This window comes from Perognathus longimembris, chromosome 23 (genome assembly GCF_023159225.1).
Source record: "Perognathus longimembris pacificus isolate PPM17 chromosome 23, ASM2315922v1, whole genome shotgun sequence".
In the NCBI taxonomy this organism is placed as follows: Eukaryota; Metazoa; Chordata; class Mammalia; order Rodentia; family Heteromyidae; genus Perognathus; species Perognathus longimembris.
The window spans coordinates 16,017,266-16,239,533 of NC_063183.1; the positions used below are offsets into that span (position 1 = coordinate 16,017,266).

Genomic DNA, 222,268 nt, shown 5'->3' on the forward strand with positions numbered 1-222,268 from the left:
CTGCCTGCCCAGTCACCCCCTTCTTATCTCAAGTTGACCCATTCTTCATTCCAAAGCCACTGGACTTTTATAAGGAATGATGTGTGTGTGTGTGTGTGTGTGTGTGTGTGTGTGTGTGTGTCCTGGGGGGCTTGAACTCAGGGCCTGGGCACTGTCCCTGAGCTTTTTTTGCTCATGGCTAGCACTCTACCACTTAAACCATAGCTCCACTTCTGGCTTTTTGGTATTTAATTGGAGATAAGAGTCTCACAGATTCTCCTTCCTGGGCTGGTTTTGAACTTGAATCTTTTCCTCTGAGCCTCCTGAGTAGCTAGGACTACAGTCATGAGCTGCTGGTGCCCTGTTCTAAGCAGCACTTTCTACCTGGCAATCCTTGTGCATGCCCTTCAGCAGCAGGACTCTTTCTGGTGTCCTCTCACTTACTCTTTCTGGCCTCCCATCACTGGTGGCTCTGTCAGCACCAACTCTCCTTCTTATGTAAGGAGTGCACCTCAGTACTTAGAATTCACCTCCTCCCAGAAGCCCCTTCCAGCTCTCCCTTCCCTTCCTTCTTCCTGTTCTTTGGAGCCCCCTCTCTTCTTGCTCTTCTTCACTCAGTACCTCCCACAAGGTTACTTGCTTCTTTTCCTGTATCTTAGACCCCAGCAGGTAGGCTGATATTGCTGAGCACTGAGGGGCTTCAATCACACCTGGATCTTACCATTTCTCATTTTGTGGACATGGAAGCAGGCCTAGGAAGGTTAAGAGCCTTTCCTGAGCCATCGGCAAACCAGTAATGAAATGAGGCAGGCTTCGGCCTGCCTCTATCCAGCGCTCAACCAGAGTCTCTTGTGACCAGTGAAGGGACTGGGGAGGACCCAAGCCCACTTCCCCCTGGTCTCCTCGACACTGAGTGGGGGCTGTAGGTGGAGCTGAATTGGGGGTTGGAAGGAATGGGATGGCAAGGGTGCATCCCAGCCTTCTCTCTTACTGCTGCTTCCTCCTGACTCGCGATCACGGGTCACAAGTACTGGCCTGTCACTGTCACTGTGGCTGGGAACTTGGGGATTTCCAGACACTGAGAAGAGATTTTAGAAATTCAAGTCAGAGAACCCACAGGGAAAGGAATGAGGACCTAAAAGGGGGTCCTGAGAGGTCCCTGAGGCTTTACAATAAGTCCCAGGGAAAGATGGGGAGAGGAGATGTAAAAATCCCAGATAGCTTCAAATGACTGGGAAGGAGGACTTATTCAAAGAAGAGGGAGATGGGCTGGGAATATGGCCTAGTGGTCAAGTGCTCGCCACCTCATATACATGAAGCCCTGGGTTTGATTCCTCAGCACCACATATATAGAAAAGCCACAAGTGGCACTGTGGCTCAAGTGGTAGAGTGCTAGCCTTGAGCAAAAAGAAGCCAGGGACAGTGCTCAGGCCCTGAGTTCAAGCCCCAGGACTGGCAAAAAGACAAAACCAAACAAAGAAGAAGGAGGCGTCTGGCATGATGCACCCACCTGTAATCCTAACACTTGGGAGGTGGAGGCAGGATTGTGAGTTCTAGATCAACCTGGGCTACACAATGAGACCCTGTCTAAAATTTAAAAATAAATAAATAAATAAGAGGAGAAAGGGGCTGGGTTTGTGGCCTGTGGTAGAGTGCTTGCCCAGCATGCATGAAGCCCTAGGTTCCATTCCCCAGCACCACATATACAGAAAAAGCCAAAAGTGGCACTGTGGCTCAAGTGATAGAGTGCTAGCCTTGAGCAAAAAGAAGCCAGGGACGGTTCTCAGGCCCTGAGTTCAAGCACCAGGACTGGCAAAAACAAACAAACCAGCAAAAAAGAGGAGGAAGAGAGAAACCAGTAGACTGTCCTGGTAGTCTGAAAGAGAACATTAGGAACTGTAGAAAGGAATGTCCCTGCAACTGCCTTCCACACATCTCCTTCTATACACTATTCTGAAGGCATACTGGGTGGGCACATGGCACAATGCTAACATGGTGCCCTGCTCTCTCACTTTGGTTAGATAGAGCCACTTGTGGCCTGGGCATAGCTAGAAGTGTAGTTGCACTATTTGGGAAACCATGATATAATTAGAGGCAGTTTGTTCTTTTGTTTTTGTTTTACCAGGGTGCTCTATTTCACTCATGGACCCTTGAACAACAGCTCTACTTCTGGCTTTCTGCTGGTCAATTAGAGAATGTGACTCACAGACTTTTCTGCCTAGATTGGCTTCAAAGATCCTGTGATCTCAGCCTCCTGAGTAGCTAAGATTATAAGGTATGAATCAGTGGTACTTAGCTAAGGTCCACAGTTTAATCTCCCACAACAACAACAGAAAAAGAAAAAGGGGGCTGGGAATATGACCTAGTGGTAAGAGTACTTGCCTCATATACAGGAAGCCCTAGGTTCAATTCCTCAGCACCACATATATAGAAAAGGCCAGAAGTAGCACTGTGGCTCAAGTTGGCAGAGTGCTAGCCTTGAGCAGAAAGAAGCCAGGGACAGTGTTCAGGCCCTGAGTTCAAGCCCCAGGACTGGCAAAAAAAAAAAAAAAAAAAAAAAGAAAAGAAAAAGAAAAAAGTTAACGTTCATGAAAATACCCTGTAAATATAATGTGGTACATGAGGTGAGCACTGGTGGCTCACACCTGTAATCTTAGCTACTCGGTAGGCTGAGATCTGAGGATTGAGATTCAAAGCCAACTTGGGCAGTTAAGTTCATGAACCTTTTATCTCCAATTAACTGCCAGAAAACAGGAAGTGGCACTGTGGCTCAAGTGGTTGAGTGCTAGCCTTGAGCAGAAGAGCTCAGGGACAGCCTCCAGGCCCAGAGTTCAAGCCCCATGACCACCAAATAATAATAATGTGGTACATGAAGGACCCAATGACACCAGCCTCCCGTGGTGACTGGCTACTCCATGGCCACAGAAATGGCAGGGGGAGGGGCTGGGGATATAGCCTAGTGGCAAGAGTGCCTGCCTCGGATACACGAGGCCCTAGGTTCGATTCCCCAGCACCACATATACAGAAAACGGCCAGAAGCGGCGCTGTGGCTCAAGTGGCAGAGTGCTAGCCTTGAGCGGGAAGAAGCCAGGGACAGTGCTCAGGCCCTGAGTCCAAGGCCCAGGACTGGCCAAAAAAAAAAAAAAGAAATGGCAGGGGGACAAATCGTTTATCTTTCCAGTGCATATCAGCACTTAGAGGGGCAAGGGACCAGCAGGGAGGGAGAAACTCCTCTTTCTGTTGACCTTGGTCTTCAGGGTTTGATGCAAAGAGGCCGTGTGTGTGTGTGTGTGTGTGTGTGTGTGTGTGTGTGTGTGTGTGTGTGTGTGTGTGTGTGTGTGTACTAGCAATGGGACTGGACCTCAGGTACTTCAGCTCCATGTAGCCTATTCTTGCTTTTGTTTTCCTCCTGGCTTAATTGGAGATTCAAAGACAGATGTGATTTGCCTGAGCTGACAGATTTGACTTCAAACTCTGATCCTCAGAGCTTAGCCTCTAGAGTACCTGGTGCTCAAGGATAGCCTTCTACTACTTGAGCCATAGCGCCACTTCTGGCTTTTTCTGTATATGTGGCAGTGAGGAATTGAACCTTGGCTTCATACATGCTAGGCAAGCACTAAGCCACATTCCCAGCCCCTAGAGTAGCTAAGTCTATAGACCTAAGCTACAGTCTCCCAGCCTGATTGGTTCTCTTTGTTTCTGGGCTGGACAGGTGGTCTGAGTGGCAGAGGTCAGGGGGGTAATGTGTAGTTCCCTGAATCCAGCTGATTTGCAGTAAATCAGGGCCTGAGGCTGAGCTTTTCCCTGGATGCAGGTTCTCAGTGTCATAAACCTGCAGGGAAGACAGCCAGAGGAGTCCCACGACTGCTGTGGATGTGTGTTTGTGTGTGTTTTGCCAGCCCTGGGTCTTGAACTCAGGGCCTGAGCACTGTCCCTGGCTTCCTTTTGCTCAAGGCTAGCACTCTACCTCTTGAGCCACAGCGCCATTTCTGGCCATTTTCTACACATGTGGTGCTGAGGAATTAAACCCAGGGCTTCATGTATATGAGGCAAGCACTCTATAACTAAGCCATATTCCCAGCCCTGCTTTGGAGTTTTATCCTGGAACCCACAGTAACTCCCTCAAACTAGCACTCAGGATTGACAACTACAGGCTATTTGAACTCAGGGCCTCATGCTCTACCACTTCTGTCTTACCTCTAGCTCTACTTTTTGCAGGTTATTTTGGAGAAGTCTAGCATACTTTTCTATCCAGTCTAGCTTCAAAGTGGGATTCTCTAGATCTCTGCCTCTTGAGTAGCTAAGATTACGGATGTGACTCAGCAGTGTCTGCCTTAACTGAACTCTTTTTTTTTCTTCGGTTGTGGGGCTTGAAGTCTGGGCCTAGGCACTGTCCCTGAGCAATTCAGGTCAAGGCTAGAGCTCTACCACTTGAGCCCCAGCGCCACTCAGGGTTTTCAGGTGGTTAAGTGGAGATAAGAGTCTTATGGTCTTTCTTGCCTGGGCTGGCTTTGATCCTCAGATCTCAGCCTCCAGAGTAGGTAGGAGTACAGGCATGAGTCACTGGCACCCAGCTTCACTGAACTTTTTTTTTTTTTGAGACCTACTTTGTGCCAAGCACTATGGATGGCTCTGATAATGCAAGGACCAGAGTGTCCCTAACCTCACAGAGCCAGGAGCCAACCCAGAGGAGCAATGATGCCTGAAATGGTACCTTCAGGTCTAAGCTGGATACACGTTGTTAAGTTCAGGGGTGGTTCAGAAGAAAGAGGGGCTGGGGCTGGTTCAGGGGATCCCAGGGAGAGGTGATCACTAAATGAGGTCTTAAGAGTTGGAGAAGCCTGGTATGGTGAGACATGTCTGTTATCCAAGCTATTTGGGAGGCATAGACAGGAGGATCAAGGTCTGAGGCTGGCCTAGGCAAAAAAGTAAGACCCTATCCCCAAAATAAAGCAAAAGCAAAAAGGGCTGGGGGCATGGCTCAAGTGGTAGAATACTTGCCTAGCAAGTGTGAGGCTCTGAGTTTAAACTCCAGTATTATAAAAAAAAAAAAAACTTTTTTAAACTGGGTGCTGGTTGGTCACACCTATAAGGATCCAGTTTGCTTGGACAAATCACAGAGTGTTCTAGCTAAGCAATGCCAGGCAGCTGTACGGAGACTGAAGGTGGACAGATCTGTTCCACTATACGAGACTGGATAGAGAGGCAGATAATATGCAGATGCACACTCTCCAGAGGGTGGCCTGTGGCAGGAGGGGGGCGGGTCTGGAGGACCTGGGGAACCAGGAGGAGATTTCACACTGTGCACATTCCCACACCATGGGAGTTTCCTATTGGGAGCATAGCCTGACTTTTTAAAACTCCTAAGATAGCAAGAGTGGCACCTGCTCACCAGGGACCTGGTTTCCTCTGGGGAGCTGGGAACACTGGGAACTAGAGAGAGGTAGTGGCTGGGCAATGCACTGGGTGCCATTGATTCCTGCATGCTGAAATCATTCAGTGGGGTTAGGGGTGCAGCAGAGTGGGTAGAGAGCTTGGCCTTGGGTTCCATCCCCAGGACCACATCCCCAAATTAGGTTATGCACATTTCACTTGAATTTTAAAAATAGATGAAGCTGATGCCTGGCAGGCTGGGGGGCTTGGGACCCTTGCCTCAGACGAGGCCCAGTGTGAAGGTGGGGGTGGGGGAGGCAGGAGGGAAGGCTATAGCAGATACTGATCACCCACAGAACCAGCCATAGCTCTGCTGCCTCCTGAACCAGGGCATTTTTGGTCCCCATGTGGGAACAAGGCATGCCCAATTCTGGCTTGTAACAGTGTGTCAATGTCAACCACAAGATAGCCTTGAGAGGAGCAGTGAGAGGAAGTGAGAACACTTGTGCAGTGAATACCAGGTACCAAGGACCTACAAAGCTGCACAACAGAGAATTCAGCCTCAGTGGGGAACCCTGGGAACAGTCTCCAGGGAATATGTGTGGTCAACAGCATGTGCAAAGGCCCAGAAACAGAGACTGGAAAAAAGAAAAGCTTGAGTTCAAATGAATGAGCTAAGGCAGCCCTAGGGAATGATTTCTCTGGGTGCTAGCAGATCCCAACTTCTGAGACTGGGCCAGGCCTCAGCCAGACTGCAGTAGAGAAGCACTTGCATTACAAGGCAGTAGGGGTTGGGCTAACATGGAGGGTGAAAGGATGAAAGGATGAATAAGGGTAAAATAGATTCTTTGCATCTATGAAAATGGAACAATAAAACCTACTGAAATTGTTTCAGGGGCTTAGAATGTGGCCTAGTGGTAGAGTGCTTGCCTCGCATACATGAAGCCCTAGGTTCAAATCCTCAGCACCACATATACAGGAAAAGGCAGAAGTGGCGCTGTGGCTCAAGTGGCAGAGTGCTAACCTTGAGCAAAAGGAAGCCAGGGACAGTGCTCAGGCCCTGAGTTCAAGGCCCAGGACTGGCAAAAAAAAAAAAAAAAAGGTTTGGAGTAGTTGTTTTGGAAGATGATGTGATGTTAGGGATTTGCCATTCCCTTCAGCTACATCAATTTCACAATGACACGGCTCCATCAGTTATCATTCATTTTATTTAGGACTCAAAACCAACTTAAACATCACTACATCACATATTTTCACATTCACAAAATTGGCTTTGGCTGCAGATCCACACATGAGCTCTGTAAGCATATTTTCATGACACACACTGATGCCCCACAGGGTCAATCTAGTGACCACTAATTTTTGTTGAGACAAGGTCCCACAATGTAGGCCCAGGCTGACCTGACACACATTCACTCTCCATTCTCTGCCTCCACCTCCGGAGTGGGACTACAAGTAAGACACATGCCACCATGCCCGGTGCGAGATCTCCTTTTCAAAACTGATAACCACAAGACCTAAGGACAATGCTTTGCATCCCCATCCTTCACAGGGTTCCTGGATGAGTTCAGCCCTGCTGACTTCTTTCACCCAGGAATGGGGCAGTGAACACAGCGGTTCTCACCCGCCACCAGCCTGAGCAGCTAGGTAACACACCTGTAGATCCAGCAGTCAGCAGTGCAAAGTTTTGTTTGCTTGCCTGGTTTCTGTCAGGCCACAGATGGATGTATCTAGACTGATGTGTCCAAGCAGTGTTGACAAACTCCATGCAGCTGGGCAGGAATCATTGCTAACTTCCGGAGCACAATTAGACACTTATAGAATGGAGATCTTTAAAAACTCATGGGCTGGAGTCACAGCTCAAGTGGTTCAGCACTTACTTGGCAAGCACCAGGCCCTGAGTCCATACCCCAGTACAACAAAAAATAAATAAAACAATCCCCCCCGCCTTTATACCAGAGTTTTGTTTAAAATCCACATACTTTCCTGCCCAATGTAAATGTGAAGAGTCTGGGAGGCTGGCCTGACACTCCTGTTTCATGGGCCTTCACCCAAACCACACTTTTCTGCAGGCTTAGTGGGAAGAACTATGGAGAGTTCACTTGGAGACTTCTGCCTAACTGGCAGCAAGTATTAATCTTGTGAGTCTAGTGGCACTCTGGAGTTAGTAGAAATGTGACAAAGTAATTATCTGTAAAATCAAATGCATTCGTATAGTGGGAAATCGCCAATCTGGATAGAATTCCGTGGTACCTGTACCTGTGCCCATTTCTGTTTTGATACTAACACTGGAAAGTAGGTTAGGGGTCTGTGGAAGCTGTCATCTCAGCAACAATTCTGCAAAATGGAAATCACTTCAAAAAAAAAAATGTGGGCTGGAAGCTCAGCTCAAACTGGTAGATGCTTGCCTAGCAAGTACAAGGCCCTGAGACCAAACCCCGGTACCAGAAAAACAAAAAAGTAGAAAAAGTAAATGGTTAAATATAAAATTCTTGGACTGGTGGTATGGTTCAAGTGGTAGAGCACCAGCCATGAGTGAAAAAGCCAAGTGAACACAAGGCCCTGAGTTCAAGCCCCAGCATTATTTAAAAATAAAAACAAATATTCATTTTAGTTGAATAATACAGGTAATTAATGAAATACAAGTGACTTACAGCCATATCATAAATTATTTTTTAAAATTATTATTTAAAAGCTGATTAAGGCCCTAAAGGCATGTAATCTGCATTAACAAGTACATTTAATTTAGTGAACCGGCTCAAATTAGGTTCAATATTTGGTTTCAAAATAAATGTTTAAAAATTTAAAAAATGATAATTCATTATGAAATTCCATCAAAAACTGGCCCATTTTTAACATCAAAAGCTAATAACCAAGAAATAGGAAACATTACTAAAATAAATTGTGCTATTTGGGGATATTTAGTATCCAGTCCTAAGAACAACATTAAGACTAAAAATAAAGATTATCATACTTTTTTTGCTTTTGTAGAAAAGTCAGGAATAAAAACATTAAGCCAGGCTCTGGTGGCTCACACCTGTAATCCTAACTACTCAGGAGCTGAGATCTGAGGATTGCAGTTCAAAGCCAGCTTGGGCAGGAAAAGTCTGTGAGATTCTTATTTCCAATTAACCACCAGAATACAGGAAGTGTGCTGTGGCCCAAAGTGGTAGAGTGCTAGACTTGATCAAAAAGAGATCAGGGACAGTGCCCAGGCCCCGAGTTCAAGCCCCATGGTGCCAAAACAAAAAATACTAAGTTGAAAGAACTGAGTATTTTTAGCCAGGTGCAGTAGCTCACATCTGTAATCCTAGTTACCCAAGAAGAGGCTGAGACACAAGGATTCCAATTTGAGGGCAGGCAGGGCAAAAGTAAAGGAGATCTTCAACTTAATTAAATGTGTGGGTTTGCTGGCCTCCACCTGTCATCCAGCTACATGGCAAGTGTAAATAGGAGGGCTGTAATGCAGGCTAGTCTGGGAAAATAGCAAGACTCTATTCATAATAACTATAGCAAAAAGTGGTAGAGCGCCTGCCTAGCAAGCACAGTACTGTGTTTAGTACTGACTTCAAACCACACTACCGCCCAAAAATGTAATAATAAAATAACTATTTTGTATATACCTTTACAGCCAAGAACTCCTCTATGATGTGCAAATAGCAAGTGGTGCTCTGGGGCTGGAGCCCTAAGAAGGCCAGCACAGGGCTCTGTGGGCAGCCCCACTCACGTGTTAGTCTGCCAGGCAGAGTTCCACAAGCAATGCTCAGTTTAACCTCATCTTTTCTTGAAAGGCTTCATTTTCAAAGGGCCTTCAAACCCACAGGGACAACGCACATGTTACTCTCATGATGGCTTGCCCAGGGAAGCCCTAGGGCCTTGGGCTGAAGATAGCAGACTCAGCCTGGGAGTTAATAATGCAACAAGACAGTGTTTAGCCAAGCGTCAACGCCTGTGATCACAGCACTCCCAGGAAGCAGAAACAGGAAGAAATGGGGTTCGAGGACAGCCTAGGTCATGTAGTGAGACCTTGTCTCATAAACACCCCCCACCCCCAAAACAAAAACCAAAGACTGTGTTTAATGAACACCAAAGTCTGGTATATAAGCCGGATGGCATGTACGTGGGAAGGGGCAGTGAGGGCTGCAGTGCTTTGTGGGGTGGCACCCCCTCCCAGCATTTTCCCTTCAAGTACAGCAGGGCAGGAGGACTGGCTCCTTTCACAGGTCACGCACTTGGGCTTAGGTGGGTTCACAGGCCTGCCCAAAGCCACACGGGATTCCTGCCCTGCGTCCAGCAGGTGCCACGATAACCCTGCTGAGAGGGTGTGAAGAGAGGGCATGAGTATGAGGTGAACATTCACAGAGACAGCACTGGCAACTCTGAGGCATGCCAGCGGCAGCCATGTGCAACAGGACACAGGCCTGTGCCTGTGACCCAGGCCTCCGCGGCCCCCATGTGGCCAGTTGGGTCACTGCCTCTCCCTTCTTCCCTCTGTGGATCCCAGACCCCCAGGAGGAGGTGAGGAGTCCCAGGTGGTGCTCCCTGTAGTGCTCACAGGTAGCCGTTCCCTCAGTATCCACGGTACACTGGGCCAATGCAGGCCTTGGTGGCCCAAAGGCCATAAGGACTTGGGGGTGAGGGGAGCGGGGAGGGCAGCACACAGAAGACTGTGACACATGGCAAGCCACAGTGCTAGGAAAGAGATACAGAGGGAGGTCAAACGTCCAAGCAGAGTAGTCCCAGAGTTGCTGTGTGGGCAAGACGTGGGCGCAGGGCCCAATGAAGAGCAGGGAGGGGGTTGGGCTGAGGAAGCATGCCATGCTGATGGGTGTGGGCGTGGCCCAGTTTCTGCAGTGAAGGGATGGGGAGGAAAGCAGCCACAGACCACAGAGAGGGCTAAGAAGACCCCATGAGTCTAAGCATCTCTAGGAGGTCCTTGGCAATGAAGCTGGCTGCTCAGGTGGCTAAGGAAGGTTGCTCCCAACACACCTCATCAGGTGTGGACTCTCAGCGAGGCTTGGCAAGAGCTTCTGGCTCTGCAGAAATACAAGGAAAAATGGTGTTCCCTCGGGTGTCCATCCCACTGGTCCCTGGCGCTGTCTGGTAGAACAGGGGGGCTGAGTGCTTTTCTCTCTCCTATCCCAAAACAGCCCAGGCAGTCTGGGAGCCTCCACTGCAGGGTAACTTCCAGAAAGGAAGCGCTGGGGGAGGAGGGACTAGGTCAGATAGGGAGGAAATGCCCCCTAGAGGGGTGAGCCAGGGGATCCTGCAGAAAGCAGGTTGTGGGAGGGCCACAATACCAGGAGATACCAGTGGGGGGCAACACCGGCCCACATTTGGCAGAAGATCCTTCTGCTTTTCCCATGTTTTCCACCAGGTGGCGAATTAGGCTCAGGGACTACAACATATTTCTCACCTCCCAGGCTCAAGCTGGGGTACAGGATACCTCCACAGAGAGCCAGGGACCTGGGTAGAAGCACCCTATGCTCTCCACGCAGGTTCTGGGCAGGGCTAGAGTGTGGCTATGCACCTCTTGAGCTTTCACACAGAATCTGGTCACTCAAGGGACAGACAAAGCAGTCAGGCCTGACCAGGCAAGGTTGTGATGCCCACACTGTAAGCCAAAGCTGCCCACCCCGTGTGTGTGTGGGGTCTTACTCTCCTGGCCCATGCCCCATCTCCCCACAGCCGCAGCTCAGTCACCATCATCAGAGGCCATCACTGGGTATCAGGGTCTTGGAAGCCCCAGGCTTCTATGGCAGCGATGAGGAAGTTCTCAGAGCACAGGGGCTGGTTGTTAAATGTGTCACAGTGTCCTGTGCGGCCCCGGTTCAAGTCTCCATCGATGTAGAGCGCCTGGCCACCTCCTCCCCCTGTGGGATGCTAAGGTCAGTGGCTATTTTGTGTCCCAGCACCACTCCCCCCCACCCCGATGCCATGAGCCCAGCCTTTGATGTGAATCCAGCTCTCCTTGCCCTAAAACCACTACTGACCTCCAACCCTGCCCCCCACACACCCCCACACCTCCCTGGCTTGTCCAGGCCATTTCTCCCAACTTTATTGCTTAGTCTCCCTATCAGCACAGGGCCTCTTCTGTTGCTATCATCAAGGCTCAGGTAAGACCTCTGCCACCAGGGTTGGTGGTGGCTGGACATGGGGATTTCAACCACCCACCACCCCCCAGGCCTTTTTCCCAGGACCGGCCAGGCCCAGGCACCCACCGATGATGAGGCAGTCATTGCCCCCAGCCATGAACATGGACTCAGTCTTGGAGGGCAGGTTGAAGTGCCGAGCAGCCAGGAATGGGGAGAGCCGGTCAGCAGGGTCTGAAGACATGGAGTGGCTGAATGGGGAGGGAGTGGCAGTAGTCTCTGAGGACAGGAAGGATGCTGTCTGCTTGGTCAGCTCGGGGTGCTTGATGACCACCCACTCATAACGCTGCACCTCTGGCTGCAGCTGAGGGTGAACGGGGAAGCATGAGTTCCTGGCATGTGACAACCCGCTGGGCACCTTCTGCCCCTCCCAACAAGCCCTAGCCCATCTCCATTCCACAAATCTGCTGTGGGCCAGGCCTGGGCCAGGGGCTGGGGAGATGGCATCACGTAGGTAGCTGGGCCATGCTGGTTTGCGGGACTCTGAAGGTGTTAAGCATTAAGGACTAGAAGAAAATGAGGTCACCCTCTGCAGGGACTGCTACAATAGAAATAAGCCAAGGCCACATAAGCTGGGGTGCCAGAGTGCAGGTACTAGAGCTCCCGAGCAGAGGCCCCTGGGCATACACTGGGAGTCCTGTGCTCAGCCCCACTTACCCTAAACACAAAGCATTCTCCAGTCCCAAAGAAGCCGAGTTTGCCTCCAAACTTATTTCTCTCACTCCAGTCTGTTGACAGGTAAGCGCCACACACCTGGGAAGGAAGGCTGGGGTAAGGCTGTGCAACCTGCCCATAGCAATGTTCCTCTGTGCACGCCTGCTAGGGACAATTACAGGTCACAGCTGAAGGGTGCTGTGTGCTATAGCTCCCCACCAAGAGCAAGGCAGGTGGGGAAGAGGGCTGAGTTCAGAGATGCACCCAATGTTCGTCTCACCCAGAGGCCCTCAATTTCAAGACTAAGCTCCCTGTATGGACCATGTCCACACTGAGATTGTGGTGTCAGCCCAGCCAGCTGCAAACTCACATGGAGACCAGGTCCCCTGGCCCCTCTGGGCCTTCCTCACCTCCTTCTGTGTGGTCTTGATGAGCAGGAGGGTGGGCTCATGCCGTTCACACTGGAAGTAGAACCTGGAGGCAGAGACCACACATGCCACTCTGCATCCCCTCTCCACCACTTGCTGCCAGCCTCCACAGACTCTCCGCCCCAAGGCTGAGAAAGCCAAGAGCCCGGGAACTGTGTTGTTCCTCTAACCATCTTGTGTGCATCTTCACACCTTGATGCCACCCTGGCACCTGCCCTGGTGTGGTGAGGGAGAAGCCTCACAGCACATGTTCCCCTGTGGGCACAGCCCAGAACCAGGTGCTCCGGGCAAGCAAGAACCAGAGGAACAGGTCCTTGCTTAAGGAAAGCACACGTCCATGCAGCCTGGCACACCAGGCTTGGCTAGTGTCCCTGTGGACTGGGTGACATGGCTCCAGCTATGCTAAAATGCTTGTATGGTGGCTGCAGATGGGAGCTAGGGTAGGGACTGGGCCATTCCGCCTGCACCACCCTTGCCAGGTCACAAGCAGAGTTTGTGACTAACTTACCTGAAACTTGAAGTGCTGAATACTGACGGAACCTGGCCATGCTGCCCTGGGGGTGGGAGGGCAGGGAGTGGGCCTGGGGGAAACCCCTATCAGAACAACACACGGGTGGCTACTGGAGAGTCACCAGGCCAGGGCTGACACAGCTTCAGCCTCTCAAACAGCCCTTCCCCCACCCATCCACCCCTTGCCAAGCCAGAGACCCACACAGGGGAGGGGGTGGAGAGAGTGAGAGGAGCTAGGAGGTGATGGCATTGTCCCATTTAGTTCTCCCCTCTATCCCATGTGCGCCCGAGGGGGAACGCTACCTCTTCCCCTACTTTCTCTTGAGCTGTAGTGTATGCAGTAATGACCTTCAAAGTCTGGGCAGCCTGGAATAACAGAAGCCCAGAAAAAGGGCTTTATATTCTCAGGCCCCATAAGAGGAGGCTGAGGCTCACTCGAGCCTGAGGCTCAAAGACTCATTTCTAGTCATCCCTATGACCTCCTGGAATCTGGTCACCCCATGATCTCCTGGAGGTGGCAGGCAGGATGTGCTTGAGGGCATCATGTGATTTCCCTGAGACTCCAGAGCCTCACCTGGTCAGGCTGTACCCGTGCTGCAGCGAGGAGAAGAGAAGGAGGGGCTGGCAGAGTGCAAACCGCTCTGGGACCCAGGACCAGATGTCTCTCATCTCCTTCACGCTGACAATCTCTGAGCGGAAATTCTCTGCGTGGACAGCCAAGTGAACAAACTGCCTGTGGAGAGTAGGGAGAAGTCAGTCCCCACAGTGCCAACACTCTGACCACACACCCACCCTGAGGACCCAGAGCCTTTCTTCGCAACTAAGCTCAAGGGGACATATCACTTTCCGGCCAGGTTTACAGCCTGGTTCCAGGTGCCAAACAGGATGGAGTTCCCCCTTCTCTCCCCTCACCCCGCCCCCTGCTACAAAGAGGGGATAGGAAGATAACAAAAGCAACTTTTCTCTCATTAATCAAGACAGACTATAGCTCTGGCAAGGAGAGTGCTGCAGGGCTAGCCAAGCACCAGCAGATTGCACAACCAAGGCAGAAAAAAGGACAGAGAGACAGACAAGACAGACAGATGAACAGTGCCTGGGTCAGGCTGAGGCAGTGAGTGGAAGCCAGCCCATGAGAACCAGCCAGGCCCTGAGAAACAGCAAGCAGCCAGCTCACAGTGGGACAGCAGGAAAGCAGAGAAGCCAGGTGTGGAGGTGTGGTTTCAGACCTACCTTTTAGAAAGCGAGACACTGAAAAACAGGAGGAAGCAACGGACACGGAGAAGAAAAATAAAATAGACAAGGAAAGGTTAGTGGTGGGTACTAATCCCTGATCACACTTTCTGTGGCCCAGGAGAAAGAGAACTCCATGCCAACAGTCATGCCTACAGCACCATCCCAGCACTGGCTGTGAACCAGTACCAGTCTCCCAGCCCTGTTCCCCAGGGGCTGCATTCAGGGCAGGGAGGCCACACCAAGCAAGGGGCTGTGACAACCACCAGCCAAGAAGCCTGGAGTTGGAGGGTGGAACAGGGACTGCTGCTACATGACTCCTGGAGCCTGCCCGGCCCCGCCGGATCTTCTGACCTTCCCTCTCAGCCATGGGCCTTGGTCCCCAAAGACAAGCCCCAGTGTGTCTCATTCTGGCCATAACCAGGAAAGCTCTTCCTGCTTTCTAATGTCTTTCTATCCTCATGGGGCCAGGTGGACAGATGGCCAGAAGCAGACCAAGAGATCAGCAGGATGAGCTCATGTTCAGACCTCGAAGATGCATTGCACCAAAGCTGTTCACTCCTGTGTAGACCCCTTGCAGGCTACCAGAGGCTACACACATGCACACACATACATGTGTGTACACATACATACATACACGCATGTGCACGTGTGCACACACACATGCATGCACACACAGCCCCAGGCCTGCCTACCTCTTCTGCTTGACGGTGATGCCCTTCTGCTTCAGCGCTTTCTCATTGGCCATCTGCAGGAGCTGGATCTCCTTGCGTGAGAAGAGGCGGATGGCAAAAGCTTTCTCCAGAAGCTTCTCAGGGGACACTGTCTTGGCAATGTCCTTGACGAACATGCGGATGTCCTGTCTCACGTTGTCTGACTCAAGGGGCTGGCCCACTCTCACCTTGTGGAAGAATTTGAGGATGGCCAGAGCAACTCGGTACAATACCTTGTAGCCTTCAACTAGGAAGACATCAAAGACCCGGGCAAAATAGTTGAGGGGCAGCTCCCCGAACAGCCAGCGCTGCCAGTCTGAGTAGACCTGCAGGACATCCTCGGACACAGCCACCATGAGTTTGTGGGCTGCCTGGCAGTATTTGTTTACCAGGTCCCCAAACGTCATGCAAGACGACTCAAAGGCCAGGAAGCTCTGGTCAATGAGCTTCTTGCCAGGGTCATTGCAGGCCAGGATGCGGCAGGCCTTCTCAAAGCACTCGGCCTCGTCGATGCTGTAGTGCAGCAACAGAGCCACCACAGCCGGCAGAGCAGGGCAGAAGGAGATGTCGGGGAACTGATTGGCGATGCACAAGAGGATCTTGCGCACAGCCCCCTCACCCCGGGCGTTCAGGCAGTAGGTGGGCACCTGTGTGTTGTCCACAAACTCAGGCAAGGGCAGGCTGCTGCTGCTGTGCTTGCCCACAATCTTGCCCACAATGTCGCTGTACACGCTGGCGTCCGGCGTGACTGTGCGACAGGGGATGTCCCGGATCAGGCGCTGGTACACTTTTCCCCGAAGGGCATGGCTCTGAGCCCAGTAGCCCTGGCGCGCCAACTGCTTCAGCTCCTGCAGCTCTGTGCAGCTCAGTTCCTTGGGCCCCAGGTCCTGGATAGCAGCATCCATCTTATCCCTGTCCACAAAGCAGTTGTACCCTGGGGAGTCCATGGTGCCTGGTGTGCCTGGGAGAAAGGCCCGGGGCTGCCAGGAATGAGAATGGAGTGGTTAAATCACCCAGTCCCCTTTCTAGAGCTTTCCTGCTAACCTGCCTACCTTCCCAGACCCTGTAAGACTGAAGCATATGCATCCAAAAAAAGTCACATTTTTAAGATATTGCTTCCTATTTCTAAGAAGTACTTTTTCTTTTCTTTTTTTTTTTTTTTTTGCCAGTCCTGGGACTTGGACTCAGGGCCTGAGCACTTTTTTGCTCAAGGGTAGCACTCTGCCACTTGAGTCACAGCGCCACTTCTGGCCATTTTCTATATATGTGGTGCTGGGGAACTGAACCCAGGGCCTCATGTATACGGGGCAAGCACTCTTGCCACTAGGCCATATCCCCAGCCTGAAGTACTTTTTCTTTTCTTTTTTTCTTTTTTCTTTTTTTATTTTTTGGCCAGTCCTGGGCCTAGGACTCAGGGCCTGAGCACTGTCCCTGGCTTCCTTTTTGCTCAAGGGTAGCACTCTGCCACTTGAGCCACAGCGCCACTTCTGGCCATTTTCTGTATATGTGGTGCTGGGGAATCGAACCCAGGGCCTCATGTATACGAGGCAAGCTCTCTCGCCACTAGGCCATATCCCCAGCCCAAAGTACTTTTTCTTAAAAAATTTTTTAAAAAATTTTTTTGCCAGTCCTGGGGCTGGAACTCTGGGCCTGAGCTTTTTACTCAAGGCTAGCACTCTACCACTTGAGCCGCAGCACCACTTCTGGACTTTTCTGTGATTAACTGGAGATTAGAATCTCATGGACTTTTCTGCTTGGGCTGGCTTTGAACTGCGATCCTCAGATCTCAGCCTCCTGATAGCTAGAATTACAGGTATGAGTCACCAGCCAGCATAGTACTCTCTATAAAGTACTAGGGAGGCTTCCATTTAAGATAAGTGGTGGGGCTGGGAATATGGCCTAGTGGCAAGAGTGCTTGCCTCCTATACATGAAGCCCTGGGTTCGATTCCTCATCACCACATATATAAGGGGAAAAAAAAGCCAGAAGTGGCACTGTGATTCAAGTGGCAGAGTGCTAGCCTTGACCCAAAAAAAAGAAGCCAGGGACAGTGCTCAGGTCCTGAGTAAAAAAGTAAGTGGTATGGCTGGAGCCAGGACTCAAGTGGTAGATCACTTTCTTTGTGAGCACAAGTCCTTGAATTCAAACCCCAAGGCTGCAAAAGCAGAATGAAAAAAAAAGTGGCTGTTCTAAGAAGTCCTTATGAACTTCTTAACAGTAAACTTTCCCCATGGTTCTGAGTAAGAAGCTTGGACTGAGTTCCTGGAAGGCTTCAAAAGCTTAACCCTGCTACAAACAGCTCTCCACGTGGGGAGATCTTCCAAGGCTCCAAACATCACCCGTGGTCTGACAGCTATTCAAAAAGGAAGGAGCAGGAGGAGACTGCAGGTGATGCCTCCTTCCAGCCCGTGAGGCCAGGAGTGCCCAAGCAGCTGTGGTAAGGCCATGAGCCTGCTTCACTCCAGTGTCAGATGGAGTTGTGAAGTCAGCTCCTAACTTTCTGAACCTGCCCGCTTGAAAGCTAGGTTCTAGGTAGATAATTCCAGACACAATCATTTAGGGGAAGCTAAGAAATAACAATGTGCCAGCTTCAGAACCAGACATTTCTGGGTCCACCGAACCAGTTTTGGGGTTTGGTGCTGGCTCGCCATGTGGGAAGCTGTTCAGATTCTGGCCATGTGCTACTTGAGAGTCTGGACAGCGAGCTCTAACACCTACCCTGGCCCAAGGCCACTGTTTTGCATACGCAGCACAATATTCTCCCATGCACAGCACACTAACCTTTCTGCCCAGCACAGTCTAGAGAAGTCACACAAGACAGCTTCAGTGCGTTTGGTAAATGATCACACTGTTCTGGTTTCTCTTGCATCTAGAACATTCACCTGAAAATAGAATAAAAGAAAAAGTAAAGAATTACAAAATAATTGTAGTGTAGCACTGTCCCGAGAAAGCATCTTGGTGTGGAGTTTTGTGTGTGGTACTAAGTACCTTCATGTTGCTGTGCAACTATGGCCACCCACTCTCACTTTCCAAAGTGGAGCTTTCCTTCTTTTTTTTTTTTGGCCAGTCCTGGGCCTTGGACTCAGGGCCTGAGAGCACTGTCCCTGGCTTCCTTTTGCTCAAGGCTAGCACTCTGCCACTTGAGCCACAGCGCCACTTCTGGCCGTTTTCTGTATATGTGGTGCTGGGGAACCGAACCCAGGGCCTCATGTATACGAGGCAAGCTCTCTTGCCACTAGGTCATATCCCCAGCCTGGAGCTTTCCTTCTTAAATGGTAATTCCTGCCTTCTTTCCTCCCTTCTTTTCTCTCCTGTCTTCCTTTCTTCCTCCTCCTTTCTTGCTTTCCTCCAGCCCTTTCCTTTTCTGCTTTCCTCCCTCCCTCTGCTTCCCTCCCTCCCTCTGCTTCCCTCCTTCCTCTCTCTTTTTTTTTAAGACAGGGTTTCTCTTTATAGCCTAAGCTGGCCTTGAACATGTGATCCTTCTGCCTCAGCCTCCTTCTGCTAGGATTACAGGTGTGTGATACTAAGCTCAGCTCACTATTATTCTAATTTTTGTCCTCATGGATTTGTTCAAGGTACCTTGTATGAGTGCATTATAATATTTGTCTTTTAAAAATAATTTTATTGTCAGGGTGATATACAGAGGGGTCACAGATGCACACATAAGGTAATGAGTACATTTCTTGTCAAACATTGTTATCCTTACCTCGTTTTTCTCCAACTTTCCCTCCTCCCACCTTTTTTTCCTGTGCTGGTCTTGGGGCATGAACTCAGGGCCTGGCTACTGTCCCTGAGAGGTTTTTTTTTGGCTCAAGATTAGCGCTTTACCACTTGAGCCACAGCCCTATTTCTGGCCTTTTGGTAGTTTATTGGAGATAAGAATCTCATAGACTTCCCTGCCTGGCTGGCTTTGAACCATGATCCTTGGATCTCAATCTCCTGAGTATCTAGGATTACTGGTATGAACCACTGGCACCCGGCTTGTTTGTCTTTTTGACTGATTTCTCTTATCAAAATGACTTCAAAGTTAATCCATGCTATAACCAATAGCAGAATTTCCTTTTCCTTATTTATTTATTTATTTTTGCCAGTCATGGGCCTTGGACTCAGGGCCTGAGCACTGTCCCTGGCTTCTTTTTGCTCAAGGCTAGCACTCTGCCACTTGAGCCACAGTGCCACTTCTGGCCGTTTTCTATATATGTGGTGCTGGGGAATCGAACCCAGGGCTTCATGTACACAAGACAAGCACTCTTGCCACTAGGCCATATTCCAGCCCCTCCTTTTCCTTTTTTTTCTGGGGGGAAGGAGTAGAGGGATGACATAGAGCCTCTCTGTGTAGTCCAAGCTGGCCTCAAACCCTCCATCACCCTGCCTCAGACTCCTTCCTGGGTGCTGGGATGACAGGCACACACTGCCATAATTGGTCACAGAATTCCCATCCTTTAAAGGCCCAGTAAGGGGCTGGGAATGTGGCATAGTGATAGAGTGCTTGTGTAGCATACATGAAGCTCTGGGTTTGATTCCTCAGCACCACATATATAGAAAAAGCTGGAAGTGGTGTTGTGGCTTAAGTAGTACAGTGCTAGCCTTGAGCAAAAAGAAGCCAGGGACAGTGCTCAGGCCCTGAGTTCAAGCCCCAGGATTGGCAAAATAAAATAAAGGCCCAGTAATACTCCATCTATGGAGCAATCATATTTTGGTTACCATTTGTGAGTGGACACGGGTTACACCCACCTCTTAGTTATTGTGTATAACGTTTCCATGAGCAAGGTGTGCAACACTTTCAGTGTTTCAAGCTTATACTCGCTGATAGCTTTACAGAGGCTTTCCTATAGAAAACATTCATTAAAACCAAGTTTTCTGGGCTGGGAATATGGCCTAGTGGCAAGAGTGCTTGCCTCGTATACATGAGGCCCTGGGTTCAATTCCCCAGCACCACATATACAGAAAATGGCCAGAAGTGGCACTGTGGCTCAAGTGGTAGAGTGCTAGCCTTGAGCAAAAAGAAGCCAGGGACAGTGCTCAGGCCCTGAGTCCAAGGCCCAGGACTGGCGCAAAAAACAAACAAACAAGTTTTCTGGGTCTGGGGTTGTTTGTTCCTCAGTGGTAGTGTAGTGAACATGTTCTAGTCTATGGATTTAATTCCTAGTACTGAAAACAAAAGAAAAATGGAGGTTTTCTAATAAGCATTACAATCATATTAATTTGATTTTAGTATATCCCATTGGAAAAGCCTTGCCCACAGCAGGACCAGGCCTGCTGCCTGGAGGGTCCCTTCTTCCTCAGCAGACAGCATCTAGCTGGTATCTATGGAAGTCACTTTGTCATGGGAGGGACAGCAGTGAGGGTGTCCACTTCTCCCTGGCTCTGAAGAGGTCAGCAGGACAGCCTGCCTCTCACAGCCACCATGGACAGCACAGCTCAGTGTACCACATCTGAACTCTCCATTCTGGGTTCACAGACCTCTCAAGCCAGCCCAGGACCATCCTGTGTGGGCAGAAAGAACTCATTCCTGCTCTGTGCAACAAACACAGTCATCACCACAATGGGAGCTGTGCAGAGCAGCACCAGCCTTCACTCAACGAACCCTGGATTCAGGTTGAATATTAAACTTGAATCTCCAAAAGAGATGCCTATATTCTGCAGAGTTCCTTCCAGGAGAAGCAGACACAGAATGGTATTTGGTGTGGGAAAAAATATCTGGGAACATGCTGGATGTAAAGGGACCCCATGTGTCATGATCCTTTTCCTTCTCCATGCCTCAACAAGAAGAGAAGGATGTTTTGGGGGCCCAGTGGATAAGACATCTAAAATGGGTCCAGGACAGTTATTTCCCATAAATTTTATTTATTTATTTATTTTTTGGCCAGTCCTGGGCCTTGGACTCAGGGCCTGAGCACTGTCCCTGGCTTCTTTTTGCTCAAGGCTAGCACTCTGCCACTTGAGCTACAGCGCCACTTCTGGCCATTTTCTGTATATGTGGTGCTGGGGAATCGAACCCAGGGCCTCATGTATATGAGGCAGGCACTCTTGCCACTAGGCCATATCCCCAGCCCCATAAAATATTTTTGTACATAAGTGATATAGGAAAAATCCTACTCTATAGCTGCTGACTCACAAGGTTCAGATGGTGAGGATTCCACAAGCCGTGTCTGCCAGGGGACAGCTACTTCACTGAGGGTCTCCAGAAATGACATGGAGCCTGGAGTGATGAGAAGAAAGCAGCTGGGGAAGAGCTGAGCAAGGAGAGCCAGAGACAGCATGCAGGGCAGGTGTGAAGGCTCTGAGGCAGGGACAAGTTCCATGGGTTCCATGGAGAGAATGGTGCAGCAGAGTGTGCATGAGAGGGACGGCGAGCACCACCAGCCCTGGTGGTGGTGCACAGGAAAGAATCTGCAGATTTTGCTACATGCAGTGGGAAGCAGAGAAGTATGTGATCCAACTGGTATTTCTGTTGTGAAGATAAAAACAATATATAGGATGCACTTCATCAGTGTGTCTACTCAGATGTCCCAGTGTTGCTCAGTTTTGACTACCCCTCAGGTCCCCAGCCTGGAACTTGATAGACAGGAGCACCTCAGAGTGATACCCTGTGGGCCAATGACCAGGGAGTCCTGTGGAGAGAAGCAGTGTGGGGGCCAGCCAGGCAGTTCTCCCACAGGCCGTGAGGACTGAGTTCTGATGAGGATTCCCCAAGCACTGCTCTTAACAGCCTTGCTTTCCTACCCTGCCACTTCCTCTCCCTCACTCTGTGAGCTCCTCCAGTGAGCTCTGCGTCTATTGGTGTATCCATTCAAGAGCTCAGTGTGCCTGCAGAAGAAGAGAAGCAAATATTTATTTAAAAGGAGAATAGAGGACTGGGAACGTGGCCTAGTGGTAGAGTACTTGCCTAGCATGCATGAAGCACTGGGTTCAATTCCTCATCACCACATATAAAGAAAAAGCTGGAAGTGGCACTGTGGCTCAAGTGTTAGAGTGCTAGCTAGCCTTGTGCAAAAAGAAGCCAGAGACAAGGCTGGGAATGTGGCTTAGTGGTAGAGTGCTTGCCTAGCACGCATGAAACCCTGGGTTCTATTCCTTACCACCACATAAACAGAAAAAACTGGAAGTGACACTGTGGCTCAAGTGGTAGAGTGCTAGACTAGAGCAAAAAGAAGCCAGGGACAGTGCTCAGGCCCTGAGTTCAAGACCAGGCCTGGCAAAATAAATAAAATGAAATGAGAATAAGTAGTAGTGGCTCAAGTCTGTAATCCTAGCTACTCAGGAGGCTCAGATCTGGAGGATCTCAGCTTGAAGCCAGCCCAGGCAGAAAACTCCATGAGATTATCTCTAAAATAATCAACAAAGAATCTGGGCTAAAGGCTCAAGAAGTAGAATGCTAGCTGAGAAAGCAAGCCAAGTAAATGCAAGGCCCTGAGTTCAAACCAGCAAAAGAAAAAGTAGGTAAAAACAAGTTTGTTTCTTTTTAAGGAAAAACAAATAAACAACAACAAAAATATAGGCCGGGCACTACTGGCTCATGCCTGCAATCCTAGCTATTCAGGAGGCTAAGACGTGAGGATCATGGTTCCATGAGACTCTGACTTCTAATTAACCACCAGAAAATTAGAAGTGGTGCTCAAAGTGATATAATGCTAGTGTTGAGCAAAAGAGCTTAGGGACAATGCATAGGCCCTGAGTTCAAGTCCCATGATTGATCAAACCAAACAAAACAATGGAATTATATATTTATTTATTTGTGATACTAGGGATTGAATTTAGGGCCTCAAGCTTGCTAAGCAAGCACTCTACCATTTGAGCCAAACCCTAGGCGCAGAAATGAGGACTCTTGCTGTGTGGGGCAACTTCTCTAGGTGCTGTCCCCAGTCTGTCACAGGAGCACTTGTCCTTTGGCCACGGGCATAGTATTGGGTTCTAAGAGTGAACTAGAAGGTTTAGAGAGTCTTTAAAGGGCTCCTCCGTTGGAGGTTGGGGAGGAAGAAGCCAGCCTTCTCTGGAGTGGAGCATTACTAAGACATTTCAGTCAACCTCCCCCACCCGGCCTGGGCAGCTGAAATAAATTCAGAATCTGTCCTCCACAATGGCCCCTCTGCTGTTTGCCCAAGAAAAGGAAGGTAGTCAGTGCTGGCTGGGTCTGGAGGCAGCCAAGCTCCACTGACACTGGCTGGCTTTGTTCCAACAGGTGTGTGGTGCTCATGGAGATTTCTGGCCAGGAGGGTGGGTGGGTGGAAAGAAAATAGATGCGAGAAAGGCCAGCCTCGGTGTGGAGAGTAGGCGGAAGATGCCTGGGACCATGCAGATGGAGCCTCTGCACAAGAGACCCACGTCACCCACATCCTCAGTAGCTACAGAACAAATTCCACTAAGCCTGGCTGCCCAGTAATTTAGCTTCATGGTCCATCTCCTTCAACTGGGAGGAGAGCCTGATGGTGGAGGATTTATTCCCCTTTACAAATAAGGACAGCAAGCGCCAAGCATCCATGGCTCATGCCTGTAATCCCTATTTCTCAAGAGGCTAAAACCTGAAGAATGAAGTTCTAAGTCAGCTTAGGCAAGAAAGTCTGTGAAACTCATTCCCTTTCTGAACACCAGAAAGCTGTAAATGGAGCTGTGGCTTAAATGGTAGAGTGCTGGCCTTGAGCAAAAATGCTCAGGGACAGTGCCCAGGCCCTGAGGTCAAGTCCCAGCGTTGGTACACACACACACACACACACTCTCTGATAGTGGGATACAAAGTGGTATTTGAGGGTGCTCAGCACAGGAAGGAAGACCCTGGCCTAACAGACTTTGTAGGGCCCATGAACCTTCCCCAAGGTCACTGCTCCCCTCTGATAAGGGGGCTAGGCTACCCTGGTTAGCCTTGCCCCAATTCCCTCCTCAGCAAGCTCAGGACTCATTTCTCAATAAACACTGCTTCAGGGCCAGGCAGTCATGAGACCTCTGCTTTCTCATCTCTTCAGCAGAGAGAACATAATTTTCCCCAGCAGTTGGATTTGAAAACAAACTCAGTCCCATGTGACACACAGCCTCACATTTAGACTTGGTGATTACATTTGACACCCACCACACTGGGTGTTGAGCCTGCCTTCCTGGCTGACTCTCCTGGTCACAGGGAGCAGAGGTGCCAACAACCATGGCTCCCTTTTCCCCAAACCATTATTCATTCTACAAACTTCTAGTGTGGCCTCTTTCCTGTTTGCCTCAGGCTGGGCCCTGGAGATAAGACAGAGTAACAGTGGTTGTGGAGGAGACTCACACCACAAATGCACATGGGGGGTGGGGGGTGGGGCGAGGTGCCAGGAACACTGAGGAAGGGACTGACTCAGCACCGGAACTGCAGAGGGTGGTGGTACCCCAGGTCTATGAGACATATAGGGTTGGCCTGGGATGGGGTTGCGACAGAGTGCGGAAGGACAGACCTACAGGGCAGGGCAACAACAGTGCGTTAGGGCCTTGAGAGCAGTGATAAGGGGATGGGGTGGCATGAGAGGCAGCAGGTAGTGTGCCCATGTAAGGGGAAGAATGAAAGGTTAAGTACATGACACTTCAGACAAGCATTTAGAAAAATCTCCCTACGCTGAGATCTGAGGATCACCATTTCAAAGCCAGCTTGGGCAGAAAAGTCCATGAGACACTTATCTCCAATGAACCATCAGAAAACCAGAAGTAGAGCTGTGGCTCAAAGTGGTAGAGCACTAGACTTGAGCAAAAGAGCTCAGAGACAGTGCCCAGGCCCTGAGTTCAAGCCTCATGACTGACAAAAAAGAAAAGAAAAAATCCTCCTAGTGGCAGGTATGGTGGCTCACGACTGTTATTCTATTTTTTTTTTTTTTTAACGACTGTTATTCTAGACTGTTACTCTAGCTACTTGAGAGACAAAGATTAGAGTAAGAACACGAGGAGAGGAGAGGACAGGACAGAACAAAAGGGGAAGGAAGGGAAGGGGAGAGGAGAAAGGGAAGAGGGGGAAGGGGAAAAGGGGAGAAGGGGAGAAGGAAGGGGAGAGGAGATCTTCCCAGGTGGCCTAGGATGAGGACCAGAGAAGGGAGGAAAAGTCGAGCTAAGAAGTGAGTGGCTTGCCAGCCAGGGAGGGTACTCATGCAAGTGCTAGGTCAGTTCAGAGTGTGGGCAAGGCCCAGCTGGCCTATCAACAGTGGCTTGTTCCCATGATGCCCTAGGGGCAGGGAGGGGCCCTGTACATACAGACAGCAGGGAAAGGTCAAGGCCGTGCCACCAGACTGAAGTCTACTAGAGTTTCCCAAAGGGATCTCATGCTTTCTAAGATTCATGTTTGAAGTACCCTAGACTCCAATTCATATCCACCCCCACTGGTACCACAGGAGCAGGCTGACCAGGACCTGGGCCCTGCCTGGCTGAGCTTTAGTCCCTATGCCACACGCAGGCAGTAGTATCTGCTGCTGCTCAGCTCAGCTCTTGTTTGGCAGCCTGAGCAATCCCTACGTATGTTCCCAGAGTACAGGAGCAGACAGTGGGCAGAAATGGAGAATGGAAGAAGTAAATGCTCTAGCCTGAGCATGTAGGAAACCTTGACTCACAGGAACAACTGACAACAAAAAGAGGGGGCAGGGAGAGGCAAGTGAGAGAGAAGCATGCGTTCCTCTCAGGAAGGTTCCTATGGGGACTCAAAGCCTGCCTGTGTCTGCTCTTCAGCCTTGCTGAGCACCATTGGTGCCCACTGGTCTCCATAGGCAGAATAAGCAGACAGTTAAGGAGACAGAGGTGAACCCAGAGGCCCTCAACATCTACTGGGCACAAACCATGCCTACTGGGTCAGACAGAGAGCCTGGAAGCCCCATTCCAGCCCCAGGGTGTGCTGTCTAGGGATGAAGAGGACACAGTCATTACCACAGATGACTTTGATCCCTGATAAGAAGATACTTAGAGTGCCAGGGATGCCCCAGGGAGTGGGTCGAGTACAGAATGGCGGGGGAGGGCATATTTGGTGGCTGAGAGTACAGGTGCCAATGGCAAGAGAGTCTAGAAGGGTGTTCAGGCAGGAGAACAGGGGCAGGTGCACAGAGAAGAGGTACTGGTATGTGTGGCGATAATCTAAAGGCATATTTTCCCAGAGGCAGGGAGGGAGCGGGTAAGAGGAGCACACTGGACAGCCAGAGAGGCCATGGCTGGGGATGGGGCATGGAAGTAGCCATGGAACAGGTCACAGGTGGCAGGGACAAGGGCAGAGGGGGTGACTAGCACTCAATAGCAGATGATGATCACACCCTCTTAGAACCTTCCTCTCAAGGGTCCATCCTTCCTATCTACCAGTCACAGAGAGGGCAGGGGCACATTTTATCCATCCCCAAGACCCACTGGACATTCCAGAGACACAATCAACTTCAGGACCTTGTCAGGAATCCTGGGCAGGTGGCGATGGTGGTAATAAGAGCAGATGCCTATCCTCTCCCTGCCAGGACCTGGTCCTGGCATAGCTTAGGACACTGAGCATTGAGAGAAAGGAGCCAAAGGTCTCATGTGTCCACTCCATACTCCCCCCCTCTCCCGTGCTAGTAGTAGGTGTTGAATTCAGGGCTTCTAGTTCTATTGGCTTTTTTACTTATAGCTGGAACTCTACCACTTAAGCCATGCCTCCAGTTACGGCTTTTTATTGGTTACTTAGAAATGAGTCATGTGGACTTTTCTATCTATGCGGGCTTCACACCTTGATTCTCAAATCTCAGCCTCCTGAGTTGCTAGGATTATAGTAGCAAGCTGCATCCATTCTTTCCAGAACCTTCTCAATACCTACGAAGTCCCTGGAGCCAAGCTAGGTATAGCAGATACAGAAATAAGATACCTGGCAGAACTGGTGGAAAAACAGATTTGTAGGCACATGAAGGTAGAAAGGGTGGAGAATGTAGGAGCAGGCCAAAGCTAGAAGAGCCGGTGGAGGTTCGGGAAGCCATGCTCAGAGGGGATTACACAGCATTGGAGTCTGCATGGCGATGGGAGTGGGGTGGGCATTCCGGGTAAAGGGCCAGCACAGTTGGCAGCAGGGAAGACCTGCTGACCAGAGCAGCTCACCTCCCCCAAGTGTGTGTTTGTGTAGTAGGGAGGACAAATCACAAAGGCCCTTGTTCCATTGAGAGGCTCTACCTTCATCCTATCAGCGACGGACACCAGGGCATAAGGCACAGAGGCAAGGAAGCAGTCAAGCTTTTTATTTGAGATCTGTTCTTTGTTGTTGTTTTTTTGTTTTGTTTTGTTTTGTTTTTGGCAGCCTGGAAAGTGGATCCAGGGGCAGCAGCCCTTAGCATTGTTCCATTCATTCAGGAGGTGTCTGGGGCAGGCTGACCACTTGGTCACTGCAGGGGGTGGGCACCATCCTGGGCTTTCCCATGCACCATCATCAGGGTCAAAGAGGTCCTGCATCCTCATCAGCATGTTTTGAGAACACTCCTCTAGATTCTGGAACCCCACTGAGCCCCCACTACTGAAGAGAACCTCCCCTGTAAGTGGCAATGCAGTGGCTAACCACAGGCCTTCCCACCTCTTGCCTTACTACTCTGCCATTTTTAACCGCTAATCCCAGGACCCCTACCATCATTTTCCTTCTCAAGAGGTGAACTCCTATACAGCAACTCCCCTCCCCCCATCTTCTCCCTGAGGGTTACTCTTCTTCCTCCTTCCCTCTCTGGGCTCTCCTGGTACTCTGCCTCCCCATCTGAGCTCTGTGGGCCCATGTCTTCCTCTTTGTGCTGCCCTCTGCCAGGAGAGCACAGGAAGCAGCTAGGCCCAAGCTCTCTGGACCCTCCAGCTTGGAAAGCCTTTCTGTCTCTAGCTCTTTACCACACCCAGTCAGAGGTTCACAAATAGCCCCACTCTCCTAATATCCTTTCTCAGTACCACCTGTCCTACCCTGAATTTGACATTCCATAGGCCATCCTCTCTCTCTCTCTCTCTCTCTCTCTCTCTCTCTCTCTCTCTCCCCCCCCCTCTCCAGTTCTGGGGCTTGAACTCAGGGCCTGTGTGCTATCTCTGAGCATCTGTGATCAAAGCTAGCACTCCAATGCTTGAGCCATACCTTCACCTCCAGCTTCTTAGTGGTCAATTGGAGGTAAGAGCCTGATGGGCTTTTGAATTCTCAGATCTCAGCCTCCTGGGTAGCTGGGATTACAAGCATGAGCCACTGGCACCCAGAAGTCTCTCCCTCTTTATTCCTTGAAGCTCAGTCTAGGCCAATATGTCAAGCCTCAGTTTCCATCCCTCCTGTCCCCTTGTGCCTGGCACAAGCAAGCCAGGCCGAAGCATACTTCTTGATGCCTATACTCAAGCCTCAGAGGGGTGAAAGGAATACCGAGTCACATGTTCCCAGGACCTGCACAGACAGGGCTGGCCCCTGGTGCTACCCAGAGGCCTTCTCTGTTCACCTTCATCACCCTTGCAGGCGTTCCTGGATTCCAGATCACTGCTGCAGGACTGGGGGTGGGGGGGAAGAGGGAGCTGGGCTGCCAGGCAGGAGCTTCCTCTCCAGTCTGGCTGTTTATCTGCATCTCCACAGCTGCCATCAGCCCAAGTCCAGGAACACCTTGTGGACTCCCTGTCCCATTAATGCTCCCTGAGACAGGCAGGCCAGGCTCTACTCTATCTCTGCCTCTCCATTTTGACAGCAGCAGGCTCCACCCAACTCCTTCCAGCAGAGCTCCACTGCGTACTTCCAATGGCTGCCAGGCAGAACAGAGACCTCAAGTTCTTATCTCTTGACACTCTGTGGGCTCTCCTTGGTGAGGTGTCTGCTCACTGCTCCAGCTCTGCACTCATTCCCATCTCTTCAATGTCATGAGGCTTGAAGAGGGCCTGGGTGCTGTTCCCTGAGCTCTTTGTCTCAAGACTGTGGTTCTACCATTTTGAACCACAGAGCCACTTCTAGTCTTCTAGTGGTTAGAGATAAGTGTCTCATGGACTTTTCCTGCCCTGACTGAACCACAATCCTTAGCCTCCTGAGTAGCTAGGATTATAGGCGTAAGCCACCAGCGCCTGGCTCTTCAATGTCATTTTGTAGGGATCTGGCTTCCTCTGGCCCAGGAGATCCCATGTGAGTGTCAGTCCCCTGCCTCCCGTGGCTTCCTAGGTGTCTCACGACCTCCATGTTCCACATGACTCCAGTGCAACTCAGCTCCAACTCCCAGCATTCCCGCTGTGCTCAAGGCTTGGCCCATGGCAGCCCTCCTGAGACTTGTCCTGTCCCCAGTCCTGCCCCTCCTACCACAGCTCAGGAGCACAAGGCCAGTGGTGTTATACCCAGGACATGCAAGGCGCAAAAGGAATGTCCCTGTGGGGAGAAGGTGAAGCAGAACACACCATCCCTTCCCGCTTTCTTTCAGTCACTCCAATCACCCCTCCTTCCCAGCTCCTTCAGTAAGCTCCAGGCTGGTGCCTTCCTATCCAAACATGTTTCCATTCTTGGAGCATTGAGTTGTTGCAGTGACCTGCTTCCATGTCTCACTCTTATACTGGACTGTGACTTCCCTCCTTAAGGGCCATATTACATCCAGTGTGTCCTGGCAAGTGGGAAGCCAGAGGAGGAAACAGGTAGCAACTCAAGAAAAATTGCAAATAACTTGAGCCCAAGATGAAATTTAATTGTGAAGGCTGAATCACAACAGACAGCACTAGCCAGCTTGTCCTAGGCAGTGACCTTCCCCAGTAGCAGCTTCACAAGACAGGAAGGCAAGGTGGATTGCTCCCTTCCAGGATGAAGCAGAGCATAGGAATTTGCCAAATGCTCATGGTGACTGGCACCCCACAGTGACTACCAAATATCTGGCTACAGGGCTGGGAATATGGCCTAGTGGTAAAGTACTTGTCTCGTATACATGAAGCCCTGGGTTTGATTCCTCAGCACCACATATATAGAAACAGCCAGAAGTGGTGCTGTGGCTCAAGTGGCAGAGTGCTAGCCTTGAGCCAAAAGAAGCCAGAGACAGTGCTCAGGCTCTGAGTTCAAGCCCCAGGACTGGCAAAAAAACAAAACCAAATAAATATCTGGCTACAGGGAACTTGATAGTGGGCACTTTACTGGTGGCACACAATAGCAGGCACATGCCAGGTACATCAGGGATGTAACCATTAATGAGGTGTTAGTCACAGCACCATGGGCCAGCTGGCCTGCCTTCTAGGACTGGAAGTTCAAGGGCAGAGCTTAGTGGTATAGTGGTGACTGAGCGCCTCCCCCCCCCCCCCCCCCCGGCCAATTCTGAGTAGGGCCTTTGAGGCTCAAGCTTGGCTAGCCACTCTGAATAACTTCCAAGTTTCCTGTGTCTCTTTCTTGGGAAGAACACCTTTTCTCAAGACTGGTCTGGCTTGCTCACAGTAGCTGGAATGAGACCTTGCTCTTTCAGTATCTTTCATTGTCTGAACTCAAAGAGTTTTCCCAACAGCAGGTCAGGAAAAACACATCCCAGGACACAGAATAAGAATCTGTGGAAAAGAGAGAATGCAGCCAAAACTCGACAGCACCAGATTTTTTTTTTTTTTTTTGTCAGTTCTGGGGCTTGAAAGCTGGGCCTGCTGGGAATATGGCCTAGTGGTAAAGTGCTCGCCTCATATACATGAAGCCCTGGGTTCGATTCCTCAGCACTACATATATAGAAAAAGCCAGAAGTGGCGCTGTAGTTCAAGTGGTAGAGTGCTAGCCTTGAGCAAAAAGAAGCCAGGGACAGTGCTCAGGCCCTGAGTTCAAGCCCCAGGACTGGCAAAAAAACAAAACAAACAAACGAAAGCTGGGCCTGAGCACTGTCCCTGGCTTCTTTTTGTTCAAAGCTAGCACTCTACCACATGAACCACAGCACCACTTCCAGCCTTTTCTGTTTCTGTGGTGCTAAGAAGTCAAATCCAGGGCTTTATGCATGCTGGGCAAGCACTCTACTGCTAAGCCACATTCCCAGCCCCAGGACTAGAATTTTGATGGATCTGAGTTCCAAGTAAGTTATGTGAGACAGATGTAACTGTGGAAAACCAGGCACATGGCAAGTCCTTAGCATGCACCTTCAGAGGAAGCCAGACAGCCTCCTGGGATGGAGTCCTGAAGGCTTAATCATTTTAATAGGTATTCAGAATGCTTCCTGCATGCCAGGGTGCCAGGGCTGGAGGACAGAGAGGCAAGGCCTCGCCCCAGCTTTTAGTGAGCCCTGGCTCAGGACAGTGTACTATGTCAATTAAAAGGGCAGGTGCTATGATTGGAAGGGACAGGACACCCCCTCCGCCCCCCACCCCCAAGGAAAAGGGGTTCAGGAAAGGATTTCTAGAGCCAATGCTTGCCCCAGATGGAACCTGAACAGTAAGGAAGAATAAGGAATCCTTAGTCCCAGGAAGTGATAGAGACAACATGGGCAAAGGACTGGGCTACAAAAGACAACCCACTTGGAGTTGGCGCTATTTATGGGCACAGGCCAGTGAGCACAACTGGGCTCAGATTTTTAAAAAATCATTCTACAGTCCAGCTCACAGGCTGAAGAAGCCTTTGGGCCTGGGAGTCTCTGTGCTTTCACCAAGGGACAGTGTCCTGAAGGCTAGGAGTGAGGCATCTTCCCCATGCCACAACTTGATCCTTCTAAGGTCTACAGGTTCCCAAGATAGGAAGGCTAGAAGGATCTTTGCTAGAAAAGGAACCATGCAAGGTAATTAGGGGTCAAAAGCAAAATGACTGAAGGAAAGGCTAGTAGGAAAGAGATGAAAGGAGCTTTTGGTGGGGCCCAGGAACAAGCTACACTTAGTCAACAGGCTTTTATTGGTAACAATAGAAGAGTGTGTAGCACCCAATTATAACTGTAACAAGCATTTGTGATGGTACACACTGGCACTTGGGAGGCTGAGTCAGGAGGATCCACAAGTTTGAGGACAGCCTAGATTATAGAGAAAGGCTCTGTCTCAAAAACAAACAAACAAAACCAAAACCGAAACAAAACTAAAAGAAGTAAGGATCAGGCAGAAACACAGTTTCAGATATAGTTAGAAATATAGTTTAAGCTGCTCAGCCATTTGAGCATGCCCCCTGTGTCTGGAGGGAAACCACCATTGCTTACACACACCTAAAAGCGAGTGCTCTAAACTGTGCACAGATAGAGGCATACTCTGCAGTGTCAGCTTTTCCTCATCCTTGCCCAAGGAGGCCCCCAGAGTGAGAAAAGATTGGAGGGTGAACACCAGATATCTACCCTTAGTCCATTCTTTTTTTTGGCCAGTCCTGGGGCTTGGACTCAGGGCCTGAGCACTGTCCCTGGCTTCTTTTTGCTCAAGGCTAGCACTCTGCCACTTGAGTCACAGCGCCACTTCTGGCCATTTTCTATATATGTGGTGCTGGGGAATTGAACCCAGGGCCTCATGTATACGGGGCAAGCACTCTTGCCACTAGGCCATATCCCCAGCCCCCCTTAGTCCATTCTTTCCAAAGTCCTGCTTGCCTTACCAGCAAGGGGTTCTGGAGGGAAAGCAAGGCATTGCTAAGAATTCTACAACTGTGGATCCTTGGGCCTGAGAAGGGTTTCACCCTTCCTTCCCCCAAATTCTCATTGTGAGAATACTCTTGCAAGACTAATCTCTAGTTTAAAAAATGCTGGATTTTGAGATAAGTGATCCCTAATCTAGAGGTTTCCCTAAAGGTAAACACAGGTGAGACAATAAAGTCTCCAGAAGGACAAAGGAACCATTGCAGTTTATATCTTTAGTGTTTGATATCCCTCTGTGACACAAACTGGGTCTTTGTAACACAAAGAAAAAGCTCCCAAACCTACCTGCATCCACCAAGGCAATAGTTAATCAATTAGCCTTCTGTTCTCTTCTTTTTTTTTTTTTTCTGTGCCTATGCTAGGGCTTGAACTTAAGGCCCCTTATGCTCACTCAGCTTTTTCCAATCATGGCTAGTGCCCTATCATTTGAGCCACACCTTGTTAATGACTTTTTACTGGTTAGAGACAAAAGTCTCAAGGATTTGTCTGTCTGAGGTGGCCTCAAACAGATTCTCAGATTTCAACCTCCTAAGTAGTTAGCATGATAGGCACAAGCCGATGGTGCCCAGCTTTTGTTTCTTAATTTATGATGTCTTAAGGACATACTATTTAAGAGTACCAAATTCTTGGGCCTGGGGCTGGGAATGTGGCTCAGTGGTAGAGCGTTTGCCTAGCATGCATGAAGCCCTGGGTACAATTTCTCAGTATCACATAAACAGAAAAAGCCGGAAGTGGCACTGTGCGTCAAGTGGTAGAGTGCTTAGCCTTGAGAAAAAAAAAAAAAAGAAGCTTGTGCCCAGCCCCTGAGTTCAAGCCCCAGGGCTGGCAAAAAAAAAAAAAAAAGACACAATTTCACCAAATTCTTGGGCCCTGGAACTCAAGGCCTTTCCCAGTGTGCTACTAGCCTAACTCCTTACCTTCCCCTCCCTTTCTTCTCCTTGGAGCTCTCTACTATCCTTTTCCAACAGCTGAAGGTAGGAACCATGGCTCTGTTACTTCATACATGTTGTTCCTGTCTGGAAGTTTCTCTCTCACACGTTCTCCCCTTCCTGATTATCCTTTAAAATGAAGCTTCAAGGCCTTCTCCCCACCACTGTCTAACTGGATGTTAATCCCTTTACACCACAGGATGCTCTGTCCACCATTCTTAAAACAACTACTAGCACACATTCCTGTGCCTGTTTCCTCACCTCTCTGTAAGCAACTTGAGGGTAGAGACCAAATCTCACTCAGTGCTGTATCCTCAGCACAGTGCCTCCTCATATGAAGTCAATAAATAAATGAAAGAAACTCATTGGACGATGAATTCAGGCTGGTTCTTAGTAAAAGGCCTGAGGTTTTGTTTCTTTGATATTATCTCCATTTGGAAAGTGAAGGCTGCAAACAGCCACTAAAATTACTGCTTCAAGTTGAAAAGGGCTTCTTCCATTCTCAGAGTTGTCATAACAGAAAAGGTATGCTCAAAAGGTAAAACATTGAACAGGGTAAACTTTAAATACTTTTTTTTTTTACAACCTGTTTCATTGTTCTATGTACTTGAAATCAGCAACCATCCAGAAGCAAACACTTCACTATGCCTTTTGAGGTTGGCTCAATATCTAATGAGAAGTAGGAGCAATACTGTGTGCCCAAGGTCACAGACCTGCTGGACAGTCCTGACAGGCGTGGTTAGGTACAGCTAGCAAGGCCCTCCTGCAGGTGAACTTGCAGACACAGGGGGTAAATTTTATTATTGTTATGAAAACCCTACCCAGATTACTAGATTACTTCTGCATCCCAGAAGGTCACCCTTAATCCAGCTGAAAGCCACTGCACCAGTCTTCAAGTTAACATCATCACCACAACAGAACCTTGATTCCTTTCAACAACCTTTAGGGAGAACCTGGTCCACCCTATACCAGGTAATGGTGGACAGGGAGACACAAAGATGGACATGACTTGGCTCCAGCCCCATTCACAAACAAGATTTTAAATACCCAATAAGAACTTCCCATAAAGGCTTCATCTGAATACCAAGGAGATTAGCTGAGGATCAACCCTCAGAATTAAAAAAGAAAATAAGTGCTGGCTGTGGCCATACTGCTTGCTATGAATGGTAAATGTAAAATCTTTGAGATTTCTGGATCATTTCTCATTTCAGTTCATTTTTTTTCTTAAATTGAGAGAGACAGACAGACAGACTATTCACTTATCTTCAATACAAATGAACAAACATTTATAAGGTCGTACTATGGACTGAATATAGAACGTGAAACATAGCCTTTGCTCTCAAGTAGACAAAATGATAACACATGCCAAATTATGGAATAACTGCAAATTGCCTGGAAATTACCAGCTGACTCCAGAGCAAACACAGTGTAATAAAGAAAAGCATCTTCCAGCACTTCTACCCACCCTGGAAAGGTAGGTAGACGCCTTTTGTCTAGGAAACTAGGCTGCTGGAGAGAGACAGTCACCTCACAGCCACTACAGCTAACCTCCACCTGCACAGTATCCAGGTGACATAGACAACCTTTGGCCTTTAAAGTCAGCTCAGCATTTCCTAATCCTAGAGGCCCCACAGCACTATTTCCACACTGTACCAGGTCACCAAGGAAAACCTGTGCCCAGGCGCCAGCACCCCTGCCCCCGAGGAGCCTGGCAAGTACAGGCCACCCCTGGTGGTGCCAGTTCTGCCCTCCAGCAGTGCCACTCAAGGCTCCTGGAGCACAGAACCATGCTGCTCACTTCCATCTCCAAGGGCATGGCCTGGTAAGCTGCTGCCCAGGTAAGAGCGGCTGCCAGCATCAAGAGGACCCCGCTGGACAGAGCTAAAGGTACCTAGGCGTCAGGCGGGCAGGTGTGCCATCCTGGGAGGGCGCTGCGGGTCTCGGAGGCAGAAGGTATCTGAGCAGCTGTTGCAATCTCCCACAGTCCAGAGACGATTTCCTACCCGGTGGAGACGGAAAGCGCCCCAGGAAAGAGTGACACAGAGATGTGACTCTCTGCGACGACACTACGCCTGGGGCCTGACCGGCGGGCGGGGCCCGGCCTGCCCGAAAGGGTCCCGGGTCCCGGGTCCCAGGCCCGCGTCACGCGCCCGCGCCCATAGCCCCTGGCTCCGGAGCCCCCTTCGCCCCAATGCCCCCGCAGTCAGGTCTCAAGCGCGGTCCGGGTCGCCTCCCCCGGCACGTCCGCACGGCCGGCCCCCGCGCGGTGACAGCGGCGCCCGCACCCTCCCCCGGCCGGCCGGCCGCCCCAGAGCCCACGCCCGGCCGCCACGCCCCCGCCGCGCACCCACCTCCGCGCGCCGCGCCGCTCGCCTCAGTCCGCCGCGCGGTATGCAGCCCGCTCCTGCGCACGCGCGCACACGGCCCCGCCCCCCGACACGCGCCGCCGGCCGCCCACCCTAGTCCCCGCGTCTAGGCCAAGTCGGGTCTGGGCATGCGCGTTGGCGCCCGGCGGCGCCCGAGGCGGGAGCATGCGCTGGCTGCGGTTCTTTGCTCGGGCGTGAGTGCTCGCCAGCGGTTCCGGGCTGCGGAGCTCGGCCTAGGGCCACGCCGCGGGTCTCCACCACCGTGATGGCTGTCCACCAGAGTGCCTCCTGGCCCGGTCTTTGTGGACTCGAACCGCGCGTCCTCGAAGCTCGGGCTGGCGCTGGCAGAGAAGGGGCGCGAGGGGCTCAGGGGGCGGGACCTGTGCCCAGGAACCCCCAGGTCTAGGCTCGGAGACCCGGTAGAGAACAACAGCTGCACTGAGACACAGCAGGCCGAAAAAGAGGCGGGGCACAGGCAGACGCACCGCTGGGGACGGGGTTCTCGGCCGGCGGAGGCGGGCTTGGACGGCGCGGGGGGCAGACCCGCTGCGTTGGGGACGACAGGCGTCCTCGTGCGGGAGAGGAGCCGCAGCGCCCTCTGCGGGTCCTGACAAAGGGCGAGGACCCGGGACATCGATCCTCCCGCGGTCCACGAGCGTCTGCGGTGGCCACAGTGGCTTCGGGGAGGCAATGCTGCCCTCAGAAGGATCACGCAGGGGGGTTGAGTCACAGTGGCCCCTTGGAGCCTCGACCCCGAGTGGTCCTGGCATCACGCGGAAGTTCATGGTCATCAAGGGCTGTCAGACAAGGCAGGGCGCCTGGGAGAGGGCAGGGCGGAGGGAAAGGGAGCACTCTGGGGCTGGGTGACGGCTCCCCAGGAGCCTCCAGGCAGCCTGTTAGGGCCACTGCTCGCTTCGGGGGCGGGGTGTGTCTGTGGCGGTTGCGCGCCTTCGTGACCCAGACGTGAGGCACGGGGGGGAGCATCCGGCAGTGGACTGGGCGGGGTCCCAGATGGCGTCGTGCTAGTCGCTAGCCAAGACGCATCTGCAGAAGAATGCACGAACAAGCGTGCACCGCGATGTGGGAGCAGCGCCCCGCCCGGTCCTCCCCGCCCTGGGCCCGCGGCTCAGGCCACCCCGCAGCGCCCCCGCCGCTCGCGCCGCTGCAGCCTCCTCAGGCGCCGCGTCCACGCGTCTCTCCAGGGCAGCACCAAGCTTCCGCGGGCGGCGCTGAGTTCAGGTCCCCGGCCCGCCGCGCCCCCGGCCGCAGCCCCTGGCCCGCCCCCCAGCAGCAGGTAGCGGCGGCCAGGTTGTAGGCGGGGACAGCCACAGGCGGCGTCTCGGGCTGGCACCCATAGCGCGCTGTTCCCGCGCCGGGCCCGCTCCTCGCCGCTCCGGAACACAGCGAGCACCGCCACGGGGAAGCGCGTCCACGCGCCGCGTGCCTCACCGCGCGCGCCCACAGCCACCTGCACCGCTGCGGGTAGGGGAGAGGGGTGTGGTCAGGGCCCGGAAGTGGGCGGTGCCCTCGGCGAGGCACCAGGCGCCCACCCCGCGTGGGGAGGACACAGAGGTCACCCAGCAGAGGAGGGCACTTCGAGGACACTGGGGATTGGAAGGGCGGGGCCTGCAGGACGACTGGATCTTGGGGCCGGTGGGAGGGGGGTCTAAGATATTCAAGGGGGGGTTGAAGTGAGAAGATAAAGGGAGACGCCTGGGTGCCTAAAGCAGCCTACCATAGTCCTTCCGGCAGAATTTCTTAAGGCTGATTCGGTAGTTGCCACTCGCAGGTCTGCAATGTGACTCACAATCTAAGGGGAAAGGATCTGTCAGATTCCCATGCCCCTTTCTCCTCCTGTGTGAACCCATAGTACCCTCCCTCAAGGTCATATAGTCTAGGATGGGCCCGGTCCGTCACCACTCACCCAGTGCCTCCACAGGGCTGCTCTCCTCCGTGGGCCCAGGGACAGGGGTCTCTGCAGAGGTGGGAGAATGGTCTTTGCTGAAGGGGGCAGGGGAGGGAGACAGAGGGATCTACAGGGTTCCAGGGGCAGATGGGCAAATAGGAACTGAAATCGATTTGCTGAGGTGACTGAGGCGGGAGTCACTCACTAACACAGGGTGCCACGGGAGAACGGCTCTGCTGGAAGCCTGGGGCACAGCGGTTGCAGGTGAGACCGGTGACTCCGTCCTTGCAAGGACACTGGCCTGTGGTCTGGTTGCAGGTTTTGCCAGCAGCACCAACGGGGTGGCAATCACAGGCTGAAATCAGAGGTGGGAGGGCCTGTTAAGAAGCCCATTTGGGGCTTTGTGAAAACAGCTTAAGGGCATACAGGTGGCATGCTCACCTCTGCAAGCACGTCGGTCACTCAGGGCCCGGCCCGGGTCACGGTAGAAGCCCTCCCGGCAGTAGTGACAGTGTCGACCAGCAGTATTGTGCCGGCAGTTGAGGCAGACTCCCCCACTGCGGCGGCCAGAGAGTCTGTACAGCTCCATGTTGAATCGGCAGCGTCGAGCATGGCCATTGCAGGAGCAAGCTGCAGGGAGGGGTGGGTTAGGGAGGGGCCCACCCCGTCTGAGGCTCCCCCAGGCCACCCTCCAAGGCCTCACCAAGGCAGGCGTGGGCTTCCCGGGCTGTAGCCCGCTGCCATGGCCTGTCGCAGTAGAAGGGCTTGCATCGGCCGCAGTCAGGCCCCTCTGTGCCATGCCGGCAGTCGCAGATCAGGTGGCCCTGGGTGTCCAGCAGGCACCGGGAGGCATGCCCATTGCACTTGCAGCGACCGCCCACCTGGAGCTCAGTGGCTGAGTAGAAGTAAGAGACGGTGGCCTCAGCGTCCCTGTTGTCCCCCAGAATAGTAGGCCTCGTGAGCAGTATGCGAATATCAGTGGCAGTCACCCAGTCTTGGAGCACCGGGCTGCTGTCCAGATCCAGGCCTGGTGGGCTGCCATCCTGTACACTGAAGGCCAGAAGGCCACCACCATCAGGCTGGACCTGGGGGGCTGGGAAGCACAGGGCTTCGGGCCCTGGACCAGACGGGCCATCAGTGGGAGCAGCCAGACGCCCGTAGTCCAGACCACAGTAGGAAGAGAAGAATCCTAGAGGTACCCAGCTGCGGCCATGGTCTTGTGACTTGAGCAGGGCCACCGAGGCCGGAGGAGCGGAACAGAAGCGCAGGCTCACAAAGACCAGCTCGAAAGCCTTCCCCAAGGGCACTGTAAGGGTCACGTTGAGGGGTGCCCGTTGCAGCAGTTCGGAACGCCAGCACAAGGGGCTTCCGGTGCCCACTGGGGAGGTCAGGAGGGTTGCCGGGTGTGCCCGCCGCGGGTCCGCGGCGTCGCAGGCCCGAGTCGCTGGCCTCCCGCACGTGCTGGACGCCAGCACCTCACGGCCCAGGGCGGCGTTCACCAGGCCCGGAACGCAGCTGCGGGGCGCGCCGCCCTCGTCCTGGCAGGGGTCGGCGCTGGCCGGGGGTCCGGGACTGAGCGCGGCTGAGAGCGTGCCCGCGGTCAGCAGCAGCCGCCAGGGCCAGCCGGGCATGGCCAGAGCCTCCGTGGGGCAGCCAGCCGGCAGCCCCACCGGGGCCCACGACTCTGCCCTGGGGGCGGGGGGAGAGTGCTCAGTCCCACGCTTTGCCCGTCAGGCCCGCAGAGCCCCCGGGCGGCCCCGATCGAGGCCCAAAGGTGGGAGCAGCCGCGGGTGCGCCTGCGTCCCAGCGCAGTGGCGGGGACGGTGGGCGCCTCCTCCCACCCGTAGGGCCCGGAGCGATGACAGGCGTCGCTCCGCTCCGCTCCGCTCCCCGGGTGCCTCCGCCCGCGGAGGCCCCACCCGCCGCCCGCCGCTCGCACTCACCCACCGAGGGCCGGGTGGAGCAGGTCTCCCGGCCTCCCGGGAAGGGCAGTGGGCGGGCGGGGCCTGGGGCGTCCGGGCCGACACCTCCGCCTGGCTGCAACAAGGGCGGGCGAGCAGTGCCAGGAGGGGGTGGGGGGCGCAGCCAGCGCGAGCCTGGGCCCAGCCAGGGGCGGGGCCGATCGGGCCGGGAAGGAGGGAGCGGAGGGGGCCTCGTCTGCAGAGCCGGAATCAGAAGCAGATTCAGACACTGGCTGGGCCAGCGGGGGAGGGGGCTGGGAGGCCCAGGAGCCGGGGGAGGGGCCGGAGAGCCAGGAATGCACTGGCGGGAGGGGTCTGGAGGGGGGCTGTTCTGCTTTGCAGCCCGTGGGGGACCACCCAGCAGGGTCCTCGGCCTGAAGCCAGGTCTTGGCTATTCCTGGGGTTGTGCCACGTGCTGGGCTGGGGTCTGAGCCACCTCCTCCCATCGCTGATGTGCCTGGATTTGACAGCTGAGGTCCTTCTAGATGCTCCCTAAATTAGGGAGCCAGGTGGAACTAGAGCATTGTGGAGTGTCCTCAAAGCAGCAGTATGTTCAAGTAGAAAGGCCTGACTTTGGATCCAAGCTGCTCCAATTTGGCTGTCTTGGATTCCTGTTTCATTCAGCATGCTTTGTGGGAGTGCTGGGAGAAAGAGATGAGCCTACATCATGAGTATCTGCTGTAAGCCCAGAGCACAGCCAGAGCTGGGCCACCTGAGCTCAGCTAAGGGATGAGGCCACTGTTACCCCAGTGGGGAACCAACTCTGGCTACAGGCACTTTTCCAGGCCTGACACCTACACATGTAGGGGTGGGGGGGAGGGGAGAGAGAGAGAGAGAGAGAGAGAGAGAGAGAGAGAGAGAGAGAGAGAGAGAGAACCAGCAAGCTGGCTTCTTTCTTCACCTCCAGCACTCACAGGGACCTGCCCTGCAGCTTTCCAATAAAGGGAAGGTGAAAGGGTCCTTGACAAGGGGTGCACTCTGCTTTGGGATAGGCCAAGTTCCTAACCACCCTCTTCCAGGTCCTTTGACTCTCAAATGCACTGGGCTGAGAGGAGCCCTAGTGAGAGCTTGGGGACAGAGATCAGCCATTCTGAGATAGTGGAGAGAAAGTTCCCTACCTAAGACAAGCCTCCCAGGAAAGCCCAGGCCTTGAGCTCCAAGACTCCAGCCAGTCTCCATGGTGTGGGAGAGAGGGCATCCTTACAGGGATCCAGCTTTGTTTCCAGTGGGGCCTCCTGTAAGCTGGGACTGCTGGAGTCTGCAGAACATATGGTGTGGGTGGAAGTTGGTGCCTGGGGCTCAGCCCTAATGGGGTCATGGTGTGTGTGTGTGTGTGTGTGTGTGTGTGTGTGTGTGTGAGAGAGAGAGAGAGAGAGAGAGAGAGAAAATATGAATCCTGGGGCCTACAGGACCATTGCATCAGCAGCTCTCCAGGGAGGAGGCTGTGGTCTACAGATTTCTTCTCTGGAATGGCCCTCTGCACTATTCTCTGGTCCCCTCACAGATGGTGTAATGGGACTTGGAGAGAGCTTTCCCACAGCCTCCAGGCAAGGCTCATTACTCCCCAGCGGCTTAGCCACCTGTCGAGCCTCTGATTAGGACCTCTCACCTCTCTGGTTCCTGCCCCCTTTTGGCACCTTCAGCAACAAAGACGCTAGACCTCCTTTCCTCCCACCCCACCCCCACAAGTCCCCAGTCTCTGCCTATACACACCCCAGCTCAGTGCCTGGGGCACAGGCAAGGAAGAAAGAAGAGAGGGGGCATGAAGATTTCAGGCTTCAGGACGATGCCTACTGATCAAATAACTCCAGGCCCAGCTCAGGACCTAACGGCCCCTCCAGAAGCTTGCAAGTCACTACTGTTCACTTGTACAAACATTTATTGTGACTATTATGCCTCTAGGGGCTCAAACCCAGCCTGGAAAGCAAACATCCCTGGGGAAGAGGGCATAGCATGCTGCTGCTGCTTCACCCTCCTAGAGAATGGTCAGGCCAGGCCCTCACCCCGCACCCTGCGGACCAGGCCGGGGCCCTGTCCGCGCAGGCTCCTGCCCGCCCCGCGCCTGGTCAGGCCTGCTCTGCGGTCGCCGCCGCCAGCTACGCGCGCGCGCGCCAACCTAAACGCTGAAAAGCAACCTTAGGCGGAGGGAGGGCGGGTACGGGGGAGGATGGGGAGGGCGGAAGGGAAAGAACGGCTCGCAGCTCCTAACGGTTTAGGGAGGGGGCGTCTGCGGCCCCCTGCCCGCCTTGGCCTCGCAGGGAGTGGCGTCCCCGCTGCCCGCTGCCCGCTCGCGCCCGGCCCTCCGCCGCCGCCGCTGCCGCCGAGCGCGCCAGCACAGGAAGGCGGCGGCCAGGAGCCCGAGGCCTGCGCCGAGTGCGGCCAGCGATGCGCCCTGGGCTAGGTCCAGGCGGGGTCCGCGCAGGGAGAAGGTGATGGCCGTGGCGGCCGCGCCGGCCAGCATGGCCAAGACGCCGAAGGGCAGGACGCAGTGGGGCCACGAGCGCCCCGCGCCGCCGGTGGCCAAGAGCAGCGCGCGCAGGGCGCCGGGGGGCTCCAAGGGCGAAGCAGGCCGGGGCTCTGGTGCGCTCATGCCGCCGACCGCCCAGGGTGCCGTGTGCACCCACCGCGGCCCAGCTCCCACCCAGGTCCACCACGTCAGAAACGATTGGCCCAGGACGCGGTGACGCCGCCGGGGGACGTCAGGGAGTTTCGCCACCGCCTCCCGGCCTCGGGTGGGGGCTGAAACCAAGAGGTCGCCCTCTCTTGCACCGGACTCCTTGGCTGGAGCCTACTCACCAGCCCGTGTCCCAGGCCTATTCTGGGACAGGGTGGTCAAACACGCAAGAACCACTGGCCTCTACCACCCAGACCAGGGGCAGAGGTGAGCATTGCTGCTTCTCCTAGGGCTTGGCCGAGGTTCCCTGGGCTCTGTCCTTGAAGGGGCCACTCAGTACAGTGAGGCCACAGCTTATTTTCCACGGGAGTCTGTGTCAATCTCTAGCAGTCCTAAGTCCTACAGGGCACTGAGCCAGCAGGACCAATGAGCCAAATGAACTAGTTGATAAGATGCCAGGTGAACTGCCCCCCTCAATACTAGAGAAGGCCTCATCCCTGGGGGCTCAGCCAGAGCAGGCAATGAAATAGCCAAGGGCCCTCCCTGGAACTGGGTGAGGGCATCTCATAATGCAATGAGGGTCATGGTCCTTTATTTTCTGTTTCAGTCTTTTTCCCTATCAGTCATCTCACCCAAGGTTTGGCATCAGGCTGTGTTTCTGGTCTGCTGGACACTTGAGTCTTTTGCTGGTGACCACTAAGATCACCCAAAGCCAGTTTACCATCTTTTAGTCCATTCTCCAAACAAATCCCTCCCTCTGGCTCTCTACAATCAGTCATTCATTTCTTTTCCTGCAACATGCAGGAGCCTGGGCCCTCAGGAGAGGTCTCTACCCTCAGCTAAGTGGGGAAGCTCAGAACCCAGCTCCAAGCAATGCTTGGGACTGCATTCCACTTCTTAGTTTCACTGAAAGAATACATCATGTGCCAGGCATGGGCTACATAGCAGAGACCCTGTCTCAGAAACAAGACATGAGGTGTCTTGGCACTGAGCTAACACACCTCAGCCCTGTACTACTATAGCTGCATCCAATATTTGCATCAGCCACATGGGGTAGTAGCCACTTGTCCAGTATGGTAGTGGGAACAAGCCTGGGAAATCAAGGCTCAGAATCCTTAATCTTGCTTAAAGTCCCACAGAGAAAAGCAAGTCATGTTGCAAACCCAGATCTGGGGTTACGGAGGCCACAACTCTGACTCTTGCTTGTTCTTGCTTTCCCAGGAGGTGATGATTCCTTCTTCCCAGGAATGAGAAAGCCTAGCAGGAGTGGCCATGGAGTGGGGACTTTCTCCAGCAAGAAGTTAGGGGGGAGACCCCATACCTGCCCAAGGAGAGTAGAGATGGAGCCAGGGGTGCCTATAGACAGTGTGTGTTCTTCAATGAGGGAACATGGTCCTTATCTTTATGCCTTCTGATAAGCCCAGTGCAGCTCTAGCCATGAGCAAGACCTCAGGTGTCCTGGGTCAAACATCCACCACACTGAGTGGCTTTGCCTGTTTCCTCAGAGAGAGGGGAGAGGGGAGGGAGAGAGAGAGGGAGTTGCTGGAGATTGAATCCTGGGCCTTGTACATGCTAAGTAAGTGCTCTACCACTTGAGCTACACACACACACACACTTCTTTTTTTCCATTTGTTTAAGATAGGGTCTCCAAGTAGCTGGGACCACAGAGGTGCACCACGAGAGCCTGTTTGATAAAATCACTTGATGTGTTTTGAAGGCAGTCCTGTGGTTTGAGCTCTCAGGGTCCCGCATTTGCTAGACAGGCACTCTACAACTCAAATTATGCCCTGATTATGCTCCTGCTGTCCATGGCTTTTTGTCCAGCCAAGTTCTTTTACTGAAATGAAATTCCACTAACTTTTTGCCTGGGCTAACCTGGAACATCAGCCTCGCACTCCGCACCTGTCAAGTTGCTGAGATTACAGGGGTGTGCACCACCTTGCCCTTTGTTTGGCGCACTGTGGATTAGAAAACCTACAAAGAAACAGAAACTACAAAAAGATCCCATGCCAAGTCCTACCGTGTGGTGACTTAAGTACTTTCTGAAACAGTTTTAATATCATACAGATGAGAGAAAACAGAGGGAGCCAAGAAAGGCTTCCCTGGGCCTCTGGACTGTTTGTAGGGACCCAGGGAGGCAAAGCCAGGCCCTAAACCTCAGATTTGATGCCTGTCCACCCCACCGTGGAGGCCCAGGCTTCTAGGGATGTCCGGGCATCTTCATGTGGCCTGATTCACCAACCAGAGAATTTCTCCTCAATCCCCATTCACTCCCAGCCAGAAGACTGGGTCTGGAGGCCTGGGTGCAAGGCTCAGTCAGCAGGATCATCTCGAAGGACAGTGAGGAAGCGTTCTCCTCCCTCACAGAGCAGGCTGTGCACTGCTCGGCACAGTGCCAGCCAGGTTGACCCTTTGGGCTCCTGGGTGTTTATGAAGGGAAGGAGTTCAGCCATCAAGACCTGGAGGGCAGAGCAGGGTCAAGGTCACAGGGGGATCCCGCTCCAGAGGGCTAGTGGGGGGCTCCCACAGCCTCCATGCTCTAGCCTTCCCTTCTTTTTTTTTTTTTTTTTTTGGCCAGTCCTGGGCCTTGGACTCCGGGCCTGAGCACTGTCTGTCCCTGGCTTCTTCCCGCTCAAGGCTAGCACTCTGCCACTTGAGCTACAGTGCCGCTTCTGGCCGTTTTCTGTATATGTGGTGCTGGGGAATCGAACCTAGGTCCTCGTGTATCCGAGGCAGGCACTCTTGCCACTAGGCTATATCCCCAGCCCTCTAGCCTTCCCTTCTAAGGTTCAAGCCATTGGGGGCCCTTCCCAACTCACACATAGGCCCAAAGGTTCATGTCTTCCCATGCTTGCCAGCAGAGTACATTCCTACCCCAGCCCAGGCTCTCCTCCTCTGAGGGGCTGGTACTGGTCCTCACAGGCCATTGGCTCCACAGCTAGAGAGATGCACAGTTCCCACCTCCTCCTGGGAAAGTACCTTTTCTAGGTGGATCTGCTGTTCCAGCATGGCCACCCGCAGCCTCAGGGCTGCCAGGGTCTGCAGCTCCTGGGTGCTGGAGTAGAAAAGGAGCTGAGGGCTCTGAGAAGGGTCCACTTCACCTCTCAAGGGCAATGGAGTCTGGGGAGGCTTCCCAAGCTGTGGTCCTGGGGATTGCTCCGTCGCGACTGTGAGGATAGGAGGGTGTGGTGTCGTGGGGAAACAGCCACAAACCAAGGCCCAGCTTCTTTCTGGGCCAGTGCTGGGCCTATTTGCCTTAGCTTTGAGGGGTAAAAAGCTAGGCTTTCAGAGCAGTCAGGGAGGGCAATGTGGTGCATGTGGGCCTGGTTTGGCAATAAGACTTTCTTGTGGAGCCTCCTTTTGCTTCCTGGGTTTCTTGAGTGTGGTTATGTGTCATTTTTTCCCCAGTTGTGGGGCTTGTATTCAGGGCCTGGGCACTATCCTTGAGCTTCTTTTGTTCAAGGCTAGCATTCTACCACTTGAGCCACAGCGCCACTTCTGGCTTTTTTTTTGTTTATGTGGTACTGAGGAATCGAACCCAGGACTTCATGCATGCTAGGCAAGCACTCTATTACTAAGCCACCCCCCGTCCCCAGCTTCATGTGTGTCTTTCTTGAGACTCACTGACCTTTACTTTTAAAATTTCAAGCAACAAAATGTAAAGGGTAAGAAAAAAGCTTTGTTGTCCATGACACACCTCCTAGTGTCTCTGATTTTCATGCTGTTTAGTGAGAGCACTTGGGAGGAGTGGTGCAGGGAGGCTGCCCTGATCAGGTGAGGACAGCCAGTCTTGCCGGACAAGTGGTGAGAAACCAGTATGCTGTGGGGTGGGTGGGAAGGGCTGGTCACCTTTCCTTAAAGCACGGTCTAGAGTGGCCTGACCCTGACTCTGACGTCAGGACAGGTGATGGTGAGGGCAGGGACCTCACCTGCATACAGATCCTTCAGCCTGTGGAGATACTGCTCGACTTTGGCCTGCAGCCCTTCCAGGGTGAGTAGACAGCGGTACTCCTGCATCCAGTCAGCAGGGGCTATGCAAATTAGGGAGAACAGGGGGCCTGTGTCCATCCTTAACCCCTCCCCTGGCCACTTCACCTCCCACTTTCTTCTAGCCCCAGCTGGGGCCCACTGACCTACTGAGAGCTCCTCCTGCATGCGCAGCTTCAGCAGTGCACAAGCCTCCCGCAGGCGCTGGGCCTCTGCCTCCACCTCCACAGCACTGGGTCCAGGGCTGGGTGAACCTGACTGCACACAAGTCAGAGAAAGTCTCCTGTGGCCAGGCTGGAGCCTCCCACTGAGGAAGGGGCTGGGGGAAGCCATGGCCATCCCAAACTGGCGCTCCCTCAAAACTGTCAGACCAAGAGCCAGAAGCCCCCCAGCTCCCATCGGCCCAGCAAGGATATAGCCACCTGCATTTTCTGAAGGAACTGGATTTTGGCAGCGCGGGCGGCATCTGTGGAATCACTGGTCTGTGTGGAGTTGAGCTGGGCCCACAGGCTGGGGTGTATATAAGGGGATCCCAGGAACCAGAGAGGTACATGGTTATTCTACACAGCTAGGCTGGGCCTTGTGGGAGGTAGGTGATGGTCAGGATGGGGGCCCCAGGTTGGGTGTCTGACTCTGCTCAATGACAGTAGTATGCTCTACAACACCTCTGTGAAGCTAGTTTATTATTGTTGCCTCCAGACAAACCAGGATTTGGAGGTGCCAAGTATCATCTTCAGGTCTCATAGATTATCTTAAGAGTGCTTGAGCTGGAGGCATCAAAGCCTGCTGCTCCTGTGCCTGCTGCAGTCCTAGCTAGGCAGACCCTGAATGTAGACAGTGACCTCCTTCCTGCCAGAAGAATACAGGGACCTGCTGGAAGGTCTTGCCTGAGTGTCCCCAAGCTGGTGATATTCTCCCAATCTCTCTCTGCCCTTATCCAGCCTTACCTAGAGTTCTGAGAAGCCGCCTTCCTGAAGGCCACAGGCAGCCGCAGCAGGGTCCTGTCAAAGAAGCCAATGTTCAGAGTAGCCTTGACTCACCCTAGGGGCTGCTAGTCCAGATCCTACTCAGAACCCATCAGGGGTGAAGCTCCTCAGCCCTCTTCCTGTCAGACTCATTCTCAGACAAGATCCTGGTAAGGGGCTGCTAGAACAGCATGAAGCCAGTCCAGCCCAGAACTACCCTGGCAGAGAAGAGAGGTCACCATAAGCAGAACTCAGCTCCAGCCCACTGAAAGGACCTGGGCTGGGAGAAGAAGGAAGTTGCCAAGGAGAGGGAAGGTCAGGCTGTAGCAGGTCATACCTAGAAATATCCAGCCAGTTTCTCCCCTCTGCCTGATACAGAACACTGGCCTCCTGACCCTCCAGGGACTGCATCTCCAGCTCAATGTCTTGCTCTCCCCATACCAGCCCCATACTGGAGAGCCTAGATTCTGATGCTGGCCAAGGTCCGAGCAGAGAGAGATGGCAGATGGCAGGGAAACCTACCCCTTCTGCTTGAGTGTGAAGGTTTCTGGAGCCAGAGGCGCAGCACAAGGAGCCAATTGTTGGTCTTGGAGTCTTGGTCCACACTTGGTGGCTTGGGCTCCTATCGCTATGTGCTTCCTACTCACTGCAGGCAGAAGTTTAAGACCAGGGTGCTCCTTGGCCTGCACAGTGGTCTGGCGGATGGCCTTGGTGGGTCTTGTCATGGGTACACAGTTGCCAGCCCTACCTGAGGCCTGAGGTAGGGAAACAGCAGTGGTGCCAGGAGCAGCAGCAATGGATCGAGATTTCCCACTGGAGTGTTTGTCTCTTTCTCCTGCCTTGGAGATGCTTTTGCGCACCCGGGCAGCCTTCTCCAGAGCCTGTGTCAGAAGCTCTAACTCCTTGAGCTCTTGGGGGCTTGGTGTGTGTACTGTGAGAAGCAACAAAGCAACAATCATACAGGGGGTTTCTTCCCTGCGTCCCAGGATGGGCCCCTTCTTCCTGCATGCCACACAGTCCAGAGGCAACACCTAGAACGGGTGCCTCAGGTTTACCTGGAGACGGGTCAGCTTCTTTACTTTCGGGTACTGGAGGTGGATCCGGGGCTGAGGTCCCAGCTGGTTCCCTGTCAAGACAGTGCAGCCATAGCCCAGCCTCCACCCTGCAGTTGGCCTTCCCACCGAGCAGGAGGGGTGGAGGTGAGAGCTAGCATTTCGGAAGCTGGCGACTGGGTCTGGTCTCCCAACCCCTGGGACTCGGCCTGTCTGATTCCGAGGGTCACCTGGTGTGTGTGTGTGTGTGTGTGTGTGTGTGTGTGTGTGTGTGTGTGTGTGTGTGTGTGTGTTGGCCGGGCGGTGTAGGATGTTTTGGGGTTCGCGTACCAGGCCCTCAGCAGCCGCCGGGAGACGCGCAGGCTCTGCTCCAACTGCCGTTGTCGCTCTGAGCAGACGTCCAGGGCACTCTGAAGCTCCGCCAACAGTCTGAGGAGACGCACCGTACCGTACCGCCCCGAACCCTCGGCCAGCGCCCAGCCCGCCTCCGATTCCGCGCCCGCCCACCCCGATCCCCGGCTGCGCGGGACTCACCGGCGCGCGATATCAGCCGGTAGCATCTCTGCAGCTCGGAATCCCAGAGCTTGCCGCCACCGAGGAGTCCCGCCCCTTCCGGAAGAAGGCCGCACCCTTCCTGTCAGCCCACCCAATCCTGAGCGAGAGCGGGACACGCCCCCTGCCCAACCCTAGACTCCGCCCACAACTCAGCTCCTCGGACTGGCAGTCTCTGGCTTGGGTCGCTGGATAAACGGTGTGGGCACCATTCTTGTGTCCTGGCACAGCACTATATGATGGTTTCATGTCTGGCCTCTCAATCTGTTCTAAAGCAGGGGCAAATGTCTTGCTGACCCCAGGGCCCTCCCACCTAACACAGGGTCAAAAGCACTTTTGGATGAGGTGAGGTTATTGGGTCTAAGCATCCCAGAGAGAGCAGGAGGAAGCCCCCGAGATCTCAAGCATGGAACATGGGAAACAATGGACCGGACAGTATGGCAAGGTGAAGGGCAGGTCTTGCAGATATATGGTCAGGTGAGTAATGGCTAACAAGTAATGGCCTTCAGCAGGGAAATGTCCCAGGAGGGGACCACAGGCAATCACTGCTATTAAGGCCCAGTAAGGCCCAGAAGTGTCCACTGCATGGGATGTAATTGTGCTGGGGGGCGGGGGAAAGGCCTAGTGACTCCGGGACTACCTGGAGAAGTGCTATGGGCAGAGAGATTGCTGGGAGTGAGGTGAGCAGGGTAAAGAACTGAAGATAACAGGAATGACAAATCCTAACTTCTTAGGGGCCAAGCAACCGGAGAGTATAAACCTTGGAGGGTTGTTTAAATAACAATAGGGATTCACCCAAAGGCGGGTAGCCCAGGATACTTGGAACGGAAAAGGGGTGGATCCAGAAGTTCCCACAACTGCACTTGGGATGGTCTGTGGACATTTCCTGCCTCCTGTGAAGGAGAGAAGAAAAGCTTGGGACCAACACCTAGGAGAAAGGCAGGAAAACCCTACAGCACAGACAAGAGGTATTGTAGTGACACCAAGGACTTGGAAAGGAGATTCCCCCCACCAGTCAGGTGGTCCCATGTGCCCCTAGACCAGGTTCCTCCTATAGGTAAAGACTAGGTGTCCATCCAGAGGTGAGATTTTGGCCAATGGAGACCATGAGCAAAGGGTGAGGCAGTGAAGGGATGGTAAGATTTCACACATCACTATCTTAATCACATTTAATCCTCACAACACCCCTGTGAGGTAGGTATTACTGCCCCATCTTACAAATGAGGAAACTGAGGTTCACACATGCCCAAGGGCACACAATTAACAGCACAGACCTACAATCCCAACACTTGGGTTCTCATCCCATCCACGCCTCAGCCAGGACGGTCAGGACTTTTACAGTAGCAGAAAGACAGCACAGGGACACCAAGATGTGCAAACACACACAGAGAAAAATGACCAGTCTGTCCTCCATTTCTGTACTTCTGATTCAAGAGCATTTGTGGGTACTCCTAGCCAAGTGATTCTTAACATTCAAGAAGAAAAAAAAAATCTAGGCACTGATAGCTCACTTAGCTAGTTATTCAGGAGGCTGAAATCTGAGGATCCAGGATGGGAGCCAGCCAGTGAACCAGTCAAAAAGGTGGCGAGTAGGGCGTGGCTCAAGGGAAAATCATTAGCCATGAGCAAAAAAGCAGACTAAGAGCAGCTCCAAGTTCAAATTCCAGTACCCGCACACACATACCCAAATAGGAAACAGAAGTATACCCACACACAGGGCAGGTGTGGCAGCCTCCTCAGCTATTGTTTGGACTACGGCCTCATCAACCCAATGTGTCCCACATACCGAGCATATTTGGTGCTCTACCACTGAGTTAAGGTATTATCATTTTTGAAATGAGGAAGGCTGTGAGGAGCACAAAAGGGCAGGTGATCTGCCTTCTTCTGTCAGAACCTATGGTAAATCCAGTGATCAAAGAGATATAAGCTCTCTGACTTCTATACTCTTCCTCTTGGGTCACCTCAGATGTTAGTGACTTTTTTTCTGGCCATCTGTTTGCAGTGTGCCAGGAATAGAACCAACTGGCTGACATCAGAGCTTTTGTGTGTTGTTTTTTCTCAGCTGAGCATAAATGATGTTGGAAATCTGTTCTCTTTTTATTCAATACCTTCTGTTGTAAATGTGACTTTTGTTTTCATCTTGAAAGGAGAAAGAAATCCAGATGAGAAAGAATGACCCAGAAATTCAGTGCAGAGATGTTCACATGGATATCAAGGGGACACAGACAAAGCATTCTGAAAGGAAAGAGATTTCTAAGATGAGACAAATGTACCAGAGGGAGACTGTGGCCCCACTTCTGGGTCACACCTGGTGGTCACAGTGCAGACCATGGAGATGTGTATGTACGGAAGTGGGCTCCCTCCCTCCAAGACCCGCAGCCTGTAAAGGGAATGCGCCAAACAGGCGGAGGGCAGCAAGGGGATAGAGGTGCGCTGAGAGCAACCTGCTGGGGCCTGAGAGCAGGTAGCTTTCTAGCAGAGGCTCCAGTTGTGCCAGCATACTGGGGCTACACACTCGAGAGTGTGGAAGGTGTTGGTTTCCTGGCACAGGGTTGAGTAAGGGCTGGAAAGACCCTATCACATACAAACTAAAGCTTCCAGAGACAGCAGGATGCACGAGGGTACAGAAACATAGGCTTCACATGTTATGGCATGTTGGCTTTGTGGCTAGACTTTCTCTAAGGAGAAGCAGCTAAATTTTTCACGGAATCTGATATTCCCATGGCTCATATGGGACCCCTTGGACAATGAAACTTGGTGTCCAGGAGTTAGCACTTGGGAGTTTTAGGTGAAGGCCACCCAGGGTGGACATAGCACCCACCCCTTCAGTGCCCACTCCTCCTCCAGGACATAAGCCCTTCCCTGTAAACATGCGCCATGGCAAACACTCTGACACACTCTCACAGCTTCAGGAAGCCCAAGTTCGCGTCCTCATTGCTGCAGACGGAGAGGTTTTGCCGCTTGACTTGTTGCTGGGGAACCCTGCTCTCTGGGGGGCTTGGGGGCCGACACTGTAAACATGATTTCTTGGCCTGATGATGGCAAGGTTGTGTGTTGGAGTCGCTGCCTGGGGATGGCAATGAGGTAGATCCAGGAGGGCCCCCGGAACTGCCATCCACAGAGTTTGTGGGACTGGCACTGATGACGGAGGAGTACCCTGAGGTTGTGCCGTCTTTGCCCAGCTCCCTCCTGTTGCAGAGAAGGGGCCTGGGCTCTAGGACGGGTCTGTGGGTGCCTGGTACTTGGCGTCCCTCATCCTCGGGGCAGGCCTCCTCGTCGCTGGAATCCTGGCAGCAGTGCTCTTCTGGCTTCAGGTAGACCACGGTGACATCGAGGATGCCGCTAGGAGCTGTCACTGTGGGGAATGGAAAGAAGGCGGCTAAACTCGAGCATCAAGGGGAATCCCCTGCCTGGCCAGAACCCAGGCAGCCCAGCTGCCAGCTCTGGGCCCATAGTTCAGGCTAAACATCCCCCATCTGGCTGAAGTCCCTCATTCGGCGCCCATGATGCTGTGACACACATCCCTCAAGCCCAGAGGGCCACCCTCCACTGAGGGCAGCAGCAGTAAACAACACACTAGCCATCTAGTTTATTGAATCCCCCAAATGGACACAAAAGCGAGCCACTGGAAAAGCAACCAAAACTTGCCAAAGCCAGACCAGTCCTGGCCAGAACATGGGAGTTCTCTTCCTGAAGCCTACATGGCACATCTCAGTGCTCTAGAAAGATCTCATCAGAAACTCCAGACAGAGTCTCCATCTTCCCCCTGACCAAGTGCGGTCCTTCAGCCAAAACAGAAGCAGCTGGAGCTAGACACAGGTTTGGCCCACATCTCCTCATGGTGCACAAGAACCTCTCCCTGAGCTATTTTGGGGCTCTCTTCCTATGATTCCCCAGTCTGGGTGCCCTCCTGTGGGGAGGGTGTGGTACTGGTTGTCCAGGCCCAGGTCTCCACGCAGGCGCCTCTGCTGCACACAGCACCAGATGCCAGGAGGCACTTGGTCAGGGGATCTTCCTCAGAATTTCCCTCTGACACACCCAGGCCTAAACTCACCGTCACCTTCCTTCTCGCCCTCACTTTCCTGGTCGCCCTCATAGCCAGAGCAGCAGTCCAGGCTCCAGTCCAGGAAGCTGCCCAGCAGGGTCTCCTCCTGGCTGGATAGCTCTGCGGTGGGGGTGGTAACGAAGCTGCCCCTGTCCTCCTGAAGGCTGTTCTCCCGCTTCCTGTGAGGTGGGAAGAGCCAGAGAGCCCCAGTCTAGGCAGCAGCATTGGAAACCAAACTTGGTCCTCTGCACCTTAAGTATGGTAGACTACTGGCCCTCACCCTGGGACTGGAAAGGTTTGCTGGGTGGAAAACGCCAGCATATGTGCTGGAGAGCAGGGGCGCAGCTAGAGGAAGGACAACTGTGCCCTTAGCCTAGGTGAATCCTGGCCTATTCTGGCCAGCTATGATCAAGGGTACCAACCCCTCAGTCCCCCTGGAAACTGGCAGGAAGAGCATCCTACCTTCCAGAGGTCTGGACCTGGCACTATGCAGGCTGTCCTAGTAAAGGGCTGCACGTCTGCCCTCCTGGGGTTAGAGCTAAAGGCCGAAGCCCTGGCCTGGTTCTGGGAGAAACAACCATACCCAAGAACCTTTCTGCTTCCTGATCATAGGAGTTGGGGTGGCTGCCCCGGTGTCACTGTGGGGGAGGGGGTCTCTCCTGGACACACAAGGCTATGGGAAGACTCTGTGGAGCAGATTTTACCAGAATACTGGGGACATAAGAGGAACACATTTCCCAGAGTACAGATGTGGACCCTATTCGTGAGGAGTTGGGGCGCCGCACACAGTAAGAGTTAAGAGTCCCTTTAGAGGCCCAGGCCTCTCACATTCAGCCCAGTGAAAGAGACAGTGCCAGGAGCTTAAGCTGGTTCCAAAAGGCTCCCCCACAGTTCAGGGTCTGCAGCTAGGGCCCACTCCCCACACAACATTCAGTGAGGGAGCTCCAAGCCCCTGGTCGTGACAGGGACCACCCAGCTGCCTGTTCTCAGCTGCACAGGGCACTGAGGAGTCATCAAGGCAGGGAAAGCAGCAAAGTGGGTGCTACACATGTGGACTTTGCAGGACTGATAGGAGCTCTTCAGAAGGGCGTTCCAGGAGACAGGGCCAGAAGATTCACATGAGAGACAGGATAAATGGGATTACATGGAGGTGATGGGAGGAAAGGAAGTGATGAGGGCATTATTCTGTTTATAAGCCAAGTGCCGAGAGGCTGCCACATCATGGAGCAGTGACTCAGGATAGCTCATGGTGGCGTGGGAAGCACAGATCCATTGCATCCAGAAGAATCTTCCTCCAGGGAAGAAGAGAGGCAGCAGCCTCTGAGGAAGGCTGCCAAGCCCAAGAACAGCCCCAGGTTTTTGCATGGGACCTGCTGCTTCACAGAAGCCTCAGAGGGTTGCTGGATCAGCGAGGGAATCTGGACCCAGCATCCATGCCATGGACAACAGTCCTGGCTGGGGAAGGGGACTGGACAGGACAAGACACTGACCGTTTGGTTCTCCTCTCTGAAGGAGAGCTGAGGAAGGTGTGGATCTCCCCATCGCCCTGGATAGTCCGGGGTTCTGAGGGCTCCTTTTTCATGCCCAATGCAGCACACAACTGGCTATAGGTCAGCACCTGAGGGGAGGCCAGAGGCGATGGGAGTGAAGAGGTGCCCCAGGCAGGGATGAGGCTCAGGCCCAGAGCCTTACCACCACCCAGTACCAGCCCCACACGCCTAGGTCAGGGAGGGGAGGCACCTCATCCTTGCTGATTTCTTCAAAGAGTCTGTCCTCGAATCGCTGCCTCACAGCCAGTAGAGTCACTTGCCTGTAGTCCTTCGGGATATCATCATGGAAGCTGGAAAGAGCCACAGGCAGACACTTGAGGGTCCCCTCCCCAATTTTATTTTTGCTTCTTCAGTAAACAACTTCAAATATTCAGGGTCTTGAGCTCGCTAGGCAGGTGCTCTATGTGGGCCACAAGGTCTTGTGTTTCTTGCCTGGTCCAGCCTCAGTGCACTCTTCTTACCTCCCTGCCTCTCAGCATAGCTGGTATTAGAGCCATGAACAACTACTCCCAGCCTGTTGAATGAGACTAGGGTTTCATTACCTAGGCTAGCCTCAAACAAAAATATACCCACTTTCCACCTCCTAAGGGGGTGTTATGAGCCACCATATCCACTCCCCACCCCAGTTTTAATCCAATTCTCTCAACTGGATGGAACAACAAGCTTTCGAAACCAGCCCAGTGCTGGATACAAATGGCTCACACACCTAGCTTCTCAGGAAACCGAGATCTGGAGAATCACAGTTGGAAGCCAGCCCAGGGAAGAAAAGTCCATGAGATTCTTATATAATCTACTCAGATGCAACCTGGAGAAATGCTCAACTAGAAACCAGGGCAACCTGCACTGACACCAGAGCAAGGTGGGCAAAGCCAAATTGTGATGTCCTAGAAGGATCTAAGTGCCCCAGGGGGAGGTTTCTGAAAGCTAGAATTTCCTGGCTCCTTAGGATGTGGACTGAAGACCAGCCTAGAGTTAGTTAGGAAGACTGGACCCTGGGGGAGGAAGCCAAGAAGTGGGAGTCCATGAGCAAAGCAACGGGGAGGCAGCCACAGCCAGGGGCAGCCTTCGCCCATGTGAGCCACCATTGCCCCCTCACCACCAGCAGCCCCCCTGGTCCACACCAGCCCACCTGTGGCATAGATGCTTGCTCGCCCTTGGTGTGCTTCCTTTAGGGGAACCCTGGCTCAGTCCAAATGCCAGCTCCCCACCCCTCCTGCTCCATCTCTGCCTGACTTCATGGGACTATTCTGGCCTGGGAGGGACTCTATGAACTTTCTATGGAGAAGCAGTGTGAGGTGAGGGGAGCACCCAGAGAGAGTGGGGGAGCACAAGTGTGGAGGCTGTAGCACTGTGGGGTGTGGAGACCAGGGACAGAGTCAGCTGAGATGGGCCGGGTACAGAGGCTCTTTATGGGAAAAGCAGCATGGCCAGGGCTTTACAATGTCATCCTTGAGGAAGACTTTCTTTTACTGTTTTATTTTTTTTGGCCAGTCCTGGGGCTTGGACTCAGGGCCTGAGCACTGTCCCTGTCTTCTTTTTGCTTAAGGCTAGCACTCTACCACTTGGGCCACAGCGCCACTTCTGGCCATTTTCTGTATATGTGGTGCTGGGGAATTGAACCAAGGGCCTCATGTATACAAGTCAAGCACTCTTGCCACTAGGCCATATCCCCAGCCCATTGAGGAAGACTTTCCATGCTCACCGTGTGAAGGCCTGTGTGTTGACTGACAGCACTGCATGAAGCAGCAAAGGCTTCCAAGATACTTGAGACTCTAGCCTTGCCTTCCCCCGGGTGTGGCAGAGTGCAGTCAGGTGTTCACTTCCTTACAGACTTACCATTTTTTGTGAAGACTCAAGACACAAGGAAAGAGGTCTTCCAAGGAGAACCCGGTAAGGTCCCACAAGCGTGGGGTCCAGGGCTGAGCTGGAGAGGAGAGCACAGGAAGGATGGTGAGAGGGGCTGGGGATATATATGGCCTAGTGGCAAGAGTGCCTGCTTCATATACATGAGGCTCTGGGTCGATTCCCCAGCACCACATATACAGAAAATGGCCAGAAGTGGCGCTGTGGCTCAAGTGGTAGAGTGCTATCCTTGAGCAAAAAGAAGCCAGGGACAGTGCTCAGGCCCTGAGTCCAAGCCCCAGGACTGGCCAAAAACAAACAAACAAAAAACAATTTAAAAAAAAGGAAGGATGGTGAGGGCTGCCTGGATCATGCTGACCCCACAACTTTTCTGGCTATGTGTGAAAGGCCTCTGCCTTTCCACCCTTCAAATGGCTTTGAAAAGATCCCATAAAGAACATACAACCCTACTGTCAAAAATCTGAGAAACACTAAGCTAGAACCACCTTTCTATTGGTGGGATGAATTCCACTGTGTTCTTCTCCAGCATGGATGGGGACACATTTTCTGCTTCTCCACCTGCTGCCACCCGAGCATTTCCCCCAACACCAGGAACTGGGAGAGGGCTCCTTACTCTGCCTGTGCAGGGATCTGGCAAGGAGCAGCGCTGAGCAGGCCAGGTGGGCTGGGGTGTACACAGAGAGGCTGGTGTGTAGCAGGCAGAGCTCGCAGAGGAAGCTGCACAGGTGCTGGGTTCTGGGCGTCATGGGGACTAGTGTGAGCAGGACATCTTTGTAATCCACCACAGTGGGGATCTAAACAGAAAAGAAAGGGTTAGTATAGGGCCTTCTCCATCAACTCCATGCTGAAACATGGCCAAGCCCTGATGATGCTTGTTGAGGTGCCCAAGCTCCGAGAGAGCTTCAGGCTCTGAGAGGAGGTACTGCAGCTGCTAGCTCTGTGGCTGTGGGTGTGGCACAGATAGCTGTCTTCTAGGTCCACCAAGGAATTCTAAGGGCAGGCAGGCTGGACACACCTCATCTACTTTCACTCCCCCTCGCCCACCTAGTAACCTCATGCACATGGGCTGCAATTTGGATTTAAGAGAAAGAAGAAAACCCTTACTTACTCGAATCTTCCCTTCCAGGGCAGACATGATCTCTCCCATCATTCTCACCAGATCTTCGTACTTATATGTATTGTCTGTGAGCCAGACGGCCTCTCGGATTGTCAGGATCTCCTTACTGATGAACCTGAAACGTGGAAGAAGGGTCTCAGCCCTGAGCCCACTTCCTGATGCAGGTTAAGGAAGTGCAGAGTTCTGGGAGGCCTCAATATAAGGAAGGTGCTATGGTTCTGGGCTTCATGACAAAAGCATGCTACACAATTTGGCTGGCAAGGAACGCTAAAGATGCTGAAAAGAGGCAGGGCATGGTGTCTTCTAAGTAGACTCTAGCTCCACAGGAAGTGGAGATCAGCTAGGCTGAACCAAAAAGTTTGCAACCATTACACCAATGAAAGCTGAATGGGATGGCACATACATAGGAGGGTTGTAGTCCAAGCTTTCCGAGGTATAAACACAGATTCTACTTGAGAATTAACTAAAGAAAAATAGAGCTAAGTATATATGGCTCAAGTGGTATAGTACCTGTCTAGCAAACACAGTGAATGGCCTGATTTCAAACCCTAGTAGCTCTGTCTTTGTCTCTCTCACACACACAGGGATTCAGGAAAAATAAAACAGAATGTAGTCTAAATGAGAGAATCAAGGCATTAGGCATTAGCTGTGCAAAATACTCCCATGATTGACACCAACCATCATTATGTTATAATATAACCTTACGGACGAGGACCTTTTTCCATTTTATAGTAGTACTAGAATTTGAATGCTGAAAACACATTGTGAGAATCGCCTTCCATATGGCTTTCCAAGACAAAACCAGAGTGATCAGGCACTGGCTAAAGGGAGGCAGGTTTGGGTAAAATATAAAGAAGTCACTGAGTGATGTCACGTGGCAGGCTCCTGGAGGGACGTTGAGAGGTAAGACCTCTAACCCCAGGAATGTGGGAATCTGATGAGAAAGACTTGAAAGCTCCATCTCAGACCTGTGGGTTTGTGAACACTGAGGACCTAGGAGGGAGGTGGCCTATTGCCACCCTCTCTAACAGTCACTTTCAGAAGCTGGGAAGCATGGGCCAGCTATGCCAGCCCAACAGCACGGGTGCTCTGCAGAGGAGCAGCCCACTCCCGAGAGTGCTCTATGACGGAGCCAGTTAAGACCTTCAAAATTAACTTCCCAAGCTGGGTATGGTGGATCATACCTGTAATCTAACTATTTAGGAGGCTGAGATTTGGAGGATTGCCAAAGCCCAAGCCAGGCCAAACAGAAAATCCACAAAGATCTCTCTATCTTCAAAAATATTCAGCAAAGCCCAGTGCTGGTACTCATGCCTGTAATCCTAACTACTCAGTAGGCTGAGATCTGAAGATGGTGGTTTGAAGCCAGCCCAGGCAGAAAAAGTCCATAGACTCTTATCTCCAATTAATCACAGAAAAAGCCAGAAGTGGTACTATAGCACAAGTGGTAAGAATGCTAACCTTGAGCTAAAGGAGGTTAGGGATGATGCCTAGGCCCAGAGTTCAAGGCCCAGGACTGGCAAAAAAAAAAAAAAAATCAGCAAAAAGCTGGACTGCAGTGTGGCTTAAATGGCAACAGCTGAGCAAACAAACCAAGCAAACACAGGGCTGAGTTCAAAACCTGGTATTGCACACATCCATACACCAACAAAAATAAAACCACTTCCCTTAAGATTCTGCCATCAGGAACTGGTGCTGTGGCTCAAGTGGTAGAATGCTAGCTGTGAGCTGAAGAGCTCAGGGACAGCACCCAGGCCCAGAGTTCAAGCCCCACGACCGACCAAAAAAAAAAAAAAAAGGATTCTGCCATCAGCACAGGGACAGGTGACTGCACTTGAGCCCAAGAAGAACCAACACATGTGCACGTGCACACCATTCCTGCCAACTGGATCAAGGGGTTTCTCACCGGGTACAGATGACCATGCAGGCAATGCCCAGCAGCTGCAGCTTGTACCGGGGCACCATCCTCCTCCGCAGGTACCGGTCCACACACTCCACTGTCAAGTGCAGGCACAGGCTTGAGAAGTCCTTCATCGTGGCCACTTCTACCAGCCAGTCTATCAGAATGTACCTGTGGAGAGAATGTCAGCCCTGAAAACAAGGACAAGCTTCTCCAAGTACCATACTCTGAATTCCTACCTGGGCTCCAGCAGAGGAGCTCACAAATGGTTAGAGACACTATGTCCCAGGAGCCTGGAGAGGTTGTTCCTGGGAGGATGAGCTGAGCTGAGCTGAGTAGACTAGCTTTTCTTTCTTTCCAGAAGGAAAAACACAAGGGACAGATCTTTGAGGTTTAAATTGACCAGGACTAAACATACTAGAAAGTTCTCCAGAGCAGCTGGACTTAATAAGCTTAATTAATAATTTGACTTCTGAAACACACTATTGAAACACACTATTGCCAGTCCTGGGGCTTGAACTCGGGGCCTGAGCACTGTCCCTGGCTTCTTTTTGCTCAGCCACAGCACCACTTCCGGCCTTTTCTGTTTATATGGTGCTGAGGAATAGAGCTCAGGGCTTCATGAATGCTAGGCAAGCACTCTACCACTAAGCCACATTCCCAGCCCTGGGACTGGCATGCATGAAGCCCTGAGTTTGCACCACATAAACAGAAAAAGCTGGAAGTGGCACTGTGGCTCAAAAGGTAGAGTGTTAGCCTTGAGCAAAAAGAAGCCAGGGACAGTGCTCAGGCCTTTAGTTCATGCCCCAGGACTGGCAGAGGAGAAAAAAACAAACAAACAACAACAAATATATATATATATATATGTGTATATATATATATGTAGAGAGAGAGAGAGACAGAGAGACAAAGAGACAGAGTTTTTGTGGGTTGTGGGGCCTGAACTCAGGGACTGAGTATTGTCACTGAGCTCTTTTGCTCAAGGCTAGTGCTCTACCACTTTGAGCCACAGCTCCACTTCCAGTTTTTGAGTAGTTTATTGGAGGCAAGAGTCTCTTGGGAATTTTTCTGCCTTGGCTGGCTTCAAACCTTGATCCTCGGATCTCAGTCTCCTCAATAGCTAGGATTACAGGCATGAGCCACCAGCATCCAGCTTATTTATTTTTAAGAGAACACACACACACACACACACACACACACACACACACACACACACACACACACACACAGCAATGCAAGGACCCTAGTGGGCTGGCCACATTGCCCAGTGACAAGATCCCTTTGGAACTCCTTCTGCTCTGACATCAAACACCCAGGCTCTTAAATGTCTCACCTCATTGTGTCATTGAGTCCCTTCTGCACGGAGAAGATTGGCCGCTTACTGACAGCCCGAGAGGACTGGAACAGCTGGTAGACTACCTCTCTGCAGGCTTTCCCTTCCAGTCCAAGCTGGTTTCCATTTGCACAGGCTTTGGCTAAAGCCAGCTGAAAAAGACAAGGTCAACGTGAACTCCAATGAAGCTCTCAACCTCTCAAGTGAAGGTAAAAAACAAAATTATAAGCATTTGCCTACTACCTAAGCCTTCTCAACTTTTCAGACCTGTCAAGTTCTTTTGAGTTATTGTTTTTGGGATAATATAGCATTGGATACAATACTTAGAAGATAATGAAACAGTTGCCTTCATGCAAGTGCTCAGCCAGTCTCCTATCTATGTTTAAAAACCTGTTTGTTTCTGTTCACCCCCAGATGTGAAAGTTAGGTGCTTTTGGGGGGGGGGGGTGGTGGAAGGGAGAAGGAGGGATAGAAGCTGCATTGCAAAGTAAAAAATGCTGCCTGGAAGCCTTGGATGATCTAGCTTTAAGATCACAGGCAAATCGGGGACGTCTCTATACTTTTCGTTTCCTCTTTCATGAACTGGTACATTAACAGTCTCTGGGTTGAGATGTATCTGGATTTGGCATGTATGACCCAGTATCCAGTATCCACCAAGACTTCAGATGGTTCCCAGAAACCATTTCCTTCTGGATTTTCCCAAGCACTTTTTTTGGGTGGGGGGGGCAGTCCTGGGGCTTGAACTCAGGGCCTGAGCACTGTCCCTGGCTTCTTTTTGCTCAAGGCTAGCACTCTACCACTTGAGCAACAGCACCACTTCCAGCTTTTCCGGTTTATGTGGTACTGAGGAATTGAACCCAGGGCTTCATGCATACTAAGCAAGCACTCTACCACTAAGCCACATTCCTAGCCCCACGCATGTTATCTTTATTTTGCCCATCTAATAGTAACAACAAAGTTTTCCATGTCATGAAATACATATAAACTGTTTTCTGTGGCACATACAATGGCTTGTCTACTTCTTGAGCCATGCCTCCAGTCCAACGTTTTTTCTTATCTCCAGTCAATTGGAAATAAGTCTCCTGGATTTTTCTGCCAGGACTGGATTTGAATGATGATCTTCAGATCTCAGCCTCCTGAGTGGCTAGGATTAGAGGTGTAAGCACTTGGCTTGTGTCTGGCATTTTTGCCTGTGGTTTGCCTTGGATTTCAATATTCCTACCTATGCTTCTCACACAGCTGCGATGACAGGGGTGTGCCACCTTACTAGGCTGTTAAGATGGGAGTCATTTTTGTTGTTAGCATTACAGAATTTTTAATAGAATACTACATATGGAAGAGGAAGAAAGTCACAAATTGAGAGATTAAAAAAAAGTTTCATTAGAGGAATACGTGAGTACATGAGAATTAAGAAAGAATTGAATATTAAGAACTTAGCACAGTAGCAAAATTCTATGAAAAATGAGGGCAAAATAAGAACAGACAATATTTTTATCAACAAAAGCACAGGAATCAGCAAATAAGATGAGAGTCTTGATAACTTTTTGCCTGGACTGGCCTCAAACAAGTGATCTCCCAGATCTTGGGTTCAAAGACAGAAGGAGAAAGGCCAGCTCCCCATGTTACCTGGGCTTCCCAGGAGCCTTTGGTAGCATAGTCCCTGAGTTTCCGGAAGCTATGGAGGCATCGTCCAGGATCTGACACCTGTCAATGGGAGAAAGTTACCTTGGTGTAGCTGTGACTTAGGAGGAACTAAGAACTGATCTATCAAGCTCTTCAGTGTCCCTGCTCCTACCACCAGAAAGTCTCTACCCCTGCTGGCTTCCTAAACAACGGTGGCTGTTTTGGAAAGTAGCCCTGGGTTCAGCTACTCCTGAGAGCTGACAGAATAGGAGTTGTGAGGGCCCATTCTTTTGCCAACAGAACACAGCCAAGGGCTTCTTTAGAAACTAAGTCTATGAGCCCTCTTCCCAGACCAGATTCCACTCACATCTGTACTTCTTTCACTTTCCCAAAGGAGGAATGAACTAGCCAGACATCCTGCGTGAGCAGACTCTTCAAACAGCTGGCGGGCCTGCTTCTTCTTCTCTTCATCCTAAATGAAGGCCAAGCACAATTATCCTCTGCATGCTACTACATCATCCTAACAACCACTCCATTCTCCTAAATAATCATATCTGTGAATTAACTGAGCCAGAGCAGAAATGACTTCTCTACAGACATTTCAATGTATAGAACAGCCAATGAGAAACCTGGCCTCAGAGCTCTGGCCATGGCCTCGGGGCTCTGTTCCTCCTAGAGCTCAGCTCTTACCACCCAAGGCCTGTGCTTCACATGAAGTGACAAAGCCAAGTGCTTGTCGAACGGCCTGGGTGGCAGTGTGGTGGTTCTCTCCATTGCTTCACTTGCCTTTGGCATCCCTGGCAGTAACTTTCTCTAGAAGCTGTCACCTTTCCTGAAGCTATTACAAAGGTGTTCACTGATCACAAAGCCTGTTAAAGCTTCAAGACTAGAAGAGTGCCGAGGCCTGTAGGACCCACCACTGGCCAAGCCAATAGACAAACAGGCTAGCACCACCGGCTCAGTTCCAGATGCATCTGTGCTGCTCTGCCTCTTACAGCGTTACATTTAATTCACACAGATACTCAGGATCCAGGTCATGTAATAGGCTTAGGGCCCACCCTGGAAGCAGTGAGGGTGAGAAGCCAGGATCCCGTGCCCTGCCCAGCTTCCAGTGGTCTCTAAGGGCAAGGCCTGGCTTTGGCATTGACTTTGGATACCCCTTTCTGCTGCTTTTTTAGTACTTCTGGAGTCTAGCCAGGGATCTGCAGCAATTCAACTCACCTCAAAAAGATCTAGCACTCTTCCCAAACAGTGAAGTATGGATGCTTTATGAGTCTTGAAAAAAGGAGAAAAAAGTATGATTTTTAACAGGAAGGACTGCCAGGAGCCACCCTCCCAGCCCTGCTGTCTAGCCCCTAACTTCACACCAAGGACCACTCCTCAATTTTGGTCTCAACTTATGCAGCTTGAGTCCTCAAGTTTCCAGCTGCCAACACTCCCTCTAAGAGCTCTATCTGCCCTGAGGAGATTGATTTCCTCCTTTCCTTCTTTCCTTCCCTTCCTCTCCACCCCTATTTGGGTAGGGAGAGTGCTGGGGATAAAATGTAGGGCTTTGAGAACATGCTAGCCAATTATTCTACCACTGAGCACCAGCCCTGCATTTCATACTTTGTACCTCCATTTCCTTTAGGTCCCTGACTTTACATAGCCCATGGGGTCTTCCTTGGTTTTCTGTGACTCTGTAGCTGGACTCAGGTGCTGTCCCTGTGCCCCTTGCCAAGACTTACTTTCTGTAACTGGCACTCTGCCCTGAGGCTCTCATGGACCACAGATTTGCAGCAGCTTCCAGACATTGACCATGGTGGGCGGATGAAGAGCCAGATGAAGGGCTCAGCACCCACATTCAGTCGCTCTGCCAGACTGAAGAAGCGAGAGGCCTTCAGGCCATTCACTTCTGCACGAGCTTCATCAGATACAGATACTGCAAGACAGACAACAGAATAAAATCCAGGAATGTCTCTGGTGAATGGAATGAGCAGATTTCTCCACAACTGTTTTACAAAGTCTAAAAACTTAAGCCCACTGAGCTGGACATCAGTGACGCATGCCTGAAATTGTAGCTACTTAGGAAGCTAAGATCCACAGGATTGCTGGTGTGGCTCAGGTGATAGAACACCAGCTGAGCAAGCTAGAGTTGGAACTCTAGTTCCAGCCAAAAATCAAAAACCATAAGCCAGTTGTAGTAGAAAACTGCTAGTGTTTTAGGAGAGAAGAGCCCTTCTAGAGCCTTTTCTTTCTCTTCTCTGCTTTGTCCAGTTTCAGTACAGGTTGAGTCATCTCTTGCGAGAGTCCTTTGGGAAGCCTGAATGAATTCTTGCTATCAGGGAAAGAGGAGCCTCAAAGGCATTCTTCCAATCTTCCTCACTCAGAAACTCCTGTCTAGTTCCTGATAATGAGTTGGGGGAAGGGCTCTTTGGGAGATAAGAACGTTCTAAAATGCCAGGAACCAATGGCTCCCATCTGTAATCCTAGCTACTCAAGAGGCTGAAATCTGAGGATCATGGTTTGAAGCCAGCATGGGCAAGGACTGTCAGACTCTTCTTTCCAATTACCCACCAGAAAAGTGGAAGTGGAGCTATAGTCAAGTGGTAGAGGATGAGCCTTGAGCAAAGAAGCTCAGGGACAGTGCCCAGACCCTGTCAAGTCCTATGACAGACAAAAAAGAAAAGAAAAGGGGCTGGGGATATGGCCTAGCGGCAAGAGAGCTTGCCTCATATACATGAGGCCCTGGGTTCGATTCCCCAGCACCACATATACAGAAAACGGCCAGAAGTGGTGCTGTGGCTCAAGTGGCAGAGTGCTAGCCTTGAGCAAAAAGGAAGCCAGGGACAGTGCTCAGGCCCTGAGTCCAAGGCCCAGGACTGGCAAAAAAAAAAAAAAAAGAATAAAGAAAAAACTGGAACTGGAACTGTAATGAAAGTAGTAGAGTGCTGGCCTTGAGCACAAAGAGACTCAGGACAGTGACCAAGCCCTGAGTTTAAGCCCTAGTACTGGTACACACACAAAAAGAATGCTTTTATGAAACAGTGGCAATGATTACAAAACTGAATACACTGAAACCACGGAATTGCATACTGTAGGGACAACTGCTCTCTGACAGGAAAGTGGGGGCAGGACCTAGACTTTGTGGAGCCCTGGAGGAGGGGGACTGCTCCTGTCAGTTGGCCAAGGGCGGGGCTTGTTTCCTAGCAAGGCACCAGAACTTTCAGGAGCAGGAGAACAGGGCTACACGCTAACCTTTAGCAGTCTGGAAGCTGGGACAGTGGAGACTGGGATTGCTCAACCTTGGGAGTGAGGATCAGATAAGCAGAAGCAGGTAGAAGAGAAGCCCACATGAGGGTTTTTCAAGTAGCCTGGAGGAAAAAGGTATCTACATGCAAGGCTAGCTCTGACGTGCCTCACCCATGGAGACCTATGGCTCTGACTACCTAAGTCACTGTCACCCTGTGAGTTAGGCAGGCTGACCTCTGTCCAAGAACTCCACAGAGAATGGCCCAGGAAAGGAGCTTTAGAGTTAATGAACCGAAGATTGGGCGCCTTAGAAAGGCTGGCTTGTCTGATCAGTTCTTGTTCAGAGGCTCTGCTCAAAGTTAGTCTTTGCTGCCCCAAATTCAACGTTTTGCTAAAGTAAGCAATGACTCTCAAAACCTAAATCAAAGTATCACTGGGTCTCCCACAGAGCGCCTCTGGATACAGGCCACTGAGAGAGGCCAGTTAGGCAGACACAGCAAGAAGAATGACTAAACTGCTAGTACTGGGAATGTCTCTTGAAAGAGCCAAAGGCTTGTGCTTCTCTACAGTGCCAATTCTGAGAGAGTGGGGAGCGAGGACTTACAGCCTTCATTGTAGAGGTAGGCTATACCCAGCTTCACAGCAGCTTCAAAATTTCCTTTTTCAGCAGCCCTAGAACATTAAGAACATAAAAACGTCACAGAAGTCATATACTGCTACCACCACACTTAAACACGGGCTACTTGTTTCTTTCATCTCATTATATGCTACAATATGTACAAACCTTAAAAATATGTTCAGTGAAAGAACCCAGTCACAAGAGAATGCAATTTCATGGTTCCATTTACATAAAAATGTCTAGAGTCAGCAAATCCACTAAGGGTAGACTATCTTCTAGGGTTACAGGGAAATAAGAGGAGCGACTGGGCACAAAATGTCTTTTTAGGGCGATAAGAATATTTCAAAGTTAGTGTATGTTTGCACAACTCTGCACACATAAAGAGGAGTAAGTGGCATATTTTAAATGTGAGTGGTATGGTGAGTGGACTGTGTCAAGATCTATGCACGTTTTATCCAGGAAGAAGAGAGCAAGCATCTCATCTTGTACTCATGGCAATAAGTCTACCTGGGGTTTCTGGCAGCTCAAGCAGATGAAGACCTAGGTAAATGTGGCAGGAAAATCCCCTTTGGAGTTGTGTTTCTCAGTTTGTTAAACAAGGAGGTTCAAGGCTGAGCCACTGGATTTCAAGGGCAGCTTTTGGAACAATGAGCAATTTTGGATGGTGGGCCTAGTTGCTTGTACCAGGGCTCATGATTATAGACCTCCATTGGGGTTACAAGCCTTGGGGTTATAGCCCTAGCAAGAAGGTGGGGCCAGCCAATGAATGAAATGCAATAGAACTGAGAGCACATGATTTTGAACAAAGGAAAAGAAGGCCTGTAAGGCAGATGAATCATGTTTGAGTCACATGGGAATAGGTCACAACCCAAAGAGGACCCACTGGAAGCATGGTAGATATGGGAGATAATAAGTACTGATATGGCTTGCTGGAAGTGGTATAACTCAACAGGTGAGGTCTACAGCCCTGGGTCATTTGCAAGGAATGAGGCAATGTCCTGGGAGACAGCAACAGGAAAATAGATCCCTGAATAAGGCCATGGGACACAGGCTGAAATACCTCAACAGCTCAAAGGCAGGAGCAAATCATGCCATCTATTCTCAGGGTGCAGATACCTTTCAAAGAGCTTCAGGTTCTTTGGAGAAGGCCATAGTTCATGGAAGTTGGCACAGGCCCAAACACTGGCATGGTTGTCTACCAGATACTTCAAGTGGGAGTGTACCTGCAGAGCAATGAAAACCATGCGTAGGTTATATAGGGATTGCCTCAAATCTCTTTCTTGGAAACTTCTTTTTTTTTTAGCCAGTCCTGGGCCTTGGACTCAGGGCCTGAGCACTGTCCCTGGCTTCCTTTTTTGCTCAAGGCTAGCACTCTGCCACTTGAGCCACAGCGCCACTTCTGGCCGTTTTCTGTATATGTGGTGCTGGGGAATCAAACCCAGGGCCTCATGTATACGAGGCAAGCTCTCTTGCCGCTAGGCCATATCCCCAGCCCTCTTGGAAACTTCTGAAAACAAGACAGAAACAGATATACAGCCTCCTATCTCTTTGTACAAAGTTTTTTTGTTTTTTTTTTTTGGCCAGTCCTGGGCCTTGGACTCAGGGCCTGAGCACTGTCCCTGACTTCTTCCCGCTCAAGGCTAGCACTCTGCCACTTGAGCCACAGCGCCGCTTCTGGCCGTTTTCTGTATATGTGGTGCTGGGGAATCGAACCTAGGGCCTCGGGTATACCGAGGCAGGCACTCTTGCCACTAGGCTATATCCCCAGCCCCTCTTTGTACAAAGTTTTGTTTTGTTTTTTCCCAGTTGTGGAGCTTGAACTCAGGGCCTGGGCACTGTCCCTGAGCCTTTTCACTCAAGGCTGGCACTGTACCACTTTGAGCCACTTCTGGTTTTCTGGTGGTTAAAGATAAGCATCTCATGAACTTTCCTGCTTGGGATAGCTTTGAACCATAATCCTCAGATCTCAGTCTCCTGAGCAACTAGGATTGCAGGCCTGAGCCACCAGTGCTTGTGTGTGTGTGTGTGTGTGTGTGTGTGTGTGTGTGTGCGTGCACACACACACACGCGCCAGTCCTGGGGCTTGAACTCAGGGGCTAGGCACTGTCCCTGAGCTTCTTTTGCTCAAGGCTAGCACTCTACCAGTTGAGCCAGTTTGACTTTTTGATGGCTAACTGGAGATAAGAGTCTTACAGACTTTCCTGCCCAGGCTAGTTTTGAACTTTGATCCTCAGATCTCAGCTTCTCTGAGTAGTTAGGATTGCAGGCATGAGCCACCAGCGCCTGTCTCCAAAGTTTTGTTCTGACATAAGAGCACCAAGTCTTCTATAGAATCTACAAGGCTAGGACTGCTATAATTTTCATCTAATGACTTACAGCTCGGACAGCAAGGATGTCCTCAACAGAAAGCCATTTCAGGATGTGAAAGAGTACATCTTCTGGGAGACTTAAGATAGTTAGGTTTCGGGGTCTCCTTCTGATTCTTCGCTTGGTAGGATAAGAGAAACACTTGGCACATCTACAGTGGATCACTTAAGGAAGGAAAAGAATAAGTCTTGATGAGAGGAAAGGTTATATATGAAGATAATTTAAATCACCGTCCCACTGCTTCACAAAATGAACTACTTCCAAAGATTATAATGGAGTTGCATGATATGAACTACGAGAACTCATCATTTGCTAAATATCTAGCAGACATTCACAGCAACCTTCAAGTATCATGCACAGTGACTACTGGAAACTTCTGACCAAGAATGGGGAAATAGGCAGCTAACGCCAAGGACTATTTGCCTTGAATTTCATGCTCAGGTAAAGCCCTTCGGGTCACTGTGGCATATTTCTATTTGCACACATGACTAAGAAGTAGAATGTTCAGTCAGTACTGCAGGGAGGAACAGGACTTGAGAAGGCCAGGCCAGGTGCTCAGCAAATCTCAGCTGTGCAAATGTCACAGCTGTGGAGGCCCTGAACCCCAGTGTCTTCTGTAAAATGGGGAGTTGACAGCTACTCAACAAGGCTGCTAAAATTCCAACACAAGACAATCAACTGAAGGTGAGACATGGACATGTGCTACCCAGTCAAGCTTATCAGGTGACTCTTCTCTTTCCCCACACTGGGTCTTTCCAACTCATACAGCTTTACTCCTTTTAGAGCAAAATGCCCTGGGTCAGGAATCAAGATCCTGCTTCTCCCCCCTGCCCCCCTCCCTACTAGTTAGCCAGTCTTTCTTTCTCGCCCCCCCCCCCACCCCACCCAGTCCTGGGGCTTGAACTCTGTGCCTGGGCGCTGGCCTTCCGTTTTGCTCAAGGCTAGCATTCTACCATTTGAGCCACAACACCATTTCCGGCTTTTCCGGTTTATGTGATATTGAGGAATTGAACCCAGGGCTTCTTGCATGCTAGGCAAGTATTCTACCACTAAGCCACATTCCCAGCCAACTTGGCTGTCTTTCTAACCATTCTTCCCAATCGGAGGGAAGGTAGCTGCTTCTTTCCGTCTGGGTGAGTCCCTCTTCGGGACTAACAGCCATGGCCCACTCCCTCTTCTTGACCTGGGTTTTCCTGTCAGAAACTCAATGCACTGCAAAGTTAAAACAACTAATTCCCAAAGACCATTACCATATTACTAAAAAAGTTTGGGCATACACTTGTTTTAGGACAAACTCCTAAAAATATTCAATAACTATTGTAAACCGCTGAAGTCCCAAGCCCAAAGCCCGGTGGGATGCGCCCACCCGGCCGATCTCTCGGCTCCGGCCCCGGTAGCTGCAGCGGTGGTGCGCAGGTGAGCGGTCCGCAGGTGAGCGGCCAGGACGCGATACCGGGCTCGGTGGCAAGGATCGCCGTACCCCTGTCCCTTGGCCCATAGGCACCGGACTCCAGAGTTCGGTGGAGTTTCGTAGTTAGCTCATTAGAAAAACGTAAAAACCGGCCCCGGGAAAACGAGGCAGGGAAACACCGGAGAGGGAGCGCGCGGACGCCCCGAGGGTATTTAAATCTCGCAACCCCGGACGCTGGCGGGCCCGGGGCTGGGGGCGCCGCGCTGGGCGCGTGTTACGGAAGCCACGCTCCTGCTTACAGGGCCTCTGTCCCGCACCACCCGTGCCCCGCTCCGCGCCCGCAAGTACTCACCGCCGCCACTCCCCATCGCCGCGTTCACACTACCGCTCCCGGAGCCCGCCAGCAAACACCCAGGCGCTGGCTCCACTCCTGCCGCTGTGCGCAGGCGCGGCCTCGCCCCCGTCCTATTTTCAAACCCGCCCGGCTCTTCTATTGGCTGAGCCGTGGGCCACGCCCCCGATCTGTCCGCCGCGCCCGGCCCATCCCTACCACCCTCAGCCAGCGACTGGCTGTACCGGGACGCGAATTCGAATGCTGGCTGTCGATTGGCTAAGCCAGCGCGGCCTCGGGCCGCCCGGGTCGGTCCCGGTACCGCTCCGTCGCTGCTGGCGCCGGCGGGCTGCCTGTGAAGCCGGTGCCGAGCGCTGCGCCGTGTCGTAGCCGACGAGCTCCCGGCCCGAGGAAGGTTGGATGGGCCCCTCCGGCCAGGTTGTCTCTGGACTAGACTCTGACCCCTGCTGCCGGCTTCCGGGGAAACAGACCTAGTCTGGAGAGGCCGGGCGCAGGGAAAGAGGCCCGACCAGTCCTTGTGAGCTCACGCAGTTCCCAGTTTCCTGGGACAGCCTGCCTGCAGGCGCCCCAAGCTCCTGCCCATCGCCTGGAAGGGTTCGGTCTTAGTGGGCAGGGTGCCCTCTTCATGAAACATTGTATCCAAGGAAGAAAGTCTTTTGGGGGAAGGCAGGGAATCTGAGCCCCGGCCCCCCTGTGCTCACGATTCGGCCACTTTGGTCCCCCCCACCCCGTATGTTCACTGAACCCCTTGGTGTACCTGGCCTGTGCTGGGCACACAGGTGGGAGCTGGGTGCTGTTCCCCTCAGTCTGGGGCAGGAGAAAAGGAAGGAAAAGGGTGTTCAAAATCCTGGGAGCAGGAGAGTCCCAGGGGTCCCCGACCAGAAGGGCAAATGTCTGTGGGAAGTGGGACTCTTTCCTGCCACAACTCAGGATGGGGCTTGGGCTACCTCCTCCATGCTCCTCGTTCCCAGGACCAAGAAAGTGAGGACGTGGTATCCTCAGAATTCTCATCATTTCCTTGTCCTCACTGTTACTCTGCCCTCCTTCCCTGCATCTTGTTACTTTGTCCCCACAACAGAGATGCTCTTTCAGTGTATGCTCTTAGTAGTATCTGGAAAAGATTAATAAATTCAAGCCTGCTACCGATCTTGGTAAACAGCACCCTTGGTTACTCAAAGCCCCAGTTGTGACTTCAGCTCTATATTTTTCTTTTTTCTGCAGAGTTAAGGATCAAACTTAGGGCCTTGCACTTGCCAGGCAAGTGTTCTTCCACTGAGCTAAATCCCTACCTCTGCCTTTTTCTTTTTTTCCCAATCCAGGGGCTTGAACTCTGGGTGTGGGCATTGTCTCTGAGCTTTTTTGTGCTCAAGGCTAATGCTCCACAGGGCCACTTCCAGCTTTTTGAGTAGTTTATTGGAGATAAAAGTCTGATGAGCTTTTCTGCCTGGACTGGCTTTGAACTGCAATTCTCAGATCCCAGCTTCCTGAGTAGCTAGGATGACAGGTATGAAGCACTACCAGCGCCTGGCTCATATCTTTTTCTTTATATCCTACTCATTTTCTTTTATTTATTTATTTATTTATCTTTAAATTTTTATTTATTTATTTTTTGGCCAGTCCTGGGCCTTGGACTCAGGGCCTGAGCACCATCCCTGGCTTCTTCCTGCTCAAGGCTAGCACTCTGCCACCTGAGCCACAGTGCCCCTTCTGGCCGTTTTCCAACCTAGGGCCTCGTGTATCTGAGGCAGGCACTCTTGCCACTAGGCTATATCCCCAGCCCCCCTTTTTGCTTTTTGAGAGAGGATCTCACTATGTAGCTCAGGCTGGCCTGGAACTGGAGGATACCTATCTCTGTACTGTTTTTTTTTTTGTTTTTTTTAGGAATAGGGTGTTCCCTTGTCTGCATCTATAATGATGTTGCAGCTTCCAGGCCCCACAGTAGTGGAGTCTTTAGGGCCAAATTGGGGCATTGGCCACTTTTAGAGGTTGTGACATGTGCCCATTTCCCATTGGGCCTCGATATGTGTGAGAACTCAGGAAAGCCTGAGTTCTTTGGAGTTCAGGGAAATTTCTGGCAGAATAAGGAAGAGTTAAAGACCAGAAGAACAGGTGGGTACAGAGGACAGAGTAAGGAACAATAGGACTAGGCTTGCTGGTACAGTGACTCCTGCACTGGGGAGGGTGAAGGAGGATCTTAAGTTACAGGCCAGCCTGGGATACATAGGGAAACATTGTCTCCAAAACAAACTAAATAAAAATAGGTTGGAAGTTTGAGGAACTCCCATCACTCAGAGGAGAGGAGCCTAGGGTAGATGGAGGCCTAGGGAGGTTTTCTCCACAAAAAGTGCCACAGAACAGTCAGTTGAAATGTCAGGAAGACATTTGGTATAGCCACGAGAGGTGTTCTGGTGCTGTTGTTTTGGGCACAGGGCTGTAGGGAAGTTCAGCTGAGAAGTGGTTCTTGCACTCTTGCAGGTCTGAGCACCTGTTATGGGGTTAATGACAATGTGGCTTGCTGGTCCCCAACACCCCTCCCCCCCCAGTTTCTAACTCAGAAGATCTAGGGTGAGGCCCAATGAGATATATTGCTTTTTATTCTAAATATTGAAAAACTATGACTTAAGGTTGGCTTCTCACAGGGTGAATTAGGATGATATGGTTGAAGTAGAAAGGGCAGAAGGGAGGTAAAGAGGTTGATTACCCCCCTCTCAAGGATTAATGTCACCAGTAAACCTCAAAAATATGTCCTGTCCTCTTACCTTTGGAAACATCATAACCATGTAAATTTACAATTCATGGACTTGGTGAGACTCCACTCGAATGCAGCTCTAGCCCTGGTCTATGGTCACCCTTTTCTGTTACCACCATGGCAGGCCATGTACACCTGGGCTGACCTACACTAGAATCTTATTATAGTGGGATAATCTTTGAGGAAGATGGGGAGGGAGGATTTAAGGGGGGCTGAGAGGGATGAGGTGAGAAAAGTGAAAGATGTGAGGAAGAAGGTGAGGAAGGCTGAGGAAGCAGTGGGAGAGGCAGTGAGAATGATGAGGTGTTGTCTGAGTCTGCCTGCTCTTGGTCTTTTCTTTGAGTGGGTCCTATAGGGTTAATGAAGCCCAGGAAGACATCCTCCAAGGAGACCTGATTGATGGAGTAGTCTTCCAACTTGTACTTCCTCTTGGCTTTCTCCATAAGGCCAAACACCTGTGGAAGGGAGAAGGTGGCTACTGTGAACAGGCTTATCTAGAGTTGCCATGATGTCCATAGGGTGGGGCAATGCCACCTCTGGGCTTGTAACAAGGTCCCCAAAGGCTGTTCCTTCTCTTAGGTACTCTATAGCACTTCCCAAGAAGTCAGTCCTGTGGAACTCGGCTGTCTACTCCTAGGGTAGGTCTCTTGCCAGAAAGGCAGAGGCTGACCCAGGTCCCTGGCTTGCTATGTAGTCCTGGGCATGTGGTATCTTCTATGGGCTGCTCCCTGCTCCATGATGCCTAAGAGTGGGAGAAGCTAACTCCCAAAGATTATGGTCTAGGAATCTGCATGAAAACTGCCATGGAGACACCAACACACATCTGACATCAAGGCACATCAGCCAACTTCTACATGAGAAACAGACCCAGGAAGTTGGCGAAATATGAGGGACACTCACCTTTGACCAAATGAGGTTGTATCCAGGTAGATGGTAACAGACCAAGCCCTGGTGCTCATCTTCTAGGATACTGTCTGCATGGAAGAGACAATGTTTCTGTGATGGTTGGGCTGGAGGAATGGGAGGACAGCCTGGTGTACAGATTCTGAACAGCAGCTGACAGGTCCAGATAGCCACCCAACAGGATTGCCAGATCCCCCTCCCCTGCCCATACCTGGGAAGGTCAGGTCCATAAATGCCTTGAATTCCTCCAGAGCCTCCTGCTGCCCTTTACTGTGGAACTTGGCCTTCAGGGAATAGCCACCTCCGAATTTGTTCTTGAGGTGCTGCGGGCTGCCCAGACATTTGAACTGACCCTGCACCATAATGGCCAGCCGCGAGCACAGGGCCTCACACTCCTCCATGCTGGGGAGAGGGACAGAAGTCTAATACAGGGCTAAGACAGGCTGACTCCCACCCTGGGGTAAAGGGCTGGTGCTGAGAGGATGTTGACCCTTAGATCAGCCCATTCCTGATTCCCATGCTCAGTGTGGCCCCTGTGCAGAGCCTGGGGAATATTCTGGCCAAGTCTGTGCCAGCTGCTAACAGGTCTTCTGCTTCCCAGCCACCTGTCCTGGCTCTTCCACTGACCCAGAGACCCAGGATCTACCTGTGGGAGGTGATGACGATGGCCTTGCCAGACTCCCGGACCCGGGCCACAGTGTCCCACAGCAGGCGTCTGGCCACAGGGTCCAGGCCAGTGGATGGCTCATCCAGGAAGATGACTGCAGGCTCTCCAATGAGGGCGATGCCAATGCTCAGCTTTCGCTTGTTACCACCACTGACAGGATGCGGGGGGGGGGGGGGTGTTAAGGTAGGGTCATGGAGAATGGTAATCTGCAGTGCTGTGTCCTGCTGGTCGAATATCTACTATTCCTTCTCTGTGTGATGATGCTCTATACCCTGCATGACCACTCAGCTAAACCATGCCCCTGGACATACAAGAGTCAATGAGTCTCTTTGAGGGATGCTGGGGAGGGAGGGACACTTCTCCATTTGATAACAAGGACAGGACCATTTTATGGAATTTTTTTTAAAAAGTTGAGACAGAGTCTTACTATGTAGCCTGCTCTTGCCTTGAACCCCATTCTCCTGCCTTAGGTTCCCAAATGCTGGGATCACAAGTATGCACCACCTCACCTACTTGATCCACTTTTATATTCACAAAGCATTTATTATGTATGTTACCATTGTAAACTCTGAAAATTTAAATTCATTTGATCTTCAAATGTACAAGGAAACATGAACATCTGTTGAAACTTAAGCTTAACATGTTTTTTGTTTTTGTTTTTTTCCAGTCCTGGGGCTTGGACTCAGGGCCTGAGCACTGTCCCTGGCTTCTTTTTGCTCAAGGCTAGCACTCTACCACTTGAGCCACAGCGCCACTTCCGGCTTTTTCTGTGTATGTGGTACTGGGGAATCAAATCTAGGGCTTCATGCATGCAAGGCAAGAACTCTACTGCTAAGCCATATTCCCAGCCCTTAACATCAGTTGAAACAGGCAAAAAAGGAAAGAATATCTTCATCTGACACCTGGGTCAGTGGTACTTCTTAAGTTTGTAATCCTAGGTTGCAACACCACCAGGTGCCTCTAGGGGTGCTATACATAATGCAAAGAAGGAGAGTACTTGGAATTACATCATGAGTGTCTTGCTTTGTTCCAGCTAACTGGAGTTGGCTTAATATCTCTGGCAACAGGAGTCTGGGGAGCTCCTCAGGAGATACACTGAGATGAAATAACTGTGGGCTTAAAATGCAAACCTACCAAAAATAGAAAGCTTGTCATGAAGTGGAGGAAAGGACAGACTGCTTTCCCTGTTGGTACAATACATATGGTGCCCTTTGCCTATTCTCAACTGTAGGTATTGCCTCTGGCCTGAATCACTCCATAGTTTCCTCAAGACCAAGATAGAGTGATGTCTTGGACCAGGGAAGGCCATGGGTGCATTCTACAGAAACTGTGTAGCGACCCATGTCTGAGTAGATGGGCCTGGCCCCACACTGCAGTACTAAGAACAAGAGCTCATCTTGTAACTGCTGGTGGAGAAGCTGAGGGAAGTCCCACATCTCACCTGTAAGTCTTTATCAGCTTGTCTGCATACATCAGCATGACAAAGTCGTCAATAATTTGCTTCACACAGATATTGATGTGACTCTCTGGGATGCCTCGGATCCGGGCATACATAATCAGTGTCTCTCGGCCTGTCATGAAGTTTGGCAGGGCATCAAACTGAGGACAGTAACCAATAAACTGCCGCACCTGAGTTAGAACACAGCCCAGAAAAGGAGGCATGTCAGAATGCAGCCTCTTCTGGCCAGGTTCCCCATGCCTCCCTTGGTCTTACTTTGGTCCAGCTCTTGCCTCTACACTGCCAATACCCAAACCTGCCATGTGTAGCTCCCCAGATAATAATAATGCTGGGCAGTCCAGGTTAGTGGCCCTTGCTTCCTTGTTTCTGTTCAGAAGTCAGACCTCAGTGTATCTGCTATGCTCATCAACTTGACCCACTTTTTTGCCAGTCCCGGGGCTTGAACTCAGGGCCTGAGCACTGTCCCTGGCTTCTTTTTGCTCAAGGTTAGCACTCTACCTCTTGAGTCACAGTGCCACTTCTGGCTTTTTCTATACATGTAGTGCTAAGGACTCGAACCCAGGGCTTCATGTATACAAGATAAGTACTCTACCACTAGGCCATATTCCCAGCCATTGACCCATTTTTTAAAAAAAATCTCTGGGTCCTTAGAAGATTTTCTTTTTGTGTCTGGTTTTCTGAAATCTCATTACAATGCTCTTAGGGACTGATTTTGTGTGTGTGTTATGGGGCTTGCACTCATAGCCTGGGCACTGTTCTTGAGCTCTTTTGCCCCTGGATAGTGCTCTACCACTTTAAGCCATTGTGCCACTTCTGGTTTTCTGGTGGTTAATTGAAGATAAGAGTCTAATGGACTTTCCTGCCAGGGATGGCTCTGAACCTCAAGCCTCAGATCTCAGCCTCCTGAGTAGCAAGGATTACAGATGTGAGCCACCAGCAGCCAGCTTACTGATTTATTTTAATGTATTCTTTTAGTAGGTAGATTAGTAGGGCTTCAAATACTTTGTCTCCCTTCAGCACATCAGTCACACACATATTAAACTGTATCATCACTGCGTCTTTTACATACAGGACATACATAGACATACAGGAAGAGGCAATAAGGATTATCTCACAGTTACAGAAGGTGAGTTCTACAGTCTAAAACACAGGTCTGAAATTGGACTGGACTTGTGACTATTTGGAAGACATCACCAAATTGATAGTAATGGGAACCAGTGTGACATAAATGACCAGGCCACATCAGGTTTGTGTAAGGACAGTAGGATGCAGGAATAACCATCAGTAACGTCACAACTTACTAGGCCAGATGAGTATCTACCAAAGGAGCTATAATCATAGCACTCGGGAAGCAAAAGCAGCAGGATTTTCAGTTTGAGACTATATAACAAGATACTGTCTCAAAACAAAAACCCAACATGACAACATAAAACAAAACTCTGTCTACCTAAGGAATCTGAGAAAGAAATATTATTGATAAAGAAGAGCAAGGAGAGACTGAAGCTACAGAATAAGCAAAACAAACCTTGAGCTTGAAGTTTTGAGGAGGTTGGCCATTACTAACTGCTGCAGAGACATTAAGAAAGATACAGACTGGAAATTAAGAGTCACCTCTACTAGGGCAACTTCAGTAGCAACAGGTCCAGAGAGAACAGACTGGGCGGCCATATGGGGGGCAAAGCGTACATGAACCATGTCTGCCATGGTCACCTCGGATAGTATCTTCAACAGCAGGTCCACGTGTGCTACTCACTGCCCAAAAAACATGGCAGGGAGATGACAAGGGGTGGAGACATTTTGGGAGGCCATTGAGATTCCAGCACCCAAAGGCACTTGAGAGACAGTGCTGGGCAAGCATCTCCACATCTGATCTGGAGCTCAGAGAAGTGTCTTAGTTACACATATGAATTTGAGGGTCACACATGAAACTGATAGGTAAACTTTTCAGAGATCAAGGCCCATTCTAGTCCCTTGCTCCTGATTCCCATGTCAACCCGTGTGTTTGTTTTCAGGTCACACTCACCTTCCCTAATTGAGAGCTGATGCTGAAACCCTTGACAAAGGCATCCCCAGAAGTGGTGGGCTTCTGTCCAGTCAGCATTTTGAAAATGGAAGTCTTCCCAGATCCATTGAGGCCAAGAAGGCCAAAGCATTCTTTTGTTTGAATGGTAAAGGATACTTTGTTCACAGCTAGCAAGGGAACCTTGACATCATAGACCTGCAATACACAAGACAGGAGATAGGAGATGTAGTGAGTCGGCTGCCAGCCATGGTCACTGCACACCCATTCTGGCAGGTCCCGGCTGCCTTTGGGGCCCCAAGTGGCCTCTCAACAGTCAGGCTCAGACTTGCCTTCTTTCAGATACTACTTCTAGCAAGTCTCACTATGATTTTCTCTCTTCCTTCTGTTTATGCATGTCAAGAAAATAGTTCCCTAAGATAAGCCTTTTTCCCCTTCTGTCTCAGAAGCAATAAATTGTGTTTGTATTTTTTTTTTAATTTCAAGACCAGGACTCAAACTTATTACCTGATACTTTGCTCACTGGCTAGTATTCTACCAACTGAGCCACACCTCCAAACCCAGCCAACAAAATTTTTTGTTTAATTTTTTAAAAATAAATTTATTGACAAGACCAACAAAATATTTGATGTTTACTAAAACCCTAGATTTTCCCCTAGGTTAAAGGGAAAAGATTCCCTTTAAACACTAGTAACTATAGAGAAACAATAGGACTAAAAACTTTGGAAAATGCTATAAAGTTCCTGCTTGTTTAAAGGGTCTCTCAAAATACTTCCTGGGATTATCAGGGAGACTCAAGAAGTTGGTGCTGTGCTTCCAGAGTACTTTACCCCCTTGCTTCCTCCACAATCATGTTCTAGAGTAGGAGAGGTCCAACCAGTCAGGCCTCATTTTCTAGCCCTCTTTCCTTCTTAAGTCACACGTAGAATATAGAAGAGACAGCATCCTTAGGGCATAGCTGGCCCACAGAAGAGACTGTGGAGGGTGGAGTTGCTTATCTCTGGGTAGATAAATGAACCCAGACATACTTTAATCCCCCTCAACTCCATTAGAAGCTCATGCGTCACTGCAGGCATCCCAAGCCTATCAGCAGGCTGACTTCATGTGCATAGGGCCTATGAGAAAAATGGTTTTGGCTTTCTAAAGCCAAGTCTAGAGCCAGGCAAGCTTGTATTTGCCCTGTAACCCTAGCAATCAGGAAGCTGAGGCAGGAGAATTCTGAGTTTGAGGTTAAGCTACATAGTAAGATGCTATCTGAATAAGTGAGTCAGTAAGTAAGAAATAAAACCATGTTTGGATTTACCTTTGACACTTCTTTAACAACTAATGGATTTGTCTTGCACAATGTTTCCAAATAATTCTTGATGGTTCTCACTTCTTCTTCTACATCTTGGTCTTCAGACTCTGGTCTGAGGTACATTGCCTACATTCCCAAGACAAGGATGGAAATACAACTGTCTATGAGGGCAGGAAGAAGAGACTGAAGGGAGCCACCAAGGCTAGATACTCCCTGGAAACCCTAAAGGTGGCCCTACTGGCTTCAGGTATTCAAGACGAAAATCACATTGACACAACTATGATGGGGTAAATATGTAAATGTCACAGGGTATTGACTCTAGAGGAAAGCTAAAACTTAGGAGCCCAGGGATAGCAAGATATAACCATGCAATTTCATGTAGTTTACCCAGAGGGCCTTAGCCTCTGGAGATATTCACACCAAGAGCTGAAGGAGGAGACCTGTGTCCTGTCTGGCTCATGGATGACTGAGGAAGAGTTGCAAGACAATTGGTTCTAGAAAACCAAGGTCTTGATTCTAGTCAGCTGATGGGGTGGTCCTTAAAGCACTCCGGGTAATCAGCATGCTGACCAGGGTTACAGGTGCTGAGCCAGATGCATCTTCCCTTCCAGGGTCCTTGAACATGGACTATCACTTCTCTGTCCTTAGATTGGACCAGGTAGTCTCCAGGCTCCCTCTGATGTGGAGAATCAAGCCAACTACAGAGCACAGGAAGGAAGCCATAGAGCTAGGCCCTTGACCTCTCTCTAGAGACTGACACTCTGATCTACTCACCAAATCTTGCTTCCTGAAAAAGTCATAAAGCTTGGCTTTCAGTATCTTGAAGACATTGGTTTCAACAAGGAAAAGCAGAATAATGTGCAAAGGTCCTGAGATGGCCAGGGCTGTCAAGTACTTTCCCATTCCAAGGGCCTCCCAGGCATAGATGTTCTTTTGGACCACATATCCTTCTGCTAACAGGGGACAAACAGATGTTACCACATTTGGATGATTTCCAATGCCTGTCTTCACCTTTGTATATAGTAGGTTAATTCCCATAATAACAACTATTAACAGAAGTTTCAGGGCTGGGAATATGACCTAGTGGCAAGAGTGCTTGCCTTGTACACATAGAGCCCTGGATTCGGTTCCCCAGCACCACATATATAGAAAACAGCCAGAAGTGGCACTGTGGCTCAAATGGCAGAATGCTAGCCTTGAGCAAAAAAGAAGCCAGGGACAGTGCTCAGGCCCTGAGTTTGAGGCCCAGGACTGGCAAAAAAAAAATAACAAAGTTTCACTATCATCAATGCTGGCACTATTTTCTAGCAAATGGTAAACACAAATCTTTTGTTTTCCTTTATAAAGAGCTCTAGAAAAATAATGCAACAGGGCTGGGAATGTGGCTTAGTGGTAGAGTGCTCATCTAGCATTCATGAAGCCCTGGGTTCAATTCCTCTGCACTACATACACAGAAAAAGCTAGAAGTGGGTGCTGTGGCTTAAGTGGTAGAGTGCTAGCCTTGAGCAAAAAAGAAGCCAGGGACAGTGCTCAGGCCCCAAGTCCAAGCCCTAGGACTGGCAAAAAAAAAAAAGAAAAAGAAGCAACAATACTCTTTTCTCAGGTCACACACCACAAATATATATATTTTTTGCTTTGGTTATTCTTGAGATAGGGTCCCACATTTTTTATTTTTCTGTTCTAGACTGGACCACAATCCATTTATATATACTTCACCCAAATCTGGGATGACTAGTGTGCTCCACTATACCTCGCTTTATTGGTTGATAATGAAGTCTCATGAACTTTTACCTGGGTTGGCTTGGAATCATGATCTCTGCCTATCTAGTAACTGGGATTTTTTTTTCTTTTGCCAGTCCTGGGGCTTCAGTGCCTCAGTACTGTCCCTGGCTTTTTTTCGCTCTACCACTTAAGCCACAGTACCAATTCTGGCTTTTTCTGAATATGTAGCGCTAAGGAATTGAACCCAGGGCTTCATAGATGCTAGGCAAGCACTCTGCTGCTAGGCCACATTGCCAGCCCCTAGTAACTGGGATTACGGGTATGATTCATTGTACCTGGCCCAACTTTTGTCCTAATTTCTTTAAAAAATTAAAGGGATGCAGAAGTAGCTCAGTGTTAAGAGTATGGCTGACATGTGTAAGGCTCTGGTTCAATTACCAGCACCAAAAAAATAATAACTTTTCCCTGACTATATGGCAGCTATTTGAAATATAAAGTATTGATAGGTTTGGTACAGAATATTTACAAGTTTGATTTTTCAATCATTAATCAAATGACTACTAACCACTTCTGTAGTAAAACATTAAGAGTAGGCTAGAGGACAGGTACTGGTGGCTCACACCTATAATCCTAGTAAGGATGCTGTGATATGAAGATCATGGGTCAAAGCCATTCAAGGCAGGAAAGCCCATGAGACTCTTATCTCCAATTAACCACCAGAAATCCAGAAGTGGCATTTCAGCTCAAAGTGATACAGTGCTAGCCTTGAATGAAAAAAGGTCAGGGACAGTGCCCAGGCCCTGAGTTCAAGCCCCATAACCAAAAAAAAAAAACAAAAAAAGTTCCATTTACAATACTCACAAACTTCATTGCACTCAATATCATCCAGGTTCTTGGCACTGCAAAATTTTTTTAGTTCAAAGTTGTGATACAAGTTGAAAAAGGCCATCCCTAAGCAGTGCCCTGGAAGTATGAGGAATATATGATCCAAGGACTCAGAGATTTCTGTGTAGCCCAGCCCTGTAATGAGAATGGAAAACATTAATTCTACTTTCAAGAAGAAAAAGGCAGCAGTCTCTTCTGGACCAGAGCCTGGTTTTTTCCCTGACTCCTGGTTTTTCTTCTCTTGTATTTCCACTGTGCTTGTGTAGTATGTGAAAGAGTACAGCATGTCTGGGAATACCAGCCAGGAAATGGCTGCAGTGGGGACTCCATGGGTAGTAGAGGTGGTGCAGGTGGGGCAGAAGGGGAAGGTATGTCTGAGGGGAGCTGGAGCCCCCTCTAGGGAGTTGTTGGAGTACATCCTCAGACAGGAAGGAAGCCATGGTCCATCTCTAAGCTTATCATTAAAATTTGGAGACCAAGAGGCTGGGAATGTGGCAAAGCAGTAGAGTAACTTGCCTAGCATGCATGAAGTCATGGGTTCGATTCCTCAGCACCACATAAACAGAAAAAGCCAGAAGTAGTGCTGTGGCTCAAGAAGTAGGGTGCTGGGCTGGGAATGGCCTAGTGGCAAAGTGCTCGCCACCTATACATGAAGCCTTGGGTTCGATTCCTTAACACCACATATATAGAAAAAGCCGGAAGTGGCACTTTGGCTCAAATAGTAGAGTGCTAGCCTTGAGCAAAAGGAAGCCAGAGACAGTGCTCAGGCCTTGAGTCCCAAGCCTCAGGACTGGCAAAAAATAAATAATAAACTAAAATTGCAGATCAAATTATCATTAGTGTTTCTTTAGGAGACAAAATAACTCCCCAAATAGAGACAGAGTGAAATTGCTAGCTCCTTCTTAAGTTAAAAATAAAAAGAACCTGACTGGGAAGTGGCAAGAGTGCTTGCCTTATATACATGAAGCCCTGGGTTCAATTCCCCAGCACCACATATATAGAAAACGGCCAGAAGTGGTGCTATGGCTCAAGTGGCAGAGTGCTAACCTTGAGCAAAAAGAAGTTAGGGACAGTGCTCAGGCCCTGAATCCAAGGTACAGGACTGGCAAATAAATAAAATAAAATAAAATAAAAAGAACCTAAAGTCAATTTGAAGAGAATGTTAGCAGAAAATGCAAATGAAAAAGTATTGTAGAGGTATCAGCACATATCAGCACATTTGTTTAATCCTGATCCAGAAAGAGATAGCAGAATAAAGAAAAAGATGCCCATTTTAGGTATGTATAGTGTGAATAATACTCAGTCTTAGTTTCTTTTATACTAAGTATACATTCACTAAGAACCCTTCCCCTTACCTCAACTAATTTATTTACTTGTTACCTTTTATATTGAGATATTAGGCATTTTGATGAGATGTAGATAGTTCAATTAATTTTCATATTTATATAAGCCCACATTACAAGAGCTCCAATCAAGATAAATATGTCCTTTTTTTTTTTTTTTTTGGTCTGTTGTGGGGCTTGAACTCTGGGCCTGAGCACTCTTCAGCTCAAGGCTAGTGCTCTGCCACTTGAGCCATAGTGCCACTTCCAGTTTTCTGGTGGTTAACTGGAGATAAGAGTCTCAAGGACTTTCCTGGCTTTGAACTGCGATCCTCAGATCTCAGCTTGCTGAGGAGCTAGGATTACAGGCACTAGGCACCAGTGCCCAGCTTGATAAATATGTATACTCCAGAACACTCCCTAATGTGTCACCTTAGTTCTTTTCCCCTCACCCCCAAAACAATTACTTTTCTGATCCTGTCCCCAGGATTACTTTTATCTACTCACAGACACTAGGCACACACCTTTGTGAGTACAACTTCTGTAGCAGTTAAAGGAAAAAAACCTCAAAGCTTTATGTAATACGTAGACATGGACTTGTCCTCACCTTGTTCACTGGTCGCTAAGACTAGCAGAGTGGGGCCAATGCTCAAAAAGATCAGCATTACGACAAGTTTAAAGCAAGCATTACCAGCATTGTCAAAGGGGAAGCTGACCATGTAGATGAAGGGGATGAGGGCCCAGGCGTAGAGCATCAGAACCAAGACTACAGCTGGAGCGTTCCCATGCTGGGTGAAAGCTTCCTCATTGTAGTAAAAAAACACCACCTTAGGAAAGGGAAGACCATTCAAAATCTATCCTCAACAAAATCTATCCTCAACAGAGTATGGTAATCTCAGCTTTAGAAGTAAGGTATTAGTAACATTCACAGGCAATTTTCTTCTTCCCCTCATGTGCCCAGGAAACAATGAGCAAGTCCTAGCCTCTGTTCTCAGTAGCTTCCCTAGAGACCAGTAGCCTAATGCATTACAAAAAGGGGTACAGAGATGCTTATGAAACACAAAGGTAGAACAAAGCAGGAAGTGATTTATCCTGTATTTAAAAAAAACAACAACAACAAAAAACCCACGAAGCTCTTTTTTTTTTTTTTTTGGCCAGTCCTGGGGCTTGGACTCAGGGCCTGAGCTCTGTCCCTGGCTTCTTTTTGCTCACGGCTAGCACTCTGCCACTTGAGCCACAGTGCCACTTCTGGCCGTTTTCTATATATGTGATGCTAGGGAATTGAACCCAGGGCCTCACGTATACGAGGCAAGCACTCTTGCCACTAGGCCATATCCCCAGCCCCCCCACAAAACTCTTGAACTACTCACCTCAACCACAATCCAATACTTCAACCCCTCACTTTTATGGTGAGCTGTTTGTGGGCAACAAGCATGTGTCCCCAAACATTGGCTCTCACTAGCTTTAAGCAGCTGTTCTGTGGGTGCCACATGAAAACTTTAGGGCAGGTCTCTCTGCTTTCAAGGGTACTGGAGCCACCAACCTTTTAATAAAAGGGTCAGTGATAGAGGTGATTTCTCATCTAGGGCCAGCTCGTCCTGGTTCTATGTAGGGGCCATCCAGGAGTCCCTGGTCTGCAGGAAATGACCTGGCACCACCCAGCGCTTACCAGTATCAGTAGAGTGGGAATGAGGAAGGAGATGAGGTCCCACAGCAGAGCAGAAAACCAGAATGCAGTTATGCAGACTCCGCTTACAAACTGGACCTGTTTGGACTTAACACGTCTCTCTCTGACTGTCAAGATGGAAAAAGAGCTAGACAGAAAAGCTATCCCAAAAAGCAAGTTGATAATAAGATAATATCCTTTAGCGCCCCTGTAAAAGACAGGACACGAGGAGAGAGACAATAGTTTAAATAAAAAATGCAATAGCAAGCTTCTTTCAGAATAAAACTTGTAATTAAAGTGAGTCCATTCAGATGGGTGAGCGGGACGCAGGAATGGGAGCAGGAATGCCATGCTTACTGGTACAGGAGGCTCTCGGAGACCTCCTCCTCTGTCTGAGGTTGAGGGTAGTTGAAGGAGGTAATGGAAGCACTGGCACCAGAAAGCAATTTGAAGAGCAGATTGTCTACTAGAGCCAGAGCCACTGCAGGGGAATGGTACGCCTGGTTGTTGAACAGCGCAGTCACTATGGTGTCATTGTCTATGACTTCAAACGAAGCTGCCACCACATATTGCTTATCGAAGTTTTCCGGCTCCTCTTTTGCCTTTCTTAACAGGAACTCCTCTATGGGGTCTGTGAGGGAAGCAGAACACTCACAGGCAGCGGGCGTTGTAGGTAGAAGGAAGTCACATGGGCCCCTACACAGTCTCCCCAACCTTCTTGTTTCTCTCACCTCTCATTATCAGCCCTACCCACCACCAAAGTTGGCCTCCTCTTGCCCTACACCACCTTGAATTCCAGGCTATCTCCAAGTCTTATGTCTTTTTTTTTTCCTGGTCCTGGGGTTTGAACCCTGGACCTACGCACTGTCCCTGGGCTCCTTTTGCTCAAGGCTAGCACTCTATCACTTGAGCCACAGTGCTACCTGTGGCTTTAAAAATGATTAATTGGAGACAAGAGACTTTCCTGTCTGGGCTGGCTTTGAACCACGAGATGAACATATGACCAGAGGAGCCATGAAAGGTGACACATTAAGAATGAAGGATTGACTAGGTGCTAGTGGCTCACTACTCTAACCCTCCTGTGACTCAGGAGGCTGAGATGTGAAGATCATGATTTGAAGCTAGCCCTAGGTAGACTCCATGAGACTCTTATCTCCAATTGACCACCAGAAAACTGGAAGTGTCACTGTGACTCAAAGTTGTGGAGTGTTAGCCTTGAATGAAAAAGCTCAGGGACAGCACCCAGGCCCTCAGTTCAAGTTCCATGACTGATAAAAAGAAAAAAAAAAAAAAGATCCAAGCTCCAGTACAGGGCCTTATGATGAAACTGTTTTGTTATATCATGTTCTGCATTTGATCTCTGTATTACAAAAGTAATTACTCTGAATTTTTTTCTTAATAGAAATTATAATCTTAAAAACTGAATACTCATACAAAACATGATGAGAAACAGATGTGCCCCATTCTACCCATACCATGTCCAGTGCCTGTTTTCAGAGGCATCCTTTCTCAAACACTTTAGCGCATGCCCTATAGATTTTTCCCTCCTCTTCCTGCACTAAAGTTAAAACAGAATTTTGATTAAATAAAGGGGCATGCGTGTGTGCACACACGTGCATCAATATTGAAGCTTAAGCTCAGGACCTGAGTGCTGTCCTTTAGCTTTTTTGCTCAAGGCTGGCACTCTATTACTTGAACCACAACTCTACATCTAGCTTTTTTGTTTTTGTTTGTTTTTTCTTAACTTCCAGCTTTTGTTGCTTAACTGAAGGTAAGAGTCTCACAGATTTCCTTCCTCATGCTGGCTTCAAATTATAATTCACAGATCTGTTGCCTGAGTAGGTAGGGCATGAGCCACCAACGTCCCACCAATGTATTTGTGTCTTATAATGCTTCCATTCCACTTAGTTCCTTTGTATTTATTGCCAATTTACTTACAAACTCTCGTGTGTGTGTGTGTGTGTGTGTGTGTGTGTGTGTATTTTTTTTCTTCTGAATACACTTGCCTTGGGGGAAATGCTTTAATTCCTAGAGAAACACACCTAGTCTCATTCCTAGGAATCCTCTCTTTCTTTTTTTTTTTTTTTTTTGGCCAGTCGTGGGCCTTGGACTCAGGGCCTGAGCACTGTCCCTGGCTTCTTCCCGCTCAAGGCTAGCACTCTGCCACTTAAGCCACAGCGCCGCTTCTGGCCGTTTTCTGTATATGTGGTGCTGGGGAATCGAACCTCGTGTATCCGAGGCAGGCACTCTTGCCACTAGGCTATATCCCCAGCCAAACAATCCTCTCTTTCTTGTCATTTTGGGTTTGAAAGATTTTTTAAAATTACAATTGCAGCTAATCAGTCTGACTTCAGAGAATAGCAGGTACACAGAAGGATACACTTTCCCTATTGAACATGAAATGAGCCTGCTTTGTGTCCATTCCATGTCTGAGCCTTACCTGAGACCTGCAGAGGAATCTGCCCCTCAGCCTTAAGCATATCTGCAAAGCGATTTGAAAGCTGAGGATCCAGGGTGAAGTTCTGAGAAACAAAGAATGGAACAATAGTCTGACCATATGATTTTAGAGTCAACTCCAAGGGAACGCTCTCCAGGCTCTTTGTTTTGAAGTTGAAGAACATGAGGGTTAATACAAGGATAACCAGAGGCACCAGGATCTGTACAGATAACATCAACATCCAGTTCCGCCAAGAATATGTGACTCTCTTCAGGAGCATGGCATAAAATTGTTGGCAGAAAAGACTGAACTACAATTAAAGGGGAAAAAAGAGAGAGGAGGCACTACATTAACATGGCCACAGAAGCTAGAGGCACTTTAGCTCCTGGCTCCTGTCCACTTGTATCTTTCACATTACATCTAACTAACTTTTTAATCATGTTCAAAATTTCAAGTTCAATGCCTTCAAGTTAAACTTCAAGTTAAAATGCCTTATGATATGATGTTTAATGGCAGAAAGAGAAAGCATAGATTAAAAAGAATCTGGAAGTAGAACCTAAGATACTACAGGAACCAAGCGTAAATGATAGATTTTTTCCCCCCACCTATGACAGTGTTAAAAACTTAAGAGAAATGTGGGGAAAATGCCACTGATAGTGGAGTTTTCATTTGGAACCACAGGTTTTGAAAAGGAATTGTCTAGATGAAAACAATTTAATTCCATGATACTCTAGTCATGTTATCTTACAGATGACTCATACAAATACATAAGACCTTTGCACAAACATGCCCCTGGTGGCAATGGCAGTCTATGTCAAGGTGTGCAGTTATGGGGTGGGACCCTCAGAGTTAGTGCTGAATGTGCTCACATGGCTTTTCTGGGGTGAGTGAGGAGTTTGGGAGGGCCTTCAGGCCCAGGCATCAATTGATACCAGGCAAGCACTCTACCACTAGACCACATTCCCAGCCCCAACTTCCTTTCTTATATGTGTTTAAAATATGCTGCTTACGCCAGTATTTAGTTTGATTGGCAGGCCAGTCTGTATTGAGAAGATCCTTGAGTGAAGTTCTTTAATTCTGTCAACAGGGACTCTGCTAATCAGAGGATATGGCTGGCGAGTGTGATGCTCCTTAGTTGTTCTATGTGAACTGCAATTTGCCAACATACAAACCCTAAATCAAAATGAAAATATAAGCAAATACAAAGTCTCAAAATTAGAACACATTTCTTTTTTTAGATTAAGCAATAAAAATAACATTTGAAAAATTCTGAGAAGTCAGGATAAGAATATGAGAGGAAAAGGAGCTCTAGCTAGTTTGTATCCTAGGTAACAAGATCCTCACAATTAACTAATCAATGGCTTTTTCAAAGAGCCAAATAAAAATTACCATGACATATTTGTTATTCTCCTTAAAAACCTATCACATGAAAATGAAAAGAAAGTAACTTATTACGCAATGTCTATTTTATAAGCAAAACTGAAAGTTAAAGAACATTGTAATGCTGAGACTATAGGCCAGGAGCTGTTAATCTTTGGCCAGTGAGTAAAGTCCTAAGGTCAATTTTTTTTGGTAGGTCATAAGGCACAGGGTCTAGGCACTATCCTTGAGCTTTTTTTGCTCACGGCTAGTGCTCTACCACTCTGAGACACAGTGCTCAGGCCCTGAGTCCAAGCCCTAGGACTGGCCCCCTCCCCCCAAAAAAGAAATATACAAAAACATATATATATATACATATATATGCATATAAGCTGTTGATGGTGGGATGCATGTCAATAAAATTAAAGGTCCTTGTACTTTCCAAAAGTAGACTAAGGATTTTAATTTAATGAGTCTTTGACAAATTGTGTGTGTGTGTGTGTGTGTGTGTGTGTGTGTGTGTGTGTATTACTAGGCTAAGAATTGAAATAATTCAATAATGAAGCATAACTTGAAACTAGTAAGTGTTGAAGAGTGAAAATAGGATGAGAAAAAAATGCAAACAAGGGAGAGAAAAATCCTTATGTATGTACAGGACTAGTAGAAAAATACAAAATGATAGGTATAAATCACCCCTGTGCCCCTTGCCATGCTTTTTCCTGATGTGGTCCTGTCCAGAATTTACATGCAGCAGTCTATCAAGGCCTACACTCGATAGAAACAAGCTTGCATTTCTGCTTCAGGAATTTTATATTAAACTGCCTTTTTGTTTTACTTTGTACCAGCACTAGGGTACAGGGCTTGAACTCAGGGCCTCATGACCTCTCTTAGCTTTCTTGCTCATGGCTGACACTCTGCCTGTTGAGCCATGCCTCCAGTCTAACATTTTGCAGGTTAACTGAAAATGTAGTCTCACAGACTTTTCTGCCTGAGTGGGCTTCAAAATGATTTCTTCCAAGTCTCAGCCTCCTGAGTAGCTAGAATTAAAGGCATGAGCCACAAGTACTTGGCTTGGGAAGTCTTTTAAAATGAAATATTAAGTCTTTCTATTGTTTATTTTCTATTTGAAAGCAAAAATATCTCAAATGATATAATACTTTAAAAATGTATTTTTGAGAATTAGGCTTGCTGAGCATTGCATTTAATATAAACTCCATTATCTAATATCCCCAATATCAGAAGTACCATCGGGGCTGGACAACCATTTGGTGAGGGTGTTTGTGAAAAGATCAATCACTGGGCCATGTTTAGATAGATGACCTTTAGCTTCCTTTCCAACCTGATAGGTCAGAGCCTACCTAATGAACACTTCCTCCATGGTGGTGACGGAGGCCGCAAAGCTGGAGATTCCCAGCTCTACCTTTTGCAGTTCCAGGTCAGCAAATAGAGATTCATACCTAGAAAGGAAAGGACAGTTTTATTTCTGAAAATCTACAGGTGAATCCTTTGCCACCTATACTTCTCTACAGAGGAAAAGGCATGGGCTGCGTGGCCAAGAAGATTTCTGTTCAAATCTTAACTTTAGTTTTAGAACTAGGGCACATGAACTTGAATGAGGATAACAGAATTTCCTCTGGAAGGTTCCTGTAAGTATAAACCTAAAACATCTAGCACATTATATAGATGCAAAATCATTATTAATCAATTTTCCCTTTAAAATAAAGACAGTGTTTTGAAATGCTTTCTAAATGCCAGGGGGTGTTCTTAGCCATTTTACATGTATTAACTATGTGGGCTATTTCCAAAGTTCTTTTTGTTTTAGTCACACATATTTATTATTTTACAGTTCTAGAGATCAAAAGTCAAAAATTTACTCATCTGTTTTTGTCAATGCTTATCTAGATATTTTCAAGCTCTGTTATGAGGCATATACACATACAGAGTGTACCTCTTTATGGCATAAGGACTGTCAACATTATGCACTGTCTTCTTGTGGCCTAAAAATTGCAAGTGTCCTCCCCACATTGGGCATGCCAGTTCTCACTCTTCATCATGAGTGGTGCTTATTTTAACTGCTCTGAGCAAGGTAATAGGGCAGAAGTGATATTTTGGTATTCATGTGCTCAGGCCTTAAGTTTTCTCCCCTTTTGAACACAGACTCTTGGCATACTCCTTGGATCTTTCCTACCTTGCTATAAGAAGTGCATGTCACCTTGAGAGGTGCCAAGGGAGTTCTGAGTGCAACTAGCAGCAGCCCGTGAGCTCCTAGGTGACAGCTAGTCAGTACTATCAACCCGTGTGAGAATGAGCCATCCTGGACATTCTAGTTCATTCTAGGCCCTGGACATTACAAAAACGAGGTCCTCAGACATTATAAAAACTGTCTGGCTGAGCTCAGTCAGCCTACACAACTATGAGAGGCAATAAAATGTTTGTCATTTTAAGCCAGTAAATTTTGAGGTAATTTGTTATTTAGTAATATACAATTGAAACAAAATTTGGTCCCAGAAGCACTGTAACTGAAAAAAAACAAAACTAGAACATGTAATATGGCTTTGGGATCAGATAGTGGAATGAAGGCAAGAGAATTCTAGACAGACTCTGGAAGAACAGTGAGAAAATTGCTTAATTTTTCATGTCATTAGAAATAGTTGTGGCCATAGATTCAGTTGCTGTAACAAAAGACTGAAAGAGTATTTAACAAACTTATGGGTAAATTCCTATAGATATAACCAGTTATAACGTTGAAAGTGTTAACTGGTTTATTATAGTTGCACATGACAAAATGAAAAGTTAATAAATGAAAACAGTCAAATGTTTAACAGAAATTAAAGAAAATATAGAGGCATCCTGACAGTCTTTCCAGCAAAAGGTTCTTGACAAAATGAAAGCTGAAGTAACGACAAAGAAATATTGCTTCAGAATAAAGAATAGTTTCACTAGGCAACTACAAGGTCTCTTGCTGAAAGCCAATTGATAAATCTCAGCGGTATCCATGAATCAGTCTCAATCATCTGGGCAAAGGATTCTAAAATTCAGAAAGGCACTGTATTACATTGTCATGGCTTTTAGTGCAAGGTATAGAAGGACCTTTTTTTTTGTGGTAGTACTGGAGTTGGGAATCAGACACTGCACTCATCATGTAGGTGCTCTTCCACTTGAGCCATGCTCCCAGCTGAGAGGGAGTTCATTTGAAGATTGTGAATGTAACTTTAGTCTAGCAAAGTTCATTTCATAATCTGGTTTTAGGAAATCTACAAGTCCAAACGACACTAACTTGGACATAAAGGGACAGAGTTCAAAATAAAAAATAGTCTCTGGCCTATCTCCTACAGACAGGAAAGATACAAATAAAGCTACTTTGCTGCAAGTAATCAACCAGTTTTTGTGGAAAAGGATATGTGTGTATATGTGTACACACACGTATGTATGTATGTATGTATGTACGTATGTATGTATGTATGTGAGTCAATAGCCAGTGAATGGAGTTAAGGACAAATCAAAACCACTCTTAAGGGACTTGGAATATAGTCTAGTGGTAGAGTATTTGCCTTGTATACATGAAGCCCTGGGTTCGATTCCTCAGCACCACATATACAGAAAAAGCCAGAAGTGGCACTGTGCCTCAAGTGGTAGAGTACTAGCCTTGAGCAAAAAGAAGCCAGGGACAGTGCTCAGGCCCTGAGTTCAAGTCCCAGGACTGGCAAAAAAAAGAAGCATGACAGTATCCTAATCAATATACATTTCCTGATTCTAAAAAAGCAGAAATTGGTGACACCTAGAATTCAGAATTGCTAAAGGCTAACAACTGTCATGTGCCTTTTTTTTTTTTTATTGGCCAGTCCTGGGCCTTGGACTCAGGGCCTGAGCACTGTCCCTGGCTTCTTTTTGCTCAAGGCTAGCACTCTGCCACTTGAACCACAGTGCCACTCCTGGCTGTTTTCTGTATATGTGGTGCTGGGGAATTGAACCCAGGGCCTCATGTATACGAGGCAAGCTCTCTTGCCACTAGGCCATATCCCCAGCCCTCTCATGTGCCTTTTATTTGTTCAATTTCTGAATAAAAATATTGTGGTTATCCTACCCATGTCATCATTTCATTCTCAATGAACAGGATGTATGTGGATCAGATAATTCTCTCTTTAGTTGCATATCTTCAAATAAAAAAGAACCACCCCAGAAAGTTGAATCCAAGTACCATACCTGAGAAGCCTTACTGGACCTTAGACATGATCCAGACAATGAGATCCTAAGTCTGCACTAATTCTCTTGCAGGATAAGATTTGGGGTCACATGTCTTTTGCATGAGGGCACATGTGAAGGACATTGATTTCTGCGGCCAGAATGAACTGTGCTAACCGCTCAATCCATACCTGTGTGTGATCTCTTTAGGAAGTATAAATATTAATTCTTCTGCAACATCAGACTCCAAAATTGCATTTGGTATGTGATGATAGATAAGACGACAGAGCTTCTCTGTGTTACAGAAAGGTGTTTTCAGTAAAGTCATATAGTATCCTGCACCTGAAATACCATGTAAAAGACCATAAAACCATTTTACTCTATACTTTTCTTCTTGGACCACATTTAGTTTTCTGTAGCTTAGAATGGAACAGTGCTTGGGGAAAGACACTGAACAATCCTATGAGATCAAGTTTAAACCATAATGAACTGACCTTGGGAGCACTGAAATTCTATTTAGGAGTCTTCCTCTGCTCTGGAATTGGAAGGTGACAGTGGCAAATTTAGCAAAGTTGGGCAACATGGAGGTTATATTAAGGACAACACTCCCATTAAATGATAACTAACTTGAAGAAGTAAAAACTTAGTAAGCAGATGCCTTGCATATTAAGACCAAAGATACCATATAAAAATTATACCACATGGGCTGGGGATATGGCCTAGTGGCAAGAGTGCTTGCCTCGTATACATGAGGCCCTGGGTTCAATTCCCCAGCACCACATATACAGAAAATGGCCAGAAGGGGCGCTGTGGCTCAAGTGGCAGAGTGTTAGCCTTGAGCAAAAAGAAGCCAGAGACAGTGCTCAGGCCCTGAGCCCAGGTCCCAGGACTGGCCAAAAAAAAAAAAAAAAAAAAAATTACACCACAGGATTAGAGATATAGTTCATTCGCATAGTGCTTGACTACCCTTTGAGGCCCTGGGTTCATCCTCAGAAACTCAAAAAGGAAAAACAAAGCAAAATAAAAACCCCATAGTTTTGAGGAAATATACTGTATAGCAGTTGAAACATTTTTTTCCCAGAAATTAGTAATACTTTTTACATCATATAGGAAATAGAGTCATTCAACAAATATTTTTGAAGCCATATGATATGATGGGCACTGTTCTGAGTAATCCTATGGGGATTTCACTAAAGAAGTAGGAGACAAACCAGGCACTGGTGGCTCACACTTATAATCTTAGTTACTCAAGAGGCTGAGATTTAAGGGTTTCAGTTCAAAGCCAGCCCAGGCAGGAAATGCCATGAGACTCTTAGCTCCAATGAACCACCAGAAAACCAGAAATGGCACTATGGCTCAAAGTGGTAGAGTGCTAGCCTTGAGTTAAAGAGCTCAGGGACAGCAGCCAGACACTGAGTTCAAGCCCCATGACTGACCCTTCCTAAAAAAGAAAGAAAGAAAAGAAAAAAGTAGGAGACAGAAAATAAATAAATAAGAAAATAAATAAGCAAAAATAAATAAGGGACAGTTAATATTGAGAATGGCTGTCACTGAGAATGTGACCTCTATGTAAGGGCAGCTAGGTAGTGAGGAGTAGAAGACAGCCATTCATGGCTAGGGGAGCAAGGTTAGCAAGAGGCGTGGGTGGAGGTGTTACTTCATTTTCTCCTTATTCCTACAAATTCCTCCTCTGTGGTGAGAAGATAGGAAGTCTAGAGAAGGTCCCTTCCCATCCATGTCAGGGCCCTTCAAAAAGGCTGGCAGTGGGCAGTGCCCCTCAGCACTGCCAACAGTGGCGCTGACCCTGTCACAGGATGGAGGAAGATCTGCCCACCTGCTGCCTACCACTCACCATATTTCTGCTTGAGGAACAGAGACGACCCACAGCACTGCAGCTCCCCTTTGGCCATGATGGCAATGCGGTCCCCCAGCAGGTCAGCCTCGTCCATGAAGTGCGTGGTCAGTAGGATGGTGCGGTCACTCTTCTGCTGCTGAAGAAGGTCCCAGATGGCCCTCCTAGAGATGGCGTCCATGCCCGAGGTGGGCTCGTCCAGAATCAACAACTGGATGGCAGAGGCAAAGCCTTGTGTCAATGGCAGAGCCACTTCCCAGGCCTAGGCTGGCTGTTCTGGAGGCTTGCTAAGCTACCTGGAGTTCTAGTGCCCAAATACGTGTCCATTGTGTGTGGGGAACCTGGCCTGGTGGCATCAGGATGTGGGGTGCTGCTGCCCAGTACCTTGGAACCTGCTATGAGGGCGATGCCAATGGAGAGTTTGCGCCTCATCCCTCCACTCAGGAACTTGCACCGTGAACTCCACTTGTCCTTCATACTGAGGGTGTCTAGCATCTGCTTGACTTCTTCAGCACACTTCTGGGGTGACAGGCCTTTCAGCTGCAATGGCAGGGGATGGGGTGGGAAGATGAGGCTACTCTTCCGGGAGTTCCAAGCAGCCAACTAACATTTTGCTTGTTTATACACAGGAAAACTATATAAGAAACTTTTTCAAAGAAAGGGATAGATATTTTCATGTTGAACTATGAAAGTAAGTGTATGCCAGTAAAATTAAATATAGCAGCATGATAAAACAGTAATACGCTGCAAAGTGGCATTTATTCTAGGAATGCCAGAGTGGTTCAACATATGAAAAATCAATGTGTTTTTAAAGAATTTGCCTGGATCTTGTACTTAGTTTCTGGGAAGGCCTTTCTATCCCTGGAATGTTGCAATGCTAGGACTGTCTGCCCAGACTGGTTTCAAGCCATGATCTTCAGATCTCAGCCTCTTGAGTAGCTAGGATTATAGGTGTGAGCCACTGGCATCCAGCCACAATTACTTTCTTAAGATCTCTGTGCAAAGGCCTGATATCTGTCATCTACAGAGAACTCAAAAAACTAAGCCCCCCCCCCCAAGCCCAATAAACCTATTAGGAAATGGGCAAAAGAGCTAAAGAGAGACTTCACAAGAGAAGATATAAAAATGGCAAAGAAACACATGAGGAAATGCTCAACATCCCTGCTAGTAAAGGAAATGCAAATAAAAACAACCCTGAGATACCACCTCACCCCAGTTAGAATGGCCTATACTCTGAACTCAGGCAACAACAAATGCTGGAGGGGCTGTGGGGAAAGAGGAACCCTTCTCCATTGTTGGTGGGAGTGCAAATTAGTACAACCACTTTGGAGAACAGTATGGAGGTTTCTCAAAAAGCTCAATATAGACCTACCCTATGACCCAGCCATACCACTCCTAGGCATCTATCCTAAACAGCAAAACCCAAGATATCAAAAAGACATTTGTACTTCCATGTTTATCGTGGCACAATTCACAATAGCCAAAATATGGAAACAACCCAGATGCCCCTCCACAGACGAATGGATCCAAAAAATATGGTACTTATACACAATGGAATACTACATAGCGATTAGGAATGGTGAAATATTGTTGTTCGCAGGGAAATGGTCAGAACTCAAACAAATAATGTTGAGCGAGACAAGCCTAGAACACAGAAAACAAAGGGGCATGATCTCCCTGATATATGACTGTTAACAAAGGGAGACGGAGAGACAGTAGAGACCAAGTCTGTGAATACTGTATATGTTCTTGATACATTGTATATTGTATATATGTCTACCTGACCTAGACAAGGGATAGAAAAACAGGACGTAAGATATCACAAGAAATGTACACACTGCCCTACTATGTAACTGTACACTTTTTGCACAACACCTTGTAAAAAAATTATGTTCAATTAATAAACAAATAAAAAAAGATCTCTGTGCAACAATTTGTCACAGCTAAAATATGGAACCAACCTAGATGTCCCTCAGTAGACGAATGGATCAGGCAAATGTGGTACATATACACAATTATGCCTCTATCAGAAAGAATAAGAAAATGGAAGAACCTGGAAAAAAATTATACTAAGTGAAGTGAGCCAACCCAAAGAAACATGGACTCTATGGTTTCCCTCATAGGGAATAATTAGCACAGGTTTAGGCTAGTCACAGCAGAGGATCACAAGAGCCCAATAGCTATGCCCTTATGAGCACATAAGATGATGCTAAGTAAAATGAACTCCATGTTATGGAAACGAGTGTTTCATCACTGTTGTAATTACTCTCAACATGCCACGTGAAACAGTAGCTTCATTTGTTGATGATCCTCTTGTATCCCCTTCATGTGGTTGTACCTGTGCAATCACTGTATCTCATCTGAGTACCCTGGATACTGTATATACTGGTATTAGAACTAGGGAAGTGGAAGGGAATATCAAAATCAAGAGACAAAGGATAAAACGATAAACGACTCCAAAAGCAATACTTGGAAAAACCATTTGGTGTAGGGGCTGGGAATATGGCCTAGTGGCAAGAGTGCTTGCCTGGTATACGTGAGGCCCTGGGTTTGATTCCTCAGCCCCACATATACAGAAAATGGCCAGAAGTGGCGCTGTGGCTCAAGTGGTAGAGTGCTAGCCTTGAGCAAAAAAAGAAGCCAGGGACAGTGCTCAGGCCCTGAGTTCACAGCCTAGGACTGGCAAAAAAAAAACAAAAAAAAACATTTGGTGTAAACCAACTGAACAACTCATGGGGGGAGAGGGGAAGGGGGAGAAGGAGGGGGGATGAGGGAAGAGGTAACAAATAGTACAAGAAATGTACCCATGGCCTAATGTATGAAACTATAAAAAAATAAATAATTTAAAAAAAGAACTCTGTGCTACCTTCATTATTAGCATCAAATTGCACTGCAGTATAGTAACAGACCAATATCACATAATAATCTCAGAAGACACAGAAAAGCATTTGTCAAAATCCAACACCCGGGCTGGGGATATAGCCTAGTGGCAAGAGTGCCTGCCTCGGATACACGAGGCCCTAGGTTCGATTCCCCAGCACCACATATACAGAAAACGGCCAGAAGTGGCGCTGTGGCTCAAGTGGCAGAGTGCTAGCCTTGAGCGGGAAGAAGCCAGGGACAGTGCTCAGGCCCAGAGTCCAAGGCCCAGGACTGGCCAAAAAAAAAAAAAAAAAAAAAAAAATATCCAACACCCTTCTGTGATTTAAAAAAAAAGTATTGTTTTTTAAGTGGAAAGGAACATCCTCAACATGTAGAGAGCACAGATAAGCTGGGCATTGGTGACTCATGCCTATAATCCTAGCTACTCAGGAGGTTGAGATCTGAGGATCGCAGTTCAAAGCCAGCCAGGACAAGAAAGTCCATGTCTTTATCTTCAGTTAACCAAACAGTCAGAAGTGGGGCTGTGTCTCAAGTGGTAGAATCTTAGCCTTGAGCAAAAAAACAAAAACAAAAACAAAAACCTCAGGTTTAATGCTCAGACCCTGAGTTCAAGCCCTAGGACCAGCAAAAAAATTTTTTTTAAAGAGAGAGAAAAAGAGCAAGTAGGAAAAGCCACAGGCAGCAGCATCATACTTAACAGTATATCTAAAAATTTTCTCCATAAGAAGAAAATAGTATGTCTGCTCTTGCCATTTTATTCAACATTACACTGGATGCTGTAGCCAAGGGAAATAGGGAATAGAAATCAACCAGGTTGAAAGAAACAAGGTTGAAATACAACTATCTCCCATTGAGATCATTTGATCTTATATATAGAAAACTTGGGGACTGGGAATGAGGTTTAGTGGTAGAGTGCTCACCTAGCATTCATAAAGCCCTAGGTTCAATTCCTCAGTACCACATAAACAGAAAAAGCTGGAAGTGGTGCTGTGGCTAAAGCAGTACAGCACTATCCTTGAGCACAGAGAAGCTCCAGGGACATAGCCCAGGACCTGAGTTCAAGCCCCATGATGGGCAAAAAAGAAGAAAGAAAACTTGACAAAGATGAACTATAACCTAAACAAACTACTTTTCCCAGACTCTGGTTTTGGTAATCTTATTTGAATCTGTAGTTACATGTGGTTTGACAGTGGGTGGCGATCTAAGTCCAGGTTTCTGCTATGAACTTAGTGGCATAAAATAGGAGCTTGTTAGGCAGACTGGTAGAGACAGAGATCTGGGCCAGTTTGGGCTAATATATCCCTTTAGAAGGGTAGTTATCTACCACTCTATTAGCAATTTCTACTAAACACTGACTCATCAACTTAGATTTGTTGAGTAAATTGTTGATGTCAGTGCCATTGAGTTTGGAACCACAATTCTTTTAGGCTTCTGTGGAAAATGCATTTGATACAAGTGTGCCACCACATCCAGCATGTTTTGTTTTGGGTTTTTTTGGTGGGGTGGTAATAGGGTTTGAAGTCTCACACTTGCCAGGAAGATGCTCTCCCATTGATCTACACATCCACCCCTTTGGTGTACGGGTTATTTTTGAGTTCCTAAATCCCTTGGAATTTTCTGTATGATAGAAATATCTTTTATTCTAATGAAGTGATTTGTGGAAGGCTCCTGGACAATGTCAACATGGAGATCGTCATCAGAAAGACTAAACCAAGACAAGAAGCTTACAACATTTAGCTCACTCCTCATCCTCTGGGGAGGAGGAAGGGGCAGGGGACTGAACCAATGATCCATCATGCCTAAATAATATAGTCTGCACAAAACCTCTAAACTATGGGTTTTGGGGAGTCTGGGTTCGAAACACGGTATTATACTAGGAGAGAGTATGGCCACTCAGTATCTTGATATATCCACTTTTTCATCTCAGTGTTCATTTGCTTTCTTTACAACAAACTACTCAGTGCAAGTATGTATGTTTCCCTGAGTTTATGAGCAAGTGCAGAAAATTACTGAACCTGAAGAGGGGGCTATAAGAACCCTCAATTGATAGTTGGTCAGAAGTACTAGTGACAACTTGGAACTTATAATTAGCATCTGAAGTAGGAGAATCTTGTGGGATTGAACGTTTGACTTGGGCAGGCAGTGCGGGTAGTGTCAGAACTGAATTGTAGGATAACCAGTTGGTGCTGGGAGAATTGGTTGGTATGAGAAACTGCCCTCTCTCCTAATCTCAATATTCTCATACCAAATGTGTTATAAGTGTTGACAGTACAGAAAATGAGCATTTCTTTAAAAGATCCTCCCAAAGTGAGTCATAGAGCTGCAGCTATCCCAAAGAAGGACACAGAGGAAACAGATCTCTGTTACCTACCAATTTACCTGAGCATAGAAAGAAAGCTGTTCTGCTACTGTAAAGTTTTCAAATAAGATATCATTCTGGGGACACCAGCCCATGTTCTTCCGAATTTGAACCATGTCTGTTGAAATTTCATATCCATTGATATAAGCCTGTCCACTTGAAGGGATAATAAGACCTAGAACCAAGTAGAAAAGATATCCTAAAAATCATCTTCAGTCAGAAGATTCAACAATATAAAGACCTAATGACTCTAATCCCTCTCTGCTTTGTTTACTCATTCTCCCATAAGCCCTTATTCTACTTCTTTACCACTGTCAGCCAATCAGTAGCATTCAGGGAATATATGTTCTATGTGTGCACTAGGATGTGTGGGGATGATTAGAGATAGGAGATAGCCTTTCTGCTTTTGAGCAATTTCAATCTGGTTAAGTAACTAAAACATATGCACCTCTAAAACATATTATCACTTTAGTAAAGTGGTGAAGGAGAAAAGCATTTGGGGAATAAAAGTCTTGAATTGAGATCCTCAAAGGCAAAGTTTGTAATCTTATCTTTGATTCCCAATAAATATTTGTTCAGTGAATGAATAAGTGAATACATTTACTGCTACATATATGTCTTTAAACTCTGAAGCTGGTGCTGGGAATGTGGTTTAGTGGTAGAGTGCTCGCTTAGCATGCAGGAAGCCCTGGTTCAATTCCTTAGTACCACATACACAGAAAAAGCCAGAAGTGGGCGCTGTGGTTCAAGTGGTAGAGTGCTAGCCTTGAGCAAAAAGAAGCCAGGGATAGTGCTCATGCCCTCAGTCCAAGCCCTAGGACTGGCAAAAAACAAAAACAAAAACAAAAACAAAACCCTGAAGCCTGCCTCCCGGTATAGTATCTTTGTCTTTATTCTCATTAGGATGAAAAGGGCGTTGTCTTTATTGCAAAAAAAGTTGGAAAAAGAGAAAAGGGAATAATAAAGAAAACAAGTTGAATGTCAGTGGCTCACGCCTATAATACTAGCTACTCAGGAGGCTGAGGTCTGAGGGTCACAGTTTGAGGCCAGTCTGGGCAGGAAAGTCTGAGTCTTATCTCCAGTTAAATCACAGAAAAAACTGTAAGTGGTGCTGTTGCTCTAGTGGTAAGAGTGCTAGCTTTGAGCAAAAGGCGTTCAGGGACAATGCCCAGGCCCAGAGTTCAAGACTTAGGACCAGCCCCCCCCCCAAAAAAAAGTTAACATATATAAATTTGAGTTTTTAATTGTCCTTTTTTCCATATAACAATATATTGACATTATTTCTCTACATTCAATAAATATATAAGTAGATTTTGGTAGATCAAAAGACAGAAAAAGAAGACAAAAAATTTCAAGATTTTTTTATGCATACTACCAAATTACCCACTGGTTGGGTTTTTAGATTTGCTACTTTGTGTATAATAAAATATCTATGATCATTTTGGGGGGAAAAGATTAAAAGGTGGTGTTATTATACACTAACTTTAACAAATCTTCATGTAAAGTTATAACAGAAGAACTAATAGAAACCCCAAATAGCCACATCATTTTACTTGGCAAAGAAATGGAGTCTAAAGCACACTTTCTGCACACTACCATGGTATGAAGTTCTTTTTTTTGGTTTGTTTGTTTGTTTTTTTTGGCCAGTCCTGGGGCTTGGACTCAGGGCCTGAGCACTGTCCCTGGCTTCTTTTTGCTCAAGGCTAGCACTCTGCCACTTGAGCCACAGCGCCGCTTCTGGCCATTTTCTGTATATGTGGTGCTGGGAAACTGAACCCAGGGCCTCATGTATATGAGGCAGGCACTCTTGCCACTAGGCCATATCCCCAGCTGGTATGGAAGTTCTTTGCTTTCTAACATTCAGGACAAGTAGCCATATTTTCCTTCCCAGCATAGCATCTCAGAGCTCCTGAATCCCATATGTGCCTCTTATTGGCGTCACTTTTATGGGGGCAAAGTTACCATTGTTTTCTATGCCAAATCAAGCTGGTAGAAATCTGTGGTGGAGCTTCTCTGATATAACATTTATAGTCTTATTTTGGCAGTACTTGTAATTATATTAATTAGTAATTTCAATAATTTATTCAATGACATTTACTGAGTATCCATACTGTGAAACACTCTCTGCGCACTGTGGATCCAGAAGTAAGCAGAATCAATTCCTTAGCAAGGGGGATAGGATTGGGAAGACACAGAAATAACACACATACATACAAATGAATGAGCAGGGCTGGGAATATGGCCTAGTGGTAGAGTGCTTGCCTCGTATACATGAAGCCCTGGGTTCGATTCCACAGCACCACATATTCAGAAAAACCCAGAAGTGGCGCTGTGGTTCAAGTTGTAGAGTGCTAGCCTTGAGCAAAGAGAAGCCAGGGACAGTGCTCAGGCCCTGAGTTCAAGCCCTAGGACTGGCAAAACAATAACAACAGCAACAACAAAAACTAAATGAGCAACAAAACAAGAGGGAAGGAAATAGGGGAGTCTACAGGGTAAAAAATGTTTATGGCCTCACTGTAATGAACTAGTATCTGACTTGCTTCTTTGACAGTTAGCCTGGGGATTGTGGTTGGACCTCCTTTCCAACAGTGAGTACCTTACAAACATGTTAGAGGAACGACTCTTCCTAACTGGCCATGCTATCAGGAATAGCAATGTCTGTTCCTGAAAGAGGACCACCGTTCTATCTTTCTAGAAATACCAGTATGTCTTTCCAGAAAACTGCGGGATTCAGACATCAACAGGACACACAGAGAGCCCCTTTGTTGAATTTCTGCTGGCTGAGAATTGTTTGTCAAAGTTCTGCAATCAGAAGGCTGGCCAAAAGTAACCAAATGTCACTATATCCTGCTCTTCAATGTTTTCTTGTTTTGTTTTTGTGGTACTGGAATTTGACCTCAGGGCCTTATGTTCACTTAGTTCGCTTGCTTGGTTGGCACTCTTACCACTTGAGCTATGCCTCAAGTCCAGCTTTTTGCTGATTAGTTTGAAGATGAGAGTCTAGAAAACTTCAAACTAACATCATTCAGATCTAAGCCTGTGACTATAGGTGTAAGTCACTGGCACCAGCTCTTTAAATGTTTTTAATAGAAGGTTGAAGACATTTACATGGGCAGTTGTGAGGAAAATCACAGCAGTCTGACTGCTTCCCCACAGTGTAGTGTTCTGACTGGCTTTTACAGCTCCTTAAAAGTTGAAAATGCATCTCACTGATGGGTTCAGAACTTTATTTTTGTGAAGCCTTTAGTACATATATCTTCTTATAGTATTATTTTAGTTGATTAGATGCAAAATAATTAGGCATAAAATTATTTTAGACATAAAATTATTCTGAAACTAGAGTCATTTTCAAGTAATTCACAAACATTATTCTAAAGTTCTTGGGGCAACCAAAAGTTATAGATGTTTATGGACATATGTTTTTGTTGAGAGATTAGCAATGCCTGGCAGTCATAAGAAAGTTTTATCTGAAAAGAAATTTCAAATCACTTTCAATATCTTCTCATAGTAAATGAAACTGAGTTCTGCAGATTGACTGAGAGAGGCAAAGGTTTCCTTTTCCTGGCATAGGGAACACTGAGTAATAAGATGCTAAATAGGTGGTAAAATAAACAAATAGTGCTAATTAAAATATCAATAAGATCTAACAGAGGAAATGAAACCCAAATCTAGCTCTGCTCAGTGCCTTCTTCAGGGCTTCCTCAGGAGGGTTGATCCCATATAGGTACCTGTGAGCATGGAGCAGGTAGTAGATTTTCCAGCTCCGTTGTGTCCCAGAAGCACAGTGATCTGCCCCCTGTACATATTCATGTTCAGATCTCTGACTGCTATGTATTTATTCCTTCCCCTGTGAAACACCTGTGGAAGGTCAAGGCATGACTGGCAGTATAACACCCACACCCGGGAAGCAGAGTACTGAGCTCACACCTTGGTGCCAGAGTCCTTCACCAACACAGTGCTCTGTGTGGGGCAAGGCTTTGCAGTCACCTATGTAAGAACAATTGCCTCGGCTTTTGCACCGGCAAGCCAATAGCACAATGTGGTTTTCAATTTGATGTGGTGGATAAAAGTCACATAACACATTATGTAGAAACTGAACTAGGTTACTTGAGAGGATGGATGGGAAAAGGGAGAAAGGGGGACAACCATGGAAGGGGTGGCACTGACCAAGAAACTTTATACTCATAACCTGACTTATGGAATTGTAACCTCTTTGTTCAACCACATAATAATAGTAAAATAATAATAATAAGGTCATGTACCAAATGAATGAATTCCAGTGAAAGTCCAGAGGTATTTGGTACTAGAGATGAGAGGACACTGCGTCCAAGAGACACATGAAACTTTCCATGCAGTCATTCAACTACATGGCCAGAAATAGGGCATTTCAAACTATGTTCCTAACTCTGAGGGTAGCATTACAGAAGTGACTGAAATTCTCAGTGACAAAGAATATCTTGTGATAAGACTATATTTACAAGAATAAAAGATAAGCTTACATTGGTTGTTTCTTAAGTTCTTGGAAGGTTTGTGAGTTGATACCTTGTATAGATGATGGATTTCAATCCCTCTTATCAGATCAGTTGGCTCTTCCTGCATGAACTGACTTCCCGGAGTTTTCTTAGAATCTTCCAGGTGCAGCAGCGGCCTTGTCACTGGAATATGGTTCCCAAGCCAGTAGGAAGGCTGCAGAGGAAATCAACCTAAGCATCAATAATTCATGTGGATTCTTCTGGAAGATAATTATTTTGGTAAATTGGCACACCTATCCCCCCCAAAGGCAGTTTACATGTTGCATCAAGTATTTAATGGTGCCTAGAGAAGTGAATCTACTTGGCTACAGACTCAATACCAGTCAACTGGATTTCAGTCTGACCCATGGTCCTTAAGAAGTAACTAGGAAAGCTGCCTCATTTCCAGGTTTCTGATATACTCCGAAAACCACTGTCCCAGCAGTCAGCAGCCCTGGAGTTGTTGGCTGGTGCCTAGAGAAATACTGGAGATAATGGTCTATCATTTCTCCACAATCTAAGCAGGGATACAAAGCAGACTCTGTAGAGGGTCCAACCAAGTGCCTGTGATTCCATGGGGATCAGTAGCCCTGGGTAGGCAACCAAAGGCATGGTAAAGGGCTAAATTGAACATTAGAAGCTCAATTTTGTAAGCTGTCATCCTAGAAGACAACTGATTCTGAGAACTCTGGGGGTTATCAAGAAAAGCTGTATCCCCATCATTGTCCTGTAGGGAATAGAGGTCTCAGAGTACTTCACATTGTCTCCTCCTTCTAGTGTGAGTGAATGGGAAAGAATGGGAGAGGACTCTAGCACTACAAGAGGGACTCTGTATGAGACTGACACCCCACTCAGGCCCATTGCATCATCTGTACAGCAAGTATCAGCAAAATTAGGACTGTTAATCATGCTCCATTAGCTCCATTAGCTGACAACCATATTCTATTAGCTGACAGGTTTGTTAATGAACCCAGGGTAAACTTCCTGGGGTTTAAGATTTTAATCAGGATATCACCGAGAGACATAGTAATATGAAACACTTAACATCCATCTATGAAACAGCAGCATTAGAACTCACCAAGGCAAAGAAGTACCAAGGCTTGGATGTTTGAAAGTTCCCTGGGAAAATGTTCTCCATGTACCAGGTTATCAGACAGTATAAGAATGAGTCCAAGAGGAGCATCAGCAGCACCTGAGTGAAGCTGAACTCTCCTGTGATACTGCCCATGTTCTTCCACTGCAAGCCTGTGCCTGTCACAGAGGAAGGACAGGGGCTACATCAAAGGCACAGAAGTCACCAGTCTTCCGGTCAAACAGCAAGGGGTTAGGCCAGGAACAAAACTAAACTATTTGCATCTGCAACATTGCAAAACCAACCTAAGGCACAGGAAGGAGGAGAGATAAAAAGAAGGTTGCTCGCATGAGATAAAGCAGGTTTATTAGTGTTGTTGAGTGGCAGTACTTTGACCAACACCAAAAAGTAAGAAACAAGACACAGCCTTAAATACACATCTCCACACTTGTACATATGCTACTGGAATACCTTCCCACTCCTCCCAACCTGCTTTGGCTAACTCTTACATTAAAGGTCAGCTTCATATAAGTAACTCCTTCTCAAGAAACGTTTACCCACATTCCTTAAATACACATCTCCACACTTGTACATATGCTACTGGAATACCTTCCCACTCCTCCCAACCTGCTTTGGCTAACTCTTACATTAAAGGTCAGCTTCATATAAGTAACTCCTTCTCAAGAAACGTTTACCCACATTCCTGTCTGGGCAACATGCCTAGCCCCCATGTGTATGAAGTCCACCAGGATAACTGATAGGAAATCCTGTGCTCCACTGTCAATCTGGTCACTCATCACTGTCCCCAGTTCTGAAGTTTCTGGGGCCAAGGGCTCTTGGTTTTAGTATCTCCAACATCTGCCACCTGAGACCTGAGGATTGCAGTTCGAAGCTGTAAGGCTTATTAAAGTAGATAGCCGTTGAAGAAGAACACCATGCGGTATTCAGGCAGAAGAGAAAATTTTATTCCCCAACTGTTGGCCTGTGGCCAAGATGATGCATGGCCGGAGAGAATGGCTGAACATCGCCAGGCCCTGCTTATCTAGGGCAGGGGAGGGAGGTATGGCCAAGTGGATTGGATATGACCTCAGAGAAGGGGGAGGTAACTGCCTCCAGGTGTGCCAGTTACCTAGGTAACACAGGTACTATGGGCACAGACTTAAACAGGCTGGGGGTGGGGGGCATCTGCATGGTGCTCTCCAGGGGGTGGACTTTACAGAAGCCAGCCTAGGCAGAAAGTTCTCAAGACTCCATCTCCAATTAACCAGCAAAATATCAAACTGGAGATATGGCTCAAGTGGTAGAACACTAGCAATGAGCAAGCAAGTCATGAAGAGTGTGAGGCCCTAAGTTCAAGTGATAGCACTGGCACAAAAATTTAAAAAAAAATGGAAGGGAAGCCCAGTGCCATCATTATGATAAAATACCTGACATAAACAATTTAGAGGAAAGATTTTTTATATTTAGTGTGTGTGTGTGTGTTTGTGTGTGTGTGTGCATGCGCGTGCACGCTGGTCCTGGGGCTTGAACTAAAGAGTCGCAGTACTGTCCCTGAGCTTTTTTGCTAAAGGCTAATGCTCTACTACTTGAGCCACAGCTCAACTTTTGGCTTTTTTTTGTGCTTAATTGGAAATAAGAGCCTCATGGGCTTTCCTGCCTGTGCTGACTTCAAACTGTGATCTTTAGATCTCAGCCTCCTTAGTAGCTTGGATTACAGGTGTGAGCCACCAGTGCCTGGCATAAAGATTTATTTTGGCTCACCAGCATAAAGGTTTATTTTTGCTCATGATTTTAGAGAGTTCATTGTGAGGGTGGTTGATCCCATGCTCTTGGGCAGAATATGGTAGAGGGATTATGCACAGCAGGAGGTCCTTCACCTCCTGGTGGACAGGAAGCAAAGACAGACAGAAAGGGGGAGGAGACAAGATATCTTCATTCATTCCCATTACCTACTTCTTCTAGGCCTTACCTGCTAGTTTCTAGAACTTTCACAGTCCCAACCAACTGGAGACCTAGGTATTAACATGAGTCATTTAATATTGAAAACACATCATCTATATAATTTATACCTACATAATAAAATATATTTTCCTAGTAATTTTTTGAGATGGACTCACTATGTTGCCCAGCCTGGAGTTGAACTCTAGCACTCAAGAGTTCTTACTGCTCCAGCCTTCTACCAGCACATACCACCATGCTTGGCTCGAATTTATTAATTCTTTAATATGTCTTAGTTTTTCTCCCCAATTGTATTGCAAAATTTATTATATGAATCACATTATGTATTTATTTTTATTTTTATTTTTTGGCCAGTCCTGGGGTTTGGACTCTGGGCCTGAGCACTCTCCCTGGCTTCTTTTTGCTCAAAGCTAGCACTCTGCCACTTGAGCCACAGCGCCACTTCTGGCCGTTTCCTGTATATGTGGTACTGGGGAATTGAACCCAGGGCTTCATGTATAAGAGGCAAGCACTCTTGCCACTAGGCCATACCCCCAGCCACATTATGTATTTCTTTAGCTTCCCAGAAAGCACCTACTATAGCTTTAAGTATATTGCAAATGAAATGTATCAGTGTGTTAAGTTCATTGGAAAGAAAGTCAACCTTTCCTGGAGCAAAGTATCCAGGTCACCTGAAGACTGTCTGAGAAGGAGAAAGACAAATCTCACCTTCTGCCTCAAACCTAGAGATGAATCGGATTCCCATTGCCATGGCAACATTTGAGAAGAGACAAAAGCTGATCTTCTGGCTATAGCTCCTCTGGTGGTAGCTAAAAGTGAGGTACAGGTAAGGGAGGTAGGTAAAGAAGAAGACAGTCCCTCCTATGGCAGTTCCAACATGGGCTGCAAGTTCAGAAGGAAGAAATGAAGAGTTTCATCAGTAATGTACAAAGTTCTGTGACATATTCTCCTTTTCTTAGTTCTTTTAAGGAAAGTATCTCTGCACTTGTCTCAGCATTTCAGAAGTGAAGCAATTCCCTAAGAAACCTTTTGTACTGGAACTATTACTACTAAAAGACAAGGAATATTTGCAGTATGAAAGGAACCTTCATGCATGCATAATTATGTCTAAAACCTACTCTCTCTAAAACTGTACTAGTGTCTCCTACAACAAAAATTCTCTTCTTAAGAGATGAGTGGTAGATTGCGTAGCACCTATTTAAGCCCAGGTTGGCACTATGGCAAGAGCTTTCCATGTATCATTTTATCCAGTCTATACAACTTCCCTGTTTTGTAGAAAAGGAAATAAAATATAGTCACATTAAATAAGTTTACTAAAAATTCAGGGAATTTGTAAATTACAGTAAAGGAGTAAAGGTTTACCAGGTTTTAAGCATAGTGGCTCCAGATTAGGACAGAAGACCTATCTGACCAAAGCTTGGCAGCTGAACTCAAGTTAAATGCAGATGTTTGACTTCTGCGAAGTTAAGAGAATAAGAGTTGAAAATCGAAGAGAATAAGAGTTGAAAATGTGACAAAGAAAAGTTTGCAAGGTTGTAAAGGGGCCCAAAAAGGGGTCCAAAGGAGTCTTCTTAAAGGGCAGTTTTTTGAAGTACAGGCTTCTCTCACATCTCCTCCCCTGGGTTGGGTTGTTTGATGGCTTGCATATGTGCCACTGGCTTTTTTCATTGGTTGAGCAGACACACAGTTTCTTACAGGAAGAGGTGTTTGAGCAGGAAGGAGCCTGAGGCACCAGAAATTCTTTTTTACTTCATTATCTTAGAAGCCACCTTTCTCTTGTGCCCCAACTTCACAATCAGGATCTAGAATGTTAGTCAGGTGGCATAGGTGGCTCATGCCTGTAATCCTAGCTACTCAGGAGGCTGTGACCTGAGGATCTCGGTTCAAAGCCAGCCTGGGCAGGAAAAGTCTATGAGACTCTTATCTCCAACGAAGCACCAGAAAACTGGAAATGACACTGTGGCTCAAGTGGTAGAGCACTAGCCTTGAGTTGAAGAGCTCGGGGACAGGTGCCCAAGCCCAGAGTTCAAGCCCCACAACTGACAAAAAACAAAAACAACAACAAAAAAAAGGTTTAGAATGTTATCTGCTTTGGATATCTTATCTTTCCATTTTTCTTTAGTTGAAACTTATTATTTACCTCCACTTGAAGTTATAGTAGCATTAAATAAAGCATTTAAATAAGCCAGTAATGGGGAATAAAACTGTTCTGCAGATATAATCATAAAACTGAAAACTTTGCTTTGGAAGAATAATACTTAATGGTATAGGTAATGGGAATTCCAGAAAAATTAGTCACAAGCATCCACTCACAGAAACTTACATTAAGACTCACCTTTTTGGAAGAATGTGCTCATCATGAATGCAAAGAAAATTGTGGCAATGGCAAAACATGTTAGAAAAACAAATATCAAACTAGGGTCACTGTTCCTGAAGACAGCCACATTTTTTATCTACAAAACAATCACAGATACAGATACACAGTTTTTACATGGAAAGAATGTGGGAAAAGCATAAAACATCAATATACACTGTAGAAAAATATTTTTAACATTCACGATTATCTTAAGCTAAAAAACATGCATAGGTTTTTAAGGCAGACACATGATCCAGTACCTATTGCTATTTACAAATTACTGTCAGTGCATGAGACTTTTTTTGTAAAAAACATGAGTTTGAAAATAATGTTTTACACAGTGTGAATGTTTTCCTTCTTTGAACACTGTTATTATCACTAACATATAATCTTTTTTTTTTTTTGCCAGTCCTGGGCCTTGGACTCAGGGCCTGAGCACTGTCCCTGGCTTCTTCTTGCTCAAGGCTAGCACTCTGCCACTTGAGCCACAGCGCCACTTCTGGCCGTTTTCTGTATATGTGGTGCTGGGGAATCAAACCCAGGGCCTCATGTATACAAGGCAAGCACTCTTGCCACTAGGCCATCTCCCCAGCCCTAATCTTGGTATTTCTTTTAATATCTCTATCTTCCTTTTTTCCTCTGCAATACTAGGGTTTAAACGTGGGGTCTCAGCATACTACGTAGACACTCTCCTACTTGAGCCACAACCCCAACCTCTTAAATCTTTCAGCAAACACAAGCAGGTATCAACATGAGGTTTTCCAAACTGTCATCAATAACTACTTTTTTCATTCTTTTGTCAGTTTTAGGGTTTGAATTCAGAGCTTCAGTGCTGTCTCTAAGCTCTTTTGCTCAAGGCTAACACTCTACCACTTTGAGCCATAGCTCCGCTTCCTGTAATCCTAACTACTCGGGAGGCTGAGATCTGAGGATAATGATTCCAAGTCAGCCCAGGCAGGAAAACTTGTGAGACTCTTGTCTTCTTTTTTGTTGTGTTTTGTTTTTTGCCAGTCCTGGGATTTGAACTCAGGGCCTGAGTGCTGTCTCTGGCTTCTTTTTGTTCAAGGCTAGCACTCTACCACTTGAGCCACAGCACCATTCTGGCTTTTTCTATATATGTGGTGCTGAGGAATCGAAACCAGGGCTTCATGTATATGAGGCGAGCGCTTTACCACTAGGCCATATTCCCAGCCCTCTTGTCTTCAATTAGCTACGAAAAAGCTGGAAGTAGAGCTGTGGCTCAAGTGGCAGATTGCTAGCTTTGAGCAAAAGGGCTCAGGGACAGTGCCCAAGCCCAAGGAATGGTACAAAAATACCAGAAAATTGAAACATGTATTTTTTTTCTTTGTGGGAGGAGAGGGTAAGAAATGGTTAATAAATGGAGAGGGGAAGGATGTACAAATAGTCATTATGTTCATATACCTGTAAAAATGGAACTGCCTAACTTGATGGGACTAGGAAGGATGGGGAGAACAAATAGAAAGAGTGACACTGATCAAGATGCATTATAATCATAATTTGACTTGAAGTGAACTCTTCTGTATAACTATTTTCAAAAACACAGGAATTATGTCTCAACAAAAACCAATAAACAATGATTGACTAGACATATTAAAAATTTATATCACCCATACCACACCAGATTTCTTTCCCACCTTTCACAGCTTAGCACAATCCAAAGAACAAGAGATATGTACCTTTGTGCAGAAGAGAATGGTCATAACAGTAACGGCAATGAGGACAGAAATAAAGAACATGATGAACCAAGCAATCCAATGTATCCAGCTCTCCAGTCCCATCATACACATATAGTCCTAAAAAAGCCAAATAACCATGCATTACAGTCTAGTGTTCAGCCTAGCTGGTCCAGCTTGGCAGTCTGATACTAAAAACCCAGCAGCCTGGAATGAAGGGCTGCACATGCTTGTATTGAGAAGTAGTTAGTGGGACCTCAGAAACCAAATGGCCAGAAAAAATTAGTATAAACCAGTGAGTGGCATTTATCTGGTTTGGTTATGGTACAGGAGGCATGGTATTAAAATAATTCTCCTTTTGAAATGTCAAGTATACTGCTAGTTTCATTTACTGATACCTCCTATAAATCAATTGGTTCTACTGTGTTGAGGATAAACTCCAAATTCCCTGTATGTCCTACTTTTAAATTCTATTGGCAGCTGAAATATTTGTTTGTTTGTTCTTGGTGCCAGTACAATCTTGAAGGGCTTTAACTCAAGGCCTGGGTGTGTCCTTTAGCTTTAGGTTTTTCTATTCAAGACTGAGCCATAATGCTATGTCCAGCTTTTTGCAGGTTAAAATAGAGACAAGAGCATCACAGACTTTCCTGCCTAGGCTGGCTTTGAACTGCAATCTTCAGATTGTCTCCTGAGTAGCTAGGATTATGGGTGTTAGCCACTGCACCCAGTTGTCAGTTGAAGCTTTTAAAAAGTGCTCTTTAACCTCTGCTCATTTGAAGAAAAGACACAGGTATAAAAAGAGGAAACATGACCAATCCAATGGCCAAAACACAAACATTTGGCACCCCTGGCTCTCTACACCAGTTTGCTGCTGAAGCAGTGAACATATAGGGAAAGTCAAACTTCACCTATATCAGGACTAAAAGGAGTACCTGGCCACCAGAGGATTATGGTTCAAGGCCCTGACATAAAAGTCTGCAAGACTCAAGCTGGGAATATGGCCTAGTGGTAAAGTACTCGTCTTGTATACATGAAGCCCTGGGTTCGATTCCTCAGCACCACATATATAGAAAAAGCCAGAAGTGGCGCTGTGGCTCAAGTGGCAGAGTGCTAGCCTTGAGCAAAAAGAATCTAGGGACAGTGCTCAGGCCCTGAGTTCAAGCCCCAGGACTGGCAAAACAAACAAAAATGTTTGCAAGACTCAATCTCAAAATAACCAGCAAAAAGCAAGACGCCAAGATGCCATGGCTTAAGAGGTAGAACAAGGGCCTGAGGTTCAAGCCTCTACACTGCCAAAAAAATCATAGTTGTGATAATCAATAATTAAGGAAAAGAAAGTTCAAGAGAGTATTTTAGCTAAGCATGGTGGTGAGTGGCTGTAATCCCAGCACTTAGATGCCAAGTTTAAGGCCAGACTGAGCAACATATCAAGTTCCAGGCCAATCTTGGAAACACAGAAAGACCCTGTCTAAAAAGGAAACAAAAAACAAAAGACAGAAGATTTTGTTTTAAAGGGCAGAAAATGAGAATAGGAGAGAGTAGGCAAGCAGAAGAGAGCCAAAAGTGAGTAACACTGATTACTTCAGGAGCAACTCAGCACAACTGAACTCCAGGTTGTCTTCCCACACCACCTTATCATGGAAAGAGACTCACTTATGGAAGATCCTTCCCTAGACCCTATACAAGCATTGTCTGAACATCTTCCTGGTGACAGATAGTGGGCTAGCCAAGCAGAACCTACTAAGCTGAACACCTCTAGTCATTGTGCAGAGATTCATGTAATAATAATGGATGGTACTTTGCAAACAGTATGAAAGCATTTTAGAGTTCCAACTCTGTTGGAACATTGCTCTGCACCTAAGCAATATCTTACCTGTTTGGGCTGTATTTTTTTTGCTATTTTTCATTAGCATATGCCCCATGCCCGTCCCAGGAGAGGTATCTATCTGAAACAGAAACAATTACCTTAAGTTTTTTCTCCTTTTCCAATGTAATGGAATTAATGATGATGAGCTCGATGGAAATGAAGCTGAGCATGAGGAGAAGAGGGAACTCATTCTGAAGCACCATGAAGAACCTGTCCTGGATATGAGGTCCATAGGGGAACCTCTGCAATAGTACACTGAGACTCTCAAACATGGTGACTGTTGCATTGTGAGCATGGTGCCTCATGATGGCTTTATCCACAGCATGCTGTATGGCCAGAAAGCCTTCTTTATGGTAGCCTACAAGAAAACAGGATGCCAAATCTAAGAAATTAAGGAAGACTGAAGACAAGAAAATGACAGGGGATTCAGATGGATCATGGCTAGCCAGTCAGTAACAGATATCAGCAGGAAAACATTCTTAGAACCCTCATGCTACATACAGAATAGAGGGAAGTGAGGGGGCCTCCAGGGATCCCTGGAGTTAAGGCAATGACATTTCCAGTCAGAAAATGAGTACTGGAGACCTGGGCAGAAAAATGAGGGATATCCCATACAAGAACCTCCCAACTTGAGGACCCAAAGTTTTGATCATCTAACGTGTACAGGATGGTTAAATTCAAATCACATAAAAGATATAGCCTCCCTAATGTATTGTAGCCTGTTTCTTAGTTGTTACCAATACACAGTCCAGGACTACAGTCTTTGAATTGTGCTACCAATCGCATGAAACTGTAAATACTTGGACTTAGTTTTCTACTTGGTAGACATCCAGGCCCAAAGCTTCATATTAACTGTGTGATCATTCTTTCACGAAACACAGATTATCAACTTAACTTTCTAAGAGCAATTAGTTTCCTAGAGGATTGTTAACTCTAATACTCTCAGAGGGAAACCAAAAAAATCAAAAGTGAATTGGAGCACTGTACTCATAAATTAACATATTGAATCAAAACCCCCTTGTAAAACTATTAAAAGACAATAAGATATAAAACATTAAAAGGAGAAAAAAATGAAATGAATTGGAGAGCATGAATACTTGCTGACAGACTGGCTCCTGGGCCTTAAGCCCAGGAAGGCTGATGCAACAGAGAGCAGGCCATGTCAGTAGGATCAAGGATGCTTGACTGGTACTACCCTTGGAAGCTATCATGATATCAGGTGAATTCCCACGCAACACTCCTAACAATCAGCAGTATTTTTTTGTGTGTGACAATGCTAGGAATCAAACCCAGGGTTTTGTGCATGGCAGGTAAGTAACTCTCTCATTAAGTTTCACCCCCATCCCAGTAGTACTTACTTTCTTAACATGAAAAGAGAAATAGCAAAAGAGTAAATTGTTTTAACCACTGAAAGAAAGCCAATTAAATGGCTTCTGTAGAGAACAATAATAACAATTTTCTTTTTGTCTGTTGTGGAGCTTGAACTCAGGCTTGGGCACTGTCTTTGAGCCTGAGCCACAGCCACTTCTGTTTTTTGAATGGTTAACTGGAGATAAGAATCTCACTGGGGGGCTGGGAATATGGCATGGTAGTACAGTGCTTGCCTCACAAACATGAAGCCCTAGGTTCAATTCTTCAACACTACTTACTACTACTACTAAGTGGTACAGTACTAGCTTTGAGCAAAAAAGCCAGGGATAGTGCTCAGGACCTGAGTTCAAGCTCCACAACTGGCAAAAAAGCAAGAAAAAAAAAAAGCAACAACAAAAGACTCACTGAGGGGCTGGGAATATGGCCAAGTGGTAAAGTGCTCACCTCCTATACATGAAGCCCTAGGTTTGGCTCCTCAGCACCACATATATAGAAAAAGCCAGAAGTGGCGCTGTGGCTCAAGTGGTAGAGTGCTAGCCTTGACTAAAAAGAAGCCAGGGACAGCGCTCAGGCCCTGAGTTCAAGCCCCAGGACTGGCAAAACAAAACAAAGAGTCACACTGGGACTTTTCTGCCAGACTAGTTTTGAACTGTGATCTTCAGATCTCAGCCTCCTGAGTAGCTAGGTTTACAGGCGTGTGCCACCAGCAGGGCAATATGTCTGTTATTGAAGCAGAAAAGTTTAAACAGAAACACAGGGAAGACATACACCTTGTTCCTGTGAAATGTTTCCATCCTTCTTTTGAACAATTCTACCTTACTCTAACAATGTAAGCCTTGTATTGAATGCCATAATTTCTAAATAAACTCTTTCAACTGCTTCTGAAATGCGCAGTTTAGCAAGTGTTGAGGCAACAATAAAAATAAAAATATCATCACATTTATGTTCAACAAGACAAAAGTAACTATGGTCATAGTAATGGCACAGGCTTTTGGGGTTCCTTACCAGGAGTTCCTCCATCAGCATATGTAAATTCCCGGGGTTCTTGGCTTGGGTAAGGAGGATAAAGAAAGGATGTACACCAGCCTTCCAAGTCAGCTTGAAAATACACATGTTTCAAAGATAAAAAATTCCTCTGAATGTAACTAAAGCGCAAGTTGTACTCAACCTATAAAAAATAAAGAGAAAATAAATTCAGTCATGAGATCTAGAAATCCAGCAATGACTCAGGACAGAGCAAAAGTGTGTTTGACAGTAACCCCATTACACTAGTAATCACTCTGAGGCCCAGAAACTCTAGTAACTTTCCCAAGGTTATTCAGCTGATAAGTTACAGAGCTGGATTATGTGGCCTGGTGTTAAGAGTCAGCTTCTGTAATCAAGCAGGTCAATACATGTCATCCTGTACTCTGGTTAGAGGCCTGCTAAGAACAAATATCTTTTAACAATCTGAAAGCTGAGATGAAAGAGAATGAATATAGTTTAAATAGATTTTTTGGCCTGCATCAGTGGCTCATGCCTGTAATCCTAGCTACTCAAGAGGCTGAGATCTGGGCTGGGAATATGGCCTAGTGGCAAGAGCACTTGTCTCGTATACATGAAGCCCTGCGTTCGATTCCCCAGCACCACATATATAGAAAATGGCCAGAAGTGGCGCTGTGGCTCAAGTGGCAGAGTGCTAGCCTTGAACAAAAAGAAGCCAGGGACAGTGCTCAAGCCCTGAGTCCAAGCCCCAGGACTGGCAAAAAAACAAAACAGAGACTCTTATCTCCAATTAACCAACAGAAAACTGGAAGTGGTGCTGTGGCTCAAGTGGTGGAGTGCTAGCCTTGAGCCAAAGAGCTCAAGGACAGTGCCCAGGCACAGAGTTCAAGCCTCACGACCAACCAAAAAACAAAACAAACTAAGAGGCTGAGATCTGAGGATTATGGTTTAAAGCCAGCCTCAGCAGGAAAGTTCATGAGACCCTTATCTCCAATTAAACACCAGAAAACTGGAAGTGGCATTGTGGCTCAAAGTGGTAGAGTACTAGCCATAAGAAGAAAAACTCAGAAAGAGCACCCAGGCTCTGAGTTCAAGACTGACAAAACAAAACAAAAAGGAACAGATTGCAACTTTTATGAAAACAGAATAATGAACCTGTTGAAATTGTTATGGGAAGGGAAAAAAGGGGACGGGAGAGTGATAAAGGGGATAAGATTGGTTGGAATGTATCATAAACATGTATGGAAATGTAACAATAAAATCCTCCCCTGTATAACTAATGCAAGCTAATAAAGTATCTATCTAAAAGGCAAAACAAAACTCTGAAAACTGGTACTTTAAACACTAGGTTGTACAGTAAGATGGCAAAGCTACCACAGAGGAAAGGAGAGCGGTAGATCAGCCACTCTCAGACCCATATTCTAGGTCAGAGTGCACAGTAAGATTGTTACAGAATGATTTTCTTACCGCAAGTGGCAAAGGTTCATTGCTGTCACTGAAATTATGGCCCAAAACAATCCCCACCAATGCGTAGAAAGCTCTGGGATCCTTAATTATATAACTTTCAAACGAGGGCACTGAAGAAAATCCTAGAACTACAGAGAGGAAAAATCCAGTCAGTGAGTAGATGGGTTTGAAGGTGAATGCTGGCAGCCCACTCCTCTTTATATATATGTATATGTATTGCCAGTTCAGGGGCTTGAATTCTGGGCCTGGGGGCCATTCCTGGGCTTTTATGCTTAAGGTTAGTGTTCTACCACTTGAGCCACACCTCCACTTCTGGCTTTTTGTAGTTTATTGGAGATAAGGGTCTTTATAGACTTTTCTGCTGTGGCTGGCTTTAAACTACAATCCTCAGATCTCAGGCTCCTAACTAGAATTACCAGCATGAGCCAACTGCCCAACTTTACCTATGATTTAATATGCCAGCTTACTTTTCCATTCACTCACTCATTCATTCTGCAAACACAAAAAGAGAAAAAGAAAATAAGGAAAAGATGTGACTCTTGTAATTCAGTACAGAACTTTTGAGACATCTGTAGTGATCCTAGGAACAGTGTCTTACTAGGCAGGGTCTTGAGACATCAAGAAAGTAATGCTGAGGAAGGAAGAAATTTAAATCCTGATCATGTAACTTGAGACCTATAGCTTCTTGTTGTAGAGTGATCTATGCTCTTGTAGGAAGTTTAAATCCTGCTTTATCCCGTTCAGGCTTAAGATCTAAGTTTTACTTTTTTTTTTCATTTAGAAGGAAGTTTCTCAAACACATACATATACACACATACACACCTCAATCTGCTAAGTGACATGCTACCTGTGAATACTTCCAGACTATCTTTCAAAAGATAAACTGAACTATTCAGTAGTGATTTTATAATGTGAGACTAACAATTCAACTCTCTGAAATTTAGTTCTAATTTGGCTGTCTGTGGTTAACATTGTTTGGATGCCAAGAAAACAAAATGGTGGTGAGGACCTTCAAAAGTTAGTTGTCCATACTGAGCAGTACAAGAGTTGGGAGAGGAGTAATCTTTCATTTCATTTTAGACCCTGTGAGTTATCAGAATATTTTTGCAGTAGCATAGGTAACAAAGTAACTTTGAGCACCACTTCCAGCTTTGTCTGTGTATACTGAGGAGGAACCCAGGGCTTCATGCATGCTAGGCAAGTACTCTACCACTAGGCCACATTCCCAGCCTCAACTTAGAATAAATTTCTTTTGCAGATTCAACAATTGGGAAAATTTGTATCTACCTAACCATATTAATTTATTCAAGAAACATTTACTGGGCCACTTACTATGTGCCAGGCACTGTATGAGGCATGGTGATAACCAGAGCAGACAGGGTCCTCTGCCTTGTAGAGGTGGAGTCCAATGGGAAAGGCAGATAATATGCAGAAAGCAAGCGAGTATGGGATTAAACATTGATGGAAAAGCTAAGAAAATGTCAAGCAGATTCAATGAAGTACAAAAAGGAAAAGGCAAGAAACTTAAAATCTATTTAGCTGCCTTCCTAGGGGTAGTTTCCACTGAAATCTAAAGGATCAGAGGGAGTGGCACACAGGAATGGCCGGTTCCAAGTGACTCACATGAGCAGATTGAGAGAACACTGGGAAGAGGAACACTGGCGGGGTGGGGGTGGGGGGGGAGAAAAGCATGGCTCAGTCTGGAAAGTTACTGATGGGGCACTTGGAGATGCCTCTGAAGAATGGATTACAATGGGACAAGAGAAGCAGAGAGGACTGTCAGAATCTGAATGCTTTCCACTTTTGCTTAGGCAGACTTGTAATAACTGGCAATCAGACCTTCTGTTTAATGTGAGATAACAGAGTCAGGATAGTGAGTTATAAACAAACATTTAACATAAAGCCTGTGGTCTTTGAACTAGTAAGAATGTGTTGATCAGCATCTCCTTATCTACCATGGCACAATGAGCTCTGTAGGGTTTGGAGACCCAGGTTTGGAATCACTTTTTAAAGAACTCTCAGTAAATGACCTCCAACTGTGCATCATAAAAGAGCCCTCCCTACTCTTACCCCATCTTATGTCTAACCTTCGAACTCAACGTCAAAGGTTTGTTCCACCATTTCAGTGAGAGCTTTCAAAGTTTCACTTTTGGAAGGAATATAAACTAGTTGAAATTTAGTTTTCACTGGATAGTTATAGAAGAATTCTGGCAGTGAAGTGACATCAAATGGGTGGTAGTCAGTACGAGGTCTTGGTTTTGGAACACTGCTGAAACGAAGATACAACACAAGTGCAGAAAAGAGTAATGGCATCAAGATTTCAAGCACTGTTATGAGAGTCTTCCGCTTCTAAAATAAAAACAAAAGCTACATGTTAGCTTAAAACAGAACACCAGTCACTATTATATGACATATGTTCTTCCAGTAAGAATCCTTTTATCACTTTATTCCTTTGGAATAAAAATTATTCCTTTGATTTCTTCCAGCTTTCCTAGACAATACATGAAAAAGGATAGAACTTGCTAGATGGTGTTGGAGGCATGGCTCAAGTGGTAAAGCACTAATCAATGAGTGAAAATGTTACATACTAAGTTTGGGTCCTGGTTTTGAATAACAACAACAACAAAGAAGAACTAGCAACATTTCCATCTTGGCCTTTTCTATAACAGTAATGACTAAAAATCAAGAGCAATAATGTCATCTTTAATAATAAACCTCAACAGAAGTACTATGGAAATATGACTGATTTTCGGAAAAAGATCCCTTTACAAATAATGTTCTCAATTTTTATTTAACTCATTTTATTATTAAACAATTTAACTTAAGCATTCAAGCACTTTTAAGGATCTATAGCTTCTCCATGGATAACCATATACCGTTAAAAATTATTGACATAAATCAATTGCTCAAAGTTGTTGCACCATGATCATTATATACATATATATAGTTTGGCCAAATATACACCATCTATATTATTCTTTCTTAATCCCTCTACCATGTCCTTCCCATCTCCCCTTTTTTTAATTACTAGAGTTTGAACTCAGTGCCTCATACTTGCCAGGCATACTTCATACTTGCTCTCTCTCTTAACCCACGCCTTCTGTCCTTTTCACTCTGATTATTTTTGAGATTGAGTCTCACTTTTTTTTGTCAGTGCTGGCTTGGACTATAATCTTCCTATTTATGTGCTCCATCAGAGCTGGGGTGACAGATGTGCAGCACCACACCACATCAGCTTTTTTTTTCTATTGAACTGGGGATCTTGCAAACTTTTTGCCCAGGCCTGGGGCTTGAACTCAGGGCCTGGGCACTACCCCCAAGTTCTTTTTTTTTTTTTTTTTTTTTTTTGCCAGTCCTGGGCCTTGGACTCAGGGCCTGAGCACTGTCCCTGGCTTCTTCCCGCTCAAGGCTAGCACTCTGCCACTTGAGCCACAGCGCCGCTTCTGGCCGTTTTCCGTATATGTGGTGCTGGGGAATCGAACCTAGGGCCTCGTGTATCCGAGGCAGGCACTCTTGCCGCTAGGCTATATCCCCAGCCCCCCCAAGCTTCTTTTTAACGCAAGCATTCTACCACTTGAGCCAAAGCACCACTTAGGCTTTTTTTGCTTATGTGATACTGAGGAATCAAACCCAGAGCTTCATGCATGCTACCCAAGCACTCTACCACTAAGCCACCTTCCCAGCCCTGGCCCTGAACCTTGATCCATCTGATCTAAGCCTTCTGTGTAGCTAAGATTGTAGGTATGAGTCATTGATACCCAGCTTCCCACTCCTTTTGAGCTGTTTGATATTTTAACCAGGTTTCATTATGCTATTTTCATATGTATTATGCTATACACACCTTTAATACAAAATTTTTCCAGAGAAGAAGCTTTAACTTCCTGGACACTGTCATTTTTCTAGCTGAAGAGGAGGCTCACCCCTAGATAGGAAGCAAAAGAGGAAATATTATATATAATACAAAAGTTCTGAGGTACTTTTTCATCTTTGAGTGACTTTCTTCTTAGAATTTGTAGAATATTATGGCAGACTATTTTTCCTCCAAACTTTCCAGTATCCCTTGTCAGTCTTTTGGGGGTGATTTTTTTCCCCTCTCACTAACCTCTAAACAATAAAGTGTTCTGGGGTTTAAGTCTATTGACTCCTGTCTTTTCCAGAAACACTCCAAAAGTGATCTCACTGAGTCTTGGGGGAGGATCCACATGCTGATGATGTCTATAGTTATAGCTCCAGTATGGAACTTGCTCTGAACTCTAATCCCTAATACCTAACTCCATAAGCTTTACCTCAAACTTGACCTGGCCAAACTGAGTATTTTTTTTTTTTGGTTCGTTTGTTTTTTGGCCAGTCCTGGGGCTTGGACTCAAGGCCGGGCACTCTCCCTGGCTTCATTTTGCTCAAGGCTAGCACTGTTCCACTTGAGCCACAGCGCCACTTTTGGCCTTTCCTATATATACGGTGCTTCATGTATATGAGGCAAGCACTCTTGCCACTAGGCCATATTCCTTGCCCCCCAAACTGAGTTAGTCTTGTTCCTCCTGAAACAGGTTGTTCTACTGTCCCTTCCACCTCAATTCTTGTCATTTCCTTCTTTTGAGTCACACATGATTATTCATGTATTATTTTTCATTCTCTTTTCTAAAGCCCCAATCCAGTTTGTCAGCAAATCCTGATGGCCCTACCATTGAAATACCTTTACTCTTAGCATCTTTGTATGAATTTCTGCAATAGCCTTTGCAGTGCTGTCCTCCTATCTCCTCCTGCCTCTTTGCAATCCAATTTCCACGCAGTGACAAGAGTGTCCAGCTTCAACTCAGATCACATCTACTCCTCTGCCCCAAACTCTCTAATGGATCCCATTTCCTTCCAAGGAAAAGTCTTGCCTTATAGTGACCTACAAGGTCTTTGAGATAATGTTTGTTAATGTTCTTATTCTACTTCACTTCCTCTCCTTTTCTTGCTCCTGTGTCATAGACCCAGATGCTCTTCCTAGACATATTTGTGCTGCAACATTTGTGTTTCCTTTACCAGAGGTGAGTACACACTGCCCTCCTGTGTTAACACGGATGAGTTGCCTATTTCTTTCTGCTCCGTTCCAGGAACCCGGTCCTTTTTTGTTTATTTGTTTGCTTTATTTTTCAGATAAAAGTCTCATTATTTCCTGGAGCTAGCCTTGGACTGTGGGCCTCCTACCTATGGCCTCCAGGACTGGGATGTGGCTCAGTGGCAAAGTGCTAGTCTAGCAAGTGCAATGAGTTCAATCCCCAGTACCAGAAAAAGAAAAGACCTAAAGAAAAAAAAAAAAGAAGCTCTTAAAAAAAAAAAAGTTGGGCTAGATGTAGCTCAATGGCAAAAGGCTTTCCTAGCAATTGCAAGGTCCTGGTTCAATCCCTAGCACCGACAAAGAAAAACATCCCTTGTCTACTTATGGCATCCCATGTAGCTGGCACTACGGATACATGCTACCAAATCCAATTTATGGAGATGGAGTCTTCCTAACTTTTTGCTTGGGCTGGCCCTGAACCATGATCATCCTGATCTCTACTTTCTCAGTAGCTGCGATTATAGGTGTAAGCCACAACATTCAGCCTTAGAAGCTTTAAACAAATGAACATGATGTTTCATTTAATTCCCCTACTAGATGTATGATCAATAAAGCCAGGAAATGTTTTTGGTCCACCTAATTGCTTAAATTCTCAGGCACATGAACAGAGGTAGTACATGGTACACATTCAGTAAACTTTGACACAATTAAGTGACTAGTTAAGGAGAAGGCAGTTTTAATAGGCATATAGTTGGAGTAAGAATAAGAAAACAATGATACTTGAAGATTAAAAAAACAACAACCACCACTGAGACTGTGACTCAGGTAATAAAACCTGTTAGCATAGCTTGAGGCCCCGAGTTCAAACTCCAGCACCACTACAACAAAATTTCCCTCTCTCTTTAATCTTTTTGTTTCTCAAGTATAATATATATTTGTATTAGAACCCACACTATAAGGACACAAATTATTTCATTTCCATAAACCATCTTTCTAGAGAAAGCACCCCTAACCTTAATTTAGAAATTAAATAGGGAGTTCTTGGAGTCAGCATTGTGCACGCGTCAGGTCGAGACCCTTTCCACGGGGCTAACCCAACCACAACCCCACCTTAAAAAGAGGTGAGGCTGTCGGCGACCAGGCGCCACCGCTTCGCTCCACAGAGCCTGGGGGCGGGAGACTGGTTCCCGCCCAGCCCAGCGCACTCCGCGTTGGACCGTGTCCAGGTGCGCCGAGCCTCACTCACCCGAGTCGCAGCACTGGCCCCTGGTGAGGCCCCGCGTCGCCGGAGCTCAGAGCACCGCCCCGGGCAACTGTAGGCCCCGCGCCGACCCCGCCCCGCCTGATAGGCCCGCGCGCCGACCCCACCCCGACTCCCGCCCCCGCCGGGAGACCCCGGAACCTCGGCCATCCCGGCCTCCTGCCTGCCAGTAACTGGAGGAGCTAGGTAGAGCGAGGGGGCCGAGGAGGTACAGAAGAAAGGGAAATGGGAAAAATGGACGTGAGAGTGCACACTCCCCAGTGCGACCACTTCGGCCGCTGTGGGAGGCCTGTCTCCACTTTCCAGTCAGGGCCACCGCGGCGTCAGTCAGCCGACTTCGGCGTCGCGCGCTCCGCCTCGCACGTGGGGCTCCGACGTCGGCGCAGAACACTGCGCAGGCGTGGACGATGGGCGCCGCGCACCGCAGGTGCTACCCACTACGCACACGCGAGATGGTGCGGGAGTGGGAGCGGGGGGAGAGGGGCCCGGCGGACGTGGGCGACATTTGTGGGACCCTGTAGCGGTGTCACATACAGATGCCTGGCGGCACTAGGGACGCATGCACAATGCCGCGTGACAACCCGTTCCTCTCTGTCACACACACACACGTACATACACACCTTTGCTGGAACTGAACATGTACAGGCACTACGCAGGCGCGAGATCCTAAACGCTGGAGCGTCTGAGACCGCCGGGGTTGATCCGGCACCTGCAGGGGCGGCTCACTGCGCACGCGCAAGCAGCGCGCCCCCTGCAGGAGCCGGAGCCGCCTGGCGTGTCAGTCAGCGGTCGCGGGTCGCGGCCGCCCTTTAGCGCTGGACAGCCTCACTGCTGTCACCGTCGGCCTCAGTCTTCCCCCTTCGAGGCAGGGGCGGAACCGGGAGACCGAGGAAGGGAAGCCCTCGGGAGGGCCGCGCCTACTGCCGCCTCTCGGGCGCTGAGGGTCGGTGAGTGCTCCCGGGACCGATTCGCTGCTGTTTCCTACCCTGGCGGGTCGTGCCTCCAGCCGGGGCCCTGCGGGCAGACTCCTCCCGGCGCGCCGGGCCGCCGGCGCCCGGCCCCGCACAGCTCCCCGCAGGAGCACATCGCCGTGCGGCGTGGCGCGGTGCGGGAGGTCTGGGTGTTGCCCCGCGTCGGCCGCCCCGCCGGAGCTGCGGGGCTCGCGGGAGAACAAGCTCTGGAAGCCAGGGCGCTGTGGGGTCCTTTGTGCGGGCCCAGCGGGTGGACAGATAGCCGCAGCGCTCCCCGTGCCGGTAATCGGGGAACGATGGGTCACCCCCGGTTGCGGTGAGCCACCACCCCCCTCCCGCACGCTCCCGGCCGCACCCAGCGGTTGTGCGGAGTGGGGTGCTGCACTGCTCTGGGTGCTCCACCCTTCTCATTTTAGCAAACCTCAGAATAGAGGGATCAGGGTAGGATTTGGGGGCACCTCCCATGTGCGAGATTGGACAGAGTGAGGGGCTTGCAGTAGCCTGAGCTCCTTCCTGTGTCCTGTGTGGTGTCCAGGACCTGGTCTGAGTAGGCGATGGTGCCAGCCCCCCAGGGCAGAGCTGCCTTCCTCATCGGCCTGGGCAGGTGCTGCACTGTATGCTGCATGCATGAGTGCCCGGCTGCCTTCCCTGTGTGTGGCCCATGGGAAGCTTGGCTCAAAGGGTATTTCTGCCTGCCTGTTTGCCTCACCGCCTAGGATTCCTTGAAGCAAGGGTGGATCTAGGTGTTTGCTCTCCCCGCAAGATGGGGAACTCTGGCAATGCCCCTTAGGATGAGTGGCTGATGCTTAGAGATTAAAGGGTCAAGTACCATTCTTTTCTTCTAAGCAACCTTATCATCTCATTCAGAAAGTTTTGATGTTAACATTTATAAACTGAAAAGATGACCATTTTAGAACACTTGCCTCATGGGAAATGTAGAGAAAGGGAGGAAATTGGTTTAAATGGATGCTTTGGGACTCTCCCCCACCTACCCTTAGACATGACACTTAGAAAAAGAAATAAATTGAATCCTTGCTTACTATATCTGACAACTATGGTCACCTCTTTCCATCTCTATCCCTTCTGATGGAACAGTCTGTTTTGGAGCATAAGAGGGAAGTTGTTCTGATCAAGATACTAGCCTTCCCCAGTACTATATGGGCCAGGCAGTTTCATGGGAACCTATACTGACTTAATCTTAACTGGAAAGACCCCACTCAGAGTCTACAGTTTCGCCTCCCACCCAGCTTTCTGCAATGGCAGGAGGCTCCTTTGCTTCTCAGTCTGTCCAGAGCAACATTCACTGCTCTAGCAGGCAAGGCCCTGGGCATGATTCCTGGGATCAGTGGACATGGTTGCTACTCTTGGTGTCTTTAAATGGAGCCAAAGGAATTATTCACAAGTAACAGAACAAAATAAGTGCTATATGGCACATCCAGAAAAGATTGCCACAAGTGTCCAGAGGTAGAAGCAGATGACTTTCAACAGAAGGAACTCTGAACCTAGGTTGCACTTCAGATTCTCCTAAGTAAAAGTTCACATACCCAGACCAGAGCCCAGGAACTTAGGGGATAGGATAAGGATCAGACATCAGTCTCTTTCTGAAAGCAGGCCCAGATGATTCTGTTGTGTAGCCAAGATGAAAAACTCCCACACCAGGGTTATCAGAGACTGCCTCATAGAGATCCTGGCACTAGAAGTGGGCTGGAAAGTGATAGGGTTTGAGCCGGTAGAGCGAGATGTGGTGAGTGATAGTCCAAGCAGACAAATTGAAGGCCATCACCATGTAGGGAGATAAAGACCTGTTTCCTGCACCAGCCTCTGTCCCCTTAGATGGCTCCAAGCCTGGAGTCAACAGGCTACTGGGAAACTTTTGCAGGAGCTGTGTAATGAGCTCCTTGGTGCCTTGCTTATGGCAGAAGATCCATGGTTACCTCTCTGGGGATACTCGTTGCCTCATTGACTGTACCTAGGAAGGCAGCAAGGTGGCCTGGATGGGGAATGGGGCCGAGGCTGCAGCAAGGGAGAGGTAAGCAGACAGCCACACAGATTTTGTGTGGAACTAGTTCTCTAGAGACCCCTTTGGTCTATTTATTTGGCCTCAAATACACTCTTCCAAGCCCTACCAGGTACTTCATATTCTAGGGAAACTAGTGCCTCCTGACCTGGACAAACCAGGTAGTGATGAGTGTGCACCCTGACTCAATCATCAACAGGCGAGAACTGTTCATTGCCAGAAAGGGGCACAGACCTTCCCACAGGTTTGGAGGTTGTGCGAGAGACTGGATTTGGGGGTGGGCTTATATAGGGATTAACAAGGAAGCAGGAAATAAAAAATAGGCTATGATCTCTTGGGGGCCCAGGGCAGTGTCATTGCCAGGCCCAGGTTGGAATAACCTGCCTGTGGACAGACATGTTGTCAAGCCTGTTCGTGCACACCTGGTGTCTTGCTTGACCTGGGGGAATAAGGCAGGAGTCAATGCTTCACACTCCACAAAACTGGATCTCCACCTTGACCTGTAAAGCAGACTACCCAGCCTCAGACCTGGAAGCTTGGAAGTTTGTGCCTGCCTAACCCAAACAAGGTCCATTGTGTAAACAAGCTGTCCTCAAACTTTTCCTATACACTGTATATAAACAATTTAAATGTACACTTCCATCTAATTTATCTGACCTTAAACTATAACTACATACTATTGTCCTGACATGAACATAGAAATACAATTAGATGTGGACATACAAATACAAAGTTTAAGGGAATAAGATATGAGGTATATATGATTAAAATTTTCTATCATACAAATTGTACAAAACCTAATATGTAAACTGCTTTTTAAAAATGAAAACCATGGGGCTGGGGATATAGCCTAGTGGCAAGAGTGCCTGCCTCGGATACACGAGGCCCTAGGTTCGATTCCCCAGCACCACATATACAGAAAACGGCCAGAAGCGGCGCTGTGGCTCAAGTGGCAGAGTGCTAGCCTTGAGCGGGAAGAAGCCAGGGACAGTGCTCAGGCCCTGAGTCCAAGGCCCAGGACTGGCCAAAAAAAAAAAGAAAACCATGTGATCAAGTTCATATCCCATTTATAAACTCTTAGTGAAACCTAAGTCCCAGCATCTGACCACCTGGTTCTAAATCCTCTTTATTTCAGGACTCAGTGGTGGCATTTACCAGTGCATTTGATATGCCTGTGAAGGCACATCGACTGCACTTCTGGGTCAGAGTAGTCACTTTCCATCCCATTCCCCAGTCATGTCAGCGCTCATGATGCGTTTGGGCTGGTATGTGTTTGGAGGCTTAGCAGGGTGGGTAGAAATTCTGGTCTCCAAGGCTTTTTGGTATAAATGTTTGTGTAGATAGTACTCTTGAAGCATCTTTAGAAACATAATAACATAATTATGAAAACATCTTGTGTTCATTAGCTTCATATTACTGTTAGCAAATACCTGAGCTGTATCAACTTTGAAACAGAAAAAGGTTATTTTGGCCCAGTTTTAGAGGTTTCCATCCACAATCCATTGGCACCTTGCTTTGGGGCCTATAGTGAGGCAGCATAGCATGGCCAGGCACTAATGTGTAGCAGAGCAGAATTGCTTTCCTCATGACTAAGACCCAAAGGAAAGAAAAAGTGAGCCAGGTGTTAATGGCTCAGGCCTGTAATCCTAGCTACTCAAAAGGCTGAGATCTGAGGATCAGGGTTCAAAGGCAGTTGGGGTAAGAAAATCTGTGAGACTCTTTATCTCAAGTTAACCGCCAGAAAACCAGAAGTGACATTGTGACTCAAAGTGATAGAGCCCTAGCCTTGAGCCTTGAGCTCAGGGATAATGCCCAGGCCCTGATTTCAAACCCCACAACCAACAAAAAAGAAAAAGGAAAGAACGAACAAACAAGGGGGGGGAGGGAGGTAAGAAGGAAGAGGAAGAGAAAGAAAAAGAGAAAGAAAAAAAGAAAAGAGAGAGAAAGAAAGAGAGAGAAGATAAAGAGAGAGGGTAGGGAGGGAGAGAGGGAGGAAGGAAGGAAAGAGTTGGGGCTCCCCACCTCCTATAAGAACATGCCTCTAATCACCTAAAATCTCTCACTGAACTCTATTAAAGTCTCTGCTACTTTCCAGTAGTGTGGAGCTGGGGACCTCACCTTCAACACATGGGCCTTTGCTGGAACACTCAGATCTAAGCCATAGCACATCGCTATACATACATGTTTCATACATGCATTGTTCTTGGCACAGATAATTTGGAAAAGACACAATTATCATACATGATCAGCTTTTCCTTGAAGGGACAGATTTTAGTACATATATTTAAAATAAAAGGGTCTGGACACCTGGGGTTTGCACCTGTAATCTTCACTACTCAGGGGGATGAGATCTGAGGGTCGAGTTTGAAGCCAGCCCAGGCAGGAAAGTCAATGATACTCTTACCTCCAATTATCCAGAAAACAAAGACAGAAGTAGAATCATGGTAGTGTGCGAGCCTTGAGCAAAAAAGCTAAGGGACAAACAACAACTTTCCACACACACAGGGAAAGAAGCAAAAGAATTTGGGATTCCTGCAGTTTGCTGCCATGGTGCTTATGAATCAGCACAATCCATAGCTCCTAAGCTAAGCAGTTATGGGAAAGACCATTTTGAGAGGAATCAGACCTTTCATCAAGTGAGTTCTCAGAAATTAGCAGCCCACAGTACATACTCACTTAACAAACACTGAAACACTCAATGACTTGGGTAATATTTAATATTTTAACGGTAAGCAAACAGGCTTTTTAGTGGGATGGAGAGAGACCTAGCTTCCTTTCCTGGCTTTGTCCCCAGGAGGAGCAAAGTGAGCCGTCCTCAGTGGCAAGTCCTCAGAGCACTCTTGTTGGGAGGAGGTGGCTGCCTCACAAGTGGTTGAGTCTCTGTGTTTGCCTTCGGGTAGCTGGCAGGCCCCCTGGGCCAGTCCTAGATCACTTCTTAGGACTTTCTGTGCCTCCCCCTTGTAGAGTGTTTTAGGGAACTTATAACTTCCTTCCGTCGTGTACATTGGCTTTTGTAATGAGAAAACTTTCCAGATTTTGTAATTTCAGGATCTCCTCCCTTAAATTCCTTAGCTCAAATGGGACAGACACAAGTGTAGCTAGTGTTCTCTGAGCCTTCAGATAAGGCAAACCCAGCAGGGTGTGAGGAGCACAGGAGCAAAGAAAATCTCTAAGGAAGTGGTAGGGCTAAAGAGAAATTATGTTACATGGTAGGAGCTATTAGAAGTGTGTTCACTGTCTCTCAGATGGGCAGGATGAGACAGCGCGGTGGTCAGAAGCACAGAGGTTAAGACAGGCTGAGATGCCAAGCCTGACCTGTTGACTTCCTTTCTTGGGCTGGTGCTTTCTGTTGCTCTTCAACTATCAAGGTTGATAATATCAGGAGCCAGAGCCACATTTAGAGGCCATTGAAGCAGAATGCTGAAGAGTATGAAAAGGTATAATACACAAGCATCTTATGTCTTTCTGTACCAGGAGAGAGCCAGGCTCCAGTCAGGATTGCTTGTTCTAAGTCCAACCGCTCTGTTGTCAGATTCACTCTCTTGAAGCAAGATGCTTGTGATTCAGTCATTTTGTGCTTTTCTTTTCTAACTTGGTAAGATATGTGTTGAAATAATTTTCCAAATTATGCTTAAGCACCCTCCATCTGTCCAAAAGGTGCCAGAGAGTCATGTCCGTAAGCTCTGGGTCCCTCCTGGCATCCCATGAGACCTCAGCGTTCCTGCTCCCCAGGGCTACCCTGCTGCACTCCAGGGGCTCGCTGGCTCCACCCTCAGAGTCCTCTGTGTAGCACCACTGCCACCACCAAGCCAGTTCACCTGCAGCCCTGAGGAAGACCCTGCTTCTGCCTGACTCAGGTCAGTTTCTGGCACTGCCTCTGCGGCCCCAGCAGGAGGATGGACTGAGAGTCTCCCTCACTGCCCTAGGCTTGCAGGTGGGAGTGGATAGGAAGGGGTGTTTTCTTTTCTGGACAAACTGCAAGAAAAGGAAGTCATGTACTTCTCTGACTAGAAAGTTTCTTTAACTGTGAACTTTACATATTTCTGTCTTTTGGAGGGAGGAAGTTTATCTCAGCCAGTCTATCTATACATTGGGATTGGTCTCTACGGGAGGTGCTCTGCCCTTTCTGGAAACCTTTTGTAAACCACAGGCCTTAGTATGTGTCACTAAGTCATGCTATTTTATTAATTATCTGCAGCTGATTTAAAAACCATTCTTCCACATTATTACTTTTATTTCTTTATTTAGCATTGGGAATAGTACCCAGGACCTCACATATGCTCTATCCCCGAGCTACATCCCCAACCTTCATTAATTTTCAAATTATTGACATAATTTATTAAATTGCTACTTAATAACATCTCAGACTACCTTAGCTTTCTTCACATGCTACCCATATTTTATCATGTGGTGTTTAATATAGAAAATAAAATTGCTAATAATCTTCAATTTAGATTCCTAAATAAAAAGAGGTTTTTTGTTGTTGGTGGTGGTGGTCATGGGACTTGAACTCAGGATTTGAGCTCTTTTCGCTCAAAGCTAGCTCTCTACTACTTGGGCCACAGTGCCACTTCTGGTTTTCTAGTGGTTAATTGGAGATAAGAGTCTCACAGACTTTCCTGCCTAGGCTGGCTTTGAACCACAATTCTTAGATCTCAACTTCCTGAGTAGCTAGGATTATAGGTGTGAGCCACCAGCACCCGGCGAGAGGCATCTTTCAAGTTAGCTAGCAAACAGCCTGACCTCCCTTGGAAGTACTCTAAAAAACAATTTTTTAACAGGATCTTGCTATGTAATCCAGGCTGAACTCACCATCCTCCTGCCTCAGCTTCCCAAGTGCTGAGGTTATAGGCATGCACCACTACACCTGGTTTGAAAGCATAAAATTTGAAAGATATTAGATATCAAGAGCTGTATCTATTTTTCTTTTTTTTTTTGTCTGAGACTCTGACTTAAACTCAGTACCTGACACTTTCACTCATTGGTTGTTGCTCTACCAACTGAGCAACACCTCCAACCCTGCCGTATCTATTTTTCAAAGGCAAGATTTTTAGTATTAAAGAAAAAAGGCCCTTCATGGAAATGATTTTCAACTAACCAGAGCCAAAGTCAATAGGTCATTTTTTAAATCAGCCCCTCACCCTGTGCTCCCCCGTCTTCAGGGTCACATTGGTAGCAGTAGCTTGTGTTCACTAATGAATGAATCACTCACTTTCTTCCCCAGCCCTACTAAGGGAAGGTGTTTGGTTAGTATAAGCCCTGATTAACCACTTGAAACTCTCCCACTCAGAAACTCAGTGACTCACTGAGGCTCTTCTCTACTTGGAGGACGCTGAGCTGGAAAGTGCTCCTTTCTGCTTGCTTGCAGCTCTCAGCACAGCACTGAGTGAAGACCAGGCACTCCTCCAGATCCTTCACCTCCTCTTCACTACTTCTGGGCACCTGCACCTCCATGCCCGCAGCTCTTGGAACGCAGTCCTGACCTTGGTCATCTCCAGCTTTACTTGGGCTTATTCACCTACCTACTTTCCCAACAGGTTAGCAGTGAGTGAACTTTGGGTTCAGTGTCTCTATATCCAATGTTAGAAATTTAGCATAATGAATTTCTCCAAATTGACAGATATCTTTATTAATTTAAGCTCTTGTTTTTGCTATCACGTGTGTTCAGTAATCTCTTGACATATTTTTCCCAAAGATGAAAATGGCTGCTCTTCTTGATCATTGGTTTTAGTTTATTTATTTACTTTTTTTTTCAGTCATGGGCCTTGAATTCGGGGCCTGGGTGCTGTCCCTGAGCTCTTTTGCTCAAGGCTAGCACTCTACCACTTTGAGCCCCAGCTCTACTTCCAGTTTTTTGTTGGTTTGTTGGAGGTAAGAGTCTCACAGATTATCCTAACTGGACTGGCTTTGAACCACAGTCCTCAGATCTCAGCCGCCTGAGTAGCTAGGATTATAGGCACACATTGGCACAGCATCCCACTAAGAGTACATTTCTTTTTTTTTTTTCTTTTTTCTTTTTTCTGGCCAGTCCTGGGGCTTGGACTCAGGGCCTGAGCACTGTCCCTGGCTTCTTTTTGCTCAAGGCTAGCACTCTGCCACTTAAGCCACAGCGCCACTTCTGGCCATTTTCTGTATATGTGGTGCTGGGGAATTGAACCCAGGGCCTCATGTATACGGGGCAAGCAAGGAGTACATTTCTTTTTGGACAATGTCACCCCTTATCTCTCAGTTATCTTTTTTTTTTTTGCCAGTCCTTGGACTTGAACTGAGCACTGTCCCTGAGATTCTTTTTGTACAAGGCTAGCACTCTATCACTTGAGCCACAACACCATTTCCAGCCTTTTTTGTTTATGCAGTGTTGAGAAATTGAATCTAGGACTTCATGCATGCTAGGCAAGCACTCTACCACTAAGTCACATTCCCAGCCCCTCAGTTACCTTGTAACAGTTCTGTGTTTCTTGAAAATAAAGCCAGGGCTGGGAATATGGCTTAGTGGTAAAAGTGCTCACCTCATATACATGAAGCCCTGGGTTCGATTCCTCAGCACCACATATATAGAAAAAGCTGGAAGTGGCACTGTGGCTCAAGTGGTAGAGTGCTAGCCTTGAGGAAAAAGAAGCCAGGGACAGTGCTCAGGCCCTGAGTTTAAGCCCCAGGACTGGCAAAAAAAAAAAGGAAAAGAAAGCCAATCAGAAAGGAGGACTCCGTAAGCCCAACTGTTTTGCTAATAAATGGCAAATATACATTAACTACAGAGATCATCTGAATAATACTGATCAAATGATAAACATCACTACAGCAGTCACAGTGCTCTTTTTTTTTTTTTTTTTTTTTTTTTTTTTTTTTTTTTTTTGCCAGTCCTGGGGCTTGGACTCAGGGCCTAAGCACTGTTCCTGGCTTCTTTCTGCTCAAGGCTAGCACTCTGCCACTTGAGCCACAGCACTGCTTCTGGCCTTTTCTATATAAGTGATGCTGTAGAATCGAACCCAGGGCTTCATGTATACAAGTCAAGCGCTCTTGCCACTAGGCCATATTCCCAGCCCCACAGTGCTCATTTTTTTAAAATTAGCATGTTGCTGGTTCCTGGGCCTTGTGGCTATGCTTATAATCCTATCTACTCAGAAGGCAGACATGGGAGAATTAGTTTGAGACCAGCTTGGCAAAAAAGATCAAGCTGGGGTTGGAGGCTTGGCTCAGTTGATAGAGCACCAGCAGGTACCAAGTTTGAGTCCTGGTCTGGGACCTAAAAAAAAAACAAAAAACAAAAAAACAAGCTGAGCATAGTAGTACCTACCTGTAATTCTAGCTATACTAGAGGAATAGAAGGGCAATTGTGGTCTGAGGTTAGCCTGAGCAAAAAAAAAGTACACGATCCTATCTGAAAAATGCCTACATTAGCACAGAAAAAGGAGTGGTGACAAGGCTCAAGATGCTACCGAGGGCAAGCCATTAAATTCCTAGTATTCCCAAAGAGCACATGATCTTGGATATTTTACAGAACAATGTATTTGGGGAATCAGGAATCATAGAGCCTTGTGTCATTTTCTGTGGAGGTGTTTGGAGTTAAGATGGTAGAAGGGAAGGATTGTTGAGGAAGACAGTTCATAGCTCCTCCCCAAATACCAATTGTCCAGGTTTCTATCACTTATCCTCTGGTCCACAGCCTGTGCTAGTGCCCCCCTGGAGGGAAGATGGCGGTGCTGCGGCAGTTGGCACTCCTGCTCTGGAAGAACTATACTCTGAAGGTGGGTCTACAAGGAGGGGTGCTCGTGGTGTCTGGATGCCTTCAAAGAAAGAGCACTCCACCAATGGTGGTCATTTGTCTTCTAGAAGCGGAAGGTTCTGGTGACAATCCTGGAGCTCTTCCTGCCCCTACTGTTTTCTGGGATCCTGATTTGGCTTCGCTTGAAGATTCAGTCAGAAAATGTGCCCAATGCTACTGTCTACCCCAGCCAATACATCCAGGAGCTGCCCCTGTTCTTCACTTTGGCCCCACCAGAGGACAGCTGGGAACTTGCCTATGTCCCTTCCCACAGTGAGGCTGCCAGAACAGTCACTGAGACAGTGAAGAAGGCACTGGAGGTCAACATAAGAGGTGAGATCCAGCAAGCCCTGTTCTGGGGCTCTGACAATTCTGTCCCTTGTGGTTCTATAACCTTGAGGATATGTGGTTGGGTCTCCACAATTCGGGAAAGACCTAATTATAACTTAAAGCCCGTAGGGTTGGGAATGTGGCTTAGCGGTAGTGTGCTTGCCTATCATGCATGAAGCCCTGGGCTCGATTCCTCAGCACCACATAAACAGAAAAAACTGGAAGTGGCACTGTGGCTCAAGAGGCAGAGTGCTAGCCTTGAGCAAAAAGAAGCCAGGGACAGTGCCCAGGCCCTGAGTCCCAAGCCCCAGGACTGGCAGAAAAAAAAAAGTTAAAGCCCAAGCAGTAGTGCTAGCTTCTAGGGAGGATAAGAATGAGAGGATCACAGTTCAAAGCCAGCTGGGCAGAAATGTTAGAGAGAGCCCTTCTCAACCCGTAACCAAGCACAGCTTGCATGCCTGTCAGCCAGCACTACATGGAGGCTTCCTTTCCAGGCAGAAGAGCCCACAAGAGTCCATCTCCATGGCAGGAAAGTTGGATGTGGTGGCACTCACCTGTCCTTCCAGCAACAATGGGAACACAAAAATAGGTGGATTTCAGGACAAGCATCTGTGTGTTCTGGCAGGAAGCAGGACCCTGCCTCAACAATAGCCATCAAATAGCAGGGCTGGAGGCATAGTGGTAGAGCACCTGCCTAGCTATTGAGAGGTCCTGACTTCAATCCCAGTATTACCCCCCCACCAAAAAAAAAAATAGAAATAGTATAGCCCCAAGGATAGCTTAAGTGGTAGACTTCTTGCTGTTGCATGGCCCTAAGTCAAACACCAGTACTAAAAAAGAAAGAAAGAAAGAAAAGAGAAGAAAAGAAAAGAAAAAGCTGCAGCTTTGAGTCACACTAAACAGCTCTTGTTGATTGTTTCATCCAGTGACCCCCACGTCTCATTATGGAGGGCTTGTGTGTGGCAGTATTGGCCATACCAGGTTCTGCAGCCACACCAATGCCAACAGAGGAAGTTAGGAGGACCCAGCCAAGGAAAGGCCTTTGATTACAAAGGCAGAGCCTGATTCAAGTACATGGCACCAAGGACCTTTTCTGTGGTTTCAAGGAGTAGCTCTAAAGAGCCTATCATGGGAGTCGCCCAGGAAATGTGTGCCTTTTCCAGACCCTTGCCTTCAGTAAATTTATCTTCCTGTTTTATCTTTCACCTCATTTATCTTTTACCTTTTACCTCTTCCTGTCGACACATGCCTCCTAGAGCAGATGGAGCTCAGGGTTGTAGCAATTGCAGATATTCCTTTATCTCGCTAAATTATTATGATAAAGCTCTTTGTGTAAAATGGGGAAGCAGAAAATAATTTAGAAACTATAAGTTAGTATCCTCCCCAGTGGGTTTTTGGTGGCACTGGGGTGTAAACCCAAAGCCTTGTGCTTGGTAGCACTCTACTCCTTGAGCCCATTTTTGCTCTGTTCCTCTCTCATAGCTGTGAACACAGTTGTAAATTGCCACTTGCGTCGTGGTAGTTGAGATGAGATCTCACTAACTTTTTGCTTGGGCTTTTCTCAAATCACAATCCTCCCAATCTCTGCTTCCCAAGTAGATGAGACTATAAGTATGAGCCACCATGCCTGACTACACTCAGATTTTTAAAACAGGTCATGATGTTTATGAGAAAAAAAGGTGTCCCTGGCTGTAGATCCCAGCCTAGGGTTGTTATAATTTTTTGTGACGCAGCCTGGTGTGTGGCTCTGCTCTAAAACTGCAGCAGGAGATCTCACTCCACCCCCACCTCCAACCCCCCGGGGCTTGTCCACACAGCCTATCTCTCTGCTAGGACAAAAGCCCTTCCAGACTCAGAAGATTGACAGGGCCCTGGAGAATAATTTCAGTTTGTTATCTTTTTTTTTCCCCCTCTGGGTTCCGGGGTTTGGACTCAGGGTCTTGCACTTGCTCAGCTTGCTCACTCAACTGGCATTCTACTGTTTGAGCCACAGCTTCAGTCCAGCTTTTTTGATGATTAGCAATAGTGTCTTGTGCACTATTCTGCCCAGGCTTTCTTCACACTTTGGTCTCAGATATCTGCCTTCTTTGTGGCTAGAATTAAAGGCATGGGCCACTGGTACTTGGCTTTCAGCCTAGGTTTTTGCTGCTTATTTTGGAGATGGAGTCTCTTAGACATTTCTTCCCAGGCTGGCTTCTAACTGCACTTATTTCAGATTTCAGCCATCTAAGTAGTTAGGATTACCAGTGGGAACCACTAGTACTTGATGAGCTCAGTCTTTATCTGAAGTGCCCTGACACTTCTAAGCTTTTTGAAGGGTAAGGACCATTGGGCAACTCGCGCTCTGTGTTCTGTCCACAGTGCGAGGCTTTCCCTCTGAGAAGGACTTCGAGGACTACATTCGGTATGACAACCACTCCTCCAATGTGCTGGCTGCCGTGGTGTTCGAGCACGTCTTCAACCACAGCAAGGACCCGCTGCCATTGGCGGTGAGGCTGTGCCCCAGCACCATGCCCACCTTCAGTGTCCCTTCATGACTAATTCGACCTTCACACCTGGCTGCTTTCCTTAGCCCCCACCTGCCTAGGAGTGTACATGGCCTGTCCTCTGAGTCTTTGTCACTACTTGGCCCTCACTGAGAGAACCTGGTGATGGTTTAACCTATTGATTCCAGAACACCTTACAAAATCTACCCACCCATAGAGTGCTACTTCAGACTCCCTTTTGTTCTCTCATTTTAGAAAAAAATGTTACTGATCTTCAGGCTTCTTTTTAGTTAAGAGTCAGATAGGGTAAGGAGGAAAGTAGCAGAAATTTAGGACTTAAATGTTGTCTGGGGAAAAAAGAAGAAAGTTGTTTGCTTTCCTGATGTCATTAAGACTGGGAAATTATCGCACATAGTATTGGTGGCTGTCCAGAGATCCTTCATGGGTCTCAGCTGTGATAAGGTGTCCCTATTGCCAGGTGTCAAGAGAGAAATGGCTACTAACACCCAAAAGGTATCCCACCTGCAGGGCATGGTGAGGGCTTGCTGAGTTCCTGGTGACTCTAGTCTTGGTGATGAAGGACTTGGGAATATGCCTTGTTGGACTCTAGATCCATTCCTCCATCCAAACCCCTCAGAACAGTTGACCTTCTCTTTGTTTCCACAGGTGAAATACCACCTACGCTTCAGTTGTACACGAAGAAATTATATGTGGACCCAAACAGGCAATTTTTTCCTGAAAGAAACAGAGGGCTGGCATACCAATTCCCTTTTTCCACTTTTCCCAAACCCAGGACCAAGGGAACCAACATCCCCTGATGGTGGGGAACCTGGTGAGCAGCACTTTTAGGGACCACATTACTAGTCCTGACTGCAAAGTAGTACCAGTTATGACAGCAAAACCAACTGGCATATCTGGGCAGAAATACTTCTTAGGAATATTTATCTTGTTTTTAGAAGAAAGAAGAAAGTATCCAGGGAAATTCGTTTCTAAAAGGCTATCATAAGCTTTGGAAAGAGCAGTGCTCTCTTCCACCAGTATCCCTGGAATCACAAGCCTCTCAATGAAATGTCTCAGGTTTTAAGAAGCCTCAGTTTGCATAACTCATCTAGGCTTGGCTTTGGGTTTCCCTTCTTACCCTGGCCTTGCTATACAGCTTTCTAGGGTTTCAAGAGTCTGCAGTCCTTGTATAATAGACTCATGGTTTATTTCAATCAGTGACAGAAACTGGGTGTTGGTTACTCTGATTCCCTGTCATACTCCTGTAATGGTCCATACTATACATCTTGACCAGTGGTTAGGGTTTGAGCATATCTTAGAACCATGCTACAGAAAGCCAAGAGGTGACAGGGACCCAGGACTTCAGACCCAGGGCTAGACATAGCTATCAGGCCATGACTAACTGGTCTGGGCCAAAGTCCAGGGGGTTTGGAAGCACAGCGTGCCACAGATTTGGCAGGAGACAGTTATCAATTTCAGGAGAAGGCTAGATGAACCCTATATTCATGCAGCAGAACTCTGAGAGTCTTTAGTACTGCACAGGCAGGAGGCAGCTGTGTGCCAGACTCACAACCTGCAGAGCTATCAAAGCTGTTGTCATGCGAGGCTGCTGTGTTGGTGGGGATCTGCTTCAGCAGCCCTGGAACCTTATATTCACCAAACCTTTCCCCTCTCACTCTACCTGGGTCTCAGCCACCCACTCAGAATCACCCTCAGCATCAAGGCAACTGTTAGCTTCTTTCTTTTGTCCCTAGACTACAGGGGACACACCCGGTCCTCTAAGCAGACATGGAAAATGCCCTCCTGCTCTTCAGACTGTTTCTGTTGCCCTAACTTCCCCTAACTCCTTTTTCCTCGTTTATTTTTTTTGTTTTGTTTTGTTTGTTTTTTTTTTGCCATTCCTGGGGCTTGGACTCAGGGCCTGAGCACTGTCCCTGGCTTCCTTTTTGCTCAAGGCTAGCACTCTGCCACTTGAGCCACAGCGCCTCTTCTGGCCGTTTTCTAGATATGTGGTGCTGGAGAATCGAACCCAGGGCTTCATGTATACGAGGCAAGCTCTCTTGCCACTAGGCCAGGCCATATTCCCAGCCCTCCTCGTTTATTTTTGACCTAACTTTTTGTTTGTTTAGAATCCCATCAGACCTATATGCAGTACTCAGTGTCCCTCCAATCAAGTTTATATCAGATTGTTTCTAAAATGTGATGATATGTGATTTTGTGTGTGTATGTGTGTGTGTGCATATGCACATGCACATGTGCTGCAGGTATAAAGAAAACCCACTTTTGAACTCTTAGTGCAAAAAAAAGGATGTAAGCTGTCGTGCTAGTAATTTTTACATTGCTTATACATTAAAAAGACATATTTAGCCTATATAGAGCAATGTATCATTGGAGTGAATTTACTCATCTGTTGATATTCTTGATGGGGCTACTGTAAAACGGGCTCATTATGAAGTGGAAGGGATAGTATCATCGCTGTTCTTGTGTACTGTCAGTCAACAGTGTGTTTTCTCTCTTCTGTGGGACCACTGATCTGTGCTGGGATGGGCAGGTGAATTGGCCAAGTTTCCAGCTGTGCCCCAGTCTGTGCAGCTCCAACGAGGATATTTAGGATGTGGGGCTCTCTAGCAAGCAGCACCTGTGACGCTGCTGTCATTTCTATACTTAGGGTACATCCGTGAAGGCTTCCTGGTGGTGCAGCATGCTGTGGACAAAGCCATCATGCACTACCATGCCAATGCCTCTACACACCAGCTCTTCCAGAAGCTTACAGTGAAGGCAAAGAGATTCCCTTTCCCGCCATTCATCTCAGACCCTTTCCTTATCGCCATCCAATACCAGCTTCCCCTGCTACTCATGCTGAGCTTCACCTACACGTCTCTCACCATCATCCGGTCTGTGGTGCAGGAGAAAGAGAGAAAACTAAAGGTAACCCTGTGGGGGAGGGCTTTGTGACATTCTGGCAAGTTGGTTGTGGGAGTGGTGCCGCCATGTGTGTCCCAGGGCTTGCATGAAAGAACTGGCTTTGCCTCAATGGTGCAGGAGCCAGAAGGGTTGAGGTGCACGGTGGACACCACTGTGGCTCCCCTTTCTCTTGGCTTCTTTGAAACACAGGACACTGCAGCTCTTGAAAGAATATCAACAGTGAGAGGAAAATGTTTAGAGGTAATCTTAAAAATGTTTAAGAGTTGAGAGTTGAACAGGCTAGGTGCTGGTGGTTCATGCCTATAATCCTAGCTACTCAGGAAGCTGAGATCTGAAGTCTGTGGTTTGAAGCCAGCCTGGGCAGGAAAGTCTGTAAGACTTTTATCGCCGATTAATCACAGAAAAAGCTGGAAGTGAGGCTATGGCTCAAGTGGTAGAGCACTAACCTTTAACAAAAGGAGCTCAAGGACAGCACCGAGGCCCTGAGTTCAAGCCTCAGGACCAGCAAAAAAAAAAAAGAGTTGAACAGGAATCAGCATTGCAAATAGATTAAGGACAGCTATAGTTGCAAACAGTTAGGTCTAATAAGAGAGAGCTGAGCTGAAAGTACACAAAGTATCACTATGAACTTATAACCTGACTAGATGAGAAACAGACCAATGAAGAGTGTCACTGCCAGACTCACATTGCCCACAGAATTTGTTTGCAGTTCCTCTTCTGGAAATGTTCACAGTAGTGTGAAATGACACAAGATATTCTCATTGTCACTAACTCTGTGATGTTGGATGTTTTAAACTGCTTCAGACAAGAACTAATAACTCAACAAGGAAGTCAGTTGATCAGCTTGGGTGCCTTAATGAAACAATAAAATGGTACAGTGTTAAGATAGTTAACGATGGGCTAGGGAAAAAATGCATGTGTGATACCCAACTACAGACATGTGGTGAAACAAATAGGCCCAGTATTATGTGATCATCAAATCCAAGTGGTAGGTTTGTGAGAGGTCATTGTATTTTTTCTTTTTATTATTCCAAAGGTTTGGTGGTGGTACTGCAATTTGAACTCAGAACCTTGTACATACTGGGCAGGTGCTCTACCACCAGAGTGACACCCAGAGATCTTTTTGCGTCTTTAGCTATTTTTCAAATAAAGTCTCATGTTCTTTTTTCTTTTTCTCTTCCTTTCTTTTTTTTCTTGCGGAGCTAGGATTTTAAACTCAGGACCTTGCATTTGCCAGGCAGGCATTCTACAACTTGAACCTCATACTTTTTGCCAGGGGCTAGCCTCTAATTTCAATCCTCCAAACTATGCCTCCAAAATAGTTGGGATTACAGGTATTCACTGCCATACCAGACAATTTATCCAAAGATTTGCAATTATATGTAGTAACAATGAGTTGGAAAATCTATAGCCTGACCCTGTGCCTAGCCTGTAAGACTCAATCAGCCCTGGCTTCCTCCCTAAGTCCAGCTCTGCCCAGTGGAGCTATCTGTGTGTCGGTGATGACGGATGTGTATTGTTAGTACTGCTTATTGCAGCGTGTGTGTGTGTGTGTGTGTGTGTGTGTGTGTGACCCAAGTCTCATGAATGCCAGGCAAGTGCTCTGCCATGCAATTCCATCCTCAGTGGGGAATGAATTATTAACTTCACTTGATTTTTCTTAGGTTGAAATAGCCATGGGTAGCCACTGGCTATAATATTGGACAGTACATCTTTAGATGCCCAGTACTCCCTGGGCAGTGTTGGTCAGTGGAGGAGCTGGGCTTCCTCAGAGCATCTCTGACAGCTTGACGTGCAGATGGGGAAGGAAGGTATAGTCAGAACTGCTGCCCACCTAGCCCCCATGCTCCCCAACATCAGGCACCCTTTCCCACCAAGATTCTGGATCCCTCCTTTCAGAACAGTGCTGGGAGAGGCAGTGGTTACCTAAAGCAAATGCTCCTAATGTAAGCTCACCAGCACAAGCAGACGAGGGGGATGGGGCGGGGGGATGGGGGGAGTATCATGTCTCAGCTCAGAAGGATGATGAAGTTACCTGCAGGATCTTTCTGCTAGCCTGGAGAGGGGCCAGGCAAGCTGACTCAGGACTCTAGTGCTAGCTGCCACACTCACAGCTTTTAGGGGTACCTCAGGTACTATAAGAGACTGGAAACTGTCCAGTGGGGACAGTTTGGAATTGCTTCATAGCACACAAGAATACTTTAGAGGAATTTGGAAAGAATCAACCAGCTTAATTGATATTGATTAGCACCCATATCAGCCTCTGACTATGGCACATACAAAGAAGGGGTGTGCTGGCATGGTGGGGTCTAGTGAAGCCAGTGGGCAGACAAAGCCTTTGCTCTACCCCAAGAAAGAGCTAGGCCACTCCATGTAGAGGCATGGGCCATGGGGGCAGGGTGCAACATGGGAATTTAGAGCAACTCATCCTGATGTTGGTTCAGGGACGGGCCCAGGTAGGATAGCATATGAGGCAGGAGAAAAATTCTTAGACCACAGGGCTGACATGATGGTCAGACTAGGGCCTTCTTTCTTCCCCCAACACATGCTGTATGGTTCCTGTGTGTGGTTCACAGCATAGGTATCTAGTCCTCCTCTTGGTCTACAGGCAGACACGGAACCTGTACACACACATGCACAGACACGCACATTCACAGACACACACATGCACAAATCAGGCTCTGGGGAAAGGCCTTCAGTGTGCAGACAGGTGTGACGCCTCCCCCCACCCCCTGGCAGGAGTACATGCACATGATGGGGCTCAGCAGCTGGCTACACTGGACTGCATGGTTCCTCATGTTCTTCCTCTTCCTCCTCATCGCAGTCTCCTTCATGACCCTTCTCCTCTGCATCAAGGTGAGTGTGACTTCCATGGGGCTCTGATGGGAGGAGAGCACGGGGCTCTGATGGGAGGAGGGCACAGAGAACACTGTACCCAGGCAGAGCATGTCTCACAGCTCCTGACCTCAGGTCTTTCCCCAGAGGACTACAGGGCTTCCTACTGGCTGAGATGAGGGCCAGCTCCCAATTTCAGCAGTGCCCCTGTGACCTAGACACTTAGGTTACTCCTGATCCATTCCCAGCTTCCCTGGCCTAACCCCCCGTTGGGTTCGGGTCTATCCATCCTACAGGTGAAAAAGGACATAGCGGTGCTCTCAAACAGTGACCCTTCCCTGGTGCTGGTCTTCCTGTTGTGCTTCGCCATCTCCTCCATCTCCTTCAGCTTCATGGTCAGCACCTTCTTCAATAAAGGTAAGGCTTCTCTCAGGCTGAAGGACTGTGGGGTGATCATAGCTTAGGAAAGTGAGACAGTTCATGCAAGATGAAGGGGTCAAAGGGCATCTATATTAGTGCCCCAGAGATTGAGTTGCCAGAAAAGAGGACCTGGGAGGTTGGAACTGTACATAGTAGTTTATACCAGTGAGGGACAGGCTTTGAGGAACCTAGCACAGGCCTGTGACAAAGCCTCACAAATTCTCCCAGGAAGGAGCTGGAAGGAGAACAGAAAGTACATGGTGTGGGCCAGGGAGGAGTTGGGATGGTTAGAGCACAGGGAGCTGGTAGAAGGCAAGTGTGGATGCTGGGTGGAATGCTAAGACTAGCCAAAGAAAAGGCTCATTCATTCGCTCACCTGTGATCACTGTCACCTTTGGGATTATTTCTGCATTTTGTGTGTTCTACTTACTATTGTTTCCCAGGACTAATGTTTTCTCATTTGCTACCTTATGTTGGATTGACAGTTTTGTTGGGTTCTTCTACCTCTGATAGTTTCAAAAATATCAATCATGTTTCCTTTCTTCTTAGTGATTCATCTTAGTGTTGAGCTTAAATGGTTACCTTTCAAGTCTTCCAAAAAGTTAAGTTAGTCAACATAACTAGGATCAATCTGTACCTCACAGGGTGTTTACTAACTTCCCAGGCTTCTAAAAGAGAGAAGAACAGACATATAGAGAGACAGGCATCGAGGGAGGGAGAAAGGGAGAGAGAAAAGGAAGGAGAAAGAATTTCCTTAATGTGACAGTAAAAATACTACTTTTATTAAATCTTAATTTCTGAGCATACTTCAAAAAATCTTTTGTGCTAGGTTTTGAACTCAGGGCATCATACATCCTAGCACTCCACCTCTCAGCTACATACTCAGCCCCTGCATAGACTCCTTCAAATATTCTGCAGAGGAAAGGGGATGTATATGTAAGGTACCTCACTGCATATTAAATATGATTCTCTTCAGGAACAGCACATGGACATCTGCTTGAGTTGTCAACTAGATTTTTGTTTGAAGGACTGGCTGTCAGGCTACTGTTATTTGCACTTGTTGATTTGATAGGCATTCTTTCAAATCTGAGCCTATCTTTTTTTTTTCATGTAAAACCTCTGATAATATCTGATACTCCTAATAGATTAAGTGAAACAAAAAAATCCCTGATAATTTTACTAACTCAACTCTATTATGAGTATGACAGTTTCCCCAACACTTAAGAGTTTCCCATGGGACTGATAGAATATTAACTAATGTGGCCTTTTTGATGTTGTGTAATAAAATGTGTCAATGAAAGATAAAATAAGAAATAATTTCCAAACAATGAATGCATTATGTTACAAAATCAAGGAAGAGGACAATCCATTCAAAGTACAAGATAATCCAACAGCTCTGCTCTTTCCTTTTCTCTCTTACTCTCTCTTGCTCCCTTTCTCTCTTTTTCTCTTCTTCCTTCCCCTCTGTCTCTCCATGCCTCCATATTATGTGGGCTGGCCGTTTGCTCTCCCCCTAATAAACTCTTTCTCCTGAAAAAAAAAAAAAAATCCAACAGCTCTTCAGAGGACAGAGTGAAATGTCCATTGGTTGGTTTGCCTGCACATGTAGTATGGTATCAGAAATATCTACCAATGTCTTTAAAGACTAACACAATACCCAACTACACAGCTCCTTGAAGCCACATTCTCTTCTTACTCGTCAACCAAGCAACAGGGCACAGAGTGGGAATGCAGAGGCAGCTAGGAACACTCGGCTGTCATCTGTGAGGTTACACATCCCAGAGATTGCAAACCCCTAAAGCCATGCCACTCTCCCCACTGCATTGTGGAAATGCAGCTATTTTTCATAACAAAATTTGTGTTAGCTTATCAATGGTTATTATAGAATTTTTTTTTTTAGTGGGGAGTTGTTTTGTTTGGGCCATAACTGGGGACTGAACTCAGAATATTGTGCTTGGAGACAAGTGCTTCATCTCTTGAACTGGTCCCCCAACCCTTTTTGCTTTAGTTATTTTTCAGATGGGGTTTTGAATTTTTACCTGGGGATGGTCTCTCAGCATAATTCTCCTGCCTCTGTGTCCTGCAGACACAGACATGTACCACTATGCCTGTTTATTGGTTGAGATGAGGATCTTGCCTCCACCTCCTCCATAGCTGGGATTATAGGTGCACCTAGCCCATGAAGGAATCTTTTTTTTTTTTTTTTTGGCCAGTCCTGGGCCTTCAAGTCCAGGCCTGAGCACTGCTCCTGGCTTTTTTTTTTTTTTTGCTCAAGGCTAGCACTCTGCCACTTGAGCCACAGCGCCACTTCTGGCCATTTTCTTTATATGTGGTGCTAGGGAATCGAACCCAGGGCTTTGTGTATACATGGCAAGCACTCTTGCCACTAGGCCATATTCCCAGCCCCCATGAAGGAATCTTAATGCCAAAAGACCTGAGCACTGCCAGCATGAACTGATACCACCCTGTTCTTCCCCTTCCCCATCCTGCCACGTGCCAAGCTGCTTGCTTGTCTCTGTTGGGTCTTGCTCACATGACACTGTATGTTGTACTTCCTACTTGAAAAAGGACAGTCCTAGGGAACTCTAGACTCCAGGCTCCAGGAAGGGTACAGGGTTGTCCTGTTCTGTGGTGCCATCTCCTACCTGGAAAGAGTAGGTTCTCAGTGAGTATCTGATGGGTAGATGAATGAAAAAATGAGAGTGGTCAGGCAAAGCAGGTGAGGAGACTTAGGGTGAGATGTCAAGGAAAAGGCTGTAGGGGGATCTGCAGTGGGGAGTTGAGAACTCTGCACTAGGTGCTATCCCCAAGGTACCTGTACAGTAAGAAGTAAAGAGCTGTGGGCTGAGCCAAGAGTACCCCCAGTGCTGAGACTCAGGTGGGGCTCAGCCTCTTCTCTGACCACTGCCACACAGCACCTGCCTGCTGGCAAGTTTGCAGCACACCCCCATATGTGCCCTCTCTCCCCACAGCCAACATAGCGGCAGCCGTGGGTGGCTTCCTGTACTTCTTCACCTACATCCCTTACTTCTTTGTGGCTCCACGCTACAACTGGATGACACTGAGCCAGAAGCTCCTATCCTGTCTTCTGTCCAATGTTGCCACAGCGATGGGAGCCCAGCTCATAGGAAAATTTGAAGCCAAAGGTAAGTTGTCCTCTCACACTGCTCTTGCCAAGCCCTGTCAACTGGCAAGCATCTCACAAGAAGTACCTCTAAGAGTGGCAGCCAAGCACATAGGGGCACCTCCAGCATGGGCTTCATGGGAAGACAAGCACTGGCATTGTATAAAGTACCAGCTCAACCCCCAAGCTATTGAGGAGCAGGCTGTGAGGTGACAGGAGTGATGAGGGACATAGGCCAAATACCACCAAAGGTGAAAATGCCCAGAGTCATTGCCATAGCAGCTGCTTCTGTCTGTGGCACTTATCTCACTAGCCTTTAAGCTCTTCCTGCTTCTTGAGACACTAAGAATAATTATACCAGAGACCTCAAAGTGAGCAGGTATTGACTTCTGTTGCTCCCAGCTCCTGATAAAGAATTGGGTCAGCTAGGTGCCAGTGGCTCACACCTATAATCCTAGTTACTCAGGAGGTTGAGATCTGAGGATTGCAGTTCGAATCCAGCCCAGGCGGGAAACTCCATGAGACTCTTATCTCCAATAAACTATTCCAAAAAGCCAGAAGTGGCACTGTGGCTCATAGAGAGCAAAAGAAGCTGGATAGCACCCAGGCACAGAGTTTAAGCCCCAGGACTGGCAAAAAAAAAAAAAAAAAAAAGAACCAGAAAACTGGAAGTGGAGTTACAGAGCAAAGTGGTAGAACACTCTACTTGAGCCGAAAAGCTCAGAGATAGCCCTCAGGCCCTGAGAAACCCTACAACCAACCAAAAAAAGAAAAAGAAAGAAAAGAATTGGGTCAACTCCTCCTGCAGTAATTGGAGATGAGGGCAAGGAGACCCCAGAAAGAAACAAGTGATAGTCCAAGGAAATTTTTTCTGAATTTTAAAATGTCATGGAGGACAAACAAGCATTTCTTTACACTGACTGGTATGTGAGCTCCCATTTTGCAAGGTTTAGCCACATTTCACTGGAGCCAAATTAACTCCTTTTTTGATGGGAAATCTCCAGGACAGACCACTTTCCTCATAGGACAAGGCCCTGGTTCATTTCTGAATGGCTCTCATCCCTCTCAGTAGATCTTTGGAGGGGCAAATGGCCGTGGGTTGGGACCCAGCTCTACTTCTCTCTCCCCTAGCAGGAGAGGTGAGGATGAGGGGCTATGTGTCCAGTTCCTGTGGTGGATATTCACTAGCCACCGTCCTGGGCTTTTGCATGTTGTTCTAGCTCTCCTGGAAGGAATGACATGGTGTGCACTCTACCTTCTGAAGGACTGGCCCAGATCTCAGCCTATCCCTGCCCAACTGTTCTCTTTAGACCAGATATTTCCATTTCTCCCAGCTGTGTGCCTTACTCTGTTTGTGCTGCTATCCCCTAACACGTAGGCTAGGTCATCTATGAGGAACTGAGACATTTCTCGGGTTCTGGAAGCTTAGAAGTACAAATCAAGGCACCAGCAGGTTTGGTAGGGGCCCAGTGTCAGCTTTCAGAGTGGCACCTTAGTTGCTCCTCACAGAGTAGAAATACAAAGGGAGCAAACCCACACCAGCAGGCCCTCCACTCCCAACACTCCTGCCCAGGGGTCTTGATTTTCCACCATGGACTCTGGGGAACATTCAAACCATAGCATCATTGTGTAATTTCTTTTGGCATAGTTTCCAAATGTGTAGGTTTGTGGAAGAAAGTAGATGAGTGGCCACAATGTAGACTTGTCTTTAATTATAACTTTTTTCTTCAGTTGGCAGTTTTCCAGCACTTTAGCTTTGTAGTATTTGTTTTCATGTTTAGTAGCCTGTTGATAGAATGCAGGCTTTGGGGGGGGGAAAACCCCACTTTCTTTTAGTTTAAATAAGTAGGTTTACTGACAATTTCATAAATAATCTAAAGAAAAATCTCAAGATTTCTAAACAAAATGTTCAAATGGTATTCACATTGAAAAAAAATCTCTCAACAAAACAAAGCCACAGTTGGAGAGCAGGCCTTTCCATCCAGGGCCCTCTAGCCGGCACAAGATGGCTGGGCTCCCAGGTCCAGGAGTGTCTGCACTGTGTCACCAGCAAACCATGAGGACTATTACACAGGCTTCCTATCTGTCTGAGGTGTCTCAATTTTACATTCACATTAGTTCATGTTGGATATATGTGTGTATAATGTATATATACACACGCTGTAAAGAAGTGTATATGTATACGCATATTTGTCTATGTATGCACATATGTGTTGTCTTTGTGTACATCTCTAGGCAGATGTATGTGTCTGTATGCATGTGCTCATCAGAAGTGAAATGCAAGCCCATTTTAAGAATTTTGTAACTTACTGATTTTGTAACCTGCCGTTGTCAAAGACTTGAAGAAAGTTATCAAACCAGTTGTAAAGCTAAGAAGGGAACAGTCACACTGCCTCCACAAGGACAATGCAATGTGAACACAGGCACATGTGCTACCTGGGTTGTTTTCCTGGCATGTTCCTCAGGTACAGGCATCCAGTGGCGAGACCTCCTGAGTCCCGTCAATGTGGACGACGACTTCTGCTTCGGGCAAGTGCTGGGGATGCTACTACTGGATTCTGTGTTCTATGGCATGGTGACCTGGTATGTGGAGGCTGTCTTTCCTGGCCAGTTTGGTGTGCCACAGCCCTGGTACTTCTTCCTCATGGTAAGCACTCACCCAGGGACCCTACCACACAGCACCTGTATAAACCCGATATAGAACAGACCCTGTTCTGTGCTTCAGTATTCTGAGAACCCTTGGCTTAGTTTGAGAGAGATGAAGACCCACTCCCAGGATCTGAAATGAAGGGTACATAGAGGAGGAAGCTCCTACCCCTTTTCTACCAGACCAGCATATGCATCCTCTGCTGCCATTCCCCCCAACCTGCTGCCTCCTTGCTCATGGGAAATCTTACTAGAGTTTCTGCCTACAGGACAATTCAGAATTTTTAAAAGTGATAATTTTGCTGGAATATGCAGCTCTTCCTACTGCCTGTGCTTCGGTAGACCTGTCCTGCTCTGCCTGTGCCTCCATAGACCTGTCCTGCTCTGCCTGTGCCTCCATAGACCTGTCCTGCTCTGCCTGTGCCTCCATAGACCTGTCCTTCTCTGCCTGTGCCTCCATAGACCTGTCCTGCTCTGCCTGTGCCTCGGTAGACCTGTCCTGCTCTGCCTGTGCCTCCATAGACCTGTTCTGCTCTGCCTGTGCCTCTGTAGATCTATCCTGTGCCTTTATAGACCTCCTGTACCTCCATAGACCTTTCCTATGCCTCTATAGGCTTGTCCTGTGTCTCTGTAGGCCTGTCCTCTGCCTGTGCCTCCATAGATCTGTCCTGTGCCTCCATGGACCTGTCCTGTGCCTCCATAGACCTGTCCTGCTCTTGCTGTGCCTCTGTAGCCCTATCCTGTGCCTTTGTATGCCTGTCCTGTGCCAGTGCTGCCAAGTGGCTCTCCACACAGGCCCCAATGTTACATGGCTGCATTTACTTCATGACGCAACACATGGTTTTCACCAACCACAGTAAAGTAATAAAATGAAGCCAAGTTCCAGTGTCTCATACCTGTCATCCTCACTATTCAAGAAGCTGAGAGCTGCTGAGGGTCACAGTAAGCCTGAGCTAAAAAGTCTGTGAGACCTTTATCTCCACTTAAACAGCATTATGCCATGAGGAGAGCTGTTGTTCATATGATAGAGTGCCAGCCTTGAGGGATAGCTAAGGGACAGGGGCTGGGAATATGGCCTAGTGGCAAGAGTGCTTGCCTTGTATACATGAAGCCCTGGGTTCGATTCCTCAGCACCACATATATAGAAAATGGCCAGAAGTGGTGCTGTGGCTCAAGTGGCACTTGGCTAGCCTTGAGCAAAAAGAAGCCAGGGACAATGCTCAGGCCCTGAGTCCAAGCCCCAGGACTGGCCAAAAAAAAAAAAAGCTAAGGGACAGAGGTGAGTAGCATGGAAACGGCTCCTTTCCTCACTGGACCCAACTTTACTCTAGAGTGGAGTGTTTAGTAACTTCTCTTAATATTAAGCTTTATGGGTGACAGACTCCTTTTCTTCTCTATAACATCCATGTTGACATTCACAACAAGCCTGAGTTTCTGTTGTACCTATTTGCCAAATAGGAAAGCAAGGTTTAGCGCTTTCTCAGAGATGATCAAGTTAGGGGCTCTGCTGAAACACCCTGTAAGCAGTGTCCTCTCTACAGACATGTGTCTTAAAGGGTCAGAGGAATCCATACTGTAATGTGTATTTAGTGTGTTGGTGATGTCTGCATTATTGACCACAAAGTGAACTGACACAAGCACCTGTCTATTCCCCATGCCAGCCCTCCTACTGGTGCGGGAGCCCAAGAACAGTGGTTGGAAAAGAGGAAGAGGACAGTGACCCCGAGAAAGCTCTCAGAACTGAGTACTTCGAAGCAGAGCCAGAAGACCTAGTGGCCGGGATCAAGATCAAACATCTGTCCAAGGTGCCACCTCCCTGTAGAGAGAGGGCCGAAATCTGTGGGGGAAGGTGCTCCATCAGGTGCTGTCTCTGGACCATACTCCCTTCCTGTGTCCCATGCCCTCATCTGCTCCTGACTTGTCCTCCAGGGCAGGTCATTCAGCATCTGATCCAGTGCCTGGGAGGGCGCCAGACACACTGGCATCAGCCACAGTGCTGCCCTGATGTGCCTCTTGCCAGCTTTTCAGTATATGCTGAAACCTGAGACACTGGGGCCATGTTGTAGAGGGAAAGGAAGATCCCTGGGGGCTGTGGAAAGTTCAGGGTGGCCCTCTGCCTGGCCTGCAGGTCTTCCGAGTGGGAAATAAGGACAAGGCAGCTGTCAGAGACCTGAACTTGAACCTGTATGAGGGGCAGATCACCGTCCTGCTGGGCCACAATGGTGCAGGGAAGACTACCACACTTTCTATGCTCACAGGTGAGCCTATGGCTGACAGGCCCTCCCCTGGCACTGATCCACTAAATCCTGGGCCTCAGTGAATCCCAGCTGGAAGGGGTGAAGTTCTTATACTTAGGCCCCAGGACCCAGGGGAACATGTGCCAAGATCTCTTCTCAGCTCTGCTTGCAAATGCCTGAGCCTAATGGGACCTGCAGGCAAGCAAAGCTAATCCTCAGACACCGAGGAGTGGGCCCACCCATTCTGTCCCACATCCAACTCCAAGGCTGTGCCTTATTTTCCCTCAGCACTGAATCACCTGTGGTAGCAGAGGCCCAGACCTAACATTCGGGTTTGTGAAAGCACCTATACATACTTGTACACACAAACATTGTGAGAGTACATTTCCTGTTTCTGCCTAGCTCGTATGCCCATTCCTCTTCTGTGCCTCTTCCTCCTCTGTCTCTCACTGTCTGGCCAGGCAGAAGTGAGGGGTGGGAGTTCCTGTTGCTCTTGTGGGTGGGATGAATCGTCAAGAGAAGGGAAGCAATTGACTAAGGAGAAGGTCATTCCACCTCATGCAGACAAGCTGGATTCTCATGCTGTGCTTGGGGGTCTTTTGTTTGGCTTCAGGTCTCTATCCTCCTACTAGTGGGCATGTGTACATCAACGGGTATGAAATCTCCCAAGACATGTCTCTAATTCGGAAGAGCTTGGGCCTGTGCCCCCAGCATGATATCCTGTTTGACAGCCTGACAGTTGCAGAACATCTCTACTTCTATGCTCAGGTGAGCCCCAGGGGTGAGTGGGTGCTGGTAATCCACTGCTGATGCATTTGGGTTTCTGAGGCCACCCAAGGACACCATTGGCCTTGTGGTAAAGCAGTCTGTTCTGAAGAGCTGTTGCCTAAAAGCTGGTATTTCAGTGGAAGAAGGGGCGCACAGAGCCAACATCACTAGGGGAAGATATCTCTTAGGCCAGGGAGCTAGGCTCCCATGCACAGTGGCCTCACCTTCCCACCCCATTCTCCGCCATTACAGCTGAAAGGCCTGTCACCTCAGAAGTGTCCAGAAGAAGTCAAGCACATGCTATATGTCCTTGGTATGGAGGACAAGCGGAGCTTGAGGTGCAAGTACCTGAGTGGAGGGATGAAGCGCAAGCTCTCCATCGGCATCGCCCTCATAGCAGGTTCCAAGGTACTGGGCAGCAGCACCCCACATCCTGATGCCACTAGGCCATGTTCCCCACATACAGTGGACACGTGTTTGGGCACTAGAACTCCAGGTAGCTTAGCAAGCCTCCAGAACAGCCAGCCTAGGCCTGGGAAGTGGCTCTGCCATTGACACAAGGCTTTGCCTCTGCCATCCAGTTGTTGATTCTGGACGAGCCCACCTCGGGCATGGATGCCATCTCCAGGAGGGCCATCTGGGACCTTCTTCAGCAGCAGAAGAGTGACCGCACCATCCTACTGACCACGCACTTCATGGACGAGGCTGACCTGCTGGGGGACCGCATTGCCATCATGGCCAAAGGGGAGCTGCAGTGCTGTGGGTCGTCTCTGTTCCTCAAGCAGAAATATGGTGAGTGGTGGGCAGCAGGTGAGCAGATTGACCTCCATCCTATGTCAGGGTCAACGCCATTGCTGGCTGTGCTGAGGGGCACTGCCCACTGTTAGCCTTTGTGAAGGGCCTTGGCATGGGTGGGAAGGGACCTCCTCTAGACTTCCTGTCTTCTCACCCCATGTGAGAATGAGGGAGGATAGTGGGACAGGACATTGTGAGTGGTGGTCTCCTGTTCTGCTTTCAAGAGCTGTTGTTTCTTGGCAGGCTACTTATGCTCGCTAGCATTTCGACTCCCAACAAGAGTGTCACATAAGGCTGGAGGCACAGCTCAAGTGGTAGAGCATCAGTCACACAAGCAAAAGTATAAACAAACACAGTAGCTCACGCCTATAATTCCAGCTACTTGGGGAATGGAGATGGGGATTAAAGGTCAAGGGATTGTTGCTCCTGTTGCTCTCCTTGCTGGTGGCTGCACCCCTGGGAAGGCTCTGGCTTCAAGCAGATGTTCCTGGTAGGCTTCCCCCGCTAGGACATCGGGGGATCCTAGAACATCATGAAGGAGTCCTGAGATGCACCTGCTCGGGCTCTCTAGCCCCTCTTCTGTGAGCCAGCCTGGCAAGAATAGTAGGAGAAGTTGAGGGAAAGCCAGAAGATATCACCCCTGGCTCTTGTGTTCCAGGTGCTGGCTACCATATGACCCTGGTGAAAGAACCACATTGTAATCCCGAAGCCATCTCCCAGCTGGTACGCCGCCATGTCCCCAACGCCACATTGGAGAGCCACGCTGGGGCTGAGCTGTCCTTTATTCTTCCTAAGGAGAGCACACACAGGTATGTACCCTGCAGAGCATACAGATGTGGATGTGAGAAGGCTAGCTATGAGATTTCTAGGAGGCCTCCGTGCTCTATTACCCCTGCATCTACTCTGGCTTAGCCAGTGAGTACCACTCAGCCCCTGGGCCAGGACATCAGCCCCTAGGAACTCTGGCCCGGTGCAAGGTGCCTATTCTTCCCAGTGGAGCTAGGAGGGAGATCTGTGCTTGCCTGCCATTCATACCTGGCACATAGTCCCCTCCTAACACTAGGTTAAACACATGGCAGCTGCTGCATTCAGAATTATCTGTGGAGCTGGTAACTAGTTTTCACACACAAATTGTGGGCATGCACAACAGACACCATCTCAGGATGTAGTCCCAACAGTGAGGCAATTAATACCCAATTTCTTTCCAGAAGGATGCTTAGCTTCCCTTCCTTGTCTGCAAGATAGGACAGTGTTTAATTCACTGTAGCAGCTTTGAGTGAAAAAAATATATATCTTCTACTGAATTCTATTGAATTCTTCTATTGAGTGGGTGGCCTTTCTCTGGTTCTTGCCAGCAGGGGGCAGGATGAGTCCACATAGTCTTTAGAGTCACTGGATCCCCATTATTGTCTTTTGCTCATTTATGGACCACTTTTTATATTCATATCAGCCATTTTTGTTGCAGTTTCCTCTCATTTTGTTGTGTTTGGTTTCTGTAGGACTTTTTCCATATGGATTTCACATTTTAAAATGTCGTATCTTTCCTAATTTCTTCTCAGAAAATATTTCCCTGCCCTGTGACAAAATGAATTTTCACCAGTTCCTTTGTGTTCTGTGATTTCATGTATTCAAGCCTAAGTACTCATAGCTAAAAATAAAAGAAATCTTTCTTCCCCTTGGTGTTGCTACAAACCCAAATTTTATGTGTGTGTGTGTGTGTGTGTGTGTGTGTGTCCTAAAACAAGAGTGCACGCCTAGCAAACATGAAATCCTGCAAACCCAGTACTGACAAAACAAAAATCTTAAAAAAAACAAACAAAACAAAAAACTAAGCTGGGCTCTAGTGGCTCATGCCTGTAATCCTAGCTACTCAGGAGGCTAACATTAGAGCATTACGGTTCAAAGCCAGCTCAAGCAGGCCAAAGTCTATGAGCCTCCTACCTCCAATAAACTACTCAAAAAAAAAAAAAAAGCCAGAAGTGGTAGTGTGGCTTAAGTGGTAGAGTGCTAGACTTGATCACAAAGAGGCTCATAGACCGTGCCCAGGTGGGCACTGACTTCAAGCCCCAGGACCAGCAAAAAAAAAACACCCCAAAACACCAAATCATATGAACCCAAGTTTTGGGTGTTTTGTTTTGTTAACAGCATTGTGGACTGGCGGGAGGGGGGGGGGGGTAGTCCAGATGTAGAGCGCTTGCCTGAGTTTGATCTCCAAACACTGGGAAAAAAAATAAGGAAAATCAAATAATGACATTACAAGAAATTTCCTATACTCTGTTCCTACTTATTCTACCCGATGATTATTTAGAAATGAACTATCTAGAAGGTGTCTGAGAAGCACCTCATCACTCTGAGTCCTTTCTTTTTTCCCTTTCTTTTTTCAGGTTTGAAAGTCTCTTTGCTAAACTGGAAAAGAAGCAGAAGGAATTGGGCATTGCCAGCTTTGGGGCCTCTGTTACTACTATGGAAGAGGTCTTCCTCCGGTCAGTAGACATGAGTTCCTGTCAGCAGTACAGCAGTCAGCAGCATGGCAGTATGGCAGTATAGCAGTCAGCTTGATTCTGCTCTCCAGCCCTATCTGAGGGTAGAGGGGGCTCTACAGTGGGGATAGGGCAGGGGCACCATTGGCCCCAAGTTTGCATGTCTGCACACTTGGAAAACTGCAGCCTACATGTGAGATACCTGTGTGGGCTTGCCAGGTCCCTCCTGAGAGCACGTGGGTCACGAGTAGGCTGCTTATCCTGAGAGCCTAATGGAATGATTGCCAAGTTAGTGTATCACTGCTTCCGAGCCTCTGACCCAAGCCCTCTTCCCCCACCTGGGAGCTGGGTTATGACAGCACCTTTGTGCTTTGGTGCAGGGTCGGTAAGCTAGTGGACACCAGCATGGACATTCAAGCCATCCAGCTTCCTGCCCTGCAGTACCAGCACGAGAGGCGGGCAAGTGACTGGGCGGTGGACAGCAACCTGTGTGGGGTGATGGACCCCACCGATGGCATTGGTGCCCTCATCGAGGAGGACCACACCATGGTCAAGCTCAACACCGGGGTGCGTGTGTGGGCAGGGGCGACTAGGCCAGCGTAGGGAGAGCAGACAACCCCTGGGCCCTTGTGGTGGAGCTGCTGATACATGGCAGAGCACTCAGTTCACTGCACAGAAGCAACTGCACACAGTTGCTTAACGGAGCAATTGAAATGGTCTAACTAAGGCAGAACATTTCCTTTTAACACTGACAGTGCCCTATTTGGACAGCCTGCCCTGGGCCCACTTCTGTGCCAACCTGGTTTTACAGCAATTTGCGATGGACAACAGGGATGACCTTGCTCCAAATTTATAAACAAGAAAGAGGCCTGAGCCAATCAGATGGTCAGGATGTGGAGAACTAGGACCTGAGGCCCCTGAGGCTCTCTACCTTTACAGGGCCAAGAAGGGAAGATGTTGGGGAATGAGGGAAGGCCAGTGTCCAGAGCAGTGAGTGGGAAGGTTTGGCTGTTGACATATGTGTGAGCTCTGGGACAGAGTCTCCTCATGATGGTATCTCCAGCAGGAGGCAGAGGGAAGGCGGGGGACCTCAGCTGGGTAAAACAGTACCTGCCATGCCTCATGGCTGTGAGACGCACTCCCACCTCCCCCCACGAGTCCATGAAGTGGTGACCGGGAAGAAGGCCTCCGCTGTATCCTCCTGTGGCTTTCCACGAGCCCCACCCATGGCTCTTGGGTTGCTCCTGATGTGGCCACCTGAGGGAAAGTCAGCATGGAGGCAGCACCTGCCATGGGGCCAGATGCCAGCTCCCGTGCCACCTGCCTCTCCTCTGCCACAGCTTGCCCTCCACTGCCAGCAGCTGTGGGCCATGTTCCTGAAGAAGGCTGCATACAGTTGGCGAGAGTGGAAGATGCTGGCAGCCCAGGTCCTGGTCCCCCTGACCTGCATCACCCTGGCCCTCCTGGCCATCACCTACTCCACAGAGGTCTTTGACGATCCCCTCCTGAAGCTGAGTCTGGGCGAGTATGGCAAAACCGTCGTGCCCTTCTCAGTCCCCGGTACCTCCCACTTGGATCAACAACTGTCGGAGCTCTTGAGAGACATGCTGCAGGCTGAGGGCCAGGAGCCCCGCGAGGTGCTAGGTAAGGGCCAGCTGAGTCATGGGGCCCGGTGAAACTGGTTTCTCCCTGCATTAGCACCAGCCTCTGGGTGGGTAGACCTTAGCTGCCCCCTAGGACAGCTTTGTTGTTGTTTTGTTTTTTTTTTTTTTTTTTTTGGCCAGTCCTGGGCCTTGGACGCAGGGCCTGAGCACTGTCGCTGGCTTCCTTTTTTGCTCACTCTGCCACTTGAGCCACAACGCCGCTTCTGGCCGTTTTCTGTATATGTGGTGCTGGGGAATCGAACCTAGGGCCTCATGTATCCGAGGCAGGCACTCTTGCCACTAGGCTATATCCCCAGCCCCCCTAGGGGGGCTTTGAATCCTGGCTTTGCCGCTCTGTTCACCATCACCATCAAACATCTTTGGACCTTGCCAGATGTCCCCTGGGCAGAACTAATGGCGCCCTCAGAGGAACTGCCTCAGGAACAACAGAGTCACAGGCGCCTCATTGTTCTTCAAGACCTTTTATAAGGAAAACACAAAAGTTCTGCAGTCCTTACCTTGTCTTTGTTTATAGAGTATGCTGATCACAGTATATCTGTGTCATGTGACATATTTTCTAAGTTTGAAACTTAAAACTGTCTAATGGCTATCAATGTTGTAGCAGGCCTAGAACAGCCACGTTCTGGTTAAACAGAGTGTGCTAATTGATTTTCTCATCCCATCTCCTCACCTGCAGCCTGAGGTTTGGTATACTGAATGATAATAAGATTTTGGCAGAACTGAGAAAAGCTTAAGTGTATGGCTGCTGGAAGCCTTCCAGCACTGTAGAGGGCACTGCTGGCTAGGCAGGAGACTTCACAGCCCAGGGTCCTGGTTCATCCATGCCTATGGTCAGTCCTTGGTGAGCATCATGGTGGTGAGAACCCTTGCTTGTCCCCCCTGACAATCCCTGCTATTACTCCCCAGGTGACTTGGAAGAGTTCCTGGTTTTCCGAGCTTCAGTGGAGGGAGGTGGCTTTAATGAGCGATGCCTGGTGGCAACATCCTTCAAAGATGAGGGAGGACAGACAGTCGTCACTGCCTTGTTCAACAACCAGGCATACCACTCTCCAGCTACCGCCCTAGCCGTTGTGGACAACCTTCTGTTCAAGCTGCTGTGCGGCCCTCGGGCCTCCATTGAAGTCTCCAACTATCCCCAGCCCCGGAATGCCCTGCAGGTTGCCAAGGACCAATTTAGCGAGTATGTGTACAGCCCACCCTCCTACCCAGTCCAAGCAGAATGTCCCTCTGGTGCTACCAATTCTTGGTGTGCCTTGAGCCCCACATCCTTCAACTTTGCCTTTTCTGTGACCAAAAACTCATCCCAGGATTCCTGGTCCTGTGTCCTTGCCAAGGAGTTTCTGAGCACCTGGTTGGTGGGTGGCTCTGCCTTCGCTTCCCAGCAGAGGCCCCAGCAGCCCAGGGTCTGGGGCCAGGCTGTGCTGGGAGCTAAGAAACAGCAAGTGCACCCACAGGAGTCCCAAGGGTCAGTTGAAGGAACTCAGGCTTATTAATGTGACAGTGTACCAGGCAGGAAGAGGCTGATCTAATAGTTCTGGGCTATATCATTTGCCACAAATAGTTCACCTACTCACAACATACCTTTGAATACTTGCTGGCATACTCAGAGATGGCACCTACACTTCTGATTAATGGGTACTACCTATACCCATTAATTAGCAGTAACTCCCCATCTCCTAAACTGCCAGCCCTGGGCAGCTATTGATCTGCTTTATCTCTGTGGCATCCTAGACATTACATAGAAATGGAATCATGCAATATGTGACCTTTTGTGCCTAGCTGCTTTCATTTAGTATGGTCTTTTTTAAAATTTGCCCATGTTCTGGCATTGTTACTTCCTTCCTTTTCTTTTTCCTTTTTTCCCTTTTATTTCTCCTTCCCCTTCTTCCTCCTTCATTGTTCTTCCTCCTCCTCCTTCTCTTCCTCTTTCTTCTTCCATTCCTCCTCCTCCTCTTTCATCTCTGCTTGTCATCCTCCATTCCCTTCTCATTTTGCCGAACAGTATCCCATGTCCCAACATGGTTTGTTGAGTTGGCCAGGAGATTTTGAAGCACCAAAGCAATGGCATCAGAATCTATTTCTAGAAGATGTTGCTGGCAGCTGGATGTAGAATACTAAGTAAGATCTAGTAGCTACTTCAGTGATCCAGGGACGTGACAGTGGGATCTGTCTAGAGATGGCACAGGAGGCAGGGCAGGGGCTCCCAAAGTGTCCACACACATGAGTGGCAGGCAGAGAGACAGGTGTTACAGGCCCTGAGTGCAGGAACGGGTATGGCTGAGGGGCTCATATAAAGAGCCTGGAGAGAGATTGCCACACTTGCTAGGTTGTTTGTTTTTTTGCCAGTCCTGGGGCTTGAACTCACCCTGAGCACTGTCCCTGGCTTCTTTTTGCTCAAGGTTAGCACTCTGCCAACTTGAGCCACAGAGCCACTTCTGGCATTTTCTATATATGTGGTTCTGAGGAATTTAACCTAGGGCTTCATGTATACGAGGCAAGCACTCTTGCCACTAGGCCATATTCCCAGCCCATCCCTTGCTGGTTTGAGACAGGAAGTCCAAAGGAGGTGCTGTCCTCAGGGAGTTGTGCTGCCCCCCTCCCACTCTGTGGCTCCCTGGTCCCCTTGAGGGATATGAACACCGCACTGCACATTTGGATGGTGAAGACCAAGGGCCCCACTTTCCTGCTGCTAGACACACTGTCCTCTGCTCTCCCCAGGGGCCGAAAAGGATTCGACATCGCCCTCAATTTGCTCTTCGCCATGGCATTTCTGGCCAGCACATTTTCCATCCTAGCAGTCAGTGAGAGGGCTGTCCAGGCCAAGCATGTCCAGTTTGTGAGTGGTGCCCATGTCGCTACTTTCTGGCTCTCTGCTCTGCTCTGGGATCTCATCTCCTTCCTCGTCCCTGCTCTGCTGCTGCTGGTAAGTGCCGGGTGGTGCTGGACCAGGCCCCGCAGACCACAGGGGCCTCATGGGGGGGGGTGCTCTAGTGTAGAACCAGAACCAGCAGGGAAGTCCATCTGGCAGCTCAATTCCAATTTGGGAGGATGCTGGAAACCCCTGGTGTCTCCTACCTTATCCTGTTTACACCACTGTGGCTGCCCCATGTTAGGGAAGCAGGTCCGGGGCCAGGCATCACAGTTCTAGCTCCTCAACCCAGGGGAAAAGAGGAAATTTCTGGCCCAAGGGCTGATGCAGTGAGGCTATGGGGCCTGAGATGGCTGATTGGCCAGTACCTAAAGACCATTGAATCCTCCCCTTGGTCTCTCCTCCCCACGGGGAGCTACCCACTGAGATGTCCCTGTGTGTGATACTGCAGGTGGTGTTTCGAGCCTTTGATGTGCGTGCCTTCACACGAGATGGCCACATGGCTGATATGCTGCTTCTGTTGCTGCTGTACGGCTGGGCCATCATCCCCTTCATGTACCTCATGAGTTTCTTCTTCTCAAGCGCATCCACAGCCTACACCAGGCTGACCATATTCAACATCCTGTCGGGCATCGTCACCTTCATCATGGTCACTATCATGCGCATCCCAGGTGGGAGTTCAGAGACCGCCCCCTCCCCACTGCTACCCACAGAGCCAACTACAGTCATGGGAGGGTCAGCAGCATCCCCCACCAGAGGAGGGGCCACCCTGACCTACCCAATACGGGTGGGTCCTGTCCATGGAGGGGCTTGATCTGTGGGAATACCTAGGACCTACCCATGCCCACAGTTGGGTCCATCTGTCCTCAGGAAAGTGTGGTAGGTATGTCCTCTGGCACTAACAAGTCTATACCTCCTCCTCACTACAGCGGTAAAGTTAGAAGAACTTTCCAGAACCCTGGATCGTGTGTTTCTGGTGTTGCCCAACCACTGCTTGGGCATGGCAGTCAGTAGCTTCTATGAGAACTATGAAACACGCCAGTACTGCACCTCCTCAGAAGTTGCCTCCCACTACTGCAAGAAGTACAGTGAGTGTCCAGCTCCCCTTCCTCTCAGCTTTCACCCCAGGCAGCCAGAGTATCCCTAAGACTTGCCTAGGGACCCAAGGGGTAAATAGTGTCTGTTTTCTGTTACCAATAGCACAGTGCCAGAAACTAGATAAGTTATGAAACAAGCTTACTGTGGCCTGAAACCCTTTGAGCAGAAGGGCCCATGTCTGGTGACATTATCTTGCTGGCAGAGACCCAAGGCCATCAAGAGGCATCACATGCCTGAGATGGGATCATAAGCTGTGTGTCTGTCCTCTTACCTCTCTTCCTCTCAAAAACTATCAGGATTCAGTCCTGGGGCTCTTTCCTGTTACCATACCTAGTCTTAACCACCTCCCTACAGCCCCACCTCTGCATACAACCATTGGATTAAGTTTCCACCCTCTTAATTCCTCACAATAGAGATCACATTCCAACACATCCACTTTGTGAGACTCTCAAACCATCAGAATGCTCCTCCATGTTCTGAGTGCTCAGAGACTTTCCTGCATTGCTCTCCTGCCCCACACCTGCCCCTCACTGCTGCCTGTACACACATTCTGGGCCTGCCTCTGCTTCTGCTCTTTCCACCTGTCTGATGACCTTTTGCCTGTAAAACAGAAGACCTCAGACTGCAGCTTAGCCAACAAACACAAAAACTCTCATGAGGCTTCCCACCTGACATCCACAGTCCAGGAATGGGCAGGGGCGTGTGCCCTCCCAGCTGCTTCTCTCAGCTTCTCCTGGATCCAGTGATTTTTCTTGTGTTGTAGCTCTACAAGTCCATCTCTGCCTCTGTCTACACAGCTTCTTCCCCTGTATCTGGGTCTCTTGCCTTTCTGTTATTAGATATAAGGCCCAAGCTAAATACAGTATCTTACAATAAGGCTTATTGTAATGGGGCCCTAAGGGGGGATCCCCCATCCCCTCCAAGAGTCCACTACTCAGAGACAGTCTCAAGTAAAAAGATGGATTTATTGGGGAAGTAAAAAATATACTGATCAGCCAAGGTCACGGCCCAGACTCAGAGCTGAAACAGTGACCATAAAAAGCAAGCTGGCCAATGAGGTTACAACACTTACAGAGCAGGCCAAGTCACATGCAGGTGGCCAATGGAGTTTCAATCTGCCTCATAGCAACAGTTTGAACCAACCTATCATTTTAGTTAGACTAGGCATACGGATTTAGCGGGCTCACATGATGCAGGTGGATATGCCTACTCATGGGAGGGCACAGGTTTAACCTTGCACTACTCAGGTGGTCAAGCAGTTTACACAATCTTATCAAGGGGAACTTCCCTGGATTAGGCAAGGGAGATCTTAGTGAAGATGGAGTCAGCTTCTGCTCTCTTTAATCTGAGATGGAGTCAATCTGACACCCCTCAACAGTCAATGATGGCCCTGGCCAGATCTGACCTCTATATTACACCTATAACTAATTAGACTTTCAGAACCCCCATTTCTGAACAGAGCCTTGTCCACAGGTTGGGGTTTATTAGCCCTTGGACCTATCTTTGTGAGATCTTTCTGTGCCCGGCGCCTCTCTTTCAAATACATCAGATGGCCGCTCAGTAGCCATCTCTGCAGAGCCCTCCACGCCCTCCAGCTGTCTCTTCTCTGCTTCTACTGAGCATTACTGCAGGCATGGACTTGTGGTTGCTCGTCATGTGCCTATTGCCTCCCTAAAGCACTGGTACCTGGAGTGGGGACAACAGGTGGGGTTCGATGTCTTCACATCCCAGCACGGACTCTAACTCAAGGTAGCAAATGTGAGTGGCAGTCCTTGTCACAGGCACATGAGGGGCACATCATTCAGCAAAGTGAAGCACCTGGGCCTCCCATGTGGCATTGACAAACCCAGGACACACCCTTCAGAAGAAGAGGGTACAGTCTCCATGGAGGACCCAGGGAGTGAGGGCAGGATTGGGACCTAGGAAGGGAGGGAGTGCTTGGCCAAATGCCCAGCCTGCTCCTTGCTCTACACAGACATCCAGTACCAGGAAAACTTCTATGCATGGAGCACCCCAGGGGTGGGCAGGTTTGTGACCTCCATGGCTGCCTCGGGATGTGCCTACCTCAGCCTGCTCTTCCTCATTGAGACCAACCTGCTGTGGAGACTGAGGACCTTTATCTGTGCCTTTCAGAGGAGGTGGACCCTGGTGAGTGGCTCCTGGACAGCTTGGGAACACTGACCCCCATGCTCCCCACACTTCTGCTTGGGCCCAGGACAATAAAGGCCTTTTTTTTTTTTTTGGCCAGTCCTGGGCCTTGGACTCAGGGCCTGAGCACTGTCCCTGGCTTCTTCCCGCTCAAGGCTAGCACTCTGCCACCTGAGCCACAGCGCCCTTCTGGCCATTTTCCATATATGTGGTGCTGGGGAATCGAACCTAGAGCTTCATGTGTAGGAGGCAAGCACTCTTGCCACTAGGCCATATTCCCAGCCCAATAAAGGACTTCTATCTCAGCCTAGGGTGGCAGCTCATATGCCCTAGTTCTAGGGCCTTGAACACTTTAGTCCCATCAGAAGTCCCATGTCAGTCCTGGTCCTGCACTTCCTTCCACGGGGTGGGGTTCACACGCAAGGTCTCTGTCTGGAACAATTAGGCAGAATTGCATAGCCGGACTTCAGTGCTTCCTGAGGACCAGGATGTGGCAGATGAGAGGAACCGAGTCCTAGCCCCTAGCTTGGACTCCCTGCTTGACACACCCCTGATCATCAAGGAGATTTCTAAGGTAAGACATGGGTATTAACCTCCACCTGGACATGTAGCTAGTGTTGGGGTGCAGGAGCTTGGCAGGGGCTGAGGCCAAGGTGCTTAGCCTGATTCCAGGACTCTTCATTTTGTGCTCTCCACCCTGGGCACCCTGCAGGTGTATGACCAGCGGGCACCGCTCCTCGCTGTGGACAGGATCTCCCTTGCTGTCCAGAAAGGGGAGTGCTTTGGCCTTCTGGGTTTCAATGGAGCTGGGAAGACCACCACATTCAAAATGCTGACAGGGGAGGAGACCATCACCTCAGGGGATGCCTTTGTCGGAGGCCACAGCATCAGCTCGGACATCAAGCAGGTGGGTGCTGCAGGCTGGCCCTGATAGACTGGGACCAAAAAGGGGGCCTGTCCTGGAGACAGGATGGACTGGTCTCTGGATCACAGTGGGCAGACACATTTTGCATACCACAAAAAGAAGTGATGAAGCTAGATCTGAGCAGGTGAGGAAAGAGATGGGGGCCAAAGAGGCATGGCTACTGCCAACCTAGCCTCCTATGCTCAGAGATCACTGTGTCCAGGATTCATGGATGTGGGATGGAGGTCCTGAAGTATGAAGGCAGCAGAATGAGAAACCCAGGACTTGCTCACAGACTTCCCTGAATTGGACTGAATCCTATGAAGTAATAGGCCAGGGGCAGCCCTCTTGCTCTAGCCCCCTGGGGACACACAGAAGACCCCCACCTCCCCATAGCAATCAGAGCAAGGAAAAGGAAAAGGAGAGAGCCTGAGTGTAAAAAGTGGCCAGAGGGTCTCCTGAGCTGGTGGGTTGTGGTGTCACCAGGGACTAGAGTGCAGGCTTTCTGGAGGAAGGGTTCACCAAGATCTCTCAGATCCCCAGTACTGATGCCAGCCTATGAGCAGAGCACAGCCAGCCACAAACCAAAGCAGTCCAATGCCATGATCAGAACCCACAGACAGGAAGCCTCAAGAGAAATGAACCCACAGATTTTAGATTCTCAATCACCAGGCCCATGAATGTTCACTATGTTAAGGAAAGAAATAATGCAATTGGAAATATATGTAGATGAGAGAAAACCACATAGGATCTGGAGACAGAGGCACAGGTGAAAAGTGCCAAATACATTTACAGGTGTAATGTACATTACAAAGGTAATACAAAAGGTAAATGCATTACAACGGTAATGGCCAAGAATTGTTCCAAACCAATTAAAAGCTGGTTTTAGAACTCCAAGGAAGATAAAGAAAAAGGAATCTAGTATCCAGAAGCCACTGAACCCAAGCACAGATGCCCTTTCCAGTTGCTGAAGGCAATGGGGCAGCTAGAAGCTGGCACCTGCCTTAGCCCTACTGCATCCTGGCTCATCTGGATGTGGGCACTTGCTCCAGTACCAGCTGCTGTGGCATCCAGTGAGTGTGGTCCCACAAGATGTGATGCCAGCAGATATCCTAGCACACAGTAGACATATGTTAACTGGGGGATGAATGAGCCGGGGAGCAGTCATCAGCTGCAGTGGTTTTGGTGGTGGGAACTTGTTGAATAATGAAGCCGTTCTTAGACCAGCCAGCCCTTGTGGCTAGCTGTTGAGGGAAAGGCTCCAGGATGTACCACATTCTGGGCCCTATCTGACACCTCTAAGAGGTTTCCCGAGCCGGCCAAGTTTGTCCTGGATCTGCACTGGGGCACTGCTCAGAGTGCCTCAGCCACAGGGCCTGGTGGGCACTGTCTCCATGGACAATGTGCTGGAAGAGACAAGGGCTGAGCTTAGCAGTGGCAAATAGCAGCAGGAGGAGATTTTTCTCTGACCCTCTCCACCTCACCCTCACCTGGACTGTGTTCTAACCTAGGTGCGGCAGCGGATGGGCTACTGCCCCCAGTTTGATGCCCTGCTGGACCACATGACTGGCCGGGAGATGCTGGTCATGTACGCACGGCTCCGGGGCATTCCTGAGCGCCTCATCGACCCCTGTGTGGAGAACACACTGCGGGGCTTGCTTCTGGAGCCACATGCTAACAAACTAGTCAGGACGTACAGGTGGGACCCCTGTCTAGCCCCTGCCCCCGCGAGGAGAGGACTCAGGGACTCCCTTGGCATAAAGTGGGCTATGACAATAGGCTCAGTTAGTGGCTGGACTGTCTCCTTAGCTCCAAGTCAGTGAGAATTTGGAAACATGGCATGAGCTTCTCCAGGTCAGAGGACTCCTTGAAGATCCCTGCTACCTAGAGCTGAGACTAGCGGGGAGTGACAGCAGGGACCCTGTTAGCCCTTGGTGCAGGCAGATGGTATTCCTATCAGTGACATAGACCCACCACCTGAACACAGCTCTCCCCTATGCACAGCTATGTGTGGCATGCTTTCTAGGCTCACCAAACTCCTTTCTCTTACCTGGGGCACTCTGCAGTCACCAGGATGGGATCAGCGAGCCTATGCTAATTATCAGCCCTGTTTCTCTTCTCCCCCTCCCCCATCCTGTCAGTGGTGGTAACAAGCGAAAGCTGAGCACTGGCATTGCCCTCATTGGAGAGCCTGCAGTCATCTTCCTGGATGAGCCGTCCACTGGCATGGACCCTGTGGCCAGACGCCTGCTGTGGGACACTGTGGCCAGGGCCCGGGAGTCTGGCAAGGCCATCGTCATCACCTCCCACAGGTAGATCCTGGGTCTCTGGGTCAGTGGAAGAGCCAGGACAGGTGGCTGGGAAGCAGAAGGTGGGTAGTCAGGGGAGCAGAAGACCCATTAGCAGCTGGCACAGACGTGGCCAGGATATTCCCCAGGCTTTGCACAGGGGCCACACTGAGCATGGGAAGCAGGAATGGGCTGATCTAAGGGTCAACATCCTGTCAGCACGAGCCCTTCACCCCAGGGTGGGAGTCAGCCTGTCTCAGCCCCATATCAGACTTTTGTCCCTCTCCCCAGCATGGAGGAGTGTGAGGCCCTGTGCACGCGGCTGGCCATTATGGTGCAGGGTCAGTTCAAGTGTCTGGGCAGCCCGCAGCACCTCAAGAGCAAATTTGGCAGTGGCTACTCCCTGCAGGCCAAGGTCCACAGCGAAGGGCAGCAGGAGGCGCTGGAGGAATTCAAGGCATTTGTGGATCTGACCTTCCCAGGTATGAGCAGGGAAGGGGGACCTGGCAATCCTGTTGGGTGGCCCTTAGAACCTGTCTGGACCTTCCAAGTGCTGTCTGGAGAGTCTGTCCCACATGCCTAATCACCTAAAATAAGGACCATGGTCCCATACTCCCAGGCTGTCCTCAGCCTTCCAACCCAGCCATCACAAACACAGTCTCTCTTTGTGCAGGCAGCGTCCTAGAAGATGAGCACCAAGGTATGGTGCATTACCACCTACCTGGCCATGACCTCAGTTGGGCAAAGGTAAGTATATGCCTTGGACTCCTGTAAGGTGCTAGCAGGGACTAGGGGAATATCTTCTGGGGTCTCCCCCTTTTATAGTGAGCAGACTCCTTTCAGGATGAATTAACTCCTGTTTCTCCTCTAATAACCTAACATCTGTGAGTTTTGTGGATTTATATGTAAAATATTTGAGATTGGAAGAATTCATTACAAAAAAGGAAACTGGCTTAGAGAGGGCATTCATACTGGAAGCTGGAAGCAGGCCCAGTGGCAGCCTGGCCCCATGCCTGCTATCCTGGCACCAGAGGCACCCTCTCCCCAAGAGCACAGCTGTGCTCGTGGGGCCAACTTCTATCACCCTGGGGCAGGGCTGGGCGCTGGCGATGCCTCCAGGGCCACCAGCCTCTCACTGTAAAGGGCTTGCTGACCTAGCCCAAGAAGCCGAGCTCTGAGCTCTTACCAGTAGCTTTCCTGTCTCCCAAAGGTTTTTGGTATCCTGGAGAAAGCGAAGGAAAAATACGGAGTGGATGACTACTCATTAAGCCAGATCTCTCTGGAGCAAGTCTTCCTGAGCTTTGCCCACCTGCAGCCCCCCACTGCGGAGGAGGGGCGATGAGGAGCCTCCTGCTGCCTGCAGGGCACCAGGCAGGGACAGGATGAGCCAGCCAGTGCACTCTTGTGCATCCTCTCCCTCTGAGTTTCTCTTTTCTTTTTAATCACTCTTTTCTATGATGGACATGGAAAAAAATTGAGGTGGAAAGAATCATGCACAGAATGGACTGAGTGTGTCAGTGTCCTGACGTAGGAGTCAGCATGCGGATTTCCACCCCTGAAGGCAAACAAACGCTCAGGAACTCAGGAACTCACACTCCTAGATCCAGAACCTATTCGGTAGTGTGTGCTGCTGGCTGTTGGCTTTGGGTGGAGAGCTGCCCCAACTAGGACTACATCTGACCTGGAGGTGGAACTCCTCTGTGTGCTTACACCGAGAGGACTCAGAGATTTCCATGTGTCCACATGACACTACTCTCCTGGGGAGAAAAAAAAAAGGAATTCAGGCCTTTCAGGCTTCTGTGAATGGACAGAAAATTACAGACTACTATCAATGAAGGGACGACATCAGCGTGACTCTGTGCTGAGACTTTAGCTTTCAGCGCAGCCCCAGAAGCATCCTTGGAATTGATGCTCAGCTACACCAGGCCAAGCTGACCCCAGGCCAGAGGTCAATCTTTGTCATTGTCCAGAAGCAATCAGCACAGGAAGAGGTAGTGACTAGACTCAGAGCACAGGCCTCTTCCCCCAACTCTGCACCTTCAGGAAGTCACTTGTCATCTGCAGGACATCTGCAGCTGTCTCTTGCAGATTTACTAGACATAAGGTGACTCTAACCAAGAAATAAAGGTTGAGGGGATATGACCATAATTTTCAAGTCACATGTGCAATGGGGGAGGAGGTATCCTGGGGCCCAACCCTCCCACAATCCAACACAAGTCTTTTATACCAAATTTCAAACAAAAGTAGGAATTTGCTTTTCTCGGTAGGGAGAAAAACCACAGGACTTACTGCCATCAAGTTAAAGGCTTGTAAGACAAATGAAAAAGCTAGTGAGTCCAGTGCCCAACTGACAGCTCTGCCTGCAACCCAGAAAACTGTGGGTTGGTTGAAGCAGGAGGCTGCAGACCTGGGTGGGCAGGTCTAGCTGTGGCATTTCCAGAACGTTCTTCAGCATCAGCCCCTCTTCTTACTTATATACTACTTATGGTTTTCTAAAACTTCGTGATTTGAAATATCTGCATTTGGGCTGGAGATATGGCCTAGTGACAAGAGTGCTTGCCTCGTATATATGAGGCCCTGGGTTCAATTCCCCAGCACCACATATACAGAAAACGGCTAGAAGTGGCGCTGTGGCTCAAGTGGCAGAGTGCTAGCCTTGAGCAAAACAGAAGCCAGGGACAGTGCTCAGGCCCTGAGTCCAAGGCCCAGGACTGGCAAAAAAAAAAAAAAAAAAAAAAAGAAAGAAAGAAAGAAAAAGAAATATCTGCGTTTTACATTCCTTTAGAATCTGTTGTAGAAAAGCTTATTTTTATCACTTGGGCTCAGTTGAGACTTCAATTTTTTTCATCTTTCCCTGATAGGAAGGTTGCAGTTTCCAGCAGCACTCTCATTCTTCAAATTCTTCAAACTATCAACATTTAGTTCCATTTTATTTTGCTTGTTTTTGGTTTCTTTGCCAGTCCTGGGGTTTGAACTCAGGGCCTGAGCACTGTCCCTGGCTTCTTTTTGCTCAAGACTAGCACTCTGCCACTTGAGCCACAGCACCACTTCTGGCTTTTTCTATATATGTGGTGCTGAGGAATCGAACCCAGGGCTTCATGTACACAAGGTGAGCACTCTACCACTAGGCCATATTCCAAGCCCATTTAGTTCCATTTTGTAAAAGAAAAATAACTTAGGGGTAGCTGTGGCCTAAACACTGTTCAAGAAAACCAATCTGTGAGGCAGCCTAGTCTGGTCCCATGACTTGTCCACAGGCCTGCAACGAGGTCTAGGGCCAAAGCAGAGGCAGAAGACTGTGATGTTGCCTGGCTTGCACATTGAAATTGCCCTACAGCCTTGCCACAGGGGTACCTGAAGCTGATTGAGGTCCCTGTGGTTTAGGGATCTGCCATTCTTCTATTTTGATACTTTAAAAAAAAAGTGTGAGGAAAGGTGTTGAGGACTGAAGATAGTCTATATGAGGTACACACATCTGAAACCAGCCTGTCCCAGTGTGGGTGGAGACTGGTCATGCTCCCAAAGGCAGGCCAGAATAGACACCAGGGGCCTATGTGAGGATGCTCACAAGCAGGAAACTCTAAGCAAGATGATCTGAAGCTGTGTAGGGAAGGACGTGGACAGCCCAGGCTACAGCACAAGGACCAGGACTGACAGGCACCCGCAGCTTAGCTGCAAAGAATCTCGAAGATTCTTGGCATCTGTAGGAGCCTAAGCAGGAGCAACTGAAGAGTATATATAGTCCCCTAAGTCACCTTGAGGCCTGGCACTTGATCCTAGAGTGACATTGAAGGTGGAGCCAGGACTCCACTGGCTTTTTTTTTTTTTTTTAAGCAATGGCAATGACAGAAAGGAGCAGAGGATGCTCCCTTTCTGTCCATTCCTCTCCAGACTACCAGTGCCCAGGTAGCACTGGGGACACTGTACCTAAACAGCTGCCCACTCATCCCTAGGGACCCCAGCTCCACTCCAAATTCTAATAAGCCTCAGATTCTGCCTCCTTTGCTTCCCACAGCTTAGTCTAGTTCCCATAGGACAGACAGTAAGGTCTGTGGAACAGCCTACATGTTTTGACCCTTACTCCCATCTAGTCCAGCAGTGTGGCACAACCAAAACTGAAGAGGAGGGCTCCACAGAGGAGTGGAAAGCCCTGCTGTGGGCAGGACTGACACCAAACCCTCACTGCTTCACAGGTTTAAAGGGTGTGCCCTCCTTCCAGACAGAAGTAACAGATCAAGAAGAGCGCACATCCACAACCTTCTTGCTTCAAGTACAAGAAACACACATCACAAACAGATTAAAGAGAATTTATTTTTCAGCAATGCATGAGATCCAGAGAACATAGTGCAGGGCTTTGTCACTTCCAGCATCCGCCTACCTGTCCTGCCTGCCATCCCTCAAGGTCACCACCTTTCCAGGTCTGGAGTTGGCAGGGAGCATGGACTGGGAGGAGAGGAAGGCACACACAGATAATGATATTCACTTCTGTGTGTGGCATCACCCAGAACACATTCAGCTACACAGGTAGTGTAGTATGCTCAGCAATTCCCACAGAGGGCACAGCTCAGAGGGCAGCACAGAGGGCAGGTGGGTACCCCCTGCCTCCCTCCCCCACCAGCACTACCTAAGGTGACATGGTAGACCCAGTGTCCTTCTCACCTAATGTGACCTGGGCTCTGGGCAGTTGAATGGGAGCCCTTCCCTCCTTCACATATGGGGTTCTTAGGACCTGCTCCTGCCCGCCCCCCATTTCTAGCATCCAATGCCTCCAGGGTCGGAGAAGCTTCAGCCACCAAGCTGTAGTGTACACCAGGTCAGCCTCACTACTCAATAGTGCAGCCTGGCCCCAGGGTCATCCAGTGTCAGCTTATGACTGCATCTGGCCTTCGCTCACTGTCCTATGAGACCACCATGGGAGATGATGTCATCACCCTCATGACAGGAAAGGACGTGCATGTGACTTTGAGATGAAGATGAGCTCCAGCCCAGAGTTCATGCATCTCCAGAGGGCAGCCTGCACTGTGTAAGAGCCCAGAGGCACCTGATGGAGCGGCCTCAGGCTCTGCAAGTCAGCCACCCTCCTGATGCAAGCCCACAGCTAGAGGGACCTCCTGCAAGTACAGACTCTCCCAGCAAGCCTAGCTCACCTAAGCCAACTACCCAGTGATCCAAACCTATTCTGGCCATCCAAAGGAACGTAGCTGGTACCCCTTCACCTGCAACTCTCCTCAGGTACTTGGCCTTGGTGACTAGACTCTCAGCACACATCTTCTCTTAACTCGCCCCTGGTCACAAGTCATTTCCCTCTTCCACCTGGCAAGACTTCACCTGGCCTTAGCCCAGAGCTCAGTTTTCACCATTGGTAGAGATGTTTCTGGCATGGCTTACAAGATGCCTGTCCAAAGCTAACCTGATCTTCATGGCCCAGGGTGTCCCTAATCCTAGCAGTTTCCTAGGCTAACAATCTTTAAAGATGTATCTCAAAGACCATCAGACCCATGAAGGATGGTCTGTCTTAACCTGGCATGCTGTCAAAGCTAGATCAGCCCCAAATCACCAACAGGTGGCCTCGAGTGCTAGCAAAGAAAATGGGGCAGGACCCTGGCCAGGTCCCAGAGAATGCCTTGCATCATTCTGAGACATTGGTTAGCTACTGGTGCTCCTTTCAGCAAACCAGCAAACATGTTTTGTGTGTTTGTTTGAGACAAAGTCTTGCTAGGAAGCTAAGGCTGGCCTCAGAATCTTGAGTTCTGAGATTATAAGTGTATCATCGTACCCACACCCAAACATGTTTCTGTTCTTCAAAATGGCAAGAGCCAGGATGCTCAATTTCAAAGCTCAACAGCTAGTAGCTCGTTTGATTACAAAATTCTTTAATATTTGGAAAACTTGATCAGTGTCTGAATAAATCATGTTTTGGATTTAATATATGTTAAAAGCTTATATGCGGGCTGGGAATGTGGTCTAGTGGCAAGAGCACTTGCCTCTCATACATGAAGCCCTGGGTTCAATTTCCCAGCACCACATACATAAAAATGGCCAGAAGTGGCGCTGTGGCTCAAGTGGCAGAGTGCTAGCCTTGAGCAAGAAGAAGACCGAGACAGTACTCAGGCCCTGAGACCAAGGCCCAGGACTGGCCAAAAAAAAAAAAAAAGCTTATATGCATGCCAAATTAAATCACTTTGGGGCTGGGCTCTTAGCCCAGCAGGTTCTGTTCTCTTGCATGGGGATGGGGAGCACCAGAGTACACTCTTTCTTCTCCCCAGAACTGCCCTGGACACAGGCTCTTGATTTGAGGCCTTCAGGAGTATCTCTAATCACCAACCACTACCTCCTCAGAGAACTCCACTTACCTGTTGGCTTGACAACCAAAGCCATCTCAGTTCCATTACAGAGGTCCCAGGGCCCCTCCTCTACAAACAGGGATAGGCTGAAGGCCCCAGAGGGCTGCCCTTCTTATCCACTTAGCTAATTCATGCCTGGCTGAAGCAGATGGAAATTTATTCTAAATGCCTCACACATCAATTCTAAGTCCAAAAAGGGAAAACAGGTCATCATGACTGGGCCCAGGAACCAACTGGGGTCTCCACTGAAGACTCTGGAAGTAGGTTAGTGCTTTCAACTGTTCTGTGCTTCCTTACTTTACCCTTCCACTCACTCCATCCCTTTGGGATCATCTATCTGCATCTTGGTCTCCTTCCTGTCCCTCACTTGCAACACATACTCCTTCTCTAAATGACTGATTCATTCCTCCAAAACACTGGCTTGGATCTTTTTTTTTTTTTTTTGCCAGTCCTGGGCCTTGAAACTCAGGGCCTGAGCACTGTCCCTGGCTCCTTTTTGCTCAAGGCTAGCACTCTGCCACTTGAGCCACAGCGCCACTTCTGGCCGTTTTCTGTATATGTGGTGCTGGGGAATCGAACCCAGGTCCTCATGTATACAAGGCAAGCAACTCTTGCCACTAGGCCATATCCCCAGCCCGTTTTTTTTTTGTTGTTGTTGTTGTTTTTGGTTTTTGCCAGTCCTGGGGCTTGAACTCAGGACTTAGGCACTGGCTAGCACTCTACCACTTGAGCCACAGCACCACTTCTGGCTATTGCTGTTTATGTGGTACTGAGGAATCGAACCCAGGGCTTCATGCATGCTAGGCGAGCACTCTACCACTAGGCCACATTTCCAGCCCCTGGCTTGGACCTTTTTTCCCTTGATGTCTCAAACCGGTCCGGACCACAACAGTGGCTGAGCGCACCTCCGTTCCTTCCATAAATAATCACAACCAAAGGAATGCCAGCCACAGAGGTTCGTAACGGGGGGGGGGGGAACCACAGTGAACAACACTGGTGATATAACTCTGGCGCCTCCTGCCTTCACCTGGTCTTTGCGGGCGACCCTGTCAGTGATCCCCTGCAAATTCCGTTGAAGTGGAGTCTCCGCACTGCATCTACCACATCTTCCTGGTGTCGCCACCGCCGAACTGCACCCCCGTAGATGCTCTCCCGTGAGCCGGGGTGCTGTGTTCCCTTTCCTTCTTCCGGGGAGACTGGACGCCTTTCACCTGCTACCCGGCGCGCCCTTCCTCAAGTTCTTGCTGGTTGTACCGGCCGCCTTCGGCGACCAGCCGGCCGAGTTCTGCTGGCAAAGTGCATTACGAGGGTCTTGACCGCACAAACAACTCCCGTCCAGGCCCAAACCTCTGAAGTGGCTTCCTTCGCAACTTTAGCCCGGCTGCACGCCCGCCACCCTGCCATAGGGCTGGGCTAAGGCCTGAGGTGGGCCCCGTGCGCACGGGCGACACGGAGGGGGTCTCGCGTTCACCCGCTCCGTCCCGGCGGCCCGCGAGGTACCCACACGGGCGGCGCCCATCCGCCAGCTCCAGGATGTGTCCTCTCTCGTTCTGGGAAACCCTAGATGCTTCTTCACGGAGAAAACCGCCCACACCCCACTTCCCACACTAATGGAGTCGACGCGCACTGAACAAACAACAAACCACCACGGTCCACCAACGCTCCGTCGCTCCCGCCCATTGGCTAACGCGATGCGTCATCACTGCGCGCCGGATGGCGGCGCCTTCCCGCTCCTGAACTCTGACGTCAGAACCGCGCCGGCCTCAGCGACTAAGAGCGGGAGGAGGTGGTGGCGGCGGGAAGATGTAAGTTGGGGGAGGAATCCGACCGCATCCAAGCTTCTGGGGACCCATGTCAGGCCTAGTGGGGCGAATCATGGGGCAGGCTCGGTCTGCGATCCCGTGGTGTAGCGGCAGGCTTGGCGGTGGATCGTGGGGCCCGAAGAGAAACAATGTGGCCCAGGGAGGGTGGAGTGGGAGGCGTCGAGGCCGCGGCCCGGAAGTGGTCGGTACTGCCGCGGACGGAAGGACGACCTGTCCTGCGTCCGCCTTGGGGCGACCCAGCGAGGTCTGTGGCCCTTGGGGCGGCTCGGAGTGTGGCCTCTATCCTCAGGGTTCCCGGCTGAGCGGGAGACCTGGTTCCTTCTCGACGGGGTCTCTCATGGAGAGTAGTGAGTGAATGAACGAGGACCGGGGGCGAGCGGGTGGGTGGTATGCAGTTGCTTTGTGGGACCGTCTGGCTGGCCGGAACTCGCCCTATCGGAGTGGTTAATCCAAACGTGAACTCCACCAACGTTTACTGATTCTTGGTGCTAAGCTTTCGGGATCAGGCCCAGCCAGTGTGGACCAAACACAATGATTGAGCTCAAATGGAAAGAAAATGGTTTTGGTAGATCGCAGAGAGACGTGGAGTAAGCTTGTTTGGGCCCTTACTTTTTTGCATGCATTGTATCTGAAATGTACTTTTACGTGGGGAGGGTGCTCTGAAGATTTTCACTGAAACACCATCTGCTCAAGATTTAACTAATTGTGTTCTCCTCTCTCTGGCTGTTGGACGCGCACCTTTCCGGAGGATGGGGGAGGTAACCAAGGTCCTGAGCTGTTACCTGAACTTGTGTGAACACAGAACCTCAACCTTTGCTTTCTAGCACTCGACCCATCCAGCAAAGCGTTCATTTATTCTGTGGTTCTTAATTTTTTTAACTGCTTAAGAATAACTATTAGTGATTGTTTCATAAAGTACATTGGGACACATTGGGGCGAGGGGGGTTTGCTGGAGTCTTAAGTAATCTCTACTCTAGAGCTGTTTGGTAAGGTAGTCATTTTAAAAGTAAATTTTTTATCAACAAATGTTTATATTGAGGTTCTTGGGATTTCACTCAGAAGAGGAAAAGCACTTGCCTAGCAAGCATGAGGCCCTGGGTTCGATCCCCAGCTCCACGTTCTTTATATTGCTATATTACACAATTTTTTGGGAGTAATACGTCATGTAAAAATTGGTGGTGGGGTGCTTATCTAGCATGTATGATGTCCTGGGCTTCATTTCTCTGGTACTACAAAAAAAAATGTTAATTTGGCCCATTGTGTCATGTGGCCTCAAGGAACTTGAGATTGTGCTTATTTTGCTCATTTTCTATTGGACAGAGAACAGAGCTGTTCTGAGGGGTTTTAAAGCGGGCTGTTCCAGGAAATCTTATAACTAAAGATGAGTGGGTATAGGTAAAAACCTTTCAGACTTGGGAAAGCAATCTTGTCTTAACGCTGATAGCATTTACTAAATGCTCCATTGATGACTATAAGGTGGGAACAGTAATTGCCACCATACTTCTAATGGGAAGCCTGGGAAGATGAAATACATGCCTGGGGTCACACAGCAAAGCGTGCTGACACTAGGCTCTCAGCCACTGAATTATGACCACTGGTTGTCCAAGCACAGTCAGTGCTGCCTGGTGAGTGTTTGTAGTATGTTACTATTTTATAACAAAACTATGAAAAGATTTTACAGCCCTGGAAAGGAACAGAAAGGTGATATTCTGACCTCTTCTACTAATTTGTCCAAAGCTAGCAGCAATTCTTTCTTGGCTCAGAACTTTTTTTTTTTCTCTTTCTCTCTCTTCATCCTGGAGCTTATAAACTCTGGGCTTGGGTGTTGTCCCTGACCTCTTCAGCTAAAGGCTAGTGCTCTACCACAGTGCCACTTCCTGTTTTCTGGTAGTTCATTGGAGATGAGTTTTGCACTTTCCTGCCCCAGCTGGCTTTGAACTTCGATCCTCAGATCTTAGCCTCCTCAGTAGTTAGGATTACAGGCATGAGCCACGGGAACCCAGCATATCAGAACATTTTGAAGCACTCCTACCTATGTGCTAGTGGGACCCCCAGTGATTTGCTATGTCTACCTTAAATAGGGCTAGGTGTAGAGGATTGATGTACCTCACTAACTGGAAATAGTGAAGGAAGTGGGCCCTGAAAATAGGACAAATGAGAAATCATTTTAGTGAAGTTGGTCACCATTATCAAGTACTTGGTTCAGATCAAACACCTTGCTAAGCAGATAATAGGCAAGACATTGCCCAATCCACTCTCTGCTCCCCTCCCCAAGATCACAAAAGGTTGAAAGAATGGACATTGTATAGTTTTGCTCATGTGACTTCACAAGTCATATTTCTGAATTTATCCTTTATGAACATAAATCTTAGTAATCTGTTTTTGCAAGCTTGCCTCTAGGTTTCTACATACCCAAAGTGTAGGTGATTAACAAATTAAGTTCTTTTTCACCATCCTGGTACCTTTTCTCTATGCTTGGGTATTAAATGCTCTGATGCTGTTGCTGGTCAGTTTCAAAGTGGTTTAAGAAGAGGTCTGATGCTGTCACACTTGTTAGGAATTTCTCTACTCTGTGGTGCTGTAACACTTTGGAAGGACAGTAGAGGGTTCGTAAATCAAACTTCTTAGGGGTGAGATCTAGAGTTGTACAACCTCACCACCTGAAGAATCTGACACTCCTATGCCTTAGGCATTTATTTTTGTGTGTTCTTTCCTCTACAAAAGACAAACAGGTGACTACCTACCTGCAGGGGAGGGAGGCTGGTTCACGGAAATGGTACATGGTGCTTGTCCCTGAGTGCGCACGCTCTGTGGATGGACACTTGGTTACTGTGTTCCCTTGCTACCTTTTGTGTCTTCAAATTTTTACAAGATGCATTTGTTGCCTTGCCAATTCGTTCATTCTTTATTTAAATCCTTTTATCTTGTTATCAGGCTGCTCTTTGGCGTAAATTGCAATCGATTAGGGATCGTTTCTCAGACTCAAGTTAGAAGTGAGAGTTCAGATAAGTGAGGCCGTCCTTGCTGCTTTGAACACCTCAGAAGGGGAGAATGGATTTATCAGGAGTGAAAAAGAAGAGCTTGCTAGGAGTCAAAGAAAATAATAAAAAGTCCAGCACTAGGTAATCCTTCTGTAAGATTTTTCTAGTGCTACTTTGGGGGTGCTTGCTGCTAGGAACCCTTAGAGAGGGGAGACTGAAAATGGTTTTGCATTCTACAGTCAGTGTCCTAAGCCACAGATCATTTTGTTCTGTGATCGCTTGGGATCTCTTGCCCTTTTGGACCCCTTTTGAGTTGTGTTGTCTCACAGTCTGTCAGGAGCATACAGCCTCACATTGTTCCTCACTATCCAGGGCTCCTTCTCCTACCAAACGTAAGGACCGCTCTGACGAGAAGTCGAAGGATCGCTCTAAAGATAAAGGGGCCACCAAGGATTCAAGTGAGAAGGACCGTGGCAGGGATAAGACTCGAAAGCGACGCAGTGCTTCTAGTGGAAGCAGCAGCACCAGGTGGGGCAGGTTATTAGGATGCTTTGCTTTATGGATCTGTTCTTGGGGGTTTTTTTCAGGGGAGGGATCAGTCATGGGGTTTGAACTCAGGGTTTGGGCATGGTCCCTGAGTGCTTTTGTTCAAGGCTAGTACTCTACCATTTAAGCTACCATGTTAAGTGCCACATTGGGTTTTGTGATGGTTAATTGGAGATGTGTCTCAAAGATTTTCCTGTCTGGCCTGGCTTCAAACTGATTCTCAGATCTCAGCCTTCTGAGTAGCAAGGATTACAGGCATGAGCCACCAGCACCTGACTCTGTTGTTTTTGAGATGTACCTTGATCCAAAATTGTGATTTGGTCTGGCCTAGAGCTCATTCTTTAATAGTTGAGAACCAAGCCAAGGTGGTGGTTCAGATCTTTGCCAAGCTTCTCCTTTACCTTCCTACAGCAGCTGGTCTTTCCGTCCCACACTGCACAGTGCTATAGCTTCCCATAGGAGGGAACAATCTCCCCAGTGGGGAGAAAGCATTGTGACCTAGCAGTACCTGGACAGCAGTATCCTCTTCTAGGGAGCCTGCTGTGGAGAAATACAGCTTCTGCCTGGCATCACTGTTACCTACCCCACCCCTGTCTTGCCCTCAGGTCTCGGTCCAGCTCAACCTCCAGCTCCGGCTCTAGCACCAGCACAGGCTCAAGCAGTGGTTCCAGCTCTTCCTCTGCATCCAGCAGATCAGGAAGCTCCAGCACATCCCGAAGCTCCAGTTCCAGCAGTTCCTCTGGCTCCCCCAGCCCTTCTCGGCGCAGGCACGACAACAGACGGCGCTCTCGTTCCAAGTGAGTCCATGTCAGCAGGTTGGGACTGCATGTACAGGGATTATCAGAAAAGGAGATCTCAGACAATAGAGTGCATAAACTCTTCCCTGTGAAATATGTTACAGAAGACAAGCAGATAGTATCCCACTAAACCAGAGTCTGTCCTAACCCCTGTTAACCGTGACCCACCCCCTTGAGTACCGAGCACTAAAATACTCAATTGACAAAAATTGCTTCTGACATTTTGTTTTCTGTCAGATCCAAACCACCTAAAAGAGATGAAAAGGAGCGGAAAAGGCGGAGCCCTTCCCCCAAGCCCACCAAGGTGCACATCGGGCGGCTCACCAGGAATGTGACCAAGGTAAGGGGCACAGCATCCATAGCAGTGAGTTACTGTGCCTGGAGACCCTTGTAGCACATGGTTTAACAGGAGCACTGGTTAACCATTTTAACAGACTATCATGTGTGTCTGTGGGACTTAACCCAGAATAGCTCTTGTCAGATAGCAGAACCTTTTATTTATTTATTTATTTTTGCCAGTCCTGAGGCTTGAACTCAGTGCCTAGGCACTGTCCCTGAGCTTTTGATCAAGGCTAGCACTCTAGCCACAGTGCCACTTCTGGCCATTTCTGTTTATGTGGTAATGAAATCAAACCTAGGGCTTTATGCAGGCTAGGCAAGCAGTCTACCACTAAGCCACATTCCCAGCTCCTAGCAGAACCTTTTTACACTGGGGTTTTACTTGTATTGTAAATTTGCTTTGACTCTTAAATTTATGTGGCCCGCTGTCGGCTCATGCCTGTAATCTTAGCTACTCAGGAGACTTGAGATCTGAGGATCACAGGTCAAAGCCAGCTAGAGCATGAAAGTCCATGAGACTCATTGCCAATGAACCACCAGAAAACTGGAAGTGGCACTGTGGCTCAGGAGGTAGAGTGCTAGCCTTGAGCAAAAAGAAGCCAGGATCAGTGCTCAGGCCCTGAGTCCAAGCCCTAGGACTGGCAAAAAAGAAAAAGAATGAGGCTGTGAGTTCAGTCAAGCCTTGAAGCCTTAGTACTTGGCTGAAAAAGAAAACAAGTATTAATATAACCATTTTTTCCCCTGTAGGATCATATTATGGAGATATTTTCCACCTATGGGAAAATTAAAATGATTGACATGCCTGTAGAGAGAATGCACCCTCACCTGTCCAAAGGCTACGCGTATGTGGAGTTTGAGAATCCAGATGAGGCCGAGAAGGCGCTGAAACACATGGATGGAGGTGGGTGTACCCTTCACCTCTTGCCTCTGCTTGAGGGGCCTGTGCCTGTAGTTTAAGCTGATTTCCAACTCTGCTCCATGAGTCTCACTGGAGCTCTTTAAGGATTTATTTGGGTTTCCAGTTTTTATTCTTGAAAGAAATACAGCAAATATGAATATGTTAACACTTTAGGAAATTTCAGTCTGTTGAAGCTGGGCTGGGATGTGGCTTAGTAGTAGAATGCTTGCCTAGCATGCATGAAGCCCTGGGTTTGATTCCTCAGTACCACATAAACAGAAAAGGCTGAAAGTGGTGCTGTGGCTCAAGTGGCAGAGTGCTAGACTTGAGCAAAAGGAAGCCAGGGACAGTGCTCAGGCTATGAGTTCCAAGCCCCAGGACTGGCAAAAAAAAAAAGTTGGGGAGCTTAAGCCCAAGTTGGCCAACAGCCAGAGCCAGCTCAAATGTGGAATTTCATGGCACCAACTACATGAAATAGTATTGATAAGTGCAAGTCTGGCAAGCTGCCAGTCAAGACCAACCCTTCTTCAGAGTCTACTTCATTGCCCCAGAGGCCTTTGACCAAGTTGGTTCTTCCCTAGCATTCTTTTATATTTATTTATATTTTTTTTGCCAGTCTTGGGGCTTGAACTCAGGGCCTGAGCACTGTCCCTGGCTTCCTTTTGCTCAAGGTTAGCACTCTGCCACTTGAGCCACTGTGCCACTTCTGGCCATTTTCTGTACATGTGGTGCTGGGGACTTGAACCCAGGGCTTCATGTGTATGAGTCAAGCACTCTTGCCACTAGGCCACATCCCCAGCCCCCTAGCATTCTTTTTTTTTTTTTTTTTTTGCCAGTCCTGGGCTTGGACTCAGGGCCTGAGCACTGTCCCTGGCTTCTTTTTGCTCAAGGCTAGCACTCTGCCACTTGAGCCACAGCGCCACTTCTGGCTATTTTCTGTATATGTGGTACTGGGGAATTGAACCCAGGGCCTCATGTATACGAGGCAAGCCATAAAGCCATATCCCCAGCCCCCCCCCCCCCCCAGCATTCTTAAATCTTTCTCCCCCTCCCCTTTTTTTTAAACCAGTCCTGAGGCTTGACCTCAGGGCCTAGGTGCTGTTCCTGAGCCTCTTTGTGCTCAAGGCTAGTGCTTTACCGCTAGAGCCACTGTGCCACTTCTGGCTTTTTCTGAGTAGTTTATTGGAGATCAGAGTCTCATGGACTTTGTTGCCTGGCTGGCTTCTGAAGTGTATTCCTCAGATCTTAGCCTCCTGAGTGGCTAAGATTATAGGCATGAGCCACTAGCTACTAGCACTGGCTTTCCCTTCCATTTTGTAGGTATCCATTCATCTCAGTACTGTAGAAACCTAGTAAGGGAAATCAGTCAAATCAGTCATCCCACCTCAAGCTTCATGCCCATCACTTGTTTCATTGCTAGCTTGAAGGTTCCAGCACTTCTGTTAGGTCTTTATTTAGGTGAATCTTCCTGGGGAGCTGTCTCTATACAGAAATGAATATCCCCTTTGAGATTCATGCCCCTATTTTTCCCTGTGGCTGTTGCTGGGACTGCTGTGGGATGTCGTCCCCAGGCCTATCTTGTTTGTGATGGCATGCCCTGCATTTTCCTTCATGCCTAGTCAAGTTTGGTGATGTTTATACTCTATGACTTGTGTCCTTTTTCACTAGGTCAAATCGATGGCCAGGAAATCACAGCTACTGCGGTGCTGGCCCCTTGGCCGAGGCCACCCCCTCGGCGCTTCAGTCCTCCCAGGAGAATGCTCCCACCACCTCCCATGTGGCGCAGGTCACCCCCACGGATGAGGAGGAGGTGAGTACCTACACCTACCAGACCAGTTGGTTTGACTTAGAAATCTTTTGTGACTGGGATGGCCTGAGACCTTTAATTCAATGTTTTTTGCCTTCCACTGTTGCTGGAAGGAAGTAGGAAAAGGGCATGTCAATTTTGTAGCTCTGCAAGCTTGCCCAGGACAGGACAAGGGCAAGGGTGTCAAAATGCCAGGCAATTGGGACCACAGGTCCAGAGATTGCATCAGCACTGAGAGCCTTAATAGCTTAGGACACAGGTTCCATCAAAACAGCACTCCTGTCCCTAGTGTTGAAAAGTAACATGTGACAATTCTAGGGGGAAAAAAACAAGCCCACATGTCCTCCCAGAGCTTGCTGATGGGGCTTTGGCTTGTGACATTCTGACTGGCTGCTTTTCTTCCTGCAGGTCACGCTCCCCGAGGCGCAGATCCCCTGTGCGCCGGAGGTCACGTTCTCCTGGCCGCCGTCGCCACAGGAGCCGCTCCAGCTCCAACTCCTCCCGATAAGCAGGGCCCCTGGCACTTGCCCCTGCAATTTGTGCCCACCCAGCCAAGATCTGTCACTTCACTAGCCAAAGGAGGGTCTGTAAGAAAGGATACCTCACTGGGGGGGGGGGGGGGGCAGGCTTGGAAGGCAGCAGATGAAACATTTCTTCTGTAGGCGAGTTCTGGCTGCCAAAGTGCTGTGGGTTTGGGGTTCTGTTCATAAGGTGCCCTGTAGTTTTCTGGCTAGAAAGTTCACCCCTTCTCTGTTTTGAGTATTTGGTGCGGGGCCAACAGACAAGCCTCTAGCTGGCAATGCTCCCAGCCTTGCCACAGGGTACTGGGGCAGTCTGGCAACCTGGTCATGCCCTTGCTGTCCCTGCACATCAACGTGCAGGAAAAAGGGACCAAGCTGTTGTTCCTGTTTGGGCTGGCCCTTGCCCCCCTCCCCAGTCCTCTCCCGCCCATGTTATTTACCATAAATGGGTTTTTTTTTCCTTGTCCTCCTTACTCTGAAGTTGGTGAGCAGTTGAGCCAGCTCTGCAGGGTCATCAGAGCCCGCCCCACCCTACTTTGCCTTCCCTGGTGGTCTTGCAGGTTTGCCTTGGCAACATGTACATTGCTTTTTTTTTTCTTCTATTGTACAGTCAGTACTATAAAATTTGAGTTTTGTAACTTTGTAGCATTTTAGGTATGGTTGTGTTTGTACTTCGTTGTGTAGAATAAAAATTGTATTGAATAAACCTAGGATTGGAATGCAAATAGTACCAGTCTCGTTGCCTTTCTCTAGAACAGCTTAGTTGATCATGATTCTGTGCCTGTCCAACCAAGACCTGAATTCTTGTTTCATTTACAATGTGACACCTCCGAAGTCTCTTGGGAGATGTGGGGTTTGTGCACCTGGAGAATGCACCTGTGGGTGACAGCAGATGACATACTTTCACTGAATGTCTTCCCAGAATCTTCAGATTATGCTTGAAACTTCTGTGGCTATAAGTAGCTATTGGAAGCTGGGTGTGGTGCTCATACCTGTAATCCTAGCTACTCAGGAGACAGAACTGGAGCATCATGGTTCAAAACTTGCCCAAACAGAAAACATCATGGGTCTTTCTAGTTCTTAGCCAAAAGCTGTGCTGGATGCATGGCTCAAATGGTAGAGTGACAACTTTTGTTTTCTACTGTCAGTTTACTACCAGGTGGTTTCTATAGCTTCAAAGTCTTCCTCAGAATTAAGACCAAAAAAGTTCCAAGTTTAAAACTAGATCACTTGGCCCTTTTTCTTGTCTCCTCCCAGTTCAAAACGCTTGCATCTCTTAATGGCCAGCCAGCATCCTCTTGGATCTGCAGTTAGGCTCAACACATTAGCCCACCACTGCCACTTAGCTTCCAAAGTACCTCTTCCCTTGGGCTTGCAGGGAACCCTTGCCTCTGTTCTGGGTCACTGTGGGGCTAATGCCACACTTCTTACAGAAAGTCCTGGCCTTGGGTACATTGACCATCTTTGCAGTAGAGCTGTGGGGAGAGACCAGCTGAGTGAGGGTGAGGCTTGAGTTCAGGCCCCACTGGCACTGGGAAGGTGGATTTTTCTTGGTTAGGAGATGGTGTGTAGCTCAGTGGCTGGGTCCTTGCCTAGCCTGAATAGGCCCAGGACTACTTAATCCCCAGCCCCACCAAAAACAAAGGCGCCTAGTCACAGGAAGAAGTGGGAGGAGGGGTCGGTTGAGTCCGGTGAAGGCAGCCCGGTGCTAGGGGCCGGCCGGGTGAACACCGGAGCGTTGGTGCAGGCAAACGTGCCCACTAAAACGGCTCCCGTGGCTCGCAGGCCTGTAGTCCTAGTCCTAGCTACTCGGGAGGCTGAGGTCTGAGGGTCGCGGTTCGAAGCCAGCTTGGCAGGAACGACTAGTGAACCCGCAAAAAACCGGAGGTGGGGCTGTGGCTCAAAGGGCGCCGCCCCAGCCTTGAACGAGAAGGCTCCGGGCGTCCGCAGGCGGGGACCGGCAGGGGGCGGGGGGGGGCGGCGCCCCGGCTCTGGGCCGCCGGGACTTCGGCGGGCAGGGGCGGGGCCGGCGGGAGAAGAAGGAGGAGCCGCCCCGCCCGCCCCGGCCGGAGCCGCGCCGCCGCCTCGACCCCCGCGGCCGGTCGGTCAAGATGGCGCTGGCGGCTGCGAGACGCGTCCCCGTGAGCTCCCTGCTCCGCGCCGGTGCGGCTGGCCGGGCGGGCCGGGCGGGCTGGGCGGCGGCGGGGCGGAGCGGGGCGGGGAGGCCGGCGCGGGGAGGCCGCGGACCTTCTAACGGGCCTCGCGCCGTCCGCGTCCGCAGGGGCCGGGCTCGGGCGCACGGCGGCCGGCGGCGTGGTCGGCGCGCGGAGCTTCGCGAACCACCGGGTGCTGGTGGAGCCGGGCGCGGCCTCAGGTGAGCGGGCAGCGGGCGGGCGGGCGGGAGGCTCCTGGTCGGGGACCAGCGCGGGCCCCGGTCGTTACGGAGAAGTCTGTTTCGGTTTCATCCTGGCCGCCAGGCCGCTGTTGTACCGCTTGAGCCTGGCCCCCGGCCCGGTGCTTGAGTTTCCAGAGTGTGGAGGGCGTGTGGTCTGCCCTGTAAGTTATTAAATTCGTTGATTGGAAGACTCTCCAGGTAACGTATAAGCAGTTTTCCTGAAACTCCGGGTGGCCGAGAACCCCGCGAGTGTTTTCCCGGGGGCCACAAGCGGGGCCTCCTCCCACCCAACACCCGCAGGTTGAACGGGGAGGCAGGCACTCGCCCCGGAGCTCACCGGGCAGCACCTCCATAGCAAGGCCTTGGGTCAGAGGGAGAGAATAAAAACATGCTGGAAATTTCCAGAGTGAATAGAAAAAGGCTTCCCAAAGAAGCCTGGACTTTTCCCTCCAGAGAGGTGGCACTGGGCCTGGCAACCTCCCAGAGGTGAGGACACAACTCACTCGAGGCCATTTCCTGCCAAGGAGGCCTGCAGGTCAAAGCCTGCAAACCCTGGGCCTCCCTGTTTGGTTCCTTTCTTCCTGGGTTGCTGAATGTGGTGCTGACAGTTGGGGCTTAAGCCCCCCGTATGAGTCGAACAGAAGGCTGAGGTTTTGGGTTTTTTTCTTTAAGTGAGTCCTGGGGCTTGAACTCAGTGCCTCAGTTCGATCTTGAGCTTTTTTTTTTTTTTTTTTTTTTTTGCTCTCTCTATCTGTCTCTCAGCTACTCCAGCCACAACTCCACCTCTGGCTTTTTGGTGGTTAATTGGTAATAAAAGTCTTACAGACTTTCCTGCCTGGGCTAGCTTTGAACCACAATCCTCAGATTGTGGAGTAGCTAGGATTAAAGGTATGAACCACTGGTGCTTTGCTTTAAAATTTTTGTCTTTGTTTTCTGATACATATTTACTTTCAGTGCAAAGACTAAACAGATAATTCCATTTTTCAGAATGTTACCTAATAGCTCATACTTTTAAAGGCTGTTAGTCTCCATAAGATTCTGAATTGTAAGCAGAGGGAAAAAATTTTTTTGCAGACACTCAAAAGTAGTTTCTTTCAGATTTGGCAGAGTTCCTTTTGCTGGAACACTATGTGCCTAGACCATTCATCTGGAATGATAAAACGCACTTTGGTCTGTTTTAAAAATCCCTTCAACACAATCCCTTCAACCTAACAAGCAGATTACAAATTTCCATTTTTCTCCTTGTCTTTTCTTGACAGAAAGACAAAGAACTGTTCACTCAAACAGGCTTTAACTTGTACTTTGTGTCAAGTTCTAGGTAATAGATAACTGCAGGGCAGAACTAATCCCAGAGTGCTTGGCAGGGACTTGGGCTTGATCCAGCACTACCAAAATAGAGAGGGGAGGGGAAGGGAGAGGAGGAGACAAGAGGGGAAAGAGAGCTGAATCCTGAGAGGAGGGCTGAACAGGCAGCCCTGGCATTGTGCGTACATCTGCTGGAAATAGCTGAGGTGCAGGTCAGGTGCGTGGGAAGGGGCATGGTGTACCTCCCAGGTGCACCACCCTCAAGAGAACCTCCTGGATAACAAGATGAAGTGCTTTCTAGTCCCACTGTGTAAGAAATGCTTACCTCAGGGTCTTTGCATGACACTGAAAGTTTGGAGACTTCCTGGAAGTGAGGCTCAGAGAACCAGCTAGTCAGATGGTAGGGTTAGGTCCTGAATTCAAACCTCAATACCACCGTAAAAAGGAAAAAGTAGGATTTGTGCTGTGGTGGTGCACACCCAGAACTCTAGTACTAGAGCTGAGGTAGGAAGACCAGAGTTCAAGACCAGCCTTGGCTACATAGTAGCAGACAAACGAGGCTCCATCTCTCCTATAAGGAAAAAGCCAGACATTGTAAAATGAAAATAGTCTTTTTTTTACTTTTGGGCAACTTAGAGTATATACACTAAAGCATGTTTTAAAGTATGTTTAAGCCTGGAATTGGTGGCTCACACCTAGAATCCTAGCTCCTCAGGAGGCTGAGATCTGAGGATTACGGTTCAAAGCCAATCCAGGCAGGAAAGTCCATGAGACTCTTTAGGCAACCACCAGAAGAAAAAAGAAAAAAAAGAAGAAGAGGTAGACCTGGAGCTGTGGCTCAAGTGGTAGAATGCTAGCCTTGTCCAGGCACTGAGTTCAAGTCCCAGTACGAGCCCCCAAGATAAATGTATTTTAAGTGCTGTATTGAAGCTTCTGTTCAACAGTGTCACTCATTCTAGAAATACATAAATATGCCCACCCTGTGCCAGGGGTATGGTTGCTTACCTCACTCATTAATTCATGGTCACCACTTGCTGCCTTGCCAGACATCAGAGTCAGGAGTCAGCTTCAGAAACGTCCCTCCCTACCCAGTGCGAGAGTTGGGTTTTTTGGTTGTTTATTGTTTTTTTTTTATATTCACTTGTAACTGGGGAATAATTAGCTCCTCCTAAATCAAAAGGTTCCAGCCAGGGCTAGTGGCTCACACCTGTCATCCTAGCTACTTAGGAGGCAAGATCTGAAAATTGTGGTTCCAAGCCAGCCTAGGCCTGAAGGTCCATGAGACTCATCTCCAATTAACCACCAGAAAACCAGAAGTGGTACTGTGCAAAGTGATAGAGCAGTAGCCTTGAGCAAAAGATGCTCAGGAACATCACCCAGACCTTGAGTTCAAGCCTCACAACCAACAACAATAAAAGATCCCAAAAGAGTTAAAATTCCCCTCTGGAGGAGGGTTTCTGTTGATTATCGGCCCCGATTGCTCCTTGAGTAGCGGTATTTCTGAAGCACTTGGGTCCCGGTGCCTGAGCTGGGTGGTCCTCACACCCTCATGTGCTGCTGGCACAGGGGATGCCAGGATGTCTGACCCCAGCACTCAGCCTCTGTTCCTAAGTGACTGGGAGCTGAGCCTTCTGGCTGTTGGTGAACCCAGAGAGCGGTGTGCCCACACCCAGGCCTCCTGGGCTCCTGCTCAGGGGTGGGGCTTTCAAAAGATCTCTCAGTGACCCCATGGTACCCAAGGGTGCTGGTGCAGAGCTCCGACCTGCAGAGAGTAAATGACCACACAGAGGAGTGGAGTCCCCACAGTGTCTCCAAAGCTCCCCGGGGAGGAGGGTCCTTCCCACACCATCAGCCTCCAGACTGCCTCTCACTGCACACCAGGACCCTCAGGTGAGCTTGCTTCCTCACACTCCTCCCACAGAAAGCTCTGAAGGACGGCACTCGCCGGGTCCTGGGGAAGGCCGTGAAGGCCTGAGCCCCGTGGCCCTGACGCTCTCATGCTCTTGACAGCAGACGAGACTTACATCTGCATTTCTCCTCTTTCCCCTTTCCCCAGGTGCACTGGCGGCCTCTGTTTCTTTTAATTGATAGATTTCAGTAATACCGGGATTTGAACTCAGGGTCTCCTGCTTGCTAGATAGGTGCTCTACAAAGCCTTTTGTTGCTGTTGTTACTGCTGCTGCTTTTAATTATTTTTCAGCTAAGAGTATGGTGCTTTGGGGGCTAAAAATTCTGGGCTAAAATCTTGCTACCTTTGCCTCATGGCTGGAATGACAGGCTTGTACCACCACAACCTGCCTGTTCTTTTGAGATAAGGTCTGTTAGCTTTTGTACAGGCTAGCCTTTAACCACGATCCTACCACCTCTACTTCCTGAGTTGCTGAGATTATAGGCATGAGCCACTGTGCCCAGCAGCCTCTACACTTGAGTCACACCTCTAAGTCCTATTTTTGCTTTTAATTGAAGGTGGAGAACTTTCCTGCCTAGTCTAGCTTCAAACTGAGATCCTCCAGAGCTCTGTCTCCTGAGTAGTTAGAATGACAGGCATGATCCGCTGTGGCTTGCTTGCAGCACTAATTGAAGAGTGACTTGGCCAGACTCAAGCCTGTAACCGTAGCTACTCAGAAAGCTGAGATCTGAGGATTGCAGTTCACAGCCAGCCCCAGCCCAGATAAGTCCATGAGACTCCAATAAACTCAGCGGAAAAAAAAAAAAGAAAGAAAGCACTGTGGCTCTAGTGGTAGAGCACTAGCCTTGAGCACAGAAAGGCTAAGCCCAAGCCAGGCCCTGAATTCAAGCCCTAGGACCAGGCCCCCCTCCAAAAAAAAAACAAAGAAGAAAAGTGACTTGGGGCCTACAGTGCTGAAAATATTCATTCCTTGGCTCTGTATGGGCATGGCAAATGTCTGCTGACCCCTGGGCTGGATGGTGGAGCTGGAACAGATTATTGATGATGTGGCTTTACATTTGGCCTGTTTAACGGGGCTCTGTTATAAACAGCCTTGGGATTGAAGATTTTTTTTTCAGTACTAGGGATTGAATTCAAGTCTGTGCATGCCTTTGCTATCCAAGTGTATAACAACTTGAGTTGGGGCTGGGATGTAGCTCAGTGGCACAGTGCTTGCCTAACAGGTACAACGTCCTGGGTTTGAGCCCTAATACCAAAAAAGAAAAGACAAAAATGAAACAAAGAAAAAGCAACTTGAGTTTATTTTGTTGTTTTGCTGAGTTCAAATCCCAGTATTGTTGTCCCCCACCCCCCCAAAAAATAAACAACCATTTTGTTGCTCTGTTTTGTTAAGTTTACTACTAAAGGAAATCTTCCCACTACATGGTCATTGCAACCTAGGCATGATTTGAAATGAGTATTTTTTTCCATTTTGTCCCTGTTGAGTTTGAAGTTGAGGACAGCAGGTGATGGTTTTGGAAGTGGAAGTCTTATGGGGCTGTTGTGCAGACAGCTGGCTTTACAGTTAGCAGGTGGGGTCATCTCCTCATCCAGCAACCGCACAAAGCTTGTCCACATGCCGGGCCCCATCGCCTTGGACCAGGGTCAGGGACTGCTTCCAGCCTCTCGCAGTAGCAGGTGTAGAGGCTTGGGTTCCATCCCCAGAACCACCACCACAAAAAAAAAAAAAAAAAAGACATTTACATTGCCAACATTTTTGAGGGGGTTGTGGGGGGTTTGGTCCTGGGGGTTGAACTCAGGGCCTGTGAGCTTTTATGCTCAAGGCTAGTGCTCCACCACTTGAGCCACAGCTCCACTTCCAGCTTTTTGGTGGTTAAGAAGATAAGAAAGAGTCATGGACTTGCCTGCCTGGGCTGGATTTGAACCACAATCTTGAGATCTCAGTCTTCTGAATAGCTAGGATTACATGCATGAGCCCTTGGTGCCTGGCAATTTTACCAGCTTTTTAGATGCCAGAATCCTGCAGCCTGTAGAGGTCTAGTCGGAGTGCTTTTCCAGGACTAAGTGTAAGCATCCTCTTCCTGTAAACCAGGGGTCGCTGTAATGAAGTTCAAAAACCCCCCAGTGAACAGCCTGAGCCTGGAGCTCCTCACAGAGCTTGTCATCAGCCTGGAGAAGCTGGAGAACGACAAGTCCTTCCGTGGTGTCATCCTGACTTCAGTAGGTGCTGGGCCGGGCCAGGGCACAGGGGAGAGGCCTGGGCAGCAGAGCCTGCTCTCAACACGTGGCTGGGAGGGTCCTGCAGCCTCCAGTGCCCCGGATGCCACGTGCACCACCAAGGGCCTCCAAGGAACTGCCGGATAACGGCGAGTGCCCCGGAAGGCCGTCCTCCCCAAGGCAGAGCAGGCCCAGAGTCTGGGCTGGAATGGAGGGAGTCAGGGATGGACTGGTGAATGGGTCAGTTCTCTCAGGAGGACTGTGTGCCATGGTGCTTCCTAAGTGCACACAGGCTACGGCTCCCTTGAGAGCAGGTGCTCAGGCTTGACTGGCTATGGAGGTCTCAGGGTGAGCTCCACTCCCATCTGATTCTCTCTCTCTCTCTCTCTCTCTCTCTCTCTCTCTCTCTCTCTTTCCCTTCTTTCCTTCCTTCCTTTCTCTTTCTTTTTTTTTGGCTGGGCCTGGGGCTTGAACTCTGGGACTGAGCACTGTCTCTGAGCTCCTTTTGCTCAAGGCTAATGTTCTTACCATGTGAGCCACAGCGCCACTTCTGGCTTTTTCTGTAATTTAATTGGAGATCAGAGTCTCACAGATTTTCCTGCCCTGGCTGGCTTCGAACATGATTCTTAGATCTCAGCATCCTAAGTAGCTAGGATCACAGGCGTGAGTGCCCGGCCGACCCCATCTGAATTTTTTTTTTTTTTTTGCCAGTCCTGGGCCTTGAACTCAGGGCCTGAGCACTGTCCCTGGCTCCTTCCCCCCCCCCCCCAGGGCTAGCACTCTGCCCCCTGAGCCACAGCGCCACTTCTGGCTTTTTCTATATATATGGTGCTGAGGAATCGCACCCAGGGCTTCATGTATACGAGGCAAGCTCTCTACCACTAGGCCATATTCCCAGCCTCCCATCTGAATTCTTAAGAGGAAACTCAGTACCATCCCCAAATGCTGACATGTGCCAGACACAGGATCCCTGGACCAAACAGTCTCGCTGAGGGCAGGGAGGATGTGTAAGTGCCTGAGAGGGTAGTGTGCCAGCCAGACCAGGCCTCACTGGCTCACACTGCCCCCCCACCTTGGTGCCAGGACCAGGAGTGTGGCACTAACTTAGACTGGCCAGGAAGGTCACTATGAGGCTGACAGTGCTCGTCCTCCAGAGCTGAGTGCCACCATGATACAGAGGCCAGGCCAGGCACCATGGGACAGCTGAATCCTGTGGTCAGAAAAGGTGCAGAGTCTGGCACACACCTGCTTTCCTGGCCAAGGGGGTTGACCTGGGGGCAGCCACTGCACTCTTCCCAAGGGACCCCAGTGGGTTCCCGTGCCACCAGGGACAACTCCTGGCTACTGGCAGTTCCTTTGCCCTGTGGTACTGGAAACCGAACAGTGCTGCCCCCACGCCTACCCTACCGGGCCTGTGTGGGGAAAGCAGATTGGGAATTCTGATGAAAGCCCCAAGGCGCTTTCCCAGTCTTGGATGATTCTTTTCTTTTTTTGCCAGTCCTGGGGCTTGAACTCAGGGCCTGAGCACTGTCCCTGGCTTGTTTTGCTCAAGACTAGCACTCTGCCACTTGAGCCACAGCGCCACTTCTGGCCTTTTTCTGTATATGTGGTACTGAGGAATCGAGCCCAGGGCTTCATGTTTACAGGGCGAGCACTTTACCACTAGGCCATATTTCCAGTCCCTTATATGCATCTTGTTTACTCCAAGATGGCTTTCCAAAGCAGGACACTTTCTCACTACAATGAAAAAGCTGTCTCCCCAGATCCAGGAGCTTCTGAATGAAAAAGGGCAGCTGCTGCCTCCTGGACCCAAGCTGCCCTGTGCCATGTGTGACCAGTCCAAGTCCTGCCTACCCCAGGAAAGGCCGTGGTTGCCCTCCAGAGGCAGTGCCTTGTTTATGTTCTGTATTGCACACCTACTGTGTACAGAGCACAGGTCCTGGCCAAAGTGAATGTTCATCACATAGTCATGGCATCGTGTGCAGCTGTCCTGTGCCTTCAGCTGTAGTTCCCAGTTCTGACTCCCACCAGGAGACTGTTTCCTCTAGAGGCTCTGTGAGAGACACTCCATGGCCTCCAGCTCCTAGTGGCTCCCAGAGTCCTGTGCTGGGGCAGGGTCACCTCTGTCTCCTGTCTTCCCAGGACTTCGCCCATGCTCCATTTCTCTGCCCTTGTAAGGACACCTGTCACTGTGCTTAGTGCCCCCCCCCCCCCAACACCTAGTCTTGAATTGTGCTGGGGAGAGTGACTGCTTGAAGGTGGGAAGGGAGGAGTATGCTGGACGAGGGCTGTGTCCCTGGAGCTCCAGCTGCCTCTGGAGGCAGCATCCTGCCACCCAGACAGGATCCAGCCCTGCTGGCAGGAATGCTGCTGACCCGAGCACTGGTGCTGGCTGCTCCCCACAGGACCGCCCCGGCATCTTCTCAGCTGGCCTGGACCTGAGGGAGATGTGTGGCCGGAACCCAGCCCACTATGCTGAGTACTGGAGAGCGGTGCAGGAGCTGTGGCTAAGGCTCTATCTATCCAACATGGTGCTGATCTCAGCCATCAATGTGAGTGTCCCCCCGCCCCACAGAGTCTCACGCTGGCTCCAGGGGCCAGAGGGTGGGGCCAACATGGCCAGCAAAGAGGCAGTGAGTGGGACCAGCCTGCATCCAGGTGTGCATTTTCTAAATGTTACTCTGGTCAGACCTGGAAGGTGAAGGAGGCTGAGAAGGAGCAGTGCCTGGCTCCTAGGAGTGTGGAGGCTGTGGCCCCCAGCACGAGGGGGAGGGGACAGAGGACATGCAAACTCTGGGGTGCCGTGACCTGCTGGCTTGGGGTTCTTTCCACACCCCAGTGTTGGTTCGTGGGATCTGATGTGAGGTGAGCGCTCTGGCTGAGTGCTGGTTCCAAGAACTAGCCTACAGTGAATCTACAAGAGAAGAAGCTATTTGCTATTCTAACCAGAAGATTAGGAGAGGGATTTTCCTGGACCCAGAAGCTGCAGTTGCTGTGGACAGCCCCTGGCTGCTGACCCTATGTGGACATTCTTATACCCATGGTGCATACCCAGCCTGGGGAAGGGGCTGGGGCTGCCCAAGAACAGAGGTCCACTCAGTGTTTCTTTGGGTGACCCCGGCTTCTCCCTGCAGGGTGCCTCCCCTGCCGGAGGCTGCCTGATGGCTCTCTGCTCAGACTACCGAGTCCTGGCTGACAACCCCAAGTACAACATAGGACTGAATGAGACCCTGTTGGGCATCGTCGCCCCCTTCTGGTAAGGCCCGGGACTGCACCCAGACTGTGTCTGGACTTGGGCTGAACAGATCCCAGAGGTAGAATGAGTGGGCATCTGTATTTCAGGTTCAAAGACACCTTAGTGAACACCATCGGGCACCGAGAGGCAGAGCGCGCCCTGCAACTGGGGCTGCTCTTCTCCCCTGAGGACGCCCTGCAGGTGGGCATGGTGGACCAGGTGGTGCCTGAGGACCAGGTGCAGAGCAAAGCACTCTCCGTGATGACCCAGTGGCTGGCCATTCCAGGTGAGGAGCCAGGGCAAAGGGAAGCTGGAACCCTTGCCTCCCTTCCCCACCTCAGCAGGTGGGGTAACTAAGGACCGCACACAGCCCGGCCGCTTGGAGCCAGTGATCTATTCTCATGGCTCTAGAGATCGGGGGTGCAAAATCAAGGCGCCACCAGGCTGCACAGGGGTCTTCCCTGGCCTCTTCAGCTTCTGGTGGATTCCCCTTGTTCTTACTGACAACTGAATTGCTCCAGTCTCTGCCTCCTTCTACAGTGGGACTTCTCTCCTGTGTCTGTCTCACATCTCTGCTAAGGATTCCTGCTTTGAATTAGGGTTCTGCTTATACCCTAGGCCATCTCATCTCAAAAATACATTATTCAAATAAGGTCACATGCTTAGGTTCTAGGGGGACGTTTACAGCTTGAAGATATTCCTGGGGTCCTACTACTATTAAGGGACAATTGGACCAGGCACCAGTAGCCCATGCCTGTAATCCAAGTTACTCAGGAGGCTGAGATACGAGGATCATGGTTGAAGGCCAACTGGTCAAAAAAGTCTGAGATTTATCTCCGATTAACCAGCAAAAAGATGGAAATGAAGGCATGGCTCAAGTAGCAAAAAAGCTAAAGGTACCTTGTGCCTGAGTCTAAGCCCCAGTACCAGCATTTAAAAAAGACAACCAGAAACCTGCATATGTGTTTCTAGAAGTAGGACTGGTGATATAAATGAAGCCAGACACTGGTGGCTCACCCCATAATCCTACTCAGGACGGTGAGATCTTAGGATCAAGGTTCAAAGCCAGCCTGGGCTAGAAAGTACAAGTGACATGGTGGCTCAAGTGGTAGAGCACTAGCCTTGGGCAGAAGTGCTTAAGAAGAACATCCAGGCCTGAGTTCAAGCCCCAGAACCAGCCAAAAAAGCAACACACTTTGGGAAGAGCCAGCTGGATGTTTAGCTTCACAGGTCCTAGGGTGCTGGAGATAAGCCCCTTGGAGAAGGAAAGCAGCCATGGGGGGAGGAGCTGACCCTCGGGCCTGCAAGTCACTTTTACATGTCACCAAATGTCCTTTTCATTATTCTCAACTTTTCCTCTCTTCTTTTCTTGCCAGTCCTGGGCCTTGGACTCAGGGACTGAGCACTGTCCCTGGCTTTTTTTTTTGCTCAAGGCTAGTACTCTGCCACCTGAGCCACAGCGCCACTTCTGGCCTTTTCTATATATGTGGTGCTGAGGAATCGAACCCAGGGCAACCACTCTATCACTAAGCCATATTCCCAGCTGGAGATTGAGGGGGCTGGAAATGTGGCATAGTGGTAGAGTGCTTGCCTAGCATGCATGAAGCCCTGGGTTCGATTCCTCAGTATCACACAAACAGAATAAGCCAGAAGTGGCACTGTGGCTTACGTGGTAGAGTGCTAGCCTTGAGCTGCAAAAGCAGCTCAGGGATAGTGCCAGGGCCAAGTTCAAGCCCTGGGACTGGCAAAGAAATAAAAGAAGAAAGCAATCGCCACAATCTCCTGTTTTTAGATAAGTTGGTAGGCAGCAGGAACAGTGGCTGCCACCTTCTCCAACCTGATACACCCTGAGTTCTCTACAAAATTGTGGTTTGTTTTGGCTTTGCAATACTATGGACTGAACTCATGGCCTTGCACTTGCCAGTCTTGCACGCTATCACTTAAGTCATACCCCTAGCCCTTTGGTTTTCAGATAGAATCTTCTGCCAACTTTGACTGGACTGTGGTCTTCTGGCTTCCACTTCCATAATTGCTACGATTGCAGATACATGACCACCCACAGCCTTCTCGACCAGAGTTTCCATTTGAATACTAATAGAGGTTGGGAATGACCCCACTATTCCTGAGTGTGGGTTTTCACAGGTGAACCCCATTTTCTTTAGAACATGCTCGACAGCTGACCAAGAACATGATGCGAAAAGCCACAGCAGATCTCCTGATCAAACAGCGTGAGGCCGACATCCAGAACTTTGTCAGCTTCATCTCCAAAGACTCCATCCAGAAGTCTCTACACATATACTTAGAAAAGCTCAAGCAAAAGAAAGGCTAAGGGTTAGTCACCATGTAGGTTTTCAAGCCAGCCACACGCGCCCTCTGGGGGCTGCCCAAGGTCCCAAGGGGAGTTTAAGCAAGGTATTTTTCAACTTACAGAGCCCTCTCACTTTGTTTCCTGACTGTTTTAGATGGAAGGCCCCACCACCTTCCCACCTGGTGGGGCAATGTTTGGATTTTGGAAATGAGTGGCAGGAGGGCACTGTATATGGTCCCAAAGCAGAATTGTAAATAAAGCCCTTTGACCTATCCTATCTGGACTTTTGGCTAACTTTTGGGCAGGCAGTTTCAGAATCCAGTGACCCATAGAGACCAATCCTTCCCCCCAAAAAAGGCCTTTGAGCACCCTTGTTCACCTGAAACACCTTGGGAAAGTTTTACCAGAACCAAACTTGTTGACTGAGGATACAGCATGAGTTCAGTCCCAGCACCACCGTCTAAACAGAGCTTTTCCCTTCCAAATGGTCTGGCGAGACCAAATCCTGTCAGAGATGTTTTGAAATCAAGAACATCACAGGATACTGTGCATTCTTGCTCCCCTGGGTGCAAAGCACCTGTCCTCCCAGCCTAGGCTCCAAGCAGGAAAGTGCAGCTGAAGGCTGAGCCTTAGGCTTGCCCATCCTCAGGGCTCCCCTTGGAGTCTGGGTGAGATGGCCTCTGGTTCCAGTGAGTCTCTGAGGCTCTCTGATGGCAGCATTGGCACTAGCCTTCTCTGAAACCTTAAGAGCTAAGAAGCCATGGCCACCCTAGCCCAGCTCCACTCACAGGAGGAAGGGAGGGAGATGGGGGAACTTCCTTGAGCTATCTCACGTTGTCTGTAGGTAAACAGCCCCAGCCAGGACAAGTGTAAGTCAGGCTTGTCCCTAAGGGGGTGGGAATATGGACTATAGGATGAAGACTACCCCAGAAGGGCTGGGTCCTCCAAATGAACACAGAGCTTTCACCTGGTCCTCCACATGTGGTCCTGGCTAAGAGTGGCTTGTTTATTAACATACAGGTATAGGCCAGGACTGACTGTTCGCTCAACAGCTCTATGAGATAGGTGCTGGTAGCCATTCTACAGGTGGGCTGAGTGGCTCTGTTCATGGCCATTCTTCCACATTCAGATGCCCCTGCCCCATGTCCTCACTGGTGGGTGGTGGCCTGCCACCTTGCATGGTGTCCATTCCTCAAGGCCTGGTGTAAGTGGCACTCTCTGGCCAGGCCTTAGCTGTCAGTGGGACTTGAGGGTCACCTCCACAGGAAAGTGGTCGCTGATGGCAAGGGCCTGGAAGGAGAGATTGTGGGGCTTCAGCAGGGCAGCCTCCCCTCACCTGAGAAGGGGGCAGGGAGGCCACCGCATCCAAGGTGGGGAGAAGCTGGGCTGGGCCAGCACACTGCCCTCTCCTTGTGGGGACTGGGGTCTTGACTGTAAGCACCCACTCTGAAGAGAAGCACAAGGCCAAACGACCTGGAAGCTAAAGCCAGTGGCTGGCTCCTCCCACCTGCCTAGGGGGGGAGGGGGAGGGGGGTCCTGCGTGCCACACTCGCCTGGGCCTGGTCCAGACTGAATTCTTCCTGGAAGTCGTGCACGGCGGCCGAGTGGGGCTTTAGACTCTTTCGCAGGCGGGCGCCGCACACCACCAGGCGGTCGTAGGCGCAGTCTGAGTTGCCCACCGTGGTGTCGGCGCTGTCGGGGATGAGCCACTTAAAAACCTCGCTGCTGCGCAGGCGGATGGCCGCCCAGTCCTGGGCGCGCACATAGTTGCAGTCCGCGTTGAAGTCGCCCAGGAACAGCATGTCCTGCGGGCAAGAGTCTGGAGTCAGGCGGGGCCCAGACCCCCACACAGGTCTGCCAGGCCCTGGGGCAGCTTACGTCAGTGCCCCACTTGTCGATCACGTCCAGATACACGTCGTACAGAGCATCGATCTCCTCCACGGCCTGGTGCGGTGCGGCGTGCAGCGGGACCAGCACCAGCTCGCCAGCGGCTGCGGGGATGGGGATGGGGATGGGGATGGGTTAAGGGCGGGGCTCGGAGTGGAGACGGAGGCGGGGCCTTAATGGGATATGGTGCTTGGGGAGGCAAGGGCGGAGCTGTGTGCTGAGGGCGGGAGCCGCGGGGGGGGGGGGAGGGGAGGAGGAGCCTGGGGCCGGGGCGGAGCCAGCCTCACCAGAGCTGGGGACTGAGAACTTGACCACGAATGGCTCCCGGCTGAAAGTGTCCTCTGGGTCCGGGTACTGGTATGTGTCCACCACAGACACTACAGCTTTCCTGGGGGCAAAGAGCAGGCGAGAGGCCCGCTGAGCTGCCACCCTGCCCAGCGCCCTTCCCCTCCGGCCCAGCTCACCTGTAGACAAACAGGTACATTTCCTTGTAGTGGTCGCGGCCCAGCGGCTCGCTGCTCACGAAGCTGTACTCGTGCTTGGACACGCTGCAGAGAGAGGCAGCGGGCCTTGGGTCAGGGGCACCACGCCAGAGCTTGAGGCTGGGCATGGAGCGGGCGCGGGCCCTTGCTACCGCACCTGTTAATCTGCTCCATTAGCGCAGTCACGGCGCTCAGGTCCGGGTCCCGCACCTCCTGCACCAGCGTGATGTCATAGCCAGACAGGATCTGGGGAGGAGCCACAGGTGCACTGAATTGCCGGGCCAGCTCACCCACAAAGGGGCCAGCTCACCCACAAAGCCGAGACGCACCCAGCCCTGGGCCCCAGCCTCACCTGTGCTATGACACTGCCACAGGCTGGGTCCAACACTTTGCTGTCACCAAAGCTCCTGATGTTGAAGGCTCCAATGCGCAAAGCAGCAGCCCCTGCAGCTCCTAACGCCCAGAGCGTGGCCAGCATGGCCCAGGGCCCACCCATGACAGGCAGCCTGAGAGGAACAAGTGTAACCAGCAAGTAACGCACACCAACCCACACCCACCCGGTCTGTGACAGCAGGCTTGCCTTCCACAGCCAGTGGCTTTCCCAAAAGTACATTCTACCCCTGCACTGTCCAGTTTCCCCCACCCCCCCAGAGTGGCACATCAGTCGGTCTGTCAGCTCAAGACTACCTCCTACAAGGGAAACTGAGACTCAAATGGAGGACTCCTACCCCCACCTATCCACAGCTCACTCAAGCCTGACTTACCTGTGAAGTGGACTTGGTGGTGTCAAGAGGCTCAAGGGGTCCCGGGCTACTGGGGATCCAGGGTCCAGGCTGGAGGCCTAGTGTGGCCCAGGATGAGCTGCCGTCTTGGTTCCACAGCAGCTGTGGTGCCAAAGCACCAGCAGGTATTTGAGGCCTTTGGTCCAGGGGAGGGGCTGGTCTGGCCCCACCCCCTCTATGGAGTGGATGCCAAAACTTCTAGCTCCTGTTCCCAGAGATCCAAGAGGGCAAGGGAGAGAGGAGGCTGTCCCAGAACTATGGGAGAAGCTCTTGCCCTGTCCCAGACCTGCCCTAGAACTATGGGAGAAGACCTCAACAGCTCCCTAGAATAGGCTCAGGATTGAAGAGGAAAGCCACACTCATAGTCTAGATCTTGTTCTTGCCTCAACCTCACCAGAAACTAGGTCACCCAGAATCTTCCTCCTTAGCTGTGTTCCCTCAGGGAAACAGGCAGACTAATGAGAAAGACCAGTCCCATACCGGCCAAGCACCTCCTGCTGCTTCTGACATCTGTCCTCACCGAAGAGCAAAAAAGCCGCTCAGCCTGATCCTAGCACCTGAGTCTCATCCTCAGTCCCCACAGCCAGGGACAGCCCGAGCAGGAGACTGGCAAGCAGCACCCATCACCATCCTCACCCTCTGGCAGTCTAGGGAAACTGGGGTTACAGCTCCAGCTGGGCAAAGCAGCCACAAGAGGTTGCCTATCAACATGCCAGAGACACCCACACACCAAGGAGTCGCCGCCAGGCCTGCCAGAGCTCCTGGGCTCGAGTTCAGGCACAGAAGAGCAGAGGGCGGCCCAGACAGGCAGCCACTTCCAGAGGGCACCTGAAAACTGCCCCACCATCACAAGCTGCAGGTTTTCATATTTTATTGAAAAGCAACAACAACAACAAAAAAAAAACCTTTATGTATTCACACTCTCCACCTCCTTTGGAGGCCTGAAGGTCTAGGCTGTCTTCTGTGTAGGCCAGGCAGGTGTGGGCAGGGACTCAAGGGTCCTCTCCTGCTCCTGCCCTTGCCCTGCAGAGACTGGCGGGCTCCCTTCCTACACGATGACTGTCTGTACCTCCAGCTGGCCCTCTGGTGAGGCAATCACCAGCTCACCTCCATGCTCAAGAATCTCAATGTCCTCGGAAGACACCATGGTCACAGTGGCCTGTTCAGTGCCATTTGCACCTGCACGGGCTGCAAGCACAGTGCCCTCACCAATGGCCGAGGCCAGCGTCATGGCCACCTGCTCTGTGAGGCTCTCAGGGGTGGCGATGGTGATGGTGTCCGCTGCCGCCGCCTCCGGAGCCAGTGCTGCCTCCTGGTCCACAGTCACATTCTGCACAATGATCTGGTGCCCAGCACTTGCCTGATGCACGATCTGCTGCACCACCTTCATGATGTGGCTGTCCACCTGGGGGCACCACTCAGCTCAAGAGGCCACCTGGCAGCCAAGCAGCCGGGCAGCCCTCTCTCTCCCTCCTGTCCCATATGGGCCCCTCACCTCTGTCTGGGTGCCCTCAATGATCTCGGCGGCTTCACTAGTCTCAGCGTCATCTGCAGTGGCCTGAACAGACAGCCGTGGTCAGCCTGTGCTGGCCTGGGCCAGACCACATCCTGCCCACCCTACACCCACCTCAATGATGTACTCCTGAGTGTCAGCTACCACGGAGGAAAACTCCACCAGCACGGCGTGGGCATGAGGGTCCTCTGCGAGCACGGCCGTGGCCGAGGGGCGCTCCTCTGACACCAGCAGCTCTTCCACCTCCAACAGGCAACCCCCTGAAGCAGGTGAGGAGGGGTGTGAGACCCAGCCTCACCCTTCCCCAGAGCCCCTCCCTAGCCAAGGCCACACCTTTGGTGCGCAGGTGCCTGTTGAGTGTGCCGTGCTCCGCAAAGCCTCGGCCACACCTATAGCACTTGAAGGGCTTTTCGCCCGTGTGGTGCCGAACGTGGCGCACCAGCGAACCCTTCTCCCGGAAGCCCCGGTTGCAGAACTGGCATATGTGTGGCTTCTCCTCCAGGTGGGTCCGGAAGTGCACCTGCTGGGCATTCTGTGGAGATGCAGCCTGGCCTCAGCCACAGGACCCCAGCTCCCAAAACCCAGCCTCTGGGTCTGAGTAAGAGGCGAAGATGGAGCAGAGTGGGGCGAGGAAAGGGGATGAGACGGGGGTGTTGAACTGGAGGGAGGAGAGGGAAGGAGGTAAAGTGGAGAGGTGAGCGAGGAGGAGGGACAAGGAGGGGGATGAGAAGCAGGCTGACGGGGCAGGGAGGGGGTGAGGATCAGGTGCAGAGGGGCTGGAGAGCGGAATGAAGGGCCAGCGCTGTACCTTGGTCTTGTAGCGCTTGCCGCACTGGGAACAAGGGAAGGGCCGCTCATCGGAGTGGACACGCCGGTGACCACGCACATGGGCGATGGTCTTGTAGAGCTTCCCGCAGTCCCCACAGCGGAAGCGGCGCTCATGCATGTGCACCTCCTGGTGCTTCTTGAGCAGGTAGGCCTTGGGAAAGGCCTTGCCACACTGCGTACAGGTGAATGGCCTCAGCCCTGGAACCAAACACTCTCGGTCAGGCCCCACTCACAGGCCACACACTGACCCTCTGTTGTCCACCGCCCTCCAGACCCCCTGCCACCCACCTTGGTGTCCTCTCTTGTGGGCCTCCAGGGTGGCAGCTGTGGGGAAGGTCTCACTGCACTGGGGGCACGGGTGGGTCCTGGGCACGGCCGAAGCCTCTTGGGTCATCTGCAGGGAGACCACAAGCCAGAGCTGAACACATCCTTTGGGTTGTGCCCCGAGAAGATACCACTCCCCACCCTCCCAGGCTCCCTTGTGGCCCAAGGAAAAGGCAGGAAACAGGCCAGGAAGCAAAGTCACTGCAGAAAGCAATGCTACTTTCCGCTGCAGGGAGGCCGGCAGCCAGGCCCAGCTGTCCAGCCCTGGACGCGCATAGCATGCCAGCAGCACAGACACCTACTGTCTCCATCTGCTCCACCTCCAGCAGCGGCAGTTCCGGAGGTCCATCTCCCAGGGGCTGGGGACTAGACCCAGAGGGAGGGGCTGCCTCCAAGGCGCCCTCCTCCCCAGCAACCCGCTCAAGGACAATGCCAGAATTCTGCATGGCCTGGTGTAGCAAGTTCTCACGGCCGCCCTCACCAGAACAAGGAAGCTCCGCAGGGACAGGGGGCTGCAGGGGAGGTGAAGGGAGGCTGGCCAAGCAGTCCAGCATGGGGTACCCACTCTCACTCACCCCACCGGGCAGACCCATGCCAGGCTCAGGGGTCCCTCTGTGCAGACCCTCATAGCCTCACAGTGCGCAGCCAGCTGCCTTTGCACTCACTGGATGAACCCCAGCCCCACCCCCCTCAACTTCTCCCATCCCGAGACCAAACTGAGGTCCCCATGGAGCTCAGTTTGCCCACATCGGCCTTGGTCCTGCCAGAACCAAGGCCTACACCCAGCCTGGCACTGAACAGGCAGAGAATAGAGCAACTTCTACCTCCGGGGCCAAGGCTCTCACACCCAGAGGCAGCTCCTGCATCTGAACATGGACTTCATGGATGACAGTGCCCTTAGCATCTGTCACCAGGTGAATCACAGGCGATGTCTCCACAGGCTCTCCTGTCACAGATGTGACTGTTCCCACGGAAGCAAATGAGAAGAGTAGAGCCAAATGAGTCCTTGAGGAATGGTAGCACCTGGAAACCACAGCCCCCTGGCAGCTTCCCCTTGGTGCATACCTGCAGGTGCTTCCTCTTTGTCCACAACCATGTCCTTGCTCGTACCAAAGCGAAGTTTTTCTGTGCATGGCGTGAGGGACTTAAGGTGCCGGGTCAGAGCACCTGACTCCCGGAAGCTCTTCCCACACTTGGCACACTTATATGGGCGCTCATCTGCAGGAAGAATGGGTTAAGCCCTGGGAGAAGGGCAAACAAATAGCACACAGTGGCTTGGGAGGAGGGGAAGGCAGGCGTGGAGTCCCTGCCTCTTTCCCCAGGAGCTGGGCCATGAGGCCTAGAGTAGGGCACAGTCAGGACCAGCTGATGGGGCGGCTCCAGCCCCTAGGCCCCCATGCTGCTCACCCGTGTGCCGCCGGTGGTGCCGGATGAGTGAGCCCTTGGTCCGAAAGGAAGCCCCACAGAGCTTGCACTCATGGTCCTTGCGACTGCTGTGGGTAACCATGTGGGCCTTGAGGATGCTGCCCTGCGGAGGAGGGGCAGCAGGGCTCAGGGCACTGCCAGGCCAGAGCAGGCTGTGGGCCATGCCAGCCCTGCAGCCCCAGGTGCTCACCGTCTTGAAGGTCTTGGGGCATAGCAAGCACACATAGCGGCCATCCTTGTTCACCAGCAGCTTGACCTGGGCCTGATCGCCCTCCCCAGCAAGCCCCAGTTCCTGCTGGGGTGGGGCCTCAGGCACCTCTCCATCTCCTGTCTCCGCTTCAGCAGCCACAATGACCTCTTTGATATGCCCGCTGTCTAAGAAGAGTGGGTAGACATACACCTCAGGGCCTGGCACAGGCCTAGCCCATAAAGATCCCTGTGAGGGGGACCACTGGGGCATGAACTATCCATACCACCCCTGTCCTCAGCACCCAGGACAGGACCCCCTGCTCTGTCCCCAGCCCCAAACCTGACCAGCACTGAGGAAGATCCTTGCACAGGGCCTCAAGAGGCAGGCAGGGTACTGGTCAACCTGAGGTCAGCCTGATCGAGTAGACAACCCCTCCCAACTCCATGCCTAAAGGAGCTCCAGGACCCCCAGAATGTTCCCAGTGAAGGCAGCCATGAGCAGACACACCACCCCCATGCCCAAAGGGGGCACAGGTCCTGCAACACACTATGCGCACGGAGAAGAAAGGAGAGAGGGGAGATCATTCTGAGCTGCTGGAGGTGGAAAGACAAAACCCTGCCCTGGTGCAGGCTGAGACACCAGGCACCTGAGATGGCCGAAGGAAAGGAAGGCAGACTTTTGCACTTCTCCTGTGGTGCAGAGGAAATATGACAATGTGGAAAGCTATACTGTAAACAGGCTTCATGTTTTCTGCTCACAAAGTGACAAGTGGGAACTAGCTGTGAAGCCACCACTTCTTAAAAACCATTTCCATCAGGCTAGCACCTTGTTTTGACAGGCCATTCTCTCAAAACAGAATGAAAGCACCATGACTCAGAAACTATTAAGGGGATCTCTCACCCATGTCCCGGCTGACACCCTCAACATTCCAGAAGTATCTTCCCAAAGGAGCAGAGCCCTGACAGGGGAGGAATGCGGCAGCAATAGCTGTCGGATGCAAGAGAGGCAGAAGGTGCCTAGAGAGGTCAAGGACAATGATGCCCAGCAAGCCACTAGAGGAGCCACTAGAGGTCAGAAGTGGGTGGAGAGGGGCCCAGCTGGCTAAAGGTCTGGAGTCTGCACAGGCATGGGAAGCCAAGGAACTTGTTTCTCCAAATGACCACACCCATCCCAGACACCAGAGCTCGGCCGCCTGCCATGACATCTCAGTGTCTGCTGCAAGATCACCAGGAAAGGCATGATTGGCACAGGTGCCCACCACCTCCCTAAGAAGGGCAGCCTGCCCAGACTCCCTTCCCAAGCCTAAGGCTGGCCTCCCCCATAGATCCTCCCTCTGCTTCCTGCTGAAACTGGTTCCCACAGCTTCACAAAACCAAACCTGTCCAGCTGCCCACTCACCCACCTGCCTCTGCCCTTCAACAGCAGGTAGCCTAGGTAACAACTGTTCTCTTCTCAACTTGCCACCACCCTGGGCCCAGCTCTACTGCCCTCCCCTGGCATCTGGCACCCAGCCTCCCATCCTTAATGTTCAGCTGCCTTAGTTCAACATTCAACTGTCCTGCACACTTGGCAGTCTCCAGTTAATGACAGCTTGACATTAACCAGAGACCCGATGCAGACATCTCAATATCCCCTCCCACTGCCCATCAGCAAAGCCTGGATATAAATATATGAATATAAAACACAGCCATCAAAGAGGCTTGGCATGGCACGCTCATAAAAGCCTTGTGAGAATCAGGGCAGGAACCCCCACACCAATGAAGGCAAACCCTAGGAGTGCAGGTTAGGGCACCTGGCACTCCCACCAACCTTGCAACACCAACTACTGAGTCAAGTGGACCATGTAGGGCCAAGAGAAGTGACGAAGGTTCTAGGAAGACCAAGGCAGAGACAGTCTGGGAAAGCATGTAGGAGAGACATCAGCCGTGGTGGTACACAGCTGAAGAATGCAAAGTCCCGGGGCCAGGGAAGGGCTCAACTAAGGCCTGTGTCCTGGGGGCCAGGCCCTGCTCTCAAGGGGGTATGTGGGGCGGGGAATATGAACTAGTGGTAAAGTGCTTGCCACATATACATGAAGCCCTGGGTTCGAGTCCTCAGTACCACATATATAGAAAAAGCCAGAAGTGGCGCTGTGGCTCAAGTGGCAGAGTGCTAGCCTTGAGCAAAAAGAAGCCAGGGACAGTGCTCAGGCCCTGAGTCCAAGCCCCAGGACTGGCAAGAAAAAAAGAGTAGGGAGTATGTGCAGCAGAGACGCCCCATCTTCTAGCTGGACTACAGACCACTGATGCTCAGAACTGAGTGAGTGCCACGCATAGACAGCTGTCTTACCAACAAGTTCAGGCTCATGGCTGATGTCTGCTGCCAAGGAGGCCGCCTCCACCACGATGTGGGCCACAGTGATGGGCTCCTCTGGGCCTGCTGCTGCTGGCACCACCTACCAATAGGGTCAGGAGACAAACAGGATGCACGTATTTCTGGAGAATGGCCAGCTTCCCTGGTATAAAGCTGTGGAGGGAAGGGCCCCGGGAGCACACCTTCCCCCTGGTGTGATGGCCACGAGAGGCTCTTCCCCAACTGGACCAAGGCTCTGCCAAACTCCCGGCCCAGCCCCACAACTGGGGCCAGACCTGTCACTGTGAAAGCACCTTGCCCTGCTTTCTTTATGGAATCCCCAGGAACTACAAGTAGAGGGCAGTCCAGGGCAAGAAAAGAGCTACCCGAAACCTCATGGGTCACCAGGAACCCCCTCCTCAGGTAGTGTGTAATGGCAGTGGGTAGGGGCTCACCTCCTGGCCCAAGAGGGCAGTAGCAGAAGGGGTGGCAGGCAGGGCCTCATGTGGGGCCCGCTGGCAGGACTTCTGAATCTTGTGCTGAACGAAGTCCTCCAAGGCAGTGAATTCCACCTGGCAGCGGCCACATCTGTGCACGTCGTCCTCATCTGCAACAAGCCTGCCATCAGGGGAGCTGAGGGATGGCCAGAGCCCCTCCAGTGGGACTGCACCTGCCCTCCAAGAAGCAGCTGAGAACATGTTTGCAAGGAACCCCATGGTGGTACCCCAGGAGACCAGCAGTCTGCAAGGATGCACTGAGGCTGCCACACCCACAGTCCATTCCAGTGATGAGGGAGCGGAGGGCCATAAAGGGATGGGAGGCAGAGGGATGCACTCAAGGGCAGGGGACTATAGATATCTGACCAGGATGTAAGATTGTGGGTAGTAGAGATTTCACTCAATGGTAAAGCACTTGCCCAAAATTGAAAAAACAACAAACAAACAAAAAAAAAAAAACCAATGGGGAATAGATGCCCTTGGGCATCTCAATGACTATCTGCAAATTGTTTCCTTGTCTGTAAAGCAGGCTGGCTCAATGCACAGGTGTAGGGCACAAGGATGCCCACAAGGCTTCAGCAAAGGGACCAATCTTTGAAAAATACAGGAACAGTGGGTGCCTTCAGTCCTAACTGCTCTTTTCATTTGCTTTTGCTCAGCTTTTTTCCCCACAGCGGTATTCTCCTACTTGAGCCATGCCTCCAGTTCAGCATTTTGCTTGTCAATCAAAGATAGAGTCTCTCAGACTTTTCTGCCCAGATTGTTTTCAAACTGAGATCCTCCAGGTCTCCAGATTATAGGCCTGAATCACAGGTACCCAGCTCCCCAACTGCTCCTGCTACTTTATTTTAAGAAGGTGGTTCTGGGAACCAAACCTAGCCTTGTACCTACGAAGCACAAACTCATCGCTGAGCTACAGACCCAATCACCCTTCACTGGTCCCCAGCAGCCCCTACTCAAATGTAGATACCAAGGGGAGCCTTTCTGTACTCCTAGCCCAGATTCACTGCACCTATCCCAGCACTGCAGGAAATACTTCCCACTCACTGGGTTCCTATCGTGTGGCTGCATCACCGAGTCTTGCCAGTACACTAATGAACAACTACTTCACCCAGGAGAAAGGTTCAGGGTTACCCATCTGAACCAGAGAATCTACCTGGGCCCCCTGCTTCTATAAAGTCTGCCAGTTCCTAGCCCCACACTAAGGTCAAACTCAGGCCTGGAGAATGGGAATATGAAAATAAAAGAGCTAAACTTGGCTCACGCCTACAATCCTATCTACTCAGGAGTTTGAGATATGAGGATCTGGGTTAGAAGCCAACTTGGGCAGGAAAGTCCTTGAGACACTTATCTCCAGAAAGTTAGAAGTGGGACTGTGGCTAAAGTGGTAGCTCACTCACTAGCCTTTAGCAAAAAAGCTCAGAGACAGTGCCCAGGCCTTGAGATCACGCCTATATTCCTATCTACTCAGGAGTTTGAGATATGAGGATCTGAGTTATAAGCCAACCTGGGCAGGAAAGTCCTTGAGACACTTATCTCCAAAAAGTTAGAAGTGGAACTGTGGCTAAAGTGGTAGCTCACTCACTAGCCTTCAGCAAAAAAGCTCAGACACAGTGCCCAGGCCTTGAGATCAAGCCCCAAGATAGAACAACAAAAAAAGCCACACCAAAGCTATGACTCGTCCTGAGGCTACCTAATGTGGATCACAGTCACAAACCAAGTACTCAGGTGCCAACCGCCCTTTGAACCCTCCCACACCACCAGCTGAGATTCTGACTCAGCACCAGGGTATTGCTATTGGAGTCCCTAACCCACAAGAGGGCACACCCAACCAACCCAGTGCACTGAGACAAGGCCACACAGAGGGCCAACAACCCCCAAAGGAACCCCCTCTCAGGCGGGCCCTGCCTCTATTCAAACTGAAATAAGAAGCAAGAAAAACATGTACACAGACCATGACTCCTACAGGACAAAGCACACCCCTTCCTGTCCTGGGGCAAGCTCGGAGCAGAGACCTGTCATCACACCTTGAATAAACAGTGTGCCCTTAGCGCCTAACACTTAAGAACTGGTTCACCCTCGACAGAACCCAAAAGTGAAAGGAGCTGGGGCGGGGGCCGTGCAATCCTGGAGTCGGCTCGGTGCTCCCGACTCACTAGACCAGTGACCCCGCCACTTCCACGTCCCGTAACTGTCCTCACCCCTAAGGTGGGAGTCATAACAACAGCATCCACTTCTCGGGGTTCATTTAGGGATGGGAACAGCTCAGACAGCCTGCGGTGCACGTACCCTGACAGCCGGTGCGCCCCAACAAGGGGCCCGGAGGCCCCGCCCCTCCCCGGCGCCCCGCCCCGCCCAGGCCCGAGCCCGGAGCTGCACCCCGTGGGGCCAGCGGAGCGGGGCCCAGACGCAAAGCTGGCAGTGTTCGCTGGGCTTCGCTCGGAGGGGCCCCGAGACCAGGGCGCCCAGCGGGCCCGGATGCGGCCCGGGCCCGGCGGGTGGGACCCACGAGGGTCTTGGAGGCCCGCGGGGCGGTGGAGGAGCCCGGAGCCAGGGCGTCAGTGGGCTCCGCCGTCCCGGGCCGAACCGCCTGCTCCCGGCCGCGCTGAGCCTCCCAGACCCGGTTACCTTCCTCGCTGAAGGGCGCCGGAAGGCCGAGGAAGCTCCCGGGGGCCAGGGCCGCCGCCGCGACCCCGCCCTCGCCCGCCTCCCGCCCGGCCTCGGCCCGGGCTCCTGCCGTATGCGCGGCCGTTACCCGCACTGCCATCGCGCCCTCCATGTCGCAACGCACCGCAGGAAGATGGCGGATTTACGACCGTGTCGTCATAACAACGGGCCGTCGGGACGGCTTTGACTGACACGCGGAGGGCGGGGCCTGCGGGAGCTGGGCGGAGTCTTCAGGAGCTGGGGGCGGTCTTCGGGAGGTGGGGCAGGGTCTGGCCGAGGTGCAGGCGGGGCTGCGGTGAGGTGGGGGCGGGGTCTTCGGGGGGCGGGGCAGCCGGCATGTGCGGGGCGGTGTCTTCGGGAGGCGGTGCTCACTGTAGGGGAGGGGAGGCGCTCACGAAAGAGAAGCTGCACTGGGCGAGATCTCAGCTACTAGGGCGTGTCCAGGACGGAGGAACCCGAGGTAGGGAAGAGCCGGGCCCTAGGATCTGCTTCCTGAACCCGGCACGGCTGCCAGCCTCCGAGTTCGAGAAGGTGGCCACCAGCATAGACCCGGGGTGCGGCGCGCACCCAGCTTCTCATCCCTTCGGGGGTTAGGGTCCTCCTTGATTATCACAGAAGATATCCCCCATCCGGTATGGCTCTAAACTGTGTCAGATGGATAGGAAAGTTCTCCTCGGTGACATTTAGGACACTAAATAGGTTAAGCACCTACACTATTACTTCCAGAAGGAAACCCCGTACACGTACCGATTAAGCATCTATTTCCTCACGCTCTCCCGAGCCCTGGCAACGACCAATCTATTTCATGTGACTACCTATTCTGAATGCATCTTTTAAATGGAATAATATGACATGCAACCACATATGTCTTCTTTCACTCAGCATATTTACAAGGTATCCATCTTATAGTATTTTGTGTTGTGTGTTTTAAAGACGGTCTCACTATGTAGCCTAGTCCAGTCTGTCCTGGAACTCTTGATCCTCCTGCCTAGTCTTCCCCTATGCTGATTACAGGTATGCACCACCACGCCCAACTGATTCATTCCTTTTTATGACCAAATAATATTAACATTGTACAAACAAACCACATTTATGTTTTCTTTCATCACATTCTAGTTGCTCTCACCTTTTTGACTACAGTGAATAGTGCTGCTCTGGTCATTCTTATAGAAGTTCCTTTTAATGTTTTATATGGCTATATTTAATTAGCTCTTTGAAATGGATGTGTTGGATTAACTCATCTAAGATACCAATCATCCCCATTTTGAAGATGAAAAGATGGAAGCACAGACCTGCCAGGATACTTGCCTGGAGGCCACTTCCACGAGGGACCCACGGTTATTCTCAGTGTGCCACCTGGATGCTGGTGTGAGGAGTCCTTGAAAGCAATACCAGATCATCTCCAAGGAAGATGGAGCGCGCATGTGCACTCGCACACATGTCCCTGAAGAGCAGGTAGTGCCTCAGGCACAGAGTGGGCAGCTCTGCCCTCAGAAGGATACTGAACAGAGAGGTTGCTTCCATGCTGCACTGCTCAGCTGCACACCTGGAGACCTCTGGGTTGGCAGGAGCTGAGAGACATGAGAAGGAGGCAGAAGTCATCAGCACTCAACTTGAAGTGATTGATGATGGAAGTTTTTCCTGCGTGCAGGTACCAGGGGCTTGAACTCAGGGCGTCTTGGCTCAACTTTCTCAGAAAGGGTGCTTTACCATTTGAGTAAAGCTTCTAGCCCTGAGGCTGCTGAGTCACTCACCACTGACAGGTTTTGGGTTGTTTTGTTTTGTTGCCAGTTCTGGAGCTTGAACTCAGGTCCTGGGCACTGTCCCTGAGTGCTTTTTGCCCAAGCCACAGATCCACTTGCAATTTTTGAGTAGTTAATTGGAGATAAGAGTCTCATAGGGACTTTTCTGTCCAGGCTGGGTTAGAACCTCAATCCTCAGATCTCAGCCTCCTGGGTAGCAGGCATGAGGCACCAGCACCCAGACTGACGGTTTTTGCTTGTTTGTTATTTGTGCTGGTACTGGGGCTTGAACTCAAGACCTGGGCACTGCCACTTAGTTTTTTCACTCAAGGCTGGTGCTTTGCCACATGAGCCAGAGCTCCACTACTAGACTTTTGGTGGTTAATTGGAAATAAAAGTCTCATGACTTTCCTGCCTGGATTTTGGACCTTGATCCTCAGATCTTAGCCTCTTTGGATAGCTAGGATTGTAAGTGTGGGCCTCCATGCCCAACTATACTTATAGATTTTGAGCAGAGAATGACTGTTAGTGTTTCCTAAGGATCTCTCTGGCTAGAGGCATGGTTCAAGTGGAGCACCAGCAGAACAAGCAAGCAAAAGACCCTGTGAGTTCAAATTGTGGTATCAGCCAGCTAAAAAGGATTGTTCTGGGGCTGGGAATGTGGCTTAGCAGTAGTGTGTTTGCCTCGCACACATGAAGCCCTGGATTCAATTCCTCAGTACCACATATATAGAAGAAGCCAGAAGTGGCACTGTGACTCAAGTGGTAGAGTGCTAGCCTTGAGCAAAAAGAAGCCAGGGGCGGTGCTCAGGCCCTAAGTTCAAGCCCCAGAGCTGGGGGGGGGGGGCAAAAAAAAGCATCTTGAGTAGTTTTTCACTTGGGGAGGCCCACTGGTGCCATCCACTTGAAGGTATGCTGTGTTTCAGATACACCTCAAAGAGTACTTTGGGGCTGGGAATGTGGCTTAGAAGGTAGAGTGCTTGCCTAGCATGCATGAAGCTCTGAGTTCAATTCCTCAGTACCACATATATAGAAAAAGCAGAAGTGCTACTATGGTTGGAGTGGTAGAATGCTAGCCTTGAGCAAAAAGAAGCCAGAGACAGGGCTGGGAATGTGGGTTAGCGGTAGAGTGCTTGCCTAGCATGCATGAAGCCCTGGAGGTGTGGGCAGGGGTGGGGAAGGAGCAGGGGTGCAGGTGTGGCACAAGGTCATCCTACCCTGTTCCCACCAAAGTTCAATGGCCCTCTTCCATGAGGGCCATTGGTACTTGCAGACTTTTCCAGAACATTGTCCCCAAACCCTCCCCTTTGTGAATTGCACCTCTACTCCTATATCAGCCCACTTCTGTCACCTACAGACATAATTACACTCGGCAGATCTTAAACCAGCCAGATGGCCAGGCGCTGGTGGCTCAGGCCTGTAATCCTAGCTACTCCAAGCCAGCCCAGGCAGAAAATTCCCCTAAGACTCTTATCTCCAATTAACTACTCAACTGAGTCCTGAGCAAAAAAGTTCAGAGACAGTGTCCAGGCCCCAAGATCAAGCCCTAGAACCAGAACACACACACACACACACACACACACACACACACACGGAAAACTAAGACTTCGGCTCCATGTGCTAGAAAGTAAAAAACGTGGGTGGGTGAGGAGCATCCAGCATTGGCTGGTCACGACATGAACAGTGTTGAATAAATGTACTTGCTCTAGGTTGCGAGTAAACATTCCATCGTGCAACACACCTGCTAGTGTCTCTTCGTGTTATGTAAGTGGTAACTGGTGATACCAACTGCGGCCCGCCGCTGCGTGCCGTGTTCTAGGCAACGTCTGACTCGACTCCAACCCCACTGCCTTGCAAATTCTGGATCCTGTCACCGCCAAGGCCCAGGGAAAGCACTTGGACAAAGGTCTGGAGGCGAGAACGCTGGGTCCGTTGGGAAAGAAAGAACCGCTGGATCCCAGGACCGGGGCGGTTTGCGTCTCACGCGCCGACACCGTGCCCGCGGCGTAGGCGCAGGCCCGGCTGGTCTCCCTCCGCAAGGATGCGGACGTGATCCCGACCAGGGGAAGACCGCGCCCCGCCCAACCGGCTCCAGACGAGGTCCCGCCCACCACGGAGAAGCCGACCAATCAACAGCCGGTCTGGCCCTGGGTCACTTAACCAAGGGCCTCCGTCACCTAGGCTGACCGCCGGCCTCCAATGGGCGAGCTGTCCCGCGGCCGCCAATGAGCAGCGGCCTTATGTTCTGTGCCTTGCTCGGTCCGCAACGTTTCCGCAGAGAGCGCTCTACCCCGAACGCCGGTTGGCGCCCCTCCAGCCAATCGTCGATGCTCCCGGGACCCTGCAGCCAATGACAGCCTTCCCTCCCGAACTGAGACGCGGCCGTTGGAGCCGAGCTTCCGCAGCTCGCGGTACGTGGGCATGGATTGGCGCGGACGGCGACCAATAGGCGGCACGCGCGAGGCGCGGGGCCAATGAGCCCTCCGAGGGCGGGGCGAGCGCCGCGGCGGGCGGCTGCGAGGAGCGGCCGGTGGCGGCGGCGACGGTGGCCGGTGGCGGCGGCGGTAGCGGGTAGTGGGCAGCGGGCAGCGGGCGGCCATGGCGGAGTCGGAGGCCGGCGGCGACGACGCCCGCTGCGTGCGGCTGAGCGCCGAGCGGGCCCAGGCGCTGCTGGCCGACGTGGACACGGTCCTGTTTGACTGCGACGGGGTGCTGTGGCGTGGGGAGACGGCCGTGCCGGGCGCGCCCGAGGCCCTGCGGGCGCTACGGGCCCGCGGCAAGCGCCTGGGCTTCATCACCAATAACAGCAGCAAGACGCGCGCCGCCTACGCCGAGAAGCTGCGGCGCCTGGGCTTCGGCGGCCCGGCGGGGCCCGGCGCCGGCCTCGAGGTCTTCGGCACGGCCTACTGCACCGCGCTCTACCTGCGCCAGCGCCTGGCCGGCGCGCCTGCCCCCAAGGCCTACGTGCTGGGCAGCCCGGCCCTGGCTGCCGAGCTGGAGGCCGTGGGCGTCACCAGTGTGGGCGTGGGTCCCGAGCCGCTGCGGGGCGAAGGTCCCGGCGACTGGCTGGCCGCTCCGCTGGAGCCCGACGTGCGCGCGGTAGTGGTGGGCTTCGACCCGCACTTCAGCTACATGAAGCTCACTAAGGCCGTGCGCTACCTGCAGCAGCCCGGGTGCCTGCTCGTGGGCACCAACATGGACAATCGGCTCCCGCTGGAGAACGGCCACTTCATCGCGGGTCCGTGCGCCCCGGGGCGAGGAGGCTGCCGGGCGGGCCTGGGCCCCTCCCTACCCTCTGACCCTGGCGTCCTCCTCTTTCCTTTATTCTGTCCCGCAGGTACCGGCTGTCTGGTTCGAGCGGTGGAGATGGCCGCCCAGCGCCAGGCCGACATCATCGGGAAGCCCAGCCGGTTCATTTTCGACTGCGTGTCCCAGGAATATGGCATCAACCCGGAGCGCACTGTCATGGTAGGGGACCGCCTGGACACAGATATCCTTCTGGGCGCCACTTGTGGCCTGAAGACCATCCTGACCCTCACCGGAGTCTCCACTCTTGGGGATGTGAAGAGTAATCAGGAAAGTGACTGCATGTCCAAGAAGAAAATGGTCCCTGACTTCTATGTTGACAGCATCGCCGACCTCTTGCCCGCCCTTCAAGGTTAAAGATCTAGTGTCTTTAATCTCCGGAATAAAAAAAAAATTGAAAATCAGTTACCCAAATTAATAGGTGGGACTTAAGCATGGCTCAGGTGGCCGCAGACTGAAATTGAAGTTAAGCAAAGGGTGGTAATTGCTAATGTTTTAAGTAAACATTTGGGGGGAGGTGTTGTTTACAGATGCTTATATTTTAAGATGCACTTTTAAGCTTGGAGGGTATTGTCAGGTGGGTCTTGGGCTTTGTATTTGTCAACAAGGGCAGGTATAGCATCTGCCCAGGATTCAGGTTGCCTCAGGCCTTGCTTGTGAGATTGAGTTGGGTCTAGGGGTGTATGTCAAGTGTTTGACTGAAAAGCTTAATTCAGGGATCATTACTGAAGGGCAGAGAGGAAAAGGGGCTGACTTGTGACTTCCAATGTGGACATGCAGCCCAGAAGCCCGCAGCAGCGTCCAGCTTCACAACTCCGTTGAGTGGAGGAGGGGCTGCTCCTTGACGGTGCCACCCTGTTCTTGGGGTGAGAGGTGCTGCCCTTGCCACTGCGCACTTGCTTCCTTGAAAACCACTTTGATGTCACAATTGAATATCTGTTCCGTTTCAGATGTCCAGGACTGCAGCTCTTCACTCTCAGCTGCCCAGTTCTGTTAACTCAGCCCAGCCAAACCTCAGCTGTCTCAAGCGTGCATTTAAACCCAGGTGACTCAGACTGAGTATATGGTAGGCCCAGTGGCCAAGTAGGTGTGGGTGCCATCACTGAACTCTGGGCTGCTGTAAAGGAAGCTCTGAGCAGCATTGGTACCAAAAACCACTATTTTTTAATTTGTGAACACATTTGTGAGTGGTGGCATTGAATTATGTAGATTAATAGCTGTGCTCTGTCCATGCCCCACAGCTCATCTAAATGCTAGCAGTGTGCTGGCCAAGGATTTCCTGTCATACCCTTGGGTAGAGGAAGAGAGGTGTCCCAACCTCAGAGCAGGAAGTCCTTTACAAAGCATTCAGTCTCTTCCTGTCCTGTGTCCTGGGATGAGCCCAGGTCAGGGTGGAGTTAGATGTCAGTGGCCCATGAGGCCACCTACTTTGGCTCTACACTCCCTTGTTGATGGCCAAATGGTAGGACGGGCAGGGCCCAGCAGCCAGTGGGCTCCTCCACCTGTTCCCTGTGTCTGCTGACCTGGCAGCCTGCTGAGGAGTCTGCGCAGCACTCATAAGGCAGAGCCTGGAAAGTGGCTCCTCTGGCTGACTCCTTTCCAGTGCTTCACCCTGAATCCCAGTGGCCTCTCTCAGCCCTGTGGTCACAACACTTAACCTGTTCACCAAGTTCTCACAGCAATAAAACTTCCCATATCTGCAGCCAAGCACAGGCCAGAGGTTGCATGGCAGGGCAGTGTGAGGTCGGCCATGCCCGTAGTGCTGATGTTGGCTCTGCAAGGTTGGCTCAAGGTGTGTCTGGATATTGAGCAGGCCCATCAGGGCATCGTCACATGCAGCAGGTGCTGCAGCCTTTGACATCTGCTGGACAGGGGCCTGGAAATCTCTTATGTGCCCCACCTCCCACCCATTTCACTGTGTGTACGCAAAATGCACATTAAACTCTAATACTCCAACTAAATTGTCTTCTCATCTTTGTAGCTAGTCAGGGACAGCTGCCTAGGTGTGGATGGGGACAGGGTAAGAATAATAAATAGTAGTAGAGTACCAGAGGCTCTCACTTATAGTCCTAGCTACTCAGAAGTCTGAGATCTGAGGATCAAGGTTTGAAGTTGGCTCTGTGAGACTCAGCTCTACCCCCAAAAAAGCCAGAAGTGGAGCCATGTGTCAAGTGGTAGAGCACTAGCCTTGAGCAAAAAAGCTCAGGCACAGCACAGAGGCCTTGAGTTAATGCCCCAGGACTGACACCAAAAATAAGGCCAAGGTGGGATTCCAGTTCCAGAGCTAGAGTGCTGACTACTGCAGCCCACTCTGCTTCAGAGAATCTGGAAATGCAGAGCCTCAGGACAGGGCCTCTGCGTGGAAGGTAGCAGGTACATGTGTACTGGACCACATGACGAGAGCAAAAGCCACATTGGGGGCAAAGGAGTACGTGAAGGCTGGCTTAGCCATGGTTTGGCCCAGGACCCTCGGGGCATACATAGCCCTGTGGGATGCTCATGGCCCTGTGGTGGCACTGGGCTCTGGGAAGTGACAGGCACAGCCCTGTACTGATGGTGTATTGAACAGGCATTTATTGGTTCCCTGTGCCCACTTCTGGGAGTCCAGAGGTAACAGACCAGACATAGACTCTAGGAAGCATTAAATCTGCCCCAACCAGATAAAATCACCCGGCTGGACCAGGGCTCCCCCTAGCCAGCCAGCTGGACTGGCTTCCCAGGAAAGCCTCACTTTCATGCCCTCCCAAGACCCCATGCACTTCTGTCTGCACAAGCCAGGTGTCCAGAGCCAGGCTGGCACCCAGTGGGGAGAGGGCCATCCTGGCACTAATGGGGATATCAGATACTGGCGGGGAGGAGGCAGTGGGGTCTGGGAGGGCACAGTCGTTGGGCTCATCAAAGGCTTCCTGAGACGTCCCTGGCGGAGTGCTCCAAGGGGTAGCAGACAATTGGAGCTTTGTCAGGGGCTGCAGCATGGAGGGCAACCACAGCAGAAGCCCCGGGCCTAGGCCTGCTGAGGTAAGTGCCTTCTCCTCTGGGGCAAGGGCCTGAGGCATCCTGAGCAGGGTTAGGAATGCTACCACTCACCCACCTCAGCCCTTCCTTCCCTGAACAAGCCTGCTCCCTGGTCTGATGTCCCCAGGTGAAGGCCGAATCCTGCCATGGGGCCTGGAGAACCACAGTCTTGCTGCTGCTGCTGGCGCTGGCCACTGCGGGGGCTGTGACCGGAGGACTGCTTGGCTTTGCTCACAACCCGCCCAAGGTGAGCCCCTCCGGCCACAGGGGCATGAGCAGTGGAAGGGGCACTTGAGGCAGCGGCAGTACATGTCATCTCTTTAGAGGAGCTAGGCCAAAACATGGGCCTTGAAGGGGAAAGATATCGGGAAAGGCCACGCGTGATATAGAAATGCTCCAGGCCCAGGACTTGGCTCATGTGGGACCCTTAAGCCTGCCCGGCTGAAGTCTAACCTTCCTCTCTCAGCCACTGCTGCAGATGCTCCGACTGACCCTCCCCAGCACCCCAGGGCCCTGGTCCAACCAAACTACCCTAGTGGATGTGGCCAGGAACACGGCAACCATCATAGTGACGCCGCCACAGAGCAACCATAGCTGGGCTGTGCTGTTTGACGGGCAGAGCGTGAGTGGGCCGGGAGGGCTGTGGGCCTGCCTCGGGTTGGGGTGCCCCTGCCTCACCCACCTGCCTCCCCAGGGCTGCATCTGTTACCGCCCTGCGGAGCACAGGGCCTGCTTCCTCCGCCTGATGGAGGCCCAAGATCGGGAGACTCTGCGCTTGCTGGTGAACAGTTCCAGGGTGAGCATCCCTGCCTGGCTTGGCCTGCAGGCCAGGGGCCAGACAAAAGGTCCTGTGTGCAACCCCGCCGGGCCAGCCAGGGCTCCGGTTTCAGAGGAACAGAAAGCTCTATCTTCCTTCTGCTTAGGCTGCTGGCAGGAGCAGGTGCTGGGGCAATGGGGTGGGGGTGGGAGGTGACACTCTACCCTGCCAGGAGCAGAGAACTGCCCCCAAATGGTGGCCCACTGGAGCCTTTCTGTAGGCCCAAGGACCCCGCATGCCTGGCCAGGACACCCAGCATGCACAGGAGCTGCTAGCAGTGCTTGGGGATCGTGCCGTGGACCCTGCCCTGGTGGGGGCTCCAGTGCAGCACCTTTGTGGGAAGACTCCCATCTACTGGGCCCAACGGGCAGAGGGTGAGTTGGGGCATGTGTGCAGAGGAGCCTGTGCTCCCACAGGACAGGCTAAGCAAGGAGAGCACTTTGGGAATTGAGGAGCCCCTTTTCTCCTTCCAAGGGCCCCAGAGGCAGCGACTGATCTATCTCTGCATCGACATCTGCTTCCCGAGCAACATCTGCGTGTCCGTCTGCTTTTATTACCTCCCAGACTAAAACCCTGCCTGGCCCCGTCTGGCCCTGGCTCCTACAGGCCAGGCCTGTCCCAGGCCAGCATTGTGGAGGACAGCCGCCATTAGAGACTAATAAAATAAACCCTTATCTGGCCATGGTGGTGCTCTCTGGGAACTCAGGACCTGAATAGGGTGGCGCACAGTGGGGAGCATGACTCAGGAGTGAAGGGGGGAAGGGCTCAACCTCAGGCTGTAGGTCGAGCATCTTGGTTGGTGCTGCCTCTTCCCACCCAGGCACGTGCAGCCTGGCTCACTGGGCCTGCTGAAGAGCAGCTGGGCACAGAGAAGACCAGCCTGGCAGATTTAGGCTGGCCGAGAGGGAGAGCTGACCTGGTGAGCAGAGGCTGCGAGCCTGAGGGCTCCACTCTGGCCAGGGTGCTGTGGAGGTAAACCCAGCTGGAGCCAGGCACCAGGCAGTTCCCACTGCCCGATGGCTGCTTGCGGTCCAGAGGAACACAGGCTAGCCCAGCACACTGTCATTGAAGGCCAAGCAGACAACAGCTTTCTGGTGGCCACCGTATTCCCTCTTGATTTCTCCAGTCTCCACACACCAGAGCCGGGCCAGGTTGTCAGACGAAGCTGCACAGAGGAAGGGAGTGGCAGCTCAGTGCCGAGGCCCAGGGCAAAGAGAGAAGGGCAGGGCAGCTGGCCCCTCCGGAGGCCCCCTCCCAGCAAGGTGGGGAGGCAGGGGCCAGGGCTCACCAGTGACAATGTACTGCGAGTCCCCAGAGAAGGCGCAGCCCCACATCCAGCCCCGGGACGACTCTCCGGGGTTGCTGCTCTTGATGCTGAGCTCTGTCATCAGAGAGAAGTTGGATGTCCTCCAGATCTTGCATGTCTGGTCAGCTGAACAGGTGGCGAGGAGCCTGGGGGGAGGGGCGTGTGGAGATGCAGCTGTTCCTCTGCTGGACCCCCTTACCCTGTACCCCCAGAATGCAAGCCCCAGGCAGATCCCCACCAGTCACTGGGCTGTACACATACGTGGAGTCAGGGCTGAAGCGGCACTGAAGGGCATAACGCGTATGGGCTGGAATCTTGGTCTTAGGGATGAGCTGTGTCACCTCGTCACCAATGCCCCCGGTAAGATTCCACACATAGCAGTTGCCCTACAGACAGTAGGGGGTCAGTCATTAGACACTCAGAGCCTCAGAATTCTCTGAAATCTAAACCTGGATCTTGGGACACCCAGAAGTGGTGGCTAAATTTGCAAAGGGACCAGAGCTAGGATAAGCAGGTGGGTACCACACTTCCTGCCTATAGGAGGCCCTAGGGAGACCTGGCCCCAATGAAGGGCCACCCCCAGCCAGCCAAGAACAGAGGTCAACACTGGCCAACAACACACACACACCGGCACTCCCTCCCATGGGCTAAAGAGGGGCTTGGCCAGCAGGGATGTGCAGAGGACAGGAAGCGCCCAGACAAAGGGTACAGCAGGCCAGGGCTGCAGAGAGAAGCCTGGGATGTGGGAGAAGCATTACACTGGGATTTAAGTGAAGTAAAGGGAGAAAATGAGGCTGGAGAACACAGCAGGCCCAAACCCAAGTATTCCTGGACTATGGGCAAAAGCCAGGCATCTCACGGTCTCCTTAAGGGAATGTCTAAGTCAGGCCACAAGGCAACAGGATGCTTCAATGGCCAAGGGAGAAGTCAGTGAAGTGGCCCAGAGCAGGAGAGAGGAGGAAGGGAGCCCATCAGCATCCAGAGAGACAAGAGTGATTTGGGCTAGGAAGTGACTAGGACAAAGGGAAGTGGCTGGCCTGCTGGATGGGTGGTGGCAGGGGAGGCAGCAAACAACAAGGGGGCCATCAGGAATGGCGCTGGGAGGTTCTTGGCACTCAGGAGGGGAGGGCAGCAAGGGGCCTGAGGGACACCCAGCAATTCAGCCCATCCTCAGAAACTGCCTCTGTCTCTTCCCCCAGCCACTGGACTCACCAAGCTATTGACTGCTGCCATGTAGCTGGCGTCAGGGTCAATGTGGGCAGATGTGATGGAGATCTCAGGCTCGGGGATCAACTGCTCGTTGTGGTCTGTTTTCAGGTCCCAGATGTGGATAGCACCACTCTGATCACCCACAATGAGCTCCGCCTGGGGTGTAAGGAAGGTGAGGTGTGACCACACTGCTTGTCCCCCTAAGCCCTCAAGGTGCCCAGCCCCAGGAATCCCCTTCACCTGGTTGGGGTGCAGGCACACACAGTTAATGGGTGCATTCACCTGGAAGATGCGCTGACACTGCAGGTTCCGGGACCTGTGGTGGTGGTCAGGAATCACACACTGTCTCTAGTGGATGCCCCCTCCCTTGGCCAATTGTTCCTACAACTGATGGGAGCTGACTCATAGGGAAGCCAGACTGACAGAAGGGAAATGGAAGGCCAGCACCTAGCCTCAAGGTAGGGATAGCTCCATCATGCAATTCATTCTACCGAGCTTTTCTTCTTCCTTCACCAAAACACCAACACAAAGCACCATGGCTCAGCCTCAGCTGGGAGAGAAGCTGCCTGAGGACTGTCCCCAGGGCCCAGCCCCCAGTCACCTCCAGGCAGTGGGCCCCTCCTGCCCAGCACCAGACACCTGAGGTCCCAGATCCGAGCTGTGCAGTCCTCCCCGCCTGTGTACATCCAGCGGCCATCCTCATGGAAGCCCACGGATGCGATGTTCTTATTGACACCGTCGTAGCTGATGATGGGGTTGGGGTTGTTGGAGTTGAGATCATACATGCGGATGTGCTGGTACCCTAGGGACAGACACACGGGCTGAACTGAAGCACAGCTTCATCCAGGTCGACCTGTCAGAGGTCTGGGGAACAGAAGTCAAGAATCACCTGTACCTGCCGCAGCAATCATGCTGCGATCCGGTGTGATCTCCAGTGCATTCACCTGCTGGGTGTGTTAAGGAAGATGACAGGGGAGTCTTGGGGACCCGTGTCCTAAAGGCCTCCACCACCTGGCCTGGGATGCTGCATCCTGGGTCCCCCCCCCCCCCCGACCACATTCCCCCCTCCTGGCAGAGGATACCGAGTCCTGGTGCTGCACCGTTCGCGTGCAGATCCCACTGTGGGCCTGCCAGAAGCGCACAGTGTGGTCATAGCCAGCAGTTGCCAGGATGACCGGGTCACTGCCCACCGTGCCTGGAGAGGTGTTCATGGTGTGACTGTTGGGAAGGATGAGGCCTGCCCGGGACCGAGAGCTGACTAGTAAGGATCTACAGATCAGAGCATCTGGAAAGAAGAGAGATGTGGAGGAATTTAGGGGGCACTGCAAACGCGAGGGCAGACGCTTCCTCCACTCGGTGCTCAGATAAGAGGAGTATCGTTCCCACTTCAGAGATGGGGAAAATGAGGCTTGGACAGCTACAGAAAAGCTCTGACAGTTGGTGAGAGGCAGCTCCAGGACTCCACGGCGTGTGCTCCTTCCCCGCCGCCCGCAGCCGCCCGCAGCCGCCCGCACCGGGAAGTCACGCAGGTCGCTGTCTGCCGCAGGAGCAAGCTGCGCATGCGCAAGCAGGCAGGCGGACGGACTGGAAAAGCCGGGCGCTGTGACTGCGCATGTGTAGCTGAACGGCGGCAGGACTTGATGGGTGGGGGCGCTGTTTGTCTAGACCCCCGAATTCCCCAGTGCCCCACCAAGCACCCCGGCTCCGTCCTTCTGGAATGTTCCCCCGACCGGGTCCTCCCAGATTCCCAGCAGCCGATTCCCAGACTCCGTCCCGCAGCCTGCGTACCTTAACCCGCTCTCAGCGCTCCGCCGTGATCCAGGGCGGCTTGGAGAGCCGGAGCGAGTCGATAGAGGCCGGAGCCGAGAGTAGAGTTATCGATGGGCCTTTAAGGACCAGACCACGCGGCGCGGGAGGGGGAAGCTGGGACGAGACCAACGTTCTGGGGCGGGGGTCTCCGGGGCTGCGGCCTCGTCCCCGTCCCCCCACTCCCACTCGACAGCACCCCACAGCTCTCCAGCGCTGCTGCCCGTCCAGGGTTGGGATGCAGGCCGGGTCACAGTGTCCCTGTACCTTCCTCTGTCCCCTGTAATACTTACTACTCCAGGCCCGGGATTGCCAGGCAAGTTACAAAATGTGCATTTTGGATAAGCAACGA

The 222,268-nt window shown here is 49.6% G+C and overlaps 13 protein-coding genes and 1 long non-coding RNA gene across 26 annotated transcripts; 5 read left to right on the forward strand and 9 right to left on the reverse strand.

Annotated features, from left to right (window-relative positions):
• Positions 1-8,570: 8,570 nt before the first annotated feature.
• Positions 8,571-35,820, reverse strand: Tbc1d24 (TBC1 domain family member 24). Of its 3 annotated transcripts, none has more exons than XM_048331788.1 (9): positions 35,787-35,820; positions 17,820-17,920; positions 15,022-16,022; positions 13,671-13,829; positions 12,569-12,632; positions 12,162-12,257; positions 11,574-11,808; positions 11,056-11,225; positions 8,571-10,388 (listed from the first exon to the last, which is right to left on the reverse strand). In XM_048331788.1, exons 3-8 carry the CDS (start codon positions 15,984-15,986, stop codon positions 11,071-11,073), a joined length of 1,674 nt encoding a protein of 557 aa, XP_048187745.1. In that variant the 5' UTR covers positions 15,987-16,022; positions 17,820-17,920; positions 35,787-35,820; the 3' UTR covers positions 8,571-10,388; positions 11,056-11,070. The 3 variants fall into 3 exon arrangements, with proteins under 3 accessions (XP_048187745.1, XP_048187744.1, XP_048187743.1); XM_048331787.1 differs by lacking the exon at positions 35,787-35,820 and adding an exon at positions 35,327-35,612 and having other exon boundaries at positions 15,022-16,019; XM_048331786.1 differs by lacking the exon at positions 35,787-35,820 and adding an exon at positions 35,327-35,612.
• Positions 35,821-36,927: 1,107 nt separating this feature from the next.
• Ntn3 (netrin 3) lies at positions 36,928-39,391 on the reverse strand. Its single transcript, XM_048331785.1, has 6 exons — positions 38,411-39,391; positions 38,149-38,337; positions 37,913-38,062; positions 37,726-37,776; positions 37,537-37,611; positions 36,928-37,277 (listed from the first exon to the last, which is right to left on the reverse strand). The coding sequence occupies exons 1-6, from the start codon at positions 39,336-39,338 to the stop codon at positions 36,928-36,930; spliced, it is 1,743 nt and encodes a 580-aa protein (XP_048187742.1). The 5' UTR covers positions 39,339-39,391.
• Positions 39,392-44,143: 4,752 nt separating this feature from the next.
• Positions 44,144-48,889, reverse strand: Tedc2 (tubulin epsilon and delta complex 2). The gene is made up of 10 exons (XM_048331790.1): positions 48,821-48,889; positions 48,617-48,715; positions 48,290-48,360; positions 47,757-48,165; positions 47,217-47,270; positions 46,692-46,779; positions 46,416-46,527; positions 46,212-46,313; positions 45,262-45,449; positions 44,144-44,741 (listed from the first exon to the last, which is right to left on the reverse strand). The coding sequence occupies exons 1-10, from the start codon at positions 48,844-48,846 to the stop codon at positions 44,595-44,597; spliced, it is 1,296 nt and encodes a 431-aa protein (XP_048187747.1). The 5' UTR covers positions 48,847-48,889; the 3' UTR covers positions 44,144-44,594.
• Positions 48,890-50,896: 2,007 nt separating this feature from the next.
• Ccnf (cyclin F) lies at positions 50,897-70,333 on the reverse strand. The gene is made up of 17 exons (XM_048332693.1): positions 70,250-70,333; positions 68,496-68,650; positions 67,236-67,342; positions 66,105-66,172; positions 63,997-64,190; positions 63,491-63,544; positions 62,637-62,741; positions 62,273-62,350; positions 60,647-60,798; positions 59,320-59,484; positions 57,405-57,528; positions 56,910-57,090; positions 56,270-56,357; positions 54,624-54,723; positions 54,374-54,501; positions 52,893-53,062; positions 50,897-52,193 (listed from the first exon to the last, which is right to left on the reverse strand). Exons 1-17 carry the CDS (start codon positions 70,263-70,265, stop codon positions 51,739-51,741), a joined length of 2,340 nt encoding a protein of 779 aa, XP_048188650.1. The 5' UTR covers positions 70,266-70,333; the 3' UTR covers positions 50,897-51,738.
• A 2,549-nt stretch (positions 70,334-72,882) lies between these two features.
• On the reverse strand, positions 72,883-124,264 carry LOC125340533 (ATP-binding cassette sub-family A member 17-like). Its single transcript, XM_048332194.1, has 31 exons — positions 124,218-124,264; positions 121,134-121,214; positions 119,380-119,641; positions 117,293-117,420; positions 115,847-116,009; positions 113,569-113,828; positions 111,607-111,723; positions 109,889-110,006; positions 108,262-108,435; positions 105,601-105,773; positions 104,554-104,697; positions 103,740-103,869; positions 100,032-100,186; positions 95,154-95,309; positions 94,770-94,980; positions 93,109-93,259; positions 90,094-90,192; positions 88,387-88,549; positions 87,380-87,686; positions 85,297-85,570; positions 84,943-85,147; positions 83,965-84,100; positions 81,928-82,086; positions 80,119-80,297; positions 79,351-79,470; positions 78,051-78,245; positions 76,010-76,197; positions 74,548-74,718; positions 74,113-74,303; positions 73,899-73,972; positions 72,883-73,453 (listed from the first exon to the last, which is right to left on the reverse strand). Exons 2-31 carry the CDS (start codon positions 121,185-121,187, stop codon positions 73,160-73,162), a joined length of 5,151 nt encoding a protein of 1,716 aa, XP_048188151.1. The 5' UTR covers positions 121,188-121,214; positions 124,218-124,264; the 3' UTR covers positions 72,883-73,159.
• Positions 124,265-124,397: 133 nt separating this feature from the next.
• LOC125340644 (phospholipid-transporting ATPase ABCA3) lies at positions 124,398-168,882 on the forward strand. 6 transcript variants are annotated; one of them, XM_048332397.1, is made up of 34 exons: positions 124,398-124,544; positions 127,721-127,874; positions 130,243-130,442; positions 131,954-132,122; positions 134,249-134,330; positions 134,416-134,680; positions 137,039-137,166; positions 137,830-137,995; positions 139,832-140,091; positions 142,828-142,944; positions 143,220-143,340; positions 146,316-146,489; positions 148,933-149,114; positions 150,775-150,918; positions 151,242-151,371; positions 151,964-152,118; positions 152,371-152,526; positions 152,700-152,910; positions 153,572-153,722; positions 155,298-155,396; positions 155,774-155,960; positions 156,734-157,037; positions 157,964-158,237; positions 159,776-159,980; positions 160,378-160,597; positions 160,856-161,014; positions 163,000-163,172; positions 163,618-163,746; positions 163,885-164,079; positions 165,588-165,775; positions 166,218-166,388; positions 166,656-166,846; positions 167,038-167,111; positions 167,575-168,882. In XM_048332397.1, the coding sequence occupies exons 5-34, from the start codon at positions 134,277-134,279 to the stop codon at positions 167,704-167,706; spliced, it is 5,115 nt and encodes a 1,704-aa protein (XP_048188354.1). In that variant the 5' UTR covers positions 124,398-124,544; positions 127,721-127,874; positions 130,243-130,442; positions 131,954-132,122; positions 134,249-134,276; the 3' UTR covers positions 167,707-168,882. The 6 variants fall into 6 exon arrangements, with proteins under 6 accessions (XP_048188354.1, XP_048188353.1, XP_048188355.1 ...); XM_048332396.1 differs by having other exon boundaries at positions 127,721-127,850; XM_048332398.1 differs by lacking the exon at positions 127,721-127,874 and having other exon boundaries at positions 131,954-132,129.
• A 3,638-nt stretch (positions 168,883-172,520) lies between these two features.
• Positions 172,521-174,269, reverse strand: LOC125340799. Its single transcript, XR_007208819.1, has 3 exons — positions 174,213-174,269; positions 173,559-174,116; positions 172,521-173,135 (listed from the first exon to the last, which is right to left on the reverse strand). It is a non-coding gene; the product is annotated as an uncharacterized LOC125340799 (long non-coding RNA).
• Positions 174,270-174,450: 181 nt separating this feature from the next.
• On the forward strand, positions 174,451-182,566 carry Rnps1 (RNA binding protein with serine rich domain 1). 4 transcript variants are annotated; one of them, XM_048333327.1, is made up of 8 exons: positions 174,451-174,513; positions 177,466-177,653; positions 177,885-178,040; positions 178,664-178,855; positions 179,093-179,195; positions 179,942-180,095; positions 181,761-181,902; positions 182,308-182,566. In XM_048333327.1, the coding sequence occupies exons 2-8, from the start codon at positions 177,583-177,585 to the stop codon at positions 182,405-182,407; spliced, it is 918 nt and encodes a 305-aa protein (XP_048189284.1). In that variant the 5' UTR covers positions 174,451-174,513; positions 177,466-177,582; the 3' UTR covers positions 182,408-182,566. The 4 variants fall into 4 exon arrangements, with proteins under 4 accessions (XP_048189284.1, XP_048189286.1, XP_048189285.1 ...); XM_048333328.1 differs by lacking the exon at positions 174,451-174,513 and adding an exon at positions 174,558-174,775; XM_048333326.1 differs by lacking the exon at positions 174,451-174,513 and adding an exon at positions 174,713-174,878.
• Positions 182,567-184,468: 1,902 nt separating this feature from the next.
• Positions 184,469-196,066, forward strand: Eci1 (enoyl-CoA delta isomerase 1). The gene is made up of 7 exons (XM_048333330.1): positions 184,469-184,583; positions 184,702-184,794; positions 190,122-190,249; positions 192,652-192,798; positions 193,381-193,502; positions 193,589-193,767; positions 195,644-196,066. Exons 1-7 carry the CDS (start codon positions 184,532-184,534, stop codon positions 195,808-195,810), a joined length of 888 nt encoding a protein of 295 aa, XP_048189287.1. The 5' UTR covers positions 184,469-184,531; the 3' UTR covers positions 195,811-196,066.
• A 701-nt stretch (positions 196,067-196,767) lies between these two features.
• On the reverse strand, positions 196,768-198,819 carry Dnase1l2 (deoxyribonuclease 1 like 2). Of its 2 annotated transcripts, none has more exons than XM_048333325.1 (8): positions 198,511-198,819; positions 198,316-198,404; positions 198,141-198,224; positions 197,964-198,064; positions 197,668-197,780; positions 197,343-197,594; positions 196,934-197,079; positions 196,768-196,868 (listed from the first exon to the last, which is right to left on the reverse strand). In XM_048333325.1, the coding sequence occupies exons 1-7, from the start codon at positions 198,817-198,819 to the stop codon at positions 197,026-197,028; spliced, it is 1,002 nt and encodes a 333-aa protein (XP_048189282.1). In that variant the 3' UTR covers positions 196,768-196,868; positions 196,934-197,025. The 2 variants fall into 2 exon arrangements, with proteins under 2 accessions (XP_048189282.1, XP_048189281.1); XM_048333324.1 differs by having other exon boundaries at positions 196,768-196,864; positions 196,930-197,079.
• A 1,169-nt stretch (positions 198,820-199,988) lies between these two features.
• E4f1 (E4F transcription factor 1) lies at positions 199,989-208,844 on the reverse strand. 2 transcript variants are annotated; one of them, XM_048333322.1, is made up of 14 exons: positions 208,677-208,844; positions 206,007-206,158; positions 205,549-205,654; positions 203,221-203,405; positions 203,013-203,133; positions 202,671-202,823; positions 202,430-202,566; positions 201,908-202,117; positions 201,570-201,675; positions 201,262-201,479; positions 200,787-200,985; positions 200,568-200,713; positions 200,436-200,498; positions 199,989-200,345 (listed from the first exon to the last, which is right to left on the reverse strand). In XM_048333322.1, the coding sequence occupies exons 1-14, from the start codon at positions 208,825-208,827 to the stop codon at positions 199,989-199,991; spliced, it is 2,304 nt and encodes a 767-aa protein (XP_048189279.1). In that variant the 5' UTR covers positions 208,828-208,844. The 2 variants fall into 2 exon arrangements, with proteins under 2 accessions (XP_048189279.1, XP_048189280.1); XM_048333323.1 differs by lacking the exon at positions 201,908-202,117.
• Positions 208,845-212,957: 4,113 nt separating this feature from the next.
• LOC125340816 (phosphoglycolate phosphatase) lies at positions 212,958-215,719 on the forward strand. Its single transcript, XM_048332673.1, has 2 exons — positions 212,958-213,695; positions 213,795-215,719. The coding sequence occupies exons 1-2, from the start codon at positions 213,056-213,058 to the stop codon at positions 214,118-214,120; spliced, it is 966 nt and encodes a 321-aa protein (XP_048188630.1). The 5' UTR covers positions 212,958-213,055; the 3' UTR covers positions 214,121-215,719.
• A 595-nt stretch (positions 215,720-216,314) lies between these two features.
• Positions 216,315-221,956, reverse strand: Mlst8 (MTOR associated protein, LST8 homolog). The gene is made up of 9 exons (XM_048332689.1): positions 221,899-221,956; positions 221,193-221,395; positions 221,006-221,057; positions 220,750-220,912; positions 220,351-220,426; positions 220,114-220,266; positions 219,163-219,287; positions 218,884-219,047; positions 216,315-218,760 (listed from the first exon to the last, which is right to left on the reverse strand). The coding sequence occupies exons 2-9, from the start codon at positions 221,319-221,321 to the stop codon at positions 218,642-218,644; spliced, it is 981 nt and encodes a 326-aa protein (XP_048188646.1). The 5' UTR covers positions 221,322-221,395; positions 221,899-221,956; the 3' UTR covers positions 216,315-218,641.
• On the forward strand, positions 216,737-218,164 carry Bricd5 (BRICHOS domain containing 5). Its single transcript, XM_048333119.1, has 6 exons — positions 216,737-216,781; positions 216,906-217,025; positions 217,245-217,400; positions 217,473-217,574; positions 217,816-217,969; positions 218,070-218,164. Exons 1-6 carry the CDS (start codon positions 216,737-216,739, stop codon positions 218,162-218,164), a joined length of 672 nt encoding a protein of 223 aa, XP_048189076.1.
• Positions 221,957-222,268: the final 312 nt, after the last annotated feature.

Coding starts and splice junctions, on each gene's coding strand:
- LOC125340533 (XM_048332194.1), bottom strand. CDS start 121,187: ATGACAGTGTCCAGGAAGTTAAAGCTTCTTCTCTGGAAAAATTTTGTA. Junction 116,010..117,292: donor ATGAACCTTTGCCACTTGCG/GTAAGAAAATCA, acceptor TATTTTTTATAG/GTTGAGTACAACTTGCGCTT. Junction 76,198..78,050: donor TCAGCTCTCAATTAGGGAAG/GTGAGTGTGACC, acceptor GTTCTAACTCAG/GTGCGGCAGTTTATTGGTTA.
- Bricd5 (XM_048333119.1), top strand. CDS start 216,737: ATGGAGGGCAACCACAGCAGAAGCCCCGGGCCTAGGCCTGCTGAG. Junction 217,401..217,472: donor TGCTGTTTGACGGGCAGAGC/GTGAGTGGGCCG, acceptor CTGCCTCCCCAG/GGCTGCATCTGTTACCGCCC. Junction 217,970..218,069: donor CTGGGCCCAACGGGCAGAGG/GTGAGTTGGGGC, acceptor TCTCCTTCCAAG/GGCCCCAGAGGCAGCGACTG.
- LOC125340644 (XM_048332397.1), top strand. CDS start 134,277: ATGGCGGTGCTGCGGCAGTTGGCACTCCTGCTCTGGAAGAACTATACT. Junction 134,331..134,415: donor GGAAGAACTATACTCTGAAG/GTGGGTCTACAA, acceptor TTTGTCTTCTAG/AAGCGGAAGGTTCTGGTGAC. Junction 163,747..163,884: donor TCATCAAGGAGATTTCTAAG/GTAAGACATGGG, acceptor GGCACCCTGCAG/GTGTATGACCAGCGGGCACC.
- Tbc1d24 (XM_048331788.1), bottom strand. CDS start 15,986: ATGGACTCCCCAGGGTACAACTGCTTTGTGGACAGGGATAAGATGGAT. Junction 13,830..15,021: donor ATCACCGTCAAGCAGAAGAG/GTAGGCAGGCCT, acceptor TACTCTCCACAG/GCAGTTTGTTCACTTGGCTG. Junction 12,633..13,670: donor CACGGGTACAGCCTGACCAG/GTGAGGCTCTGG, acceptor CTCTGCCTCCAG/GTTCTACTTCCAGTGTGAAC.
- Ntn3 (XM_048331785.1), bottom strand. CDS start 39,338: ATGCCCGGCTGGCCCTGGCGGCTGCTGCTGACCGCGGGCACGCTCTCA. Junction 38,338..38,410: donor GGAAGCCCACGCCTGCCTTG/GTGAGGCCTTGG, acceptor CCCTCCCTGCAG/CTTGCTCCTGCAATGGCCAT. Junction 38,063..38,148: donor TGACCGACGTGCTTGCAGAG/GTGAGCATGCCA, acceptor CTCTGATTTCAG/CCTGTGATTGCCACCCCGTT.
- LOC125340816 (XM_048332673.1), top strand. CDS start 213,056: ATGGCGGAGTCGGAGGCCGGCGGCGACGACGCCCGCTGCGTGCGGCTG. Junction 213,696..213,794: donor GAACGGCCACTTCATCGCGG/GTCCGTGCGCCC, acceptor TCTGTCCCGCAG/GTACCGGCTGTCTGGTTCGA.
- Dnase1l2 (XM_048333325.1), bottom strand. CDS start 198,819: ATGTGCCACTCTGGGGGGGTGGGGGAAACTGGACAGTGCAGGGGTAGA. Junction 198,225..198,315: donor CTAATGGAGCAGATTAACAG/GTGCGGTAGCAA, acceptor CTCTCTCTGCAG/CGTGTCCAAGCACGAGTACA. Junction 197,781..197,963: donor GTTCTCAGTCCCCAGCTCTG/GTGAGGCTGGCT, acceptor CCATCCCCGCAG/CCGCTGGCGAGCTGGTGCTG.
- Tedc2 (XM_048331790.1), bottom strand. CDS start 48,846: ATGCTACCGGCTGATATCGCGCGCCG. Junction 48,716..48,820: donor CCGGCTGATATCGCGCGCCG/GTGAGTCCCGCG, acceptor GCGTCTCCTCAG/ACTGTTGGCGGAGCTTCAGA. Junction 48,361..48,616: donor CGGCGGCTGCTGAGGGCCTG/GTACGCGAACCC, acceptor CTGTCTTGACAG/GGAACCAGCTGGGACCTCAG.
- Mlst8 (XM_048332689.1), bottom strand. CDS start 221,321: ATGAACACCTCTCCAGGCACGGTGGGCAGTGACCCGGTCATCCTGGCA. Junction 221,058..221,192: donor CGGTGCAGCACCAGGACTCG/GTATCCTCTGCC, acceptor TAACACACCCAG/CAGGTGAATGCACTGGAGAT. Junction 220,267..220,350: donor TGTGCCTGCACCCCAACCAG/GTGAAGGGGATT, acceptor CTTACACCCCAG/GCGGAGCTCATTGTGGGTGA.
- Ccnf (XM_048332693.1), bottom strand. Junction 53,063..54,373: donor TCAGAGAGGAGAACCAAACG/GTCAGTGTCTTG, acceptor CCCACCTCACAG/GAAGCGGGAGAACAGCCTTC. Junction 52,194..52,892: donor GGGCGAGAAGGAAGGTGACG/GTGAGTTTAGGC, acceptor CATTCCCCACAG/TGACAGCTCCTAGCGGCATC.
- E4f1 (XM_048333322.1), bottom strand. CDS start 208,827: ATGGAGGGCGCGATGGCAGTGCGGGTAACGGCCGCGCATACGGCAGGA. Junction 202,824..203,012: donor GCACCACCGGCGGCACACGG/GTGAGCAGCATG, acceptor TTCTTCCTGCAG/ATGAGCGCCCATATAAGTGT. Junction 201,676..201,907: donor AGGTGGAGCAGATGGAGACA/GTAGGTGTCTGT, acceptor GTCTCCCTGCAG/ATGACCCAAGAGGCTTCGGC.
- Eci1 (XM_048333330.1), top strand. CDS start 184,532: ATGGCGCTGGCGGCTGCGAGACGCGTCCCCGTGAGCTCCCTGCTCCGC. Junction 190,250..192,651: donor GTGGTGTCATCCTGACTTCA/GTAGGTGCTGGG, acceptor TGCTCCCCACAG/GACCGCCCCGGCATCTTCTC. Junction 193,768..195,643: donor CCAGTGGCTGGCCATTCCAG/GTGAGGAGCCAG, acceptor CATTTTCTTTAG/AACATGCTCGACAGCTGACC.
- Rnps1 (XM_048333327.1), top strand. CDS start 177,583: ATGGATTTATCAGGAGTGAAAAAGAAGAGCTTGCTAGGAGTCAAAGAA. Junction 177,654..177,884: donor AATAAAAAGTCCAGCACTAG/GTAATCCTTCTG, acceptor CTCACTATCCAG/GGCTCCTTCTCCTACCAAAC. Junction 178,041..178,663: donor AGTGGAAGCAGCAGCACCAG/GTGGGGCAGGTT, acceptor TCTTGCCCTCAG/GTCTCGGTCCAGCTCAACCT.